At 44.2% G+C, this 288358-nt stretch overlaps 2 protein-coding genes and 1 long non-coding RNA gene across 6 annotated transcripts; 2 read left to right on the top strand and 1 right to left on the bottom strand.

Moving 5' to 3' along the window:
* Nucleotides 1-43912: 43912 nt before the first annotated feature.
* Nucleotides 43913-68798, top strand: SNX33 (sorting nexin 33). 4 transcript variants are annotated; one of them, XM_083183625.1, is made up of 4 exons: nt 43913-44049; nt 61741-62438; nt 64048-64760; nt 66207-68798. In XM_083183625.1, exons 2-4 carry the CDS (start codon nt 61756-61758, stop codon nt 66458-66460), a joined length of 1650 nt encoding a protein of 549 aa, XP_083039751.1. In that variant the 5' UTR covers nt 43913-44049; nt 61741-61755; the 3' UTR covers nt 66461-68798. The 4 variants fall into 4 exon arrangements, with proteins under 4 accessions (XP_083039751.1, XP_083039749.1, XP_083039748.1 ...); XM_083183623.1 differs by having other exon boundaries at nt 43938-44501; XM_083183622.1 differs by having other exon boundaries at nt 43939-44772.
* Nucleotides 68799-78342: 9544 nt separating this feature from the next.
* Nucleotides 78343-192678, bottom strand: CSPG4 (chondroitin sulfate proteoglycan 4). The gene is made up of 10 exons (XM_083183621.1): nt 192603-192678; nt 126768-126907; nt 119848-123396; nt 116889-117353; nt 114862-115038; nt 88855-89050; nt 86010-86141; nt 85756-85922; nt 85488-85671; nt 78343-82055 (listed from the first exon to the last, which is right to left on the bottom strand). Exons 1-10 carry the CDS (start codon nt 192673-192675, stop codon nt 79957-79959), a joined length of 7182 nt encoding a protein of 2393 aa, XP_083039747.1. The 5' UTR covers nt 192676-192678; the 3' UTR covers nt 78343-79956.
* On the top strand, nt 161363-210965 carry LOC146074916 (uncharacterized). Its single transcript, XR_014473477.1, has 3 exons — nt 161363-161417; nt 166144-166370; nt 210802-210965. It is a non-coding gene; the product is annotated as an uncharacterized LOC146074916 (long non-coding RNA).
* The last annotated feature ends 77393 nt before the right edge of the window (nt 210966-288358 follow it).

The raw sequence follows: 288358 nt of genomic DNA, 5'->3' as shown, positions 1-288358 counted from the left end.
CTATAGAGTCAATAAAGCCCACGTGAAAAAGTGCCCCCACAACCGGTGGCTCCTGTGTATCTGCTATTTGATCGCCTTGCCTGCGTTACCAGCCGACTATTCGCCAGGAGTCTCCTCACCGGTTACTGGGCCGGCCCCTGATTGGCACCGTGGAATTCTGATCAAGGTTGAGGCATATGGGTAACCTTACGGCATTGGTTTCAAATGAGAATACCAGGTGGGTTGTGTGCGGGGGCTAAGGTGCAGGTCACTTCTGCTTTCCAGTCCAGCCCTTAGGGTCCCCTGATGCTTTTCAGTATTGCAGGGATAACCTCTCGGACTGGGTGGATGAGAGAGTGATGGAAAGGTGATTGCCAGTAGCAGAGTGTCAGATCACCTTCCAACCGGACTTCTGCTTTCAGAGATCTGTCAAGACATCGAATCCCTGATGAGAGAGTCTTATGTTGTCAGGTGTATAGCTGACGGAAAGGTTTTAAGTTTTTTTGCAGATTTTAGATAGAAAAGTGCCCATTAGTTGACCCGATAGATTGAATTGTTAACAGGTGTGCAAAAAAATGGTTTATCTGGCACCCATTGTGTGTGGAGTTCCCTACTACACAGAGGGTGTTGTGTAAATTGTGAAGCTGTTGTACCCTTTTGTTCAAACTAGAATCAATTGAGCTAAGCACACTATCACTCTAAATTATTTCTAAGTATCACTTATTTCTCAGATCTCCTATCTGCTGAGTTGGATAGTGTGTACGGGGTAACTCTGAAGCTCAGAACATTCGACTATAATTACGCAGATCAAACCTGATCTGTACTACTAATAAACATAGACAACAGTTTCTTGGTAAATAAATATTATTGGTTTGTCATACAATAGGCGCAAGGTTGTCCTGACGTTTATTGCTAAACATTGTTGTCTGCTGTTTAAGCTGAATAAATTCTCTCTAGTGTAGACAATCTGCTGTTATAGCTGGGTCACACTGTTAACTCATTCTTACTGGCATATTTAAACTCCAACTCTGGAGCTTTTATCAGTTGAAATGGTGGACTAAGCCAGCCATTAAAGGTATATGAAGAATGGTTCTGTTGAATAACTGTAGACAGTATCAATAAGTGCCTAGTCTATACAATAATACCAAGTCTACTTGTACAACTTTTTATTCAGATGTTGTTAATAGAGGTATAATAGGATTTGACTGTATAATATATTAGCCATAACTGCCTCTAAATTTTTTAGGTGCCGAGTCTAAATAAAAGTCATGTTTTAAGTAATCAATCTTATCATACAATGATCATATAAAAGAGTGCGCCCAAAAAGGCACATTTGTCTTTCTGTTTGCCCTCCGCAAACAAAATCCCTCCCTATCCAGCTGGGTGTGGGTGTAGAGCAGAGGACCGGTGAAGGTAGCTGTGACGGCACATCCAGTGTCTGTGAACACTCCTCTTCCACATATAGAGAAGGCTGTAAAACATTATGTAACAACCAAATGAGTGATTTTTTTTTTTTTTTTAAACCTCTTTACCTCTATATTTCAGTTCCCTACGACTACTGAGGAGTGAGAAGCTATTGCCCAAGATTTTAAGGATCTTTGGAATTTCCCCAATTGTGGTGGTGCCATCGATGGAAAACATATCCGCATTATGCCCCCAGCTAATAGTGGCTCTTTTTCCTATAATTATAAGGGCTTCTTTAGCATTGTTTTAATGGCTATTGCCAATGCCAAATATGAATTCATCTTTGTGGACATTGGAAAAAATGGCAGGGTGTCTGATGGTGGGGCTTTGGAAAAGACCATGTTCCATGACAAACTTAAAAACAATGAACTTCAATTACCAGAGCGGACACAGAATGTGCATGGTTTAAACTTTGTTTTTGTGGCTGACGAGGAGTTTGCCTTGCACGCCAATGTTGTAAAACCCTACCCACAAAGGTTGCTTAATAGAGAACGCAGAATTTTCAATTACCGCCTGTCACGAGCTAGGCGAGTGGTTGAAAATACATTTGGCATACTAAGCAATAAGTTTAGGATTTTACATGGTGCCATAAATCTGCGACTAGATAAAATAGACAAGGTAGTTATGGCCTGTTGTGTACAATACAACAGCAGAAATTGAGCGCTAGGGACTGACTATGATGTGTCCTGAGCAAATGGCTGCCCTGTGGTGGAGGGATGCCGCCCTCAAATAGAAAAAACAGGGAAAAGAACCACTAGGCACCGTTTGCACACACAAAATAACAATTTAATAACACATTAATAACAATTCACAATAAAACAATAGATTGCATGCATGCAAATAATTTTAAAAATTACATTAATGTAAGTACACTTGATTATCACAACACTAAGCGCTTGTGTATAAAGGCCTTAGTTACCACTGTGGTCACGAGGGTTGCAAGATAATGTGCACCGATGTTGTGGTGGCTTGCTGTCACTCCCAGGTGTAACCAAACATGTCCCAGCAGTTGGCAAAAAAAGGGTTTAATAATAGCTCACAGTGAGTCTGGTTGAAAGTGTAATGCTTACACTTGTGAGCCCATATGTTGCAAGCAACTTGTGGCACTCTGTGTGGTGAATAGAGTCCAGGGCAAACGGGGTGGGGGGGTGGGGGGTTTGAGAGCAGGCACAGATGCAGTACTCACTGACTTGAGATGGTATCAGTCCATTGCTGGCGATGTTTAACCAACGGGTCAGCCGCTTGTTGCGCTTGGAGTCTGCTGCCGCTGTGCAGCGTCTGTCTGCCTCCACGCTCTATCACCTTTCAGCGGACCAGGTGTATGCTGGATGAGATGAATCCCAGCACGTCCGTTCTGGCGGTGAGAGCTCTTGGAATGCTCTCAGGGCAGGGTGACCGTGCGGCTGGATCTGTGCAAATGACCCACCAGTTTCTGTGCTGGCAGTACCGTGGCGTGAGACAGATGTAAAGGGTTGCAGTTGTTAGCGGCAACTCACAGACCTCAGCTTGGGTGAACAAGGATCCTCAAAAATGCGTTTCGCCGCACTCAGGGCGGCTTTTTCAATTCTGAATGAGGAGTTCCATGCTGGTGCCGGTCTTATACCCTTCTTTTGATTACATCCATGTGTGTAAATTTCGGGAGACCAATCATGGCTATTGCTTTCTGTTGTTGGAGGATTTGTACCTCCCATACTTCTAGCTACAGATGGAGCAATCAATTGCTAAATAAATGTATTGATACATCCAACATTAAGCGCTATTGTATTGAATTGCATGAATAAGCGTATCTCATAGTAATGCAGTAAAAAATATATAAAAAGCTGCTAAGCTAAATAAATTGCATAAATTGCAAAAAGACATTGTTATACTGACAGGCTACAGTTGTGGGTGAATCACCCGTGCTGCGATCTTTAGAACAAACGGCACTATTGGTGCCTTAAAAATATATTTATAACTTTTTCTTAAAGTAACATACATTTATCATATTCATATGAAAAACTAGAGGTCATTATTTTCAACTCTAATAGCTTTTATTTTTAACATTGCTTTTAACATTATTTAAGACATTATTAATATGAGCATATATTCTATGTTTAATGAGAGAATAAGTATTAATTAAGGAGGGACATAGATTCTTAGTTTGATACAATGAAACATTTTCTTTTTCTTCTTTTTTCTTTTTTTCCTTTTTTTAATTTTTTTATTTTTTAAATATACAGCTGCTAACCGATTACAACAAGGGGTGACTAATCCACAGGTAATCACTTATTTCTACACAGGCATATCCTGTGGATGAGATCTTGACAAAACATATTGGGATCTCAGAGGGGACCCGTGAATTTATTTTGGCATCTATTAATTACATTTTATCACACAATCACTTCTTGTTTGATCACTGTCACTATCAACAGGTCCTCGGTACGGCAATGGGGACCAGATTCGCACCCAGTTTCGCGAATATATACATGGGCAAATTTGAAGATGAGTTGCGAATCTGGTCCTGTATGGTCGCTATATCGACGACCTGTTCTTTATTTGGCACGGTAACACTGAGTCTATTGATGAGTTTATTGCACACCTTAACACTAATCTATATGGTTTATCCTTCACATGCACTCATCACCCCTCACAGTTAAGTTTTCTTGATGTGACAGTGGAGGTGGTGGAGGGAGCCATAACAGTTGCAGGATTTAGAAATCCAGTTGACGTATGTAGCTTCATACCCTATTCAAGCAATCATAAAAAAAGCTGGCTTAATAATGTTCCTAAAAGCCAGCTACACAGAATTAGACGGAACTGCACCTCAGATGCAAAATTTGCAGAACAGACCACTCATCTTTTGGATGAATTCAAACGATGTGAATATCCCCAATCCATCCTCAATCCATCCTCAATCCATCCTCAATGAGGCCCTAGAATATGCAGGCACACTAAATACAAGTGACATAATCAACAACACCAACAAACACAAGCAAGTTAGAAATAAGGACAAAAATACATTTGGGAATAAAAATAAGGTCTGCTTTATCTCTAAACATAATGTTGCTGCCAATAAAATTTCTAATATAATCAAAAAGAACTATAAACTCCTGAGCACCGATCCGGTCCTTATGACCAATTTAGAAAAGGAACCATCGATTATATTTAAACGAGCACGCAACTTAAAAAACATACTGGCTCCCAGTTTCTTTAACCCCTTCCCGACATTTGACGTACATTTACGTCATGGTCGGGAAGCACTTCCCGACACATGGCGTAAATGTACGTCATGGATTTAAACTGTCACCGCGTCTATAGACGCGGTGACAGTTTCAACATGTCTGCTGTCCCTGACAGCAGACATGTCCGTGCATGCCCCGGGGGGGCTGCGATGCCGCCCCCCCGTCGGCGATCGCTGTGATTGGCTGTTCAGTGTGAACAGCCATTCACAGCGTTTTCCTGTGTCACCGGCGAATAACGTTCGCCGGTGACACGGGATCAGAGGTGATTGGTGCTGTAAAGTACAGCACCAATCACCGCGGGGTGTAAGGGTGACACTGGTGTCACCCCACCTCACCCCGCCCGCCCCCAAAGGCCGTGATTGGTCCGTCGGACCGACGGACCAATCACAGCCAAGGAGGGAGATTTAAACTAACGGTGACTGCACTGCAGACGCCATTCCGGTCTGGAAAGCGTGCAGTGCGGTCACCGTACCCCCCTGCCGCCATACTGACCAGAAATACTTGCTGCAATACTTACCTGATCGCTGCTGATTGCTTCCTGGATCCTGTGCAATAATTGTGCCATACTGTGATATTGTGCTGCTGCACTGTATTAGTATTAGCTAGATAGATAGAGAGATAGATAGAGATAGATAGAGAGAGATAGAGAGAGAGAGATAGAGAGAGATAGAGAGAGATAGAGAGAGATAGAGAGAGATAGAGAGAGATAGAGAGAGAGATAGTGTCAGAGAGTGCTATATTTTGTGCTGCTGCAGTGTGATATAGTTATAGATAGAGAGAGAGAGATAGAGAGAGAGAGATAGAGAGAGAGGCCTACTGACAGAGTGCTATATTTTGTGCTGCTGCAGTGTGATAGTTATAGAGAGATAGAGAGAGATAGAGAGAGAGAGATAGAGAGAGATAGAGAGAGATAGTGACAGATTGTGCTATATATTTTTTATATAACTGACTGCTGCCCCCTCCTTTTGTGCTGATCAGTATAAATTAACTGATCAGTAACTTTTTGGGGGCGCAGGTTTTTTTTTATATATAGATATACCTGTGAGTGCTGCTGCTGCAGTGTCATAGAGTGTTAGATAGTGTTAGATAGTGAGAGATAGAGAGATAGAGAGAGATAGTGATAGAGAGTGCTAAATTTTGTGTCTGCTGTCCCCGCCTTTTGTGCTGATCACTATATCTGAGGTGATCAGCAACTTTTTTGGGGGTACAGAGGTTTTTTTTTTTTTATATATACCTGTCAGTTGCACCAAAGGTTGTGCACCTGCTGCACCTCACTGGTAATCAGTGTCGCATCACTGATCACCTTTTTTTTTTGTGTGTGTGCTGTGGGGTATTTTTTTAATTTTTTTTTTTACACACACTGTGATTTTGTGGGTGTCCTGTGGCCGCTGTGCGCTGATCAGTGACGTACATCACTGATCATCTCTTTCGGCACAGGGTTGATCTATTTTTTTTTTTTTTTTTGATCAAATTCCTGTTGCCTTTGAGCGCTGTTCAGTGACAGACGTTACTGACCAACATCTGTGCTCAATTTTTGGCGCAGGACCTTTTTTTTTTTAACCCCTTCCTTTTTTTTTTTTTTAACCCCTTCATTTTTTTTTTTTTTTATTGGTATAAAGTATTTTTTTTTTTTTCTGCACCACATACACACTACACACTACATACCCCCCGGATTGAAATAAAGTTTGTGCCCCCCCCTACACTATACACGTGTTGAAACATTTCACTACCGGTAACACAAAAATAAAAATGGCATCCCAAATGTCCTCCCAAATGTCCTCCCAAATGTCCTCCCAATCATCCAGGAGAATGTATTCAGTGGAGGAGGCATATGCCATGCTTGCTTCTGACTCTGACACAGCCAGTGATGCAAGCGGGGAATTTGAAGGATTTGCCTTAAGCTCCTCTTCCTCCTCTGCTGATGAGGGACCCCCTCAAAGACGCCCCCGTAGATCAGCTGAGATTCCCCCCCCAATAATTGATCTAGTATGGACCCCACCACCAGACAATTTTGAGCCCCAGGTTCCTGAGTTTTTGGCCATGCCAGGAATCCAATTTGATTCCACAGGTCTCAGAGAAATTGACTTTTTCAAATTATTTTTCTCTGATGATTTTATAAATTTAATGGTGGACCAAACTAATTTATATGCCCAGCAGTTTATTGCTCAAAACCCCACGTCATCATTTGCTAGGTGGACCCCTGTAGATGCAGTAGAGATGATGATGTTTTGGGGTCTGGTGTTTCATATGGGCATAGTAAAAAAGCCAGAAATTAGGCAATATTGGAGTACAGATGTTCTGTACAGTACTCCATTTTACCGTATGGCCATGCCCCGGACTCGATTTGAGACAATTCTTAAATTCATACATTACACCGATAATGCACAGTGCCCACCCAGAGATGATCCCACCTTTGACCGGCTATTCAAAGTCAGGCCGGTCATTGATCATTTCAGTGCCAAATTTGAAGAGGTGTACATCCCTGAAAAATTTATTTGTATCGACGAGTCCCTTATACATTTTAAAGGAAGGGTTAAATTCCGCCAGTACCTTCCCAGTAAGAGGGCAAGGTATGGCATAAAAATGTATAAACTGTGTGAAAGCACCTCAGGGTACACCCACAGGTTTAGGGTTTATGAAGGGAAGGATTCAAGAATTCAACCGCCAGAATGCCCCCCCTCCCTCGTAGGTGTTAGTGGGAAAATTGTCTGGGATTTAGTGCACCCCTTCCTGGATAAAGGTTATCACCTCTATGTGGATAACTTTTACACTAGCATCCCCCTGTTTAAGGCCCTTGGTTCAAGAGGTACAGCAGCTTGCGGTACTGTGCGCAAGAACCAAAGAGGCCTCCCAAAAACGCACATTGCCCAAGTAATGAGAAGGGGTGAAAGCAGGGGAATATGCACCGAAAATATGTTGTTGGTCAAATATAAGGACAAGAGGGATGTCCTTATACTGACAACAATTCACGGAGACAGTACCACCTCCGTCCCTGTACGAGGTACCAGTACCCACACCTCAAAACCTAATTGTATCCTGGATTACAATAGGTACATGGGCGGAGTGGATCTTTCAGATCAGGTACTGAAGCCGTACAGTGCCCTGCGGAAAACAAAAATCTGGTACAAGAAGGTGGCCGTGTATATCATCCAGATGGCACTGTATAACGCTTACGTGCTATTCCGTTCTACCGGCCAGAGGGGGACATTTATGCACTTTCAAGAGGAAGTCATAAAGGGCCTAATATTTGGGAACCAGCAGGCAGAGGGCCCCAGTACTTCTAGTACTGGCCCCCGTATTGTACCAGGGCAGCATTTTCCTGATGAAATCCCCTCCACTGGAAAAAAGGGCAGGACACAAAAAAGGTGCAAAGTTTGCTATAAAAAGGGAATAAGAAAGCAAACTATTTTCCAGTGTGACACTTGCCCCGACAAACCCGGCCTATGTATAAAGGAGTGTTTTAAATTATACCACACATCTATGGAATATTAGGTTCATAATTTCACCGTGCTTCGGGGGTCTTGCTAATGCCACATAGCACCCACCATTCATTCCACCAGAATCTGAGCCGCAAAATCCAAAAATCACTCCTTCCCTTCTGAGTCCTGCCATGCACCCAACTGGTATTTTTTGGTCACATGTGAGGCATTGCCGTACTCGGGAGATATTGGGGCACAGATTTTGGGGTGCTTTTTCTCCTTCATACCTTCTGAAAATGAAAAATTTTGAGCCAGAACTGCATTTTTGTGTAAAAAATGTAATTTTTCTTTTTCACTGCCCACTTGTATCAAAATTGGTGAAACCCCTGGGGGTTTTAAATGTACACTATACCCCTAGATGAATTCCCTGAGGGGTGTAGTTTTCAAAATGGGGTGACTTGTGGGGGGGTTCCACTGTATTGGTGCTTGGGGGGTCTTGCTAATGCGACATAGCACCCACCAAAATTCCACCAGAATTTGTGCTGCAAACTCCAAATATCACTCCTTCCCTTCTGAGTCCTGCCACTTTTTGGTCACACATGAGGCATTGCCGTACTCGGGAGAAATTGGGGCACAGATTTTGGGGTGCTTTGTCTCCTTCATTCCTTGTGAAAATGAAATATTTTGAGCCAGAACTGCATTTTTGTGTAAAAAAATGTAATTTTTCATTTTCACTGCCCACTTGTATCAAAATTGGTGAAACCCCTGGGGGTTTGAAATGTACACTATACCCCTAGATGAATTCCCTGAGGGGTGTAGTTTGCAAAATGGGGTGACTTGTGGGGGGGTTCCACTGTATTGGTGCAACATAGCACCCACCATTCATTCCACCAGAATCTGTGCTGCAAAATCCAAAAATCACTCCTTCCCTTCTGAGTCCTGCCATGCACCCAACTGGTATTTTTTGGTCACATGTGAGGCATTGCCGTACTCGGGAGAAATTGGGGCACAGATTTTGGGGTGCTTTTTCTCCTTCATACCTTCTGAAAATGAAAAATTTTGAGCCAGAACTGCATTTTTGTGTAAAAAATGTAATTTTTCTTTTTCACTGCCCACTTGTATCAAAATTGGTGAAACCCCTGGGGGTTTTAAATGTACACTATACCCCTAGATGAATTCCCTGAGGGGTGTAGTTTGCAAAATGGGGTCACTTGTGGGGGGGTTCTACTGTATTGGTGCTTGGGGGGTCTTGCTAATGCGACATAGCACCCACCAAAATTCCACCAGAATCCGAGCCACAAAATCCAAAAATCACTCCTTCCGTTCTGAGTCCTGCCATGCACCCAACTGGTATTTTTTGGTCACATGTGAGGCATTGCCGTACTCGGAAGAAATTGGGGCACATATTTTGGGGTGCTTTTTCTCCTTCATACCTTCTGAAAATGAAAAATTGTGAGCCAGAACTGCATTTTTGTGTAAAAAAATGTAATTTTTCATTTTCACTGCCCACTTGTATCAAAATTGGTGAAACCCCTGGGGGTTTGAAATGTACACTATACCCCTAGATGAATTCCCTGAGGGGTGTACTTTGCAAAATGGGGTGACTTGTGGGGGGGTTCCACTGTATTGGTGCTTGGGGGGTCTTGCTAATGCGACATAGCACCCACCAAAATTCCACCAGAATCTGAGCTGCAAAATCCAAAAATCACTCCTTCCCTTCTGAGTCCTGCCATGCACCCAACTGGTATTTTTTGGTCACATGTGAGGCATTGCCGTACTCGGGAGAAATTGGGGCACAGATTTTGGGGTGCTTTTTCTCCTTCATACCTTCTGAAAATGAAAAATTTTGAGCCAGAACTGCATTTTTGTGTAAAAAATTTAATTTTTCTTTTTCACTGCCCACTTGTATCAAAATTGGTGAAACCCCTGGGGGTTTTAAATGTACACTATACCCCTAGATGAATTCCCTGAGGGGTGTAGTTTTCAAAATGGGGTGACTTGTGGGGGGGTTCCACTGTATTGGTGCTTGGGGGGTCTTGCTAATGCGACATAGCACCCACCAAAATTCCACCAGAATCTGAGCCGCAAAATCCAAAAATCACTCCTTCCGTTCTGAGTCCTGCCATGCACCCAACTGGTATTTTTTGGTCACATGTGAGGCATTGCCGTACTCGGAAGAAATTGGGGCACATATTTTGGGGTGCTTTTTCTCCTTCATACCTTCTGAAAATGAAAAATTGTGAGCCAGAACTGCATTTTTGTGTAAAAAAATGTAATTTTTCATTTTCACTGCCCACTTGTATCAAAATTGGTAAAACCCCTGGGGGTTTGAAATGTACACTATACCCCTAGATGAATTCCCTGAGGGGTGTACTTTGCAAAATGGGGTGACTTGTGGGGGGGTTCCACTGTATTGGTGCAACATAGCACCCACCATTCATTCCACCAGAATCTGTGCTGCAAAATCCAAAAATCACTCCTTCCCTTCTGAGTCCTGCCATGCACCCAACTGGTATTTTTTGGTCACATGTGAGGCATTGCCGTACTCGGGAGAAATTGGGGCACAGATTTTGGGGTGCTTTTTCTCCTTCATACCTTCTGAAAATGAAAAATTTGGAGCCAGAACTGCATTTTTGTGTAAAAAAAATAATTTTTCATTTTCACTGCCCAGTTGTACCACAATTGGTGAAACCCCTGCGGGTTTGAAATGTACACTATACCCCTAGCTGAATTCCCTGAGGGGTGTAGTTTGCAAAATGGGGTCACTTGTGGGGGGGTTCCTAACTTTTAGCATGTTATGGTGCCTAGAAACCTACATGGTGCCTAAAAAATAATCTCATAAAAAGGAGGCTCCAAAATCAAGTAGGTGCTCCTTCTATTATGAAGCCTGTGGTTTGGTCACCGTGCACACTAGGGCCACATATAGGATATTTATGAAAACAAAAGAATTGGGGGAATCAATTTTTAGTCACATTTCTCTAGTAAAATGTACTGTGTTCCTTAGAAAAATGTATTAAAATTGCAAATCTGCAAAAAAAAAGAAATTTTGAAATTTCACCTACACTTTGTTTTAATTCCTGTGAAACACCTAAAGGGTTAACAAACTTCCAAAATGCTGTTTTGAATACTGTGAGGGGTGCAGTTTTTGAAATGGCATCATTTATGGGGGTGTCTCACATACAAGTCCCTCAAAGTCACATCAGAACTGAACTGGTCCCTAAAAAAATCAGTGTTTGAAATTTTCTTGAAAATTTGAGAATTTGCTATTCATATTGTAAGCCTCCTAGTGTCCCAAAAAATTAAAAGGAAGTTGAAATAATGATGTCAACATAAAGTAGACATATGGTCTATGTTAGTTATTCACTATTTTGAGTGGTAAGATTATTTGTCTCACAAGCAGAAAATTTAACATTTTGCAAATCGCTAAATTTTCCATTTTTTCACGATATTTTGGTATTTTTCACAAAAAAACACAGACTGTATCGACGAAAATTTACCACTAACTTGAAGTACAATGTGTCACGAAAAAACAATCTCAAAATCACTGGGATAAGTAAAAGCAAAAAAAAGTTATCCCCACTTAAGTGAGACATGTCAGAATTGAAAAAAAGGGCTCTGTCAGGAAGGCAAAAACAGGCTCTGTCAGGAAGGGGTTAAAGGAACAATGGAGACTAAAAGCAAAAGTATACAAAGTACACTTGTAGGTCCTAAAATAGTTGGATTTTTTTAGATGCAATCATGCCCAGTGCATTATATGTAAGCACATAATCAATAAAACACAAAAAGTGACGTCAACAATCTCAAAAAAATATTTTCAACATTAAGACATTTATCAATTGCACTACCAATTATGTGGTGTATCTATTGATATGCCCATGTGATTCTTACTATGTGGGTCGCACTATTCGCTCTCTCAAGGTCAGAGTTTTAGAGCATAGAAGAAACATAGTTAAAAAATGCAACAACCATAGTATTCCTAGGCATTTCTCAGAAGTCCATGGAAGCGACCCCGCAGGCTTGAGAGTGGTGGGTTTAGAACATATAGCCCCCACCAGCCGAGGAGGGGATCGCTTCAGAAACCTCTGCCGGCAAGAGGCAGCATGGATTCTGAAGTTAGAGACACTTAAGCCACAGGGTCTTAATGAAACAATAGACCTTCAGTTCATTTAGCCCAATTATAATACCAGTCAACGGTTAGGATTCTGCACACTCTCTCGCTCCTTAGATCTAGTTTAGTCCTCTTTTAGTCTATTATGTCAACTAGGTATAGACACATCTATCTCTCCCTCCTGTCGCGCCTTTGGTGTGGGTCAGTTTAACATTTGTCCACGGTCTGCATGCCTGGCACACAGTGGCAGCCACGGTAAATAAGACCGTGGAGAAATGACACTGGCCCCAACATGTATATCTGGTTGACTAATTTGAGGATATGCCTGTGTAGAAATAAGTGATTACCTGTGGATTAGTCACCCCTTGTTGTAATCGGTTAGCAGCTGTATATTTAAACAATTTAAAAATTTAAAAAGGAAAAAAAGAAAAAAGAAGAAAAAGAAAATGTTTCATTGTATCAAACTAAGAATCTATGTCCCTCCTTAATTAATACTTATTTTCTCATTAAACATAGAATATATGCTCATATTAATAATGTCTTAAATAAAGTTAAAAGCAATGTTAAAAATAAAAGCTATTAGAGTTGAAAATAATGACCTCTAGTTTTTCATATGAATATGATAAATGTATGGGTACTTATGTAGTATCTGGACGCCCGATTTTTTGATTGTATGCCTTAACTTAAGGCATACAATCAGATGCGATGCGATGGACCTGATTTTCCATAGGATTCATTGTAAAAATGGTCTTGTTCATTTCCCTACTATCCAAGTGGGCATGGAGTTGGATATAAACCTGTGGCGAGCGAAGCGAGCCACCGAGCCCGAAGCGTGGCGAGCGCACGCAGATTATTTAAATTGTATTCCATGTCACCAAAATAATCCGCGTCCGCTCGCGACGCTTCGGGCTCGGTTGTTTTCCATGTCACCAAAATAATCCGCGTCCGCTCGCCACGCTTCGGGCTTGCTTCGCTCGCCACAGGTTTATATCCAACTCCATGCCCACTTGGATAGTAGGGAAATGAACAAGACCATTTTTACAATGAATCCTATGGAAAATCGGGTCGATCGCATCGCATCGCATCTGATTGTATGCCTTAAGTTAAGGCATACAATCAAAAAATTGGGCATCCAGATACTACATAAGTACCAATGTATGTTACTTTAAGAAAAAGTTATAAATATATTTTTAAGGCACCAATAGTGCCGTTTGTTCTAAAGATCGCAGCACGGGTGATTCACCCACAACTGTAGCCTGTCAGTATAACAATGTCTTTTTCCAATTTATGCAATTTATTTAGCTTAGCAGCTTTTTATATATTTTTTACTGCATTACTATGAGATACGCTTATTCATGCAATTCAATACAGTAGCACTTAATGTTGGATGTATCAATACATTTATTTAGCAATTGATTGCTCCATCTGTAGCTAGAAGTATGGGAGGTACAAATCCTCCTACAGAAAGCCATAGCCATGATTGGTCTCCCGAAACTTACAGACATGGATGTAATCAAAAGAAGGGTATAAGACCGGCACAGCATGGAACTCCTCATTCAGAATTGAAAAAGCCGCCCTGAGTGCAGCGAAACGCGTTGTTGAGGATCCTTGTTCACCCAAGCTGAGGTCCGTGAGTTGCCGCTGACATCTGCAACCCTTTACATCAGTCTCACGCCACGGTACTGCCAGCACAGAAACTGGTGGGTCATTTGCACAGACCCAGCTGCACAGTCACCCTGCCCTGCGAGCATTCCAAGAGCTCTCACCGCCAGAAAGGACGTGCTGGGATCCATCTCATCCAGCATACACCTGGTCCACTGAAAGGTGATAGAGCGTGGAGGCAGACAGATGCTGCACAGCGGCAGCAGACTCCAAGCGCAACAAGCGGCTGACCAGCTGGTTAAACATCGCCAGCAACGGACTAATACCATCTCAAGTCAGTGAGTACTGCATCTGTGCCTGCTCTCAAACCCCCCCCCCCCCGCCACCCCGTTTGCCCTGGACTCTATTCACCACACGGAGTGCCACAAGTTGCTTGCAACATAGGGGCTCACAAGTGTAAGCATTACACTTTCAACCAGACTCACTGTGAGCTATAATTAAACCCTTTTTTTGCCAACTGCTGGGACATGTTTGGTTACACCTGTGAGTGACAGCAAGCCACCACAACATCGGTGCACATTATCTTGCAACCCTCCTGACCACAGTGGTAACTAAGGCCTTTATACACAAGCGCTTAGTGTTGTGATAATCAAGTGTACTTACATTTATGTCATTTTAAAAATTATTTGCATGCATGCAATCTATTGTTTTATTGTGAATTGTTATTAATGTGTTATTAAATTGTTATTTTGTGTGTGCAAACGGCGCCTAGTGTTTTTTTTCCCTGTATGGCCTGTTGTGTGCTGCACAACTCTCTACGCAGAAAAACACAGTCCGCACACCCCAATGTTTCAAGCATGGATGACAGTGAAATAGTTGAGGAGGCAGTCGGATTTATTGGCAGAGTATTTGTATGATCGTGCTGTGTGGTTGTTAGACGACACACTTAGAAGATATAACCAGCTTTAGATTTATTCAAGTGATAAGCTTGCAGTGTACAACGGTACTTAAGTGGTTAACTTCACATGCAATATAACTGATGCAGGAATCACAGTCACAGGTGTTACTTATCTGATCCGTTCAGCTTGTGCAGGGTTAATGGCAATGACCGGTTTACGCTGGCGGTATCTCTCCCAGTAACGCTGCTGCTACACAGGATGGATCTCCCTGTGTAAGTGATGCGCTGGTAACGGGGAATACAGCGGGGCTTGCTGTTACACGCTCCAGTGCACGTGGAGCATAAACAGGCATGGAGGACAGGACACACACACGCTATAGCACACAATATCACTTCCTGACCAAGAGAGGAAATGCTGCCAGCAGGGTCAGGGGACTCTGCCCTGCTATTCGCTACGCAAGCTGCCACTCAGGGTGACACTCTAACTACAGTGGCTGCAGAGGGACAAGGCAGTCTGTAGGCTGCTTACTAACCAGGGATATGGAGACAGACGCGGAGCGCTGCTTTCTAACACTCCCCCTCGCTCAAGGCTGTCTTCGGCTACATAAAAGAACATAATGCAATACTTTGTCCTTTGTTACACCTGTAACCGAAAAATATGGTTAGAGAGAAAGACACTCAGAACATCAAAAAAACTTCAAATCAACATTTTGGATTTAAACAAGTCCACAGTCCTTCACGAACTTAATAAGCAAGTTTATCGACAGTCCTTTTGTAAGCATGTCAGCAACATTCTCTTCGCTTGCAACATATTCGACATCGATGGACTTGCTCTCCACTAGTTCTCTGATGAAGTGGTGTCTAATCGCGATGTGTTTTGACTGTCCATGGTGCTTGGTACTACAGGAAAGATCTATTGCTCCCCTGTTATCACATGCAATGCTGATAGTCTCTTCTTCATAGAGTAGGCCTAATTCACACAAAGTCTCTTTGATACAGAGCGCTTCCTTAGATGTCTCTGTAAGAGCCATGTATTCGGCCTCAGTTGTTGAAAGGGCAACAATTGGTTGCTTTATACTTGCCCAGTTAACTGCTGCTCCAGCTAATGTGAATAGATAGCCGGTATGGGAACATCGGTCGTCTTCATCTGCTCCCCAGTCTTTGTGGTAGAGGCAGCGGTCAGTCTCTGATCTAACAAAATTCATTTCAAGTAGTGCTGCATCCAATTTTATGTACCAGCAACGACCACTCTGTTTTAGGCCGTATATAGATTTCTTCAGAAGACACACCTTCTCTGTCTGAAGCTCATCCTCATTGTAATGATCTGGCGATTCCATATAGATTTCTTCAGCCAGTTCTCCATTCAGGAATGCTGAATCGAAGTCTAGTTGGTATAGCAGTAAGTTATGTGAGGTGGCGACTGCAATTACTAATCTAAGAGTGTTATACCTTGCAACTGGTGAGTATATCTCGCCATAGTCAATTCCGGATCTCTGTGTGTATCCCTTAGCAACAAGGCGGGCTTTGTAACGGGCAACTTCTCCGTCCGAATTTAACTTCTTGCAGAAGACCCACTTGTTCTTGACTGTCTTGCGGTTGCTTGGCCTTTCTACTATGGTCCAAGTGTTGTTCTCTTTCAGTGCTGATAGCTCTGTGTCTATTGCAGATTTCCATTTCGCCCAATCACTGCACGCTTTCGCTTCTCGAATACTCTGAGGTTCACTGAAAACAATGTTCGCATACTCTTCATCATACCTTCTGGCTGGTATGCCCTTGTTGCTTCTTACGGAAGCCCTGTTTGTTGGTTCGCTTCCCTCCTCGGTATTTTCCTTTTCAGGCATTCTTTCTATAACTAGTGCTTGCTTTTCTTGCTCTTCTGCTTTTGTGAGTGGTGCTTTTTCTTGAAATATCACATCTCGTGATTTCAGAAGACGTCAGTTCTCTGCATCCCAGAGCCTGTACCCTTTGCTCTCCTCACAATAGCCTAGCAGTATGCACTGTTTTGATTTTGGGTCAAGTTTCTTTCTCTTCTCCTTTGGTATATGCGCATAAGCTCTGCTCCCAAAGACACAGAGATGTCTGATGTCTGGCTTCTTCCCAGACCAGGCCTCTAAGGGGGTCTTTCCCTTCACGGCCACTGTAGGTGTTCTGTTTTTCAGGTATACTGCAGTAGATACAGCTTCTGCCCAAAAACTCTTCTCCAGGCCAGCATCGTTTACCATTGCTCGTGCTCTTTCGACGATTGTTCGGTTCGCCCTTTCACTTACGCCATTCTGTTCAGGCGTATAGGCCATCGTCAGCTGATGCTTTATGCCATGCTTTCTGAGACAGTCAGTTAGTGCTTCATTTTTGTACTCTCCCCCATTGTCGGATCTCAGGGCTTTTAGCTTTAGGCCCATCTGAGTTTCCACTAGGTTCTTGTACTCCACAATTTTCTTGACTACTTCACTTTTCTTCTTTATGAAGTATACATGTGTCATCCTTGTGGCATCATCGATGAGAGTCATGAAGTACTTGTAACCACTGGTTGACTCCTCTTCCATCGGTCCGCACACATCTGTGTGCACCAGAGCTAACTGTGATTCTGCTCTACCTGCTGACTTGGGAAATGGGTTGCGGGTCTGCTTGCCTTTTATGCAACTCTCGCACACAGGTCTTTCGGTGTCCCTGTTGCCATCCCATCAGCTAATTTCTGGATATTGTCATATCCTAAGTGTCCCAAACGTCTGTGCCAGAGTTCCATCGACTCACTTTCACCAGAGGCTGCCAAAGCTACACATTTATCTGTGTCTAGGACGTATAGTTGGTTGCATCGGGTTGCTAATGCAATTACAGTCCCTCTTTCATTATGCACCATACACCTGCCCTTTGCAAACTGGACTCTGTAGCCTTTTGCCTCGAGTACGCTGATAGCGATGAGGTTACTTCCTAATTCTGGTACGTACAGGACGTCTTGGATATCTTTGACTACTGTCTGTCCCTCAATTCTTAGTCTCACTGTGATTGTCCCAACACTCGATGCAGTAAGGACCTTTTCACCAATCCCTGTAACTGTTGTGGGTGTACACTGTGTTAAAGAATTGAACTACTTCTTGTTGCAGCTGAAGTGTCTAGAGGCTCCCGAGTCCATGTACCAGCAATCCCTCCTTGGCTTGCCTGCTACATTCAGTGCTGACTCGTTCTTCTTGTCATGTCGCTTGTGTGTACCACTAGTGTTCTTCATCCTGCATTCTGAAGCCTTGTGCCCTACTTTGTGGCACACATAACATTTGAATGTGCATTTCTTGGGTTTTGCACCCTTTGCTACTAAGGCAGAACCCCCAGCTATGGCGTCCTTGTGAATTCTTTCTTGGAACTGAAGTAGCTTAGCCCTCACAACTTCTGTTGTAAGCTTGGTTTCATTTGACTCTAGTGCGACAACTAGGAAGTCAAATTCTTCTGTCAAGTTCTGCAGCATTACCATCGCCACTTCTTCCTCATCCACTTTTGCTCCTACACATGCCAATTGCTGAGCTATTGATAGTATTTTATCGATGTAATCGTTCATGTCCTTGCATGCATTCAACTTTGTTCCATATAGTGTGCGTCTCAGGCTTATCCTTCTCATCAGGCCTTTATTCTCATAAGCACCTTGTAGAGTTGTCCACATGTCCTTAGCGGACTCTTTCCCACAGATTGTAGAATAAACATGCTGCTCCACAGCCAGGCCTATCGTGCCAATGGCCCTGTCTACCTCTTCTGGGTTTGGACTATCTCCTGGGGCTATTGTGACCTTCCATAGCTTCTCCCTTTTAAGCTGCATTTCCATAGCGAACTTCCATATAGTGTAATTCTCTGAGCCTTTGAGTTTAGGAAAGTTCATGCTATGCCCTGTGCTGTGCATTCTCGTTAACTCTTTCACAAATGTCAGAAATAATTTCTTTGTGTTCTTTTATGTACTGCGCTAGCACTTGGTCTTTAGGGGGTTAATCTTCGCGCACGTGACGTGCTGGGCCCATAACCTATTGGCAGGGTATTTGTATGATCGTGCTGTGTGGTTGTTAGACGACACACTTAGAAGATATAACCAGCTTTAGATTTATTCAAGTGATAAGCTTGCAGTGTACAACGGTACTTCAGTGGTTAACTTCACATGCAATATAACTGATGCAGGAATCACAGTCACAGGTGTTACTTATCTGATCCATTCAGCTTGTGCAGGGTTAATGGCAATGACCGGTTTACGCTGGCGGTATCTCTCCTAGTAACGCTGCTGCTACACAGGATGGATCTCCCTGTGTAAGTGATGCGCTGGTAACTGGGAATGCAGCGGGGCTTGCTATTACATGCTCCGGTGCACGTGGAGCGGTAAACCGGCATGGAGGACAGGACACACACGCTATAGCACACACTATCACTTCCTGACCAAGAGAGGAAACGCTGCCAGCAGGGTCAGGGGACTCTGCCCTGCTATTCGCTATGCAAGCTGTCACTCAGGGTGACACTCTAACTACAGTGGCTGCAGAGGGACAAGGCAGTCTGTAGGCTGCTCACTAACCAGGGATATGGAGACAGACGCGGAGCGCTGCTTTCTAACAGGATTAACATGCTTGGAGACCAATCTAAATACAAGAAATGCTACTATGCGTGCAAAATTGACCAGAGAGGAGTACTTGCAGTCTTTTTATGGTGTAGGCTCTGTGGATTGGCAGGATGAAATGATCTGCTGAATTGCTATGACATGCTACCTGTTTACTGTACTTTTATTTGTACTTTTATCTTAATTTTCAATAAATATTTCAAATGTGTGTAATCTGTATACTTCCTGTGCCAGAGAGGGTTTCCTCAGGAACGTGTGAGGCGTGGAGCATGGGGCAGCCTGGGCCGCAGGCAGATTGCAGACTCCCTCTGCAGCTCTTGGTCCACTATAAATGCCAGCAGATCAAAGTACCAGAGCCTGGGCACATACACTTGGTCTGTACTGGCCCCTGATTTCTTGGATGCTTCCCTCTTGTTCAGCTCCTTTTTGAAAACTGTCCTCATGTTGGCAATCCTTGCCTGCACCCATTCAATTTTTGTCGTCAGGTAGTAAGGGAGGCTGATCTTAACCTGCTCCTCCAGTGCTACAGCTCTCTTCTGCCTATTCAAATAATCTCTGGATTTACTATTCCAGAGACAATCCTGGTCTCTGTAGGCCTCAATGAACTCCTTCATAAACTCAACATTCTTCTCTGCCATTTTCTAAATGTCTGTTAAAAAAAAAAATGGACATTACTTTCATGATACACACCACAAATACATCAATAAAGCCTTTGTCAATACAACAGTAAACTGTGGTTGAGTACTCACCAAGAAAAGATTGTGTATTCTGCTGTTTATGTTCACGTATTTCTCCCAAATGCAGATTATTTTGTGTCGCACGCGTGCAGCAAAAACTGTGTGATTGGTTTATAGCGCTCGAATCTCCGCCCCATGCACGTGTTCAGTTGCACAAACAATGTGACGACAATGTGATGTGCTGCTTTCAGAGCGCAAAACTGGCTTTGACCCTGTATTTTAAAATGTTTATAGCAAACCGCTATAAAGATGGGGTGCGCGTCTACATGGTAGTCAGCCGTCGGGATGACTAGGGGCAGGGTCAGTCAAAATAATAAAAACAGATCATAGCAGATTATATATTTATAACACAATACTCCAAGACGCGCTTAACAATATCAAAAAGAAGAACTTTTTTTTTACAAACGTTGAGGCTGCTATAACACAATGTTACCCGAGGGCCGGGTAACTCACAAACAACATACACTTCCCAAATGTGGTTCAGCGCCTTTTACTCATTTAATAGTCCATATGTCCTTTCTCCAACTCCATAATAAACCGAGAGAGTCTTTTCCAAGGTAAGAATTTATTACAATCTTCAAAGTATGATTGACCTTCTGGCCGTACAACAAAATCCCACATTTAAAAAATATATACTCCTTATTGAAATGCTATAAAGAATAATGGGAATGAAGGCATACATATTTCAACGATTATTTCTTTAAAAATACATGTTATGGCAGGAAAATTATAATGAGGGAGAGGTGAACGCTTCTTGTTTACATGCTGTGCTGTAGGAGAGATCATGCAGCTACTCAACGCCCACATGGGCGTTCCAGCTTTGGGAGTATGAACGCAAGATCGGCCAGCATATCGATCGAACGTGCGTACACACTGCACTTTTGTTCCAATTATGGGCCCCTCCGGTCAGATGAATATTAAACAGCACTGAACCTTCTAAGGACAGAGTATGGACAGACAAGACCATTTTTGACAGTTTATAGATCGCACAGCAGGAATCGGGACAGCGTACACACCTATACAATCGAATGGCCGTTCGTCCCAGAACGGAAGAACGGCCTGACGATTGTATATATGTGTACCCAGCTTTAGCCACACACTGCTCTCCAAGTGACTCACATTGTATCTACACATTCAATATTACACCATCCACTAATATTTACACCATCCATCAACTGTCCTCTCTTTCCCCTTGCTATACTTTCTATTGTCCAATCAGTTAAACACCCTGTCATTAGAAAGACATTTTTGTCAACTCACCTTACAAGAGGCATGATTCAGATGCAATCCCAATGCTGTTGCTGCAATGATCCTTCTTAACGATGGAACTGCGAGGCAACACAGGTGTAGCAGCCACACGCAAGAGAACAAAGACATCAACTGATGCCACAGCAACAATGTCAGCAACTGTGTTCTCTGTTGCAGCTATATCACAAATACATTTGCCTGAGAATGCAGAATGACTGCGGGAGCTACAATGCTGGGACCATCTTTTATGCATACGAGATTACAGACGCACTTCTGCATTTTTACAGACAATGGGCGGGATGCACTAAAGGAAAAATGCGGTAAAAACCTAGTTATTGGGTTTTTACTGCATTTTGGGATGCAGGAAAACCCGCACACCGGGTTTCCGCTGCGAGAGGTATCTCCAGCCTTTGCCTATGGGCTTCTTAACGCATCCCATGCCACCCTGCACAACTCCCTCCACCAAGTGCCTCCCCCCCTCACTTGTGTCCGGGCAGCCTCCTACTGTGCTGCCCGGACCAGTGACCTTCTCCTCCCTGTACCTCTTCTGGGTGGTGCAAAATCAAGGATGTCTATGAGGATCTTTGTTGTACTTAATGCAAGTGGCTGCTGTGGAACTTCTAAGACCTCACCTCCATACTTTCCCTTGAGACATACCGCCCCCTTCTCCTTGTATTCTGTTGTGGGTGGCAAAGGGGGGGCCTCCAGGGAAAGCAGTGGAATTGCACACCTTTCCTGGGTGGGGCTAGAAGGACCACCTGATTTTTGGGTGCCTCTCTGCCATTCTGGAATGTTAGGCAAGTATGCCTTTAAGGGGTTGGAAAGTGGGTATTGGTGGAAGTATGGCGGGGGGCTGCAGTAGGTTGAAGTTTTGCCTAGGGTGCTGAGATGACTTACCCTGGCCCTGGGTGGAGCCTGGCAGCCCTGCCGCCATTTGAGTCGGGGGCTGCCAGGCTGGAGAAGGGGGGAGAGCTGCCAGGGACCCGCTCACCCCCTGCCATCTGCTTCACAGAGGGTTGCCCTTTGCTATACTAATGGCATATGTAAGAGCATATGCGATTAGTATCATTGCGGTAGATGGTGGAGGGGGGCAGTGGATCTCACCCTATCCCTGTTAACTCCTCTCAATGGCTTCCTCCATTCAATCACTCTGCGAATGATTCTATACTGTGAGCAACATCTCAAAGGTAACATGCACACACAGCCATGACGCACACGCAATCTACTGATAAGGGCTCAGTCGCAACAGCATCAGAATCCGCATACAGTATATGGTACTTTGATTCAGTGTTGGTCACAGAATGCCCTACCAGTAACCAGTATACTCACAAGGACTGTCATTGCTTTCCGATTCCCTTACAATTGATTAAAATGAACCATTATATTTCACAATTAAATACTTTTTGAGTGTTAATTTAAGTGATAATTTAAGAAGCTCAGGTTTCACATTACATATATTTACAAAAATCTATTCAACTTAAATTGGGACACAACACAGTTACGTGAAAGAGATTTTGCAATCCAAAAGTCTATGGGCTATGGCCCTTATTCAGATCTGATCGCAGTACAAATTTGTTCTCAAAATGGGCAAAACCATGTGCACTGCAGGTGGGGCAGATGTAACATGTGCAGAGAGAGTTAGATTTGGGTGAGTTATTTTGTTTCTGTGCAGGGTAAATACTGGCTGCATTATTTTTACACTGCAAATTAGATTTCAGTTTTAACACACCCCACCCAAATTTAACTCTCTCTGCACATGTTACATCTGCCCACCTGCAGTGCACATGGTTTTTCCCATTTTGAGAACAAATTTGTACTGCGATCAGATCTGAATAAGGGCCTATATGTATTAAGCTGTGTTAAAAAGGCCTGATCGCTGTTGTGAATATGCAAGCCGATCCATTATTGATTGACTGCGCATGTGGACAGAACGTAGCACACATGCGCAAGACCAAACAGCGACAAAAATCTGTGTTTTTGTTTCTTCACAATCCCCTCACAACTTGACGGACAGGAATCCGGCGTTTGAGGGTGGACACTGGCCTTGCCCAGACATTTTTCAGGGAGGGCTTGTCAAGTGAGCTCCGGCATAGATCAGCCTGTGGAAAGGTCAGCGTTATGCACACGTGCACAGAATTTTAAAATCATTAGATGGTGAGTGAGTTGCGAATGGATTTGCAGATTAGCGATCCATCCGCAAATTCGCACAGAAGTGGATCAGGTCTGAATCAGGCCCTATGTCATTTAGGGATATCGCTGATGACATTGCATCACTTGCATATCCTCTACACAGCCTATGTTCATTTTTTATACTGAGACCCCCTACAAATATTAACCCTCTGAGTGCCAAGTGACTTTGTCAAAATTGGTGTGAAAATTGACAAGCAAACATTTTTATTCATCATAATGACCTGCAATGTTTACCTTATATAGGAAATATCATCTTTTTTTTAAACAACATTTTAAAATGTAATTTATGTAACAAATGTGAGAGACGCTGGAATTTATAGCCGATATTTTCTCTCATAGAGATGTTGGCACTCATGCATGGGGAAGCGGTCATCTATTAGAATGAACTTAGGTCTACAGTCATTAGGTCGACCCCACTAGGTCGACTGGCAGGAAGGTCGACCTGACTTAAGGTCGACATGGGCCAAGGTCGACATGACTTAAGGTCGAATTTGCATAAAGGTCGACATGAGGAAGGTCGACTGGTCATAAGGTCGACATGGGTTTTTCACTGTTTTTTGAGCCGACATGTGCCGACAGGCGGTATTTCATGCCCTACCATCCACTAGGGCGTGGTGGGAGAATAAAATAGTGTGCCGAGCGCAGCGAGGCACCGTGCCCGAAGCATTGCGAGCGAAGCGAGCGATGCGAGGGTCCGATTCTCATTGCCAACTGTGTCCATGTCGACTGTGTCGACATTCGGATCAAAAAACAGTGAAAAACCCATGTCGACCTTATGACCAGTCGACCTTCCTCACGTCGACCTTTATGCAAATTCGACCTTAAGTCATGTCGACCTTGGCCCATGTCGACCTTAAGTCAGGTCGACCTTCCTGCCAGTCGACCTAGTGGGGTCGACCTAATGACTGTAGACCTAAGTTCATTCTGACAGATGTACCGATTCCCATGCATGTTAATTTGTGCAACCACACATCTGCCAACGAGACACCGACAAAATCTGGCTAGACAGAGCATTATTATGTTTCCAGCTGGTAGGCTCTATTATGCACCCCGCTTCGGATGGAGCATCACTGTGTTTACACATCCTGTGGGAAAGCCGGTTCAGACTCCAGAACCGGAAGCGGTATTTACACTCCTGTCCAGTAATGTCACTGGGCATCACCTTTAAGAAGAATTAGGAAGTCAGGTACTCTCTTATCTTGACAAAGATGTTGAAATGTGGTAGCAGAGAGTATCTGGCTGTGATCAAACATCTGTATATTCATCTGAGCATGCTGTCACCTAATATTGTGGGATATGGCAATAGTACCGCTATTCAGGTAATATGCTTATTACCATCTCTTTGTATATTACTATTTGCTTCATTCAAGCCTGTAAAACTTTTTAATAAATACAATTGAAATCTAGTTTCTACTGAACCGGATATTTTTTTTCCTTGCATATAACTATCCCCACGTGGGAAAGGAAAAAAGGTACCTTTCAATTAAGTGGGAGTTTTCTAAGGAAGACAAAGAACTTGCTACGATACATCATCTGCTTGTTGATTTTATTGTTACTTCTATCTCGTGGTGCAGTCTTGCTGATTTAAAGAAACCTTTAAATTTTAATTGTGAGCGTGTGCGCCACTTCTTTTTTATTTCTCATTTGACTGGATTCATGAGTATTTATTTACTAAGATGGGAGTTCTATTGAAGATGGGATGTTGCTATGGGCAACCAACCAATACAATCTTCTTATTTATTTAGCACCTTCAAGAATATACCATAGCAACACCCCATTTTCATTAGAACTCCCAGTGCATAAACTGCATTAATTCTAATTATGTCTCTATTTTCCTGGATGTAACACACTTGTATGGTTGTTTAAATCATGTGGATATACTACACTATGGGCCTGGTTCAGGTTCACTCTTGAAGCACATTTGGTTTGCTAATGGACACAACCATGTGCACTGCAGGTGGGGCAGATGTAACATGTGCAGAGAGAGTTAGATTTGAGTGGGGGTGTACTTCAAACTGATATCTATATTGCAGTGTACAAATAAATCAGCCAGTATTTACCCTGCACAGAAACAAAATAACTCACCCAAATATAACTCTCAGTGCTTTGCGAGTGAACCTGAATCACCCCCTATTCGATATTTTTTTATTTTGCTTTAATTTTACATGATAACACATCAATGAAGGCTACTGATACAGGTTAATCAAGCACTTCTGGATACATGAACATTGTATGATCTCACCTATACTGTATGTATATGTAACGAAACAGAACTGATCTCCATTCCTATATTTTGTATTTTTGCTGGTACTTGATATTTGATAACATGCTTGTGTTGCAATGTTTTAGTAACCATTCCAACATTTTTAGAAACATTTGTAACAAAATTTCATTTTTATTCTTATTTTTTTCCACTCATTTGCCTGGACACTGTAGACATGTAATCAGCCTCCAAAAAGGAAATGGCCTATTTGCCAAGTTAGAAAAATGCGCCTTTGAAGTTTCTGAAGGACCCTGGATCTGGTTAAATCCAAGCAATTAGAGATTGGGATCAGCCTGTGAAACAAAGTTTGGTATAGTGGTTCTCATGCTTTCCCAACTGCTATCTGTAAAGCCCCGTACACACTTGGGGAGATATATTGCTAGCAATATATTACTGAGCAATATATTGCTCAGTGTCCCCTTTTCATCTGCGACCAGAGATGGTCGCTGATGAAAAGGAACCTCAGCCGGCGGTGCCGCAGAGGTAATGGGAGGTAATGGGTCAGAAAATGGGAGCACGCACCCGGCGATTTATCGCCGGGGCACACTCCCATCACTGGCAATATGGTCGCCAGCGACCATATTTCCAGCGATTTCAGCCCCTTTCGCCCCAGTGTGTACACAGCATAGCTAGCAAACTCCTTTATGTTTTATTTTTGTATCTATACAGATGACACCTCTGACTCCGCTTTCAGACCGCAAATGCAGGGTCGCACCGGGACTTTGAAATGGTTCAGTCCCAATGCGACTCTGCATGTGCGGTCTGTTCAGATCGCATCAGCGAACCGGAAATATTGCCGGTTCGCTGATGTCATATGGGGGTGCGGCAGAGTGACGGAGCATCATCGGGGTGGGGGAGGGGAGGAGGCAGTACTTAGAGCTGGCGCTGATCCAAGCTCTGCCTCCTCCATAATGTTAACCCATTCACACTGCACAGCAAATAACCGGTAACCCCTTTCACATTGCACCAATTACCGGGTCGAATCAGCAAGAATCATTATTTTTTAGGAAAATCTTGGAAATTGTTTAATTTTGGAGTCCTCGTTTGAAAGATTCATAGGGCAGTATTCAATGTGAATACTGGCGACGTGCAGCGAATCCTGTTTAGGATTCGCTGCACATTCGCCACTGCTCGCTGCGTTCCGGAGCCTCGCCGGCTCCGGTATTCAACAAGTCAGGGGCTCGCTGCCCCTGACCGGCGAATTTGAGCTCCTGCGGCGGACGCCGCAGGGAGCCTGAGGACGGCAGCAGGCAGGGAGATGGAAGTCTCCCTGCCTGCCCCAGAACGTTTGTGGGGGGGAGGTGGGCTCCCTGGGTGCCAGGCAGCACAGGCTGCCCCCCGGGGGTGCCAGCAGGGGACCGGGTATATTCACTACACCCGATCATGCATATGTAATGATCGGGTGAAGTGAATATATGAATATCTAATGAGCGGCTCGGCTCTGGCCCCCTGCTGGCTGGTCTGTGTAAAAAAAATATATATATATATATTTTAAAATTAAATATATATTCATGTGCTTACAGCACATTAATAAAAATAGCATGCCCCTCCTCAGAATAAAATTCCAGATTCTTTGACACCAATTGTAAAAAACAAAACACTTTATTTTAAAAGTTCACCTTCCACTTCACCATAAAAAGATAGCGATTGCTACTCGGTGAATCATGGCGAAAAAAACCTTGAAATGTATTCGCCATCTGGTCATTGAATAGGGTGATTCACCGTTTTAGTCAGAAATTCGCCTTACAGCACAAAATCGCCATAAAAACCTGGCGAATCAGCCTCATTGAATACCGCCCATAGACTAATCCTGTACATCCTACATATTTTTAGACATATATTTTAAGCGCTGCAGTTAAACCTTTTTGCATATCCTTTAGACTGCAGTGTGACCTGGGAATAACCTGGTTCAAAGGTAGAAAAGGGCTATCAGGTCTTGATTCATATGGGTACATTTACTAAAGCTTCTAAAAATGAAAAAGATTCATAGCAACCAATCAGATTCTGTCTATCCTTTTCTAGGATGCATTAGAGAAATGTTAGACAGAATCTGATTAGTTGCTATGGGCAACATCACCTATTTTTAATTTGTAGAAGCTTTAGTAAATGTACCCCATAGTTGCTAGCCTTTAGAACTAGAACCAAATGTGCCACCTATAATAGCCTGTGTTCATAAAGCTGGGTTACCTGTATTAGATGCTGTCGGCAGTTTGGGTAGTAATGGCTTATAAATGATTAGTGTAATGATAAATAATAAATAGGACACAGATCTGCTCTATCACATAAGCAACACAGAGAACCACAGGGAAGGTTCAGTAATAATGCTACAAATAGAACAACTGAGAGATTATAGAAGTACCTTTGGCAAGAGGTTTTGCAGGAGTACAACACACACAATAATAACAATAACAAACCTATAATAGTGCTCATTCTAATATGTAGTAAGCAAAGGCAATGATCTATTCTATACTAATAAAATAAAAATGCAAGTGCATTTTTTTATTTATATGTATACTGCAGATAATTGCCTTTGCTTACTATATATTAAAATGGCACTATTATAGGTAGGACCTGGATATTTATGATGTGTCGGTATTAAGCTGTGTACACACGGGGGGGGGGGGGGGGGGAGATATATTGCTCAGTTTCTCCTTTTCATCAGCGACCAGAGATGGTCGCTGATAAAAAGGAACCTCTGCCGGGGGAGCCGCAGAGGTAATCAGCTGGTCGCAGGAGCAAGCTATTAGAATGGGGCTGAAAACGGGAGCGCGCACTCGGCGCTTTATCGCTGGCCTGGGGCACACTCATATCACTGGCAATATGGTCGCCAGCGACCATATTTCCAGCGATTATAGCCCATATCGCTGCCCTGTGTACACAGCTTTAGAGATGTTAAGGCCCTTTCGAGCAATATCTTTTAAATATATATATATATATATATGTAAATTTACTAAGATGGGAGTTCTATTGAAGATGGGATGTTGCCCGTAGCACCCTACTAAAGTCTACTTATTTATTTAGCACCTTCTAGAAGATAATAGATATATCTGATTGGCTGCAATGATTTATACTAAATATATTTAGCATTTTCCTGTTTTATTTTATGTGATGTAATGGTTTGATTTCTTGGCAAACATAAGGGGGAAAGATCGAATGGGTATGAATGCACCCTTTCATTCCCATTCTTTCTTAATTATGGACCTTTTATCCAGTTACCTTTATTACATGGTTGATGAATGTGTTTTTCCCTTTAATAATGTGTGTGTACTGTCCAATGTTATCACAGCAGTTTTGTTAATAGATGTAATAATGTGTGTCTAGTAAGGACATGTGTGAGCTTTGTAGGGTAATGAAATAATGGTTTACCAAATTTTAAGAGCAGTAACACATGTGTAAAATTTAAACGAGCAACATTGATGGATGTCGACATTGAGTTGCATAATTAAATAATGTCCTGGACTCCAAAACACATGTAAATTTAATTTAAATGTATTAAAAGTCACATGTTCATAAACACAACACTAGTATCTAAATACATGAGAACATAGATGTGTGTAATGTCAGCACAACTATGAGAGTTGACACATGTCGACTTGTGTGTGTACTTTTTGCCAAAATGACAGGGACACTTGTGTTAAGCTAGCAGATTTTGTAATGGTACATAACAGCAGTTAATTATACTGCTGCAACAGTGGCGTAACTATAGCACCGCAGCCCCCGCGACCGCGGGGGGGGGGGGGGGGCGCTATGCATGTGCGGGCGCCGGGGGCTGCAGTGCTATAGTTACGTTACACCCCGCCGCACCAACCCCCGCAAACCCCCCCATCCCCAGTCTTTACCTGTGTTCAGTATGCGCTGGTCCTGGCTCCCTTCTGCTGCTGAGGACCACTACAAAATGGCCACCCCCATATAGCACACAGTTCTCTGAAACTGTCTGCTGTATGGGGGCGGACATTTTGTGGTGGTCCTCATAGCAGAAGAAGGGAGCCGGGACCAGCGCGTACTGAACCTAGGTAAAACTGCGGGGGTTGGTGCGGCGGTCGGCGGGCGGAGGGGCGGGTGAGTGACTGGGCGCCCTCCCTTTAACGGCGGGGGGGGGGGCGCCCAAAATGTAGTTACGCCGCTGTGCTGCAAGTGTGGTTTAAATCAATGAAAGACATAATAGATATGAAACATGAAAGTTCCAAATGTTTAAAGTGCAATAATATGCTTCCCTTGGGCCTGCATTGACTAGATGTGGTTAGTTAATTGGTTAATGAGAGAAACTTGTTTGTTGCATGTGTGCAGGTGCTTGTATTTTAACTATTGTGTGTGTTGATTGGTGTTGCCAATGTTGGTCTGTTAAGCTGTTGCCTTGCGAGACCTGAAGGTGCCCATACACGTACCAATTAGCCGGTACTTTTTGTGCTAAAATAGCATCGTTGTGCATATGTTGTGCATGGGATGCGATGCTATTTTAGCACAAAAAGTACCGGGTAATTGGTACGTGTATGGGCACCTTATGACTTGTTTTTTACTTGGGAATGATTTTAAGCTTGAGCACTCCAAGTGCTCGCACAGTGCTGCAAAGCCACCACCCAGCACTTGTAGTTACCACCCTTATGTACGCCCCTGTTTCAGCCCATTTTTGCCCACAAATGGCTGGTTGCGAATTCGCATCCGAGCGAGTCAACCAGAATAAGGCCCATAGTGTGTGTTCCTTTAATTGTATTTGTCTTATTTAGTGTGATGTATATTTGATATATTAGCTCCAATATTTTATTGGAGCTAATCAGTGGCTTAACTGCTGTAATGCTGGCCACACATCAGACCAACTTTCCTCCAACCATCCAACTAGTTGCTTGGATGGAATAAAAATATGGTACTGGATGGGAGCAAAGGACAATCAGAAAGTGCTCATACACCCAGGAAAATGGACAAAACATTCACTCAAAATGTTTATATCAAACAAGTTCAACTACAGTACCGTGTCTGAGCAACAGTTTTTGTCCTTTTCTAGATCAGAATTTCTGAAGTAAATATTACATTTGCTCCCATCCAGTGCCATATTTTTATTCCATCCATGAATAAATGGATGGTTGGAGGAAAGTTGGTCTGATGTGTGGCTAGCATAAGGCAGCCCCAGCAGCCGCTTGGGGGAGCAAGCGGCAGCAGGGTCTGTGTGGGTGCCGGCACCCACTCGACCCACTGACATGCTGCTGCCTGCCGCTGCCCACTGTCCAAGCACTGGACGCAAGTCAGCTGCAGCACGGGTGGGGCCATGGCAGAGATGACAAATCCCTCCGCTGATACAGCTATTGGCTACTGTACAGAATGGGCAGGCAGATGGGCGTGCTAGGGCGACCTGGGATGCGTCGGAGCCAAGGGAAGCAGCAGTGTATGCTGGTCTCTCTTCCTCTCTCCTGCTCCAGTTTCTCCGTTATGCGTGTGTCATCACGTCACACGCTGGGGAAAAATGCTGGAGAGCAGCCTGAAAGGGGGGGGGGGGCACACACTTTTTTGGCAAAATTTATAGTTACACCACTTGAGGTAATGGATTTAGAAGATATAATATAAAGTTTGCTATTTTGAGATGGGCATTTCCTGTATTAACGGGTAACCATGGTGATTGACATTACTTCCTCTGCACATGGGAACTGCTTTCATGTCCCCACGATGTGGGTCCTGCACGTGGGTGCTGGCGTCTGACGTTATACTCAGGCATCTGGTCCCCGGACTCCAGCAGTGCGATGGAGGGTTACCTTATGCACCTTATGATATAGGTAGTTCATTTTAAGCATTCTGTGTAAGCATTTCACTTCCCTTTTGAAAAAGGTGCGTACAGCTCCGAAACGGCCGTCAATGAGCAAAGGTATCAATCACACTTTATATAATAAAAAAGCTCACATACAATTGAAATAAGATATAAACAGCTTGCCGGCAGTATACATGGGAATTCACAGGTGATCACCTTCCACACACAGGAATCGGGTGGTTTCCAACAGTGACACTATTCCTGTGTGTGGATCCAGGAGGTCTGATTGGCATCATGCTGGAAGCAGTGTGGCTCCGGCCTGATGTGAAAGACGATCACTTGTGTTTCCCATGTATACTGCTAACAAGCTGTCTATGGGCGGTATTCAATGAGCCAGAATCGTTGGTCACAGTGATCCAGATTTAACATTCGCCTGCCAATCGCCGGTTTTTAGCTGTGAATCGCCATGCATGGGGATTCGTGGGGAGTCGCCAAGTCACCCTATTCAACGTGGCTGAGAATCGCCGGCCCTAACGGCGATTCTCAGCCATACCGGCGTTTCCCTATACAGCCGCATTAATGTAGTCAGTTGTTTAAAAAAATGCAGAGAGGGGGCGTGGCCTGAACGGGAACGCAGGTAGTCAAGTATTCCTTAGCTCCTGCTCCCATCCTGCGTTTTCTTGCTAAAAAGCCCCCTTTCCCAGAAAATTAAAAGGTCCAGCACCATTTCCCCTGCTTACCGACACGACAGAGAGCGGGTGGAGTCGCGCTGCGGAGCCGGGGGACACAGTTCTGTGTCTCTGCGGGTTGCGGCCTTCTCCCCCACTGAAGCCGGGACCTCTGGTGCTGCCTCTGGCCGGGTTACAGGCTCCAGGACGGAGGTGCCGTGCGCCCGCCCGGTTGGAGCGGAGGGGGACCTGTACAGTGCCCATCAGCGTCGGAGCTCATCTCCCTGGGTCTCCCCCAAGACTGGACTGCCTGGCGCTGGGGGCTTGAGGGTGAGGAGACTGTAAGCGCCATAGCAATCTCCCCTGCTTTTCCTCTCCTGCTGCGGCGGCCATCTTGCGTCCATTAAAGACGCTGCTCTGCACACACAGTCTCTCCCGGCTGTGGTCTGGTGCCTGCTCCCCTCCTACCTGCAGCCCCCCACAGACATCCTAGCCCTCGGACAGTGCCCTTAGCCTGCAGCTCCACTCAAGATAATAGAAGTAAAAAAAAAAAAAAAAAAAATCTATATAAAATTAAAAAAAAAAAAAAAAAAAAAGACTGCCAAAGCCAGTGGGCTATATAGTGCTCACCTTCAATGCACCCGATCTTCAGGGGCTTAAGGAGAGTGTGCAGGCCAGGAGTTGAGGCACTGCAGGGGTAAATCGACCCTCTTACCCACAGATCGCTGCTCAGATCAAGGCTACTCCATCTTTGCACCTGGAGCTCCACCTTGTGGCTATTTGTGTTATTACACCTGTGTTTTCTGGGATGATGGGCATATATCCCCACAGTCTATGCTAGAGTATCCCAACATGCTCACTTAGTTTCTCTAATGTCTCCTGCCTCCCAAATCTAATACGATATGTTCTGATACCAAAGCTCTGTTTGGATCCGCCCATTCTTCATACTCTACCACTCTCAGCACTTCTCATGGTCCGTGCAATTTAATATGCCGGCCAAACGAAGTAAAGTGTCCAAGCCTATTCCGCAGATTCCATTCTTCAAAGCCTCCCCCCACAGCTCGCGACCTAAAAATACTGAGAATATCCCTGTCAAGTCTGACTCTCCAGCCTTACACGATATGGCGGTGCCACCCCCAGCTGCGACACCCAGCCCAACATCTGTTCCTGTTAGAGACTCTGACGCTCTTACGGTTGGCACCCTGAAGCTCCTATTTGAAAGTTTCAAGAATGACGTCACAGCAGAAATCCGAGCTGCGGTGCAGGAATGTCAACAGGCGGTGAACGAACTGGGTACGCGCACAGATCTTCTTGAGACCAAGATGGAAGAGGTTGTCGGCTCGCATAATGGGCTGATAGATTCACACGACTCCCTTGAAGCAGAAGTCAAGTTGCTAAGGGACAAAGTTGCGGATTTAGAGGACAGGTCCCGGCGGTGTAATCTAAAGCTGAGGGGTGTTCCGGAAACTGTTTCTAACAGCAGCTTACACGACTATGCCATGGATCTGTTCAGGAAACTCCTCCCTCTAGTTTTATCAGCAGATCTCCTTATTGACAGGATACACAGGCTGCCGAAAGCTCGCGCTGCCCCGAATAGTGCACCTAGAGATGTGCTTATGAAAATGCACTACTTTCACATCAAGGAAGCACTACTGAAAGCGGCAAGACCTTCGGCTGAATCATCGCCTCTGCTTGGGGATCTTCAACTATTTGGCGACCTATCGGCAGCCACTCTTCTCAAAAGACGATCCTTCCAGCCAATCACTTCGGTTCTCAGAAAGGCCAACATCCCTTATCGTTGGGGATTCCCTACAAAGTTGCTGGTATCACGGGAAGGCTCCACTATTGCTATCCTCAACGTTGAAGATGGGATGAAAACTCTAGCCTCCTGGAACATTTCCATTGCTACTGCCGGCCCCTCCCCCCCTCGTCGACTTCAGCAGGACTGGTCGGTGGTGGGGTGAGGTGTGACAACAATTGCTATTGTGTCTTATATCTATATGTCATTTGTTGCGCTCTATCCAGTGCTCCTAATGCTAAATACTTTCCCACAGTCCCAGTTATACAATTTAGTTATATAATACTCTCTCTGTTGTAGTAAAGTTTTGGTATGATTGGGCTGCGGCGGATGCTGGATAGACCTCTCCGTGTTAACCGTTGGTTTGTGTTCTCTGCGGGCTAGCTATATTCAGAATAAAAGAGAGGAGGGGAGGAAAAAAGACAGGTCTCTATGCCTGCGGGATTTTCTCTTTTCCATATACTTCCGTCTGAGACCTAAAGCATAGTTAAATGTGCTTCGTGTTTGAGCACAGAGTCCTCTTCACATATTTGTTTACATAGTTATATATATTCTTTCCCGTATTACATACAATTCAGGATATCCCGCTTAATGTGTGTTGTAATGTGGTTCTGCTTAATCCTAGTATTTCTCTCCCAAAGTTTTGGTACCTAATTTAAGGGGAATCCCTTCCCTTTGTTGAGGGAGGTAGGAGACTGGCCGCTACCCCCCCTGTAGTTTCAATACCCGACCACCTGTTAGAGATGGTTGGCTTGGATCCCTTTCGGGATCAAGTATTATTCTTTCTATATTTTTGTTATCTTTCATTTATTTTAGTTTCTTTCTATGTTATGTATTTGGTATTCTATGCTCTCTACTATGCAGATACATGTTACAGGTCAGGTGACTACTCATCCTTACAAAAAATAACTACCACCATCTATCCCCCTGTATTAGAATATGGTTAAGATAGTATCACTAAATGCAAAGGGGTTAAATTCCCCCCAAAAAAGGAAGCTGGCCCTTAATTATTTTCACAAACTGAAAGCCCAAGTGGTTGCACTTCAAGAGACCCACTTCAATAAACAATCCCCCCCCCTTCTCACCGATTCTAGATACCCCCACTGCTATACTGCCAATGGACCGAGTAAGAAAGCGGGAGTGGCACTCCTCTTTGCTCGTCAATGCCCGTTTGTTTTGACCTCCCAGCACGCTGATCCTGAGGGGAGATTCTTGATCTTGACAGGTAAACTAGACAATGTTGAAGTGACCCTTGCCTCCTGCTATGCCCCAAACTCTAAGCAGGTGTCCTTCTGCAGAAAATTCCTTGACACCCTTCAGAAGCAGAGTAAAGGAGCTTTATTAATCTTAGGTGACTTCAATATGGTCCTAGACCCTATCTTAGACAAGTCTAGATTGCTACAACACAAAAGTCTACCTAGACAACTTGACAGTTCGACACGGTTTCGCTCCTTATTAGCGGAATATGAGCTCTACGATCTGTGGAGGGCTAAACACCCTTCTGAATGTGACTACACGTTCTACTCGCATGTCCATGGTTCATATTCCCGCATAGATTTAGCATTGGTTGACAGATGGACCTTGCCTACGGTAAGGAGAGTTGACATACTACCGATTAGTTGGTCTGATCACTCCCCATTATCGATTTTGTGGCAAGTGGATAAATGTAAAGTATCCCCAGGACCTTGGAGGATGAATACACTCATGTTAAATCAGCCTCTGGCCCAAAAAGCATTACAGGAGTCCTTAGAGGCTTTCACTGCTACGAATCGTGTTGAGGATACATCCATTTTCGTACACTGGTGTGCCCTAAAGGCTGTTCTGAGGGGTTCGTCGATACAAATTGCAGCCAGGCTCAAAAGAGAACATAATCAGAGGTTTGCTAGTGCGGAGCAAGAGGCTGCTACTTTAGAAGCAGCCCATAAGGCTGACCCCTCTAATAAATCTTTATTTAAAAAACTACTAGCAGCTAGAGAAAAGGTCAACTCCTTCTCACTAGCGGAGGTGCACCGTAACATACACCGGCTCCACCAGATGTATTATACTTTAGGAAATAAACCAGGGCGCCTACTGGCGCGTAAACTCCGAGGCCGTAGGGCTAAAGATCGGATCCACGCCATACACACCTCTAAAGGCGTTAAGGTTTCTGACCCTACAGAAATTGCGGATGCCTTTGCTGAGTACTACTCGCATCTCTATAATTTAAAAAATGACCCGGATACCCCCCAACCAACCATTCCTGACATAAACAATTTCCTTCAGAGCCTGTCCCTCCCTGCACTCGACGCGAGTGCCCGAGACTTAATTAACTCGCCGTGGTCGCTGAGTGAAGTTGAGAAAGCCATAGATTCCCTTCCCCTAGATAAAGCGCCAGGCCCTGATGGCTACCCTTCCAACTTTTATAGGAAATTTAAAGCTAAGATTGCCCCAATACTTGTCGCGGTTTTTAACGAAGCCTCTTCCGCGACAACTTTCCCTAAAGAAATGCTTGAGGCCCGTATAATTACTATTCCTAAACCTGGTAAATCTCCCACTAATGTACAAAACTACCGCCCCATAGCCCTCCTTAATGTAGATATAAAACTATTTGCCAAACTGATAGCTACTCGAATATCCCCCTTATTACCTAGTCTAATCAACCCTGATCAAGTAGGATTTGTGTTAGGTAGGCAGGCATCGGATAACACCCGCAGAGTTATCAATGTCATAGAATTCTGCCAAACCCGTAAACGCCCTCTATTAGTGCTTTCACTCGATGCAGAAAAAGCTTTCGACAGGCTTCACTGGGGCTACCTGCGCTCCACTTTACATCATTTTGGTTTCTCGGGTTGGATACTTAGCTCTATCTTGGCCCTGTATTCCCTCCCAAATGCCAGAGTGTTTACGAATGGATGTTCCTCCTCCCAATTCGATATTACAAACGGCACCCGTCAGGGCTGCCCCCTCTCCCCCCTAATTTTTGCGTTAGCAATAGAGCCCCTGGCTGAGTGTATACGTTCCCAAGCCCATATCCAAGGTCCTCTCATAGGTGGGGTCGACCACAAAATCAGCTTATTTGCGGATGACGTGCTGGTTTGCCTTGAAGATCCTGAATCCTCTCTTCCCCACTTACATAACATTCTTGATGCTTACACTAAAATCTCCTACTACAAATTGAACACCACCAAGACCGAAGCTTTTCCTCTTAACGTGCCGGACAGTGTGTTAATACGCCTGAAAGACAAATTTAAATATATCTGGAAAGACAAATCGATTAAATACCTTGGGATTAATTTGGCTAGGGACTGTGACATTATAAACCTAAATTATGACCCTCTGTTACGCGCGTTCAACACCCTTACTAAAGAATGGATGATGCAGGAGGTGTCTTGGGTTGGTCGAATAGCTGCAGCAAAAATGGTACTCCTACCCAAGTTAATGTATTTGTTTCGGACTATTCCTCGACCCTTTCCATCTGCGATATGTAGCAAATTCAATAAGTTGTTGTCCTCTTATATCTGGAGAGGAACTAAACCCAAAATAGCGAAAACCACCCTATCCCTCTCTAAAATAGACGGTGGCCTAGCATACCCAAATCTAGAAAAATATCACTCTGCGTGTATATTAAATCAAGCGAGGGATTGGCACATGAGGAATTGCGTCAAACCCTGGGTGGCGGTTGAAAGAGCCGCTGTGTATCCTCTTGACCTCCCTGAATTGTTTAGACTGCCTCCAACAGCCGCCACATCTAAAAGTAGTACGTGTAAAGCTGTTCATACTACACTTCTCATATGGCATAGGTTGGTTGCCTCTAGTGCCAACATCTCATTGCCATCTCCTCAGTTAGCATTGAAAACCATCGCAAATCTAATCCCAGACCTCAGTGTAGACTCTTGGGGGGCCCTAGGATTATTATCTCTGAAAGACATTCTTGACGATGGAACAGTAGTTCCCTTTGCCCGCCTACAATCACAATACCATGTCCCGAAACAGGACTTCTATAAGTACTTACAGATTAGGCATTGGCTTAGTAGCTGCCTTCCCAAACCCCCCGCCCAGCTTTCGGTACCTAAACTACTACTAGCTCTCATTGAAACCTCAGCCACAAAAGGCGGTATCACTCGCTGGTATAAATATCTGACTTCCAGTTGTCTGAAAAGTAAGTTCCCTTCTCAACACCGATGGGAGAGGGATTTGCCAAACGTCTTTTCAGATGAGGTGTGGAAATCTGTTTTCCACTCATGCTTCAAGATTTCTAAATGCATCAACCACGTTGAGATGTACTATAAATTGGTTCATAGGGCCTATCTTACCCCAGACCGACTGCATCAGTTTTGGCCTTCCGTCTCTGCCCAGTGTTGGAGAGGTTGTGGCTCAGTTGGAGACATTCTACATATTTTTTGGTCGTGCCCAGTTTTACATTCCTTATGGAAGGAAATATTTCTCCTTATCTCCAATGTATTAAAACACTCTGTACATATGGACCCTCTTATTGCTCTCTTCCACTACTGCCCAGGGGTGCTTTCTAGCAGCGATAATTACCTCCTTGGTCATATTCTGATCGCGGCTAAAGCCTCTATCGCCCAGTTCTGGAAATCACCCGACATACCAAACATCCATATGATTGAAAACAAGATACATAAACACTTCCTTTTTGAGACATCAGATGTGGTATATTCCTCCAAGGCATCTTCCATCCACTTCAAATGGAACAGTTGGAGGGAATACAGGGAAAGAAGAGGCCAGCCATGTACCCGTAATGCCCTTTTAGACCTATCTATATTGGATTCGCCTGAGCAAAATCCCAGGTCAGATCATTGACTGCTGTGAGCAACCCGAACCATTCCTTTCCCTATTTTCTGCATAACCTGTGTCCTATAGAGTCCCTTTACTTATTCTTGGCCTTTATTCAGTATACTCTAGTCAACCTGACATGCCCTAGTCTACAGTTGATACCTGTAATGTTGTAACACCGATGTGCATATGTATATGTTTATTTATATTTATACATTATTTTATTATAATTTTTTTTTTTTTTTGTATGCAATTACTTCTTTTTTTTCCCTTTGCTTTTGTTGCTTGATTTGTACTCTTTATTTCAATTTGTAAATCCAATAAAAATTTAATATAAAAAAAAAAAAAAAATGCAGAGAAATGCAAGAAAAAAGCAAATTACCCTGGACAAACGCTTCCCATACAGCATACGGCAAACGCTGGGTAATCTGCTCAAAGGGCAAACGAAGGAGTGAGGTGGGGTGGAGAATCATGGGTAAGTGAGGTGCACCATGGGTAAGAACAGTGCTTTGTGGGAGAAAAAAAAATACCTGAAGAAATTAAATATATATTTGTATAGCACTTCTACGACCATGACATCACACAAGGGCAGCAAATAATAATACATTAGACTTGCATAGTTAAATAGAACACTTAAAACCAATTATTTCACATGTTCCTATAAAAGTTCACCAGAAAAAGATGACGAGGGACACTCGGTGAGGAACGGCGATATGAAAGAAGAAAAAGGAATCGCCAACTTCTCATTGAATACACTTTTGGCGATTCCCCTCAACTACCGTCGATTCCCCATGTAAAATCCTATAGACAAAAAACGGCGATTTGTAGAGAATAACATTTGGCGATTGCTGCTTCATTCACCGGTCGTCATCGGCGATTTCAGCTCATTGAATAGGGTGATTCGCATTTGGGGCTCCAAAAATCACCGTCAGACACGATAAAAACACAGAATCGCCATAAAACTTGGCGATTCCGGCTCATTGAATACCGCCCAATATCTTATTTCAATTGTATGTGAGCTTTTTTTATATATGTGAGCCTGCGCTGCCGCAAGCAATGTTGCACCTGCCACTGATGCTGGACCACGAGATGGGACCCACCAGTGAATTTGATTCTCCTGCATATTGTTGAATCTTGTGAGTCTGACCCTGACCCACCGGCCATTGTCACACAGCATAGCTGAAGGCCTGCCACTTCACTGCGGGATCCGGTCACTGTAGACTGGCTGAGAGCCCTATCAATAACATTCTGTAAGTCATGTGGATTTTTTATATATTGTTGTCCCTTTTTTTTTTTTAAATAAACTTTGTACACCATACTCCAACTTGCACCCCTGTTAGGGGGGCTTTATCTGACCCACAATTTTTAACTTCTGCCCTGTCACTGAGCACATGTACACCAATGGTAACATAGTAAGCATCATTTAAATGTCATTAATGAAGTTTGATTTTATGGTACTTGTTTCCTAGCATGGCGCCCACGATTTTATTTTAATGTTATGCCATCATTTTGATCGCATCGCATGCGACCAGATGCGATCGATGCAAGCAAAATGATTTTTTTATTGTACAGGCACCCTGATGGGTGATTACTATGTTATATGCACCCCCATTGTTAACGCCACCCCCACTATGAACGCCAACCCGAAGCGTGGCGAGTGGCGGCGGTACGTGTCCTCCGACCTTTTCATACACCCACTATCCACGTCGGTGTGGATTTGATTTTATATAGTGTGGCGAGCGCAGCAAGCCACCGAGCCCGAAGCTTGGCGAGTGGACATAGATTACTTCACATGTATTCATCGTCCGCTTGCCACGCTTCGGGCTCGGTGGCTCGCTGCGCTCGCCACACTATATAAAATCAACTCCATGCCGACATGGATAGTAGGGGTATGAAAAGGTCGGAGGACGCGTACCACCGCCCCTCGCGGCCTCGCTGAGCTCGCCACGCTTCAGGTTGGCGTTGATAGTGCGGGTGGCGTTAACAATGGGGGTGCATTTAACATAGTAATCACCCATCAGGATGCCTGTACAATTACAAATCGCATCGCATGCCATTGTAATGGCATGCGATGCGACGCAATATTAAAATTGTACAGTGCGGCTCTTAGGACCCGAAAATCGGGTCCCATCGCATACCTTAATTAGTGGTATGCGATGGCATAAAATGGGCGCCATGCTAGGAAACAAGTACCGATTTTATTTACATATTAAAGAAAGAAAATTAAATGTCTGCTTATTCAAGTTATAACAACCATCATTAATGATCATGAAGTTATAACTTCGAAACAAACCCAATTGCATAAAACCCAATTAATTGTATTATTTCATGGAGTGCACTAGTGCAGTGGTTCCCAACCTTGGTCCTCAAGTACCCCCAAACAGTGCATGTTTTGCAGGTCTCCACACAGAATCACAAGTGCTGTAATTAGCTCCACCTGTGGATCTTTTCAAATGTGCCTGAATAATGAATGCACCTGCTGGGTGACCTGGAAAACGTGCACTGTTGGGGGTACTTGAGGACCAGGGTTGGGAACCACTGCACTAGTGTAACACACAGTGGCGTAACTAGAATTTTTGCGCCCCCCAGCCAAAAAAGTTTCTGGCGCCCCCCCCCCCCCCAAATACATTAATTATATATTTTTTAACCGACATGCTCATTGCCAGAGGTTGCAGATAGAGACCGCAGGGGAGAGGGAGAGAGACTGCAATGTAGGTAGCAAGGACGGCCACATTAGAGACAGTGAGAGGGACTGCAGGGAGAGGGAGATATCCACGGAGACCACAGGGGAGTGACAGACTGCAGGTGAGAAGGAGAGATAGTCTGCAGAGAAGATAGCAAAATAGACTGCATTGGAGACAGTGGGGAGATAGCGAGAGACTGGAGGGGGAGATAGTAAGAGAGAGACTGCAGGGGAGATAGTGAGGGAGAAACTGCAGGAGAGAGACCACAGGAGATAGAGACTGCAGAGGAGAGGGAGAGAGTGAAAGTGACAGCAGGAAAGGGATAGAGACTGCAGGGGAGAGTGTGAGAGTGAGAGAGACCACAGGAGAGAAATAGAGACTGCAGGGGAGAGGGAGAGAGTGAAATAGACCAAAGGAGATAGAGACTGCAGGGAAGAGGGAGAGAGTGAAAGAGACCACAGGAGAGAGTGACTGCAGGGGAGAGGGAGAGAGTGAAAGAGACCACAGGAGTTAGAGACTGCAGGGGAGGGAGAGAGTGAAAGAGACCACAGGAGAGAGTGAAGAATGGCAAGGGAGAGATACTGTAGGGGAAAGTAAGAGAGGGAGAGAGTCCACAGGAGAGAGAGAGAGTGAAAGAGGTTGAGTGAGACTGCAGCAAATACCTTGGTGTTGTGCCCCCTGGTTGATCTCAGTTTTTCCATCCTGTGCGGTGCCCACGGAAGCAGCAGGGAGGGACCATGAGGACTGAGCTACTCCAGGACGTGGGAAGGTTAACTACCGTAGCTGAACTGCTGGTGAAGGGGGGACTTTGTATAAGATCGTCTTATGGCAGGTTCCTGCTTCATAATCAGTGGTGTCCTGGAGACTGGAGAGTCCCCTTGTAGCGGCCCCTTCTCATGCTGCTTGTCCAGCAGCCAGCGTGTGTGTGCGTGTGCAACAGCCTGAAACTGACAGCCAGGAAGAAGCAGAGAAACCTTCCCGGCTGTCAGATCTGCACACAAAGTGTCCCTATTTCTGCAAAATTGTACTGGCCTGGAGGGCAGAAGGCACCCTGCCCAGCCAGCCACTGCCCCCTGCCCAGCCCGCCACTGGTGATCGGCTCTGCAATCATCCTGTCTCCGGCGTCTTTGCTCCCTCCAGCTCCAGCAGCAACAAGCGCCCAGGGTACAGCTTGTTGCCTCCGGCTCCTGCAGCTCCGGGCCAAGCAACCACTGGACTGACACCCTGCGCCCTCATAGCACCAGCTCCCCCCCCGCCATCGCGGGGGCTGCGGTGCGTTAGTTACGCCACTGGTAACACAATAGGGAGGAGGGCCCATCCAGGTGGCGCTATCCCATAGGGCTGCCAAACTGGAAAGGGAACTTTCGATCTCTCCCTGCTGAGCTTTAGCACGCCCCAGGACTTTTTATGCAGCATGCCTGTGAGCACGTGTTTTTATTGGCTTGTTCGTTAAAACTTTTCAGCATTATGAAATGGCCCCTCTTTGCTTATTTATAACAGAGATTTTTGACCTGTGGATCCCGTGATTGGTGCTACACGGAGATCGGCAGTGGCCCCAATACATCTTTGGACTCTAGTGCTATTTTACTTTAGAACATAACCTATAATGTTGTGGTGAGCTGGATATATATTTAAATTGTAGCACTTGATTACTAGCAATGACCATTTTTTGTTATTATTGCGTTAGGCGATAGTTAGAGGTGGAGTATCCCTCGTTATCCAAAATATTCCGATAACCATAGTATCCAGAATGTACTTTTATTTAACCTTTTTCTAAAAACCTACTGAGGGCATCAGCACTAATGGGGATATGATATGTAACTGGCACTAAATATGTGCAAAAAAAATGATTGCTTGGCATTCAGTTTCAGTTTCATGGTACACAAACCTTGTTTCATGTTATAAAACCTTGTTTTATGCACAAATAAAATATATTTGGTGTATTTAATGTTTGATGTGTCTATACAACATAAATGCAAGATACCTCATTCAAATCTAAAAATATTCTGAAATACGGAATAATCTGTTATCCAAAATGCTTCTATTCCCGAGCATTTTGGATAAGGGATACTCAACCTGTGGATAGATACTTATGTGTTGGAGAACCATATGGCACTTTCACTTCCCTCCCTAGCTGCTTGTGCTGTCACCTTCATGCCCAGTGTCTGTGTGCAGGGCCTGACATCATGGAAAAACAATAAAGGGAATTTAATATGACTGACAACAGCATGCAGACTGGGATGTTACAGACCGAAATGTAACTGCAGGCAGCACCAAAGCTGTCATTAACCCCACAGTACATTACAACGACGGTTAAGTTGGATATGTATTAAAATAATTTTAATGACATCAACAAAAACATTTTAAAAAGACGGAAAGTTGACAAAGACAAGCATCGGAGTGATGACAAGTAACTAATATTACCTGTTACAAAGTCACTTATATACAAAGCCCTGCCATCCGGGTCATTATAGGCTGTAACTTTCAGTACAATCCCAGCAAAGGTGTCACTTCTTCCTAAGCCTGTAATGCGTGTGCCCTAAGCAGCAGCAGCGGCGGCAGCAGCAGCACTTGTGTAGGAGGTGGGAGGAGGACTGGTCACTGCTCACTCTGCTCCCGGCCGCCACCAGCACCTCCTCTGGGAAGGAGGAATGCACAAAAGGAGGAGTTTACATAACACAGGGGTAAGAAGAAGGAGCAGAGGGGGGTTGTTGTGGGTTCTCCCCAAGACCCTAAAAGATCCTTTATCCTGAAAAGAGATCACCCTTCCCCCTAGGTGTCGGGGCTGGCCTTGCCTGTCACACCCTCCGCCTACCTCCAGGGTGAAGGTAACACATCCCTGCTGCAGCCTGCTCTGGGACTCGGGAGAATAATGTAAACATTCCTGTTTCTGTGCAACTCGCAGACCACCTCTCTCTCCAAGAGGCCAGAGGCACGGAGTGCCTCCCACGATGACGGCGTGCAGGTCGCTGGCTGCAGACGTGGTGCTGATAGTGTGGTGATCCCGGTGGCACATGGATGTTCCCTGCGTCGTGTTCTTTTCTGCAAACGGAAATAGTTTTTTTTTTTTTTTTCTGTAGCAGTGAATTCCTGAGGTTCCTAGTCCTTCCATCACAGGGGAAGCGCTGTGTGACATGTATGTATCTGCGGTCAGCAAAGTAGCTGTGCCCTGTTTCCTGTGCATCGTGACCCGAGCCTGGCTGCCTCACAACTTCAGTCCCTTTGGAAATGCTTAAGTTTAATGCTTGAACTTTTTGGGGACTGATGGCTGCATCTCGTCTCTTATACAGTGGTTTGGAAATTCCCCACAGCACCAATTTCAGGAATACAAGAGATTGTTCCTGAATACTGCCAATATTTGCAGTGTCCACATAACCTGTGCTGCACCCAGGAGGATATCACTTGTGGTGAGTCCTGTATTGTTAGGGTTGCACCCAGGCAGATACAGTATCACTTGTAGGGAGTCCTGTATTGCTGGGATTGCACCCAGGCAGATATCTAACTTGTGGTGAGCCCTGTATTGTTGGGATTGCACCCAGGAGGATATCACTTGTGGTGAGTCCTGTAGTGGTAGGATTGCATCCAGACATATCACTTGCAGTGAGCCCTGTATTGTTGGGATTGCAACCAGGAGGATATCACTTTTGATGAGTCCTGTATTGCTGGGATTGCACCCAGGCAGATATCACTTGTGGGGAGTCCTGTATTGTTTGGATTGCACCCAGGAGGATATCGCTTGTGGGGAGTCCTGTATTGTTGGGATTGCACCCAGGAGGATATCGCTTGTGGTGAGTCCTGTATTGTTGGGATTGCACCCAGGAGGATATCGCGTGTGGTGAGTCCTGTATTGTTGGGATTGCACCCAGGCGGATATCGCTTGTGGTTAGTCCTGTAGTGTTGGGTTTTGTTTGTGTTGGAATCTTTCCTGTAAATGCTGACATTCACGTCATACCTGTTTTTGTAGCTAGTAGTCCTTGGAAGTCTCACTCTGTGCTAAGTGTGTACAATGCACTGCATTGTGCTGTGCTTTCATAGAAACAATGTATCCACATATAAAATGAAATTCTCAGTAAATTAGATAATTTTACTAAATGACAAACTTTGCATGTTTTTATATTGTGTGCGGACAAACTCTTATACACGGTTAGGCTTAAAAAATGCTTCAATGAAATGTTAAACCTTTAATGCATGCACAAGGATATTTCAATTTGATTTGCGTTACTTGTGGATTATAATGTTAGCAAATTGAGAATAGAAGCAAGTGTAACTGTATAGGATAGGACTCATATCTGATTACCCATGGAGAGCAACAATCTGTAGCCCCAAAACAGGAAATGCCAAAAGCATAGTTGGCATAGTGGTTGGCATTGCTGCATCAGAAGCACCATCTGTGTGTAGATTGTATGTTCTCCTAAGTTTCCATTGGTTCTTTCCAGTATAATCCAGTTTCCTTCCACACCCCAAAACATACAGGTAGATAAATTGACAAAAATGTAACCGTGGTGTAGAAGTCCATGTGGTAGGGAATAGGGATTGAAATCTCCACTAGAGCATACTGATGTGAATGGCCAAACATTCTCTGCGTGATATGTAATATAAAGAACTGCTAATAAAATAAATACATTTTTGACTTGCCCGTTGCTCTAGTCAACAATTTACTTTTGTCCTGCTCTGTGAGTGGTCATCTCCCTAATAGCTCAGACAAGGCCCCAGTACCAAACAGATGGATGGGCTAGTTGGAAATGTAACCCCGATCAGGCAAAGTGCCAGGATCAGCTAGCGTGTGGGTAATTAGAAGTGGTTTTCAGTCAAGCCAGCTTTTCCCCATCTCAATCCTCAAGGTACCATAAAGTACCGGTAGTAAAGGTATCCATACTGCAGCACAGGTGACTTCATTAGTATATGTCTGTCTTATATATCCATCTGTTCTTAAGAATTGATATCGATAAAACATACCTCCCAAGTCCCAACATGACCATCTCCATCCAAAGAATGCTCTGTTCCTGGACTTCCCCCTTAATTTATGATTGAAACACCTTTCTCTGCCATCAACTGTTTTAAACAGATTAATTGATAAGAAAGGTGTTTCAATCATAAACTAAGGGGGAAGTCCAGGAACAGAGCATTGGAATGGGTCATGATGGGAGGTATGGATAAAACCTGGACTCTTGGTGTGTTTTGAGGATTGAGTTTGAGAATCCCTGTAAGCCAGTAGTGCTGTGGCACCCTGGAGTGCTGGGGGGGGGGGCACTTTCTGTTGTGTCACAGGTCAATGGCTTGTGACTCGATTCATTATTTAAAGCATGGGTCCTCAAACTGCGGCCCTCCAGATGTTGTGAAACTACAAATCCCAGCATGCCTTGCCATAGTTTTAACACTCCCTTATAGCAAAAGTTTCAAAACATCTGGAGGGCCGCAGTTTGAGGACCCATGATTTAAAGCATACTTGCCTCCATGAGGGAGAAATTGCTCTGTTCCTGGACTTCCCTGGTAATGTAGGCTTGCTATCACCTGCGGTGAAACACCTTTCTTAAGGTGCGTACACACGGGGGAGATATATTGCTAGCAATATATGACTGAGCAATATATTGCTCAGTTTCTCCTTTTAATCAGCGACCAAAGATGGTCGCTGATGAAAGGGAACCTCTGCCACCAGCGATTAGAAAGGGGCTGAAAACGGGAGCGCGCACCCGGCGATTTGTCACCGGGGCACACTCCCATCACTGGCAATATGGTCGCCAGTGACCATATTTCCAGCGATTTCAGCCCCCATCGCCCCCGTGTGTACACAGCTTTATTAATTATCTAGCTCACTGCAGGTGATGGCAATCATACATTACCAGGGAAGTCCAAGAACAGAGCATTTTCTCCCTCATGGAGAGGGTCAGGTAGGCAAGTAAGATTTAAAGTCCATGTGATGGGCAAAACCAGAGCTGTATACCTTCCAAAATGACCCATTCCATTAGGTAAAAATGCTCTGCACCTAGACTTCCCTCTTACTGCATGATTGCTGTCACCTGTGGTGAAACACCCATCTCCTCAATTAACTAGTTAAACACAGGTAACTGTAATCATACATTCAGTTCAAGTCAAGGAACAGAGCATTTTGTACCTAATGGATGGGGTCATGTTGGAGAGTATGGCTGGTGGCTGCCAATTTTAAAATATGTGGACAAAAAGAAGCACCACCCTGTCCCTCACCACAACATAACTGACCCTAAAGCACAATTTTCTTAATTTAATATTTATTTCAGAGTTCCTCAATAAAAATCTTTTGGCCTTTGGTTGCCATGAAAATAATGTGCTGTTATTCAAAAACGTTTGTATGCCACTTCTGTAAGTGATGTTGAGAGAAATGTATAAATGGACTGAATGTAGGTAGATAGCTATAAATTAATGTACTGCTCGTAAGTGTAAGTACAGCATAGCATATTCAGTACAGGCATGATTGAGTGGTTGCAACAGTGCATGTGATCCAGGAAGTATGATTTCATTTTAGATTTAAAGAATGACTGTGATAGTTTGAGGATTGTTTTGGTGAACATTAAGGCATTATCATGAAAAACTCCTGTCGAAGTTGTCACTGTCGCCCAAGTTCCCGCTGACCTATTGCTTGTGTCGATCATTTGTCTTGCTGCTGACTATATTTAGGCATATATCTACTGTCGATTAAAGAACTTATTAGTGGTTAACCACGTGATTGGCGATCTATTCATGGTCAATCCGCTATTCCATAATTGCTAATATTAGGATTGGGGTGCCTGTCTGACTGTTGGGCACAGAGGGAGGGTTAGTAGTTAGGGATAGGTTACATACTTATCGGATTGCCGGAGGAATGTCTGGAGGTCTAACCCAGGAAGTACATGACCTCCAGGACCCAGAAAGCTGCACTGGAGCTGCTGCAGCTGGCAGTAGCAGGGAAGATACTACTGAACCACCAGCGACCCTTATATTAAGATTTCATCATTGTCTACATAATGAACTTCAACACGGCTGTCATTCTAATGATGGATGCCTACATTATGTTGCTCAACATATGATTCCACTCCCTTATGGAATATGGGTTATACATTGTTGCTAAATAGAGACCTTGATATGGTATACATTGTTACAACAATATATTTACTAGTATTGTTATCGCCGCTGTTTCTAAAGCGAGTTTTGTCAATGCTGGGTGACCTTCATTAGGGCCGTAATTTGGATCTAACACATTTCTGCATAAATATCTGACTCCAGTCCTTTGGAGTCATTATTAAGTAAATTAAAGTGGTTTGTTTATAAATCAGAATGGCAACATTCCCGGTTGTCCCCTGGGAATACTCTATATGTATGTCACCAAAAAATTTATCTAAATATTTAGGATATGAGATTAGACTAAAATAGACTTCCTGTAGGAAAACAAACTGCGATTAGAAGACACAACTCTGTCCCTTTGCACTGCTGCATTCTAATATAGTAATATTAGAATGCAGCAACTAATTGCTTCACATTGATTAGCCGTTGGCTTTGTAAACGGAACTGTACACCTGCTAAGGACACCGTGGTCACAGAGCTGCTCACATCACAAAACAATAGAACTAATACGTTAATCTAAAGTAGCTGTGACAGCATAGCGCCACCTGATAGCTCCTCTCCGGTAATCTTTATATGAAGGGAAAGAAAAGCGGAGGTCATTTATTGTGTTCTCAAACACAAAAGAAAGCGACGGATGAAAATTATTTCTATTGAATCTATCCTATACTAAATTTCACTTCATACAACATAAGCTGAATTAAAGGTACATAAAAAGGGAGGTAACCCTGCATGAACCTTGGAAAAGGGACCGTTCTGTTACCATTTTGGAGTCACATGTGATTGAGCATCACAGTACAGGTGTGAGCGGTTTCATCGTGCAGCAAAGATCTAGGGCAGGGGTGTCCAACCTTTCACCTTCCCTGGGCCACATTAGAAGTTGAAAATTTGGTTTGGGCCACACATAAAATAAAATATCAGTAACGATACCTGATCATCCAAAAAAACATAGAAAACATAGTTAACATATTAAACTTACTTGGAAATGAAGTTAGTGAGATGTTTGACATTGTTTCTCAGCCACCAATGCATCCAGATTTGCTTCGATGGAACTTGTTGCAATTCTCAGCGAGTGCTCAAGGTGCTCATCAGATATTTTGGTTCTAGTTTTATTCTTTGTGTGCTTCATCCTTGAAAATAGCTGCTCACAAATGTAGGTGCTTCCAAATAGCGATGACATGAATAAGGCATTTTCTATATATTCTTTGTGAATTGCTGCACTCATCCCCTGTGTCAACAGCTGTGGTGAGTGATCACTACAGGGGGCATTATGAATAGAAGTGGCATTACCAGGGGGTATTCTATTCATAATGCCCCCTGGTAATGCCACTTATATTCATAATGCCCCCTGGTAATGCCACTTATATTCATAATGCCCCCTGGTAATGCCACTTATATTCATAATGCCCCCTGGTAATGCCACTTATATTCATAGTGCCACCTGGTAATGCCACTTATACTCATAATGCCCCCTTGGTAATGCCACTTATATTCATAGTGCCAACTGGTAATGCCACTTATATTCATAATGCCCCCTGGTAATGCCACTTATATTCATAATGCCCCCTGGTAATGCCACTTATATTCATAGTGCCACCTGGTAATGCCACTTATATTCATAATGCCCCCTGGTAATGCCACTTATATTCATAGTGCCACCTGGTAATGCCACTTATTTTCATAATGCCACCTGGTAATGCCACTTATATTCATAGTGCCAACTGGTAATGCCACTTATATTCATAATGCCCCCTGGTAATGCTACTTATATTCATAATGCCCCCTGGTAATGCCACTTATATTCATAGTGCCAACTGGTAATGCCACTTATATTCATAGTGCCACCTGGTAATGCCACTTATATTCATAGTGCCCCCTGGTACTGCCACTTATATTCATAATGCCCCCTGGTAATGCCACTTATATTCATAATGCCCCCTGGTAATGCCACTTATATTCATAATGCCCCCTGGTAATGCCACTTATATTCATAATGCCCCCTGGTAATGCCACTTATATTCATAGTGCCACCTGGTAATGCCACTTATATTCATAATGCCACCTGGTAATGCCACTTATATTCATAGTGCCAACTGGTAATGCCACTTATATTCATAATGCCCCCTGGTAATGCTACTTATATTCATAATGCCCCCTGGTAATGCCACTTATATTCATAGTGCCCCCTGGTAATGCCACTTATATTCATAGTGCCACCTGGTAATGCCACTTATATTCATAATGCCCCCTGGTAATGCCACTTATATTCATATTGCCCCCTGGTAATGCCACTTATATTCATAATGCCCCCTGGTAATGCCACTTATATTCATAATGCCCCCTGGTAATGCCACTTATGAATATGTGGCATATTCGTAATGCCACTTATATTCATAATGCCACCTGGTAATGCCACTTATATTCATAGTGCCAACTGGTAATGCCACTTATATTCATAATGCCCCCTGGTAATGCTACTTATATTCATAATGCCCCCTGGTAATGCCACTTATATTCATAGTGCCCCCTGGTAATGCCACTTATATTCATAGTGCCCCCCCCCTTATGAATATAAGTGGCATTACCAGGGGGCATTATGAATATAAGTGTCATTACCAGGGGACATTATGAATATAAGTGGCATTACCAGGGGGCATTATGAATATAAGTGGCATTACCAGGGGACATTATGAATATAAGTGGCATTACCAGGGGGCATTATGAATATAAGTGGCATTACGAATATAAGTGGCATTACCACTTATATTCATAATGCCCCCTGTAGTGATCACTCACCACAGCTGTTGACACAGGGGATGAGTGCAGCAATTCACAAAGACACTGATGGTAGTGGGGGTATGAGAAGGCACCGCTGGCCTGGCTGCCTGCTCCTGCCGCCGCCGCCGCCACCCATCAGATCATCATCCAGCCCTGCGCGCTGCTGGGATGGATCACGCGGGGGAAGCGCCAGCTCAGACGTCCTTCGGACCGCGGGAGCAGCTGAGTGCGCCTGCACATTCGCACCAGCGCTCCCGCGGCCGTTTTAGGTTTGGGAGAACTCGATGCTGGCCGCGGCCATCTTTACTTTGGGCACAGTGCCGCGGCCAACACGGAGACGCTGCTGCGGGCGGACCAGGTAGTTGCCCTAAATATATTATACTTAGAATTTCTTAAAATGCACTGGGCCGCATTACTACCCGACCTGGGCCGCATGCGGCCCGCGGGCCGCGGGTTGGACAAGCCTGATCTAGGGTTTGTATCTGAGTGGCATGCTGCTGCCACTGCTATAACATCAGCAAATGTATGCTAACGGTAATATCAGCCCATCCCCTAATATAAACATGTGCTTTTAATTGTGTAAAGACTGGGATGCCAACTTTGTGAATCTTTATAAGCAACAATCTTGCTTGCTACCATCAGAGGCACATGGAAATTTGCCACTGCCCCATTCTAAAGCCCCATACACACTAGACCGGGGGTAGCCAACTCCAGTCCTTGAGAACTACCAACAGTTAACGTTTTTCCAGGTCTCCCCACAGAATCACAAGTGAAGTAATTAGCTCCACCTGTGGGTCTTTTAAAATGTGTTAGTCAGTAATGAGTGCACCTGTGTACCTGCGAGGTGAACTGAAAAATGTGAACTGTTGGTAGCTCTCGAAAGACAGGAGTTGGCTACCCCTGCTCTAGACAATCTATAAAAGATATCGCTCAGAAGGGCCTTTCTGAACGATCTTGTTAAAAAACTTGTCTAGTGTATATGCTCAGTATTGTTAACAATGTGTGATGTGATTGTTAACGACCCCAAACCCCCTTCATCTGTAAATGCAGCTCAATCTAACAGTAACATCAGCGTCTGTATGCACAGCTGGGGACCTGTTGACATCACACATTGTTCAGTTTGTGTTGTCTATAGCGTTTAAGATTAGATTCTCTATAAGAGTATGGCCTCCAATGTAAGCAATTTAGCGCCTGCATTTCCATCTAGTCCAGTGGTTCCCAAACTGTGTGCCGTGGCTCCCTGGGGTGCCTCGGGACACTTGCAGGGGTGTCCCGGGTTGTTGGTCCAGGATCAATTGAAATTATTTATGGTCAATTATTTATGGACAAATCCAGTGCTGGTGGCTGCCAATCATAAATATGTGTACAATCAGAAGGAAATCATGTCCTTTGCCACATAACTGAACCTAAGAAGCATATATAAACCCAATCTACCTAATTTTATATATTATTTGGGGGGCCTAGGGGTGCCGTGGAAAAAATTCTGATACTCTAAGGTGCCGTGATTCGAAAAAGATTGGGAACCCCTGATCTAGTCCATCGACACTGCGTTAACATAAACATAAGACTTGACATATCTGTGCATCTGATAGCCACTATCCATGAACTCTAAATACATTCCTTATATACATTTCCTAGATTGTCTCAATTGTAACAGCAACTCTGGCCATACACACCGTTGGGCGCCTGCTCTGTTGCATCTTTTTAGTTAATTAAAGTTTTGCCCCCTGAAGTTTCAATGTATGGTTTCTGGTGACTCCCGGGATAGACTCCGATAAACCAGTAGTTGGTGGTTTGTTCTACTTAATATATGCAAAAGCTTATATGAAAAAGAAATTCCACATCATGGCTCTCGCTAACTATATCATCCATTGTACTGCATGTACAGATGATGTAGGGCATCGCTAACAATCCGTGGGAGCGCACTTCTTTAATGGTATAGTGTGTAAACACTAGACGATATACGCAATAATGTCGTTAGCAATGGTTTTTATCAATTTTATCAATGGTAGTGTGTACACCACACAGGATATAACTTTACTTTTTTTTTTTTTTTTCTTCATTAAAGTGACATGCTTCTGTCCCAGCCCAGGTGCCTGCAAGACATTTATTTATTTATTTATTGATTTATTAGCAGTTTCTTATATAGCGCACACAGATTCTGCAGCGCTTTACAGAGAATATTTGACCATTCACATCAGTCCCTGCCCCAGTGGAGCTTACAATCTATATTCCCTACCACATGTACACGCACACACAGACATTCTAGGGTTCATTTTTTGGGAGACAATTAACCTACCAGTATATTTTTGGATTGTGGGAGGAAACCGGAGTACCCGGAGGAAACCCACACAAGCATGGGGAGAATATACAAACTCCGCACAGTTAGGGCCATGGTGGGTATTGAACCCATGACCTCAGTGCTGTGAGGCAGTCTAACCATTACACCGTCCATACTGCCCATTTATTTATTAATTACATTCAACCAACAAATCATTTCTTATTGTAATATGCGGTGATACGAACTAACAATGTAGGAAATGTATATATAGGCAATCCAAAATGTCAATAACCACATAAGAGTCTGGATGTAATACAGTCTGAACTTGCTGGAGGTGCAGAATACCAGATGAACTCGGATGTTTTTTTTTTTAAAACGTCAGTCATTTACAAGGCATGATTTTTGCCTTTTTAAATGATTACCGCTTTAACAAACAAATCTGAGTTCGGTTGGCATCTCCCATCTCTGGCGAACTCTGCCTGTGTTACATCCTGCTACATATGTTCAAAATCAAGATCTAAAATGAAGCATCAATAATAAAAAAAAATCTGAAGGTTTTTTCTCCAGTGGGGGCACAGCCCTGACAACGGAGGCATGCCTGGACTGTTTGCAGGGCAGGTTGCAGCAGCTGTGTGACGTCACATGGACATGGCAATAGGAAAAATGTGCCCATCGACTGCCTTTGCAGCGATGCTTTGCAGGCAGGGAACTATCCTAAAGATGCAAGCAAAGCAATTTTCTGCACAGAGAAGTGTTCACATCTCTGTGATGAGATTGCAAGATTTAGCAATCAAAATGTGGGAACGGACACGGCATGTGGGGAGGGATTTGGCATGTGGAACGGGCCTTGTCCTGTGCTGCCCCTCCCCTTCTGCATACTATTGGATGGAGTTGCAGTTTTGAGAATTCTTGCAAAACTACATCTCATACTGAAGTAGACCCAAAATCCTTTTGCCAAATTTCTATCATTATACAGCACTTTTAATAAAGAAGAAACTATTGATACAAACTTCTAGGTCAATTATTTGTGACATCAATAGAATTGTGTAAAGGACTTTCTAATACTCGGGGCCCCACTCCAAGATTGTACAGTGTATATACAGATTCTGTGTTGGTTATTCTGATTCACTCGGAAAGGCACAATTTTAAATTTGGGTGGTGTGTGTTGAAACTGAAATCTAAATTGCAGTGTAAAAATAATGCAGCCAGTATTTACCCTGCACAGATACAAAATAACTCCCCAAAATGTATCTCTCTGCACATATTACATCTGCCCCACCTGTAGTGAACATGGTTTTGCCCATTTTCCAAACAAATTTGTACAGCGATCAGATCTGAATAAAGGCCATGGTTTTGTCCATTAGAGAATGTTTGTGCCTTTCTGAGTGAATCAGAATAACCCCTTGTATCCCTTCCGTTGCCAGCAGGGAAGTTTGTGGAAAAGGCTGCCTTGTATTGTACACAATAACTTGTTTATATTGAGTGTGAACAAGGGGTCTGGGTAGGATATATAGATCCAGAGACAGGGCACTCACCAATTTTTTGCATTGAAAAAAAGCTTTTATTCCTCACAAACGCTGCAAACGATGCAATAGCATTATACTTCCTGAATGCACTCCATTACTGTATCACATATACAGTAGTGGAGCGCATTCCCAGAAGTATAATGCTATTGCGTCCTGGCGTTCACATGACCGGGTGAACACATACCCGGAAGTGCATAGCGCAACAGCAGCGTGAATAAAAGATCTTTCTCAGGTAAATAACCCATTATTTGCAGCATGACTAAGGTCCAAGTTTAGGACCGAAACGTTGGAAATATGCAGTGTTTGTGAGGAATTAAAGCATTTTTTACTGCAAAAAATTGGTGAGTGCCCTGTCTATGGATTTGTACACGTCTTTAAAAGGATGACTGCAGCAGCACACTGGCGTTGGAAACTAACTGTGAGTGCATTGACAAATCAGTCTATATTCTATTATAATAAAATGTATTTAGCCTTGGGTAGAGTTGTCTTATCCACATTCTTTGTATTAGGGAGTGTCTCTCCCAATCAGCATGTATATGAACCTAAAATAAATGGATGGATATAAAGAGTTATTCAGACCTGATCGCACAGCTGTGAATTTGCAGGCCAGGCAATAATCGAACGACTGTGCATGTGTATGGATCGTAGTGCGCAAGGCCATCCTGCGATAAAACCCTGCTACTTTTTTATCACTGGCCATACCCAAATTGATTGACATGAACTTGGCATTTGGGGGTGGTAACCGTGTTTTCTGGGAGTGTCAAAAACACAGGTGTGCCCAGTGGTGTAACATCAGCTCCGGGTCCGAACAGTCTGTTTCTATTGCACCCACCGAGTAATGCTGGCCACACATCAGACCAACTTTCCTCCATCCATACAACTAGTTGCTTGGATGGAATAAAAATATGGCTCTGGATGGCAGCAAATGTAATATTTACTTTAGAAATTTGGGCCCAAAATCTGGAAAAGTACAAAAACTGTCACTCGGACACGGTACTGTAGTTGAAACTGTTTGATTTAAACAATTTGACTGAATTTTGTTGTCCATTTTCCTGGGTTTGTGAGCACATTTCTGATCATCCTTTGCCCCCATCCAGTACCATATTTTTATTCCATCCAAGCAACTAGTTGCGTGGTTGCAGGAAAGTTGGTCTGATGTGTGGCCAGCATTAGTCCTGGGTTACACACAGACTGCACACACTGGATTTCACCGCTGCTGGGAGGTGATTGTCTGATGATCACAGGGCAATATAGCAGCCTTGCGATCAGGTCTGAATAACCCCCATAGTGTAAAATCATGTAATGGCTAAAAAAGTGCAAACTGAAAATATAGAGTGATAATAAACATACAGTAAAAAGCAAAAAAAAGACGTAAATCTACTATACAGTAGGTTAGCAGCTATAGTGACCTGAGCACACCAGCTGCCTCTGAATTTGGCTCTGCCCTCGCCCCCTGGTACGTAACTGCTCCTCCACCGACATGTTTCAGCCAGCGTGTGGTCTTTGTCAAGGTATCGGGTGGTTAGAAATTAGTCTTATTGGGTTAATTATGCAGCCAATAATCTATATTGCCCTGTCATGTTCATATTTGGGGGGGTATTTCTCATAAACTGGTAGCCTCTGATCACCTGATGTGTTAGTCCTGCAAATAAAGGTTACTACACGCCACCCAACTCCTGCTGTATGCTGTCGTTACCATTCCTAGGTGATGAGTCTGCTTTCCTAATTCCCTGGCAGATTCAGTAATACCTTTCTGCAATCACTCAATAATCAACCTGATTCAGAATAAAGTACATTTGGACTTTATTACTCAAAAGAAGAGCGCTTGCAAAAAATGTATATAGTAGCCCCCTGCATGCGTCTTGGAATGCAGATAAATCCACGTTTGGGCCTGGTTTATTATTACTAGTCCTCAGCAGCAACATGAACTTTCTCTTTCCCTAAACTGTGTGAGGAAGATTTGCCGGCACATAGGCTTCTTTTCATTTACGTCCAAGACTGCATAGCCTGCATGCACTTACAAGACCTCATTGAACTTTGCCTTGTTACATACTGGGTCTACACATTCACACAAATAAGTGTAGATATGATTTAACCAATTGATTGAATGATTGACCGATTTTACAGTGTCAAGATGCACCCTGGCCTAATTGGCCTGGCCCTACTAAAACAGCCTGCCCGGTGCCACCAGTGTTCCGCAGGTGGCAAAAGTTGCTGTTTCTGCCTGGGGAATAGATGCAGTGTGCATGCCTGAATATCAGCACCCTGCCCCCATTCTGCAAGGAACATTATTATTATTATATAGCGCACACACCCCATCTATATGAAAACTTTTTCAGTTGAAATGTCTTTCGATCGGCTTTGCGATGTAGTTTACTTTGCGATGTATGTTACATTATTGTATTGCTCACCTGTTTTATTGGTTAGGGAGCGACCTTGGCTTTCCTGCACCCCCTCACTCTAAGCATACATTACTGATTTCCTTTACACTGCGTGGCAATCCTCTGCCCACCTTTTGTATGTGTCCTATTTCACCCTCCCATTATGTTATTTTTACATAATTTTGAAATTTTCTTAAGTTAAGTTAATAAACTTCCAAGGCCAATCAGACAGTAAAACCACTAATAGAACTGGCCATTGGTACATTTTTCTGCATCCTATTAGAAAAAATGTATCAGGTACAACATGTACAAATAATTCCTCAGACATATTTAATAATTATAATTATTATGTGTTCCTATCAATAATCGGTGCTTTCATTTATTAATAGTGAAGGAATAGTAGCTGTCCTACAATACGCTAGAACAGTTGTTCTAATAAAAGTTACATGAAGCTGTTATCAGTTACGTCTTGTGCACAAACAGGATGAGTGCATACATATTAGATTGCTTGAAGACTTGAGCAGAAACCTGGCAAATTCAACTGTTTGCTCAGTCCGTAAATGTCACATTATGCTTCCTTCTAGGTGCCAAATGCAAGGAATGTATGGAAAGAATCATAGGAATTTATTCCTGCTAGTGTTCTTAATCCAGATGTTCAGGAGTCTGAATTGTAGTAAGATTATGAATGACGTTTAAATTCGGAAAATTTGGGCACATTTATGCATTGGTCTTATTTATTTGTGAAGTTTAAGACAACGTGGTACCAAATGAGATTGGTGGCACTAGATCCCCCCGTAACTCTAGAATAACTACTTCAAAATAGTGTGATACATTTCTATGTTAAGAAACGGATTTATATGTAATCAGACGGTTGGATTAAAAATTTATATATATATATATATCAGTGGTTCCCAACCTTTTTTCTCTCCCGTACCCCTTGATTAAGCTTTTCACTTATAAGTACCCCCTCCTCTCAATTTGAACTATCCACAGTACTTACAAGTGGAGTGGAAGTGAGCGGTATGTGTGTCCTTATGCATGTCCTTATATTAAGGAGTAGCCGAGGAGTAGTGTGTGGTCAGGAATTGAGTACCTCTATGTCAGGCCGCTGGCTGTGTACTGTCTCAGGGGTTCCTGATAAAGCCTGTAGGATTAATGCCACTGCTTCCTCCACCTGTGGCAGCGCAGGTAGCTCCCAGTGGATTGCTGATCGGGCAAAAACATAAGTTGCTAATGACGATGCAGACAGAACCGGAAGTGATGTAACGTGATTCATCTCCATGGCAATGGGAGACTTATCCTGGAGACTTCTTCTTCTTCCGCCATTACCAATATTATTTTCAAGTACCCCCAACTGGTCTGCTGAGTACCCCCAGGGGTACTAGTACCCCAGGTTGGGAACCACTGATAGATATATATATATATCATGTAGAAAGATAACCCTTTCACTGCGCTGGAATAAGTATGTCCAGGCGGCACCTCCTATAAGTCCCCCCTGTTAGTGGGGGAGAGAGAATAGTACATACAACAGGGATATAGAGTGCGCCTTCTCTTGTATCACCACCACCACCACCTTAAATTTTAGATGGAGATAAATACTTTCGATCAACTTCTTAAGACAGTTGTACAATTTATAAAAAATCAACAAGACAAATTCAGATGTAGTATTGTTGCATTCAATGTTTCATATGGAGTCAAGATTTTTTCAATCATCACAAAATCCAACGCGTTTCGTCACTTGGACTTCATCAGGGGTGTAACAAAAATGACTCAATAAGAAAGAGCTTCCAATTAAAAACAACAACTAGGCTGGTTCCTCTGTCATTCTTGAACCGACTAGATTTAAGACTATTGCAGCTATTTGGAGTGGCATCTTGGGAGACACTGTTCAGTTTTTGAGAGGATTGATGGACAAACCTCTCCACACATCGCCCCATTTGCCCCATTCCATATTGAAATTGAGTCTTAAATCTAGTCGGTTCAAGAATGACAGAGGAACCAGCCTAGTTGTTGTTTTTAATTGGAAGCTCTTTCTTATTGAGTCATTTTTGTTACACCCCTGATGAAGTCCAAGTGACGAAACGCGTTTGTTTTTGTGATGATTGAAAAAATCTTGACTGAATTTGTCTTGTTGATTTTTAATAAATTGTACAACTGTCTTAAGAAGTTGATCGAAAGTATTTATCTCCATCTAAAATTTAAGGTGGTGATACAAGAGAAGGCGCACTCTATATCCATGTATGTATGTATGTATGTGTGTGTGTATATGTGTATGTGTGTGTGTATATATATATATATATATATATATATATATATATATATATATATATATAATCTCCTACATAGGACTTTTTGTATTAACACAATAAACGCTTGATATGTGTAAGCGCCCGTTTGCTCAGCCAATCATCCAGGTTATTATTGTTGCCTGCAGGGTGATGTACCCCTTATGTAGAACAAGCACTTATTGTGTTAATGACCTTACCACAAGTTCTTATGTGAGTGTGATTGTTTTTTTTTTTAATAAAAAATACATTAGTGTGTGCCTCCATTGTGTTTAACACTTTGAGTGCCAACGTTGCTGTGAGAGATCCTCAAAGAATGTGAGCGACGCTGGCATTTTTAGCAGTTTTTTCGGGGGATCTCTCACCCAAATGGTTAATATCACTTTTTCACATGTGCAGTAAAAATAGTTTTATGCATATGAAGGACAAAAAGTACATTACAGTAATTCTGCCACTATAATTCATGTCTGTGTCCTCCTAAATCCATTTATAGAGTATTATCATTTTTTTCAGCAGCAGAGAATAAAATGTAGTTTAGATAAATCGGTACTTGTTTAGTTTCACGGCGGCAGCGTATCAGTCGCAGCAGCGTCTGTGACCCCTTGCGGCGCTCACTTCGCTCACCCACACTACGGGCTCGGTAGCTCGCCACGCTATCTGAAATCAACTCCATGCCAAAGTGGATAGTGGGGGTATGAACTATTCACATTGGCATGGGCTTTATTTTATAAAGCGCCGAACCCGGAAGTAGCGGCCGGCCATGCTGCCGCCGTGAAACTAAACAAGAACCAATAAATCTTTAGCAGCACAACTGTGCACTAGTTATTTGGACAGTAGATTATGTGCAGCAGAACGCAATAATCCTACAGCCTCACTCAAAGCAATGTCTTCTTTGCTTTATGGAAAGACGTTAGTAGGTGGTTATCTGTTAATACTACCATATACATTAGCCACTGCACTGTTTTGTCCTCGGGCGGATGTGGTTGTTATGGGCTTGCTGTGCAGGCACTCAGAACATCACTGTGTATTCTTAACAGCAGTATAACCTTTTACACTGAATGTTAGTCTGGTAAACAAAAGACTACAGAAGCCGACCTACCAAATACAGATCATTTCATGAATGAACAATGGAAAGTACATTTACACCTCATAATACGCTAAATAATTGTCACTCAACTTAATCTTCTATTCTTCCTATCTGTGTTACAGGATAGCTAGCACTCCAACCCTATCAATAATTAGGGCTGGCTGCAGATCCTGATGTAGCAAAACATAGGAAACAACCTCCTGTGGCTATTTCCTCACATTGACTGATGTATTCAATATACAAAAAGACAGCATCGTGCTAGTAATGACCGCAATGCCAAATACACCGAATGAAATAGATTTTGATGTCAAGCTGGAAAGTTTGACCCATTCTCCAACATAACTGAAACTCTGCCTTGGTGATTCAGGGGCGGATTTATTGAACCTGGAGAAGTGATAAAGTGGCTGAGGATAATGAGGCAACCAATACACCCCCAATTGTCAAATTACGGGCTGGGTTTGAAAAATGAAAACTGGGAGCTGATTGGCCGGTGATAAAGTACCAGTCACTTTATCACTTCACCAGGCTTAATAAATCTGCCACTCATTTCTTTAAGTACTCAAACTTACAAGTTTCTTTCCTCAAGCGGTTCACCTGTTGACACGTGAACTCATGAACACCTCACTGTCTAGTCGCGCCTTAACCCTTTGCACATCATCTAACACAGTGTCCCCTAGGAATAACTTTCTATATGACTGTACATGTTCCCCCACCCGTTTATATTGTTTATACTGTATACTGTTTACTTGTTGCCCACCTGGCTGCTGCACAGCAAACCAAAAACAAATTCCTAGTATATGCAAGTATACCTGGCCAATAAAGCTGATTCTGATTCAACAAACACTGTGGGAAGAGAGAGATACTGTATATATAAAATGAATCAGTTGAGTAAAATTTTATGCAAAAGGTTATACTGTGTTATATGTTGCATGAATGTGCAGTTAATGTTATCCTTTCATATTGCAGTGATTCTCTCCAGTCATGGCATTGAAAGCCCGGGCTCTGTACAGCTTTCAGAGTGAAAACAAAGAAGAGATAGATATCCGAGAGAATGAGGAGCTGCGTCTTTTCAGTGATGTTTCTCTAGATGGATGGCTTCAGGGAACAAACAGCCGTGGTCAGACAGGCCTCTTTCCAGCTTCATATGTGGAAATCCTTCACATACCCCGATCCGGTTCAGTCCAAGTCGACTGCCCGGCACCTCTTACAGTCTACACCGAATCACCTCATCATGGAAGTTACGATGATGAGGAAGAGGATGATGATGATTGGGATGATTGGGATGATGGACAGTCTGTGGCAGAAGAACCCAGTGGTTCAAATGGGGTTCCGCACAATCAACCACAGCACCACTATTACCCCAGAGCTGAACATGCTCATCGGCCAAGACCACAATTAGAGCGTCAGGACAGTGTGGCCAGTGCGAAGCGGGGAAGTGTGGTGGGGAGGAATTTGAATAGATTCTCCAGCTTTGTAAGGTCAGGGGTGGAAGCATTCATTCTTGGTGATGTCCCCCAACTAGGCAGAGTACCAGAAAACCATGCCATTGAGATGGGACCCATGGGCCCACAATGGAGACCAAATCCGAACTCATTTAATTGCTCTGTAGAGGAACCAACTAAACAAACAAAGTTCAAAGGAATTAAGAGTTACATCTCCTACAGGTAAGAGAGCATGGCCGAGGATGTGAAAACCATTTTTGTTGGCATAGTAAATACAATCTGTGTTGTGTTGGTCAATGTCCAATGCATTTAGTGAATAGTGCTTTACATTTTTCTTTTGTGTGCAAATACTGCACTTGTTTATTGTGTATTTGTTAAAACATTTCTGAAAATGGCACTTCGGGCTGTAGAGTGTGGGGTATTTCCAAAGCAGGGACACTTATGTCATTGGCTACATAGTTTGTACTAAGGTGGAGCATGAATTGTAGTGATATATGAGGGTATGTCTACATAAGCCCATTATCTGTGTGACATTAGTCTTCTCATGGCGTTTTCAGGTCACTACTGTATGTCACTGCAGGGAACAAACAAAGTGTGTGGGAGGGTGTCGGAATTGGTTTACCACGCAGGTTGAGTGACCTGATTCATCTGTTTTTATGTATTTAACATTTTATTTTAAAATATTTTATTGAAAAAGATTAGGGTTTGTCTCCCCTAGCCTTTGTCCACAGGCCCCCGTTAGAGTGACATCCCGCCACCATTCTCAATAGACCCCCCCCCCCCCCCCCCTTCATAGTAATCCATATCATCCACACACAATCGGTGACCAGGTGACATTTTTGTATTACTTTTAAGAACTCTTAAAATCCAAGTTGTATTTGTTTATTTGGGCACTGCACCTCCATCCCCAGTGCAGATGGAGCTCCCTCACCCCCCCTACCACCACCATGGGGCAGTAATGCTCTCACACAGGCAGAGTACAGAGCATGGATCAGTGGGTTTGATAATCAGTCCCCACTACTACAGCTGTACTTGTAGAACTCTGCCAATTAGTGGTCTGTGGAGGACCTCTCCTTGTGCTTTTGTCACTGATTCTTGCACTTCAGAGGGGCGTTCGCACAGCATTTTAGGATGTGATTCTAGTAGTGATGTTGATGGACACAGGGTGAGGCTTCACTGCAGGGGAAGGGAGGAGCAGGAGGATATCCATGATGTTCATGTTCAGAGCAGGAGATGTGGTGGGATGGCAAAGTCACATAGGATGCAACAATTTCAGCTGAGGTCCTATACAACCGTGCCAGTTACATTTTTAAGCTATAATATTATTGCCGATAATTGACCAATTTGCTTAATATTGCAAAACATCTGTCCCAGAAATGAATGCCTGATTAACTATCTGACCACTCGATCAGATCATTGTCTGTTTTGGTAGTAAATCTAGTCCGTAGGAAACTGCTATTATACCTGTATGTGTAGTCCACTTCTGAAAGGATTCATTGACCTCCCTAGAGTTGTAAGTGATACTTGTCCCAGAAGCCTGCTTGGTCATCTTATCAATGTGGCATACTGCTCTCTGAGGTTGGCTCTCCCTATGATTCTCTGATTGACCATAATCCATGTACTATTTACAACTTTGTTCCTGTATAGTAAGGTCCGGTTTATCTCCATATTTGAGTAATACTTGCTGCTAACTCCAGTCATAGATATCACCACTCTGTTTCCTTATACATTCCTTATATAAAAGCATCGCTAGTAACTATAATTGCATCGCTAGTAACTGTAATCTTGATTTTTCTTGCTGTCTCTTACTGACTTATACTTTATCCCTTAGGCTAACCCCAGGTCACACCGTTTCTCCAGTTTACCGTCGATACAAGCACTTTGACTGGTTGTACAACCGCCTCCTACACAAATTTACTGTCATTTCTATCCCCCACTTGCCAGAGAAGCAAGCCACAGGACGCTTTGAAGAGGACTTCATCCAAAAACGCAAGCGTAGGTTGGTCCTATGGATGGACCATATGACCAGCCACCCTGTTCTTTCACAGTATGATGGTTTTGAGCATTTCTTGACCTGCCGGGATGAAAAGCAATGGAAAGCAGGCAAAAGGCGTACAGAGAAAGATGAGATGGTGGGTGCAAGCTTCCTGCTGACTTTGCAAATACCTTCTGAACATCAGGACCTCCAGGATGTGGAAGAGCGAGTGGATGCCTTTAAAGCATTTTCAAAAAAGATGGATGAGAGTGTCCTGCAGTTAAGTAGTGTGGTATCTGAATTGGCACGTAAACATTTGGGAGGCTTTCGTAAGGAGTTTCAGAAGCTTGGAGGTGCTCTGCAAGGTCTAAGTCACTCCTTCCAGCTAGACCCACCCTACGGTTCAGAGCCTTTGGTTGGCGCTATTTCTCATACTGGGCGCACCTATGAAATAGTAGGAGAAATGTTTGCTGAGCAGCCTAAGAATGATCAGTTTAGGTTTCTTGACACACTGTCCCTGTACCAGGGATTGTTGTCCAACTTCCCAGACATCATTCACCTACAAAAAGGTATGTCCTGATCCTTTGCTTAACTGCTAGTTTGTGACCCACTATGTATACTTTTATTGTGCCTCCATTGGCTTTGGGTATAGAACAGCACAGCAATTGTTTTTATTTAACATTAGTAATCAGATGTGATGCGACAAGTCAAAATGCCCGCTAGGTGGCTTTTAGAGGATAATCTTTTGGCAGCTGCCAATCTCAGATGGACGTCTTGTGCAGCTGATCATTGCTGAAAGGGCAGCCTAGAAGCACCCCCCCCCCCCCCCCCCCACCGTATACACACACACAGCCCACGCTGCAGAAGGGAGTAGCTGTCATAGAAGTGAAACAGACCCAAGCATTCAAGTGCATACCTGACTGCTGTAGAGAGTAGCGCCTACCAGGGAAGTGTAAAGCCGCACTGTCATAATAATCGAATAATAAGATATAGATAACTGATATTTCAATAATCAATATTGTTATGTGTTTCTAAACAAAACTGTAAATACTTAATTTTATTATTTATATATATATATATATATATATATATATATATTTATATATATATTATGTTGGATAAGTTTTAAAGGTACTTGTGTAGTTTCACGGCGCTGCGGGATCGGTGGCTCGCTACGCTCGCCACGCTATTTAAAATCAACTCCATGCCAACATGGATAGTGGAGGTATGAACTATCCTTGTTGGCATGGAGTTAAGTTACTTTTTTGGACATATTTCGTGGCGAGTGTATACCCGGAAGTAGCACGGTGCCATGCTGGCGCCGTGAAACTACACAAGTACAGTTTTAAATATGTTGGATAAGTTTTAAATAGATGGTCTTCTTATTCAATCAGAGCAAAAAAATACATCAATTCCCGAGCAGTGTGGGCAAGACACTTTCTACAGTTATTATTGTCCCGAACATTAAAACAGACAAATATAGATGAATTTAACTAGAGTCTAGAATTAGGTGGTATTTACAAAGCTGAGATTCAATCAGGGATTACTTGTGATGTTCTGTTTGTTCCTTTAGCAAGGTCCCTGAATCCTCATCCTGTGTGCTTCCTTTATGAAACAGGCATACTGCAGCTATTTTCAGTGTCCCAGTGACGCTTGCACAGGGCAGGGGCATTGTCAACAGCTGGTCCTATTTTAAAACTGGTATAAAAAAAGATGAGATCATGGTAGCTTCAGAAAAGCAATGGATCACAGGCAAAGTCACAAGGTTAAATATTACTTCACAATATTTAGTGTTTGGCTTTTTGGCTGGTCATTATTAAATGTGGTAAGTCAGAGAAAGATGGAGACGTGCTAAAAGCTAATACCAACTTGTTACAGTATCCCTCCAGCCATATTATAACCTGCAGTTTGACATTGCTAATTGGATGAGCCTTGGCAGGATTTGCATTTGACCTTTATATTACTGATAAAGGGGAAAAAATCTCATTCCCTTTTCTTATTTTTGGGATCCTCAGGAGCATTTGCAAAGGTGAAGGACAGTCAGCGTATGAGCGACGAAGGGAAGATGGAGCAAGATGAAGCAGATGGAATCCGGAAGAGATGCCGTGTAGTGGGTTTTGCTTTACAAGCAGAAATTAACCATTTTCACGAGAGGAGGCTGCTGGACTTTAAGCACGCAGTCCAGCATTATTTAAAAGAACAAATTCTCTTTTACCAGAGGGTGAGCAAGGAACTGGAGAAGACTCTACTGATGTATGAAAACATGTGACTTGGATATGCTTTATCACTTTTGGTTGGGAATTTAACTTTGTTTTATGACTTGCCAAATGCTGGTTTGGCATTGCCCGGTGAACTTTTTCTAATTAGTCTCCATGTCTTCCTTTACTTCCATTTATGTAACACGGTGCCTTTTACAATAGAAGGGACAGGATAGAAGGATTGAAAATATTTTTATGAGTTATTGGAAGAGTTTACAGATGGAGATCTTGTTATGGAGAAAAACTGTTTAAGAAAAAGGTGATTTGGTGTTGATATTGGTAAATGTATACAGTTTACAAAGTGCTGCTGCATTACAAGAGCAAAATACATTGGAGCTTTATTATATAGCTTAATGCCAGGGAGTGGAGAATTGCCAGGGAGGCCAACTGCTTGGATGGTAGATTGTGTGTCTGTCACCTACACACATGGAAGCAGCCAATGGGCCAAATGTATTAAGTAGAGATGTGTGGGTTCGGTTTTACCTGGATCTTATTGGCTATCGTCTGTCACATGTTGTGGATAGCCAATAAGATCCTGCTTTGAGAATTGAGTAAACTGGATGAAACCAAATGCGCACATCTCTAGTATTAAGCCTTAATAAGTGATAAAGTGAAGAGTGATTAAGGGACAGATGTATTAAGCTTCAAAAAGTGATAAACTGGAGAGTGATAAACAACCAGTCAATCAGCTCCTTACTTTAATTTTTCAAATCCAGTCTGTGATATGACAGACAGGAGCAGATTGGCTGTTTTTTTTTTATCGCTCTCTATTTTATCACATTTTGAAGTTTGATACAGATAGAGATATCCTCATCTATACCTGTAATAGGATTAACTGAGCCAACTTAATCCCCTGATGTATTGTATTGCAGCTAAGAACAATAGATGATGATAATAAGCCTTGGTGAGCCATGGCTCACCAGAGAAGGCTAGATGAAGAAGGCTTCATCTGTACATCTGGCCCAAAGAGAAATAAAGTACCAGACTGTAACATGGCAGATAGAAGCTGATTGGCTGGTACTTTATCACTCGTTATCACTCTCCATTTTATCACCTGTAAAGGCTTAATATATTTGGCCCAATATACCGTTGCGCTTGGCCTAAACATTCACTAAGATACATTCACATTACTGGCACAGAAAGTGCCTCTGTGATCTCTTGCAGTCCATGAACATTGGTTCAGCCCATTAATTGGCTGCCTACACTGTGTAGGTCACACTTGCACTTTATATTCCATTTTTAAACTAAATTACATTTTGAATGTGATATTTCTTATGTAGTAATCAAGATCTTTGTTTGCATCACTGTCTTTTAGTGTGTTTTCATTTTTATAGAAGATTATGGTTTTATTTCTTTCACTACAGCAGACAACAATTGTGTTTTTTTGTGCAGAATACTCCAATACCAGGAGGTAAATGTAACATCTTCCAGGCATCGGATCTGCCTGTTTTAATGCGGAAATTATATAAAAGGCGAAACCAACCCAGTTTTTGCCTTTTTAATATTTGCCACTGTAAAACAACGGACAGACCTGCCAGGATTTTGCTGGCTTTTAGATTTACCCCCACGTCTCGTTTTTCCTCGACCAAATTGTTTTGGATTGGTAAAGTTACTAAGCAGCAGACGCCTGCTTCTATACCTCAGTCACATTCCAGTAACCAGTCTCGTTTTTGCAGGCTTCGGTAAGCAGTGACCCCAGAAGTAAAGGGTGTGCCTGTGTATGTCGTGAGCAGGGTGGAAACTGACTCTGTGTTTGTATAGATTTGCTCACATACACGCACTCTCTGTGTGCCCTAGAGGGAGTTATGTCACTCATTAGGAATGTAATCCATTCAGAGCAAGGCAGTGGCAAGTTCTTCCACACAACATTACACAGCACCAAACAATTCTGTATACTTAAGTTTGTCACACACACCATTTGTGTAGAGTGAAAGGAAGATGAGATGAGAACATGAGTGCAAGCTTAAGGTACCAGGTTAGTGTACTGTGTACTGTGTGGTGCAGTGTGCCTGCGTCAGAGATGTGGTTATTCCTAAGTTCCTATTTCATGCTATAGCAGGAACTGGATGAGTACAGGATATTGTGCAGAACAAGAGTTTGTTGAATTTGTACTGAATACCCTATTGTGACAAAAAGGAGCAGAATCCTGTCTGCATACAGTCAATGTGCGGTTTCTGCTTTTTATTCCTGTTGCAAGTGTGCTGTATCAAAGTGGTAGCATACTGCTTGTACAGTGTCTATACAGGTGTTCACCTCTTTACAATTTTTGTAATGTCAAATTTAAAGGAAAAAAAAAAACTAAGATATTTTCTTGATCAATAACACACAATAAAACAGACCCTTGTTTTACATACTGTAGTTTGATTGCTTTAGTAATTAGTAGAGACGCGTGAGGCCAGTCAGGAAGTCTGTGCCAGCTTTACCGCAATTTCTTTACCAATTTTCTCTGACTTTTGCTCGTGTTTCATCAGGTTGAATGGGGACTGTTGGCGAAAAGCAATTTCAAAATAATTCCACAGTGCCTCAATGCGATTCGCAGTCTGGTTTTAGATCAGGACACTCAAGGACATTTGGGTAAATGTACAAAGCAGAAATCCCCCCTCCCCTTTTTTTAAGTTAAAAAAAAAGTATATTTCCAATCTTCAATACGTAAGGAAAGGCATTCCATGAAAACATCAGAATGTTCTCAGTTGTGTCTGATTGTATAATGACACCCTAAAAGCTGAGTTCTTTTTTTTTTTCACTCTTACCAAGTAACCCATAACACCATTTGAGGACTGTCGACTGTCGGTGTATCCTTGCATGCACAGCACATTCAAATGGCAACTTATGGTGTTTTATCCACATCATGCACATTATTGCAGCTCAGGAGCAAGCATTACGTTTATGCAACACAAAGGAATAGAGAATAGAGAACGCCGAAGGGTTGAATTATCCGATTACTTTTTCCTCCATCACTTGCAATAAATGGCAATGTAGGATGTATCTTGGAGGCTGATTCTGCATCAAACACAATGCCAATGGTGAAGTAAATTGGCAATTTACGGCTGCACATGCATCTAAATCCATGCACATGCATCCCATGATATGAGCAAACAGTCACAGGCAGGGCAGCTGAGAGGAATTCCGGGCCCCGGTAAAATTTTGGGGGCCTCCCGCACTTAGGCCACACCCCCAAAATGTTTAGAGGAGGTTGAAAGAAAACTCTAAAAACTGTAATCTCAGCAGCAGCGCACACCTACAGCATGTGCTGGGCTGACAGCAGGCTCAGCATGACCTCTCACACTGTCAGTGAGACACTCATGCTGAGCCTGCCATCAGCACATGCAGTAGAAGTGTGTGCAGCTGATGCTACCTGGGAGGGGTTGGACCTCCAGCAAGCCTGGGCCCGGGTAATTAGCACCTGCTCCCCCCCCCCCCACTATCTCGGCTGCCCTGGTCACAGGACTGATTAAGTGGCACTGACTCTGGAATGTATTGGGCGTTCCTAGATATTGCAAGGAAGTTGGCCAAACAGATATACAAAGGTTTGACGGGTGTGTTATGGAAGTGTCACAGGTATGTTGTAGTAGTGGTTTCAAACTCGTGCTTAATTGCGTATGTTGATGGCCATGCTCTGACTTGAAGTAGAGCAAATCCCAATGGTGCTTCTAATGGTTGAGGCTGCAGGAACTGAAAGTGGTTGTCCCAACCCTTGCACATTCAGACACATGATTGTACACCAGGGGCAGGGCTGTTACTAGCAATAGCATATTGCATAGATGACGATGCAACTACTAACATAGTTTTGGGTGTTGTATAGGGTTCAGACAATCGGGATCTCGGCAGTCATTAGCCCAACGTCGGGATCACGACTGGCAGGACTCAGACAGCATGGCGAGCGCAACAAAGCCCCTTGCGGGCATCTGATAAACGACTGTCGGGACCCCATCAGGCACCCCACAGTTTCTACGGGGGGGAATTGGAATTGGCCCTTTAGTGTGGAGCAAACGGACGTCTTAATACATCCTAATCTATTTAATCTTTGCCAAGTGCTTCCTTCAAGATTTATCTATTTATTGTGCAATCCATTAAGCCGGTGGTTCCCAAACTGTGTGCCTCGGCACTTTTGCTGGGGTTCCTTGGGTTGATGGTTCAGAACCAATTCAAATTATCTATGGTCAATGTAATAAGAAAAGCCATTGCTGGTGGCTACCAATCATAAAATATTACACCTAAGGATTACCTATTCACACAATTTACTTAATTCAGTTAATTTTTTTTATTTTTTTATTTCTCAATATGAAACATTAGGCCTAGGGGTGCCGTGAATAAAACTTCTGGTACTCTATGGTGCTATGATTCAAAAAAGTTTGGGAACCACTTCATTAAGACTTCTATTTTTATTATTTAAGCTGACCAGACCATAAATCAGAGATGCATCTCATTGTGCTACTACCACCATCCTTCCATTGCCCTGCACCTCGTGTTTAGGGGAAAAATCTGACCAGAGCACAGACGTTTCCTGCACATGGGTCTGCCAAATCATTTCTAGCAATACTGCTGAGATATCATATCTTTTTTGTAGAGCATGGGGAAATTATTCTACCATGACATGCAAGGCTGGAGTTGTCTTTTGGTGGCCTCCATAACAAGTGCTAGGCAAATTCATAATTGTGAATGTTCTAGCAATTCATGATTATGAGTTTCTTCGGGTTTACTTTGCATGTTTGTGTGGTTTGCCTTCACGATGAAGCTTTTAGTTAAGAAATGCACAAACCAACTGTAGGAGATCTCATGGAAAGTGTTACATTAATTGAAACGGTATACTTTTCCAAAGATGACTTTATTCTATGACCTGATCTCTGGTCACTACTGAATGACTTAAATGATGTGTAGATGAATGACATTGGCATGTGACAATCGTTAAGGCTTTTTTTAATACTCTGTTCATATATGATTTCATTCACAGCAACTAATGATGTGTTCTCTTTCATTTTCTGAACTGTGCAACAAACAATATGTATAATAGAACTGTCTGCTATGGATTGCATCACATGTAAGCACATTACACCACTGTGTGTGTGTGTGTGTGTGGTGGCAGAGTATTGTGCAAGGCCCTGTACAATGATCTGCACTCTTGCTAGGGCATACAGGGGTGTGCCTATCCATTCTGCTACCTGAGGCAATGTCTGAAATGGCACAATTATTATTCCTTGTACCTACATGTTTCTTGTATCAATACTAGCAATAGAGACCTGAACCCCAGCTGTGAATGATTCACAGATGAACACTGCCTTGTTGCAAAAGTACACGCCAACAGGTTACAGGTTAAATGTGCACTAAATCCATAACGTCCTATGCTCCTTACTAACAGTTTAAACTTTTTATTTTTAACCCCTACAGCTATGTATTGTCTCAATCTTCAAGGGTGTGGATCATATTGTCTACAGCAACTAGGTCGACAAGCATTGGGTCGACATGGGTCTAAGTCTACATGGTTCTAGGTCGACATGGGCAAGGTCGACAGTCAAAAGGTCGACATGGGGTTATTCGATGTTTTATGACCCGTGTTGACATGGACACATTCTAAAGTGCACCACATCCCCTTGCATCGCTCGCTGCGCTCGCCATGCTTCGGGCATGGTGCCTCCTTACGCTCGGCACACTATTTTATTCTCCCACCACGCCTTAGTGGATGGTAGAGCATGAAATACCGCCTGTCGGCACATGTCGGCTCAAAAAACAGTGAAAAACCCCATGTCAACCTTTTGACTGTCGACCTAATGATGACCTGTCAACCTAGACCCATGTCAACCTTCCTGCATGTCACCTGCCTCGTCCACAAATTATTTTTGTTTCTCTATAAATTCTGCTAAAGGGAACAGGGTTTCTCAGGAAAAACAACTTCATGATATGTGTAATGATTTTTAATGGAAAAATATATAGTGTCACTAATACCATGTTACAATACAGTTATACAATTATATAAAATGTCTGCAAAGGAACGTTTTGAATTTGATCAAGAAGCACATTAACACGCAGTATTCTATCATGTCTGTCATAATAAATCATCTCCTTTTTGTTTATTTTTTTTTTTTTTTTTTTAAACCAATTTTTTTTCTCTTTTATTTCCTCTCGTTTTGTTGTCGGCAATCCCTGCAATCTTTAGGCTGCTGCTCTGCTATATAGACGTGGAGTCTGTCCATGTACACATTTTGTAAAGGTGAGCCCTGCAGCAGCAGTGTGTGTGCTATAAATGCTGGCATCTATGGAATGTGACCGCCCCCTTCTCTTAGCACACAGCAACATCTGGCAGAGTGCACTCTGTGTTTGTCTCTTGTTTATCCATCCCCTTCCCTTGCAGAATAATTAAAACACATAAGACTACTGTCTTGTTGGGTCATTCCCAGCCTGCTGGAGGAGGAATATATTTCATGTACAGTATGACATGTTGTCTCTCTTTCCTGCATTCTTTTCCAGGAGACATGTTAATTCCAAGTCTGTCTTTTGCTAAAAGAAAAAAAAAACATTGCTCTGTAAGTTTTCGACCATTTGAATGTCCATGTTTTGTATTAGTTATTTTTACTTTGACTAGACGCACAGTATAACTTGGTGCAGTCAGTAACTGTCCTCTGTTTCAGCTGTAATATGATCATAGACCGTGGTCACTACCCAATATATCTCTAGAGTGAGTCATGTGGAACGCCTAAAGGTAAACCTCCCTCTGCAATGTGATGGTGGATGTTTTTCAAGTGCACATGAACTGAAGCTGCTAGAAAGTTGCACAGTGCATGCTTCCACAGTGTGTGCAAAGAGGTGCAGTAACAATTGAGATGTGCAGTCTCTGGATTGTATCGGGCACTGCGCAGTGACTGGAAGATCGATACACAGACACACTGAGATGTAGATGTCTTATAGGCTTGGGACAGGAGTGTCATGAGCGCATTACATAACTGGCTACTAACTCAGGCACTTTACATTGGAGACCAGAAATTCTGCACCTAGCATGGGGTAGGTGCAAGTTTTGATGATGCGTTTGTGGGAAGCTGGATGGTTGTATCTGAAGCTGCACTAAGTAACGTCTCCAGTGCTGGACTAATAGGGTAGATGGGTAATCTCCTCAGGGCCCTCACACACTGAAGGGCCGCCAAAAAGAGTGCATCTGGCCCTGCCATATTTAGTAAAAGTTGGTCAGTGGCACCTGTTCCTGGACGAGTGCTACATGGCTCTGCATTCTGCAAACACAGAGAGCTCAGAGCACAGGTGCTCCCTAGTTCCTACTACACACATCATTTCCATGCTGCTGATGAGGGGACTTATGTGCTCTGAGAACGCTATGTTCTCAGAACACAGAAGCATGTCACGGGGGGAGGACAGTAATCAGGGACATGGGCGGGGGTGTGGAACCTGCATTGTGTAACCTACTTGATATAGGGCGTACAGTGACCATATTGGTGGGGGCAATTTTACTGGAGAGGATGGAGGTAATGTTACTGCTGGGGCTATCTGAAGATTTTCTCCAGCATGTCAGGGCTCATACTAGCATTCGCATTGAGGACCTTATTCTGGTCTTCACGCTCCTCTTCATGTTCGCACAGGGGAGCGATGGTGAGCTACTGAGCATGTGCAGCCGCTTGGTGCGAGTAGGCGCTGTGAAGTGCTTGTTCGCTGTCCCGTTCGTACCTCGCACTGCGGACGTGGGGCGGCGGAGAAGGGACGCACCCATGGCAATGTCCAACGATTCATGGCCATTCCCATGGAAATGCTGGACATTCCTATGCTAATGACAGTTTGTTTTTTTTGTAGCATTTTTGGGGAGTCCTGCAACAATGTGCTTTGCTGGATAATGCCCTTTGGAGTGGTGTCAGCTGATTGATATCCTGTGCTGAAGAATTGTGCTCCTGAAGTTTTAGGGTGAAGATTTAATAGGATGAGAGATTCAGAATGTGAGAGATTTGGGAAGAAATCTCCAGTTTTTTTTAAAGCAGCAATCATTCACACTTCAAAATCAAACTGGTTTTGCAGTGTAAATGATTGCCGCTTTAAAAAAAACTGGAGATTTCTCACCAAATCTCTCACTTTCTGAATTTCTCATCCTATTAAATCTCACCCTTGGTGTCCGCAATTCCTGCTTAAGGTATCCAAATGAAGAATCAATTCTAAAAATTCAGATGGCAATGTGGTTTCTGTATCTGACACATTTCGCTGAGGGGTTCTTAGCTTTTTTTCAAAGATCTTCAGTACCGGGCATCAATCAGCTGACACCAATCCAAAGGGTGTTATCCATCAAAGCACATTGGTGCAGGAATCCTCAAAAATTGTGCGTGGTGCAAAAAACATTTGCATATTTATCTCCATTTATTTACCAGTGTCAATAACAAAGTCCGCTATAGGAAAAGGATCTCATATGGAGAAAAAAAACTTTTTAGAAGTTTCATGTTATCACTTTTGTTTAAAATATGCGTTAATAAATGTATGAATTTTTGCTGTGTGATATTGAATTCTTCCTCGGAGCGCCGTTTTCTTTTTCCTTTTTCTGTTTCGGTCAAGTGATTGACGGTATTTGAATTGTCTATAATCATACTGAAACCTCCAACCCATTAGAATCTATTCAGTGAAAATCCTATTAGATTCTGACAAGAGTGTTAAAAAGAACCTAATTTATAGAAAAGGTTGTATTATGTGAATATACAACAAATGTATCAACCTGTCATGCTACTTGTAGATCTTTAATCTAATAATGCACCAACGTATTATTTTATGTCCCTCGTATACAGTATGTGAATAATCCATGGAAATTGTTAATGAAATGTTTAAAGTCAATTTCCTTAATACCTATATTTTTAATAAATGTTTACATATACACAGCGATGCCCCATATATATCATTACATGTGTTTACCCTAATGGGGTATCACATAATGAACGATATAGCTTATAATATAAGTGATATTGATTATTATATCTCCTAATGTGTATGCCTCCAAGGATACGTGATACATTCTCATCTGTGCATTTACAGACACGGGAGTGCATTATTAATGAGAGCCATCAGGAAGTGTGTACGCACCTTGTCGGGTCTCTGCGGATGACCGTAGCGGCAGTGGGGATCTCCTAGTACATACCGCCCACCATTACCCATTCCAGGAGGGGAAAAATGCTCTGCTATTGGGCTTCAATTTATGATTGCCATCACCTGTGGTCAAACACCTTTCCTACCAATCACCTTCTACAAGATTATGACTTAAACCTGATTGGTTGCTGTAGCCAGCATTTCCAATTCTATAATTCCACACCTTATTACGTAACTTATGATTGATTGCTGCTTTAAAAAAAAACAGGCAGACTTGCACAAAATCCTGGAACCTCTGTCAACTCTGAGGCGGTTACTGAAAATTTAAACCCAAGTGCTAGAGTCCATTATTCTTAATAAGGATTAGTTAGTCAATATTAGATGCAATGTGTTTATTGTGTGAACAACAACTTTTCAAATCAGTGTAAATCTACAAGCTCAACACCTGCACCTGTTCCACCTCTCTCACGCCTGACCTCTCATGCCATCCAGTATCCCTCTTCTCACTCTTCTCCCCTATCCATCTTCACACTTTTCCCCCCAATACCTCCACTCATATCTATCCAGTGATGAGTCTATGCCTTTAAATGGGGACAATTTTAAGGCCCAGCCCTATAGATTGTCGTATAAGGCAAGAGGGGGTTACTGCTTTTGAGAAGGGCTCCCCTACCTTCCTCCCCCCCCACCTACACAGCCCTCAAAAGACTACACCCCCTTTATTGGCTCCACCGCTTTTGTAAGGCTGCTTTCCCAGATTTCCTGGGCTGGTTTTCCATCCCAATCCGCCCCTGGTGAGGCGGGGAGGTGCTGGCATCAGTGTGGCGGGGGTGTTCTGACACCAGCGAGGCGGGGGTGTGCTGTTACCAGTAAGGTGGGGTTGTGCTGCTGTCATTTAGGTGGAGTTGTGTTGCCGTCAGTGATGCAGGGATGTTCCACTGTTTGCAGGGAATGGATGTGCTTCTTTCCTGTGAGTAGTGTCTCTGTGACTGATGTTAGTGGTTGTAATTGTTGAGTGAGATACAGCTGTGGTTCTGTGATCAGGTTTTAGTGACAGTTTATGGGTGCGATTGATGGCAAAAAAATGCACAGTCATATTATTCTATTGGGTCCAATTATGATAGTGGGATTTTTATCAGAACACATCTTTATACATAGACCCTGATCATAGCTGCTTGACAACAGATCGGGATGATACTTAGCCTAAAACCTGCCTGGGAATATTAACTACGCAACAGTGAAATCCACATTGCAATCTTTCAGTGGCTTCGGACTTTCTCAGTCAGACCTACAGACAGATTTTAGTTTATAAGATGTATGTAAGTGTGTGTGTGTGTGTGTGTATGTGTGTGTGTATGTATATGTGTGTGTATATATATATATATATATATATATATATATATATATATATATATATATAATGCAATTCCCATAGACCCAAGAATTGCTACATTTTGTACAAGATATGTCAGGGCTTTAAGATGTCAGATCTTGGCCTGACCCCAAAGTTCCCATAGGAAATAAAAAAACGAGTTAAGTCTGTTTGATATATGTGATGCATAAACAAGGGAGCACTCACCAATATTAGCTTGCAGACTTCTATTCGGTCATCTTCTAAATAAAATGCATAGTGCTAATGCAGGTCCGGACAATGTTTTGTGGAGACCTTTCTCAAGACCCCTGATTGGCTACTCAGGATAGTGTGGCCTTTCTATAGGTGATTTTCCAACAAAATGTAATATACACCAATACATAGCCAATGCCTACATTTACCTTCACTCCGATACATAGCAAACAACAGTGCACAATCTGACACCACAGCATCACCTCACAGACACAAGTAAGCCTGACAGGAGGTATATATTACAGTAGGCTATACTCACAGAGTGCGCATTTCTACCCTCAATACAATATCGATTTATACCGGGCTCTTGGACAAGACCCAGAAATTGCTGCACCACTATACATCTATCAGGGTAGAGCGCAATACTGAAACCCCAATCACAACATAGCAAACACCCTTATTGATAAGGTGATGTTTCTCCTCAATGTGCATCTACAATGTCAGACAAATTACCACATATTATGGTAAGGAACTGTCATGCATTTTCTTGCACCTCTCTATGGGGTATGAGAAAATGCGAAACAATACAGCACTACCTTGCAATTGAACAAGTGCCCTACCTAAGTATCTATGCTTCATTTAGATGGGGACATGCTCTCTCTCTCGATATATTTATATAGCTACATATACACACACACATACTGTGTGTGTGTGTGTGTATGTGTGTGTGTATGTATGTGTGTGTGTGTGTGTGTGTGTATATATATATATATACATACATACATACATACATACATACATACATACATACATACACACACACACATACACACACACACACACACACACACACACACACACACACACACACACTATATCACCAATCCAGTGGTCGTTTGCATTGAATCTGCACAGGTGAGTCCCGAACGAAAACGGCCCGGATTGAATACTGATTGCCGATATTTCCTCCTGTCGGAAATATCGGCTAAGATTCAATAACCCCCTATGTAGGTTACCAGAGAGTTCTTCTGTGGAATCTCTATCTAGAATTAATGGCTGCTGCATGGGAATATGCTTTCATAAAATAAGTGGTTCTTTAGCAAAATGATCTGTAGATAAAAATAGTCTGTATGCACAATAGTTGAAGGCTGCACAGGCAAATATATACACACTGTCCACATTTATAGTCTCTAATTATAAACCATTTCAATGTCCTATGTCTTAACATTTTTCTGTCATTTATTGATAACACAAAGGAACCATTTTTTATTACGTTAAACAAATGACAACACAGACTTTTTATGATGATGAAAAGGGTAAACAGGACTAATGAATTTGCAAAGACAGTATTGGTATATGTGTTTACAATACATATAAATAGCAGATATACAGAAATTGAGATGAGACATAATTATCTTCCTGTACTGTTGGCAGCATACATATAGAAACTACTGCTAATGTTGGGCCCTGAACACACTAAAAAGGGATATAAGTTACAACAGGGAGGTGAACCATATGAACTGGTTGTAGGTGTAATGTGCTTAGGGTGCGACATTTACTTTTCCCTTGATACTCTAAAATAACTTAACTTCCTCCTTGAGCATCAGAAAGGGCTTCTAGAAAGTTTTTTTTTTATATATATTGAGGTAGCTTAGAACTTCTCCCTATTCAGTATATACGTTACTTGTATTTTTGGAGATTATTTCGATCCGTTTTACTTTATTAGGGTTACAGATTTTTTTTTATTTTAATACATGAGAAGTGTTAACACTCCTATATTATACCTGAGACTGACACATGCACCATGATATGCAAAGCTGGTAACTGGGAAAATGGTTATAAGGTAATAATATACCTAGTAGGGTGAGTATTAAGGATAGCCACCTAAGTCGGTGACTCCGAATCAATGAGGGAGAGGTTGTATGAACATTTCATGATCTCTACAACTGTCTTCTAAAGATCTAAGCAAATACTCATTTCCATATCAGCTAGTATATTCATTAGGTTGGACCTCTTGTCCTGCAAAAGGATCAGTGCACTGCACTCATATAAAAGTTGGGGGTTTATATTTGCTCATGCATGCCATTGTCTCAGACAATAAAACATCTTCAGTCACCCCTCTTGCACTTAAGAACTTTTGAGTATAGATTTGACAATTCACAGGAAGTAACAAGTAGGCTTGGCCGCAACCTAGATGCATTTTAAGACATAACTATACCCATGTCAAAGTACTAACAAGAAATAATGCAGATAAATACATCTCTAAACTCTACACATTAAATTTTTGGTCAGTATTTATGGGTTAGTTGAACCTGGGGGAGATTTTCTGTGAAAACATATGATTTAATTTGTCCATCAAAACATATAAAGCCCTGAACAGTTTTATTAATGCGTAGTCAGGTCAAATCAGTGCTGCTCTAAGGAACACACAATGATCCTCGTGATATACAGTATGTTGCCCAGTGTGCCTTCAATATATCACCCATACTCTCAGAAGAATAGAAACATAGTCAGGTCAAATCAGTGCTGCTCTAAGGAACACACAATGATCCTCGTGATATACAGTATGTTGCCCAGTGTGCCTTCAATATATCACCCATACTCTCAGAAGAATAGAAACAATGTAGGCATTACATTTGTTTAGGTTCTGGGTGGCTGTCCAAGTTCTAATTAATTCATTTTCTGGGGCAGACGTGCTGTGATGTGGCCGAGTACAGTCCTGATTGTCCAAGTTGTGAAGACAAAAATGCACTGCTTTTTAAAGAAAAGAGAGATATAGTGAGTACTGAGTATGGGACTTCCACTTTATTCTCAGGCCAGGGTGTTGTTTGGGAGGACATCTCCCGCGTTTGTGCCTACCAAGGAAAGCTGTCATTTTTTTTTTTTTTACAGTCACACCCAATACTGGCTGCCAGGTTGTCCATTTCCTCCAGCACCATTGCCCCTATGTCCTCCAACCTCACAGAGTGGGATTCCCCTTTCAGGCTCAGTTGCACGAAATGTTTGCTTATCTGTGGCTCCATTTTCAGTCTTGGCAGCAGAAGTGGCTGCTTTTTGGACGTGATGCTTTCCCATCTTTTTCCTGCGCACAAAGTATGCTAGAAGAAGAAGACCAACTGCCACCAAAAGCAATACTAGACAGACGGGAAGTATGATGCTATATATGTGCGAATTCATAAAAGCAAGGACTGTACCCTCTTCTGCTGGGCTGGGTGTAGTAGACATGTTCATCCCCGAACTATTCAAGGTTCCATCCAAAGTTCGGTCTTTCAACACCCAAAGATCTGGTGTCCAAGTATTAGGCTGAGTAGCATTGATGGAAATATCTGTATGTGTTGTAGGTTCTGGTGTTGTTGTCAATGCTGAATTTGTGATTGGTACCAAATTGTTGGTATTAACTAAATCAGTAGTAGAAATTAATTGTGTGGTGGTTTCTATTTGTGTGGTTGTCTCACTGTTTGTGGATGCTAAGGTTGACCCAATGTTTGTAGAGTGTATGTCAGTGGTGAACATCATGCTTGTGGATTCTAAAGCTTTTGTGGTTATTCCTACATTTGTTGTGGTCTGCAAGTGCCCAGAAACTTTGAGCAGGGTGGCAGTGTAGGAATGGGATGAATTATAAGGTACAGTACTAAATCTCACCGTAACATTTGCTGGGGGAACCTGACTAGCACTGAGCATCAGAGAAAGTCGGTCACTTCGTGTGTCTGTCCTACTCTGCTCATCTTCCCATAACTCCACACCAATTAGTCCATTGTTTAGCTCCAGCTGTGTGAAGACGTTGGTGCTCGCTCCTTCTTCCTTGCTACCATGATAAGGAAACTGTACCAACCTTCCTCCCCTTGGCTGACGAAGTACTATGAATTGAGGGACACTATTTGTATGTTTCTCAAGTTCACTTGCATCAACAACATCTGGTCCTAACATAATAGTACATCCCCTTGGCCATTGTTGCCTATCTCCTATTTTTACCATTGCTGATACTACTACTGTCACTTTCCCAATAAAAACTTCCTGACCAAGACTGGAGATTGCAAGAATTTCAAACTCATCTTGGGTGGACAAGAAACTGGTGAATTCATAATATACTTCATTATTATTCACCTGTTTCCTTTGAAAATCTGATACTGTGTCCTGGCCAACTACTACCTGCCCATAACTTGGCTTCTTTGTTATTTTATACAAAAATGTATCTGTCATTCTGTCCAATGTTGGTGGTATCTGTCCTATTGTGATCTTTGCCCTGCCCGATTCCTGCTTGACTTCAAGAACAGCCTGATGTACTGGGAGTACCTTTACAGGTAGTTTTCCTAAAAGTGGAGATTGCTGTCCATCTGTAACATTAACTTTGATTTCACCTGAAACTGCAGTTACGTTTGCCAAGACGATGATCCTTGACTTCGCAAGATCATCTTGTGTGAATTGTGTGACTGGCATAGACTGGCTTCCAAATGTTTCAACTGATATGCCTACTGGTAAATCCAGTATAGTGTAAACAATCTTATCAGGTGGTACTAGAGAAGTGTCTAAAGATAAATGCTCTGGAGTAAGTAAAACATACGAGCCCACTGGCAGGAGTAACGTCGACTTTGGTTGAAGTATAATTGGTGGTATTATGGGTGAACTAGTAATTGTTATATTAAAAGATTCATTGACCAAGATACCAACGTAGTGATCACTTTCATGAAAAGCCTGTGTTTTAGGCCATAGTCTGGCTGTGAACTGAAAGCTGTCATCCAGGCTCCCAGATTTTGTATGGATATAAATCAGACTTCCATTCTCCAGGTGTGACTGTAAGAAATAAGGAATCTGTGATTTCAGAGAGTTCAGAGTATCACCATAAATTGATAGATGGCCCTGTGATGGGAAACTGGTGACCAAGAAAACCACATCATGAGGAATGCTGGAGACACTTGGATTTGCTAGAAGATTGGAAGCATCAAGGGAGTTCAGATTGATGGGTGAAGAACCACCTTGCAGGATATGAAGACCTGTATAAACATACAAACTGGCATAAGTAACAATTTAAAACACTAGAAATCATCATAACATGGTAATTGTCAATTTTGGGGCATATCTAATCTTCTGCATGCCTTTTTTCTATATTGATACTTACTGCCACCTGATTGCTTACAAACTGATCCACTTATTTTACTGTTGTAATTACTTTTATTAACTACAGGCGTGTCCTTATACACCAAGAATTAATAGACCATGGTTGTCACGGCCAGAGTATTAAGACAGGTATACTGTATTTACCTTCCAAGTGCTTAGCAAGACTATCACTGCATTCCTAAACAAGCTTCTATCAGCGCTGTATGCGCTCTGCCCGCAGTGCAGGGATCCAGCAGTCTCCCAGCACGGCTGCTGCCGCAGATAAACACTGATCCATGCCTGTCTGTCAGCCCCTGTCCCCTGCGGCTTCCATTCCACTGTCATTATCATAGCCATGCTCCATTTGCTGTACACACAGCTTTTCCTGCCTTTCCTGAATGTGGGATCAGCCATGTTCTTCCTGGTCACATAGGTGCTGGGTAAGTAAAGCCAGTATGGTTCGTTCTCTCTCTCTCTCTCTCTCTCTCTCTCTCTCTCTCTCTCTCTCTCGCTCTTTCTCCAGAGTTTTCCATCATACTCCAGAACCTGGGTACTCCAAGTGTGCAGCTCGCCTGGCTCCATTGATGGATCCAGCTGGAGAACAGACCCCACCCACCAACCCTGTATAGCAACATGTCAGTCACCTGGAGCAACAAGAGGCTTCTCAGGGACAAGTGGTTCGCTGTCTACAAGACCTCTCCACTAGGCTGGATAACTTTCAGGCATCCCTTCGGGATCTAGGGGCTTCCAGAGCACCTCAAGTGTTATCGTCATCTACTCCTAATTCAGTGCCGTCTCATCTTCACTTACCAACTCCTTCCAGGTTTGATGGGTCTCCAAAATAAAACTGCAACCAGACAACTTCCCAACAGAGAGAGATAAAGTTGCTTACATAATTTCATTGTTGTCTGGTCCTGCCTTGCATTGGGCTTTTCTGTTATGGGAAAGATCTGACTCTCTGCTCTCGTCTTACACGAACTTTGTGTCTGGCTTAAGGCGTATATTCGACGAGCCTGGTCGAACAACTTCCACTTCTGACATACTCTGTCTACGTCAGGGATCGCGTTCTGTGGGACAGTATCTAGTCCGATTCCAGATATTGGCGTCTGAACTGACATGGAATAATGAGGCACTGTATGCTGCATTTTGGCACAGACTGTCCGACCGAGTAAAGGACGAACTTGCTACTCGTGATCTTCATTCGAAATAAATGAAGGCACCTCAATTTGTATACCAGTCAGCCCCTAATTCTGTGGTCATTTCCAACTCTGATCTGACTACAGTCCTGACAAGTGGTGAGTTTTTATTAACATTTTCAGAAACCAGGAAACACCACTGAATATTTTATTAACTTTTTAGGAGCCCCCATTTTCTAAGGAATTCCAGACCTGGGCTGACCAGTTTTGGGGTTGTTTAATGCAATGGCAAGGGGACCCAACACTGAGTCATTCCTACCCCCACCCCTTATATGGCATCAGTCCCAAGGCTGGGTTAGCCTGGTGCTGATTGTCATGAAATAGGGGTAACATCACTCTAGTCTTCCCCCCCTAATTTATATGACCAGATCAGGCTGAGGAACCCAATGCTGTTTATTGAGTTTTTTGAGGGGAGGGTTTTTTTTATTTGATTTTTCAATGTGGAGAAACATTCACATTAGTTAATATTCAATATTCTCAAACCCACCACCTATCCATACAATTGTTTATTAATATTTCTTTCCATTCACCACATTATCATTAATAACCCCCCACCCAGACAATTGTTTTTTTTTTTTTAGCAGACAAAGATTGGCGGTATGTACAATGGACTGGATTTAGAATCTGCGTACAGGTGATCTGCTGATGATTGGACATATGTGTACCCAGCTAAGAATAAACCTCAGATTCAACATATAAATATGGTTACATGGGCTCATTCCCAAACAGGTTTTCAGAAGAATCCATGCAGGAATCTATTCTGTAACATCCCCCTCCCAAACCTTTTGTTGCTTGACGAGAGAGGATGAAGATGTATCACATCATGTTAAATTTAGGAGACCCTCTGATCCATGACACATTATGACACACAGCATGACATTTACTCTGTAAAATCAGGTTTACAGATTTGCCAAAAGTCCTCCAGGCAAAACTGATGTGCCACTGAATGTCAATCAATATTCATCTACGCACATACAGTATACTGTATGCCTATATGGTAGGCATCAACATTTTATGTTTTCCTGCACACTTCTATGGGGTTAATTCATTCCTGCCTGATGTCTGGCTATGTACATGTCAGCCAATTACAATAGTACTGACATCACAAGTTTTCCCTTTCCCACCATAGAGGGACATCACAAAGTGTTATTTGGCCGTATAGACCAATACTGAGCCACAAACATGGAGCTTATGTCTGTAATGGTATGTAAGGACAGATTGCAGGTGCTACATTAAAGTGACCAAAACAGGAACTTAGGATTATTCCTTTACTATACATTAAGTACCCCCAAATGTGAAAACTGGGTAAACAGCATCTTACTTATGCTGATTGGTACTTCTGGCCCTGCTTGACTACCCATTTAGTTAAACTACTCGCCCGGCTGAGTTTCAGGACTTAGTGTAGTATATTGTAAACAAGTAGCACTGACTCTTTAGTGCTAAGAATTCTGGTCAACAATTATTTATAGTTCTCCTGTAACCTTTAGATGATATTCCGTCACGTGGTTGACAATGAATGAATTTCAACATGCTCGTGTAGATCTGATGACTATATACTGTTGACAAATCATACTATACCCCCTTTAACCCTTTGAGTGCCATGCACAAGAATATCTGCTAAAAATGCCGACATCTGTGAGAGATGCGCATAATATGAGTGCCAGCAGCTCTGTGGGAGAGATGCAAATTATCCGCTAAAAATGCCAATGTCGCTCACATTTGTTATAGAAATTCAAATAAAAAATGTATAAAAAAAATGTCATATATAAGGTAAACGTTACAGGTCATTATGATGAAGAAAAATGTTTCCTTGGCAATTTTCACACCAATTTTGACAAATTCACTCGGCACTCAAAGGGTTAAAGATGCAGATCCATTATAAAATGAATTTAAGGACAGCCAAAATACTGAATCCCGTCATTTATAATAAATAGCTTATACCGATGTAACATCATGGACATCTATCATAAAATAGTGACAAAACAAAAGATAATACTCTGAAGCTTGAAGTATATAATCAGTAAATCATTGGTTATCTGTGTGTGTAATGATATGTGGTATGCTCAAGGGACTATATAGGGTTCTAACAATAGATAATATTTCCAGACTTCATTTGCCTTCACTGAGCCTTACCTGTGTTCTTCCAGAGCTGTGTATGCAGCTGCGGACATGGACTCTGGAACGTCACTGTCACATTCAATATATACCGGGAAGACACTGCATGGGGGGATTTTACGTGGAATGAGAAGTTATCCATATATGTCCAAAATGCTGCTGGAGTTGCAATGTGTTGGTAAAATATTAAACCTGCATCCACCTGCAAATAAAAAGGCAATGGTCTGCTAGATCTGAAAGGGTATTCTGTAAGGCAGAGTTGTGTGAATGGACATACTCTACTCACCTCTGACTGGGTGAAGTTACTCAATACTGTCCCCTCCATGTCTGTTCCTCGTATGATCTGACCAATCTGTGGAGGATATTCAATGTAATACACAAACACAGGCTGTGTGTCCTTTTCATCATTTGTCACAGCACTCAGGTGATGACTGGTGATTTGTTGTAGGGATCCTGGTACCAATATAAAAACACAGTTTAGAGCATGTGTTTATGCAGAGAATACTCTACTGTACACGTGCAAATTCTTTTGCAACTTACGTGGACATGCTATGAGGTTATGGAGAGATTTCATGCTGACTGTGATAAGTTTGGCTTGGACATGGAAAAAGTGCTTCTCTGATTCATTTTCTCCATCAGAAACTGTGAAGAAGAATCCGCCATCTGTCTCGCCTGAGTGTGAAAAATTGGTATGAAGTCACTCAAATATAGCTTATTCGCCTTTCGATCCCCTTTTGTGCCTCTTTATTTATACCTTCCTTTAGTTGGTAATGATCAAATTGTGCTTATCGAACATGCTTCCTTACATTTTACTAGTCATAACTAGTCACCAGGGTATTTAATCCCAAATTCAACTGTTGGAATGTTCCCGACAGCCAAATTCACAGCCGTTTTTGACTCGTTACGACTGTAACTCAACAGTCGGTATGCAATGTTCCGACAGTCAGAATGGGCACGGTTCTTGGAAACAGCTGCTGGTACTTGTGTATTATAGCGGCGCCCATCGCATCGCATACCATAAGGCATGCGATGGTATGTGATGTGACGCTATATCGTGCGATATTGTACAATGTCATACAATTTTTAAATTGTATGACATTGTGTATGGCATACAATGCCATACAATGCGATGTGATGCGATTAAAAATTGTATAAGCACCCCAATGGGTGCTTACAATGTGAAATGCACCCCCACGCCCCCCCCCCACTATAAACGTGAACCCAAAGCGTGGCGAGCGCAGCGGTACGCGTCCTCCGACCATTTCATACCCCCACTATCCACGTCGGCGTGGAGTTGAGAATAGAAAGTGTGGCGAGCGCAGCGAGCCCGAAGCGTGGTGAGCGGACGCGGATACCTTCACAGGTATCGGCGTCCCCTCGCGGGCTTCACAGGTATCCGCGTCCCCTCGCGGGGCTCACCACGCTTCGGGCTTGGTGGCTCGCTGCGCTCGCCACACTTTCTATTCTCAACTCCACGCCGACGTGGATAGGGGGGGTATGAAAAGGTCGGAGGACGCGTACCGCCGCCCCTCGCGGGCTCGCTGCGCTCGCCACGCTTCGGGTTCACATTTATAGTCTGGGGGGGGGGCGTGGGGGTGCATTTAACATTGCAAGCAGCCATTTGGGTGCTTAAAAGCACCCTTTAGGGTGCTTACACAATGTTTCATCGCATAGGGGGCAAAAATCGCGTCGCATCGCATTGCATGCCATCAGGTGCATGGCATGCGATAAAAACATTGCGCGATGTACATCGGGGGCGCCGCTATAATACACAAGTACCCAGCTGCTAAATTGTTAAAATTGGACACAAATTTGACAAATTTTGTCAAATTTGACAATTTGTTTCTGACCATTCCGATTCGACTTTAAAAAAGCAGAATCTGAAAGCCTTCAATGCTGCCGGAAATGGCAGCATTGAATAGGGGAGTTCCTCTATTTCTGCCAGTGGAATAGCGGCACAGATTGAATACCCCCCTCCTTGACATGCTCCAAACTTTCATTAATTCTTGCCACTTGTCTCTTCCTCACTTGTATTTTTACTCCCATAGGTTTCTGCACTATGGCCCCACTCTCTCACTACTGTGCTAAATAATTTGGCCCAAGTGTTATATCAATAGCCTGATTACCCTTTTTAACCAGGGCAAGATTAAGGGACACCTAGTCCTCTGGCTGAAAATGTTCAAGGGCCTATTGTTAGAAGTAGAAGATCTGTGACTAGTCCTGTGTGTATGTGGCCAGTGCCATGTGGGTGTGCTCACCAACTACACTATCACACAATGGTTTACACGCTCGCCTGCGCATTTGCACGGGGAGTGATGTTTTCCTTATGCTCATGTGCATTTCTGCGCATATGCATACGGGTGTGAGCAGGCACGGCATACTGCTAGTTCGCTGTCCCATGCGCACCTCCCAGTGTGGGGTGGCCTCGAGGGGACGTGCCAACGGGAATGCCCAGCGTTTCATGGGTATTCCCATGAAAACAACGGGCTTTCCCATGGAAATTAGGCAGTGACACGGCTGCCGGGGGAATCCAGTGATGTCAGCTGCCCACCCTCTTCCCGTACAGGGAGCAAGCAAAGCTTAGACTCCAGAGAGTGACTTAGATCAGCGAGCGCTTCAGAAATCATATGATGGTCAGCGATTTGGGCCCCGCAGCCAAGGCTGCGAATGGATGTTTATGCAAAACATCCATTCGCAGCCGTGCAGGGAACTTGTTGAGGGGGGGGGCAGCTGTACGAGCGGTGTTTAATCCACACGCACCGCTGCAAATTCGCAGGATTGTGTATGGACCACAATCATGTCCATTGTATCTATAAACACTGAAAAGTAGAGAAGCTGCATAATTTTGTGATAAAGAATAGACAATATTTATACTTAAGATTTATCAGGAATTGGGTGAGTATCTGGTGGCTGGTCACCATAGTCCTGTTTTATTTGACTGCCTGGAGATGTACTGTAGGTCCAAGTGTCCCATTGTTAATCTGTCCCTGCTATTAACCACTGAACCACCCTCTAACAAACTCATCTAGTTACCTACATGCTCTCCAATCTCATATGTCTCTTCCTTGTTCTTATTTGCCTATCTACCTAATCATGCTTTCAGCTGCTGAGAAGAATACCTGCCCTCATCCAGTCACTTGCCTGATTTTTCAATCAGGTGGGTTATTAACAAGCAGTGGACAGTCTGTTTGTCTGGATTCAGCTGTCCATCTTCTGACTGTGGGGATCCCAAATGCTGGGATTTCGACCAAATTCCCTCATATATGGTTACTCACCTGCCTGCACTATTCCATATTATCTGTTGCTCCCCAATCTCATCTGATCATTCACCACACACACACACACACACACACACATGTAGCTTCTCATGGCTGATGTCCCTCACCTCTGTGCATGAACTGCACAACTCCATCTTCCAAATCTTTCTGTGAAAAACTGGAAACTCTCCCAGGTAATCCCCTCACAATCACTTCTCCATTGGAAGGAGGAAAGAAGGTATATAACAGCTCTTCAGGTGATGAGTCAGCATCAATACTGAGCAGGGCTTGTGGGTTAATAACAGCAGTCTCCCCTTCCCATACCTAATATGACAGACATACATATTATAATGCATAATATTAGAAGTACAAATGTACAGCCAATTTGTAATACAGGATTAATACACAGATTTAAATGTTTAACAATTTTAATGGCAATTCTAGCGGCGAAACTAACCTTTTTAAAACAGGTGGTGGCAATCATTAATCAGGAGTGTAGTCCACCAGCAGATAATATATATATATATATTGTTAATGATGGCGGCACACCTGCATTTCACCTGGTTTTAATCCTGGCTTAAAGGGGTAGTATGCTAAGGATGTCTTGATAAAATTAACTGGCGCCCTGAAATGTTGGCATAAGACCGGGGTTTCTGAATTTAATTGAACTGCTATCTGTTGTTTAAATATCTGGATATAAGAAAAATCCTGCCTGTTTCAGTGATCACCTATAAAACACTACAAGTATGTTTTGCTACTCCTCCCTCCCTACACCTGTATCAAGTCACCTTCTTCTCTCAGGGCTCAGATTCCCAGGTCGGTTTTCAGAGCGGGCTCACATGACCTGTAACAGGTGGATAATTGATGGAAAGGTGGGAGGGAAGAGACCAAAGCCTTCTTCTAAACCAGTAAACAATGTAATAAGCACTGTATACACACCGAGCCAGATCTGTACACATGGTTACAGGAACACTGCTTCAATGTGCAAAGTAAGGGCGTGTACACATGGGCTCTTGGCATAAGGTATAATGTCATTTAATTTATCTGCACTCTACAAACAACTCAAAATAAGGCTTGCTGTAACTGCCCTAAGATATGAGAACTGGATGGCAGCCATTATAATATAAGTAACAGCTATAAAACCTGTAGGCTGGTTACATAAAATGAATATCTCTGTTATTATGCCCAAGGCATGTAATGGCATTCTACATTATCAGGGTCAATATACTGGGGGCTCCTCCATTGTCCACGAGTTGTTTAGCTCAATATGTGGACACTAGTTTCAAAGGCTGTGCAAGTCGAGATTATTGATTCACCCTGCCCCCAACCCTCCCTCTCTCCCTGCAAACAAAAAATGTTATACATGTAAAGGCCACTCAGTGCCCAAGCCTGTGAAGCGCTCTCCTGGGGAGAGCTGAAGAAGGACACCAGGCTCCAAGGGGTTACGGATTTAAGAAGTCCCCTGAGCTTCGGCAAGGTCAGCTGCAAAATCCCTTTTTCCCACATGAGAAGAGGGGCCCTTTTCCTTTTGGCAATGGGCAAATATATAGTTTGCAGAGGGCACTGAAGGGGATGCGGTTAATATCCCGGCGGTCGGGATCCCGGCGGTCGGAATCCCGACACTGGAATCCCGACCGCCGAAATCCCGAAACTTTCTCCCTCCGTGGGTGTCCACGACACCCATAGAGGGAGAATAAAATAGCGTGCCGAGCGTAGCGAGGCACCGGGCCCGCTGCGTGGCGAGCGCAGCGAGCCCGCAAGGGGGGGCGATCCATGTCCCCCCCTTGTCGGGATTTCGGCGGTCGGGATTCCAGTGTCGGGATTCCGACCGCCGGGATCCCGACCGCCGGGAAATCATATCGGATCCCACTGAACACCCTAGCACAAGCCCTAGCCATTGCCTGTGAGGAAGACACAGCAGAGCTTTTCCAGCTATAGCAAGTTCCCACTTGTTTTGTGTTTGCGCATGTGCATGCGCTTGGTCTGTGCAGCCGCGGCGAACAGAATGTTCTCAGGGTGCACCCACCAACCTTGCGAATGCTGGGCATTCTCATGCTAATGTGATGGACATGCGGCGGGCGGGCGGGCAGAGGACATCACCCAGTACAGTAAAGTTGCTCAGAGCAGGGTCATAACTTATGTAGTGCAGGAACACATCTAGTGTATGTCTCCAAACCAGGCAGCGGCCATCTTTGTAGGGGCGCCGGGTCTCTGAATGTAGACAGAGGCGCCACTCCCTGCCGCCCGCTTGTCCCGGGTCTCCCAATAGGTCTTTTTAATAGTTTTTTTAAAAAGGCACTGGACCGCGGGATCCAACGGCCTCACGTTCGGCTGGCCGTCCGGGAAACTTCCCGGTGAGATTAATGGCCAATCCGCCCATGGTGTAGGCAATATGCTAACTTGTAAGAAGAGCAGCGTTTCATTGTCATGCCCACAAAAATGGTGGGTGTGCCAATTAAATCGCTGGGCTTACCCTCTGTAAATGCTAGGGGGTTGATGCCTGTTCGGGGCCGGAGGCTGATGTCACATGACGTCAGCCCCCACCCTGAATTCAGCCATCTCTGGCCAAAATAAAAGTCAGCCTTGACTGACTTTTATAATAAAATGGAAGAGAAATCATTCGATGGTGAGCGACCATGAAATGATTTCCGTTTGGCCGCATGTACGTGGATCCATGCTAGGGGTGTTCTAGCCCACATGCTAGGGGGTGTGCATTCAGCGAGCGGTATTAATCACGAGTATATGCAGCAGCCTAACGATCAGGTCTAAATCACGCCCTTTGTTTCCTTGGGCCTAATTCACACCTGTCAGCCAGGCTGCAATTTTTGCAGATGTACCAAAACAGGCTGCACTGCAGGTGGGGCAGATGTAACATCCAAGGTTTGTTAAAATAGCTGAAAATGATGTCTTGGTAATTATTTTGGTTAAGTATACACCAATGAAAACATGGCTGTGTGAATATCTCCCAATTGGCCCATTTTTTTGTGGGACAGTCCTGTTTTTATGGCACTGTCCCGATGTCCCACCTGTGGGCAGCAGTGTCCCGCTGTGCGGAGGGAGGGCAGTTGGGAGAGCAGAGCTTAGCAGGGCAGCATTGACTAGGTGCTGTGCACATGTATAATTCTAAAAGTTGGGCGGTATGAGTGTACATGGTGTATGTTAAACAGAACATTCTACTACCAAGATATCAATTGCTTCTATAGGAACTGTAGTATGGATAGGAAAAAAAGTATTTAAACAGTGTGCTGAAAATGATTACAATATAAAATGCTCTTTCTACTGAGAGTATTATATCAGCGGACTGTTATACACCGGAAGACCGAGGTAATATTTGGCTGATATATTTCCTAACAATAGATTTTTCAATACTCGGAAGCTATCCTGTATTTATCATAGGTGACAGCAAGGGGTGGCCCTTGGTTTGATTGTGACTTTATTTCTATCTGTATGGAGTTTGTACGTTCCTTCCAGGTTTGCGTGCGTTTTCTTTGTGTGCTCAGGTTCCCTCCCATGGTCCAGTATCATAAAAGTAAATTCATTTATTTCTGACTAAATAATATGACCCCAGGATTTGTGTTTTGTCTATAATTAGTACAAAGTTAGGGGTATAGTTATCACAATACACATTTAACAAAAAATAATTATTGGTTCTAAACAAAATGATGGAGAATTAAATTAGACAGTGAAGACATTGAGTAATGCATGGTAACACTACAGCAAAAGCTAAAATTTCACATGGCGAACAGTAAAAAAAAAAGACAATCATAACCAACTAAGACATCACAGAAAAATACTACAAAACATCATTCCATAATATCCCTCAAAATGTGGAAGGAGAAAGGAGTGTGTGTGTGTGTTTGTGTGTAGTGCGTGCGTGTGTGTTCAGTGGGGGAGGCATTGGGAACAACAAAAAACAAACACAGCTGGGAGCAACCTTACAGAGCACAACATTGAACTGAAGAGTTACAAGGTACCACAATTTGACCCACCATGCTGTAATAATAGGTTGACCAATTCTCAGAAGTGTCTATGGAATTAGGACACATTTCTATATAGATACTAGTAGGAAGTAGTCTCAAAACCTTGAAGGCTTTAGTTTGTGTAGAGGCGTCAGGTGAATCCATATAAACGCCCCATTTTATTTTTTATAAAAGGAAAGGACTCCTGTTTCAAAAACTGGAAAAATGGCTGGTCTGTCATTATTTAAGCAAAAGAGGCCTAACAGTTTCTAAAAAAAAAAAAAAGGGGGGGGGGGGGAGAGAGAGTGGAAATCCAATGGCGTAATATAGCTATTGATAACTATACTGACTGATAAAAGTCAGTAATACCCGGTTATTGCCGGGGTGCTGCTGGGTCAAGGTGAGGTGTAAATGCAATCCGACAATTCGACCCGGGTTAAATCTGGGTTACCCTTTGTATAATGGACGACCCGGGTTTGATGTGCCGGACCCTGGTTGGAGCCGGGTTGAATGATCCCGGGACCGACCCGGCAATTGCAATGTGATAGCAGTATAAAGGTATAATAGTTTTTTTCATCTAGGCCTAAGTCCTATTCATAAAAGCACATAAGAGTACCAAGGGGTCAGTAGGTAGTTAGAAATAAAAAGCAGAGGGTAACAAGATTTTTTACTTTACGTCAAAATTTACAAATGTTAGGTCAGAGTGTCACTTATCTAACACTCTTTAACACTGCATTTGCTATCTTTCACTAGCGTGGTGACTTGGAGTGGTTTGAATTAGCTGGCTTTTGTTGCCCCACGTCCTAGACTCAAACCCCTAGAACAGGGGTTCCAGTGGCAAACGCAGGATTTTCAGAAGGGGGTTTCCAGAGGGGCGGAGCAAAGCACGGAGATGGACACTTAGGTGACCCAGTATATGCCGGTCAGTTAAAGTATTATAGATAGACCAAATGTATATTAATAATAATAATAATAACAAATATACACACATATATATATATATATATATATACACACACACACACATATATATATACATACAGGGGCATCAACAGCAGTGTAGACCCCTGGGCATAGCAATGTATTGGGGCACCTACCGATCCTCCAGCGGTAGGGGTGGGGGAAGCTTTGATGTCCGCCCTGGTGGTAGGGGTATTATATCAACCGCTCAGCATGTAGGGCCTGGATCAGTAATTTCCACTAATTACACCTTTACTGCACAGATGGTGGGAGATGGGGTGGGAGAAGGGGGCATTGGGCTGAATGAAGGGGCCCTGATACATAACTTCCAGGGTGGTAGAGGATGTTTAATATGCAGAGGAGGGGTGTATAGTGGAGTGGGCTTATTATTCATAATTTTCTGGTGGGAGGACAGCTTGCTTGACTGCAGATATCACCAGTTCCCAGAAATAGATTTCTTAGATTTTTTTTTTTTTAAATTCAATAATTTTTATTATTATTTTTGCATATAACAAAGAAACCCCCCCACATATAAAAAGGATTGGATGACAGATGGAATTGCAAGTCCAATTATACAGCAAACAGAGTAGTAGTGGAACAAAAAGCATAGCCGAAATGGACATTCTAAAAAGGTACACTGCTGCGACGTGGTACAGGATATATGTATAAACCCGAGGGCGCCTACTCGGGTAGAGATTAAGGTGATACCTTATATGAAGCAATCATGCTCACTAGAGGGGAGCATTTAGTTTGTAGCAGAAATTAACCTACAGCTATTTTATTAGTTACGAAGCAAAGCCATCCATCACGGTTACCAGAACACTAAAACAAATCGCACCCCCCAAAATGCCCAAATCAAACCACCCCTCATAACCCCCCACCCTGTACTACCCATCCCCAACTAGGGTGCACTTGGATCCCTAAACTATAGCCCCAGCCCAAACTTTAACTATCTATCTGACCCCTACCCCCCTCCCAGCTTACTATACTAACCCTCCCCCCCCTCCCCTGCTGATACAGGATCTTATATTAAATTAACGTGGTGACTTGAGGGCAGTTCCCCCAGGCTCCAAAAACATCAATTCAATATTTGGCGTCCCCACTAGATATATGTCTACTTTTCCCATTCTAAACTGGCATATATAATGGAACATTTTGTGCAAAAGGGTACACGGGAACAGTTAGAGCAGGCCTAACAAAAAACAAATTTACATGAGGGCATATCGGTACGAAACGGTTATAGCCTAGTTATAAGGGTACATATTAATTAAGTCAGAACCAAGAGAATTGCAAAGACATTGTATTTTTCCAAGTAGCATGCGGATCTAGTCGTGCCAACTCAGCAGTCCCAAAAAAGGATCTGTATATATCGATGCGAAGCTAATCGGGCCAGTTCTTCAGTCCCAGGAAGGATCTATATGTGGCATATAGTAGGTGATTTGGCATCCACTTGTAGACTGGAGTGGGATCGAGACTCTTGTAAAGCATAGTCCAGAATTTCAAAACTTCTCTGAGAGGTAGCAGGTATATAAACGGATGTTTAATCGTAGCGTCAGGATCTATAAGGGTGAAGCATGGTATAGAAGCAGATCCAGAGAGGTGCAGCAGGCTGTTGGGAGTCACAGAATCTTCAAATATTGTTACAGGATAGTGAGGAGACGGAAACATATCCACACAAACTGTTCCCAGCACGTGCTCCATCACAGGATGCATAGAGGCTGTATCAGAATGAGTCAGAGACATAGAGTCCATGGACATGGAGTATTCCCCTCGAGTATGTAGAGCCTCATCCTTACCCACAGAAGCAACAGGAGCAAGGTCCTGGGGCGCATTGGCAGTAAATGCAATAGGAGGGTTCTCATAAGCATATGGAGTACCCAGGGCACAGTCATGTAGTACAGACAGCTCCCGACACAGCCTGTCAGCAGTATCATTTATAGCCTGTAGTATACAATGTAAAAGGCTCACCATTTTAGCGTCAGGATTGTACAGATCTTAGTCCAGATGTAATACTCAGTCCACTTGTCAGGTAAGGGAGACCTTTAATCAGATTTGCAGGCTCAGAAGAAGTGATGAGCGCTCTTGGATCCCAGTCTGCGTGTAAGTCGCGTCACAGATGTATCCCAGGTCAGGGGCGAGACGACCAGTGCTGCACCCGCACCTCCAGCCAGCCAAGCAGCGCACCTCAACAGAGGCGTCCCCCGCTCACCGCTGTGAATTCACTGGAGGGTTGCCGGCCACCACCCCCCGCCAGACCGCCGGACCAGGCACCTGCGCCGCTTAGATGAGAGGGCGCGCTCCTGGGTCTCCAGAGCCGCCAGCGGATCCAATATGGCGCCCGCACCAGGAGGATAGAACAGCCAGTCAGGTCTGCACCGTCGTTCAGCTCTTTGTGTGCCGCCCAGACAGGAGAAAAACAACACGGGGGATCATGAGCAGCTCCGGAGCCTGTGGGGGGTGCTTTGAAGGTTGCTGGGACCACGGGGAAGGATATTTAATGAGGATCTGAACGGAGCTCTAGCTCCCCGCGTCCGCTCGTGTTGCCGGCCAAGCCACGCCCCCCAGATTTCTTAGATTTTAATGGAACTAAAAACTAGATAATCCCACCTACCAAATGGTATTGGGGACTAGGGGATCAGAGTTCAGGAGGCAGAGCAATCTGCCAACGAGGATATAAAACTACATACCAGGTGTGTGGAGCTGGAGCAGTAACCAGCTGCTGGAAGGCTGATATCTCTGGTTTTGGTAACAGAAGAGACAAGCTACTAGTGTCCATCAAAGGGGGAGAGTCCCAGCTTTTGGAATATACCCTCAGAAAAACTAAGTCAGAGAGAACCTGAAATATCTGACTGGGAAGAGCAATTAACAGGTTTGGATGGGGACCACTGCTTTGAAGTCAGATATCTCCGGTTCCCAAGGGCCGATTTTTAAAATTCTCATACCCCTGGAAAGAGGGGACCCTCAGCTTTCAGACTAGGGCCCTTAGACTCCTGGGGGGTTTCTGGGTACTCAGAAACCCCCCCTGCGTGCGCTACTGGGTTCCCAAACTTTTTTAGTCATGGCACCCTGAAGCATCAGAATTATTTTGTGGCACCCCTAGGCTAAAGGCTTCTCATCAGTGGCGTAGCTACGTTTTGGGCACCCCCCGCTGTTAGGGGGGGGCGTCCCCCCGTCGCCGCCCCGCCAAGCACCCCTACCCCGCCGCCCATGCAAACCCCCCCCTCAATCCCCCACAGCCTTACCTATCGCGCTGGTCCCGGCGGCTCCGTTCTTCTGCTGAGGACCACCAGAAAATTGCCGCCCCCATACAGCAGACAGTTTCAGAGAACTGTGTGCTATATGGGGGCGGCCATTTTATGGTGGTCCTCAGCAGAAGAACGGAGCCGCCGGGACCAGCGCGATAGGTAAGTCTGCGGGGGATTGAGGGGGGGGGGTTTAACTATAGCACCGCAGCCCCCGGCGACCCCACATGCACAGCGCCCCCCCCGCGCGCGGTGGCGGGGGCTGCGGTGCTATAGTTAGTCTCATTGAGAAAGTTAGAAACAAATATTAAGTTAAATAAATTGTGTTTATATCTCATCCTTAGGATCAGTTATGTGGTAATGGACAGCGGTCATTTCTGCAAGTCCTCCAAGGCACCACTGCCCTAGAATGTTAGGGATTTAACTGGACATACTGGACATACTTTTGGCCAAGTTGATGAAAAATAAAACCCCTTCTATTTAAATGCAACGTTTATTGCAGAATAAATTATAATTAATAATGGTTGAATAGTGCACCTGCCTTCTTTCTCTTTGTGTAGTAAGGTGTGCAGTCCCCTGTATGTCCTTGGATCATAGAAATTATTAAATAAAAGTTGAATTTGAGTGATTACACTCACCATGTTGTATCCTGCGAGTTTGGGAAATGTAAACTCTGTTAACAGTTTTAGGGCCAGATTCTCTAAGCTTCAAAAGTGATAAAATAGAGAGTGATAAACAGCCAGCCAATCAGCTCCGCCTGACATTTTTCAAACACAGTCTGTGACATGGCAGGTAGGAGCTGATTGGCTGGCTGTTTATCACTCTCCATTTTATCACTTTTGAAGCTTAGAGAATCTGGCCCTTAGTAAGAACTTCCTGTAACCAGGAACCCCTAAATATTTCAAAGTAGAATCATAAGGACACTCTCCATTTTATCACTTTTGAAGCTTAGAGAATCTGGCCCTTAGTAAGAACTTCCTGTAACCAGGAACCCCTAAATATTTCAAAGTAGAATCATAAGGACAGAGTAAAAAATTTAAGGTAAAGAGAGAGACGGTATGTCCTGCTCCCAACATCTATTTCCAGAGTGAGTATTCTCAACAGGGTTCAAGCAGAGATTGTTGGTCTTATACAGGTGCAGTACAATAATGGACAACAATAATTGAACGGGATTGGGAAAATCCGAGTCTGGTAACTGTGCGATAACATCTGACATAAAAAGTACATGGGTACTTTTTTCCTAGCACGGCGCCCGTCGTGGGTGATCGCATACCTTAAGTTAAGGTAACTTAAGGTATGCGATGGACACGACCGACGTGATATTTGGCTATTTTTAGCTTTTATTGCCGGCAATGAGAAAATCGCGTTGATCGCGTCCATCGCATGCCATTATAATGGCATGCGATGCGACCGACGCGATCAACACGATTTTACATAGGGAACAATGTTAAATGGGCCAATGGCCCCGATTTTTGATTGTATAGGGCACCCTAATGGGTAATGTGTATGTTAAATGCCCCCACATTGTTAATGGCAACCCACGATAAATGCCCACCTGAGCGTGGCGAGCGTAGCGAGCCCGCAAGGAGCGGCGGTACGCGTCCTACTACCTTTTCATACCCCCACTATCCACGTCGGCGTGGAGTTGATTTTATATAGTGTGACGAGCGCAGCGAGCCACCGAGCCCGAAGCGTGGTGAGCAGACGCGTAATACCTGTGAAGTAATGCGCGGCCGCTCGCCACGCTTTGGGCTCAGTGGCTCGCTGCGCTCGCCACACTATATAAAATCAACTCCACGCCGACGTGGATAGTGGGGGGTATGAAAAGGTCGGAGGACGCGTACAGCCGGCCCTCGCGTGCTCGCTGCGCTCGCCACGCTTCGGGTTGTCGTTGATCGTGGGGAGGCGTTAACAATGGGGGGGCATATCACCCATGAGGGGTCTGGGGGGCATTTTACATTGGGGTCAATGTAAAATCAGGTCTCGTAGACCATTTTACATTGGTTCCAATGTAAAAAATCGCATCGATCACATCGCATGCGATTTGGTTGCATGCAATGCGATCAACGCGATTTTTTGGGTCCCGATGGATGCAATTAAAATCGCTGGTGCTGTGCTAGGAAACAAGTACCGAAAATTGTTTATGTGGAATGTGGGGCATTTCATGAAGAATGCTAAATGGAAAAACATCATCACCAAGGTCAAAAGTATTTGGAACTTTAGAGATGCCTTGAATTGAATAAAAACAAGATTATCTGGACCTGGAGGGAAAAGGGGATTAACCCAGAAGGGGACACATTTTGAGAAGGAATATGGGCTGGAGTGCTCAGCTCTGGTCAGATCGCTTAGAAATAGCACTTAAATCGCCCAGTGTGTACAAGGTTTAGAATATATAATCACTGGTTTATTTGTTCCAGGTAAATAACAGTTCTATTTCTGTCAGTATATTGGAAGAAACCACTTTACCTCAGGAGAAAGTAAATCACCTTTGATGTAGTCACTAAATACACTGAAACTCAGGGCATTACTTTATACCTTAATAAGGAAGGAACACCCTTTCAAGTTTGGGTGTTAACCTTTAACATTTTTCATAAAGTACTTGATTCTCTTTTTTTCTTCTTCTACAAGGTTCACATCAATTGTCTCAGCTAATCCATCTTTGTTATGTCTGTCTACACTGATTGTATGAATGTTATAGTTTATATGCAGATGCTATATGAAATTAAGGTGAAACAAGCTTATAGAAAAAATGGTAGGGCCATGAAATACAATGGATATGTAGGCCGATGTACAAAAGGAAAATACCTATAATACCTGTTTCACACCGCAAATGCCAGATTGCACCTGGGATTTGGACACAGGTTCATCCCAGGTGCGACCCGGCCTTTGCGAGGTGAAGCTCCCTGCAGTGACCCGTCAATAAGCTGAGCCGCTGATATAATTAGGGGGTGGACAGGAGCAGCGGCATGTCATTGGGGAGCAGGGGAGGAGGCAGTGCTTGGATCTGATGTTGTCTCCTCCCTATAGTGTGAACGGGACCCAGTTCACCCAACCCGGGTTACCCGTTAACACTGCCCAGCAACCGAGTCTGACCCCGATAAAACTCTTCTTTTAACCCAGGTCGGATTGTCGGAACCTGGCATTTTTCAAAAGGCCCTTTTGCACCGCACAGTGACCCAAGTTGACCTGGGAACAACCCGGCCGGCCTTGGTTTGTATGTACGGTGTGAAAGGGGTATATATGATGTAGATAGGTTAAGCTCAGAGAAGTATATCTCGCTGAGGGGTTCCTCTAGAACAGCCTTTTTTTCCTCTCCCGTATCCCCTGATTAGGCTTTTACTTTATGAGTTCCCCCTCCTCTCAATTTGAAATATCCACAGTACTTTTGAGTGGAGTGGTAGTGAGCTGTATGGGTATCCTTATGCGTGTCATTATATTAAGGAGTAGCAGTCAGGAATCAGATTCCTATGTGTCTGGCCGCTGGCTGTTTCCTGTCTAGGGGTTCCTGCTAACAACTGAAGGATTAAACTTCTGCTTCCTTCACCTGTGTAAGTGCGGCGTAAATGATCAATTATGTCTTAGTGGATTGATGGTAGGACAAAAGCACGAGGAGACGCTGCTGATGCTGCAGATTATACCAGTAGTGATGCAACTTGGATTACCTCCACGGCAACGGGAGTCTTTTTCCTCTTCTTCCGCCAATAACAATATTATTTTCAGGTACCCCCAAACGGTCTGCTGCATACCCCGGGGGTACAAGTACCCCAGGTTGGAAACCACTGCTCTACCACCTACCTGAATAGTAAAACAATGTTTTCCATCTCAGTGAAACCTGTTTTGAATTAGGTGGAGTAAACAGAAATATTTATTTCCTAATTAAAGAAAAGCTTCTTGTTGAAATGAAATCTAAACTCATAGTCCTGTAAAGTGATGAATATAACCAGGGCCGGCGCCACCACTAGGCAGGTCTAGGCATTTGCCTAGGGCGCCAGCCACTGGAGGGCAGCAGTTCGCCCCTCACCCCCCTGCGCCATCTGTGGAGCGGGCAGGGGGGTCCATGCTGGCTTCTGACAGGAGCCTGCACTGGTGCCCTTGCCGCGCGGGTACCTGCAGCGCTGTGTATAAAGCTGTCGGCGGTGGGGGGTCCCTGCAGTGAATAAGAAATAACTAGCGCTATCCGCCGGGCTATGCGCTGCCGGATTTGAAAACACTGGCCGCACGCTGATTGACTGAGATTCAACCAATCAGCGTGCGGCCAGTGTTTTCAAAACAGAAGCGCTTCCCGCTCCGCCGCCGCATAGCGCTAGTTATTTCTTATTCACTGCAGGGACCCCCCGCCATCTTTATACACAGCGCCGCAGGTACCCGCGTGGCAAGGACACCACTGCAGGCTCCTGTCAGACGCCGGCATGGACCCCCCTGCCCGCTCCCCAGACGGCGCAACTGTTACCCCCCACCCCCGGCACTGGGGCGCCCCCACCTCGACTCGCCTGGGGCGCCCTATATATAACGGCAAAAACGACTCTAGTCATGTGTAGTGTACATACAGTGCAATGTACTTTCTATTCAATCCTGATCGAATCAGGATAGAATAGCACGGTACCGTGTATACATTCGATTTAGAATTTATAGTATAAATCTGTACTATATAGTCTTGCCTGCACAGTCTATTTTTCTGTCTGATTTTGATGCCGCAGGGCCATATATTGGTATCAAATGGAAAGCGTTCCATTTCAGTTCGATTTTGCTTATATAAGCAAAATTGTATAGAAAAATAGACTACACTGTACACCCTAATACTCCCACCACATCAGGCCCAGGGGAGGAATCTGCAGCCAAAGACCTGCCTAGGCCAGTAACTCTGAGTAGGTCACACCGATTAAATAATTCTGCATAAGGCCCACAAATTAATATCTAATGATGAGATATTTATCAAGCATACATAAAACATATTGTAGTGCTCTCTACTCCTCTCCATTGCTAGATCTTTCTGCTTCTAGTCCAGACTTTTTTTTTTATAGCCACTATCACAAAGAATAGCAACAATAAATATGCATTCCTCCCTACATGAGAGCCAGGGAGAGTTTTTTTACAATGTTAATAGAATGCAGAGCCCGCCCACTGGTGTCACAGTGTCAGTGAGTCAAAGAGAGAACACGCGATGAACCATACACCCATCCTAACAAAGTGAGCGGTAACAGCGACCTCTTGTGGCAAACCCAATATTCTCTCCTATTTCCTTCTTTCTAGCACACTGTTGCTGTGGTAAGAAGTGTGACTAGCATTCAGCTTGTAAGCATTATTTGTATCAAATTCTGTTAGTTGAATCATCGCCAAGGGAAAACCTATTGACTGTATAATGGTGTTGTAATATAGAGGGGGAGTTGCTCAAAGCAAGAAATCAGCCTGTAAAATAAATTTATCTATCACAGTTTTGGCAGCTGGAAGCTGATTGGTTGCTTTGTGCATCATCTCTACTTTATCAAGGCTTTATGCATCTTCCCTAAAGAAGGAATTGCTTCCAGAGGATAAATAGGAGATTGTATAACTATGTTTTTCCAAGCACACCTTGCTGAAGGTGGTGAAACAGAGGCGTAACTCTGAGTGGCAATGGAGTCATCTGACGCCGGGCTCCTGCTCACAAGGGGGCACCTCTCCACCCCCATGCAAATGTGAATCAGTTAATTCAATTATGTGAGTTATAGTAATATGAAGTTACTACACTACATAACTCTGCCCAATAATATTGGATTTAAACTAACAATTTGAGAGATATATATATATATATATATATATATATATATATATATATATATATATATGTACTGAATTTCATCATCTGAAATCCTTTTCAACTACAGTGGTCTAGATCATGCATCAGGATTGTCATCCGGTCTGTGGCCCTTATTAACACGTTCAGCCATTTTACTTGCTATTCACCGTGCCGCAGTGTCTTTTAGACAGCTTTTTTTGTCAGAAAGTGTGCTTAGAAAAAGGATATTTTCTACAATCATCCATGACTCGAGGGTCTATGTATTAATAATGGAAGCAGTGCCAATATTAAAATTAGTTCTTATAACAACAGACTTTCATTTCAATAGTTTTGCAGATTATTGATTTAATTGCATTGTTTGTCTTGATACATTTTTGAAAGGTGGCCACCTGAGATTGATACTTCTATTTTAAAATACATTTTATAAATGTATAAACTATTGTGTTTGTTTTGAATTGAGCCACATGTGCACCTGATTTATAAGTGCAGGCAAGACTATATAGTACTTATAGTATTTATTTTATTTTACTTCTTCAAATGGTGGCTTGTCATGCACAAGTATCCCTCTGTTGATTTAGGTGTGTATGCACAGACACACTTGGATCTACTGCTAATTTATTTACTTTATTTTAGAGAACAAATTATTTTTCATAACTCTTTAACACAGGGCCTGATTAGAAATCTAGTTCCAGTTATGGGGAAGTGGCAGTAATGATCCTACTCGATGGTAAACTTGTTCCTGAATTTAAAATTTTCCATACATGTATGCTGAACATTTGCTGGACCTGTTTCTCCAAAGGATGTAATCTGGAGAGTAGAAATATATTATGTGTTCTAGCAACCAAAGACTAATGCTGCTTTCCCACTGCAGGTCTAAAACGGTAAATTGCCGATTTTTCAGCACAATTTACCGTTTAAGGCTGCAGTGGGAAAGCGCCAGAGTTGAAATACCGGTTAAAGTTAACCAGTATTTCAACCCGTTTCAAAAGCAGAGTCCTACACGGTAAAATACAGTTTTTGAGGCAGTGGGAATGCCTCTTAAACGGTATTTAACATCCCACACTACTTCCTCCTCCCCTGGTACCTGTCCTGGAGGAGGGGGAAGTAGTGTGGGAGGAGGAAGCAGAGGAAGGGGGTCCCTGCCGCAAATAGGAAATAGCGGAGGCGCTCATTAAATATGTGCATATCTAATGAGCCGCAAATTAAATATGCGCATATCAAATGAGCGGCTCCGCTATTTCCCATTCATGGCAGGGACCTTACTCCTCCTGAGCATGGACCTGCCTGGATCCCCAGTGCCCCCAGTGCCCCTGCTGTCTGCATCAGTGGGGGACCTGCCTACTGCACTGCCCCGGAGCAAGGTACCAGGGCAGGGGGGAGGGGGGTACGGGGGAGCAAGGTCCCAGGGCAGGGGGCGAGCAGGGTACGGGGGAGTAAGGTACCAGGGCAGGGGGGAGGGGGGTACCAGGGAGGGGGGGAGCGAGGGTACCAGCTGGCAGGTAAGGGGGGAGGGGGGCAGGACAGGTACAAGGGGACACAAGGGGATTAAAAACGTTTTATCTGCAATGGGAATGGTACTTAAACGGTATTTAAAACGGTAATCGATGCAGTGAGAATGCTAATACCGTTTTAAATACCGTTTAAAAATACCAGTACTTAAAACGGGTCTGCAGTGGGAAAGCAGCATAAAGTGGCTCAGGTGTGTCCAAGAGTGTTGGTAAATAATAAATATGCATAATATTGCTGGAAACCCTAATAAACCCATAGACTTTTGGAATCATGCATAACAGTTTCAGCATGCTTTACTATCCCGAATGGTTTTAATGTTTTAGGGTCAGATGTATCAAGCTTCAAAAAGTGATAAATTGAAGAGTAATAAACAACCAGCCAATCAGCTCTGCTTGTCATGTTACAGGCTGGGTTTGAAAAATGACAGGTAGGAGCTGATTGGCTGGTTGTTTATCACTCTCCACTTTATCACTTTTTGAAGCTTGATACACCTGGACCTCAATGTGATGTTCTTATAATAAATTATCTTAAGTAAGAAAACCGTCTTCACTTAATCTTTTGCAGCCTGCGCTGTATAATCCTTGTTTTTTCCCGCATATTGGCCCTTATTCAGATCTGATCGCAGGACAATTTTGTTCTCAAAATGGGCAAAACCATGCGCACTGCAGGTGAGGCAGATGTAACATGTGCAGAGAGAGTTCAATTTGTACAACTTGGAGAACCTGCTGGGATTACCCCTGTGAGAGAAGTGAAGCCCCCTTAACAGGACTGGAGAACAGGTCTGTGCTGAAAAAAATGGCTTGACAGCAGTACTCCGGTTCAGTGGGGACTGTGTTGCATGTTGCATTGCTTAAATTTAATTCAATCCATTTGAATGACGAATAACACTTCAGTATACTCCAAACAGAGCCTCATAATAATATCTAAAACAGCCTCAATCTGCAGTATTATAGACATTTATTTATTATTCATTTATTTATATATATTTTTGGTACTTATGTAGTATCTGGGCTGCCGATTTCTAAATCGGGTACATCGCATCGCATCGCATGCGACCATCGGATGCGATGCGATGCGATGCGATGCGATGACCCGATTTTTCCATAGGAATCAATGTTAAAATGGACTGAGTCCATTTTAACATGGAATTCAATGGGAAAAAGGGGTCCTTTTCATACCCCTACTATCCAAGTGGGCATGGAGTTGGATATAAACCTGTGGCGAGCGTAGCGAGCCACCGAGCCCGAAGCGTGGCGAGCGTAGCGAGCCCCGCGAGGGGACACAGAATACCGTCCCCTCGCGGGGCTCGCTTCGCTCGCCACGCTTCGGGCTCGGTGGCTCGCTGCGCTCGCCACAGGTTTATATCCAACTCCATGCCCACTTGGATAGTAGGGGTATGAAAAGGACCCCTTTTTCCCATTGAATTCCATGTTAAAATGGACTCAGTCCATTTTAACATTGATTCCTATGGAAAAATCGGGTCATCACATCCGATGGTCGCATGCGATGCGATGCGATGCGATGCGATATCGCATCGCATCGCATCTGATTGTATGCCTTAACTTAAGGCATACAATCAAAAAATCGGCAGCCCAGATACTACATAAGTACCATATTTTTTTACAATTAATTGCTTCAAAATTAATCATCTAGACGGTTGAAATTTTTCTTCTGTGTATGTTTATTTTTATGCATATAAGGATTCAATATATGTCACAGGACAGTTTTATAAATAGGGAACATATTAAAAGTTGTGTATTGTACAAAATACAATTCTCCTTTTGATATTTTATGAAAATCGAGCACACTCGTTAATATGTTGTGAATGTGTGTGTTATTAAAATATATTGTTTAAAATAATTTTTGTGGTTTGAATGATATCTGATGCAGCAGCGTCTTTAAAAGGTGGTCATGTATTGATTTCCTATCCAGCAATAAGAACATGGTATACGAAAGATGACCTCTCATTTGCAATGTTCTCTAATTATTCAAATTTCCCGCCAGAGCAGGTAGACCACTGGTTGGTGGCAGCTGCTATCCCAGCGCCTCGGCTCCGCTCACACAACTGATCGGCACTGCTCTGCACAGTCCATGAGAACCTGCAGCAACCATGGAGGGGAGATAGAGAACACTGGGCCAGATTCTCTAAGCTTCAAAAGTGATACAATGGAGAGTGATAAACAGCCAGCCAATCAGCTCCTACCTGACATGTCATAGACTGTGTTTTAAAAATGTCAGACAGAAGCTGATTGACTGGCTGTTTATCACTCTCCATTTTATAACTTTTGAAGCTTAGAGAATCTGGCCCCATATCTGATGTGTTCAGCTGACACTCGACGGAGCTGAATGACTATAAAGGCGGGACCCTTGCGCGGCGGAGCTGCATAGCAAAAGGGGTGTGGCCTCATGGAAAGGAGGCGTGAGATCACAAAAAGGAGGCATTACACTGCCCATTACACAAAATGCTGCACACCGTAATGCCCATTACACAAAATGTCCCCCTTTCCCAGTGTCAGACATATCCCCATTCCCTGTGGGAGGGAAGGGATGTGACAGGCATCAGTGGCAAACGCAGGATTTTCAGAAGGGGGTTTCCAGAGGGGCGGAGCAAAGCACGGAGATGGACACTTAGGTGACTCAGTATATGCCGGGTCAGTTAAAGTATTACAGATAGACCAAATGTATATAAATAATAATAATAACAATAATAATACACACACACATATATACATACATAACAGCAGTGTAGACCCCTGGGCATAGCAATGTATTGGGGCCCCTACCGATCCTCCAGCATTAGGGGTGGGGTGGGGGAAGCTTTGATGTCCCCCGAGTGGTAGGGGGTATTCTATCAACCGCTCAGCATGTAGGGCCTGGATCAGCAATTTCCACTAATTACCCCTTTACTGCACAGAGGGAGATGGGGTGGGAGAAGAGGGCATTGGGCTGAATGAAGGGGTCCTGATACATAACTTCCAGGGTGGTAGAGGATGTTTAATATGCAGAGGAGGGGTGTATAATGGAGTGGGCTTATTATTCATAATTTTCTGGTGGGAGGACAGCTTGCTTGACTGCAGATATCTCCAGTTCCCAGAAATAGATTTCTTAGCTTTTAAAGAACTAGAAGAATCTAGAGAAATCCCACCTACCAAATGGTATTGGGGACTAGGGGATCAGAATTCAGGAGGCAGAGCAATCTGCCAACGAGTATATAAAACTACATACCAGGTGTGTGGAGATGGAGCAGTAACCTGCTGCTGGAAGGCTGATATCCCTGGTTCTGGGAACAGTAGAGACTAGCTACTAGTGTCCCTCAAAGGGGAAGAGTCCCAGCTTTTGGAATATACCTTAGAAAAAATCTAAGTCAGACAGAACCTGAAATATCTGACTGAAAAGAGCAATTAACAGGCTTGGATGGGGACCACTGTTTTGAAGTCAGATATCTCCGGTTCCCAAGGGCCGATTTTTAAAATTCTTGTACCCATGGAAAGAGGGGACCCTCAGCTTTCAGGCTAGGGCCCCTAGACTCCTGGGGGGGTTTCTGGGTACTCAGAAACCCCCCCTGCGTGCGCTACTGGGCATCACTGACAGGAGCGAAGGGGAAATATAGAGGAAATGGGAGATAGGAGGGACAGAGTGAGAGAGGGTGGAGGGGGAAGGAAGGAATCAAGGGGGTTTGAAAGGGCTGAGAGGTGGCACTAAATAACCTTGCTTTACTCCCCTTGCTCTACCCCCTCCCAGCTTCCCATTCAGCACAACTACCTTGAGTAGCAGCGCATCTTCTGCACACAGCGCCAGATTTGCCAAGGACACAGCGTCTCCCTCAGAGTCAGGTCTCCCGCAATAATACAGCGCTGGATCACCGCAGTCTCAGCGCCGGATCACCGCAGTCTCAGCGCCGGGTCTCCGGGGACAAATCGCTGAGTCTCCTGTATTCACAGCACCAGGACTCCAGTGGTCACTGCCCCAGGTCTCCCATGCTCACTGTCATTGCGCCGGGGCCTGGGCTGGCAGCAAGTTAGCTTTGTTTTCCGCGCTGGGGCTGGTCGTCACTAGATCATGACATCAAGCCCCAGGAACAGCACCATCAGAAAGGGGAGGGGACTCAGGGAGAGCCTGGATCAGGGAGGAGAGGCAGCTTCCACCTCAAGGGGAAGGGGGCGGGCCGTGGCTGTGCACAGTCACACACAGGGCAGCAAAAGACCGCGGCCAGGAGCAGCCGCTGGCTGCTACCCTGACCCCATGACCTGGCTGCACAAAATCGGCCCACAATGCCATCGGCCCTTCTGGCATTTGCCAGGCAGTTTGTTCTGGCTCAGTATACTACACACTGTGGCCACAAAGCCTCTAGGGGAGTGGCTGTAACACTGTAAACCTGATCTCACTGAAGTAAGGAAGGTGATAGAGGGGAAGATGTGGCTGCAGTAAGTTTTAGAGCAGTGGAGGACAGAATGTGGCCAGAGTATGAGAGTAGGAGCAGGGTGATAGAGAAAAGGATGGGTCCAAAGCATGAGGGATGGAGCAACGGGAATGAAGAGAGGGTTGGCTGGCGTGTGATTGAAAAGTAGGGTGATGGAGAAGACAATGGTCCAAGGTCTAAGGGAAGGAACTGAGTGACGGCAGAGATGATGGGTGTGACAGAAGGAGGAAATGGGGTGTAAAGGAAGGAGGAAATGGGGTGTAAAGGAAGGAGCAGGATGATCAGGGAGAGAATAGGGTTGGAGTGTGAGGGAAGGAAGAGGGTGATGAGAAGAAGATGGAACCAGAGTGCAAGGGAAGGAAAAGGTTGATGAGGAGAAGATGTGAATAGAGTGTGAGGGAAGAAGCAGGGTGATGGAGGAAAGTATGTGGATGGAGTGTGAGGGAAGTAGCAGGGTTATGGAGGAGAGGATATGTCTGAAGTCTAAGGTTAAGTGGAGGGTGATGGCAAAGATGATGAGACTGTGGTATGGGGGAAGGAGGACAGAATGTGGCTGGGGTGTGAGGAAGGAGCAGGGAGATGGAAAAGATAATGGGCCAGAGAATGGGGAAGGAGCAGGCTGATGGAGGAGAGGATGGGGTTTGAGTGTGATAAATAGAGCAAGAAATGGAGAAGAGGAGGGGGTTAGAGTGTGAGGGAAGGAACATGGTGATGAAGAAGAAAATCTGGAATGTAAATAACGGAGCAGGGTAAGAGAATGAATGGAGTGATGGAGAAGACGAGGGGCCAGAGTGTGAAGAATAGAGCAGCAAGATAGAGAAAGGAAGGGACCGGAGTGTGAAGGAAGGAGCAGGGTGATGGAGAAGAGGAGGGGCAGGAATGTGAGGGAAGTAAAAGAGTGACGGAGGAGATGTTGGGGTCAGGGTGTGAGGGAAGGTGATGGAGGAAAGAATGTGTACAAAGTGTAAGTGAGGAGGATTGTAAATGAATGCTGTGCATCATGGGAGATGATGTCATGCTGAGGGGACTCAATTCCTGTTTGTCTCCTGTTACTTTCACTTGGGGGATTATTCTGGTTGATTCGCTCAGATTTGAATTCTCATCCTTGCGAGTCAACTTAACTCCGCCTTGCGAATGGTGGTATGCCGGCCCACCATTCTCAAGGTGTGCACGTTTGCACGGAATGCGAATGGATGTTTTACATAAACATCCATTTGCATCCTGCGGTGTAACACCCACCTCATTTGGTGGTTGGCGACCATTGAATGATGTGGAATGTGCACGCATATGTAAAGGTATGTGTACATAAATGATGTGGAAAGTGCACACATATGTAAATGTCAGCCGCCCACCCTCTGCACCCGCGTAACGGCCTCATTTGCATGAGAACGCCAAGCTGGGCATTTCCATATGCTAATGGTGCCGCCCGCCACCCCACTCCCCTCTCCACCCCCAACCCAGTCTTCTGGGAAACTGGGAGGATCATGGAGCCTACTCTTCTGTCTCAGAAGTCTGGAAGTCCCACACATTCTGGGAAATTAGACAAGTGTGCAGTGTATATGAAATGGTGCAGATTTATATAACAAGCCAGGCTCATAAACTCTCTTAAATTGCCCTGAATATTCCTCTGCTATCCATAGATAGATCCATTGTGGGCTTGTTCCCATCATTACATTCTAAAATTTGACTCTGTATTAAACTGTTAAAACACAGCACAGCATATTTTTCATGTGCTCACTAATACATACTACCAGTAGAATAGAATGTATGGGTAGATGCATTAAAAGTATATAGAAAACGTGTTCAAAATTTTCAATTGTACGAGCCGATTTTTATAGTACATATGCATGCCCCATTTTTGTGCCGTGAGCTGCTGCCCCTGTCCCCAGCCACAGTGTCTCTGGGAATAGATGTAAGGGACACAGACTATTCACCAGTGCTCCGTTTTGCCCCCCCCCCTAACCCCCCCACTGCGAGACACTGTCGGCCACGGGCGTAATGCAGGACAGTTCCAAAAAACAGGATGGTCCCATGAAAATTGGGACAGTGGGAGGTATGCATATATATGAATTGCCGGCTAATCCTTTGCCTGGCCGAATTTGCGTGGCAGCCACTGAACTTTACTGCTGTGGGAATGTGCACAAAAGTGTGAATTGGGCAGTTGGCCAGCTGGGAGAGGGGTAAGAGATGGAGCATTATTACAGGACCGGCGTCTGAGAGGACTGCCGTCCTGGGCTCCGCCGATCTGAGGGGCCCCAAAACTGGCACCCCCTCCCATAGGTGCCGATTCGGTGGGTGCTCAAGGGCCCGAGCACCCATGGAAATTGATGAGCACCCACGGGCCCAAGTCGCGCTGCTGGGTAGCCATATTAACTTGATAATTTGCAGCTGCAGCATCCGCATCGCTGGCCCTGTCGCCTGGCAAACAGTATGCCAGGAAGAGTGTATTCCGTCCACTCTTTAGTGACCCGGTGGCTGCCGCATAAAAGATGCTGCCCAGCGCCATTAACTGAGCTGACAGAAGCATCTACCCGCCATTCCTTTGCATGGGGGTACGTACGTTTATCATAGAGAAACAGCTGCAGGTCCACAAGTTATGTGTAAAAAGAGGAACTCTGTTGTCGTAATTTGCATATTGGAGACAACTGTGCTGCGTATTGGTATTATTTTGTGGCCACGCCCCTTCCCCTTGAAGCCACTCCCCTATATTTTTGGCTTGAGCACCCACCAGCAAAATCATAAATCAGCACCTATGCCCCCTCCCTTCGTAGATGCCCAGCCACCGGCACAGCTGCTCTGCACACTCTCACTTGGCTAGTGGTCAGAGCTACACAGGACCCGATGGGGGCGAAACTAAGGGGTGGGGCTATATTGATTTCAGTTTCAGGTGACTGCTGCTTCCTGCTAAAGAGGGAGTAGAGACTGCTGGAGTTGTAGGCCCACCTAGCCAGTGATACCGCACTCTGCAGATGCTTCATAGGTAAGAGTGAGCGGTGTGTATGTATATATGTGGGGTAGGTTAGGGTTAGGCTGCTATTGGGGGGGGGGGTATGCAGCAAGGTATGGGGGTTAAGCACTAGCGGGGAGGGTCAGGATTAGACTGCGGGGGGGTTAGGGAGAGCATCAGTGTAATAAAGCGCAGGCCACAGGGTGATGGAGTGCATCAGTGTGATGGAGCACAGGCTAATATGATAGAGTGCAGGCCGCAGGGTGAGGGAACACATCACTGTAATAGCATGCAGGCTGCAGGGTGAGAGAGCATATCAGTGTGATAGATCGCAGGCCGTGGGGTGAGGGAGCGCATCAGTATTATAGAGTGCAGGCAGCAGGGTGGGGTAGTGCGTCTGTGAGATAGAGCGCAGGCCACAGGGTGAGGGAGCACGTCAGTGTGATAGAGTGCAGGCCGTGGGGTGAGGGAGTGCGTCAGTGTGATAGAGCACAGGCAGTGGTGTGAGGGAGCACTTCAGTGTTATAGAGCACAGGCCGCGGGGTGGGAGGGCGCATCTGTGTTATAGCGTGCAGGCCACAGGGTGAGGGAGCACATCAGAGTGGTAGAGTGCTGGCATCAGGGTGAGATAACGTGTCAGTGTGATAGAATGAAGACCACAGGGTGAGGGACTGCATCAGTGTGATATAGCGCAGGGTGAGGGAGCGTGTTGGTTTGATAGAACACAGGCTGCAGATGAGGGATGGTGGTCAGTGTGATATAGCACAGACTGAAGGGTGAGGGAGTGGTCCAGTTTATGTTCCGCATGGGAGGGGGTTGACAGCATTTCAGGGGCTGGGGGCCCCAGATATATCAATGTATGGGGCCCCAAGACTTCTGTTGCTGGCCCTGCATCATGTTCACTTCATGACAATGGCAATTCGCACCCTTTGCCTGGAACTAATTACTCCGTTAATGGTTAGGAGTCATAAATGCACAGCATTAACAACTGTTTATACAGTGTACACAAGGAATTCTCTATAAATATATGCGTTATTTACTCTCATCATATGTGGTTTTGCTTGCGTAAAACTAAATTATCATCTGTCCAATAAAATAAAGCAGAAACATTTATATACTTAGTTTAAAATCAGGAACAATAGAGACATCTAGTGGATAAAAGTAGGTACTACATACATATTTCTTCATTTGTATTTATGTTTTGGTGGAGTTGGCTTTGCACGTGCTTCTCAATTCTCATTAATACATGATTTTTTTTTTATAATTAAACCAGTGTCTCTCTGTTCATCACTTAAATGTTGACAGGTATAATGAGATGAGAAAAGAGGATTTGGTAAAAACTGGAACGGTCTGGTCCCCAAAATGCTAAAACAGACCAGCTCCCTGCAGTATACACTTTTAGTAAAATGTATTATATTAAATATAATAGATTTATTAGCTATATAATGTCTATTTTTCAAACACTAACAGCAGCCATGTAGAGGGATTCTAATAAGTTTCTGAAATGGTAGAAAACTGCAGCCTGCTAATGTTCAGAGGAATGCTCAGTAGACATGGGGCAGACTGTTTCTTCAAGGAGATCATGTATTTCAATTTGCACTGTATATACAGATAAAGCCCCAAGCAGAGCAGACTCTTGCAGTATGTTCTATTCATCCAATTGTTTACTAACATGGAAATTTGCATCCTTTACGTCAGGATAGACATGCTGGGATATGGAGGAGGAGCTGGCTGGTGCCGTGAGCTAACCATCATGTTCAATACCTACTGTATCTAGAGTCAGCACATTGGCTGTGTGACAGCTGTGTGCCACAGGTCCAACTGAAGAGCTGAGGGTTGTGCACACAGGAAGAGCTCATATGTCTGAACCAAGAAGGAGCCTCCTACAGAGGACAGCTGACTGCTGTGATCTAGCCGCACACGCTAGGTGTGTCCCACACCAGGACAACTATATACTCACCGCCTAAAATCAAACTACTGGCCCCATTGGAAACATTAGGGGTTTATCACAACAATCTGATTATATGCATATGCCTATTAAAGTCTTGATGCTCTAAATTAGACTGATACAGTATCACCTGACCGGATTTCCTTTATAAAGGATTTACACTTTAACAGTGCAGAGTAATATGGACAATTAAAGGCACCGTTTGAAGTACTACAAGCGTTCCTGATATTGATGAACTTTGACCGATGAATGTCTACTTATATGCCACAAGATACTAATTGATGTTTGCATGTGAAAACCTTTTTTACAGGTGGCTACTTTTTTATTACTGAGTTTAATATTGACCTACTAATAATAGCACTAAATTAACAAGATTCAATTTTCAACACTTGCATAGTATTTTGTTCAGCCCTATTGCATAGAGCCAATTAAATAGTAATCAGGACGTACACATGTTTCTGTAGCCATATTTTTTCAGTATAGGTTAGGACAACAGCCATTTAGGCAATTGGAGTATCTATATATATATATTATTGATATGATTTCCCTAGTTTATATAGTGTCAGCTTAAAACCAGTAGCAGTGTTATATCAGTATTAATCTAAAGGAAATAGAAGCAAAAAAGCAAAAAAACAACATTACCACAAAAACAATTCTGAGGCCTCTACTTACCTTTGCCATGAGAACACCATGACCAGATCTACTACCCCGTTGGCTGAGAACATCAGGACTGCCCCCCTCATGTGGATTTTCCATGTAGAATATATCATACTACTACACAAGTGTCAGTATTCCTATATATGCATTGGGGCCTTGTATGGGTCACCTCCCACAGTGTAATCTTTGTTGTGCGCCCAACATAGCCGCCTCATCTAGTAAATGGACCTGACGGTTTTGTTGGCACCCTACTCTATGCTTTAGGACAATACATCATAATATTTTGTGATTTCTCTTCTAGGGGTAGCCTTTTATACTCTGGGTAAACCTCTCCAGTGCACCCAAGATGGCTGCCTCACCCGATACCTTGTGATGGTGGAATACACAACCTGTGGAAGTTATTAGCCAAAATGCCTATAACAATCCTGCTTTATGCTTACTGTGCACTCAAGGTGTTATGTGTGCATTGTTTTTGGTGTATATAAAGTGCCTTGGGTTCTGTTGGAAAAAAAGCACTATATACATAAAATAATAATAATAATTATTATTATTATATACATTTTGTCCATTACATAAAGTAGCTATGAGGTGTAAAACTAAAATTGAGGCATATTTGTTTGTATAAATTACTGATGACAAGATTCCTGGAGTGAATAGGTTAGTTCCAAATGATGATCATACTGGGTTTAAACATTCATTCTACAGTTTGCCTGAACTTACCTGCAGCCCATTGTTGATGACAGTGATTGGCTTCTCGTCATTTACTGGCTGTACCATAACGCTGACTGTTACTGGTTGGCTCTGGTGGTTTGCATCTGAAGCATTGGCCATAATGGTAAAACTGTCATTTCTGGTCTCACTGCCATCATGCTCATAAAATATTCGTCCCTGATCCAGCTAGAAAGAAATGTGTATAGTTATGTGCCAGTGTACATCTGTCTGTCTGTTTATCCATCTATGTCTATAAAAATGTTTCTACAGGGAGAATGCAATTGGTTTAGCTGGTATGTCAGTGTGTGTACAATGTAACTTAAGCCCCATACACATGGGGGCCCCATGCTGTGCGAAGTACTTAAGACAGATCACACAGCACACATGACTAGCACACATGCTATGCAGTATGCACCAGTCAAAATCTAGTAACACAATCTAATGGCCCCCATACATCAGCAATAACAATGAATAGCTTCTCAGATCCAGTGATCCCCCCCCCAGATAAATGGTTTCTTCACTCTATTTGACTTGCCCACACATTACAGATTTGTTTCAGTGATCTGCAGATTTTCCTGTTAGAATGCCCACACATACAAAAATGAAACTCCAATAAAACCAGATTTTTAAACATGTTTAGAAATCTGATTCAGCAATCGATTGGCGATCCCTATAAATTTTTGATTGGGATTGCCAAAAGGTGGAGCCCACACATTAAAGATTATTTGTGACAATCATCTCCAAAACGGAGGATTGTCACAATTAATTGCTGATGTATGGGGCCCATTACACAATCTAGTAACACAATGGCGATGTGTGGGACCGTGCATAGCCATCACCTGGGGGGAAATCACAATGGCCCTTATTCAGATCTAATTGCAGTACAAATTAGTTTGGAAAATGGGCAAAACCACGTGCACTGCAGGTGGGGCAGATGTAACATGTGCAGAGAGAGTTAAATTTGGGTGGGGTGGGGTGTGTTGAAACTGAAATCTCAGATACACACAAAACCCACCAGCATATTCCTTCTACAATTATTCAGTTGGCCCCTTCTTAGCGAAGTGTGAACAGTCCATACTTGCTACCTGACCCTCTCCTTCAGGGAGAAAATGCTCTGTTCCTGGGCTTCCCTGGTAATGTATGATTGCCATCACCTGTGGGGAGCTAAGAAATTGATAAGAAAGGTGTTTCACCACAGGTGATGTAATCATACATTACCAGGGAAGACCAAGAACAGAGCATTTTCTCTAACTCTGCACATGTTACATCAGCCCCACCTGCAGTGCATATGGTTTTGTCCATTAGAGAGTAATTGTGCCTTTCCAAGTGAATCAGAATATACTCCTAATGCTGGCCATACATCAGAAAGATCGATATTAAGATCAATTGTGCTCATGATTGTGTCCAATTTCCCTTCAATTCCCCAGCAGTCCTTAGTGGTTTTTGGACACACAATGTGCACACAATCTGCATACAATCCATCTTACAATCAATTGAGATTGTATGATTGGGTACAATATATTTCTGATGTATGGCCACCTTATGGGACTTTGCACAACAGGTCAGAGACTGAGAGGCTTGTGCTGAGCTCTGCTTGGTGGAGCTCATCATGTGCTTCTCAGGCCCACGGAGGACATCAGCAGGAGTGGCCTCATCATGGGAGGGTTTTTAATTAGAGGCAGCAATGAGCCTGTCAGGGCTCCTACAGAGTAAGATACAGAGGGACAAACACAGGCTTTTCTTGTTGTATTTTATATATATATTTACGTTTATATTAATCCCCCCCCCCCCCCTCGCAGTTACCCATTGACCAAGTTTATACTGACATTACTCTGTGTCTTGACAGTGTAATATTCTCCCGTGCAGTTTGCGGCCAGTATTGAGAAGTGGGAGGGGGTCCCCCTGTCTAAAGTGACTCCGGGGCCCCCGAAGGCTTAATGCGGCTCTGGGGGGGGGGGAGGGGGGGCGTATTTTCTGCACTTTAACTGCACATATTCTAATACATATTCAGAACAGGGGTTGATATAAAACCTCACCTCATTCCAGCTGAAGCTCTTCAGATTCCTTTTTTCACCATCAATTATGCGACCACTGTTTGGAGCTTCCAGTACTGAAAGTTCTAAATGCAGACCCAGGTAGTAGTCACTGGGAACATTGAGTATGCTGCTGGATAGGACAGCTGTCCCACCCTCCTCCACGTTCAGTTCATTGGCTTCCAGTGGGATATGAACAGATAGAATTTCCAGGGGGACCACTATCTCCTGAGTTGTCCCTTCTGCAGACACCTCAAGTGTCATTCGGTCAGGGAGCATTTCTGAAGCTGAATGTAGGTACAAGATCTTTCCCTTGTTAATATCCTCCTGGGTGAAAGTATGTACAGAGTCCAAACTTGGTGACCCATCAGAAGATAGTTCTCCACTGATAGAGACCAAGTAACCGAAAGAAGGAGGGTCTGTCAGACTGTATGCAATTTTGTGAGGGAACAAGCCCTCTGCAGATACCTGGAAATAAAAGATCAAGTGGGTTTATAAATTTAGATAGCTACAATACATTAGTGTTTATGTACAATAATGCTGTTCTACATGACACATTCCACTCGTTACAATATACTTTTTCTCTTCAAAAAAAATAGTCTAAAACAGGTAGGAAACTAAAAGTGGCCCTGAAAAAGTGATCTAAAGTGGGTGGCAACAAATCAAATGTAGGCGGAACCAACACCAAAATAGGTGGGATTAATACATCACTACAACTGTGTGGAAGCTGTTGGTTTCAATATGCCTGCCAATCTAGTGGCCCCCAGACGTTTAAGCTGCTGTGACAAACCACAAACCTCCACATTTCACATAATACCCCACTTCCCCCACTGAGACTAAACAGATACCCCAAAACCTCCATCAAGTAGACAACTACTTACCATAACCAGAATACCACAAACACCCCCGCTCCTCCCTCAGTGGAGCCAAGAACCATCCCAGAAATTGTTACACCCCCAGTATTTCCAGCTGTGCAGCATCAACTACTCTGCTCTTTAAACAGGCAAAGGTTGCCATAAATTCACCATTGGTACTCTCATGCTTAAAACAACCTTAACACTTAACTTACTGCAACTTATCTAAAATAACGACACGGACACAAGTGCTGGCGTTTCAAAATAACGAATGTCAAATTTATTTTGACAACAGACTAAAGACTATAATATTGGCGCAGCGAGCCACCGAGCCCGAAGCGTGGCGAGCGCAGCGTGCCCCGCGAGGGGACGCGGATACCTTCACAGGTAAACGCGTCCCTTCGCGGGCTTCACAGGTATCCGCGTCCCCTTGCGGGGCTCGCTGCGCTCGCCACGCTTCGGGCTCGGTGGCTTGCTACGCTCGCCACACTAATCTATTCTCAACTCCACGCCGACGTGGATAGTGGGGGTATGAAAAGGTCGGAGGACGCGTACCGCCGCCCCTCGCGGGCTCGCTGCGCTCGCCACGCTTCAGGTTCACGTTGATCGTGGGGTGGTGTTAACTATTTTTGGGGGGCCATTTCACTGGTCAGGGGGGGTTTTTGGAGTCTCTGGCCCATTTAACATTGCTGATTTGGGTAAATTGAGGCATTTTACATTGTTTCCTATGGGAAATGGCGGGCATCGCGTCGGTACCATCTTATGCTTATTTTGGCCGCATACGATGCGACCGACGCGATTTTGACTTTTTCAATGCATTTCAATGGGAAATCGCGGGCATCGTGTCGGTCGCATCGCAGACCATTAAAAATTACCCGCGATGCCCGCGATTGTGGCCGTGCTAGGAAAAAAGTACCGAATATTTTTCTATAGTGATACTGTTCTGCCGAATCGTCTTTCTGAATCAATCTCCCTATTAGAGGCTGTATAATTATTTCTTGTTTTTTTCTAAATAGATGCCTACTCGGTTTGTGGCTATGATGCTCTTTGCCACATAGTATTAGAATTGTTTCCAGGATCCAGTCAATGTTTTGCTGAGCCAGGACTCCGACTGTTTTTTTAGAGGGGGAGTTTTGACGGACTGTCTGCTGGGAGTGGTTTTTGACCCCCAGTGGGCTGCCCGTCTAAAGGGGCCCATACACGGTCCGTTTAACGGATCCGTTTGGGACTTAATTAGCACACATCGGATCGCATCCCTAGTGCATGCAGTGTGCATGCACTGCGATCCGATCCGATGTGTACCTAGTACAAAAAGTATGTGCAACACATACTTTTTGTACCGTACGATGAGATGCGCGGGAACGCGCATCTCATAGTACAGAACGGACGGTCCGGGAACTTCTGCATGGGCTGCAAGCTTAAATGCATTGATCAATTCATGAACTAAAACCCCATTATTTATTTATTGATTATTTGAATGTTAAGGTGAGTTAGTTTGTTGTAGTGAGTGCTGGGCCCCCTGTGTTTATATTTACTAGAGTGTGTGGTCACAGGCCACCGCACCCCACCCTGGGATGTGGGTGCTGTTTGCACCCCATTCCTAGGAATGGCGAGTGTGTTGGTACTTCTGTATCTATATCTATATCTATATATATATATATATATATATATAAAATATATCTCAATGGTCCACTGCATTCGCCAATCCCAGAGTGCATGTAGTACATTTCTTGGACATTACAACATTCCATTGCACTGCACATAGTCCATATTAATGGATTTACTTATGCTGTTGTGATAAATAAATGTTTCTTTAATGACCACACACATACACACACACACACACACACATATAGTCTCATTATAAAAACACTGTTTTCCATTTTTAAAAAAAATAGGTGTATTTGTATCCAGAAATACACTTATTTTTGACATTTACTATCCCGAAAATACGGCAATTCGTATTCGTATTGATGTGCTATCAATATGAAAACGAATTGCCGTATTTTCGGGATAGTAACTGTTAAAAATAAGTGTATTTCTGGATACAAATACACCTATTTTTTACAAATTTCCTTTAGTAAATTTCCCCCATAATGTCTACTCACCATGAGATAGTCCTTCTTGATCTCTGCTGCCTCTCCTTGAAAGACGTAGACTTTCTCATTATGGATCACGTTCAGAGTCACAGGTGGAAAATCAGAGATTATCTGTACCTTGATGTCACCAACTGCAACTACCTGGTTTGCTTCAACTGAAATCCTGAAATGATCCCTGTTAGTTTCTTCACCATGGTGCTGATAAACTATTAATCCATCTGCTAAATCTTGTTGTGAAAATGAATCTGTGGGGTTTCCATCTTTCAAAATGTCTCCCCACCTTGGTTTAGTACTGATGTAGTACTTAACCTCATCGTCCATGCGTAAATCCAAGTTGGTTTCCAGTTTGAGACTCGTGGCTGTCAGGATTCCTTTCCCTCCTGATAACACGTTCAGTGTGGTAATATTAGCAATGTGGATGAAAGGATCAGATGCTTGTACCTCTAAAATAGTGGTAAGATGATGAAGCCCATCAGACACCCGCAACTGAATATAACCCAGGTCAGGACCACTATGGATAAACAGAATTCTGTGTCTTCTGATATCCTCTTGTGTGAATCTCACAACTACGAGTGAGGGGTCATCCAAAAATACGATTTTTCCAAATGTCACCCCATATCTAACTAGAACTATTTGTGAGTCTGTTGATCCTGAGTCTGGGTCTAAGAATGCAATATCATTGGTAGTTAGCAACTTCTGTCCATCACGAACCACAGTGAACACTTTGTGCACTGTTTGCAATGGGGGATTATCATTAACTGGCTGAATAGAGACACGGAAAACACCTCTAACCACTTCCTGTTCATCATCCTCTCCTTCCCCACTGACATCTGAGGCACTGCCTTCCTGCTGCCTAGAGGCTACAAATGGTATATCATCTTCTGTGGTTTCTGAGCCATCATGCTGGTAATAGAGTAGACCATCAAAAATATCCTCATTAGTGAATTCTGTTATCCCTTCTTCTATAGGATCCCCCAACTGTGTATTTCCTTTACGAATTAACATCCCATGTTGAGGACCATCTATGATTTCATAAATAAAATTAGCACTTCTACCACTTTTTATAAAAAGATGGTCTGGAGTTATTAGCTCTTCCCCACCCTCTAGTACATGCAATAGTTGATTAATAAGTTGTGGGGCATCTGGATCTGCACCAATCAGAATTTTGTATGTGTAGACTGGTGAATTCTTACTGCTGTATAACACTTGGAACTGAAACTGGTCTTCCATGTCTTTTGTGTTTTGAACTGTAGCTGCATAACTGATCCGCTCCTTCCCTAGGTCTTCTTGGCTAAAACGGGAGCCTTCCATTAGCCTCTGTCCATTGAATAACAGATTTCCCTTTCTGGGAGGTTGAGTAATCAAGTATGTGTATTTTGCCAGCTCTTGGCCCTCAATGTCTGTGTCTACCTGTAACTGCTTCTCTGTAAGGTTCACTTTACGTTTCCTTCCCAATTTCAATGGAATGATCCTCATCATCTGTACACTTGACCTCTTCACTTTGACTCGAAATGTGTTATTACTCAGTACCTGAGTTTCAAGTTTTAGAAGGATTTTCAGATCCTCAGTAGCCTCTTCCTCTTTAAGTTCTGCAACTGTACTGAGATACCTTACACCAGCTCTTTCCAAATCACTTTGTCTGAATGCTTCAGTCACTTTCCAATTGTCTTCAGACACCAATCTCTGTATCACACCTAGTCTGGGGAGCTCAACTAATTGATATATGACTTCTATTCCCAGTTTATCTGTATTGGTCACTGCCGGTAGATTCAAAGGACTGATTAATGCAGATGTTCCCTGAGATACAATTAAAGCTTTCTGCGTTATGTTCATTTGAGGCTCCAGGACTATAAAGATGACATGTTCTGCGGAGCTTCTGGATGTTCCATCGCTGGCTTGAAGTGTGATCTGTGCTTGTTGTCCAGATTTATGAATAAATGCCACATCCCCTTTCTCTAAATCCCTGCAGGAGAATTCACTAATTGCTTCTCCGGGCTTGTGTTGAAATTGTACATGTCCTTCTTTGGAATTTCCAGTGACATAAATGGTGAGAAGGTCACAGGGTGTATCTGCATCTGTTATCTTGATAATATCCACTGTGAAAATCAACCATCCATGTGATAAAATTCCTAATGCATTCCCTTTAGGAAACTCTATAACAGGTACAGCTGTTGAAGAGGAAATATTTATTGTAAGATTGTATTGATGAGCCTTTTTCAGACATTCAGGAACATTTATGCTGCTGGCCAGTGACACTTCCAATATCAGTTGGTCTTCATGCGACTCTGAACCATCATGGACATAACGCACTCTGTGATTGCTGACATCTAACAATGTGAATTTCTGTCTGGTTTCAGCGCCTGGGATGTTAAGTTCCAGTTGTCCATGCTGCGTGTCACCAACCACTGTGAAAACAACCTGAGATTTACGTATTCCAGCTTTTGCCAAATCAATTGTGGGATGAACATATTTCAACTCTAACACAGAAAATCCCCCTTTTGTCACTGGTAAGGGCATGGGGTTCAGAAAAGGGGGTTCCATCTTACATGTGTCTGAAAGACTCCTAAAAATGGTGGGCCTTGTAGTAGTGATGGGAGGAACAGAGGTTGTCTCCTCTTCATATTCAACATAGTCATCAAACTCATGACAACCATCTGTAACATCTTGAATAACCAAAGCATCCCATATTCCCATCTTCTTCTTGTTTATCTTCAAGTCTGTTATGCAGCCAGAGAAAGATTTATATTCCATGTCATCTATGAACATATTACCAAGTGGACCTTCCTTCATATTTGCTAATGTGATTTGATCAACCCCTCCAATGTATAGATCACCATGAAAATCAAATTTTTGCCTCAGGTTATCAAGAGAGACTTTGGAGGAAGTTTCATCCACAATAAGCTGCATGTTAGTGTTATCCACAGAAATATGGACAGTGTGTGGCTGACTGTCACTTATGTACACTAGATTTTGAATTTTGACAGCAGATACTCCTGTATCTAGTGTTCCCTGCAGGTGACCTCCAGAAATCTCAACATATAAATAGCTTCTGTGTGGTCCAGATTGGTAAATAAGTGGAGCACGACCTGGTCTGGAGGTCTCCAGGGTTAATTGAATAGATCCATGTGTTCTGGTATCCCAATTTGTAAACTTGAGATATGAACGTGGTCCGAGGAATCCAAAAGATAAAGCAGAGTTAGACAGATTTTCTAAATGACAATTTTCCCAATTTCCATGAAACTCCACTTGAGGGAGATTGCCAGACAGTAGGTCCATATTATCAAATTTGGCCTCCAAGATGCATCCATGAAAATTAGGAATACCCTGCAAATGGTATGGAATACTATTTCCACCATTTCCACCAAGAAATATGGAATTTTGTATGTCCAGCTTCTGTGGGGGCCATGGGAGGTCCATGATACTGGTTAAGTTGTTCAGTGTTAAAGACATCAGGGATTTTGTAACCATCAAATCTAGACTGTGGGTCTCACTGTTTTTCAAAAACATTGATGCTGGGGAGTTTAGAATGGATTCTCCTGAACCTCTTTCCAGCCGGGCCTATAGGAGAAAAAAAGACATGTTGCAATGCATTAAGTACTGTACTGTATTTTATTCATATACAGCATGCTTCACCTATATCTATACTATATGTCTCTTTCTTTAATTACATGTTTATATAAAGCAGAGGTGGCCAACTCCAGTCCTTGAGAGCTACCAACAGACCATGTTTTCCAGATCACCTAGCTCATGGGGAACCTTTGGCCCTCCAGCTGTTGTTGACCTACACATCCCAGCATGCCCTGCAACAGTTTTAGCATGCCTAAATAGCAAAACTTTAGCAGGGCATGCTGGGATGTGTAGTTTGACAACAGCTGGAGGGCCTAAGGTTCCCCATCCCTGACCTAGCTGATGGGCAGGTGTATTCATTATTCACTAACAGATTTAAAAAGATCTACCGGTGGAACTAATTACTTCAAAAACGTTAACTGTTGGTAGCTCTTGAGGACTGGAGTTGACTACCCCTGATATAAAGTATGGTGAATGCATACATCACAGTTACATACCTCTCAACATGACCCTCTCCAGGAGGGACAGAATGCTCTATTCATGGACTTCCCTCATAATTTATGATGTCCCTCACCTGTGTTCAAATACCATTTTATCAGTTAACCTGTTCAAAACAGGTGATGGCAATCATACATTTAGAGGGAAGTCCAGGAGCAGAGCATTTTGTCCCTCCTGGAATGGGTCATGTTGGGAGGTATGCAATTAGATTAAAAATTAAATAAATAGGCAGTGTGCAACTGATGCATGTGTGTATATGAAAATGGGTTGGTGTGCACAACACTATCGCTAAGTGAGGCAGAGAAGTCTGCCTGCAAATGTACCATATGGCCACAAAGAATCGGGATTTGTATCTGGACTCCGAGTTTTGTGAGGTTATATGGAGAGCAATGTGTGCACATGGACAGATGGGGGTAGTTAAGGATAATTTCTAAATCCCGCAGCACCACATCTGGTCTTGATTAGGATTATAAACACAAACTGCTGTACAGCGGAAGTTTGTGTTTGTACGTGTATGAGTGTGTGTGCCACTATACATGCATATCTTTGCTAATAGAACTGTTAAATCTTTTTTTGCACTTGATTCTGGAAATGTGCATTACTGTGACTTTCTATAAGTATTTCTAAAAAGAGTTATTGTTCTATTTATAAGGTTCTGTTGCTACAGTATGTCCCCGTCACAGGTACAGCATGTAAATCCTATATCTGCTGCATTTTCTGTGTCAGTATTGCACACATCTGTACTGCGTGATAAAGAGTCAGGTCTGAGAATCACTGCCGTATGTCATTTTTCTGTGATCCTCATAGGCTTGTGGAAAATGTGCCTATATTTATAAATAATACTCTCGGTTTTACTACCTGTCACTCTGCCTGCCAGTCTGTTCTGTGATCTCTATTAATTCCACTTTTTAGTCCCATACACCTGCCATAAAGTTAATTTCCCAAAGGTCTCCTAATATGCTAAAGTGGGGATACAGCTGACAATGCCTAGGTCGACAGTCACTGTCAAACACTAATGGTTGAAAGTGACTAGGTTGACACCTGGAAATGGTCGACATACCATAGGTCAGCATTGACAGAAGATTGACACAAGCTTGAGGTCGACATGGACACGGAAGACAGTCAAAAGGTCGACATGAGTTTACTATCCAAGTGGGCATAGAGTGAGAATATACAGTAATAGTGTGCCATTCGCAGAGATGTACTGTGCCCGACGTATGGCAAACGCAGTGAGCAATGTGGGGTCATGGTACATTTATACGTTGTCCATGTCGACATATACACCAACATTTTTAAAAACTTGTGTCAGCCTTTTCAGTGCCAACCGTGTCCATGTCGATCTTAAACATATGTCCACCTATGGTATGCTGAACATTTTCAGGTGTTAAACTAGTCACTGTTGACCATTAGTGGTTGACCTAGTGACTGACAAACTAGGTATTGACAACCCATTATACCATTACTGTGATAATAATCATGGTTGGGGAAACCCAACCGAGTTTATGATTTCTGTGAAATACGTGCATATACCTTGGAGATATCTAAACATGATATCAAAGGGTAATCTGTGACTTGTTATACATAAGCGAATATAGGCCCTCATTCAGGTTCAGTAGCAGATACTGCTAAATAGCAGAACTGGCTACAGTTATCGTTTGTAAGTTCTGGAACGCTCAGCACTGGGCAAGCCCACCCAGCATGTAAAGGGCCGCCCAGCATGTAAAGGGCCGCCCAGCATGTAAAGGGCCACCCAGCATGTAAAGGGCCATCCAGGGATGCAATCTAATTGTGATCGCAGTCTAAAGGTGGCCATACACACGCAGATTTATCTGCAGATCTGTCTGGTTGGAATAAAAACATGGTTATGGATGAGAGCAAATGACAGTTGACCATTTGCTTGGAAATGCTGCAAAACTGACAAACTGTCACTCATCCATAACCATGTTTTTGTTCCAACCAGCCAGACCAGAAGATAAATCTTACTAGTGTATGGGCACCTTAAGTGTGATTGCAAAGGTGGAATCGCAGTGATTAGGCTCGATCCCTACCTGAGCAGCCTGGCTGCAAAAGTAGGTGCGCTGCACCCCAGAAAAAGGTCCAGGCATCCCTGCGCTGAATTGCTATCTAAGTGTACACATGTGTGCTCATATATATATCATTTTTGGGGAGCTGGCACTGCACAGTGAAGGCAAATATTCTGTCACCGTGCCAAAGACTTTTCTTTCCTGTACCTATGCACTATCATCCACTTGGAAGATGGCACTGGGAAGTGCAGGTGGGTCCCACTTGCCAGCACAAGGTATGACGCATGGGGGACACTACACAGAAGAGGTGGCCCACTGCACATGACCTCCTCAGAAATGAATACATGTGGACACACATGCAGGGCCGCAGAGCGTGAAGCTGGGCTTGGGTAAAGTAGGGAGCATGGCAAATTCTGGAGGCGTGATGCTACCTAAAAAATATATTTGAAAAAATATGAAGCAGTATCGGAAGCTGCATAGGTAGTGTCATGGGCCCATCAGCCAGGGGCAGATCCCAGGGGCAGATTGATCAATGCAAATGTTCATCCACTCCATAGGCAGAGGAGACCCCTGCTACTCAGCAGGTAACAAAGCAGAACAAACTGCTCGTATCCACATACATGGACCCAGACTTGTATAGTGTAGAGCTGAACTGTGACATTTCCATGTGCAATAACAATAAATAATTCTGATTGATATGTAAAGGTTGCCATGAAAAAGAGGAATCCATCATTTGTTGACCATTTAATAAATAAAATGAGTTAAAATGTATTGAAGGTGGACATATTATGGCCTGTACACATCCAATATGATCCCCTAGTGCAGAATGCTGAGTCTCACCCTTATAGTCCCATTGACCAGTTCCAGAAGCAGATACTGCGTGTTTCCAGTTGCAAAAAATAGGAGGCCAGAGCTCTCAGAGGAGACAAATGTCACGTGTAGGCTGAAGTCCATCGTCCCCTGTAGGTCATGGTGCTGTCCTGTAATAATGAGAGGGAAGCATTTTAATGAAGTCATTTTTGTGTATAAATCAAACATAAATGACAGTATTTTAGTCTTGGGATATCATTAATTTTCCACTCAATTGCAATAAAAAAGTCATGTTTTTAATGGCCCGAATACAGTGGATCCAGAAAATGCCACTGCCAGGGTTGGACTGGCCTTCAGGGGAACCCCTGGTGGGCAACACCGACTGTGAGCCCATCTCCTCCTCTAGGGATCAGGTTTCAAAATGTGTACTTGCATACCTCCCAACATGGCCTATTCAATGCTCTGTCCCTAGGCTTCCCTCTTAATTTATGATTGCTATCACCTGCTTTAAACAGTTTAATTGATAAGAAAGGTGTTTCACCACAGGTGATGGCAGTCATTAATTAATACCCCTTTTACACCACTGCAAAAACCCGGGTAAACGGTTATCCCATGTCATCCAACCCAGGGGCCCGTTTACACCAATGGGGGAGCCCAACCTCTCGACCACAGCGTCCTGCGGTCAGTATAGAGGCTGGGCGGGTTGTGCATACAGCTTCCGCTGGAGCCAGGGAGGAGGTAAATGGATGCCTGTGTGCGGCATCTATTCACCTTGATGGGGGCTAGGGGTGCACGGAGGCTGGGGCAGCCCAACAGCTTTCCTTGGTGCTGGGCTTGCCCCCAGTGTGGCGATCGGTGGTTCTGGCGCATCTGTCTGCGTCCCTAGCACTTGGTGATTATGTCTTCTCCAAACGCCACCCCATGCACCCATGTGCAGTGTAAACTGGGCTGGCCTGGGAATATTCCGGGTCATCACCACCTTGTAAACAAGGTGAGTCCTGGATCCGATCCGGATTAGAACCGTGGCTCTTATTCTAGTTGAACCGGTTGGATGCATATTTTCGGACAGGAACCGAGTGTTCTTAGCCCCGCCTTCCGTACGAATCGCTAACACTGTCCGAATGCGGTAAGATACCGACTGAACGGACCGCGAGTGGATTTTTCATGTGAACACCTCCTCCATCTGTGGGAACCTCCCCCATCATTCAATGGTCGCCGACCATTGAATGCTGGACCGAGAGGTCAGGCAGCACCGAGTGCTCCAGACCACTCGGGCATTTCTCCGTGCAAAAGCTAGGATATGGGCGGGCAGCTGGCATCCAGCGATGTCATATGTCCACCCCCCACACGTGCGTCACATGGGAACGCCCATGAAACGCGGGGCGTACGCATATGGTAATGAGCCCAATCAGCCCTTCACGCCCCTCCACCCCCTGTTCGGATTGTTCCAACCAATCATTTTCTGTACAGAATTCAAGCCATATTTGGACGTGCGCGGCATTCGCACATGCGCAGATACGCCTCTGCACATGCGCAAACACCAACCATCGGCCATCCGTCCGCATTCGGAGCCATCCGACTCAATCAGAATAAGAGCCCGTGTTCCATATACCGGGTCAAATACAGGATTTTGGTGTAAAAGGGGTATAAAATGGAAGTCCAGCAGCACAGCATTTTATCCCTCATGGAGAGGGTTATATTGGGAGGTATGCACTTAAAAAGGTGGGTTCCTACCGCTTCATAATCCTGGTGAGCTCTTTATGCTCCTTCATGACACTGGCCATCACACATAGATGGTGTGTGCTGAGTGATCATGCTGAGCAGGCTTTGCCTATTTTTATCACAGAGGAATCTTTCTTCATTTCCTTTTCTCTTTTGAAATGGTGCTGGTGCACTATTAGGGGGTAATTCTACAGTGATCGGATCGGGTTGAATTCGTAACCGTTCCGATGGTGGGAGGTCTGCGCATTGCACATGTGCAGACCCCCTGTGCGAACGCCTTCATCGAGTATCACACTCACTGAGGCATTCGCACGAGTAGGGGAGGGAGGAGGGTGAACGGGGTCGGAAGCCGTCCCAGAGCAGCGGAATGCCCAGCAAGCCATGCTGAATCAGGCCCTTAGTCCGCAGTCTCACTGCCCCCCCTCTATTGTCTGAAAACAAACCTCAGCTATCAGTGTGCCTTGCTATGGCACAGTGCAAAGTGCCTCTACTCTTGGGAGCCCTAGGTAACATAGCCCTCAGCAAAATAATAATTGATGGACCCTAGGTTTTAACCTAGTAAAACCTTATGGATAATACGGCCCTGCCATGCATGCAGATACTTAATTTGTCTTCGATAGCTGGTACAGTACTTATATTTACTATTCATTCACAGTAATTCAATGTTAGAGGGAAACATATAAGTTATGAACAAAGTTTACTTCAGCTTTAAGGCAACCAAACAGCTGAAAGTTCATCTTGTTCTCAGATTGATGTCAGAAGGCTTAGAAACCTTCAATATTGTACAGTACATCCGGAGTACTGACACACTGTACTTGGTGAGATGTGTTGTGTTCCTGTCCCTTCAAGTACTCAGAATGCTGGATAAACGCAGCCCTAGGAAATGCTTGTCTAACATCAGCTTTATCATGCTTCTTAGAATATCCTATCATCTAATCGTACTGCTTCTAGAATATCCTATCGTCTAATCGTACTGCTTCTTAGAATATCCTATTGTCTAATTGTACTGCTTTTAGAATATCCTATCATCTAATCGTACAGGTTGAGTATCCCTTATCCAAAATGCTCGGGACCAGGAGAATTTTGGATAATGGATTATTCCGTATTTCGGAATATTTTAATATTTCAATGATGTATTTTGAAGTATCTTGCATTTATGCTGTATAAACACATAATATACACACAAATATATTTTATTACCACATAAAATACACACAAATATATTTTATTTGTTCAAAAAACAAGGTTTCAAAACGTGAAACAAAATGTGTGTACCATCTCAGCACTGAATTTGAATGCCAAGCAATCATTGTCTTGCACATATATAGTGCCAGTTACATAGCATGTCCCCAGTGATGCTGTTACAAATGTCCCCAGTGAGTTTTTAGCAAAAAAAAATTCACTTTCTGGAATGTCTGGTTTTCGGAATAATTCGGATAACGGATATTCGGATACGGGATACTCGACCTGTACTACTTCTTAGAATATCCTATTGTCTAATTGTACTGCTTCTAGAATATCCTATCGTCTAATTGTACTGCTTCTTAGAATATCCTATCGTCTAATCGTACTGCTTCTTAGAATATCCTATCATTAATCGTACTGTTTCTTAGAATATCCTATCATTATCGTACTGCTTCTTAGAATACCCTATTGTCTAGTCATACTGCTACTTGGAATATTCTATTGTCTAGTCGTACTGCTTCTTAGAATATCCTATCATCTAATCGTACTGCTTCTTAGAATATTCTATCATCTAATCCAGGGGTGGGCAATAAGCAGCCCTCCAGCTGTTGATGAACTACACATCCGAACATGCCTTGCATCAGTTTCAGCATTGCCAAATAGCAAAACTAAGGCAAGGCATGCTGGGATATATAGTTCAACAACAGCTGGAGGGCCGCTTATTGCCCAGCCCTGGTCTAATTGTACTACTTCTTAGAATATCCTATCATCTAATCGTACCGCTTCTTAGAATATCCTATTAAACCTAAATCCATGTTTTATAAATTCAAATGAATCTATACTTGCAATTTTTGGGAGTATCCCAAATTTTGGCAAAGATGGCAAGCCTTCCTGACCGGCCACTTTCCCGCAGCACAATGTGGCGTCAGATGTCGGGAATACGATTATATATATATATCCCAGGCCAAGCCCTCTGCACCCTACATGGACCTCTACTCTCAGGAATTTTCCAGAAGGGGAAAAATAAAAGGTGGTAAGCAAGCATAAATATATGTAAATAGTTGTTTCACATATTTAAAACTATATGCAAAATGATAAATGCCCAAATACTAATTTTGAAGCACACATCTTTTAAAATCTTTATTTTTAATCACTTGGCATTCAGGGGGTTAAAGAGCAACCAACACTACCATATCACAGGTTGGGAGCCTGTATGACTCAAAAGTAGAGCCACACCCTCACTGCCAGGCCCAGGTCACATGGGTAGAGAAGAACCCAGTCGGCACCACCAGTGTGCCTTTATATAATATATCATAAATGCTGCACACTTCCTACAAATCATAGAATAGTTAATGAAGTGTTAAAAATCTGTCAAACGAAGCACTGAACATTTGTTATGCATTTGCTGTTTATGGTCATTGGTGGTAATTTAGACATATAAACCTTTAATTACTTGTATTTTGGGGGGATTTTTCTTCAGTGGAATGTATATAGTTACTTGTATAGTGCATTTCAGACACCATGGGGTGCACTCATGAAGGCGCCAGTTTTAGATATGTTTAGCACTACAGTTCTGGTGTTAATTTGTAGCAGATCATAGTACCACATATAAAGCACGGATTTCATAGTAACTACATGTACAAATGAGACTGAAAGTATATTAAATCCCTTTTATATAACACCGTTCACTGACTTTCTTTGTACTATGCACAAATTCAAACCACAAGTCCAATTTACAAATCATTTTAACAAATTAAAGGAAATACCTCAAACTATAAAAGGACAGTGCTCATAAACAGTAGTTGCATAACTTGTGCACCCTGGATCTAACAGTCTCCTTGTTGGTAGCTAGATGGCGTGCCCGTCTTACAACCATGTCATGCATTACATCCTAGAGATTGGCATCAGCTTTGCAGACACATTCCCATTTCCTGGCCACAGTACAGAGAAGATGACTGTGTGAGATGTACTGCAGAGCTGTATGACAGCATCCAGTGATGCGGGTTCTCCTGCTGGCTTTCCTGATTTGAATTCTATCTGATTAGCAACACATCTTTTAGGAATTGGTAGAAATACTACATAAAAAGAGAATCATATTATATAGGTGAGCGCTAATATGATCAAAGGGGCTCAGGTAGAGTTTAGTGCACAGTTAGTGCACCAACCGTACATGTAAAATGCAGCCTATAAAATGTTACTATTATTATTTTTATGAGACAATAGTTCCGCAGTGCCATGAAGTGGAAGCAACACACAGCAGTATGACATTGGATGATCATACAGAATAGTACCAGACAAATCCACAACTTTACAAATATAAATAGAAGAGATGCCACCCTCTCTTCAGCGAAGAACTCCTGCTCCCCCCCCCCCCCAACAGGACATTGCCACCCGTGGGAGGGACATTGCCACCCACGGGAGGGACAGCGGGACAGTCTCCAAATAGAGGGACCATCCCATTGTAATCAGTTGGGAGGTATGTGACCTACAGTAGCTACATGACAGTATAATTTGTGTCAAACTTAATTCAGATGTCAAAAGTGTAGATAGCCTAGAAGTGACATAAAACAGTGTTAGTAATATGTAAAAATCTCATTAATCTACTTGTGTAGTATGCATTTGTTAGCAAGAAGATAATGCCAAATAGGCAGAGTGGGTCCCCGGCTATGGGCCCAGCACCTTTTAGGGGCTCCTTGACAATAGATCAAATAATATTGATTTGATCTTCAAAGAATATTAAAATTAAGTTTTCATAATTGTTTCCAAAAGATAGAAAAAAACAATCAACTTATAAAACCCAAATCTTCACATTAAAAGCTCTATAGAGAAAATATTATCAATGTAATGTACCAACTTAAAGTACATAAACCCTAGACATCAAATTCATAATACAGTCTCCAGATCATAGACCTGGTTGGCAAAATTAAAAACCTATAGCATCCGGGATCTGACATTGCAACTGCCTAAGGGCTTAATCCAGCACTGGGTGTTGGTTATACTCTAATGACGTGCCCTGTGACTTTCTTTGTAGCGGGATGCCTGGAGAGGCACCTCACAAGCTGCAATCAGATGCCAACTCCTTGTTACGGCCCTGCTTAAATCCATAAGAGAGAATACTTACTTCACATTTCTTGAGGAATTCCCATTTTCAACATGAAATGTAATTAAATACATACACAAATACAATTAAACACAAACATCTGTTATTTTCAAATTCCAAAATTAAATAAAAACGTACTTTCTTGCTACAGTCCAAATTGAAATGTCAAAAAAAGTATTATGAATAGATGATCATGACTTCATAAAATAAAGCCAGAAAGCTAGTTACACAGCTAGCTGGTGCTGATCATGGAGTGGGGTGTGTGTGTGTACTAATTAACCCGGCCCAGGCTTGTTGAGGGGCCCGATGGAAATTCATATGCAGTAATATTGCGTAATATTCTAATTACTGAGATGCCATCTTGTGTTCAGAGATGCCCCCCTAACATCCATTGTGGTTCCAGGATGCCACCCCTTCTAAGCACCCAAATCATACACTACCAATTTTCCTACCTCACATCCTCCATTTAGGTACAAAAGCTGGAACATTGGCCTCACCACAAACCATTTGAAAACCCTACTTTGCATGAATATGCAGTGGTTCCAAAGAACACACAGAAAATGGTCCTGACACCCCTTTGTTTGATAACCACCCTCTTATCTACATACAATGCTGCCTACTTGTCACTTACTTTGTGAGTAAATATTCTCTGCATGCGCCATCGCCACTCCATCGCTGTGTACGCACATTATTGCTCAGATGCATGTGCAATAACAAAGCATTGCTCCGCTGCTTCTGCAAGTCTAAGCTATTTTCGGACTTCTTGATGGAATGCCAGTAACTCCCCCTGGTGCAATTATAGATTTAGTGTGGATCATCATAGGCTCTGGTTGTCCACCACTGGCAATGAAATATCAACAGCAAGCAGAAACTTGTAATTCTGACCCAAATTGCAGGGGGTTACCTGGGTCCTAACTTGAGGCCTGATTCTGGTTGGCAAGCAAAGCAAAAAAAGCAGGCAACTCAGCAAAACCCAATGCAGAGAGATTACATTTGGGTGGGGTGTTTTCAAACTGAAATCTGAATGTCAATGTAAAAATAAAGCTAATATTTGTAGACTACATGTAAAAGCAGCCAGTATTTACCCTGCACATAAAAATAAATGTATTTGCTTCCCTTGCATTAGCGGCATGGTTTGCTCCAGACACAAAGTTACATTTATTTTCCTTTATAAATCTGAATAAGATCCTTTGTGTTAGCAAAACCCTTTTTTGGGACTGGTTCCTCTGGAATTTACCCAGGTTGCGACCCAGGTCAAACCTGAGACCAATCAGAGAAGTCTGCAGTGTGAAAGCACGAGTCAGGTTATCTGACCAGGGTCACTGCACAAGTATGGTAGCAGAGAGCCGGATCACCGGAGCTTGGCACTTGTGGGAATGCTGGTGGCTGAGCTGGACAACTGGAACACCAATGAGTAGAACGAACAGCTTCTAAAGTGCCGAGTGTGATAGGAATGTGAAACATCTTATGACAGTATAGTGTGACCAGAAACTGCATAGGAGAAGTGAGGTGGAGGAGGGCTGACAGGCCGTTCTGAGAAGAAATAGATAAAGTTGCCTGAGAAAGCAAGTGAAAATAAGAATAAGGCAGAACGAGAAAGAAATGATTACTATAATTAAAAAAAAACAAGTTACAGAGATTATATATTTTCAAAATAACTAAAGGATATATATATATATATATATATATATATATATATATATATATATATATATATATATATTATACAGTACTACTGATGGGGACTCAGTAACTAGGGCACATACTGTATATTCTTTTGGGAATATGTTATTTTAATAAAGAGTAAAAGGAGCAATAGTAAATGTAATAAATAATACAAATACCTCAGTTAATCCCCCTAACCTTTCTAATCATTTCCCTTGAGATTTACCTTGCAAATTAACATAAAGCTTAAATGAGATAATAATGCCAAACTGTAATTATAAAATTACCAGCAATATCCCTAACCTACTGTATTATACAACTATATATACTTTAAAATGTTCTCAACTGGAGGTTCCTCATCTATGTTAACTTCTACCCAATTCACCTTCACTAAAATATTTACCTTCAATAAAATGTTCCAAACTCCACAGCTTCCTATTCCCAATCCCTAAATCACTTGTAAACCTTAAAGCCTGACCCTTAGCCCCCTTTTAATTCTACAAACAATCCTCACGCTTGCACTTTAATGGATAATGCTAACCTTATACTCGAAAATAATATAAAACCCACTTCACTTGAACTTCTCTTTAGTTTCTTGCCATGATTGCATTTGTGCACTTTTATACAGTAACTGTCGGAGCTGGGTCGGTGCACTGTGGATGATGATCCCTAAGACTCGTTGTGGCAGCAATTCACTACTAATCTTTCACTCTTGTTGACCAATTAACACCAAGTATAATATATTTTTTGTACATATTTAGGGGGATATTCAATCCCGGGTCACGACTGTTCTATGCCATCATCTATTGAGACCTTACACGTTTTGTTCTTTCGAGACTGCTTCATATATACACTCGCAGTGGCGTAACTATAGCTCCGCAGCCCCCGCGGTGGCGGGGGGGCGCAGAGAATTTGGGGGCGCCGCCGGGGGGCTGCGGGGCTATAGTTACCCGCGGTCTGCGTCTCGCCCGGCTCTCTTTCGGGACCTTCCTGACGTCACGGTCCCGGCCGGCTCCTGCTGCAATGAAAACTGACAATTAGAAAATGGCTGCCCCCATACTGCAGACAGTTTTCTCTGTTCCCAACAGAGAGCCGGGCGAGACGCAGACCGCGGGTAACTATAGCCCCGCAGCCCCCCCGGCGGCGTCCTCCAAATTCTCTGCGCCCCCCCGCCACCGCGGGGGCTGCGGAGCTATAGTTACGCCACTGCGAGTGTATATATGAAGCAGTCTCGAAAGAACAAATTGTGTAAGGTCTCAATAGATGATGGCATAGAACAGTCGTGACCCGGGATTGAATATCCCCCTAAATATGTACAAAGAATATATTGCTAGTTGCCCGGAGGCAAGATGAATATTGGTGCCCCCCCCCACATACACACAAAACGTTATTCAAAATATATATAGTCTGTTATAAAATATATATTATAACTGTATGTAGGCACAGAAAGAGAGGGAGAACACATATATTTCAGAACTCAGCCACAGAAGCATTTTTGATGGCTTTCAATTAATGGATTTAAACTGGCAGTGGTGGAAAGGTGCCCCCTAAAGAGCAGGAGCCCAGCAGCAGATGACTCCATTGCCTCCCAGAATAAGACAGTCTTCTCAATAATATTATTCTTTATCTCTTTGTGAAAATACATACAATGTGATTTTGTATTGCATTCCCCTCGTAACCACTTTTGTATTGGCTTTAATGAAAAATCCTCAATAAAATTAAAAACAAAAACAAAATATAAATGAAGTTTTTTTTAAATAAACGGTGATTCTGCATATTTAAGTCTGTTAATAATATGCACGTTATTAAGTGACTGTGACTCATTTGCTGCAACATAGAAACCTCATTCAGCTCCATAGGAAAATATTATTTCAGCTTTTCCTGGGTTTAAAACTCTTGGGGCTGCAATGTAGCGGGGTCCCACAGAAACTGAAAAACGCTCTGCTACAAACAAGGCAACTAAATAAAACAGACTGAGCTGCACAAACACTTAACACAGAAATCCAGTAACATATACTGGCCCATGTGTAAACATAGGGAAGCTTAGGCAGGTCCTGTGATTAGTAAAAGGGTGGCGTGTGCTTGGTGCCTTGTGATTAGTCGAGGATGCTGTACAATGAGGTAGTGTGACTAGCAAGGAGGGCTGTTGATAGAGCAGAATCATTTCTATACAGCATGTGTGTAGCTGACGTTTGAAAACTAGAGTGCTATGTAGGGCTGGGCAGCTCACTGTTACTATATTTGGATATATAATAGCCAGTGTGTTGATGCCAATTTTGATGATTCAGTGTCCGGGATACTCAGTCACTGGGGAAACCGACCACATCAAGACTAAAGACCTGCAGAGCATTGCCCAATGATATATTCTTCGAGATCTGCAGAACATTGCTCTATTAATATGTTCCCAGGGAGCTGTTGCTGGGTCATTTCCTCAGTCTCCCCGCAGCAATACTGCAGCCGTATCGTTCAGCTAATTTGCCAGAGAGCTGTAGCACTGACTCTATGAAGGAGATGAGGAAAACAGTAGTGACTGGTCCTGGAGATCCAGGGCTCAGCCACAGCTAAATGTAGCAGGGCCAATTTACAATTGGCATAACAGAGGAGTGAGACACAATGGCTCCCAAATTACCCCACCTCCCCTAATGTCCTCACATCCCCCCGATGCTGCTGCTTGGATCAGGCCAGCAGCGCGGTTGCAATCATAGTAACTGAGAGCAATCTGTCATTGGTTATTGATAATACAGTTCTCCTCTAGTGAGCCCCAGCAGCCAATCAGCAGTGTGTAGGCTCTGTTCATATTCGGTAATACTGAGCCAGCCTATGCCAAGAAACATTGCTCCATTAAGTAATTCGTTTTAGTAAAATGAAGGACATAAATTAACTTCTGTCAGCTAATTAACTCCTGTCTAACTCTTTATTAACCCAACAGTTGCCATAGCGATCTAAACGACTGCTCCATTAACATCTGCCTCTCCATTGCTCCAGGATTCTTGTCCTGCTGCTGATACTAAGCAGGTCCCTCCTCAGGAATGAAAGACGTTTAACTGTAAGATGGAAAATAGTGCTCCATATAAATAGTGAAGCTGTGAGGTCACCATTTTCTTATAAGAAGAAGCAGTTATAGAAATTCCTGTGTGTGTATAAGTGGTATTACAACAAAAGGCTCTAACAAGTGTATGTGGAGGTCTAGACTGCATTCAGTACATGCAATGTTACTACTGCATATGTTATGTCATAGCAAGATTTTTCTTTTGCAGCCTTTCAAAGATTAGCATATTTAAAATACAAATGAATCCGGCGTGCGAAGGAGGGCTGGCGTACCACCATTCGCAGGGTGCATGGTTGACTCGCAAGGGTGCGAATTTGTGAACCAGAATAGTGTAGGCCCACTACATCACAGTAAACTATGGGGGTGATTCGGGCCTGATCGAAAATTCATCAATAATTGAACCCCCCCCGAGGATTCCATTGTAACGTTTGTGAAATATTAAAGTGTGCATGAGTGTATAGTGAACATTTACTTTCATGAGGTGTGTCTTTGTTTTAATATTTGTTTTACAGGTAGAACTACAAGTACCAGCGGGCCATTTGATGCCCCACATGCTTCTAATTGTGGTCCTGCAAGTACGAGCATGTGGTGGTATGCTTGCTGGAACTTTATGCTTATTATTACACAACAATGATCAACTCAGCCCTGGCCCTTTGGTGCCGTGAAGGGCAGCCTCTTTATTCGGGAGGTTTCCACTCCCCCAGGGACCCTGGCCAGGGCAGCTGGTTGGGGGTCTAGTTGGCCTGGGCAGCTGCTGCAGGGACCAATATAAACGTGTCCTCCAGCTGTGGCATTACCTTAATGACTAGTGGAGCCAGTACTCTTTTGTTAAAACTAATACCCCTTTTACACCACCGCAAAACCCCGGGTCTTCGGCAGGTCAGACCCCGGTCAGCGGTGGTGTAAATGGGACACGCCGTGTCCTTTTACACGGGACTTCTACCCAGGTCCTGACCTGGGTAGAACACTGCTAGGACCTGGGTAGAGTAAATGGGTACACTGGGTCATCCGCTGTCTTCTATACTCTGCAGACAGCAGCGGCGGCAGCGGAGGAGGTGAATGGATGCCTGTGTGCTGCATCCATTCACCTCCCAGACGACGGCTGGGCACGGGGACTGGGGGCAGCCAAGCAGATTACCTTAGTGCTGGGCTTGCCCCCAGCTCAGCGGTCCAGATCCCGGCGGCGGCGATCGGCGCTTGGAGATGATGTAATCTCCAAGCGGCGCCTCAGGAACCGCCTGTGCCGGGAGGGGGGACCGCGGGTGTAAAAGGGACCAAACACAGAGTTGCACCCGGCTTGAAGCTGGGTCCAAAAACCCGGGTGCGACCCGGCGTTTTGGTATAAAAGGGGTATCAGAGAGATCGCTACATGTTCTGTCCCCATATTTTTGGAACCAGGACCGGTCCATAAGCCCGGTGCTGATTCTTTAAATTCAGGGAACCCCTGCGCATTTCCTTCCCTGTATTTTTAGACCCCAGGGCTGATTATGCTTAGGAGGTAGTACTGCACAAAATTTATTTTATTAAATTTAACCCTTTCTTTTACTTTTACATTTAGAAGCACTGCACAAATCTGATCTGATCTGCAAACACAGCTGCCAAAGGGCGGTCTATTTGTGATTTGTATTTTGAGCTGAATTATCGTCGGAGTTTGCGGATACGAATGAAAATACATTTCCGTGTTGTCCCTGTGCCTATGGAAAGTCCTGCCAATGGTCTATTGATTCGTGTATGTGGGTTATACCATGATTTTCAATCCTTTTTGAGCAATTTTTATTCCTAATAAATTTCTGAATTTAGCTTACTGGCAAAGATTGCCTAATTCTTACCCATCCAATATTTGTAAATTTTGGCCTAGGTGACAGTGACCACTAGCTGGTTCATTTTATGTGTGACACAAAAACAACCAAAAAGAAACTCGGGCGGGGTGCACGCTTAACCCCTAGAATTTATATGCCTACTTGCAGTTAAAACATTTTATTTAAATTCATTTTATATATGTATTCCCACACAATAAAGAAAAAGAGAGAAAATGTATTAAATATTAATACGCCTGCCTTGCGTTCGCAAAATATTTAATTGTTTTATTTTGGCCGGTCAGATTATAAATATGCACATTTCCACACCCAATTATTGTGCAAGGTTGTGCAGAATGATGTGAAAAGTGTGAAAAATGACCATCATATTTCCTTATACCCGATTGACCATCGGAGCTTTTTACATTCACTCATTAGATGGTGGTAAGGATTTAATCATGGGTCATACAGGGTAAGAGATATCACACAATATTATTGCATACAGTTGGGACTTCTATGATACATCAGACTTCTGCTCCTTTGCGCTCCTAGTATTGCTGTTCAAAATCAAGCACTATGCCCCTGACATGCAAACAGTAAAATGCCATATAGTACAGTTTTAACAAGAAAAACCTGAACAGACAGATAAATACCCCTCCTCTGCTATGTTGCAAAGATAAGATTGTGTCTGCGTTCCTGCAGCAATCTTAATGACAGGATCACTTTGCATATGCCCCTACTGCATGTACCCTGTATGACCCATGATTAAATCCTTACAAGCATCTAATGAGTGAATATAAATAGCTCCGATGGTCAATCGGGTATAAGGAAATATGATGGTCATTTTTCACACTTTTCACATCATTCTGCACAACCTTGCCCAATAATTGGGTGTGGAAATGTGCATATTTATAATCTGACCGGCCAAAATAAAACACTTAAATATTTCGCGAACGCAAGGCAGGCGTATTAATATTTAATACATTTTCTCTCTTTTTCTTTATTGTGTGGGAATACATATATAAAATTAATTTAAATAAAATGTTTGGTACTTATGTATTATCTGGGCTCCCATGTTAAATGCACCCCATTTTTTCATACCCCTACTATCCAACTACACATGGAGTTGATTTTATATAGTGTGGCGAGCGCAGCGAGCCACCGTGCCCGAAGCGTGGCGAGCGCAGCGAGCCCTGCGAGGGGACGCGGTCTCATAAGAAAAACGGGAGCCCAGATATTACATAAGTACCAAATGTTTTAACTGCAAGTAGGCATATAAATTCTAGGGGTTAAGCGTGCACCCCGCCCGAGTTTCTTTTTGGTTGTTTTTGTGTCACACATAAAATGAACCAGCTAGTGGTCACTGTCACCTAGGCCAAAATTTACAAATATTGGATGGGTAAGAATTAGGCAATCTTTGCCAGTAAGCTAAATTCAGAAATTTATTAGGAATAAAAATTGCTCAAAAAGGATTGAAAATCATGGTATAACCCACATACACGAATCAATAGACCATTGGCAGGACTTTCCATAGGCACAGGGACAACACGGAAATGTATTTTCATTCGTATCAGCAAACTCCGACGATAATTCAGCTCAAAATACAAATCACAAATAGACCGCCCTTTGGCAGCTGTGTTTGCAGATCAGATCAGATTTGTGCAGTGCTTCTAAATGTAAAAGTAAAAGAAAGGGTTAAATTTAATAAAATAAATTTTGTGCAGTACTACCTCCTAAGCATAATCAGCCCTGGGGTCTAAAAATACAGGGAAGGAAATGCGCAGGGGTTCCCTGAATTTAAAGAATCAGCACCGGGCTTATGGACCGGTCCTGGTTCCAAAAATATGGGGACAGAACATGTAGCGATCTCTCTGATACCCCTTTTATACCAAAACGCCGGGTCGCACCCGGGTTTTTGGACCCAGCTTGTTTTTGTGTCCATTAACTATTTATAACTCAGGGGTGCACCACTGGTCGTCACATAAGCACACACAATAGGGAAACTGACCCTGAAGTGAATAGTGACCAACACGGAGGGTACCTCCGATCAATCAGTTTCAACCCCTATTGAACATCGATATTATTAAGATTGTAAATCCCCACTAGTGCGAATTCCCCAAAACCCCCCCTTTCTCATTTTGTGTGGGGTAGATTGCAGTTTAGGAATATAAAGCAATTAGAAAAAAAGTTGGCTTCAAAGCTGGTTAAGGACAAATATTGAAACCCACCAATATGCATTTCTAAATGTCACCAATGGGTATCTATCCAAATGGGGAAATAATACAGTCTATTCATAAATTTAGTCTGTGTTATATTAAGTTAGGATTAGGAAATATGGGACTAGTTTTGGTGCGGAAATGTTTTATAATATGCTAGTTTTTACACAGATCATTTATTAATAGTTTCAATATTGAAAGAAAAAAAGAAAATGTTTTGCTTATTAAGAACATGAAATAGATATTGTTCTTTTGATACAAACATTGCCTGGTAACATTTGGCTTCTAGTTTGTACACATCACACAGACAGTATAACTATGCTCAATTGTATGGCCAGTATTCAATGCCTCAGATTCGCCGGTTTTTTTCAGTGAATCTGGCAATTCGCTGGGTTTACGGCGAATTTTCTGTTAGAAAAAACAATTCTCCCTATTCAATGGAGGCAATTCGCCACAAATGAACAGCGAATGTCTGCCGATTCGCCGTAAATTATTCTCCACAATTCGCCTGTGATTTTCAATGGGGTTTTTAGTGGAATTCGCCGACAGTGTATTCAATGCTCAGAAGGAAAACTGCTTTCTCCATTGATTTTCGCCATGATTCTCCGTTTAGCATTCGTCATCTTTTTTAGGTGAACTGTAATGTGATCTTTTAAATTAAAGCGTGTTTAATTTTTTTTTGGGTGTTAAAAAATCAGAATATTTTTCCTATGAAGGGGCATGCTATTTTTATTCATATACTTGCAGCACATGAATATATTTTTAATATATATATATATATTTTTTTAAACAATATTTTTTTTTTTTTTTACACATTCGCCAGCAGGGGGCTGGGAGCCGGAGCCGCTCATTAATATTCATATATTCACTGCACACTGATCCCGATGATCGGGACCAGTGAGTGCAGCGGCTCCGACCCCAGCAGCACCCTGCAAGCCCTTCTGCTGGAGGGGAGGTGAGGGCAGGGCCGTTTCTAGAGGCGGACAAGCCGTGCAGCTGCCCCGGGCGCCGCACGGCTTGTCCGCCTCTGTTAAATAGCAGGGCGCCTGGCAGGCTGGCAGCTCCCCCCTTCCTCCTCTTCTAACCCGTGCCGTGCCCCGCCCCCGCCACAGCATCGTTCGGAGGGGAGCGCATCACGCGTCTCACTCTCTCCGTCACTCATCACTGACAGAACTCGCGGGCCGGCAGCCAATCAGGAGCCAGCCCGCGAGATATGATTGTCTGTCGGCGGAGAGACGCGCTGCGTGATGCGCTGCCCTCCCCTTTCCTCCCCTGGGAAGCAGCAGCGGCGATGGAGGCGGTGGAGGACCCGGATACCTGAACTCTGCTCTCCCCGGCAGCAGCAGCAGCAACAACAACAACGGTGAGTTGTGCTGCTGCTGGGATAATATTTCTGGCACTGGGGGCACATATATGTCTGGCACTAGGGGCGCATATATGTCTGGTACTGTGGGGGCATGTCTGTCACTGGGCATATAAGTGGCACTGTGGGGGCATATATGTGGCACTGTGGGGGCATATCTGGCACTGGGGGGCATATATATCTGACACTGTTGGGGTATATATGTCTGGCACTGTGGGGGCATGTTTGTCACTTGGCATATATGTGGCACTGTGGGGGCATATGTAGCACTGTTGGGGTATATATGTGTGGCACTGGGGGGGCATATATCTCTGGCACTGTTGGGGCATATATGTCTGGCACTGTGGCGGCATGTTTTTCACTGCGCATATATGTGGCACTGTGGGGGCATATCTGGCACTGGGGGGCATATATATCTGACACTGTTGGGGTATATATGTCTGGCACTGTGGGGGCATGTTTGTCACTTGGCATATATGTGGCACTGTGGGGGCATATGTAGCACTGTTGGGGTATATATGTGTGGCACTGGGGGGGCATATATCTCTGGCACTGTGGGGGCATATGTGTGGCACTGTGGGGGCATATATGTGGCACTGTGGGGGCATATATGTGGCACTGTGGGGGCATATATGTGTGGCACTGTGGCGGCATGTTTGTCACTGCGCATATATGTGGCACTGTGGGGGCATATGTGTGGCACTGTGGGGGCATATGTGTGGCACTGTGGGGGCATATATGTGGCACTGTGGGGGCATATATGTGGCACTGTTGGGGCATATATATGTCTGGCACTGTGGCGGCATGTTTGTCACTGCGCATATGTGTGGCACTGTGGGGGCATATGTGTGGCACTGTGGGGGCATATATGTGGCACTGTGGGGGCATATATGTGGCACTGTGGGGGTATATATGTGTTGCATTGTGGGGGCATATATGTGGCACTGTGGGAGTATATATGTGTGGCACTGTGGGGGCATATATGTGGCACTGTGGGGGTATATATGTGTGGCACTGTGGGAGCATATCTGGCGCTGGGGGGCATACCTCGCACTATGGAGGCATATATGTGTGGCATATCTGACACTGTGGGGGCATATCTGGCACTAGTAATCGGCATCAGTTGTGTGGCAGCGGCGTGTGGGGCATAATGTGTAATGGGCATTACGGTGTGTGGGGAGTATTGTGTAATTGCCATCACGGTGTGGGGTCTAATGGGCATCATGGTGCGTAATTGCCATCACGGTGTGCAGCGTAATATGTAATTGTCATCACGGTGTGCAGCGTAATATGTAATTGTCATCACGGTGTGCAGCGTAATATGTAATTGTCATCATGGTGTGCAGCGTAATATGTAATTGTCATCACGGTGTGCAGCGTAATATGTATTTGTCATCACGCTGTGCGGCGTAATGTGTAATTGGCATCATGGTGTGCGGCGTAATATGTAATTGTCATCATGGTGTGTGGTGTAATGTGTAATTGGCATCATGGATAAACAGTGTATAATGATTTAAGTAGTCTGTCAATGTTTGGCCTTGATCTGTGAGGTGTACTAGGTCACTGTGTGGGCCTTTATATTTTCAGCCCGCCAACTTAAGTGCGGAAGGACAATGACAATTCCTGCAGTAACCAATGTCTGGTCATGCAGGTTGCAAAAGTGAGATGTAAGGTGATTGTTTTCCTGCTAGACCACACCCCTTTTTAACATTAAGCCACGCCCATTTTGTTAAGCCCCACCCCCATTTCACTGTGCGCGCCTTCAGCGCGCGCAATTTATTCACTATCATTTTCTGTGGGGGGGGGGGGGGGGGGCCCATTTTTTCTTCTTCGCCCTGGAAGCAAAATTGTCTAGAAATGGCCCTGGGTGAGGGGAGGGAGGTGAGGGGACGGGAGGGGGGAGAGATATGCGGGGGACAAGCTGACAGGGACGGCTCCAGCAGTAGCAGACCTCTGACTCCGGCAGCCACAGCACGGTGATGTCAGCGCTGGGACTGCTTGAGCCGGAGGCTCTGCTGCTGCTGGACCTGTCCCCAGGCTGTGCGGAGGCTCCCGCCTGCATCAGCGCGCCCCCCCCCCCCGCCGCGACACCAGTCCCTCCCATCCCCCTGCAGACTCCAGACAGGCATGGAGCATCTGCGCAGGGGGATTCGTCACTCTTCACACTATTCGCCGTCAGGGGCAGCGAGCCCCTGACGCATTGAATAGTGTGGGCTGGCGTCTGGCAACGAAGTGAAGGGGAGTGAAAAATCATGGCGAGTGCACTGCGAATCAAAAACAGGATTCGCTGCCATGCGCTCGCCATGGCATTGAATACTCCCCTATATGTAATGAATGCTGGATAGGTTAACAATAAATCACATACTACTACATCACAATCTTTAGAAGAGTTAAAAGTGGTTACTCGTTCTTGTAAATCCCCTTGGTAGCTGAAGCTGACACCATGTCTGGCAGGAAGAAACAGGTAGGAGAATATTCACAGGCACATGGTCAAAATGCACATGTAGGGACACTACTGATGGAACTTGTACAATGAAAAGGTCAACATCAAGTTTTTATTGTTTGGGTTATGTCAATTTGTACATTAGATGATACTGACCTAAAACTGTTTAATCTTGTGACTGATTTTCTTTTTGGGCCATGGGATTAGATAAACATCCCAGGAGACCGTAAATGCAAATTCTGAAAAACCCTAGAGGTTTGATTTCAAGTCAACGGATGTGCCCTGAATCCTCCTTCCTGGGAACAGCTTCTTAATAAAATCTGGTATCTCATTTGGTAACCAAGCGGAAAATATCTGTATGCACAGAATATCAGAAGATTTAGCTGGGTGCTAGATACAGTCTAAATCAATAAAGGTCACATTTTTTATGAAAGCAAGGTTACCTGTGTCATTACACAACATATACTGTCAGTGGCGTAACTAGATACATGTGGGCCCCATAGCAAAAGTTTTTAAGGGCCCTATTTATCACCTAATGCTGAAAAATGTATACAGCACATGATACTTTGACAGGCAAAGTGAGCCCCACTCAGTTCTGGGCCCCATAGCAGTTGCACCCCCTGCACCTATGGTAGTTACGCCCCTGTATACTGTACATACAGTAACACATCTACGTAAATTGGCATACTCGTACATGCTAGATGATTTCTTTCTCAAATGGACAAAACCATGTGCACTGCAGGTGGGGCAGATGTAAATTGTGCAGAGAGAATTAGATTTGGGTTATTTTTTTTCTGTGCAGTGAAAACACTGACTTTATTTTTACACATTGCTTTGTTTTCACCCTATCTAGTGTGTACCCAGCTCAACATGAGAAACATTATCCCATTCAGGGGAGTAGGATCTTGTATACACAAATAGCTGTGGTACTAAGAGTTGTGCTAAAGCCATCACCAAATCTATTTGTTTGTACAGGACGAAAAAAAAAAATGTTTTCCCACATATCAAAGCATTGTTTTCTGTGTTTTTTTTCAGCAATAAAGCTTCCAACCAATCTATTCTGGAAATATAGACGCCTTTTCCATAGCTTTGTAAATGAGGCTGCAGAGTTCAGGATTCATATTGGAGAATGCTTTTACTGGCAGCTGCCGAAATGGCTAATAGCAGTTATTTGCTGCCCTTGGAGGCTCTTATGCCAGGTGGGAAGATGCCTAATATATCCCACACCAGGGTAAGGTACTGTATAATATTAACTAAATGAGCATTAGCAAATATTCCAATCTGGTGCCAATCTACTATTGGGGCTTTACATTTCAGGCAAGTATTAGTATTAGAGAGTTCTATAATGTATGATAAACCTTGTCAAAAATGATTTGAATTTGTTATAATGTATAGGTATATGGTGCCAATCATATTACACAGCACTGTACACATAGAAAATGTGATGAGTCACGTCAGTCCTATTAGTATTGCATGTTCAGTATGCTTATATGAGGTCTTTTCCCTTTCCAATTAAATTGTGGTATGCGCTATATATAACTCTTATGTATAAAGTAATGGAAATGATTGGAGACGTTACATAGCTTTAGGAAATTAAATCATGTTTGTAACATTAGCTCTATATCTAGAGAAACATCCAACCAGTGAGTTATTTAGCTATTCTATGGCCCAAGATGTTGTAGTCAGAGTTCTGCTAGAGTTTTGGCCATCTGAATACCCAAGTAGGAGACCCAATTAGCAGCCCATCATGGGAATGGATTTGTCAATATTGTCTAAAAAATCTCCAATTTTTCAAATAGATCAAGCCGAGCCTTTTGAGCAGGGATTCCCAGCCATGGTCCTCAATGCACACTAACAGTCCACGTTTTAATGATAGCAATACTTGAGCGCAGGTGACTTAATTAGTACAGTGACATAGGAGTATTTTACAAGGTTGCTTAAATTGTATATATACAGTATATTCATATGGACTACATTCAGGAGTCTCTCAGTTAGGGAGACCGACGGGAGGGATGCCAGCAGGCAGAAGACCGACAGCAGCGTCCAGATGAGCAGAATACCCAAAAGGGGCAAGGTAAGTATACCTCTTATTGCCTAACCCTAATCACCCATTTTTAGTGCCTAACTTTAACCCTCTTCCAGCTCCCTCAGCCAAACACTAACCCCTTCCCTACTAGAACCACGACATAACGCTAAGAAACCCTGGCCTATCCCCAGCCAACCTCTCCCCCGCAGCCTAATAGTAACCCTCCTCCTTAGTGCCTAACAGTAAGTTTTCCATTTCAGTGAGTAACCCTCCTTTCCCACAGCCTTACCATAAAACTCCCCTAACCCTAACAGCCTAACAGTAACAGCCTTAATTTTTAAACCTACACCACCACCCCTCCCCTGTGGCATAATGGTAAGAATCACCAGCTGTTGGGCACCGGTTGTTGGTATTCCAGCTTCTGCATTTTCTGCAATTCCAGCTTCCGCATTTCTGGCCCTGGGACTTTGACTACTGGCATCTTGATAGCCGGCATGCTGAGTGCATTGTCTTATTCACCTATGTTCAACACTATATTGAGAGTTATAGTGCCATATCGATTGCGCTTCAATACAATGCCATGCCCTTATTCCCATTTAATTAGGCTTATATCATATACATTTTATTGCAAAATAAAGGTAGAACTTTCTCACATGTAGACTGAAGATAAAAGTCGGTTAATATATCAGCAAATGAATTTGGCACCAAGTCATATATATATATATGTAATAAATGGTATTATCTACTGCCATATTAGTTCTAGTGTTACAGAATATCATATAATTAAGTAATAAGTCTAGCTACTTTCTGCTGCTAATCAACTGTGGAGGCTGTAAGATTATTGAGTAAACGTGTCAGTAAAGTCAGTGCACTGCCATAGAATGACTATTAGATGTACATTGTGCTCTAACCCTTACTGTAACCACAGCCTTATTGTGGTCTGTGGACAATTTAATCAGCTTTATATGAATTACTTTACCGTCAGCAAAATCTTTTGTTATATAAAACCATTGACTGTTTTTAATTATAGATCTAGAACCAAGTTGAGATCTACAGAATAACGATCAATGAATCCTATCCAAATGCAAAAAGGACAGGTTACTTTTTCCTGGTGTTTTTACACTGTATATAGAGGTGCCCTTCTGCTCACACATCGCCATAGTGCAAAATCTGGTTTACTGGTCTAATTATATTTTACATTCTTATGGCAGCCGCAGAATGAAGCCAGCGTGTTTCGGTAGATTACTGACTTCATCAGGGATTTGGATATATAAACCAAGCTTTCCAACTTGCTAGGACTCTTCTCTGGGAGGTCCTTGTTAGGAGGTCCATTGGGCAACTGCGTGGCGTAATGCCACAATCTACAGCATTATTTATAAGCATTGGCCTTGAACATCTTTGCTGTGAATAACATTATCACCCTCGAAACCTGCCCACTGCACTGCGTACATGAACTGGACCAACACTGTCACACACTGGCATTATGAAAAAGTTAACAATGAACAAAATAATGAAAAAGATGGATAGGGTAATCATACATTACAGTAGTTTAGTTTTTGTTTGGAGTGACCCAGACTTACAGATGTCAGAAAGCACAGGGTGTAAAGGGAATACATATTTGCAGCTTAGTCCACCCATTTACAGGGGATAACTGCAAAAAAATACCAGGAGAAATGGTCGGTAGGCCATGCAGGGAGCCTCATCATAATAATGCCAGCTTCAGCTGGCATACTTATTGGGCTCACTGTGATATGCCTGACCCCAGAGCTTGCATACTTGCCTACCTAGACAGGCAGATGATCAGTGCTCCCGTGAGGGCTTGCAGTCTTCGGCACGTCCTGCTGCTCCTGTGACCAATGGAACAGTAAAGTGATGATGCAAAGCAGCTCACTTTACAACATTGGAGGTCACAGCCTGATGCCTGGCAGCCTCCAGGAGCTTCAATCACCAACCCCTGGTAAGCACAGTGGGGCAGATGTATTAAGCCTGGAGAAGACATAAATTGGAGATAAACTGGAGATAAAGTGAAAGGAGATAAAGCACCAGCCAATCAACCCAACTGTCATATTTCAAACACAGTTCATTGGCTGGTGCTTTAACTCCTTTCACTTTATCTCCACTTTATCTCTTCTTCAGGCTTAATACATCTGCCCCAGTATGAGCAGTGGTGGCTGGGTCATGGGGGATTAATCGAAGATGTGGGGGCTATGTAGGTTCTAGTGAAGGCAATGTCGGGCAGTGGCATATGCAGAGTACATGCTCTGATAAGGTTTCAAAGTAGCACATATTATATATATATATATCTGTGCAATGTAATCAATTATTGCAGTGCGGATTGGTCCGATATTATCACAGCAATAAATTGAAACGGGCAGCAATCTCTACTCTACCTATTCTCTCTCTCTACTGTAATTGCTTCTTGTATAGATGATTTCAAATCCATCAGACATCATTTTCAAAGGGCTCCCATAAATTGTAGATTCAAATACAGATACAGATAGAGATACAGTACTTCAGAAGGTAAAAGATCAGTCACAACATTTCCAGCAACTTGGGTAAAGCGTATTGGATATTTTTTGGGAAGGTGCCCTAAAGTGCATACAGTAGTATGCCCATCTAAAGCCATGTGCAAATCATCTGTCATTTCTATTTTAACCATCTAGTCCTAACCAAGTCCTATAAATATGATAAATCCGATCTTGTGTGACATAAACGAGATGGTATTTTATTTATTCAGCAGAAAATAAGGCAGCGTTTATAAATTATGTGTGAAAAACAACCCAGGATTCAGAGGCTTGCTGAACCATCATTAGCAGCAGTAAGAAATCGAGTTCAGTATGAGTCTCTCTGTCTCTTACTGTACATCGTATGTTAGGGATATTTGCTCCACTCCTTATTTCCTCGGTTCATTTACATTTTAAAATGTTTGTTTATATGCAGCTATCTTATTGCATCTCAATAAACTTGAGGTCTGTACTTTGACTAAGCCCTTTTTGCATTGCCCGAGAGCATCATACTGTGTCTCAGCTTTGAATGTCCTGTGACAGCCACTCCTGCGAAGATGGACATCTCTCCATTTGTAAATAATAGTTCTCACTTTGGGGCACAGGCATTAGCATGTGGATAAAGTGGAGAGCGATAAAGGGGGGGGGGATTCTGCTTCATTCGTCCCACAACTAATTTCCTGCGGAGATTAATGGTGCGGCATCTGCGCATGCGTATCGGAAAATATACGCAGTCTAAACTGACTTTTATTTTTGAACGCCTAAAAAAACATTTGATGGTCTGCGACCATCGAATGATTTTTCAGCCTTATGCTTGCATGCAAAGCGTTGTGTGAGCGTATATTCACGGGGTGGGGGTCCTGCAGGGGGCGGCATTAACCCTCTTGCTAAGCAGTGAACGACCTCCAATTTGAATTAAAGTGCCCATACACCAGGCATGTCCAAACTATGGCCCTCCAGATGTTGTGAAACCACACATCCCAGCATTCCTTGCAATACTTCTAACATTCTCTATTAGAGAAACTGTGGCAAGGCATGATGGGACTTGTAGCCATACATGGTACAATTACTGGGTACGATGAGATGCGAGCTCCAGCCACACACTCATCGCACAGCTCAAAAAGTATGTACTGCACATACTTTTTGTACTAGATCGCATCTCATCGCATTGCAAAACCTATGTGATACGTTCTAGTCCAAATTGTATACAATAATTGTACCGTGTATGGGCACCTTTAGGCCCAAAGTACCAAACACTCAAATTTTTCAAACAAAGCCTGCAACATGACAGATACAGTAGGAGCTGATTGGATAGTACTTTATCTTTCCTTACTTTATCACTCTCCCAACGATGATGCATATGCCCCAGCATTAGTAAATATTAACATTTTTGGAAATGTCCTTATAACCCATTGCAGATTATTAGCAGAAACAGACCTGAATGCCCAAGGCTGACCTGCCATCATTTACAGTAAGTGGGACATTACAGGTAGGTAATTACCCCTGATTTCTCCCATAAACTGCAGCGTATGACTGACTATAACTATGAATGTACTAATGTTGCCTAGTAACAAAAGAAAACCATGTCATATGGGCAACACTCAGTGTAGGGTGTATAACTGTATATATAAAGGCTGTCTGTGTTTAAACTAATTAGTTGCTACTTGGGCTGCCAACAGATAGGAAAAATGGTCTTGCTGGAAATCTGTATTTGTTAAATATATTATAACTGGATAGGAAAACTTGAGACTGCGGCACCATCCATTCTGAGCTATTCTGGAACGATGACCAGTTATGGTCTTAATGCGGAGCTATTATGGGTTTATTTTTTCTGAAACAGGTCAGTCACAAAAAATGTTATTTTTCCTTTCTTTGCCAGGTTATTTTGTTGCCCAAAAAAGTGAGACAGCTGGCACACAGTTGACACATAAAGGCACTAACAGCCCAGCCCATAATTATAAGGAAAGTACAACCTTGTAGAAATGTACAGAAAGTTATGGAACATACTATCTGCTTGAAATTCAAAAGTATGAACGCAGAGCAGATTATTTGTGATGTTATTGTAATGATTTATTACATGTTCTCAAATTTCACTCTTTGAGGTAGCAAATACAAAATGACAGACATTGTAAAGTCTTTTATAGAGGACAGTTAGCATGCTAACAACAAAACAGAGTCTTCTTGCCAAATGAGAGGCAATCGTACCTAAATAGGGAAGGATATAGCTCATATGAACAAATATATGTTTTATCATATGTCCAGAGAACAGAGTGGAGGAGTGTGCCAGAGCAGAAGTTGCCCATAGCAGCCAATTAGCTGCTATGTATAATTTCATAGTATGCACTTGATAAATGTTACCTCAAAGCTTTGGTTGCCATGAGCAATTTCTCCACTGGCTCACTCCACTCTTTTTACTGCTTCATGAATAGAACCCAAATTAAGAAAGAAAATTTTATATGTGTGAGCAGATGAGTAAATGAGTAAGGAGGTATAGGGCGGCATGCTCTATACCTCCTTACTCACATCGCCGGGTATTGCCGGGTATCGCTGACATAATTATCGCATATGTTCTAACATATGCAATAATTATGGCAAAGGACTGCTCTTACGTTAAGAGCTGTCCTTTGCGGTGAGCCAGCGGGTCCTGGCGGCTCCCTCCCTTAACCGGCTTACACTGTGCTGCTGCGGGAGGGCGGGCTCTCCTCCTCCTCCCTGCACCCGGAAGATGATTTCCAGTGCAAGGAGGAGGAGGAGGTCGCGGGTCCGGACAGCACAGCGATGTGCTGCCCCGACACTGGTGAGGGCGGAGTGGTCGGTGTGAGGCTGTGGGGCGGGGGTCCATTTGGGGTGGTGTGGATTTGTAGGGTTTGCTGCATATCAAAATGCGGTACAAACCCCGATAACTGGGTTTTTTTCCACATATTTAGATTAGAGAATCCCGCCCACAATGAGGTATGGTATACTGTGGTCCATATGCATATATATATATATATATATATATATATATATATATATATATATATACATACACACACACACACACACACACATATACCATACCTCCCAACTGTCACGATTTTAGAGGGACAGTTTCGGGTCCTGTCCCGCTGTCCCACCCGCGGCAGGCATTGTCCCGCTGCGGGGGGTGGCAGTTGGGAGACCCCCCAATCTAGTAGAATAGACGCTGTGCGCATGCGCACAGCGTCTATTCTCGTATGAAAATGAGGTTGCGGCTAATTAGCATAAGCTGCGCCCTCATTTGCATACGTCCCGCCCCCTTTTCGGGCGCTCGCGCGGCTTCGCAGCGCGAGTGTCCCTATTTCTTCAGGTCAAAAGTTGGGAGGTATGATATACACCCCCTGACTGTCCTTTTTTGGGCAGGACAGTGCCAATTTGAGGTATTCTTCCTACAGCATTATATTGATATAAATGAGGAGGCATTTCCCATTCATTACTGCTAGGCGAATTGGTTCCAGACACTGCGGGCATGTGTGAACAGCACTAAGGGTCCTTTCAGGGGAATGGCATGGGTGCAGCCCAATATGTTGGAAGTTCTAGGCACCCCCTGACACATGACCATGCCCCTAACATGTAACCACACTTATGTCATGTGGCCACATCCCCTGACATGTGACAACACTTTTGGCAGTGGGGTCCACCCAGGGTTTCACACATGCCCCAGAGATGCGCTTTGAGTTAAAATTTTCCAAATACAATGAATAAATAAATACAATGTAAATACAGATGGAGTGCCTCTCATTCAGCGCCGGGGATCACCAGAATGCCCCCGCTGTCGATCTCCGGCGGAGAGGCGCTCCATCTGACTAGCACTTTCTGTACATATCTAGTTGCTATTGATATGCCTAAATAGAGAAGCAAAATAAAGTGCCTCTGCCTTGTTTCCTCACATCTAGGCGTAACCGGAAGTCAGTGCCTCTGCCTTGTTAAATACAATTTCCCATGCATGGGGAAGTCATAGCCAACAAAATGCGGTTTGCCAGTGAGAGCTACTGACATCTATAGCATGGCTTTATCTCTTGACAGATTGGGTTTTTTATTAAATAGATCCATTTTGCTTAGATGAATGGGATTTCTGTATCTGTTTACCATGCTGAGATCATACGATTATGGTGTTTCTGATTTCGTTCTACAGTTGCTGGTAGCAATGTTTCCTGGGTCAGCCATTAATGAGAGCCATAACGTGCTGCTGATTATGTCTTCCCAGTACTGCAGTAAGATGTAATATTACTGTGCCTGCTGCTATATTTTGGAGCTTGGCAATAGCAATATAGGTGATGTATTAATCCGAGATCATTCTCATTCCACACGAACATGTCTGATCCTAGAATTGACCAAGTTTCTCACAGCATAAATGGCCCTTTGTTTATGATTATATTTTTAATGTTTGTCTTTTAGTTATAAACATATTAATTTCTATTTATGTATGGCCAGAACACTGAGTTACAGGCACGTCTCATGATCATCATACTGTAGTTCCCAGGATTCCCCAGCGGAAGCATAGTGGGTGGCCTAGGCCTTTTACTTCACTACCCTAGCTTCACTGATACAAGCTCAGAACACTTTTTGGGGGCGCTATTGTGATGTGGTCTCTGTTCATGAGTGCAAATGGTGAGTTTTTGTATACGGCCAGTGGCGTATTTAGAATGGATGGATGTGTGCAGTGCAGTCCCAGGGGAGCCCACACAGCACACGCTATATATTGCTCAGTTTCTCCTTTTCATCAGCGACCAGAGATGGTCGCTGATGAAAAGGAACCTCAGCCGGCGGTGCCGCAGAGGTAATCAGCTGGTCGCAGGAGCAAGCTCCTGCGACCAGAGATTACAATGGGGCAGAAAACGGGAACGCGCACCCAGCGATTTATCGCCGGGGCACACTCCCATCACTGGCAATATGGTCGCCAGCGACCATATTCCCAGCGATTTCAGCCCCTATCGCCCCGGTGTGTACACAGCATAATAAATATTTTGTCAGAAAGAGTGAACTAGAATAAGGGCCTCAGTTCCTGCTGGAGCCTGCTGAAAAATAGCCCTGCGTATATCTGAGCATACGCCACATGCAAACATGTTCTACTATTGTTCACAATAAGACTTTAGAGTGTGATAGGCAGATGTTGGGATCCTTTGTTAGAGATATGTGATTGCAATAATGTGCTTGGTGGCACCTTACATACAGAGTGTGCTACATAAAATTCATAGCAGATATGAAAGTGCATAATGTATGTTCTTGGGGAAAAAAATACAGATTGTGTGCAAAATAGTAGCCGTGGCCTTAGGACATTGCTCCACCATTGCAAGTAGAATTTGAGTCCAAAAACATTATTGTTGCTCTTAGACGTGGTTTATGTGTCTTTTTCATAATAAAAAACTGGTATGTTTGTGTTACAGTGAAAAAGTTGACACATGTCGACTCCTGTGAATTGAGTGTCCTGCTTTTTAAAGTATAAAAAAACACTTTCTGAATGGGTGTAGATGGTTATAAAATAACTACCTGGACATATATAAGCAGGTCTTAGAATGAATCTTACCTAAAATTAAACCAACCTTTACATGTAGAGAAGTGTAGAAAGATATGCTTCCAATGTGTTTGAGGGCTGTGTGTGACTTGCAGGTAGTGAAATCATGGTTTTCACTTAATAGGCTGCAGCATTGCTTATTACATTCAGGTGTATGTGTTTGACTAGTAATCAGCATTAATTAGCAGACCCAGGCGTCCGCTCTCATGCGGTATCTCTAGGGGTGGTCAGGAGCACTCTTTGGCCTGTTTTTGGGACAAAATGCACGGTGCGTTCGCCGATCGAGGCGGTTGTGGCACCGTGCATTTTGTGTGCACATCCCCCGTGTACGCCCATGTTTATGCCCAGTTTTCCTCATTAATCCGGACGCTCCCATAAAAACGCCCACATGCCGCCCACAGCGACCGTGCTCTTGCGGACAGTTTTTTTCGCACAGAGAGACCCGTCCGTGAGCGGTGTGAGGTCGCCGCACATGTGCATTGCGAAAGATACGCATGCGCAAATGGGAAAAAAAAGCCTGATCCGCCCATATACGGTCCCACCGTACCAAACAGAATAAACCCCACAGTGTCTTGTGGGATGGCCATAGGAGTGTTGTGTGCATGTACTGTAGCTAAAGCTTTGTGTGATTGTAAGTCATGCTTATGATGCCTGTTTCTGACAGATCTCTTTTGTCTAGCATGGGGATGGTTCAAGTACTAGAGAAGTGAACATACTGTATGTTATTGCTGCAGAAGGTGCCAGATGATAAAAGAAAACTTCTGCAGGCATCACAGATCCGAGTGATGTGTCTGAAGATGCAGCATTGGAATGATGGTGGAACGCATTGCCCATATGAGTAAGTCTAAGCATACTCAAAATGTCTGACAGCATTTCTTCATCATGCCCTGGAAGATGGCACTCCTAAAAAAGGTAAGAAATATGCCTATGTTTTCAGGAAAGCTGCCCAGTGTGTTTCTTTCTTGCCCCCAAACAGCTACACCTGAAATCAGGCTTAAGAGACCCTGCATGTAATCAGTGGCGGAGCTTGTGTGTTGTGGCCCAAGGTGCAAAAATATAATTTGGACCCCCTCCCCCCAACCCAAGTTCCCAATGTTCACAACAGCAGTGGGTGATAGGGAGAGGCAGAGGGTTAGAGGGAGAGAAAGGCAGAGTGTGACAGTAAAAAACAGTGGGTGACAGGAAGAGGGTGACGATGCAGGACATGTTCTGCACATGTCCTGAACAAGTACTGTGCATAAGCAGTCCACCAACCATTAGGGGTGCATACAACTAAATCAGGCTCAGTGTTCCTCAACTGCATATTTTCATACATTATCTGCATGCGTTTCTGTTTCATAGTTGTTACAGTACCTGTTCATTTGCATTTGACATTTGTCAATGGAAGTTTGGATACAATGGCCTGCACTTAATATTCCTGATTTAGTTTGCCTTGCTCACCTTCCCTGTATAATGTGCTTGTTAATGGGATGATTTACCTGGTTTGTATTGCACTGATCATTTTATTCTGGGAGTGCAGAGAAAATATACAGTACAGAGGGCCGGTCTGACCATTACGCTGGATAAGTGGCCGAGAAGGGCACCACCGATAGAATCAGGGTATTTACGATCTGGCACCACATGGCCAGTGCTCCCCGCATGCTGTAACCAGGCTCAGGGAGCTGCCATCAGAATACCTCAAGGTGATGTTCTGCAGCAGCTCCACAGGTACTGGTGTATCCCTGCTCTGCACAGTTGAGGGGGGGTAGTTTTACAGTATTGGGAGAGAGCACACGCGCATATGTGTGTGTGTGTGTGTGGGGGGATTTTAACGTGCTGGCACAGATCAAACTGCGCACTGTCCGGGCACCCACTTGAGAGATCTGACTGTCCCGGACCTCTATCTTCTTTTAGTCCTCCCTGTGGGCAGCGGATCCCCATGTTTAATGGTGCCAGAGCTGTGTGCATCTTCTGGGGGGGGGGGGTGCTATTTGCCCCTAGTTGTGTGCCCCTTCTGTGGGGAGCTGGGTGCTGTGTTCCCCTGCTGTGGGAAGGGGAGGGGTTGCTGTGTGCCCCTGCTGTAGGGGTGCCGTGTGACCCTGCTGTAGAGAGGGGGGGGGGGGGGGTGGAGGGGGGGGGGTTGTGCCCCTGCTGTAGGGTGGAGGGGGGTGCTATTTGCCCCTAGTTGTGTGCCCCTTCTGTGGGGAGCTGGGTGCTGTGTTCCCCTGCTGTGGGAAGGGGAGGGGTTGCTGTGTGCCCCTGCTGTAGAGAGGGGGGGAGGGTGCTGTGTGCCCCCTCTATAGAGAGGGGGGTGTTGTGAGCCCCTGCTGTAAGAACGGGGTGATGTGGGGGAGGATTGCCCCTGCGGTTGGGGACAGTGTGCTGCACCATCCCCCGCTGGTGGCTGACAAGTGGAAGTGGTGAAAGGATGGTCGAGAAAACAGTACAAAGAACACAGGGTATGGTAGGGGTAAATGGGTAAGTGCCATGATCATGGGATGAAAGGGGTAACAATGTAAAGTGTACAGGGAGAAAGAGGTTTAACAATGGCAGGGGGGGTAACACTGTATGGAGCTCATTGTGTCGGATGGGACCAGTTCTGGGAGCATGGTTGGCGATATAGGTAGCACTGCAGGTACTCAGGGTAACAAGAGTGATTGGGGTAAGTGTCAGGAGCATGGGATGATAGGGATAACACTGCCAGGATACAGGGGGCTAAATCAGGTTGGATCGCTTTACAGAAAAAAAAGGAGAGAATAAATGCCCCTTGCAAAATTTCAAATGAATTGTGAATGCTTCGCTTATCACCATGCATTTGCCATTGCCAGGACATCGAAGACTTTACTATCTATAGAAATCTCAGTTGGCCATATTTTGTATGTGGCTATTATTTATTTATATCTTGATTGTTCTAACTAATTCCCGTAGGAATTATCCCAGTGTTAGCCCTTCCCAATACCACGTCCTGCTTTCCATAATAAAATTAATTCTCAACATGTGTAATACTTTTTGTGGTCTTGTCCTGGTTGGGGGTCCCGCCTCTTGGTTTGTGGCACTTCCTCTCTGAGCATAGACTGGAACTTTAACGCCATTGTTAATGTAGCCTAATGTAACCCCAGAGTTCAAATGATGTAAAGGTAAGGTGTAACACAAGTTATAACGGGACAATATTACCAACAAAATTACATTAAAATACATTACAGTTGGATAATAAGCAATTGTTAATAAAAGATGAAATTTGTAAGGTTGAATAATGAGTAACTCACAATTCTGATACAGAGCAATGGAGAACAGCCTAATTCGGGTCCAGATGCAAAAAAATAAAAATCACGTAGATTACCAATGTTATGTAATTTGTGCATGCATTGGACCCGTACCACACACGGTCAGTGTCCAATGCATGAGAAAATTACCTAACATCTAGATTCTTGAGCACTTGGGCAAAGTATGGCTGCAGATTTCAAGTGATTGGCAGTCTGCAGACATTTGGGGAGGGGGCATGTTTCCTCCATTTTATGGGAGTGATAAAGGTCATGGTCTCGGGCTACTGACGGAGCATTCCTGGCCTCTTGGAATTAGCTCAAGCAGCCGACCTGCATGACCTCATGGGTCACTCAGCCCTCAAATGATAAAGTGGAGAATGATAAACTAACAGCCAATCAGCTCCTTTCATTTTTTAACACAACCTGTATCATGCCAGTTAGGAGCTGGTTGGCCCCTAACTGCCATGATACAGAAGCTTAATACAATAGGGCAGTTGTATTAAGCCTTGACAAGAGATAAATGCAAGGGTGATAAGGAGAGATAAACGTCCAGCCAATCACCTCCTAACTGACTTTTTTCAAACACAGCCTGTAACATGGCAGTTAGCAGGTGATTGGCTGGATGTTTATCTCTACTTATCACCCTTGGATTTATCTCTTGTTAAGGCTTAATACATCTGCCCACATGTCCTCTTTTGCAGCACTGGACCACACATACAATGCAGGAGGCTTCTACTTATACAGCACACAATAGATGGGATGTACTAACCTTGCGGTGTACATCCTGCCACACATTGCACCCATACTAATCAGTTTGTGAGCTGGGAGTCTGATCGGATCCCTCACACATTGCGATGCAGTAAGAAGAAACCCATAGGCTACTGTGGTGTAATGCCAGCTACAACTAGCATTACCCTCAGCGTTGGCGCTTTGGTATTGGCGCTTTAATACCAGGCTCCCGACTTTTACATGAGCCACCCGCAACCCCGCAAACCTTCCCAGCCCTCCTATTTTTTAAGGTGCTTCTTTGAAAGTTGGTGGGGCATGCAGGGAAGATGTCAGACCCAGCCAGGTTGTGGTTATCGGTGTCTGAGCTTCCGTGCATGCTGTCAGAGAAGCAGCGTCAGGGGAATATCTGGAGGAGCAGAGAGCGGGCAGCCAGAACTTTCCTTCCCTGAGTCTCACACTGAGTGGGCTCCACACATCGGCCCTGCACTCCCTGGTCCTCTGTGTCTTTACTCACTAATGTACACAGTACATTAAAATATACTTAGAAGTTGACACTGCGCTAAAACAAGGGGGAAGCAGCTCAATAAAAAATTTTTTTAGCAATAAGGTGGGTGATGAGCGCTAAAAGAATAGACAAGAGGATAGTATAGATAAAAGGTAAGAAAAAACACCTGAAAAAAATAAAATTGGTTAAATGAAATGTAAACAGCTCTTTTGAAAAGTTGCTAAAAGGCCGGCCGTCTCTCAGCCGGGGACCAGCATAGAAGGCAGCTGGTGTGGAAACTGACAGACCTGCCAGCTGGGAGCTCAGAGGAGAGGCTGGGGGAGGAGCTAACCGTTCCCAGGTGACGTCACCCGACAGACGGAGACGGAGACGGAGAATACGGCGTTCAAACATCCAGCCGCAGAGACTCCAATCTCCCACCCGCTCCCCGGGCTTAGAGGTAGGGTTAGCATAGCAGCCCCCACGGACCTTTCAGCAACTTTTCAAAAGAGCTGTTTACATTTCATTTAACCAATTTTATTTTTTCAGGTGTTTTTTCTTACCTTTTATCTATACTATCCTCTTGTCTATTCTTTTAGCGCTCATCACCCACCTTATTATTAAAATATACTTGTTTTTTGTTGTTGTGGCTTTTAGTACATTCCGGCCACTGGAGGGCAGTAATGAGCTGCCTGGAGGAGCAGCAGCAGGAAGGGTCCCGACTTCCGCCGGCACCAAGGAGAGCAGGAGGAAAGCACCGTCCTGGGAGCAGGTAAGTGAGGCTACCCCAGCCCCTGGAGCCCGCACTGACTCCCCTGGAGCTGCGGCCATCACCACATCTCTAACCGCCCCCCCCCCCCCCCCCCCCGCCCGGAGGCAGATGCGGTCGCATCTCCCACCACCAAACCTGGGGCGCTCCGGTGCCTTGCAACGGCACTGATTACAGGACTCAACCCTGAGTGGCAATAAATAGGTGGAGCTAGACACGCCCTTTGGGCAGAGCATGAAACCCCCGATCAACTAGAAGGCCGCATTCTACTAGCATCAGGTATCTCCCGAAACTTGTTTTCAAAAGTGGACAAGTACATTTAACACATTTGTAAAACTAGGTTTTTGCCGCATTTCTGCTTTAGTATGTCTAATATCTAAGGTTTATTGAAAATATGAAAGAGAAAATATATAACACATAATTTCCCTAGAGAGCAGAAAAATCTGGTATATACAAATGGGCCTCATTCAGCTGCAAACTAGCTCTGAAAGGGTATATGGTAGTTTAGCTCATACAAACCAATGGATGTTACATATATATACAGACCTATAATAGAACAAATAGTATTTTGATGAAAGCAATAGTCTTTTGATGAAATCATACCTTATATAGATCTACAAAGTGATGTGATAAACTGATTATGAGACCTGCCGCTGATAAAAACTCCTTTTTTTTGCATGTAATTCATAGCAAATATTCTATACTCCCAAATGGCAGCCTCATTGCATGCAGGGACCAATAATAGAGAGTGTAGGAGGATAAAGGTATAAGATGTGATGGCTGTGTAATAGGCCCAGCAGACGATGCGATCAGGAAAGAAGTAGCAGTATCAGAGGAGAGAGAGAGAGAGAGAAGTGAGGATAATTCTGTCATCTTTCCAGAAGCTGTATGAAAATAATGCAGAATTCATTGAGGCTCATGTTTTAGTGTTCCCTCCCTCCCTCCCTCCCCACTCCCGCTCACATCCACTCTCTGATTCCCACTCTCCTTCCATTTCTAGCAGCCCCCCTCTATCACTGCTTCCATTAATCTACCTCTTTCTCACACATCATTTCTCCCCAGTAAAATGCATACAATAACACATTATTCCCTAGCGAGCCTCTGATTAATGTTCTGGGGTATTTTTAGCTGGGAAATACAATATGGGAAAAGGTTAGAGATGCAGCGATGAAGGGAGTAAGGAGACTAGGGGGAGTGCAAGGGGTGAGGTAGAAAAAATGAGTGGATACAGAAGGAAGATGCTTAGTCAGTCATTGGCAGTGTGCTGCAGCTCCCTCATCCTGTTCTCCCCCCCTTCCTCACACACACACACTTTCTCATTCCCAAAGTATTCCCTCACTGCCTTCTTAGTGATTCTGTGCCTAATTAAATAGAAGGATAATTCATTCTCGCCACAAGGCTTCCCAAGGGAAAGGGGGAGATGCTGTTGGGGATGTAATGGCAGAGAATGGGGTGGAGAGAACAGAGATATTGGAATGAGAAATTCTGAGGACATGTCACTTGGTGGGGTGTTGTCTAAAAGCCTCTGCTGTCAGTACATACATATAGCCCACATACCACAAACTGCACATTATGCACATAACTGCTTCTAATTAACAACACACAAAGACATTCTTGTTACTATCCTATCCCAAAATGTATTTGTAGTGCTGTTTTTTAGGGGAAATGAGCTTAAGCACTGTTGCTGAAACATAGAATTTGACGGCAGATAAGAACCACTTGGCCCATCTAGTCTGCCCCTTTTTTAAACATGTTACCTCAAACCATATTTGATCCTTATTTTTCTGTAAGGATATCAATATGCCTATCTCAAGCATGTTTAAATTGTTCTACTGTAGTTGCCTCTACCACCTCTGATGGGAGGCTATTCCACTTATCTACTACTCTTTCTGTGAAGTAATTCTTCCTCAAATATTCCCGGAATCTTCCTCCCTCTAGTTTCAGTGCATGTCCTCGTGTTCTGCTGCTCCTCTTCCTGTGAAGAATGTCTCCCACCTGTACCTTGTTAAAACCCTTGATATATCTGAAAGTTTCTATCCTGTCCCCCTTTCCCTTCTCTGCTCTAATGTATACATATTAAGCTCTTTTAGTCTTTCCTGGTATGTTTTGTGAGGTACAGTAGGCCATGCACCATTTTAGTTGCCCTTCTTTGTACAGTCTCTAATATATTTATATCCTTCTGGAGATATGGCCTCCAGAACTGAACACAGTACTCTAAATGAGGTTGTACCAATGACCTATACAGTGGCATTATTACTTTCTTTCTACTGCTGATACATCTCCCTATGCAACCAAGCATCTGACATCTCTTCCTCAGTAGTTTCCATTATAGTGCCATTTATACTATATTTAGTCTTTGGATTTTTGAGACCCAAGTGCATAATTTTGCATTTCTTGGCATTAAACTGTAGTTGCCATGCTCTTGACCATTCCTCTAATCTACCTAGATCATCAATCATTTGTTTTACCCCACCTGGTGTGTCTACCCTGTTGCATACCTTTGTTTCATTTGCAAAAAAGCTAATTTTTCCCTCAATCCATTTGCAATATCACCATTAAAGATATTAAAAAGCACTGGTCCAAGTACAGATCCCTGGTGTACTCCACTTGTAACCTTTCCCTCCTTTGACTGTACTCTGTTTACTACAACTCTCTGTTTTCTGTCCTGCAACCAAGATCTTATCCATTCAACCATCTGAGAATCCAATACCAAGCTTTCAAGTTTATTTAACAGTCTGCGATGTGGGACAGTGTCAAAAGCCTTACTAAAGTCTAGATAAGCTACATCTACAGCCCCACCTTGATCTATTACTTTAGTCACCCAGTGAAAAAAGTCAATAAGATTTGTTTGACATGATCTTACCCCAGTAAACCCATGCTGTAAGTTGCTGGTTTTGAGATACTCTACAACTTTTAAGAGTGTTTCCATCAATTTACCTACTACTGATGTAAGGCTCACTGGTCGATAGTTGCTTACCTCTTCCTTGCTTCCACTTTTGTGCACTGGGACTACATTTGCTGTTTTCCAGTCCTCTGGTATTACTCCAGTACCTAGTCACTGATGGAATAATTCTGTTAATGGTTTTTACCAGCTACCCTTTTAGTATCCTTGGATGTATCCCATCTGACACTATTGATTTATCCACTTTCAATTTTGAGAGTTCTGCTAGGACTTTCTCCTCTGTAAATGTACTTGTTTCTCCCTCTGGAAGTCTTTTAAAAAAAATGATCTAGCCTAGCACATATGGGAGATGCAGCCAAATTCTCAAAAAACGTCAGGTTTCGTGTTGGTGGCCTCATTTACCCTTTCGTACATCCTGTCCTAGATGTTACAAGTTTGCCTATGGATTCGGAGCTCTTCTTGGTGATGGCTATCAAAAACTATACTATCTAGATGGTCATTCGTTTTTTTTGTGATTTACTCATCGATGGCTGAGTGCTGCACAGACCTTGACCTTCAGACCAGCACCGCTAATTTCTTACATCTCAAAATGGGGTTCTGCAAACAATGGTGTAACTTCAGTGCCAACCCTTCAATGGAAAAACCATTTGCCATCAGCTATAGACCATCAATGGTACAAACTATTAATGGTCAATGGCCATCCCTAACTCCTTGAAGGAGTGCATACTAAAGTAGCCAGCAAATTGTCCAGACAAGGCCATTAACAATGTTTCTAGACTGTAATCTGATTACTATGCCTTATGCTTTCATAGAATAGTAGATACAGACATGACAATCCACACAACTACTTCTGCATGTTGGAGACCACTTGCAGTATCTTTCTTTGGATCCTCTTTTTGTATTGCATGTGTGGATATCTGACATAGGATTCATATCATGATACTAATGCCCCTTAGTAACCGTGGCTTCCACCTGGCTCGGAAACAACACACGAGCACAGATTTAAAAAGCTGTCCATTATCGTGATCTTCACCAAGAACTGCTCAAGGTGGTACAATTATTTAACTTTTTTATATTAAAAATAATATGCTGGTTGCAATTATACCAAATAAGTGATGTATTTTATAAAAGCAGTGAAAACACAAGAAAAAAAGTGAGAAACAAAATGGGGAGTACTTTCATGCAGTTGTTCAAAGCATTAGATTAGTGAGCTAGGATTGTGCATATATGTATAGTTTTAATGGAGTAAGGTATTTCAACCATCTGCACAGTTATTAGGTAAATTATCGCATCTTATTCACACTTCTGTCCATTCATTATATCTGGCAATAAAAGTGCACAATGGGGCTAATTCAGATGTGGTCAGGACAGAGTAGCTATGGAGATGTAGATGGATGAGTTTATTATGCCTCCTGCTGCACAGGGATCTAAGTTGAATCCTAGGATGAAGCATTGGATCAATACAACACCATCAGACGGCTTGCAACACCCATGGGGAAACGCATGCCTTCTGTTGCAAATCCGCGTAAGGAAACAATGGTCCAACAATGGAGATCCTCACCTCTTCCCTCCCTCTAAGCAGCAGTAACATGCCTCTGTGTTCATAAAAGTTGGCCATCGCTGCAACCTCCCGCCCACAAACAGCATCAGATGCGTGCTGTACTGCATCCGGTGTCGCAGGACCCATTTGCACACATGCAAAACGAGTCATGCACATGCGTAAAGTACCAAACATCGGTACTTTGTACATCAGGTCGGAGATACCATAATGTTACAGTTTTTGCACACATTGTCGAAGCAGTGCAAGAGTGTATATCTTTGTGTCCTCTTGTGTTGTGTTGATTAACCCTAAATATACCAGAATTATGAGATACTGGATGGAAACGTCTATAATAGGGGAATTTAAGCACCATTTGGATTTTTATAACTTGAATACATCTTATACTGTAGTTTTGTAACAACCTTGTCAAAATCCTTTCATCTGCTGTGAAAGGAGTGTAACAGCTGTGCACACTATTAGGATACATTAAGGTTAAATGTACATATACAGTATGAAGTAGAATTTCACGAAATAATGCCTTACCCTATACTTATGTATCCATTATCCACTCATTTGCATTTAAACATATGCAGATATTTTAGAGAATCAATTGGTATAACCTTGTGTGGTAGAATTGCTTTACCATATTAAATGAATATATATTGTACACAGTGTAACAGAAATGCTTGCTAATGAGGATTTGCTGTACCACTGCCAGTTTATAAAACAGATATATACAGATTATTAAGGAGCTACAGTATAAGGCACTATGGGGCTAATTCAGAGTTGTCTGCAATCATCTCTGATGTTTCGTGGAGCGCTCTGGACCTGTTCTGCACGTGTGCAAATCAGGTCCCGGCATCATCAGACACAGTGCCCCCTAACCCACAGCTTGTCCCTTTGTTGATTGGCTAAAAGGTAGACCAGTCAAAGTCAGTGGCCTATTACCATGGTAGTTGGCACCAATTAGCAGACAGGCATGGATGTAACAAAACTCACATATGTAGAGAAGAACTATATGTATACAACACATAACTGTTCTATGTTCTTATGGGTTGGGTTTGCATTTTTTCCAACCGCTGGGATGCTACAGGTAAGGGACAGAGAATACCTTCACATTTTTTTTCTTTATTTTTAGGTTGGCTCGAAAAGCATGGTGCTGGTTATGCTGGTGAAGGGGGACCGCATATATTTTTTTCATACTTTTTCACACAAAGAAGCTCAACATAGATTCCACTAATGTGTGAATGCTTCCCGAAATGCTCTCAGGAAGGACTTTCCAATCCAGGCAAAAACATGACTATAACATGCACACTATAAAACATGACTGAACAAAACTGCATACACCATTGTACCCCCATGGAGGTGAGTGGCACCGGCGGCGGCCGCAACTCCCCCCCCCTCCGGTTTGACTAGGCAGTGGCCGCCGCATCATCCGATCCCCCTCCCTACCCCTGGAGTTACTTAGCTTCGATCGCCGCATCACCCGACACCCCCCGCCCCCCCCCCCCCCCCCCCGGAAATGACGCGGTGGCCTGGGTCCAAGGTGAAGTGTAAATGGGATCTGACCTGTGTTGGAACATTGAGGATAATTCAGACCTGATCGGGCACCAGCAATATTGCTGCAGCCAGCCTTCAGGTTGAAGCTGCCTCGCCAGAGTGAAATTCCACCTTGTGAATGAATGTGTTTGCTGTGCGGATAGATGTGTACGGCTGCTGATCTATTCAAATATGTTCCAAACCATTCGTAAACCACTCACATTGAATGATTTTTCCACCGGGCACCAGTCATCACAGGCTTGGAGTAGCCAGAGACTTTTACTCTGCGGTGTGATGAAAACGGGCATATACAGCCCGCTGCTAATGTCACACACCTTTCTTCTGAAATGCTTCGGCACGTCTGCATTTTCCCTGTTTTTCTGAAACACCTAGCGTTTTTCTTGGTACTCCCATGAAATGGCCGGTTACCACCCACATGCCTACTTTCTGTCAATCACCTTGTGTATGGGCAGTGATTAAAAAAGTAGCAGGCTTTCATCCCAGGGCTGTCTCGCACATGCGTACTATAGGCCATACACATGCACAGTCTATCGATAATCGGCCACCATATGAATTTGTGGCCATGCGATAATTTCTGAATTAACCAAAATGTCCAGACTGGGATTTTGGGTAAGAGTGGTTGCAAGTAAATCTACTCAAAGGGCCTTATTCAGATCTGAGCTCAGTACAAGTTTGTTTGAAAAATGGGCAAAACCATGTGCACTGCAGGTGGGGCAGATGTAACATGTATAGAGAGAGTTAGATTTGTGTGAGTTATTTTGTTTCTGTGCAGGGTAAATACTGGCTGCATTATTTTTACACTGCAATTTAGATTTCAGTTTCAGCACACCCCAACCAAATTTAACTCTCTCTATACATGTTACATCTGCCCCACCTGCAGTGCACATGGTTTTGCCCATTTTCCAAACAAATTTGTACTGAGCTCAGATCTGAATAAGGCCCAAAATGCAGCAGGAAAACCCAACTAAGTAATAGAAGAGCCTGCACAACTGTTTGTTCCTCTGGCAGTGCAAATGGGTTTTCTCAGCAAAATATTGTGCGCCTTGGCGAAATTTGTTCTTTATTTTAAATATTCCCATTGTGTATAGTAATTTTGGGGACTACATTAAAAAAATGCACATTTTGCATGCCGCCATAATTTGCTCAGATTGAGTTCAGTGGAGTGATAAGATACTGTAAATGCATGTTTTAAAAATTCTTAGACAATATTTATTAAATATAGGGGTTCATTTATCATTAAGCACATATGTAATGTAATCTGGGCATGATATTAGTGCAGCATGGACGGTGTAATAATTAGTAATGGACTGATGTGAATGTTCTGTAAAGCGCTGGAATATGTGTGCGCTATACAAATAACTGATAATAAATAAATAATATAGCACTGCAATAATCAATTATATTGGGCTGGGTTTGAACTGACCCACAGGGGTACAGAGGTAACCCCAGTGGGCCCCACTGTTTTGGGGCCCACCTCTTTCTGTTGGGATCAGGTTCCAGACTGTGCTTTCAATTCTACATTATGAATATGTTACGTTATACTGTACTTCAGAGTAGAGATGAGCGGGTGCAGATCTTTGAGATCCGAACATCCGATTGTGCCCAGAGTACAGGGGCTGTGTACAGGGGCTGTGTCCAGTGTCCAGGGGCAGTGTCCAGGGGCTGTGTCCAGGGTGACGGGCTGTGTCCAGGGGCAGTGTCCAGTGTGACGGCTGTGTCCAGTGTACAGGAGTGGTGTCCAGAGGCTGTGTCCATTGTCCAGGGGCTGTGTCCAGTGTCCAGGGGCAGTGTCCAGTGTGACGGCTGTGTCCAGTGTCCAGGAGCTGTGTCCAGGGGCTGTGTCCATTGTCCAGGGGCTGTGTCCAGTGTCCAGGGGCAGTGTCCAGTGTAACTACTGTGTCCAGCGTACAGGAGCTGTGTCCAGGGGCGGTGTCCAGAGGCTGTGTCCATTGTCCAGGGGCTGTGCCCAGGGTGACGGGCTGTGTCCAGTGTACAGGGGCAGTGTTCAGTGTGATGGCTGTGTCCAGTGTACAGGAGCTGTGTCCAGGGGTGGTGTCCAGAGGCGGTGTCCATTGTCCAGGGGCTGTGTCCAGGGGCAGTGTCCAGTGTAAAGTAAGAGAAATAAATAAAAACACATTTTTGGAGAATGATGGAGGAGGAAATAGTGGAAGATCAGCAACCTGATAGAAGTAATGAAGCTGCTACCACCAGTCATGACAATGATTGGTTTGTTAAACTGTGCATGTCCTGTATACAACATAAGGGTGTGTGGGAGGGCCCAAGAACAATTTCATCTTGCACCTCTTTGTATTTTTTGCTCTTTGGAGCATTTCTCTTTTTTTGGGGTAGTTTATTAAACTGCCACCCTGTCTGCTCCTACAGTGCTGCTCTGCTTCCAAGATGTGCCAGGTTGGAAGTGTAAGGTCCACATGTATGTGATGCCCACTGCTGTCGCTTAGCTTAGTCATCCAGCTACCTCGGTATAACCTTTTGGCCCAACTACAGTCAATGAAAACAATTTTGTAAGCTGTGAAGTGATCAAAATTGACTAGAAATGAGTGGAAACTAATGTTGTGGTCAATAATACTTTAGGGGCAAAACAGGCCCAAATTCTGGTATTTTTAGCATTTTTTCATAAAAATCCAGATCCAAAACCAAAACCCGCAAGGGTGGTTTTGCCAAAACCAATCCAGATCCAAAACACGAAGGGAGATCCAGATCCACAACCAAAACCCGAAAAAGTGGCCGCCGCACATCTCTAATTCAGAGGACTGTGGTGTATTCCCTACAGTGCATTGCTGTTATAAATCTGGTACATTCTCAAGCATGCATACCAGTATTTACTAAATAGATTTATTAAGGGGCCCAGACCATGCGCTCTCTAAAGGTTTGCCACACCCCCTCTGGAGACTGGCTAAACCCCTGAATGTGGACCCTACAGCTGCATTCCTCCGGTGGACCCTTCATGCCCCAGTCTGACACTGTATTGGGCTAATGTAACAATGAGGACCCACAAGAGCTTGTCTTATGAACCTCTGAGCATGCACGATGAATGTGAGTGTGTGTGTATATGTGGTAGGGAATATAGATTGTAAGCTCCACTGGGGCAGGGACTGATGGGAATATTCAGATATTTCTCTGTATAGCGCTGTGGAATATGTGAGCTCTATATATTAATAACTGGTAACAAAAAATAAATAATGCACAGCGGCCATATCAGTGTAAGGTACTCTCTGCTTTCTATCTTTGTCATAGCCCATAGGCTACAACTGCCTTTTGCAATCTTCAGACTGCGATAGACTCCAGAAATTGATAAATCTCACAGCATCGTATCCCCCATAGAAACTTAGATAGATATCTGCTGTGGTCCCTCGGTAATACATCATGGTGATAAATCTCACAGCATCGTATCCCCCATAGAAACTTAGATAGATATCTGCTGTGGTCCCTCGGTAATACATCATGGTGATACTACATATTTGTTGCTAAATAGGTGACATGCAGAGATAAAATGAGTGACTGATCATAGTTTTTGCATGCTGTACTAAATATAGATTGCATACCGATGACATAATAGACTATATAAAATGTTACTGTTGTTTTTTTGGGGGTTATGGCATAAGTGATAGATTGACTCTAGATCGACAGTCATTAGGTCAAGCACTAATGGCCGACAGTGGTTAGGTGGACACCTTTAAATGGTCGACATATTTAAGGTCAACATTGACAGAATGTCGACACAGGCAGAATACTGACATGGTCGACACTGGAAAGGTTGACACAATTTGTTCATGTTTTTTGTTGTCTATGTTGACACATGTTGACATTGACATCGTATAAGTGTACCACGTCCCTAGACATATAATTGGAAAGAGTGGACTATTGTCTGCACCTGAGTTTAAGTCTCCCTCTTCCCAGGACTTCATAAGATCACATATGATCAGGGCCGGCGCCACCACTAGGCAGCTCTAGGCATTTGCCTAGGGCGCCGGCACCTGGAGGGCGGCAGTTCGCCCCTCACCCCCAACGAACTGTGTAAAAAAATTGCTGCCCCGGCATCCCTGCAGTGCTGGGGCGGTCAGGGGTGTCCGTGCCGTAGGGGTACCTGCGGCGCCGTCATGTGCATAAAGCTGGCTGCGGCCGGCGGGGTCCCTGTAGTGAATAGCAAATAACTAGCGCTATGTGCGCGGCGGTGCGGGAAGCGCTAGTTATTTGCTATTCACTACAGGGACCCCGCCGGCCGCAGCCAGCTTTATACACATGACGGCGCCGCAGGCAGGGCCGGATTATAATGGAGGCACAAGGGGTCAGTGCCCCTGGGCCCCCCTCTAGCTAGGGGCCCCCTGTGGTTGGCATGTATTTTAAAAAAAAAAATTATTATAATTTTTTTTTTAGCTAAAGGTTTTGTGCATGGGAGTGGGGTAGTGCTGCAGCTTCACCTATCTGCCAATGTGACCATGATTAATGGTGCTGAGCATTGGGAGCCAAGTGTGCAAGTGTGCAGTGCATTACTGGGAGTTGACTAAGTCCCATGACACTTTGCACCAGAGGGCAGAGGCTGAGATGTTTGTGCTGAGCTCTGATTGGTGGAGCTCATTACATGCTTCTCAGGCCCATGGATAACAGCAGCAGCAGCCTAGTCATGGGAGGGTTTTTAATCAGAGGCAGCACTGGGACTGTGAGGTCTCCTACAGAGTAAGGTGCAGAGGGACAGACACAGGCTTTTCATGTGGTATGTATGTATGTATGTATGTATGTATATATATATATATATATATATATATATATATATATATATATATATATATATATCCCCTGAAGTTACCCATTGACCAAGTTTATACTGCCTTTACTCTGTGTTTTGACAGTGTAATATTCCCCCATGCAGTTTGCGGCCAGTAGTGACAAGTGCAAGGGGGCCCCCCTGTCTAAAGTTCCCCGGGCCCCCCGAAGGCTTAATCTGGCACTGGCCGCAGGTACCCCTACGGCACGGACACCCCTGACCGCCCCAGCACTGCAGGGACGCCGGGGCAGCAATTTTTTTACACAGGTACCACCCCCCCTCCCTCCCCCCGGCACCGGGGCGCCCCCACCCCGACTCGCCTGGGGCGCTCCGGTGCCTGCATATGATCACATTATTTAAAAGTACTCTCATCTTTTAAACAACTTTTGCCACACCTCCCAACTGTCCCGCTTTCCGCACAGTTTTGGGGACGGTCCCGCATCCCATCTGGCGGCGGCATTGTCCCGTAGTGGGGGGCAGTTTGGAGTCCCCCCCTGTCATCTGGTGAATAGACGCTGTGCGCATTCGTCTATTCCCGCAGCAGGGAGTTTGGGGGCTGACCAGCAGCTTACATTGGTGAAAATGGGCCTGTGGCCTCATGGGAATCATGCAATTTGCCACTAAGCCACGCCCCCTCATTTCGAGGCTCGCAGCTGTCCCATGTTGGCTATCTAAAAGTTGGGAGGTATGGTATTGCTGAGTCTATGGGTGGCAAAATAGAAGAGATACAACACTTTTAATGTTATTTTCCCCATATTCTGTTGAACATTTCTGTAGTATAGAGCCACAGGGGATTGGTAGGTAATTACATAATCAATTCCCTCTTTCCACTGACTCTGAGTGACATGGGTAAGTCCCCATCCCATTTACCTTCCATTCAGTGCTGATAATGTGTAATGCTTGCAGTGTAGATGGTTAAAGACTGCAAATGAGGAATTTAATTGCAAACTTTAGTAAATGAAGAGACTTTGTACCCCAGTCACCCAGATTTATAGACTTGAAAGTTACATATGTTGCTACTGAAAGAGCTGTTAATTCTATTGGTGTCCCAGTCCCTACTGTGATGCCAACCTTACTAATTAAAGTCATGTAAGTCATTTGCCTATACATCTTCAGTTTGTCATTCTGTCTTAGCAATACATTTGGATGATTGTAATCTTGGCAGCCTGATACATCAGTAATATTTTTTGTTATTACATATATCAATTTTGTTGTGTGCAAAGCTTTATATTACTTTGTAGTACAACTAAAAGTGTAAGGAACAGACAAATACAATAGGGAGTATCCAGTCACTGTATATTAAACTGAATATAAACTTTAGTGTTTTTGTTATTTTTCCCAATGATTCACTGATGTTTTTATCAGATTAGATAAAAAACAACACATTTCATTGCAAATACACACAGATTCAGTGAAACCTAGGTGTTATTGCCTGCTTTCTGAGATATTGATTTGCCTTAGGCAGGCAAAACAAAATCCCTGATAAACTGCAGCACACACCGCCTTATCAGGGCTAATCCGATGACCATATGACCATAATACCCGCTGTCAGCAATCGCAGGTAATAGGATACCCCTGTATAGCTTTTGAATAGTAAAAATGGCTATGGGCTCTGTGCCTGTAAAGGTATCCAATCCCATCTTTATCTCTTTTAAATACTTATGCTTCATCAAATCAAATCTCATTTTTAAACTACTCCAGAAGTTATGGTACCACAGTGTATTCTCCATAATTAGCAAGAAATTCCACCACCCAACAATGCCCCTCAGCATCTAATACCACTTGCGCCCCGGCAGTTGTTCCCTTTTACACCAGTGTCCCCCGGCATTATGCTGAGCAGGCAATGCCGGCTAAGGCAGGCCCTGAGCCGGCACTAGGAGATTACATCATCTCCAAGCACCAGGAAACCAATCAGCCAGGAATCCCACAATGCCGACTGACATGCTGGGGGCAAGCCCAACACCCGGGAAAGCTGCTGGGCTGCCCCCAGCATATGTGCACCCTAGATTCATTCTGTGAGGTGAATGCGGCATACCTCCTCCCAGCCTCCACTGCTGTCTGCATAGTACTGCAGACAGCCGTAGAGGCTGTACACTGCCCCTGCCCAAACTCCGGACTGACCACAGGATGCTGCAGTCCGGAGGTATGGGCTCCCCTATTGGTGGAAATTGGTCCCCGGGTTACCTATTTTCATGTCCCCTGACTCTGGGGATGCCCCATGTCCGACCCTAAGCATTTGCCAGGTCAGACACCTGGAGAACAGGACATGGGTTTTTGTTTTTTTTACCCCATTTACACCAAGCCCCGGCCCGAAGTGGAGCGGCAATAACCCGGGTTCAGGCTCTGATGTAAAAGGGGTATAAGAGTCAGTGACATGCGGTGAAGTTAGTGGTTGGTGAGGCACTGATTTGGTGGAGCCAGCGCCAACGGGCTTTCTGGGGAACGGTGGGTCCGGGTTGCTTCTGACACATTGGGGGAAATATACTAAAGGAAATTTGTAAAAAAAAATAGGTTTATTTGTATCCAGAAATACACTTATTTTTGACATTTACTATCCCGAAAATACAGCAATTTGTATTCGTATTGATAGCACATCAATACGAATACGAATTGCCGTATTTTCGGTATAGTAAATGTCAAAAAGGAGTGTATTTCTAGATACAAATACACCTATTTTTTTACAAATTTCCTTTAGTAAATTTCCCTATTATGCCACACACCATAATTACAATGGAAGTGGGTGAAAGGTAGAGGTGACAGAGAGAAGCAATGGGTGACTGTCAGTGCCTTATATTGAGAGGGTGACGGACAGAAGCAGTATGTGAATGGCAGTTTATGACAGGGAGGAAGTAGAGGGATGGAGCAGTAGGGAGAGGAGAGTGGAGGAGCAGAGATCACAGACCCTCCTCTCCCTCCAGCTGGACTGAAACTAAGCTTAGATCAGGCAGCAGATGAGCCTAAATTACTCATTGTAGATATTGAAGGTCTGGCCTCTAGCGGATTGGAGCAGGCTGGGAGGCAGCAGCATATATGATAGCAATGAGTCACAACATGCCACCTGCATACCGCCAGTCTCCATTGCATTCCCCACCCGCTGTTTCCCCACCCCGATGTTTCCCCACATGCCCACTGTGCATCCCCAGTCTCCCTGACATTCCCCATTGCCTTGCTTCCCCACATGCCCCAGTCTCCCTGACATTCCAAATCATCCTGCTTCCTTACATGCCCCTGTATACGATCAGCGTTTCCCAGGGGCGGATTGCCCCCCTCCCCGGGAAACCGAGCCATATCCTGGCGGGCCGGTGCAGATTTCCCCCTGGCTGGGCCGCCGACAGTTGTACCAGGGCCGGTGCTAGTGGCGTCATAGTTGTACCAGGGCCGGTGCTAGTGGCGTCATCCTGCGGGGAATATATGCGGCGGTCATATTTGTTTTGGGCTGTGCTTTCCTTCTTTGAGACGAGGATGCGGCCGCTGGTTCAGTGACATTGGTCGGAAGACGCCCCTGGCGTTTCCTGGCATTCCCCAAGAAAGTGTGCAGAAAACATACTGTATGTAGAGGTGGCAGTGCAGAGATAACAGCTGATACAGCCCTGTTGCTGGTGGTTTGCCGGGGTGTCAGCACCACTTGGGCTGCACCGCGGGATCACTGTAGACTGCATGGCATGGGATCACTTCTGCATTGCTGTCTCCTGGCGACCCCTGTGCTGTGTTGCTCCTGGTTGCTGTGCACACAGCAGGAATCCTGCTCTGCACACTTTATATGTTTATACAGCGCTGAGCTCCCCCCCCCCCCCCCCCCATGCTGCTACTGGGGGAAAAGAGCTGACAGCTCTCCCTGCCTCTGACCCAAGGCAGCCGGAGCAGGGGAGTAGTTCGGTGGCGGGCTGCGGGCGGCCGAGTCCTGTGGCATGGTGCACACATTACCTGCCGCTACCACCCCCATGATTATTACAGCTGCAGCCCCGGCGGCGGCCGGTAGTGGCAACGGCAGTAGCGGTACTCGCTGCTGTTGCCCGCTGCTCCTGCCAGTGCCACTGCAGCGGCTGCCCCAACTCCAACCAGCGCCGCTGCCTGCCCCCTGGTTAAATGTAATCAGTGTGTGTGTGGGGATACGGGAGCCGACACTGACACTACGCAGCTCAGGGACAACAGGGACAGGCTGTCAGTGAGTGACAGCCTGCTCCACTGTCCTATCACATTTGTCTCAGTGACAGGGGAGTGCATCCCTGTCACTGAGGCAGAGGAGTAGATGCCGCTTCCCCATACAATTTCAATGGGCTTCTCAGCCTATGTTCTCCCTGCGGATTATCCTCGCCCCCCCTGCCCGACAGTCTTCAATTGTCAGCGGGAGGCACAGTTCCCGCTGCCGCCCAGCCTCCCACAGCCTCCCACAGTGTACCACCTCATAACTATTTAAAAAAAAAAATCAAATAAGATATTTATAACACAGCCACTCAGCCCCAACCCCACCCCTTTGTCATATCAGCGACCTGGCTTATTGCTCTGGATGCTAATCATCAGAAATTCCGGGTTGTTTACGTGACGGACCCGGGTCCAAATCCTGGGTGTGACCCCCGAATTTTGCACTGTAAAAGGGGTATTAGATGCATAGCGGTACGAAAGCAGATTTTGTTCTGCACATTGGCATTTGCACTTTGTAATCTACAGCGCCTAATGTTGAAGGACAAAAAAATTGTAAACGTTTGTGCATTGTATATTTGCCAAATGTTCAGTACTGTTCCTTTTATTCTGAATGTAATTATTATTCTTAGTAAATGTAATTTCCACTCAATCTATTCTTATTCTCTGGGCTTTATAATTAAATGTTTAGGGAACTGGATTCATTTTAATGCAAAAAGTACACTGCAACCATGTTCATTAACCTATCATTACTGGCACAGCAATAAACAAAGGTCGCTCTGATCTGTACCGCAACTTGCTTTAGTGCATCTGCCAGCAGTGAAGTGTCCCTGGGAATTATTTTCAAATGTAGGTAATAATAGCTGCAGTATGGGGGCAATTTGAAATTGAACCAAAAAGTTGTCTATTTGCATATACACCAATATATAGCATATACTACTTTCAGGGAGCTTATAGCTGGTAATAGAATTTTGCAAAGCGCCCTATATATAGGGGTGTGTCATGCTCCACCCAAAGGGCGTGTCTAGTTTAATTTATGGAGAGATTGTGAACATGGCACCTAGAAGCGTGGGTGTGTACTGCTACATCTGAGAGGAATCTTTTAAAATGACTTATATACAAATGTAGATGAGCCTCAAAGCAGTTAGTAAGAGCTAATGTACTTGCTAAAGTGCTGGGAAATGGTGCTGATGATTCAATGTAAATGTATCTATCTATCTATCTATCTATCTATCTATCTATCTATCTATCTATCTATCTCTCATTCCTTTTTTCTCCAAAAGTAACAGTGTAATGTGGGCTAGGTGAAATGAGGGAGATTGCTAGACTAATGAGGGAGAGAGGAAGATTGATGCTATTTCAGGGAGTCTCCTGCAGAATGCAGGAGAGTAGGCAGCTTCTATATAGAATATAGCTACACACTTATATTGCTATATCTGTATGTGCAACCTTACAGAGTAATGTAATTTAATGATGCAACCGGAACGTATATGTGTCACTCATTAACAAGTGAAAAGCAACAAATCAGCCCCATCTTGTTTAGGTGCAGAATTTATGTTTGTCAATGAGCATATTTCAAAGATAACTGCAACCCATAATAAGACACATCTCATAGGGGGGAGTGCTTAACACATCCTTCTTGTACTAGACATGTAATGATCCACCCCTACAAGTATACACATAGGGGGTTATTCAAGTTCACTCTTTCTGCCAAAATCCTTCTTAGATGGACAAAACCATGTGCACTGCAGGGGGGCAGATGTAAAATGTGCAGAGAGAATTAGATTTGGGTGAGTTATTTTGTTTCTGTGCAGGGTAAATACTGGCTGCTTTATTTTTACACTGCAATATACTGTAGATCTCACTTTGAAGTAAAACCCCTCCCAAATCTAATTCTCTCTGCACAAGTAACATCTGCCCCACCTGCAGTGCACATGGTTTTGTCCATCTAAGAAGGATTTAGTCAGAAAGAGTGAACTAGAATAAGGCCCATTGTGTATGGCTCATAAATTATATTGCTTTAAGAGGTGAAAATTGGGCCTGATTCAGATTCTGCTCCTCCTTCAGTACTTTCTGCATGTGCAGAACTGGTACTGCATCGTCTGGCGTAGAAGCTACTGACATTCTGCCGCTGTTTGAGGGTAGAGAGGGGGTGGTGATGGCCTCCATTTTTGCTATAACCTTGGACGGAGCACTGGATCACTCATGCATGCAAAAGGCATGTACTTGTACCAGACGCCTCCTGCTGCACTACCATATATGTGCATCACAGCTGTTTCCAAAGGCGTAACTACCATAGGTGCAAGGGGTGCAGCTGCTATGGGGCCCAGAGCTGAAGGGGGCCCATCTTTCCTGTCTAAGTAATATGTTTTACATACATTTATCACCATCAGTTGCTAAATAGGGGGCCCTTCCAAACTTTTGCTATGGGGCCCACGAATATGTAGTTACGCCCCTGGCTGTTTCCATGTAAGCAGCAGAACTGCACACTCCAACCATGTTGGCATCAGGCCCATTTACCTAGCACAAATCCAACTATAACTAATACTCTAGGACAGTGGTTCCCAAACTGTGCGCCGTGGCTCCCTGGGGTGCCTCGGGACACATGCAGGGGTGCCATGGGTTGGTAGTCCAGGACCAACTCAAATTATTAATGGTTAATTATTTATAAGCAAAACCAGTGCTGGTGGCTGCCAATCATAAAATGTGTACAAATAGAAGCAATTCCTGCCCTTTTTCAAACATACCTGACCCTAAGAATCGCATATAAATCCAATCTAATTAAAATAAATTTGGCCTAGGGGTGCAGCGAAAAAAATTCTTATACTCTAGGGTGCCGTGATTAAAAAAAGATTGGGAACCCCTGCTCTAGGACTACATGTCTTCTAGAAGCCCAGAAGTGCTGGTATATTAATTAGTGACTGACTCATTCTGAACCAACCACACATGCTGCTTATAGACTAGTTTAATGTGGAAATAATTTAGGATAATAGAAATGATGATGACTTTTTATAAATTAGTCAGAATTCTGAAAGGATTGAAGGAGCTATTAATTAGAATCAGTTATTTGCCCATGATAGGAACTGAGGAACAGTGTAGCTCTGGGGTGTAGTCACAGGGTGTGTAATTGATGTTCAAAAAACAAATTTCCTCCCCCCCTCCCCAGACAAACCTTTCAAAGGAGTGTTTCTTGCTGAAAGGAACATTTAATGTCAGACGTGTGGCGCAGCGTCACACAAACACAGACCCCTCTGTCTGCCGTACTCACTCCCAGACACACCCAGATGGAAAAAGTGATCCTGCAGCAGGGCTAGGGATTCAGTGTGGCCTGTCCCCCTCCCCTCTATACACCTCGTACAACTGCCTGTCAGTGAGAGGTTATGAATGAGCAGACCTAGAACCTGTTGAAGTCACCAGGTCATTACTCCCCATGCACTGACCTCTTAAACAATAAAACATGTTACTGTCATGGGGTTAAATTGCTGCTACTTGGCACATAGGATTCTAGCCGCTAAAAATGTCACTGACATTGGGTTAAGTTTAGTAACTGAAATACTGAGAGCTATGATATATGACAGGGCTTTTCAACACCCGTCTTTGGTGGCCACGTAGAAGTCTACTACATTGAGACAGTTGTAGTTTTAAAATTGGAGCACAACCAATTTAGTACTTATTGCATAGTTTGCAGTTAGTAACTGCTTCTGGGGCATATTCACTATACATGGGGTAATGATTTTTCGAACTTTTATTGCCACTTTCCCAATAGAAGCCTGTCCCTGCGATGTGGAGACCCCTACTGAGTACATGGGTCTCCTGACTTTTTGCCAATCCCCCATTTTTGATCACAACATTATCCCCCAAAATGGTTAATATACTTTGCATTCCACAGCTTGGCCCCTGGAACAATAGTAGCTAAAACCACTATCAGATGCCATTAGCCATTGTAGCCTAAAGTATTGGCAACACATCACAACATTTACAAGTAGAGGATACATTATTCACACACGCATAGTCATCAGATTACACATGTGCAATAGCACGGCCGTGTCCTGAGCCTGAAAATGTACCAGTCCCAGCGATGGGCCCCTATTAGAGCGAGAGGACTGTTACTATAGATTGCTCTCTCTGAAAAGTGTAGTCTGTAACGTAAAAAAACACCTTTCCCTATCTAGGTAAATTTGCCATTTTTGCAGCTTCTAAAATGAGAACCAATTTTAGGATTGAAAACGGACCACAGTAGATATCTCCATTATCTTCTGAGGTTCCCTGTATACACATTACATACAATACATTCCAGTGCTCTCACTTGTTGTCTTGTTGGCTTGAGAAAGGGGCTGAGCCCCGAAACATTGCCTGATGTCATATTGAATCCAGTTTTGGTTTCACCTATTTACCGTCTCTGAGTGCTACCTATCCTGGGTTTCTACATACACGCACTTTGGTGCGGTGAGGAAGGCACCAGGGCACTATTCTGATTACACAGCAGCAAGGAGTGCAGGTCCCCACGGATACTAGGATACTAAATATATATATATATATATATATATATATATATATATATATATATATATATATATATATATATATATATATATATATATATAGGACAAAGATGTACCGGCACTCTTCCTTAAGGATGCAGATACTTGAGGTGCCTTTCCGTTTCTCAAGGAAAAATGTAACCACAGATAGGTAGATGGCACTCTCAAGATTTGTACAATTTCTGCGCGGCGGCAGCAATGAAGAAATAAATGAATCAACACAAGCCTGTGTTGATTCATTTATTTCTTCATTGCTGCCGCCGCGCAGAAATTGTACAAATCTTGAGAGTGCCATCTACCTATCTGTGGTTATATATATATATATATATATTGTGACAAGGAATCACATACATACACATGGATAAGATGAAGTCTTGATCTTTATTTTGTAGCAGGTACACAGCATACCAGTTAATTAGCATAAGCAAGAATGGTTACAACATTGCAGCATACAGATGTCACAGCATAGTACAAACTCTTCAGAAAGATCTAGTGGTCCATACCGTAGCCTACACCCCAGCCTATCACTTGGCCAACTATTCCACCTTCAAGAGTAATGACTCTCTGCCTTGGAAACACTTGTATTAGGAAGCCACAGGTACTGCTAATCAGCCCAACTTTGATTACATTACTTTCATGTGAAAAGATGCTGTACCTGCCACTCTCTCTCACTCTACATATATAGAAAAAATTAAGTCTTAAATACCAATGAAGGATATACGGTTAAGAATCCCTTATCCAAATATCCACTATCCAAATTATTCCAATAAACCATAGTTTCCAATATGTACTTTTTTTGTGCTAAAAACCTACTGGGTACATCTGTACCTGGCACAACTGGGGACTTGATATGTAACTGGCACTAAATATGTGCAAGAAAATGATTGCATGATATTCAAATTCAGTACCTGAGATTGTAAACAAGCTTTGTTTCAGGTTCTAAAACCTTGTTTCATGCACAAATAAAATATTTGTGTGTACTGTATTTCATGTGTTTGTGCTTAGACAACATAAATGCCAGATACCTCAAGATACATCATTCAAATATAAACTATTCCAAAATATTAAATAATTCATTATCCAAAATGCTTCTGGTCCCGAGCATTTTGGATAAGGGATACTCAACCTGTATATGTTTTATTTCTTCATATGATTTACATTTGCACAATTCAACAGAAATGGAGTTTTAGTTAGTAAACAGAACTCATATGCATATGCCTACATCCTAACTTTGGCCTTCAGGAAGTTGGGACCTGCTCTTCCTGAGCTATGTTCATGTCTGGACAGGGGATGGGCCTTGGGAGGGGTGGGCATAGCCTTGGCTGTTTCTGTCATTTTGGCAGCCTGCACAGCGCTATTCAGGGATCACCACTGCTTTGCAGAGCAGAGAAGTGACTAATCAGCAGGACTCTCCACTGTAATCGAAACAGTTGGGAGGTATGCATACAGTTGGGAGGTATGCATACAGTATCCTCTAAGTCACGGTTGTCAAACACAAGGCCCGCGGGCCAAATCCGGCCCGACAGACCTCGTCATGTGGCCCGCGCAGCCGCCGCCAGCCTTCACCTTTTATCCTCTTTTTTTTAGATCTTTTTTTAGAGGCTTTTTTTGCACTGCCAGTGGCCATGTTCCTGTGGTCTTTTAAGATGTCTGCGGCCACAGGAACATGGCCGCCGGCCTCCACGGCTACGTGGAGGAGGGACCGGCAGCCTGTTCCCTCTTATCGAGGCAGTGGCAGACGCTGGGTGGGGACGTCATGACGATGACGCCTCCCACCCACGCGTCTGCAGAGAGGAAGGAAGGCAGGCCGAGTCGGGGGGCCGCACAGGGCCGGCTCTAAAATTAGGCAGCTTTAGGCAGCTGCCTAGGGCGCCTGGATCTGGGGGGGCGCCACAAAGTCTGCCTATCAAAAAAATCAAGGATGTCTATGAGGATTCTTGTTGTAAGTAATGCAGATGGTGGCTGTGGAACCTCTAAGACTTCACTTCTATACTTTCCCTTGGGGCAGATTTCACTACTTTTCTGCCCCCTCCTCCTTGTACTCAGTTGTGGGTGGCAAAGGGGGACCTACAGGGAAAGCAGGGGACATGCCCACCTTCCCGGGGGGGATTTTTAGGAACCTCACCCCCATTCCAGAATGTCAGGCAAGTATGCCTTAAGGCAGGGCTGTTCAACACCAGCCCTCCAGATGTTAATGAACTACACATCCCAGGATGCTTTGCATTAGTTTTGCTATGTGGCCATGCTGAAACTGATGCAAGGCATGCTGGGATGTGTAGTTCATCAACATCTGGAGGGCCGGTGTTGCCCAGCCCTGCCTTAAGGGGTTGGAAAGTGGGTCTTGGTGTCAGTATAGTGGGGCGGTAGTTTGAATTTTTGCCTAGGGTGCTGAGAAGCCTTGCACCGGCCCTGGGGCCGCAGCAGGACAGGCCGCGGTGCAGAGAGTGGAATTGAAATTACTGGAGCCGCAGCAGCAGTAAAGGAGCCTGAGGGATAAAATACAGTAAGTTACATAAAAAAACAATATATCTGGTGGTGGTGTCATGGCATTACTTTTATATTATACAGGGGGAGCAGCCTGTGGTGTCATTATTATTGTACAGGGAGAGCAGCCTGTGGTGTCATGGCATTATGCCATGACACCACAGGCTGCTCCCCCTGTATAATAATAATGCCATGACACCACAGGCTGCTCCCCCTGTATAATATAAAAGTAATGCCATGACACCACAGGCTGCTCCCTCTGTATAATAATAATGCAATGACACCACAGGCTGCTCCCCCTGTATAATAATTTGTGTCATGGCATTACTATTGTTATATTATACAGCGGGAGCAGCCTGTGCTGTCATTGCATTATTATTATACAGCGGGAGCAGCCTGTGGTGTCATTGCATTATTATTATACAGCGGGAGCAGCCTGTGGTGTCATTGCATTATTATTATACAGCGGCCCTTTGAGGGTGACCAAACTGCTGATGCGGCCCCCGATGAATTTGAGTTTGACACCCCTGCTATAAGTAATATAAACTAATCAGATACTCACTTTCATAACTTCTGGCTTCCCAAATACAGTTCCCACAAACCTTAATGCATTTTTTCTGGTCTCACAGAATTACAAGTGAAATAAGTAGTAACACCTGTGAATCTTAAAATTGTGTCAGCCAATGAGGAGTATTCACCATGCCCCAGCAAGAAGATTGGGAAACTTGCACTATTCGAGTTTCCTGTGGACTGATATCTGATTGGTTGCCAAGCAAAAAAAAAAAAAAACGTAACTTTTTTTATTATATTTCGAAACAAACTTTGTTGTGTATGATTTATTTTTGTATCTAATGTAGTTCTGATAATGCCAAGAACGGAGTTAAAAATACAAGGATTTAACTACAAAATGAATTCAGCAACAGTCACAAACATCAGCACTCAACTTGAGATGAATACAGAATTGTTACATTTTAACACGACAGTAATATTTCAGATTACAGTAATATCTCAGCTGTATCTCCTATGTTGGTAGACTAAATGCACTTCTGTTAAATCTCTTAATCTATAAATGTAACAAATTGTAATGCTTTTCTTCTGAACCTAGAAAATTACTTGAGGTTGAAAAACAGATTTGACAAGAGGTACTGTACTGTAGGTGAACTGAGGAACAGTATTTCGTCACAAGATTGCTGACACAGTTGCAATGTTAGTTAAAGCATTTTCCCTGTGCCGGCATTCTAGGCCTCATTCAGATGTGGTTGCTAATGTGATTGCTGTTACTATTTTTTACTGTCCACAATTGGGAATATATGCTAATATGGGCAGAAGCTAACATGAGCATAGAGAGGCACCAGAGCTGTATTAACAGTATTGTATGGCTTGGGACAAGCAATGAACTGGGGCCCCTAACCACCCATTGACAGGACTTTTTATTTTTTAACAAATCATAACATGCCGCTCCTACAGTCCTGCACCATCTCTCCACTTCCTTCCATACAATGAATGGCCAATGTCATTGCCACCTACTTCCATACAATTGGTGGGATTTTCTAAAGCAGAAATGCGGTAAAACCCTGTTATCAGGATTTTTACTGCATTTCTGTATGCTCTATTGCCCCTCTGCAGTGTCAGCACTGCAGAGAGAATTGACAGCAAAAGCTGGCAATTACCTGCAGAAGCCTATGAGCTTCTCACCACAGTGCTGTGTGAGGGATCCATCATGGATCCCTCCCAGCGTGCCCTGCAGCCGGCACCGGCTCTGCACATGTGCAGACGGACTCCCGGGTCTCAGGCCCGGAAGTCCAGTGCTGGAGCTGCATCGCAAGGGAGAGCTCTTATCGCAAGAGCTGTCCCTTGTGTTAATGATCACATATGTTAGAGCATATGCGAATATTAAAAGGAAGAGAATGTTGCACTCTGATTGGTGGCTAGCACCAGACATCCACCAATAAGCATGCTGACCGCCATTCACTGGCTGCTGGCTGGGAAGCAGGAAGAGAATGCTGCCTGGCCGCTCTTATATTCTCTACTGCCTCCCAAGACTCTCAGGAGGCAGATCAGGGCCGAAACTAGGGTTTCCGGCGCCTGGGCCAAGGTAGTCATTAGGTGCCCCCCCTTCCCCTGACCGGGGGGGGACCAAATGACTGCCTGGGGACTGGTGTAGCGGCAGCTTGACTCCGTCCGTCTCTCCTACTAGTGCGGCGGCGGGAAGCGCTGGTGATAACTTTGCTTCCCGCTGCCGCGTCCGGCAAGTCAATCAGCGTCCGGCAAGTCTTTTCAAAGTCATCACCAGCACTTCCCGCCGCCGCGCTTGTAGGAGAGAGTAGAGACGGACGGAGTCAAGCTGCCGCTACAGCGGCTACCCGGAACCCCGCTGCCTGTCACCGGACCTCCGCTGGCTGTCCCCGGACCTGACAGCGCCCCCTTCCCCTCCAGTGCCCAGTGCGCGTGACCCCCCAGCCCCCCCTAGTTACGGCCCTGGGCAGATGCTCACAATCCAATCTGCCCCTGCTCAAAGGACCCTAGAATAGGCGGGGCCTTGGGCAGCTGCCCATTAAGCCCATACGTTAAGATGGCCTCGCTGCATCACTCCTTCCAACGGTGTACAAGTACTGATACATCGGTACCATACTGGAAGATTACAGTAAGTCAGATTCTGAGTGCCTCTGAAGATGGGACGCAGAGGGCTCTCCAGTAGCAAGTAAGACTGCACAACCAGGATATAGCCATGACATGTCTGTTTTTATCCAGCTACTCCCCGTTACCTCCCCCAAAATGCTGTCTAAAGCTGGGCATTCAATACTGCAATTTCTCACAGCAGCATACGCCCAGACGATCACACGCAAGCTGCCCAGGACCTTCCCGGTGGGGCCGGGAGGGAGGTCGAACCTGCATGCCGGTCCAACCTCTGACTCAGGTCCGATGCGCACAGGAACATGCATCAGACCTGTGGGGACATCACACTGACCCAATTTGTGCCAATTTCTTGGCCCATTCCGCCAGGAACGGGTGAAATCGGCCCAAATAAAGTTAGTGTATGGGGTCCTTTACTGTCACTCACTTTGTGGCTAATCCCATTGCACATAGAACTATCGCAATTGAACCGCTGTGTTTGCATATTGCGGTTTAGACACATTGCAAGAATTTGCGATGTTGCAGGAAATTGTTAGCAGCATTAGTGACTCTGGATCAAATCCCAGTGAAAATTGGCTGTTGACATAACCACTGCCGACATATTGACTACTTCTTCACATGCAGAAGTATTTTGTTCAGATAAAAGCCTATTCATTGTATGGGTGATTTGAGTTTATTAAAAAAAGAATAGGGCAAATACCTGTACCAAACTGTATATGAACTACAACTCTATTATATCCCAAAAGTCTGTGGCACTGGCTAAAGGACCAAAGTAAACCATCAGCAGTCCTGCTGGACTCCATGTCTCCTCCACATGAATGTAGTGTATGGTACTGTAGCACAGAGTAGTGACAATCAATAAAGAACATCGCAGGATTTGATAGTAATTGCATAGGACATCACAGGACAACAGCACATAATGATATCAGGAAAGAGCTACCTGCTGTCTGTAGTTGGTGCATCTCGTGTAGCGTTGGCTTGTGGAATGCACAACATGAACACTTCCCCTGCATATCTGTCCCTCTGGAGTCATTCTTGGCAGAAATGGCATCAGGCCTTACTAGCAGCACATTTTATAGATCTCCCCCTCAGGAGTACAGACGGAAATATCCAATTGTTGGGAAACTACTGAAGCAACATGTGCTCATGTGTGAAGCTATCCACAAGGCAGGCAGAGTGGGGATATATGAGGAGAGGTTAGAAAGTAATGTTCTACAGTGGTGCAACGTACTATGAAGATGTGTATATCATCCACAGATGAAAGGATGAGAGATTGTGGTGTAAATGAATGGGTTTGGGTGCATGGATATATGGGTAACAAGGTAGAAATATTAAATAAGGAATGTCACGTTAAAGACACATGGCTTCAATAGAGGAAATATAAATGAGCAGCTAAGTGACTATAGAGACGGAAATAGTAGACAAGAGCTGTAAATTCCATGTACAGTCTAACATGACTCATTTCACTCACTGCATGGGATGCGCTCGCTAGGTCTACAAGCATTAGGTCCACAGTCACTAGACCAACACATGAAATAGGTCGACATGGTCATTAGGTCGACTCAAGCATTAGGACGACATTAAAAAGGTCACAGAGTGAGAATGTAATAGTGTGCTAAGCATAGCGAGGTATCGCGCCCGAAACATGGCGAGCGAAGCACGGGGACACAGAACACTTATACAGTGTCCAGGTTGACATAAGTCGCCATAGACACATAAAATATATATGAAAAACTTATGTTGACCTTTTCCATGATTGTGTCGATCAAATGACCATGCCAACCTAATGTATGTTGACCTACTGAGTTTTGAACTATACTGGTCGACGTAATGACTGCTGTATTAAGTCCTGTGACCCTATGACCCATACTACCACTGCATAATGGTCTGTTCCTGTCCCGACCATTTATACTATGGCTGGTGTAAACTACACAGAATGAATGAACATCTGAAAAGATCAACATGAGTGAATTCATCAGCCCAGAGAACGGTATAGCTCCCAACATGACCCTCCCCAGGAGGGGCACATTGCTCTGCTTCTGGACTTCCCTGGTAATGTATGATTGCCATCACCTGTGTTGAACAAGTAAATTGATAAGAAAGGTGTGTCACCACAGGTGATGGCAATCATACATTATCAGGGAAGTCCAGGAACAGAGCATAATGTCCCTCCTGGAGAGAGTCCTGTTGGGAGGTATGGAACTGCAATCAGAATACATACACAATAGGACAGAGGTTCCCACATGGTCCTCAATGCACCCTAACGGTCCAGGTTTTAGGGATAACCAAGCATGGACATAGCTGACTTAATAGGTACCTCAATTTGATTTAACCATTGGTGCTTAGCCAGTGGCGTAACTATGAATTGTGCTCCACCCTGCCAACAAGTTTGTGCCCCCTCCACCCTGGGCTCCTCTCCAGCGTGTTACGTGATGACGTCACACGCATAATGGAGAAGCTGAAGCAGGAGAGAGGAAGAGAGACCAGCAGGCACTGCTGCTTCCCTTGGCTCTGACGTATCCCAGGCCGCCCCAGCACGCCCATCTGCCCACCCATCCTGTACACAGTAGTTAATAGCCGGCTGTCTGTACAGTCAATTGAATCAGTGGGAGAATTTGTCATCTCTGCAATGGCCACACCCGCGCTGCGGCTGACTCACCTCCAGTGTTCAGTCAGTGGGCAGCGGCAGGCAGCAGCATGTCAGTGCATCGAGCGGGTGCCGGCGCCCACACAGACCCCGCTGCTGCTTGCTCCCCCAAGCAGCAGCTGGGGCTGCCATACAGTAGTTATGCCACTGTGCTTAGCCATGGATATCCCTAAAACCTGACTGTTATGCTGGATACACACTATAAGATTATCTGTGCAAATTTTCTGGTTGGAACGAAAATCTGGTAATGGGCGTAAATGACAATTGACTATTTGCTCTCGAACACTGGGAAACAGACAAAAATGAATGTTCAGACAAATTGGTTAAATCCATTCAATTCACCAATTTATCCAAATGACCTTTTGCCTATTTTATAGCTTTTGGGAACAAATGGTTGATTGTCATTTGCTTCCATACATTCTAGATTGGACAGATAATCTTTTAGGGGGTTATTCTGGTTGACACGCAGCACTGCGAAGTTCACAGCGATGCGTGTCATTTTTCTCTCACCCACCACTCCTCTGCCCCCCCCCCCCATTCACAGGCCGAATACGGCCACACGGCTGCGAATGGATGTTTAACATAAACATACATTCACAGCGTATGGGGGAAAACCTACATAATTTGATCATTGCCGACCATCAAATGATGTGGTAGGTGCACGCAAAACTAAGATACTCTGATGTATTTTAGTTTTGCGTGTGTTCCTGCGAAGAACATGGCGGGCAGCTGACATCCGGTGATGTCAGCTGCCCACCTCTGGCTCCCGCGTCACTGGGTCATCTCCATGGGAACGCCCTGCATTTTCATGGGAACACCCATGAAACACTGGGCATTCCCATGGGCCTGACTACCAGCCTTCTTTCCAATTCCCCACATCTGCAGTGTTAGGTGAGTGTGCCCGGCGAACACTGTGTTCGCTGTGGCCGCACGCACCCGGTGCATGCACAGAAATGCACATGTGCAAAACAGAAACATCGGTCCTCCGTGCGTGCATGAGGACTAAATCCATCAGAATATCCCCCACAGTGTGTATCCAGCATAAGCGTGCCTTGAGCACACCTCCCACATGTCCCGATTACAGAGGAGCATTCCCGTTAACTGGACACTGACCGGTGGGGCAGGTCCCAATTCTAACAACATGAAAGTTCAGAACTGTGTTGAGGACCATGTTTAGGAACCTCTGCAATAGGATAGAAATATGTGCAAAGGGTCATATTGCAAGATAACATCTTACAGATTGGAATGAAACACGGAGAACAGTAGGTAAGAGCTGTCTGCATATTTGCCACCAAGAAGGCCACTTAAGCTTTGATTTATAACGTACTTGTGTTTACTTTTTTGTCGAATTGGCACAGCTTAGTATACAAATTATCCTAAAGTACAGTTCACTGTATATAATTACAAATGCCACAAATAACTAAGGAAAAAATACACAGGGAGGTAGTTGTTAACGATTTAGTAGCCATCTATACCTCAGAACAAAGCGTGGACAGTGATGTGAAAGGAAAAATACATTGCAAACATAGCAGTAGCTGGGAATTATTTGTGCGTTACATAGGCAGGAGGACAAGTTAGAAATACATGAAAAGGAGTGCAGTATGTAATAGGTGTACATTATACAGAACAGCGGTACATGGTTAGGCATTTATAGAAAGGGGAGCAAAAAGATACATGTACTATGTGATGTGTGGAGAAATACATTAAAGTTGCTAAATATGATGAGAAGGAAAACCAATGTTCTATTATCCAGATGGTACTTGTTTACAAGGTGTATAAGTTATCTCAGCAGAAAGCCCATATAGGAGATGCATTATGTGGAAGAAGCACCTGCTGAATATGAGAATCAATGGCAAGATGCATATTCATTTGCTGAGTTCATGTGTGATTACATTAATTAATGGGGCTGGGCAATAAGCAGCCCTCCGGCTGCAGTGGCACTAGGGATGCCAATCCCGGGGCTATTTTTCAATCCCGGGATTCGGGATTGAAAAATGCCTAATCCCGAGATTCCCGGGATACCCGGGATTGAGTTTGTCAATATAATGACAAACTTAAGTCCCCCCCAAACCCAGTCTAACTCACCCGGCCATTGCTGCGGGAGCCGGGCAGTGATGTTCAGAGGCCGGCGGCTTTCATTGGGGGGCCGTGTGCGGGTGGTCTGGAGGCGGCATATGTGCGGTAGCCGGGCAGCGGTGGTCTGGAGGCCTGCAGATGTGCGGGAGACTGACGTCGCAGTACCCGGGCAGCAGTGAATGCACAGGTACCTAGCGGTGAGCGTGCACGGAGCATCAGACGCGCTGCGCAGCATGACCTCTGACATCAGGTCACGCTGCACGCAGCCACAGAGCAGCGCGCCGGGGTTTGGGAGAAGCCGGGCAGCGTCTGAGCTGGTCTCAGCACTGCCCGACATTAGATTCACGCATGCGCAGGCCAATCCCGCAACTTCCAATCCCGGGATTCAAATCCCGGCGTTTTTAGGGCCAAATCCCGGGATCCCGCCGATCCCGATCCCGGGATTGGCCACCCTAAGTGGCACTATACATTCCTGCATGCCCCATGCATTTATTTTGCTTTTCAAGGATGATGGCTGTCAGTAATGAAACACTGCCATATATGAAGAGAGTGACAGAAGAATGGCTATGAATGCCATAGATCAGCATACCTCCCAACATGACCCTCTCCAGGAGGGACATGATGCTCTGTTTCTGGACTTTCCTCTTCATTTAGGATTACCATCACCTGTGTTCAGACACCATTCTTATTACTTAAGTATTGTGTCCCTCCTGGAGAGGGTCATGTTGGGAGGTATGGATCAGGCATTCCCAACTTTGGTCCTCACGATACACTATTAGTGCAGGTTTTAGTGATATCCAGGCTTCAGCACAGATGGACAAATCAGAATAGCTGACGTACTAATTAAGGGGCAGATTTATTAAGCTATAATGTGATAATGTGGCTGGTACTTTATTTACCGGCCAATCAGCTCCAAACTGTGAAGTTACAGGCTTGGTTTGAAAAATGACAGGTAGGAGCTGATTGGCCGGTGATAAAGACCAGACACTTTATCACTTCACCAAGCTTAATAAATCTACCGCTAAGACTCCTGTGCTCAAGCCTGAATATTACTAAAACCTGGACTGTTAGTACCTTGAGGACTGCGGTTGGGAAAGCCTGCCATAGATCCATGACTCTAATGGGCCCTACACACATAGCGATGTGTGCAGGGCTACCTAGCTATGCTAGGTCGGGCTGTGCTGCGCCGCTATCGCATAGCACACAGAGCTGACAGCCCACACACAGAGCGAGCTGTCAGCTCTGTGTGCTAAGCGAAGAGATAGCGCCAGTGTTCTCCGGTGGGAGAACCCTGACGATGCCAATATTGATGGACACTGTTCATCAATCTCGGCCAGCGATAAAGACGCGCGGGGACCCGCACGGCTGCCGATATAGTCCCCGCATACACCGATGTGAGGGCATTTGCTAAGCGACTTTGCCAAACTAAGCAAAATCGCTTAGAAAATGCCTTAATATCGGCATGTGTGTAGGCCGTATTACACTTTCTTGAATGAGAGCACCATAGAGTATTAGATTTTGTTCCTCATGACACCCTTAGGCAAAGATTTTATTTCTGAGCAAAGATTATTAAATCAAGAATGACAAATGCTGAATTGTGCTTACTTATTATCTTTGGGTTCAGTTACATAATGATGGACAGTGTTGGGCTTCTGTTTGTCCATATATTTTGTGATTGGCAGCCACAAGCTCTGGTTTTGCCTGTCCTATTGCACATAAACAATGTGATTTATTCCTGGACCACAAACCTGTAGGACTCCTGCATACATCCCAACATGACCCTCTCCAGGAGGGACACAATGCTCTTCTCCTGGACTTCCCTAATTATTCATCACCTGTGGGGAAACACCTTTATCATCAACTAACCTGTTCAACACAGGTGATGACAATCATACAATTAAGAGGTAAACCCAGGAGCAGAGCATTGTGTCCCTCCTGTAATGGGTCATGTTGGAAGGCATGCACTTGTAAGTGCCCCATGACAACCTAGGATGCCACTGCACCCAGTATGTGAACCTCTGCCATAGATCATTGCTAAATATAGGGATGGATGTATGTTGTAGGAATATAGCCACAGTGAATGATAGCTGTCAATATTGTAAAATGGTTCATTCAGAAATAACTGTTCATACGAATCACGAGTCCTCTCTCTCTCTCTACTGTGGGAAAACAGGCAGCAAGCAATAAGTATAACACAGCCGGAAGGAAGATACTGTAGCTACTGTATTCGTAGAGTGACTGATGGATGGATGCAATCACAATGAGGCTGTTTATGTGCATAATGTATAGAAATCAGGGAAGCATCAGAAAGCTGTCTATTACAGATAAGCTTAAGAAGAGATACGAACTGTGAATGCTATACTGTATAGAGAAATGGGATGATAAGTAGCTGTGTACACTAATGAGAAGAAGCATGCACGTTTCACAATGACAGAGTAGCGAGCTTATGAAACTCACAGAAAAATGGGACCAGACTGCGGAAATGTGTATAGCTACTAGCTAGTGAGAGGTGGGAGTGTGGCATAGATAGCAGGATATAGAGGCAGCTGTGCATCATACGGTATATACAGTATGAGGGAAGCATGAGAGCAGGAGCAATTCAACTTGTAAGGAGACCTGAGACTGTGGTGTGCGTGGTGCAGAATGAAAGGGAACTTTCAATCAAGTTTTGACTTCCCAGAGAATCCTCCATCCAGTCCACCCCAGCACTCATCATATCGCAAATCATTTACCTTCAGATCCCATGTCTTGCAGAAATCCCCCCATAAGAAGAAGAAGGAGCAAGCAATATCCTCCAGCCATCATACATCTACTCCTGACTGCAGACACAGAGAGAGTGTGTGAGGGACTCATGTTACACTGGGGTTCCACCCTGTCTGCTTAACCCATCCAATGCACACCGTATGAACAAGTTAGTGTAACTCCTGACGCACACTGTAGCCCTTATACACTGTAAGCTGTGTGTGAGCCATATAGAGGACCAACTGTAACTGATGCACATTGCTGTGCTCAATCTGAGAGACAAGGGCATAACTACCATAGGTGCAAGGGGTGCAGCTGCTATGGGGCCCAGAGCTAAAGGGGGCCCATCTTTACTGTCTAAGTAATATGTTTTACATACATTTGTCACCATCAGTTGCTACATAGGGGGCCCTTACAAACCTTTGCTATGGGGCCTACGAATATCTAGTTACGCCACTGCTGAGAGATATGTGTGTAGCAAATGCAGGACACATATATATGTGTGTGTTTGTAACAATGCCAGGCACTCACATTTGTGTGTGTAGTAATGTAGAACACAGGCGCTAATTCATAGAAATATTCAAACCAATGCTTTTCGAACATATCTGATATTAGCTTAACTGCATATCCGCAGGACCTGTACTGATCATATGAAGATTGCATTGAGTCTTCAATGCAGTGCCCACTAATCCGCCACTTACAGTAATTGACAGACTGCAGCCATTTGGAGGTGGGACAGGGCCAGAGGGCCAGATATACTCTGCTTGAAAAGTAAAAAAATAGAGAGTAATAAACCACTAGCCAATCCATTTCTACCTGCCATGTTATAGGTTGTGTTTGGAAAATAACAGGTGCTGGTTGGTTGGTGGTTTATCACTCTCCATTTTATCACTTTTCAAGGCTTAGTACATCTCTCCCAAAGAGTACTCTTGAAAACAGGGGCATGTCAGCTAGCTTCACTTAAGGCATGCCGAGGCTAGCTTCACTGGTCCCGAAAGCGTGAAACCACCAGTGGTGTGTGGAGAGGTCAGTGGTTGGTGAGGCATTGGCTAGGGGGAGCTTCTCCCTGTGCCCCCTCACCTGCTCCAGACAGAATCAAAGGTAGAACTTCCTTCCCCTACCATAGCACAGAAGGGGCGGCCAGCACCCTGCCACCTCCCTCATACACCTTTTCCCCAGCCTTGCGCCCAGCCACCTCCCTCACACACCTGTAACCCAGTCACCTACGTAACACACCTGTACCTCAGCCACCACAGTAACACACCTGTACCCCAGCCATCTCAGTAACACACATGCACCCCAGCCACCTCCCTCACACACCTGTACCCCAGCTACTTCAGTAACTCACCTTTACCCAAGTCACCTCTGTAACACACCTGTACCCAAGCCACCTCAGAAACACACCTGTACCTCAGTCACTTCAGAAACATACCTGTACCCCAGCCACATCAGTAAAACACATGCACTGCAACCACCTCAGTAACTCAACTGTACCCAAGTCAGCTCCTTAAAACACCTGTACCCCAGCCACCTCAGTAAATCACCTGTACACAGGTCAGCTAAGTATTTTCTTTGTACAGGTTGAGTATCCCGTATCCAAAATGCTCGGGACCAGGAGAATTTTGGATAACGGATTATTCCGTATTTCGGAATATTTTAATATTTCAATGATGTATTTTGAAGTATCTTGCATTTATGCTGTATAAACACATAATATACACACAAATATATTTTATTACCACATAAAATACACACAAACATATTTTAATTGTTCAAAAAACAAGGTTTCAAAACGTGAAACAAAATGTGTGTACTATCTCAGCACTGAATTTGAATGCCAAGCAATCATTGTCTTGCACATATATAGTGCCAGTTACATATCATGTCCCCAGTGATGCTGTTGCATATGTCCCCAGTGAGTTTTTAGCAAAAAAAAATTTTTTTTTCACTTTCTGGAATGTCCGTATTTCGGAATAATTCGGATAACGGATATTCGGATACGGGATACTCGACCTGTATTATTTTATTTAGTCAGTCACTCATTTACGACTGCACATCCCTGGTGTACATCACCATAGTATTCTGTAGAGTGCAAAGTGAGTCTTTTCTCATTGCAAACAAGCTGAATGGTATTCGATTGACTCTAGGTCAACAGTCATAGTGTCGACCATTATTGGTCGTCAGTCAAAAGGTCGACAGAGTCCAAAGGTCGACAGTGTCTAAAGGTCGACAGCCAATAGGTCGACAAGGTCAATAGGGCGACAGCCAAAAAGGTCGACATGGTGAAAATATCAACATGGAAAAAGTTGGCATGAAAAGGGTCGACAACATTTTGAGCCGACATGTGCCGACAGGCGGTAATTCATGCCCTACAATCCACTACGGCGTGGAGGGAGAATATAATAGTGTGCTGCAGTATACTTAGACAGTGTCCATATCCTATGTCGACATAGATACCACAAAAAACATGAAAAATGTATGTCAACCTTTTCCATGTCGACCTTTAAAATGTCGACCTTTTGACCATGTTGACCTTTTCGCTGTGGTCCTTTGGACCCTGTCAACCTTTTGACTGTCGACCTTTGGACCCTGTCCACTTTTTCAATGTCCACCATTGGACCCTGTCGACCTTTAATACCCGTCGACCTTGTGACTGTCAACCATTAGTGGTTGACTATATGACTGTAGACCTAGACATTGTAGATCTAATATACCAAAACCAGCTGAATAATGGCTGCAGACACACTTCCTATATAACAAAGGAGTACATATGGATGACCGGCGGTCGGGAGGCCAGTGGCATCCAAATTTTCACAATCCTAGCAGAATCCTTATCCAAATTTACTGCAGCTCCTAGATTTGTACGCGGCCATCCAATTAGCCTTGATAATTGGGAGTTATGCGTCAGGTGCCTCAGGTACCTGTAAGGGTAATCTGCAATGAACAGCCACCGGGGCCACGATAACACATGGAACGACTATAGTATATTGCATCTCTCTTTAGCATAAACTAAATTGTTGGGAGGTATTTGTGACGGGTGAGAGTGTGCAATATCACAGGTTGTAATAAACTGCTTTCATCTACAAATATATATTTGCATTGCAATTTACTAAACTGCAATAATGCTAATAGCGGAAGGTTTAATAGTAAAGTTTATACTTTTTATTTATTTCCACTAATATATAATTTTTTTACGTTTTTTTTTTTTTACTCTAATATGCATTTTACTGTTTGTTATAAAGCATTGCTTACAAATCTGGTGAGTGAACATCTAAACTTATGTCATATTTAAAATGCCTTTTGTCATATTTTAGGATGCCTAACCTTATGGTAGCCCTACTTACCTATTTTCTCTGTCGCCTCTCCAGGAGAAGCCCCTTCAGGGCCGCCAATGGGGGGGGGGGGGGGGTGTGCTGTATCCTCTGCTGTGTGCTGCCTGCGCTGTGCTCAGTCCTCAGCAAGTCCTGGAGCGCAGGCTTCTTCAATGCAGGAAGCCAGCGGCCAATTAAAATCCTGCACCGACTTTTAAACTTTTCAGAGTTTGTGTACTGTTAGCCAGTCAGATCGGCTGCCGATACACGAGTTCTGATTGGCTCACCGGCCAGTGCTGCAATTTAATTGGCAGCCGGTGTCCTGCACTGAAGAAGCCAGGCTGTGCTTCAGGACCTTCTGAGTTGGGCGGTAAGTGAAGGGAGGGGGGGGGGGAGATGAGGCGGGAGCACACTGACAGCTCATCCGCCGCGGGCAACTCCACGGTGCCCGGCATGGCTACTTCTGTGCACGGCATGGTTGCTTCTGCTCTGGGGGGGACCCGGACTGGAATGCAGTCCAGGGCCCCAAAATTCCTAGTGGCTGGAGATGCGGAGGGTCCGAGGACATGCAGGAGGCTTGTCCAACTTTCCTGGGGGCTGGGAGGGGGGCCCTAGTTTCGGGAGGAGAGAGAAATGTGAGAGTGAGCGGGGGGGGGGGGGGGGGAGGAGGGCAGGGGGAGACAGAGAAAACAGATGAGAGAGAAGATCTGGGGTAGATAGAGAGGGGGAGGGAGAAGGAGGGAGAAGACCACTAAATCAGGATCATAGTGCTTTCTTTAGTGAATATATTTCCTGTAATAAAATCAACCAGTTAGCAATTAAAACCTTTCATTAGTCTTGATCTCTTTGCAAAGAAAACACATCATGGGCTTCAGAGTCAGTTGTAGTTTTGTAAATTCTTGCAAAACTACAACCACTGGCAGCTTCATTAAATGAGACCCGCAAAATGCCAGTGTCAACGTCTACTGTGAAGAGACGACTCCAGGATGCTGGCCGCCTAGGCAGAGTTGCAAAGAAAAGCAATATCTGAGATCGAGTAAGCTTGCGAGCAGGGCCCTCCTACCTCCATGTCCGTTTGTATCTACCCAGTTTGTTTAATCACTGTTGTTTCCAATTGGAAATCACAATGGAGTATGCTGAGCTATATAAGACTGTAACTGTAAATAAATACATTTAGCCAATAAAAGGAAAAGATTAATATTGACAAAAGAACACAGACATTGGACAGAGGAAGATTGGAAAAAAGTGTTATGGACAGACAAATCGAAGCTTGAGGTGTTTGGATCACACAGAAGAACATTTGTGAGATGCAGAACAAGTGAAAAGATGCTGCAAGAGTGCTTAGTGCAGGGGTCTTCAACCCATGGCCCGCTGAGTTGTTTTGACTGGCCCGCCTGTAAATGCCATTAAAAAAAAAAAAACCCCTGTAAACGCTGTTTAAAAAAGCCAAAACCTTCCACGCTCATCCCTTTACATGGGAGACGCGGCGGAGGAGGACGTGCAGTGGCTGGGGTGGACGGGACATGCACACTGTGGATTTCCTGAAGCTGCGCACACGTCCCGCCCGCGCCCTTTCAGAGAAGACAGCCGCCGCGTGACAACCGGCTCCAGACCTCTGATGCTGCGCACCTGTCCCTGCCTGCCTCCTTCTCATTGAAGACAGCCGCCGCCGCCAGCAGGAGCAGCCGTCTGAAAGGGAAATACGGAGATTAAGGCAGGTTTCTTAAGGGGAGGGGGGAGGTGAGCTGCCTGCCTGCAATGCGGTGCTGATTGGGGGGGGTGAGATGGCTGCAATGCGGTGCTGACTGGGGGGGGGGGGGGGGGGGGTGAGCTGGCTGCAATGCGGTGCTGACTTTCGGGGGGGGGGGGGGGGGGGTAAGTTGGCTGCAATGTTGTGCTGAATATTGGGGGAGGGGAGCATCTGGCTGTGCATTGCTGACTATGGGGGAGGGGGGCTGGCAGTGCTGTGCTGATTATCAATGGGGGGGGCTGTGCGGAGATGCCTATGTTTGGGAAGGAGGGAGCTGTGCTGTCTATCTATGAAGTGCTGTGCTTTATGGGGGCTGTGCTGGCTATCTAGAATTACCCCTTTCTGACCAGTGACACTACTGGTGGCATTTTATGAGGGACTCTACTGGTGGCATTTTATGAGGGACACTACTGGTGGCATTTTATAAGGGACACTACTGGTGGCATTTTATGAGAGGCACTGCTGCGGGCATCATATGTATAAGCAGGAGTATTGGGGGCATTATAGTGCAATGGGCATCATGGTGTGTGGCATAATGTGTAATGGGCATTACGGTGTGTGGCACAATGCGTAATGGGCATTACAGATAAACAGTGTATATTGATTTAAGTAGCCTGTCATTGCTTGGACTTAATTTGTGAGGAGTTCTAGGTCACTGTGTGGGCCTTCATGTTTATATGTCACTGTGCGGCCTTTAGCCAGCCAACTTAAGCGTGGAAGGACAACAACCATTCCTGCGGTAACCAATATCTGGTCATGCAGGTTGCAAAAGTGAAATGTCAGGTAATGGTTTTCCTGCTAGTTCACGCGCTTATAATTAGACCACGCCCCTTAGAATTAGGCCACACCCCTTTTGGGGAGCGCGCGCCTACGGCGCGCACAATTTCTTCAATATAATATTATGTATGGGGGAGCTGCATTTTTTTTTTTTTTTTGCACTGGGACCCTAATTGTCTAGAAATAGCCCTGCTGCTGATTATATATTGGGGGCAGGGTTTATGTGTATGGGCAGCTGTGCCAACTATGTATGCCGGGGCTGTGATGTCTATCTATGAAAGGCTGTGCTAAATACCACAGTAGAGATTAGTGGCCCTCGGGCTTCGTTGAATTTTTTAATGTGGCCCACACTGTCGGAAAGGTTGAAGACCCCTGGCTTAGTGCCATCTGCCAAGCATGGTGGAGGTAATGTGATGGTTGGGGCTGCTTTGGTGCTGGTAAAGTGGGAGATTTGTACAAGGTAAAAGGGATTTTGAATAAGGAATGCTATCACTCCATTTTGCAACGCCATGCCATACCCTGTGGACAGAATTGATTGGAGCCAATTTCCTCCTCCAACAGGACAATGACCCAAAACACACCTCCAAATTAAGAACAATATACGGAAGAAGCAGGCAGCTGGTATTCTGTCTGTAATGGACTGGCCAGTTCAGCCACCATATTTCAACCCCATTGAGCTGTTGTTGGGAGCAGCTTGACCGTATGGTACGCAAGAAGTGCCAATCAAGCCAATCCAACTTGTGGGAGGTGCTTCATGAAGTGTGGGGTGAAACTTCTTCAGATTACCTCAACAAATTAACAGCTAGAATGCCAAAGGTCTACAATGCTATAATTGCTGCAAAAGGAGAATTTACTGACGAATGCAACGTTTGACGAGCAAAATTATTATTTCAAATATAAATCATTATTTCTAACCATGCCAATGTCTTGACTATATGTTCTATTCATTTTGCAACTCATTTGATAAATAAAAGTCGGTTTTCATGTAAAACATGAAATTGTCTGGGTGACTCCCACACTTTTGAACGGTAGTGTATTTACAGTACAATCATTGGCACATGGACAAAGTCAGGCAAAACTAGGCAAGGTAGATCTAAAAAGTTTTGATGTTATTTAATCATTCATCATCAGGCGCACAAATAAAACAAACAAAAAAGATCATCTTCTATCCCACAGTACCCAGGAAAATGCTGTTGTTATCCGTAACCGGAAGTATGGTGTTCTCAGATGACGTCAACTCCCTGCGTCCATTACTGTGCCAACCAGCCTAACAGATAAAAAACATATGGATCCACATTTAAATAACTTGAATGTTTTATGCCCACCTGCAACTGGGTACTGCAAGAACAAAGTGCTGCTTCACAAGTTGATCGTTCTCCCCGGTTTCTATGACAGTTCTGTTGGCAGAGCGATGGGCTGCCATCCGTTTTCATAATGTCTTCTCAATCTTGAAGACATAGCTGAGACTACATAGTCAAGTGATCAAATATGTAGACACATTTTAGTGGTGCAAGAGACCCTGTGGCGGATGTAAAATATTTTGCCACTGTAAGAAAGATAAAAACGGTCACCAGATTTTAAATAGCGACAGTTTAAACAGTTTAAACATCTGTGTATCCTAAAAAATGTTGTTCAGAAGATACAAGTCTCATTTCAGTTACATCTGTTTTCCTCGCCCAATCGTGAACATTGCAATAACAAGGTATAATATCAACATATTTTCTGTTTAGATCCTCATCAGACTTAACTATGATGATGATGATTATCCGTTTAGTCGACATCGACCTTTGACACCCGATGGATCAATGTCCGCCATGTCATTTGTCCGCCATGTCATTCTGTCTCTTGTTGTTTCTAGACTTAACTATAGGCTACAGTTTATTGCTGGCACATTCAATCCGGGATTCTGACTTTCGGAACATCTCGACAAAACAGATCAGACTTGTTTTAAAGTCGGATCTGTTTTGTCAAAATCCACCTTCAATGCTGTCGGAAATGGCAGCATTAAATAGGTGGCGGATGCTATTTCCCCTGTCGGAAATAGTGGCCGACATTGAATACCTCCCTTTATGTTACCACTAGCCACAAAGAAATGGTTAACCCAGGACACATGTTTGTTAGCACTACTTTTCTTACTACTGCATAACAGCTTTTCTCTAGACAAAGCTGGAGCACGTTCCTTGGCAGCAATTAAAGGTTCCAATTTGTATCCTGTTTCCAAAGTGTAGATAAGATGGCATCAGTACTGTATGCATAACTGTATTTGTACAGAGCCGGCCCTAGCCTAAATGACGCCCTAGGCAAGATTTTGTCTGGTGCCCCCTAGCACCGCCACTAGTTTCGCCTCTGACCCTGCTCCCCTTTCCCAGCACCATCAACCCTCTTCATAGCAGTCATCATTTTGGTGCTCCTACCCGCAATATTTTAAATAGAAGCAGTGCACACATTTGGTGCACAACTCAAACAGGGGTGTGTTCTTGCTGGTAAGGGGCATGGCCACACAATAGTATCCCCTATTCAAATTATGCTGCACACTAGTGAAACTTTATTCACATTATATCATGCGATGGTGTCCCTTATTCACGTTGCATCACACAGTAGTACCACTTTAACTTATATACATTACTCACATTATTCATATTATACCCTTAGAAAAAAATCCTGAGAAAATATTGTATTTTAAGCACCTCCATGGCCACAATGCAACCCAGCACAAAGCAGTGTGTGCTGGGCAGAGGAGAAGAGCTGCTGCTGTCATTTAAGGGGAGGGGGCCCGGGGCCCCCACTTTGCCCTTCCATCAGACTTTGGCCTGGGTAATTTGTACCCTCTACCCCTTTCTCTCGGCACCCCTTATAATACTACACCGTAATGCTCCTTACACATGACACACATTATGAATGTCCTTATAACCATAATGCCCCTTACACATTATGCCAACCTTTATTAATGCCCTTCATACACATAATGACACACATAATGCCCCTTACACATGTTGCACATTATTAATGCCCTTATACACATGACACACATAATGCCCATTACACATGTGTATAAGGGCATTAATATGCAACATATGTGTAATGGGCATTATGTGTGTCATGTGTATAAGGGCATTAATAATATGCAACATATGACACACATAATGCCCATTACACATATGTTGCATATTATTAATGCCCTTATACACGGCACACATAATGCCTTTTACACATGTCGCACATTATTAATGCATTTATACATGACACACATAATGCCCCTTATACATATGCAGAACACTATTGCACAACCAACCCACCCGCAGACAGCACTCACACAGCTGCTAACACTGTGACCTCTGCCTCTGCTTGGATACAGATGTTTCCTCATACATCTTGCCTCAATAGGCCATGCAGCTCCTGGCCAGTTCTGCTAACGTTGGGTGCCTTTTTTGCTGAAAATCCGTCTTATTTGCATTGTTATGTGACCAGGACACACAAGGAGCTTCCGATGATTAAAATGATATGCGGCATGCCTATATTCTGTGTGCGACTGTGGCTGTACCTGCATATGGAATGCTATGTTACAGTAATTTCCATGAATACACTATTTCATATGCAGATACAGCCTCACTCACACACAGAATATAGGCATGCTGCATATCATTTTAATCAGCAGAAGCTGCTGGTGCCCCTAGGCATCCCAAATGCCCTAGGCAATTGCCTAGTTTGCCTATGCCTAGGGCCGGCTCTGTATTTGTATTATCATACATATATGATGAGCTCTGAAGAACTGAGAAAATGGGAGACCATAATTCAGGGGCTTTGGATGAAAGCTTCTAGAATGCAGAAGTGTATTCCTGTCTGCTGCTTTCTCATACATACTAGTGTTAATCACCCCAACATCCAAAAAAAGTACATAAACTACTGTAGGACAATTACTCTCAAAAACATTGTGCTTCTCAAAGTGACAAACACATTTTCTTTTGTATATAGCATAGAATTTAGTAATGCCACATACCGTAATTTTTGCACCATAAGATGCACTTTTTCTCCCCCAAAAAGTGTGGAGGGAAAGTATGAGTGTCTATGCTGCTGCTGCTGCACCGGCATTTCAGGAGCTCCAGCAGAGCCCGCTCCCCCTCCCCTGGTACTTGTATGCCCGCTGCCCGCTGCCCGCTCCCCTGATACTTGTATGGCAGCTGCCCGCTCCCCCCCCTCCCCTGGTACTTGTCTGCTCACAGAGGTCTGGGCAGCGGGGATCATGCAGTGTGCTGTGGGTCCGTTCGGCGAATGGGAAATCATTGGCGGGGTCCCTGCGCCAGATGGAAACTAGTAGCGCTACTAGTTCCCATCTGCCACAGGGATCCCGCCAATGATTTCCCATTAGCCGAACGGACCCACAGCACAATGCATGATCCCCGCTGCCTGGACCTCTGTGAGCTGACAAGTACCAGGGGAGGGGGGAGCGGGCATACAAGCACTATTGTAGGGGGGAGCGGGCATACAATATTAAATATTTCATTACAGTATTTGGTTCAGAATATTGTTTTCCTGCTTTCCTCCTCTAAAACTAGGTGCGTCTTATGGTCTTATGGTTATAGAGCGAAAAATACGGTACATTTTGGCTAGTAAAGAAAATGTGTTTTGCTTGAAACATGTACAAGTTTGCATACAATGGGGCCACATTATACCCCGTCATACAGCCGGAGAGCTGCACAGAAAATTCACCTGGAAATTGTCAAGTGTGTATGGGCCTTTGGAGAGTTATGGAGAGAGATAAGTCAATGAGTGGCAGGGACGTGCAGTCAGGGGAGGCAGGGGAGGCAGTGCCTCCCCTGTCATTAATGATTAAAATAATACAAAGAAGATACGTATGACACAAAATCTGTGCCATAAGTATTTTCTTTATATTAATTTGATCCTTCTCATTGTTGCATATTGCGTAAACTCATTTTGGAGGCACCAATAGCGGTGCCTCAAGCTGCCCATTATAGAAAGCTGGAAGCCGGGGGAGGGCAGGGGGTGGGGACAAGCAGAGGGCTGTAAAAGCCCATTTGAAAAAGTAGTAGAAGCGGCACCTTTCCAAGTGCCTCAGTGAAAGGGTTCGCTTTCAGCCAATATGAAGGCATGCCCCTGTCATTGAAGCCTTCGTAAAGCAAGGCCCCCCCGTCCCCTCTGCCGTAGGTGCCCGCCCTTCCCTGCACCCTCACCCATCTCTAGCAGCTAAGGGCAGCAGTGTCCCATGCCAGAAGAGCGGGCCAGGAGAGTCGGGGCGTAGGAGCGGTTGTGCCCGGCGGAGCCTGCTTATTAAAGTGGGCGCTACCTTAGAACCAGAGACCTGGCATGTTGTAGCGATCGCCGGGCTTCTGGGCACCGGGAAGGTGCTGCTGCTGGGAGAGATGTGTCTTCTCCTGCCCGACAAGCTCCGTTACTGGGGCTTTGAGGAGTCCCGGCTGGATCACTGCTGCTGTGGGGAGGAGGAGAGTAGTCCTTGGCCGGGAGCAGCATTGTCCCGAAGCCCTCCACCCACCTGGCTTGCTTGCATGGCTGCCCTGCAGGACATGGTGGGAAGGCCGCAGTCCGGGCTGCCAAAGAGGAATCAAACTGTGTGTCAGCAACATGCTGGAGCTGCGTGTTGCGGAGGACAGGGTGAGTACACACTCATGTCCCTTGCCATCAATCATACTCAGTGCCAGCCAGCCATAACCCCCATGACAGTGAGCATGTAAACCCCATGGCAATGAGCTTGTAAACCCCATAGCAGTGAGCATGTAACCCCCCCCCCCCATGGTATTGAGCATGTAAACCCCATAGCAATGAGCATGTAACCCCCCCCCATGGTATTGAGCATGTAAACCACACTGCAGGGGGCCTTGTATGTCTATGCCACACTGCAGGGGGTCTTATATGTCTACGTCACACTGCAGGGGGCCTTGTATGTCTATGCCACACTGCAGGGGGTCTTATATGTCTACGTCACACTGCAGGGGGTCTTATATGTCTACGTCACACTGCAGGGGGTCTTATATGTCTACGTCACACTGCAGGGGGTCTTATATGTCTATGTCACACTGCAGGGGGTCTTATATGTCTACGTCACACTGCAGGGGGTCTTATATGTATACGTCACACTGCAGGGGGTCTTATATGTCTACGCCACACTGCAGGGGGTCTTATATGTCTACGTCACACTGCAGGGGGTCTTATATGTCTACGTCACACTGCAGGGGGTCTTATATGTCTACGTCACACTGCAGGGGGTCTTATATGTCCATGCCACACTGCAGGGGGTCTTATATGTCTATGTCACACTGCAGGGGGTCTTATATGTCTACGTCACACTGCAGGGGGTCTTATATGTCCACGTCACACTGCAGGGGGTCTTATATGTCTATTCCACACTGCAGGGGGTCTTATATGTCTACGTCACACTGCAGGGGGTCTTATATGTCTACGTCACACTGCAGGGGGTCTTATATGTCTATGTCACACTGCAGGGGGTCTTATATGTCTATGCCACACTGCAGGGGGTCTTATATGTCTATGTCACACTGCAGGGGGCATTATGCATTTAAGCGACACTAATATTCCATGGGTGTGGCACATAAAAGGTGTCAGCCGCATAATTGTGTGTTTGGCATAATGTGCAAATGGGTATCACGGTGTGTCGCATAATGTGCAAATGGGTATCACGGTGTGTGGCATATTGTTTAATAAGCATTACGGTTCATGGCATAATGTGACATTGGAATTACTGTTTGCGGAATAATATGTAATGGGCATTATGTTGCATTGTATAATATGCAATGGGCATTACAGTGTGTGGTGTAATATGTAATGGGCATTACATAGTATGGTATTATATGTAATGGGTATTACCATTTGTGGCACAATGTGTCATGGGTATTATGTTATGGGCTATACAGTGTGTGGCATAATGTGTCATGGGCATTACGGTGTGTGTCATAATGGTTAAGGGGCATTACGGTGTGTGGAATAATGTGACCATGTCTCTGTTGTTATATTGCCACTCCCTCAGTTGCGTGTGACCACACCCCCCCATCACAATTGACCACGACCATTTTTGGTACCATGTAAGAAAAAATTACTACTTGCACCACTGCTTACAAACCAGTGCCTCACTAGCCACGGATCTCACCGCACGTCACTGATGAGTGGCAGATTTATGGCCGGTGATAAAGTACCAGACACTTTATCACTTCACCAGGCGTAATACATTTGCCCCTCAGTTCCCAACTGCCATGTTACAGGCTGTGTTTGAAAAATAGCAGGTAAGAACTGGTTTGTTGGTAGTTTATCTCTCTATGTTTGATCACTTCTCAAGGCTTTGTACATCTGCCCCTAAAATACAGTGGTGTAAACAGAGGCTTGGAGGCCCCTGGCAAACTCTCAAGGGGGGACTCTTGTTTGATTGCTATAAACACTTAGGGGTTTATTCTGCTTGGTACGGTGGGACCGTATACGGGCGGATCGGGTTTTTTTTCATCTGCACATGCGTAGCTTTCGCAATGCGCATGTGCGGGGACCGCGCACCGCTCACGGAAGGGTCTCTCCGTACGAAAAAACCTGTCCGCAAGAGTACGGTCATTGTGGGTGGCATGTGGGCGTTTTTATGGGAATAATGAGGAAAACTGGGCGTAAACATGGGCGTACACGGGGGTGTGCACACAAAATGTATGGTGCCACAACCGCCTTGATCGGCTAACGCACCGTGCATTTTGGACCAAAAACAGGCGGACGCTAAAGATAGCTCCAGACCACCCCTAGAGATACCGTATGAGAGCGGACACCTGGGTCTGCCAATTAATGCTGATTACTGCACCTGAATGTAATAAGCAATGCTGCAGGTTATTAAGTGAAAACCATTATTTCACAACCTGCAAGCCACACACAGCCCTCAAACACATTGGAAGCATATCTTTCTACACTTCTCTACATGTAAAGGTTGGTTTAATTTTAGGTAAGAATCATTCTAAGACCTGGTTATATATGTCAAGGTAGTTATTTTATAACCATCTACACCCATTCAGAAAGTGTTTTGGTATACTTTAAAAAGCAGGACACTCAATTCACAGAAGTCGACATGTGTCAACTTTTTCACTGTAACACAAACATACCAGTTTTTATATGGATAAAGACACATAAACCACATCTAAGAGCAACAAGGATGTTTTTGGCCTCAATTTCTACTTGCACTGTGGCCTACGCTCAGATATACGGAAGGTGTCGGTGTGAAAACGGACAAAATCCGTCCATACATGGTGGCGTACGCTCTGTTGTACGCCAGTTAACGGTGGCTGAGGGTAGATCCGCCTGTACACGGTGGGGTACGCTCAAGTGTACGCCACTCCCCATTGTCGGTGTTGGTGAGCGTCCGTGTGCGGCTGTTCTGTGGGCCGACTTTCGCTCACCGCGAGCATACGGGAAACATATGGTGAAACGGACCAGACGTACGTTGCACCGACCTAACCAGAATAAGGCCCTTAGTCCTACATGTTTCATTATATCTGAATAACTTTTGGATCAGCAAGATAATGTTAAAGCTTCAACAGTGTATCAGCTCTGCTTACTTAGCTACTAGTCAATAACAGTGCTGACTGCTGCTCCTATGCTGTAGCGCAGATCATAAATCTGAATCAGAATCAGGTTAATGGCCAGGTATACTTGCGTATACTAGGAATTTGTTTTTGGTTTGCTGTGCAGCAGCCAGGTGGGTAACAAGTAAACAGCTTACAGTATAAACAATATCAACAGGTGGGGGAACATGTACAGTCATACAGAAAGTTATTCAGAGGGGACACCGTGTTAAATTATGTGCAAATGGTTATGGCGCGACTAGACAGTGAGGTGTTCATGAGTTCACGTGTCAACAGGTGAACCGCTTGAGGGAAGAAACTTTTTAGGCTTCTGGTGGACCTGGTGGAAATAGCCCTGCAGTGTCTGCCTGATGGCAGCAGGTTAAACAAGCCATGGTCAGGATGTAGTTGGTCCTTGACTATCTTCGTTGCCCGCTTTTTTGCTCTGGACAGGTACAGGTCCTGGACAGAGGGAAGGTCCGTCCCCATTATCTTCTCCACGTTCTGACTACCTTTTGGAGTCTGCATTTTTCTCTCTCGCTGGCGGAGCCGTACCAGACCAGTATTGAGGAGCACAGTACGGATTCCACAATTGCTGAGTAGAAGAGGAGCAGAAGCTTCTGTGGGATGATGAACTTCCTCAGTTGCCTGAGGAAGACTAGCCTCTGCTGCACTTTTCCAACAATAGTATCAGTGTTGGACCCCCATTTAAGGTCCCGGGAGATTGTGGTTCCTAGAAACTTGAAGGAGTCCACTAGTGACACCACACTGTCAGCTATTGTTAGCAGAGGAACACCAACAGCTTTCTTCCTAAAGTCCACTACCATCTAAACAGTTTTGAGTGGGTTGAGCTCTAGATGGTTGCTGCTGCACCACCGGGCCAATCGGTCCACTTCTTGTCTGTAGGCCGATTCCTCCCCATCCTTGATAAGGCCAATGATGGTAGTGTCATCGGCAAATTTTACTGATTGTGCCTCTGAGGTGCAGTCGTTGGTGTACAGGGAGAAGAGCAGGAGTGAGAGTAAACAGCCCTGGGGGGCTCCTGTGCTGATGGACCGCACTTGGGAGGTGAATTTCCCCGCTTTCACAACTTGTTTTCTATCAGTCAGAAAGTCCACAATCCAAGAACATGTAGCTTCAGGGACTCCAAGGCGGAGTAGTTTGGGGTGGAGGATTTTGGGGATGATTGTGTTGAAAGCCGACAAACAGCACCCTTGCATTCATACCAGGCATATCCAGGTGCTGCAGAATGTAGTGCAGGCCCAGGTTGACTGCATCCTCAATGCATCGATTAGATCGGTAGGCAAGCTGGAGGGGGTCTAGCTGGTGGCCAGTCACAGCTTTCAGGTGGTTCAGTACCAGACACTCTAATGTTTTCATGATCACAGACGTCAGAGCTATCTGCCGGTAGACGTTCAGATTTGTAATAGTGGATTTCTTGGGGACCAGAACTATGATGGAGCTTATTAGGCAGGAGAGAACCTTGCATAGCTCCAGTGATTTGTTGAAGATCCTGGTGAATATGGGGGCAAGTTGACCCGCGCATACTCTCAGGGTAGATGGTGACACCACGTCAGAACCTGGTGCTTTCCTTGGTTTGGCCCTCTTGAACATCTCCTCCACCTCTACTTGGGCCTGGAGTGACTGGAGTTGGCTGTCGACATTTGTGGCAGCACAGAGGGTATGGTTTGGTTCACAGTGGACTACTTTTTCAAACCAGCAATAGAAGTTGTTCAGCTCATCAGCTATGTCTTGGTACATGGCGGTGGGTTTGGTGTTTTCTTGTAGCTAGTTATAGATTGCATTCCTATCCACACAGATACAGGGTCATTAGTGGACCGGTCATTTGTCAGCTTGTCAGAGAACCGTGTTTTTGCTAGCCTGATTTCTTTTGTTAGGGAGTTCCTGGCTCGGTTGTATTGTGCTCTGTCACCGCTGCTGTAGGCCTCCTCTTTGGCTCGGCGGAGTTGTCTGAGCTGGGCTTTGAACAAAGACTTGTTGTTGTTGAAGAAGTGGTAGGTCTTGGTGGGTATACACATGTCCTCACAGTAGCTTATGTAGGATGTGACGATGTTAGTCAGGTCAGTTGCCGAGGCTTCAAAGACCCTCCAGTCCGTGCAGTCAAGGCATGACCGGAGTTTCAGCTTAGCCTCGTTAGTCCATTTCTTAACTGTCTTGATGACAGGCTTAGCCGCTCTCAACTTCTGTGTATAGGTAGTATAGGCAGTAGGTGGACAAGGCAGTGGTCAGATAGTCCGAGTGCAGCATGGTGGATTGACCGGAAGGCAGACTTAAGGTCAAGGGTGGGGCATGTGACTTGCTGTTTGAACTTGGATAGACCATGGGAGACCAGTTAAAACATATAAACAACATACCTTTAATGTTACATGTAATATGTGTGATGGCTGCCTGACCCCTGGGTCTGGCAGTGCTTTATTTATATTTGCAGCAGCACTCAGGAAGCAGCACTGTTTCACTTCTCTTTCCTGTATAAGCCACCCCCCAGACTCCTATTGGCTAGTTACACAGGAGCCTGGGAGAGGACTTATACCAGGGTTGCCGACTTTAAGATTCTCCTCTCCGGGAGAAGCCCGGAGAGGAGAGTTTCAGCAGCCGCTCAGGGGGCGGGGCTTACGAGTGACATCACTAAGCCCCGCCCCCATGGTGTTAAAGCAGCGAATTCAGTGATCTCCGTGGAGGGGGCGGGGCTAAAATGACGCGATTGTGCCGTTTTAGCTCCGCCCCCTCCTCTGAGACCCGAGGATTGCGGCATTTTAATGCCGCAATCCGGGGGTCAGCGGGGGTCCCCCCTGAATCTGGGAGGGTTGCCCACCCTTCCGGGGGCCGGGAGGGGGTCCCCGATTTTCGGGAGACTCCCGGAAATTCCGGGAGGGTCGGCAACCCTGACTTATACAGGAGAAGCTGAGTGACGCTTCATCCCAAATGCAGTGGTGACTCTGAAACACAGCGCTGCCAATCATTGGGACCCTTGTTTGTTTTATTAGAAGTCACAACGCTAATTGAACTGAATAGTAACTCATTTCATGGTGGGCCCCATTTACCTTGTGGGCACCTGGACATTTTCCAGTCTAGCCACCCTGTTGTGTAGTTATGGCACTGTGTAAATCAAAAATAACAATTATATAAAAATATTAAAACAGACTCCAAAATATTCAAAAGTGTACTTAAATTAGTCATATAAGAGACAAAAGATTACTGGAATGCTTATTCCTCAATTCACTACTGAAGGATGTATCTAACATGCTCTTAGCTGTGTTTGGCACTACCACTCATAAACACTTTAAGTCTCCTTAATTGAAATGAGAACAGATGGAAAATACTTGGCAACTTGCTATTTAATTGTATATATTCAATTAGTTGAAAAGTGTCATGATTCATATATAAATTGATATTAGTACTCAATGCTCCATATACATTCAAAATCTCTCCACTCTATGGGGTTTATTCTAGTTCATTCTTTCTGACAAAATCCTTCTTAGATGGACAAAACCATGTGCACTGCAGGGGGGCAGATGTAACATGTGCAGAGAGAATTAGATTTGGGTGAGTTATTTTGTTTCTGTGCAGGGAAAATACTGACTGCATGATTTTACACTGCAATATAGATCTCACTTTGAAGAAAAACCCCACCCAAATCTAATTCTCTCTGCACAAGTTACATCTGCCCCACCCGCAGTGCACATGGTTTTGTCCATCTAAGAAGGATTTTGTCAGAAAGAATGAACTAGAATAACCCCCTATATGCTCTTTACAGGTCATCGGCAGAAGCAGTCTTCAGCAGCCATACTCATCCTGTACTTTAGTAGGACTTCCTTGGCATAAATGTGCAGACATTATTGTAACAAATAGCTGCAGTCCTCACTTCTTGCTGCCAATTCACAAGTCTTGAAGGAGAATGCTGTGTCACCGCCGCCCTATGTTCACAGTGCTGGAAAAAAAAATCCCTGCAGTCTCCACTTCTAAAAGTCAGACTATGATGGAGCTTCCCCTGACACATTTCCTCGCCATGGATTGCTGATTTCATCAAAGACATGACAAGAATTATAGAAGTGTGTGTTTTAAATATCACAGCAGATGCTGCTTAATTATTCAGTTAAAAAAATCTATTCTATATCAAATTAAAAACCAACAGCTCTCTTTATCAATATTTATAAAATTTCTATGTAATGCAAATCAGTCTATTAGGTGACAGTTATTCAAATAGTATATGGGTAGACAGAAGATAAACAGAGCATGTATGTATGGAAATGTCATCATCTGAGACTACCTTTATCACAGTGATGCCATCGGGGGATGAGACCGGAAGCAAGTTTTCTCTTCCAAGCCCATAGAACCACAGGTAACTAAGGAAGAGATATTATGAATTCCATGACTGTGGCAACAGTAGGGGAAGGCAGGGCTAGTTATAAAAAATAGATATTTAAATATCTCAAAAATCTTTCATCACAAGCAAACAGAAATGTGTATAAAAAAACAAGTATTCTTCCTTCTATTTATATTGGTGCAAGTTACATCCAGTAATTATTATTATTATTATTATTAACAACAATAAAAACACATGATTTCAGAACAAACATAATCGTAACATTCGGCCCTCTATGGGGGTAAGTTGTCATGGGGTTGGGGCAAGTTTTTACTGATAAAATAATCAATACAAAATCTTAATATAATGTGTTCATTAGAAAACTGTACATTTCTCACAAAATTACATTTGGCATGGACGTTGTAATAGTTAGCATTACTGCCTCACAGCACTGAGGTCATGATGCCCACCAGGGCTCTAACTGTGCGGAGTTTTTATATTCTCCCTGTACTTGCGTGGGTTTCCTCCGGGTACACCGGTTTCCCCCACATTCCAAAAATATACTGGTCAGTTAATTGGCTCCCAACAAATAGAACCCTATAATGAATGTGTGTGTGTGTGTGTGTATATGTGGTAGGGAATATAGATTGTAAGCTCCACTGGGGCAGGGACTGAATCTTCAAATGTTCTCTGTAAAGCGCTGCGGAAAATATGTGTACATTGTATAAAAATAACTGGTAATAGAGGAGTATTGAGACCTGATCACACAGCTGTAAATGTGCAACTCGAGCGATTATTAATTTGCTGCACATGGATTGTAGCGCGCATGCGCAAGGCCATCCTGCGATAAAAAAAATCCAGTGTCTTTTTGTAATTGCTGGCCATTCAAAAGTTGATTGACAGGAAGCTGGCATTTGTGGGTGTCACCTTAGCATTTTCTGGGAGTGTCAGGGAAAAAGTGTGCTCAAGCTTTTTATTGGAGGGTCTGTGATATCAGCTCCTACCAATTTCTATTTTCACTTCATACAGTATACTGTCCTAGTGTCAGAAAACAAGCCTGATGAAAATCAGCCGCTTTTCTTAAAAAAATTCCATAAATGACATCATTGGTTGCCATCTGATAGGCCGTTTTTCAGGTATTGTACAGTGGGTTGGGATCATTTGGTCTACAGCATTATGGTCGACAGTCATTAGGTCAACACCATAAGGTCGACATGGGTCTAGGTCGACATGTGAAAATGTCGACATGGTTGTAAGTCGAAAGGTCATTAGTTCGACAGGTCCTTAGTTCGACACGTCATTAGTTCGACATTGTCTAGGTCGACAGTCAAAAGGTCGACCTGGGGTTTTTCACAGGTTTTTTTTACTTGAATGTCCACACACTCAACATGGACACAGTTTAAAGTGCACCACATCCCCTCGCATCGCTCGCAATGCTTCGGGCACGGTGCTTTGCTATGCTCGGCACACTGTTTTTTTCTCCCACCTAGCCCTAGTGGATGGTAGGGCATGAAATACCTCCTGCCGGCTCAAAAAACAGGGAAAAATCACGTCGACCTTTTCACTGTCGACCTAGACAATGTCGAACTAATGACCTGTCAAACTAATAACTGTTCGACCTAGAACCATGTCGACATTTTCCCATGTCAACCTAGACTCATGTCGACCTTTTCCCATGTTGACCTAATTGTGTCGACCTAATGACTGTCAACCATTATGCTGTAGACCAAATGACCGCATCCCTGTACAGTACTTCTGTTTTCTTTTTATAATGTCTAACCATACCGAACCTATACAAAAAAGAAAGAAAACCTAGAAAAGAAAAATAGTAAAAATGCTGGCACAATACCTCCCAACTGTTTCTGGAACTGCTCCACTTTCCCACCTGTGGGTGGCAGTTTTATGCGGTGGGGGGGCAGTTGGAAGACCCCCTGTCACTTGCGCACAGCATCTATTCAAAGCAGACAGGGGGACTGGGAACATGCCAGCAGCTTACAGTTTGTGACAACAAATATGGTTGTGGCTTGCATTTGTGGCATTGCTATGAAGCCACATCTCCTCTGCCATGGTCACACCCCCTTTTTGGAAGCACAGGCAAGCCACGTGCAGGAGTGACTATTCCATCATTCTAAAAGTTTAGAGCTATGTAGCACTGTGGGGCACATTGTTACAAGTAACAACTTGCCTTTAATATTCTGTAACAACTTGCCCCAAGTGCCGTCAGATACATAAGATGGCCATAGTTATATATACATGTGTCAATTCACAATTATAACGATAATAAAGAAAATACACTAATGGTCTCTGATTCTAATCGGCCCTACACAATGGGCAATATTCAGCTAATTTCTGAGCAATTTTACATAAATTCGATAAATCGCTCAGAAAATGGCAGAATATTGCTGTGTGTGTAACCCACACAGCGATGCAAAAGCGCGGCCCCGCAGCCCCGAATCTGACAGCGATTCAGAACAGCTGTGCTGGTAAATTCAGAGCACTCGCTCAGAAGGCCCTGCACATTGTCTACATGTTCTTGTAGCCTTCTAAGCGTGTGCAGTCCTCCTGAAACCCTTCACTCGTGGCACCCCAACCCCACCCTCACCCGTGGCACCCCCTGTGGCACCCACGACCCCCTCCACCTATTTACAACATGTGGATCCGCAGAGCTGCACTCACCCTAGGTCCTGCTCTCAGCGGTGATGGTAGCAGTGGTCCTGGTCCCCAGGGGCGGCGGTCCGGGTCCCCCTCATCCATCGGTGGCAGCCTAGGGAAAAAAATCTAAATGGCCACGGCCATGCAAATCACGGCTTGCCGCATCATTGCCCCACCCTCTAGAGCTGGCTATATTAGCCAGATTGAGACAGGGGGCAGGCAGTCCGACGGCGGAGGAGGAGCAGAGAAGAGCTCCTGAAGACCAAGCCCCCAAGTGAAGATGCTGTGCTGGGAGGAAGCGGACATGCAAAACAGCTTAAAAGCCGTACAGACAATGTAATGGTTAGCATTACTGCCTCACAGCACTGAGGTCGTGGGTTTGATTCCCACCATGGCTCTAACTGTGCGGAGTTGGTATATTCTCCCCGTACTTGTGTGGGTTTCCTCCGGGTACTCCGGTTTCCTCCCACAATCCAAAAATATACTGGCAGGCTAATTGGCTTCCAACAAATTAACCCTAGAATGTCTGTGTGTGCGTGTATATGTGGTAAAAAACATAGATTGTAAGCTCCACTGGGGCAGGGACTGATGTGAATGTTCAAATATACTCTGTAAAGCGCTGCAGAATATTTATGCACTATATAAGAAACTGATAATAAATAAATAAATAAATAAAAGGCTGCCCTGGGTGAACAAAGAAGTTTTAATAAAAACAGTTTAATAAAATAATGAAAAACCCGTGCTTGTGTTTTTATTTCATTTCCTTTAAAAAGGGGCTATAGGTACCGACGGGCCTTTAATGGCCCACATGCTGGTACCTGTGGTTTTTCCAAGTACCAGCATGTGCTGGGACCTGTAGTCCTACTGTAAAGGACATTATTACTGTTTAAACAAGCTATCAAGTCTGCATCCACCGCCCAGGCTTCAGCCAAGGCCTGAGGTGCCCTGAAGAGGGGGGCCCCACCACCAGAAAAACTCCCTGTTTAGGATGATTAGTTAGGGTGGGAAATGCTTTGGCCACAGGAGCGTTTCCCCTGGCTATGGCATTACACCCCTTGTTAGTGGAGCCTGGTGCTGGTCCCCTACTCATTTTGTCCTACGTATTTTGGGAACCAGAGCTGGCTCAAGAGCCTGGTGCTGGACATGCTTGTGGGGCGGGGGGGACCACAAGCCATTTTTTTTACAGTTTGTTTTTTCTATTATAGACAAAGAAGATGACACTCCCCAGGCTTTATTCCCCTGAAGTCGCCTAAACACTTTCTGTGAGAGATTTTAAATCTCTCATGCTGAGTCTCCCATTGTGAATCTCTGGTTCAAATCTCTGCATGTGTAGGGCCCATAACAATGTGAAAGATAAACCCATATATTTTACAGTCCAACCATGATCTGACCTCAAGTATAGGTGAAAAACAGTACGTTGGAACCAAAAAAAAAAAAACAGTTTGTTTAGGTACCTACTACATAAATACCTCTGCATTAGCACTGTTTTGCTGAGCACTGACGGTTACAGTACATTATACACAAAGTAGACGGCGCAAATGGACACACGTGAAAATCAATTTGAATAAAAATATATATGTATATTTACAATACATCTTCAAACTTGTTCCCAGTTGGACTTGGAAGGAGTGAAGGATAAGTGGGAACAATTAAAAAGTGTAATTCCAAAAGCAACAGAACTTTGTGTCAAAAGAGTTAGGAAAAACACAAGAAAAATAAATCCATTGTGGTTTGCAAAAGAAGTAGCAAGTATTGTGAAAGCAAAAAAGTTGGCCTTTAAGAAATTTAAGCAGACGCAGAAGAATAAGGACAAAGAGGTGTATCTTGTTAGACAGAATTAGGCTAAGAAGGTAATCAGATGTGCAATAGCACAGGCTGAAGAGAAAATGGCCCAGTCAGTGGGTAAAGGGGGGAAAACTTTTTTTAGGTATATAAGTGAAAGGAGAAAAACAAAAAGTGGAATAATTAGACTGAAGACAGAGAGTGGAAGTTTTCTTTAGGGGGACAATGTAATAGCAGATAATATTAATAATTATTTCTGGTCAGTATTCACTGCTGAAAGAGAGGGGAAGGGGCCACAGTTAAGTTGCAAATATAGTCAGAAAACTGAGTGAGAGACAAGTACATTTACAGAGGAGAAAGTCCTCACAGAACTCTCAAAACTGAAAGTGGATAAATCAATGGGGCCAGATGGGATACATCCAAGGATAACTAACAGAGCTTAAAGGGGAGCTGGTAAAACCAATAACAGAATTATTCAACCAGTCACTAGCTACTGGAGTAATCCCAGAGGACTGGAAAACAGTGATGTAGTCCCACTGCACAAAAGTGGAAGCAAGGAAGAGGTAAGCAACTATCGACCAGTGAGCCTTACATCAGTAGTAGGGAAATTGATGGAAACAAAGAGTTGTAGAATATCTCAAAACCAGCAATTTACAGGATCCAAAACAGCATGGGTTTACTGGGGGAAGATCATGTCAAACAAATCTTATTGACTTTTTTGACTGGGTGACTAAAGTAATAGATCAAGGTGGGGCTGTAGATGTAGCTTATCTAGACTTTAGTAAAGCTTTTGACACTGTCCCACATCGCAGACTGTTAAATAAACTTGAAAGCTTGTTTGCAGGACAGAAAACAGAGAGTTGTAGTAAATGGAGTACAGTCAAAGGAGGGAAAGGTTACAAGTGGAGTACCCCAGGGATCTGTACTTGGACCGGTGCTTTTTAATATCTTTATTGGTGATATTGCAAATGGAATTGAGGGTAAAATGTGCCTTTTTGCAGATGGCACAAAGGTATGCTACAGGGTAGACACACCAGGAGGGGTAAAACAAATGATTGAGGATCTAGGTAGATTAGAGGAATGGTCAAGAGCATGGCAACTACAGTTTAATGCCAAAAAATGCAAAATCATGCACTTGGGTCATGCACTTGGGTCTCAGAAATCCAAAGACTAAATATAGTATAAATGGCACTATAATGGAAACTACTGAGGAAGAGAGGGATCTAGGTGTCACTATTTCAGGATACAGTACTTAAAAGCAGGTAGGCAATGTAACAAAGCATTGAAGAAGGAAAGTCAGATGCTTGGTTACATAGGGAGAGGTATCAGCAGTAGAAAGAAAGAAGTAATAATGCCACTGTATAGGTCATTGGTACAACCTCACCTAGAGTATTGTGTTCAGTTCTGGAGGCCATATCTCCAGAAGGATATAAATACATTAGAGACTGTACAAAGAAGGGCAACTAAAATGGTGCATGGCCTACATCATAAAACATACCAGGAAAGACTAAAAGATCTTAATATGTATACTTTAGAGCAGAGAAGGGAAAGGTGGGACATGATAGAAACTTTCAAATATATCAAGGGTTTTAACAAGGTACAGGTGGGAGACATTCTTCACAGGAAGAGGAGAAGCAGAACACGAGGACATGCACTGAAACTAGAGGGAGGAAGATTCAGGGGAAATGTGAGGAAGAATTACTTCACAGAAAGAGTAGTAGATAAGTGGAATAGCCTCCCATCAGAGGTGGTAGACGCAAATACAGTAGTACAATTTAAACATGCTTGGGATAAGCATATTGATATCCTTACAAAAAAAATAAGGATCAAATATGGTTTGAGGTAACATGTTTAAAAAAGGGGCAGACTAGATGGGCCAAGTGGTTCTTATCTGCTGTCAAATTCTATGTTTCTATGTTGTAAGAGCCACTGTATGACAGAAGTGTGGTTTTAGATTCATTGTAACAACTTTCCTTTGTAACAATTAGCCCCACCTTCCTCTCCAGCATGAGTATATCACGTTCCAGGGATAGGAGTTGAGTGAAAGGTGTCTGTGAGGTTACTTCAGTTCTTCTTTTCCAGTCTGGTCAGGAGTCTTTTTGCTCACAAGGAATGGACAAGTTGGTACAATTATAATGGTTTATTTTGTGATTCGTGGGTGAGAGTATAAATCACCTTCAGTAATAACGGCAGTTATGGTATGAAACAAACAAAGCACTGCACACTTCTGTACACATCATTAGCGGAATAGTACAATATATCCAATCTGATGAACAATTAAATGTTTTGTCACAAAATCTGTTTACCTGCAATACTGTATATGCAAACTTATCTTCACAATACACTTACGATTAGGTGCAATAGCTGTATAAATTAACTAGACTCTAGCATCCTACTACTGGGTACCCAGATACAACTCAATAGTCTGACACTATTCCTTGTAATGATTCTGCACATCAAGGGATGTGTAACAGTATCTTCAGGTTGGCTCAGTTAGTATTAAAGCACAATCTTGATTTGGGGGTCAGTGGTACAGGCTATTACAGTGTCCTCCACTCTCCATGCTGTCATGATCTGCAAGGGTGGGGCTTTGTATCTTTTTAGTCCTTGCTGCTGCTGCTGTTAGCAGGGACGGCTGACAGATTAGCTGGATTCTGGAAAGATTAACCCCTTCCTGACAGAGCTAGTTTTTGCGTTCCTGACAGAGCCATTTTTTTCAAATCTGACATGTCTCACTTAAGTGGGGATAACTTTTTTTTGCTTTTACTTATCCCAGTGATTTTGAGATTGTTTTTTCGTGACACATTGTACTTCAAATTAGTGGTAAATTTGGGTCGATACAGTCTGTGTTTTTTTGTGAAAAATACCAAAATGTCGTGAAAAAATGGAAAATTTAGCGATTTGCAAAATGTTAAATTTTCTGCTTGTGAGACAAATAATCTTACCACTCAAAATAGTTAATAACTAACATAGACCATATGTCTACTTTATGTTTCCATCATTATTTCAACTTCCTTTTAATTTTTTTGGACACTAGGAGGCTTACAATATGAATAGCAAATTCTCAAATTTTCAAGAAAATTTCAAACACTGATTTTTTTAGGGACCAGTTCAGTTCTGATGTGACTTTGAGGGACTTGTATGTGAGACACCCCCATAAATGATGCCATTTCAAAAACTGCACCCCTCACAGTATTCAAAACAGCATTTTGGAAGTTTGTTAACCCTTTAGGTGTTTCACAGGAATTAAAACAAAGTGTAGGTGAAATTTCAAAATTTCATTTTTTTTGCAGATTTGCAATTTTAATACATTTTTCTAAGGAACACAGTACATTTTACTAGAGAAATGTGACTAAAAATTGATTCCCCCAAATCTTTTGTTTTCATAAATATCCTATATGTGGCCCTAGTGTGCACGTTGACCAAACCACAGGCTTCATAATAGAAGGAGCACCTACTTGATTTTGGAGCCTCCTTTTTATGAGATTATTTTTTAGGCACCATGTAGGTTTCTAGGCACCATAAGATGCTAAAATTTAGGAACCCCCCCACAAGTGACCCCATTTTGCAAACTACACCCCTCAGGGAATTCATCTAGGGGTATAGTGTACATTTCAAACCCCCAGGGGTTTCACCAATTGTGGTCCAACTGGGCAGTGAAAATGAAAAATTAAATTTTTTACACAAAAATGCAGTTCTGGCTCAAAATTTTTCATTTTCACAAGGAATGAAGGAGACAAAGCCCCCCAAAATCTGTGCCCCAATTTCTACCGAGTACGGCAATGCCTCACATGTGACCAAAAAATACCAGTTGGGTGCATGGCAGGACTCAGAAGGGAAGGAGTGATTTTTGGATTTTGCAGCACAGATTCTGGTGGAATTTTGGTGGGTGCTATGTCGCATTAGCAAGACCCCCCAAGCACCAATACAGTGGAACCCCCCCACAAGTGACCCCATTTTGCAAACTACACCCCTCAGGGAATTCATCTAGGGGTATAGTGTACATTTTAAACCCCCAGGGGTTTCACCAATTTTGATACAAGTGGGCAGTGAAAATGAAAAATTACATTTTTTTACACAAAAATGCAGTTCTGGCTCAAAATTTTTCATTTTCAGAAGGTATGAAGGAGAAAAAGCACCCCAAAATCTGTGCCCCAATTTCTCCCGAGTACGGCAATGCCTCACATGTGACCAAAAAGTACCAGTTGGGTGCATGGCAGGACTCAGAAGGGAAGGAGTGATTTTTGGATTTTGCAGCACAGATTTTGGTGGAATGAATGGTGGGTGCTATGTTGCACCAATACAGTGGAACCCCCCCACAAGTCACCCCATTTTGCAAACTACACCCCTCAGGGAATTCATCTAGGGGTATAGTGTACATTTCAAACCCCCAGGGGTTTCACCAATTTTGATACAAGTGGGCAGTGAACATGAAAAATTACATTTTTTTACACAAAAATGCAGTTCTGGCTCAATATTTTTCATTTTCACAAGGAATGAAGGAGAAAAAGCACCCCAAAATCTGTGCCCCAATTTCTTCCGAGTACGGCAATGCCTCACATGTGACCAAAAAATACCAGTTGGGTGCATGACAGGACTCAGAAGGGAAGGAGTGATTTTTGGATTTTGCAGCTCAGATTCTGGTGGAATTTTGGTGGGTGCTATGTCGCATTAGCAAGACCCCCCAAGCACCAATACAGTGGAACCCCCCCACAAGTGACCCCATTTTGCAAACTACACCCCTCAGGGAATTCATCTAGGGGTATAGTGTACATTTCAAACCCCCAGGGGTTTCACCAATTTTGATACAAGTGGGCAGTGAACATGAAAAATTACATTTTTTTACACAAAAATGCAGTTCTGGCTCAAAATTTTTCATTTTCACAAGGAATGAAGGAGAAAAAGCACCCCAAAATCTGTGCCCCAATTTCTCCCGAGTACGGCAATGCCTCACATGTGACCAAAAAATACCAGTTGGGTGCATGGCAGGACTCAGAAGGGAAGGAGTGATTTTTGGATTTTGCAGCTCAGATTCTGGTGGAATTTTGGTGGGTGCTATGTCGCATTAGCAAGACCCCCCAAGCACCAAGACAGTGGAACCCCCCCACAAGTGACCCCATTTTGCAAACTACACCCCTCAGGGAATTCATCTAGGGGTATAGTGTACATTTCAAACCCCCAGGGGTTTCACCAATTTTGATACAAGTGGGCAGTGAAAATGAAAAATTACATTTTTTTACACAAAAATGCAGTTCTGGCTCAAAATTTTTCATTTTCAGAAGGTATGAAGGAGAAAAAGCACCCCAAAATCTGTGCCCCAATTTCTCCCGAGTACGGCAATGCCTCACATGTGACCAAAAAGTACCAGTTGGGTGCATGGCAGGACTCAGAAGGGAAGGAGTGATTTTTGGATTTTGCAGCACAGATTTTGGTGGAATGAATGGTGGGTGCTATGTTGCACCAATACAGTGGAACCCCCCCACAAGTGACCCCATTTTGCAAACTACACCCCTCAGGGAATTCATCTAGGGGTATAGTGTACATTTCAAACCCCCAGGGGTTTCACCAATTTTGATACAAGTGGGCAGTGAACATGAAAAAATTACATTTTTTTACACAAAAATGCAGTTCTGGCTCAATATTTTTCATTTTCACAAGGAATGAAGGAGAAAAAGCACCCCAAAATCTGTGCCCCAATTTCTCCCGAGTACGGCAATGCCTCACATGTGACAAAAAAATACCAGTTGGGTGCATGGCAGGACTCAGAAGGGAAGGAGTGATTTTTGGATTTTGCAGCTCAGATTCTGGTGGTATTTTGGTGGGTGCTATGTCGCATTAGCAAGACCCCCCAAGCACCAATACAGTGGAACCCCCCCACAAGTGACCCCATTTTGCAAACGACACCCCTCAGGGAATTCATCTAGGGGTATAGTGTACATTTCAAACCCCCAGGGGTTTCACCAATTTTGATACAAGTGGGCAGTGAACATGAAAAATTACATTTTTTTACACAAAAATGCAGTTCTGGCTCAAAATTTTTCATTTTCACAAGGAATGAAGGAGAAAAAGCACCCCAAAATCTGTGCCCCAATTTCTCCCGAGTACGGCAATGCCTCACATGTGACCAAAAAATACCAGTTGGGTGCATGGCAGGACTCAGAAGGGAAGGAGTGATTTTTGGATTTTACAGCTCAGATTCTGGTGGAATTTTGGTGGGTGCTATGTCGCATTAGCAAGACCCCCCAAGCACCAAGACAGTGGAACCCCCCCACAAGTGACCCCATTTTGCAAACTACACCCCTCAGGGAATTCATCTAGGGGTATAGTGTACATTTCAAACCCCCAGGGGTTTCACCAATTTTGATACAAGTGGGCAGTGAACATGAAAAATTACATTTTTTTACACAAAAATGCAGTTCTGGCTCAAAATTTTTAATTTTCACAAGGTATGAAGGAGACAAAGCACCCCAAAATATGTGCCCCAATTTCTCCCAAGTACGGCAATGCCTCACATGTGACCAAAAAGTACCAGTTGGGTGCATGGCAGGACTCAGAAGGGAAGGAGTGATTTTTGGATTTTGCAGCACAGATTTTGGTGGAATGAATGGTGGGTGCTATGTTGCACCAATACAGTGGAACCCCCCCACAAGTGACCCCATTTTGCAAAGTACACCCCTCAGGGAATTCATCTAGGGGTATAGTGTACATTTCAAACCCCCAGGGGTTTCACCAATTTTGATACAAGTGGGCAGTGAAAATGAAAAATTACATTTTTTTACACAAAAATGCAGTTCTGGCTCAAAATTTTTCATTTTCAGAAGGTATGAAGGAGACAAAGCACCCCAAAATCTGTGCCCCAATTTCTCCCGAGTACGGCAATGCCTCATGTGTGACCAAAAAGTGGCAGGACTCAGAAGGGAAGGAGTGATATTTGGATTTTGCAGCACAAATTCTGGTGGAATGATGGTGGGTGCTATGTCGCATTAGCAAGACCCCCAAAGCACCAATACAGTGGAACCCCCCCACAAGTGACCCCATTTTGCAAACTACACCCCTCAGGGAATTCATCAAGGGGTATAGTGTACATTTCAAACCCCCAGGGGTTTCACCAATTTGGATACAAGTGGGCAGTGAACATGAAAAATTACATTTTTTTACACAAAAATGCAGTTCTGGCTCAAAATTTTTAATTTTCACAAGGTATGAAGGAGACAAAGCACCCCAAAATCTGTGCCCCAATTTCTCCCGAGTACGGCAATGCCTCACATGTGACCAAAAAGTACCAGTTGGGTGCATGGCAGGACTCAGAAGGGAAGGAGTGATTTTTGGATTTTGCAGCACAGATTTTGGGGGAATGAATGGTGGGTGCTATGTTGCACCAATACAGTGGAACCCCCCCACAAGTCACCCCATTTTGCAAACTACACCCCTCAGGGAATTCATCTAGGGGTATAGTGTACATTTCAAACCCCCAGGGGTTTCACCAATTTTGATACAAGTGGGCAGTGAACATGAAAAATTACATTTTTTTACACAAAAATGCAGTTCTGGCTCAAAATTTTTCATTTTCACAAGGAATGAAGGAGAAAAAGCACCCCAAAATCTGTGCCCCAATTTCTCCCAAGTACGGCAATGCCTCACATGTGACCAAAAAATACCAGTTGGGTGCATGGCAGGACTCAGAAGGGAAGGAGTGATTTTTGGATTTTGCGGCTCAGATTCTGGTGGAATGAATGGTGGGTGCTATGTGGCATTAGCAAGACCCCCGAAGCACGGTGAAATTATGAACCTAATATTCCATAGATGTGTGGTATATTTTAAAACACTCCTTTATACATAGGCCGGGTTTGTCGGGGCAAGTGTCACACTGGAAAATAGTTTGCTTTCTTATTCCCTTTTTATAGCAAACTTTGCACCTTTTTTGTGTCCTGCCCTTTTTTCCAGTGGAGGGGATTTCATCAGGAAAATGCTGCCCTGGTACAATACGGGGACCAGTACTAGAAGTACTGGGGCCCTCTGCCTGCTGGTTCCCAAATATTAGGCCCTTTATGACTTCCTCTTGAAAGTGCATAAATGTCCCCCTCTGGCCGGTAGAACGGAATAGCACGTAAGCGTTATACAGTGCCATCTGGATGATATACACGGCCACCTTCTTGTACCAGATTTTTGTTTTCCGCAGGGCACTGTACGGCTTCAGTACCTGATCTGAAAGATCAACTCCGCCCATGTACCTATTGTAATCCAGGATACAATTAGGTTTGGAGGTGTGGGTACTGGTACCTCGTACAGGGATGGAGGTGGTACTGTCTCCGTGAATTGTTGTCAGTATAAGGACATCCCTCTTGTCCTTATATTTGACCAACAACATATTTTCGTTGCATATTCCCCTGCTTTCACCCCTTCTCATTACTTGGGCAATGTGCGTTTTTGGGAGGCCTCTTTGGTTCTTGCGCACAGTACCGCAAGCTGCTGTACCTCTTGAACCAAGGGCCTTAAACAGGGGGATGCTGGTGTAAAAGTTATCCACATAGAGGTGATAACCTTTATCCAGGAAGGGGTGCACTAAATCCCAGACAATTTTCCCACTAACACCTACGAGGGAGGGGGGGCATTCTGGCGGTTCAATTCTTGAATCCTTCCCTTCATAAACCCTAAACCTGTGGGTGTACCCTGAGGTGCTTTCACACAGTTTATACATTTTTATGCCATACCTTGCCCTCTTACTGGGAAGGTACTGGCGGAATTTAACCCTTCCTTTAAAATGTATAAGGGACTCGTCGATACAAATAAATTTTTCAGGGATGTACACCTCTTCAAATTTGGCACTGAAATGATCAATGACCGGCCTGACTTTGAATAGCCGGTCAAAGGTGGGATCATCTCTGGGTGGGCACTGTGCATTATCGGTGTAATGTATAAATTTAAGAATTGTCTCAAATCAAGTCCGGGTCATGGCCATACGGTAAAATGGAGTACTGTACAGAACATCTGTACTCCAATATTGCCTAATTTCTGGCTTTTTTACTATGCCCATATGAAACACCAGACCCCAAAACGTCATCATCTCTACTGCATCTACAGGGGTCCACCTAGCAAATGATGACGTGGGGTTTTGAGCAATAAACTGCTGGGCATATAAATTAGTTTGGTCCACCATTAAATTTATAAAATCATCAGAGAAAAACCTGTGGAATCAAATTGGATTCCTGGCATGGCCAAAAACTCAGGAACCTGGGGCTCAAAATTGTCTGGTGGTGGGGTCCATACGAGATCAATTATTGGGGGGGGGGGTCTCAGCTGCTCTACGGGGGCATCTTTGAGGGGGTCCCTCATCACCAGAGGAGGAAGAGGAGCTTAAGGCGAATCCTTCAAATTCCCCGCTTGCATCACTGGCTGTGTCAGAGTCAGAAGCAAGCATGGCATATGCCTCCTCCACTGAATACATTCTCCTGGATGACTGGGAGGACATTTGGGAGGACATTTGGGATGCCATTTTTATTTTTGTGTTACTGGTAGTGAAATGTTTCAACACGTGTATAGTGTAGGGGGGGGTACAAACTTTATTTCAATCCGGGGGGTATGTAGTGTGTAGTGTGTATGTGGTGCAGAAAAAAAAAAATACTTTATACCAATAAAAAAAAAAAAAATGAAGGGGTTAAAAATAAAAAATTTAAGGGGTTAAAAAAAAAAAAAAAGGTCCTGCGCCAAAAATTGAGCACAGATGTTGGTCAGTAACGTCTGTCACTAAACAGCGCTCAAAGGCAACAGGAATTTGATCAAAAAAAAAAAAAAATAGATCAACCCTGTGCCGAAAAAGATGATCAGTGATGTACGTCACTGATCAGCGCACAGCGGCCACAGGACACCCACAAAATCACAGTGTGTGTAAAAAAAAAATTAAAAAAAGACCCCACAGCACACACACAAAAAAAAAAGGTGATCAGTGATGCGACACTGATTACCAGTGAGGTGCAGCAGGTGCACAACCTTTGGTGCAACTGACAGGTATATATAAAAAAAAAAAAACCTCTGTACCCCCAAAAAAGTTGCTGATCACCTCAGATATAGTGATCAGCACAAAAGGCGGGGGCAGCAGACACAAAATTTAGCACTCTCTATCACTCTCTGTCACTATCTCTCTCTATCTCTCTATCTCTCACTATCTATCACTCTATGACACTGCAGCAGCAGCACTGACAGGTATATCTATATATAAAAAAAAACCGGCGCCCCCAAAAAGTTGCTGATCAGTTAATTTATACTGATCAGCACAAAAGGAGGGGGCAGCAGTCAGTTATATAAAAAATATATAGCACAATCTGTCACTATCTCTCTCTATCTCTCTCTCTCTATCTCTCTCTATCTCTCTATAACTATCACACTGCAGCAGCACAAAATATAGCACTCTGTCACTAGGCCTCTCTATCTATCTCTCTCTCTCTATCTCTCTCTCTCTATCTATAACTATATCACACTGCAGCAGCACAAAATATAGCACTCTCTGACACTATCTCTCTCTCTATCTCTCTCTATCTCTCTCTATCTCTCTCTATCTCTCTCTATCTCTCTCTATCTCTCTATCTCTCTCTATCTCTCTCTATCTCTCTATCTATCTCTCTATCTAGCTAGTACACTGCAGCAGCACAATTTCACAGGAAGGCACAAGTAGCAACAGGATCCAGGAAGCAGTGATGAAGCAGCGATCAGGTAAGTATGGAGCAAGTATGGAGCAAGGTTCTGGTCAGTATGGCGGCAGGGGGGTACGGTGACCGCACTGCACGCTATTCCAGACCGGAATGGCGTCTGCAGTGCAGTCACCGTTAGTTTAAATCCCCCTCCTTGGCTGTGATTGGTCCGTCGGTCCGACGGACCAATCACGGCCTTTGGGGGCGGGCGGGGTGAGGTGGGGTGACACCAGTGTCACCCTTACACCCCGCGGTGATTGGTGCTGTACTTTACAGCACCAATCACCTCTGATCCCGTGTCACCGGCGAACGTTATTCGCCGGTGACACAGGAAAACGCTGTGAATGGCTGTTCACACTGAACAGCCAATCACAGCGATCGCCGACGGGGGGGCGGCATCGCAGCCCCCCCTGGGCATGCACGGACATGTCTGCTGTCAGGGACAGCAGACATGTTGAAACTGTCACCGCGTCTATAGACGCGGTGACAGTTTAAATCCATGACGTACATTTACGCCATGTGTCGGGAAGTGCTTCCCGACCATGACGTAAATGTACGTCAAATGTCGGGAAGGGGTTAAACAACTGAACTCTCTCTCTGTCACTCTCCTCACACTTCAGTTCCATTCAGCTCACACACCATGCTTCTGCTGCTGCTTCTCTCTGTCTCTCCTACACATGCTTCTTCCTACTTCACCTCTTGACCCCACACCCTGTTAGCCAATCCAGCTCCCTTTTCTTCAAAGCTGTCAGTCATCTTGCTGGGTTGATCCCGCCCCAGCTGGAAGCCTTGAAGGAGCTTGCTCTCAGTTAACCCTCAGTAGTCCATACCTTAGACCAGGTGGCCAGATTTTTGTGTCCCGGGATCTACTTTTAGTTCACATATTTAGCGGAGATTGTCAATGGGCCTAATTCGGAGGTGGCCCATATACTGATATTTTGTTTTTCTATTCCGCATGCATGAAAGTGCCGTAAAACCCTTACTGCAGAAATCTAACTGTACGATGGCGGGCACAGTTGCACATGGCATTGCTGGCAGTAGAGATGGTAACTGTATATTTTTGCAGATATGAATACATAAGAATCGACAACTGTACATACATACATACATACATACATACGTACGTACATATATATGTACCATCCACCTCAGAACCAGGCTCACAGGCCCTATGCTTCTTATGCTTCCTACAACAGGTTTTGATTTGCTGACCGCTCTTTCACACATAGGGGGAGATTCTCTAAGGTGAAACTGCGGTAAAAACCCCATTATCGGGGTTTTTACCGCATTTCGGGATGCTGTAAGCATCCCGAAATCTGGCGATGCCCCATAGAAGCCAATGGGCTTCTACCGCATCCCACCGCCGCCCGCAACGACCCCCCGCCTCCCCGCATGGACCACCGCATCGCCCCCTCACCTGTGTCCGAGCAGCGCAGAGCTGTGCTGCCCTGACCTGTGACCTCCTCCCTGCACTGATAGTCTTCCGGGTGCAGGGAGGAGGAGAGCCCGGCGCAGCAGCAGCGCCGGGTGTGGGAGGGAGCCACCGGGACCTGCTGGGACCCGGCGACTCTCACCGCAAAGGACAGCTCTTAACGCAAGAGCTGTCCTTTGCTATAATTATCACATATGTTAGAACATATGCGATAATTATAATAGCGATGGGAAGTGAAGGGGGGCGGAGATTTTTAGAGAATCTCCCCCTTATTCTAATCGCCACGCTCCCCTACATGTTTGCACTGGGAAGTGATGGTGAGCAACTGCGCATGCGCATATACCATTATGCATATGTGCAGCCGCTTGGTGAGAGTGGGCAAGGCGAACTGCTTGTTTGCCGTTCCATTCGCACCTAGCAGTGCGGGCAGGGGACAGCGGCGCAGGGACCCTGATGATAGACCTCCAGACACTGTCTGCGGCCATGTCTAAGATCCATTTGGCTGCAGCCCCGGCTGCGATGGCAGAGATTTCCAGGTGAGGACCTCTGGAGCCCGCCCCCACTCCCCTATCGATGTTGCTGCCCCAGGGGAACTTAACAGTGCCCCCCAAGAGGACCCACAAGAAAACTAGCACATGGTATTAGGACTCCATGTAAGAAACAGCCAGAACCCCTTTAGGACTCATCTCTGGTGCTATAAGTGGTTAGGGCTGCAATGATATATATACTGTAGGACAGCTCTAACTCTGTTTCCTATGTCCCCAGGTAACGGCTCTTATAATGGGGGGGCAGCAGATATGGACCTCAACAGGTTTTGTTTTGCTGGCCCCTCTTACACACACACACCAGGGCCGTAACTAGGGGGGGGGGGGGGGGGCTAGGGTGTCACGCGCACCGGGCGCTGGAGGGTGGGGGCGCTAGTGTGGTGTCCCAGCAGCGTGGTCCCTGGGATGAGCAGCGGGGGTCCGGGGACTGGTGGTGATTGGCTGAATTCAGCCAATCAGCATCCGGCAAGTCTTTTCAAAGTCATCAGTGCTTCCCGCCTCCAGGCAGATAGCGCTAGGAGATGGAGTGAGTGAAGGCTGCCGCTACACCAGTCCCTGGACCCCTGGACGCTACACACAGGTATGTTGGCAGCGGGGGTCCAGGGACTGGTGTAGCGACAGCTTTCACATACACAGCCGCTCACTATTTGCCTGGCGGCTTTCACATACACAGCCGCTCGCTATTTGCCTGGCGGCGGGAAGCGCTGATGATTTTGAAAAGACTAGCCAATCAGCGTCCGGCAAGTCTTTTCAAAATCTGCCTCCCGCCCACCGCCCGGCAGCACTAGGAGCCGGAGTTAACCTTCTCCAGTCCCTGGACCTCCGCTGCCTGACCCCAAGGCAGTGATTTTTTTTAAAAAAAAATTTGGGGGGGCGTCCAAATGACTGCCGACCCGGGCGCCGAAACAACTCGCCTTCTGTGAAAGATAAATTGTCATTGTTGTAGGACCTATTAGTCAGTCACCAGCTGATAACCAGGACACAAGCACGGGATCGCGTACTCGGGTGGTATATTTACGCTGCAGGAGGTGGCTGTGCTGTAGCAGCATCACCCAAAGAAAGCGTTTGATGGTGTGCGATCATCGAATGATTTCTCTCCTGTTAGGGCACATGTGAGAGGATGTGTTTGGGAACAAACTCCCTCGCTTGCTAGCAATGGGATTTAAGGGGGGAGGGGGGGCAGCTGTTTGCTAGGCTGCTAACATACGCAACCTACCAAACAGTCTGTATCACTGGAACCATTACCATAGCCCACAGTTATTACATCACTCCTGAGCTGTCAGCAATACACGTGGGATCATGCCTTTATTGTATGCAATTCAGAGTTTAACATCTTCCAAATGTGACACAGAATTAATATCGTTTTTTCTTATTATTTTTTTTTACTTTCGGTCAGATATGTATTTATTGTCCGTGACTGGAACATCGTTTGATACTTTTCCTTCAGCTATCTTTAAAGGAGCAATGTGGATACAGAAAGTAAGGCCATATTCCTTATTCTGTAAGCGGCAGAACTGTTTTGGCAGTGTGAATCCTGTTCAAATGCAGGGTCGCACTGGGACTTTGAAACTTTGTACACAATATATGCCATCAGACCTGATTCACATTCTACTTTTGCCCATTTTATGCAGATTGTTCCACATGGTCCTTTACTCAATCATCTCCCTCCCCTATATGCTCCACATGCTACTTTTATGCCAGTGCACAGTTCTATATATCCTATTTGTGGCATCTGACTGCTCCACATGCCACTTTTATGCCAGAGCACAGTTCTACATATCCTATTTGCAGTGGCGTAACTACCACTCCGCAGCCCAAGCGGTCGCGGGGGGGAGCAGACGCCACTGGGGCGCAGGACCATGGTGCTTACTGTAAGCAGCTTACACAGGCTTCCAGACAGCGTGACAGTCCTGAGTGAGAGAAGTCTGCCGCAGCTGGCAATAAAATACGCAGACTTCTCTCAGTCTCTGGCTATCTGTGTGAGGACGCTCAGTGACCCGCCCCATGAACCGCCCATGGGGCGGGTCACTAAGCGTCCTCACACAGTCACAGTCAGCCAGAGAGCTCCCCTGCCACCTTGCCTGCCGCTCCCACTTTACCTTGGCCGGCCCCCGCTCCCCCTTCCTCGCTGCTCGTTGTAGAGAGCAGGATGCTCTCCTTCCGGATGCATAAAAGCAGCGCAGGTATTGTTTATTGTGTACCTGCGCTGTCCATGTGGGGGGTTTTGTCCGATGCTGCTGCTGTGCGCGTCTGAGTGTTCCTTCTCAGCGCGCTACTGCTGTGGGTGCCGTGCTGCCCCCTGTACCGGGGGTTCCCTCTCGGCGTGCTGCTTCTGCGGGGGTGTTTCCTCTCTGTGCACTGCTGCTGCGGGTGCCACGCTGGCCCGTGTACCATGTGCTTGTTCCCTCCTGGTGGGTGCGCTGCTGCTGTGGGTGCCGCGTTGCCCCCAGTACTTGCTGATTAATGGAATATTTGTTTTTTCTTAATTGGGGGGGGGGGGGGGGGGGCGCACCTGAATTTATTTTGCAGGGGGGAGAACAATTTCTAGTTACGCCACTGCCTATTTGTGCCATCTTACGGCTCCACATGCCCCATTTTGTCTTTCCCTGTTAAAACAGCTAACGTATACTTGTCCAGACCTTGCAACAGTAGCTGCAAATCAATGACTGATGATATCCAAAATGATATTTAAATAATGTAAGTGAAGGCTCAATTTGATATTTGTTTATTCAATCAGTGATGATTTTTATGATAGTCAAAAAATTGGCACTTTTCAATTATTTCTGGATGAATTTGCATTCGCTTAATTCAATTAAAGTGACGATTTTTCAACTGTCAGAAAAATCACCAAGGTCGAAAAACATGTGGATCAGCAAATTGCATGTGTTTTACAAAAGGGAAACTTATAAGGACTCTAAGGGGAATCCAGACTAAACTGCAAGGCCGTGTCCGTGAGTGGTGAGGATCACACCTATACTCATTAACTCTGTTGTTTCTCCCAGTGGTCGATTGACGCATGCAGTGCTAGACTTCACCTATAGCAGCTGCATCCGAAGGAGTGAGTTAGGCCCGCTCCAACCCCGATGTCACCAGGTCTTATGAAGCCCAACGCATCAACCGAAACTGAGAGAAGGACAAAAGGGTAACTGACTGAAACCGGTAAAAAGGGAAACAAAACAATAATGTGGCACACCTGTCCTCCACGGGGGTGGGGGATCCTCCAGCAGCCGTACGTACACTTATTTAAACAAATGATTCATAGCTGGATCAATTAGGAAGATGGAAGGAAGATTAGTGAAGTAGGTAGCAATGATACAGTTTCCCACCACACTACCCTAAATGCAAAAATGCATGAAGATGTTAGCAATTACACAGTACTCCAACAGCTAGACCTATACATGCAGTACTGCAGAAAGATGTTATAACACAGAGCTGGTTCCCTCCATAACACTGATGGTAGCTTGTGGGAATACCAGAGAGACACCATATAACCTCACACATAGATAATACTGCACTGCAATAGCAGAGAATACAAATGCCTAGATGGTACAAGGACACATATCTCTGTACAGGTCTGGGCCAGGACATCAGTAGCTGGTACCAGGGGACAGGAAGAAACTTGGACTCATCTGCAACACAATCCCAGATGCACAGCAAGCAGTGTCGGACTGGGGCATGAAGGGCCCACCAGGGAAATCACTCACAGGGGCCCACCAAGGGGTGTGTTGCGCGCCGCAGGCGCGCCTGTTTTTGGGGGGGGCGTGGCCTAGCAATATGGGGTGTGGCCTATTTCAATGAGACCACGCCCCCATTTTTGACGCTGTGGGGCATGGCTAGTGGCTCTGAGCTGCTGGCTATGTCCCCGGCAAGGACAGAGAGAGTGACAGCAGACAGAGAGTGACAGCGAGGACACAGAGAGAGCCACATATGTATATTGAGCATCATTGTGTGTGGCAAATGTATAATGGGCATCACGGTGTGTGGCCTATGTATAATGAGTCCATTATACAGTGCAAATGCACTGTGGGCAAGGCACAACTGGCACACAGATAGTTACGTCCCTGTGTGGGATACAGATCAGGCTGCTTCTGCCTCCACCCATACACATTATTATGTTTTTCACTAGTGTTTAATGACAGGGGGCATGTGTTGGTGTTGGTGCACTGCCCTACCCTAAAACAACCACTGTCTGCCAAGATAATGATCTTTCTTTTACTTACCATGTTCTTGGTCTTCTTTCTTCTCCTTCTGTCTTTCTCTTTTCTTCTCCTTCTGTCTTTCTTCTCTTTTCTTCTCCTTCTGTCTTCTAGGGCTCCTCGCTGTATGCTCCTCACTGAATGATGCAAAATGTTATGAGGTGGGAGGGGGTCTCTTTTCAAGTGTAAAGGCCCCCCTCCACTAGTGCACTTTGGAATGTTTAATCCGATGCAGAGCAATCAAATCAAATTAAATCAAATTAAAATGTAAAATGGAGGTAGAATCTACCTTCATTTTACATTCCCTCTCCCCTAGGACCCAATAGCAGCATCTTCTACCAGGTACCAGCATCTTCTACATTCATACATACTACACCCACTGCCGCTCTCATTCATACATACTCCACACACTGCCGCCCTCATTCATCCATTCTACACACACTGCCATCATCATTTATACATACTCCACACAATGCCGCCCTCATTCATACATACTACACACACTGCCGCCGTCATTTATACAAACTACACACACTGACGCCGTCATACATACATACATACTACACACACTGCCGCCCTCATTCATACATCCTACACACACTGTCGCCCTCATTCATACATACATACATACTACACCCACTGCCTCTCTCATTCATACATACTACACTCACTGCCGCTCTCATTCATACATACTACACTCACTGCCGCTCTCATTCATACATACTACACTCACTGCCGCTCTCATTCATACATACTACACACACTGTCGCCCTCATTCATACTATACACACTGCCGCCGTCTCATAATACCACACTCATAATACCACACATATGTACCCCCACATATAATACTTTACATAGGTCCCCCCACTCAGATAATAGTACAGCACATAGGTCCCCCCACTCATAACACCGCATATATGTACCCCCACATGTAATACATCACATAGGTCCTCCCTACCCAGATAATATGCCCCCCCCCCCACACACACACACACACAAAATACAGCACATACCCCTAAAAAAAAAGAATATAAAAAAGTTAATGCAGCACATGGTCAGTTACCTACCAGTTTGCAGAGGGGTCCAAAAGCAGCTCCTTCTCCACTAGCCGGGAGGAGACCTCCCGGACATCTACCCCCGCAGCCCCAGAGTGTCATCCTGCAGCCTGTGTCCGGTTTTCCATATCATTTGGTTACCCGGCCGGCGGCTCCTCTCACCTGGCTGAGCAGCTGCCTGTGTGCTGCTGAGGCCGGACCGGTATCCCGCCTCCTTCCCTGCAGCCTGCGCGCTCAGCCTCAGCCAATCCCTGAGCTGCAGGCCCGGCAGGCTGCATCTTGTAAAACCACTGGACAGCTGAGCTGTCGCTCAGCTGTCCTGTACTTGTTCTAGGGCAGGGGTAGGCAAGTAATTTTTGATGGAGTCCGGAATTTTGAAATGATTTTGGTCGAGGTCCAAAAAATGCTGCCAATACGGGGACAATGCTGCCAATACGGGCACAATGCTGCCAATACGGGCACAATGCTGCCAATACGGGGACACTGCTGCCAATACGGGGACACTGCTGCCAATACGGGCACAATGCTGCCAATACGGGCACAATGCTGGCAATACGGGCACAATGCTGCCAATACAGGGACAATGCTGCCAATACAGGGACAATGCTGGCAATACAGGGACAATGCTGCCAATACGGGGACAATGCTGCCAATACGGGGACAATGCTGCCAATACGGGGACAATGCTGGCAATACGGGGACACTGCTGGCAATACGGGGACAATGCTGCCAATACGGGGACAATGCTGCCAATACGGGGACAATGCTGCCAATACGGGGACAATTCTGGCAATACGGGCACAATGCTGGCAATACGGGCACAATGCTGGCAATACGGGGACACTGCTGGCAATACGGGGACAATGCTGGCAATACGGGCACAATGCTGGCAATACGGGCACAATGCTGGCAATACGGGGACACTGCTGGCAATACGGGGACACTGCTGGCAATACGGGGACAATGCTGGCAATACGGGCACAATGCTGGCAATACGGGGACAATGCTGGCAATACGGGCACAATGCTGGCAATACGGGCACAATGCTGGCAATACGGGCACAATGCTGGCAATACAGTCACAATGCTGGCAATACAGGCACAATGCTGGCAATACGGGCACAATGCTGGCAATACGGGCACAATGCTGGCAATACAATGACAATGCTGGCAATACAATGACAATGCTGGCAATACAATGACAATGCTGGCAATACAATAACAATGCTGGCAATACAGGGCCAATGAAGGCACATGCTTCTCACCTCTTTAAAAATGCTGAATCTGTTGACTCGGAACTCCTTCACTCAGCGTGGGATGAGGCAGGGCGGCCGGCCAGCTCCTTTACTCTGCCGGTGGGTGGAAGGGCGGCCGGGCAGCACCTTAATTCTGCAGGCGGGAGGGCGGCCGGGCAGCATCTTAATTCTGCGGGCGGGAGGGCGGCCGGGCAGCACCTTAATTCTGCGGGCGGGAGGGCGGCCGGGTAGCGCAGGGCGGACGGGCTCGGCGCGCGCGGCGTCTCTAAATGACACTAGCCGCATCGTCAGCCCCCGCCCACGTGAGGCGCCACGATAGGGCGCTTGCTAGTCAGGGGAAGGAGACGTCACGTCTCCTTCCCCTGGCTTCGCATATGAAAGGCCCCGCCCCCTAAACAAGTGGGCGGGGTCAGAAATCACCGGGGCCCACCGGGGGATTCCCCGGTTCCCCGCCAGGCCAGTCCGAGCCTGACAGCAAGGACACATACTTCAGGCTTGCACAAGATGCTGACAGGCAAAACAGACAAGAACTGGGTGCACAAGGAAAATCACCAGCATCTGAGTGAAAGACAGCATAGGAGATAAAAGGCAAACTCCCAATCACAATAGCCAAGGCTGAAAAGCTCCCTTATTGAGGAGATTTACTACAGGTAAGCAGCCTGACACACCAGGCCCAGAGCAAGTAGCAGTCCAGATCAAGTAGCAGCTGTGCTCCACCTTGAGGACACAGGAGTCAGGCTGCAATTACACACACCCACCAGAGGTGGCTCATAACAGTACCCTCCTCTTGCCGAGGGATCAAGGGACCCCAATACCAGGTTTTCCACAACAAATATCAGAACCTGGATGTTGAATAAAGGGAAGCAGAAGCAACACCAGACAAAACAGACACAAGCTGTCACAACAGCTTGTGACAAAACTGCATCAGCAGAAAAACCATCCGAAAACGTACACAATTGTATAGGGAAAGTTAGTTTTTGTTTTCAGATAGCCGAAAAAATGGACTAATTGAATACCCCCTCATCCTGTATAATTTTACCCTAAGTTCAGAATAAATCCACAAACACATAAGCAGAATGCTTAACCAAAGTACTGAATAATTAAAACCCATTTAACACAAACAGTGTTGAACATCTAAAGGGTAGGGATGCTTGTCTTTAGAAGTCACAGCAAGGGCTGACAGCCACAAATTGGGAAAGAGAAGGCAGCATGTGGCCCCAAAAAAACCATTTTGACATTCCTCATGTACGCTGTCTTTAAGTAGAGGGCCTCCACCCCTGGACTCTTTCAAGTCTGTGGGAGGAAAGAAAAATACATATTCCCTGCCTGCTGATCCTGTTAATATTTTTAGAATATTTGTTTGTAACCTCTTCTGCTGCATGCAGCAGAACAGACAAGAGGTCAGAGAAGAAAAGCTTAAGGGTTTTACAGAAGGAGGATTTCTCAGAAAGCAATTTGATTTAATATTACACCACACCAAGAGCAAATATGTTGAAGAATATAGTTACATTTATGCAGCAGTCTATGAGAAGTGATCCTTGACAGTACAGTGGTGTAAGCATTGAGGGTTTAGAAGACACAGGAGGTTCCAGCATAGAGAGAGCTAGGAGGATAAAAACATTCATACCCCTTTTCCACTAGCAGAAATAACCCGGTAATCTCCGTGGGGACGCGCATCTACCCGGGTTTTTCTGCTAGTGGAAATGCTCCCTGTCAAATAACCTGGTTTGGATTCCCCGGCAATCCTACCCAGGTAATCACAAGGGTAGCATTAGGGTTCAGGGTTAGTGGAAATGCTCCCAACCCGGTATATTTGAAAAACAGAGCTGATTGGAGCTTCTGGGGCAGTTTTATGTGCATTTTCTACATGTTTATGTACACTTTTTACATGTCTAGGTAGACCAGTGGCTCATGTATACTGCAAACAACAGTTTTCACAATAGTTTTACGTGTCGTGTGTCGTACCTTTTGAAAAGGTTTCATATTGAATATTTGGGACTAAAATAAAAGCAAAACTTTTTCAAATACATATTTCTGGTCTATTCTTTAATCAGAAAATGATTTGTTTAATGGTGGCCCTGTTACCGGGTAGCACTGTAGTGGAAATGTGTTTTAAACCCAGGTCCAACCCGGTATCGATCCGGGTATAAATTACCGGGTCTGACCCAGGTTGCTAGTGGAAAAGGGTTATTAATTGCTGTTGTGTTGTTGTACAGTAGGTGGGGCTATGAATAGCAGCCTCTGGCCAAAGTACATAGAGGTTAAATGTCCACAACATTCTGAAGTAGGAATTGAGACTCAATGGTCTATCAGCACAATGACTGTGGCCTCAGAGCCAACTGTTAGATTCACAATGGTGGATTTATATGTGTTCTATCTATAAAACATACCATCCAACAGCTCCCAGGCAAAAACTGGTAGGGGGTGTGTGACCATACAGTACATACAGCGCTGACTCGTCTATGCTACTGGGGGCTGTTGGTGCTGTCAAGGAAGTCAGTGTGCCCGCAGCGCTGCTTTAGAAAATCACACGCAGCAGCCATAGGCAAACAAAGTGAGGGTGTCTGGTTGCTCACTGTTCCCTATATTGCTCAGTGTTCCCTATATTGCTCAGTGTTCCCTTTTTCATCAATGACCAGAGATGGTTGCTGATGAAAAGCAGACACTGCCAGGGGAATAGCAGATTGCCAGGGGAAGCCGCTGGTCGCAGGAGCATGCTCCTGCGACCAGCGACCACACCAAGGCTGGTCGTGTGAGCATGCTCCCAGTGACATTCGCCCTGTACACAGGTATATGGTTGCTCAGTGATGGCTAAAATCGCAACGTGAGTACAGCCAGCAGTGTAAAATCACACGAGGATATCCACTTTATTAGAATGTCAAAGTAGTGGGTAAAGTTACCTCCAAGTGTGCAGGAAAATATCATAAATTTGTAGCAGCAGGAGCGTCCTCAGCTGGTATTCTGCAAACTGTAGCTTCCTGAGTGAGGTAGGAGGGCTCACACCGGCCCGGCGGGGTAGAGCTGCTGCGTGGTGTGGAGATGCTCCGTGCTTTGCCATGGTCCGCGCAGACTGCCCAGGCTGCCTTTCCTCCGTACCTGGTGTGGTGGTTCCAAGGGTGGCTTTTTCAAATCGGACATTGCTTCCCCTGCTGGAGGCAGGTGAAAAAAAAGAAAGCCCCGATAACGGGTGTCCAAACTTTTTGCAACGAGGGCCAGATTTGGTGAAGTGTAAATGTGTGGGGGCCGACCATTCAGCCTAACATTCTTTGAATCATTAATCCCATCAGAATGGTCCCCTACTCTGCCCCTATTCCCTCTATGTCCCCCAGCCTGCCCCTCCTTCACTGTATGTCCCCCATTCACTGTATGTTCCCCACTCTGCACCCATTCACTCTGTCCCCCAGCCTGCCCCATTTCTCTTAATGTCAATCAGTGCCTCCTTTCATTGTATGTCCCCCAGCCTGCCCCTCCTTCACTGTATGTCCCGCATTCACTGTATGTTCCCCACTCTGCACCCATTCACTCTGTCCCCCAGCCTGCCCCACTTCTCTTAATGTCCATCAGTGCCTCCTTTCATTGTATGTCCCCAAGTCTGACCCTCCTTCACTGTGTGACTCCCATTCAATGTATGACCCCCGTTCACTATGTACCCCACTCTGCCCCCATTCACTGTATGTTCACCAGCCTGCCCCTGCTCCCCCTTCTCTGAATGGCCATCACTGCCTCCATTCACTGTATGTCCCCCAGCCTGACCCTCCTTCACTGTATGTCCCCCATTCTGTCCCCTCCCTCTTCTGTATGTTTCCCAGCCCCTTGTGTGAGCCAGAGGAAGGAGAGGCAAAGCAGGCACGGCAAGGACAGGAGATGCTTGGGCTCTTGCTGCCACCCTCCTCCGCACTGCATGTTACGGGAGCAAGCTTCCCCCTTGCTGCACCCCCTTCCCGCACACTACTGTCACTGTGATTGTGGAGTAGGGTGATATACGATGTCAGCAGCAGGGTAGGATGCCAAACACATCTGACTGTGGTGGCCGGCACCTCATCACTGCAGTAGACAGCAAGGTAAAGGCGCGCTCCCCGGGGCCCCACCTTTAGTGTCCTGTGCTCTGCTTCCCACATCTGATGCTCTGCCCGCTTCTAGCTGGAGGCTGCGGGCCACTTGAAATGACAGCACGGGCCGCAATTGGCCCCCGGGCCTGACTTTGGACATGCCTGCCCTATAAGCTTGTGTCTGCTAATAGAATAGGTAATTGAATCTCATCCTACAGTATTAATGATATATCCACTGGCTACAATTTGGTGGTATTATTTACATTAACAGGACTCCAGCTGTAGAAAGTGGACCTGATTCAGGTTGGATTGCAATTGTGTGGAAATCGCTATGTGGCATGTGCTGGGCGGCCTCCAGCATGATAGAGAAAGTACTGCAAACTGCAACTGGTATTGAATCAGACTGGATACAAAGAATGGTTACCAGGGAGGACTAGCGCTCATAAAAGTTCTTACACAAACTTAGTCCTTCTTACAAGAAATACAGATGGAGCCATTCTCTTAGTTTCCGCCAGCGCGCCATATCTGTATATTTGTCCTGCGATGGCGGATGGGGATGCACGAGCATCTTACACGTTTGAGCGTCCCATTGCCGAGAATGGGGCGTGTGAGTGTCTCTCGCACGCACAACATTCTGGCGGACAGTGCAGGACGGCTGGGTTCTTCTTGTCTTTATCTTCAAAGCTTCCTCCTTTTCTAGATGTTTCCATACCCTTCTTGAGCAGTTCATGGATGTATACAGTATATGTAATGAAACAAAAAATGGATATAGTGTACACTGTTTGACAAAAAGTCTTTAGAGGATAAATCGGTAGGTGACATTGGTTATCAGAGAAAGGTTCTTTCTATGCTTCATACCGTACTCACACAAACAGTGTACGAGTGTAAATAAATTCATAAAGGTATCTTCTAGTGGTGCTCAGCTATATCTGGGCTTCAGATCTTTATCAGCGCATTCCACACCACCCACCATTTATCCGTGAACCACTCAAGAAGAGTATGGAAACATCTAGAAAAGGAGGAAGCTTTGAAGATAAAGACAAAAAGAACCTATTTCTTGTAAGAAGGACTACATTTATGTATGAACCTATATGAGCACTAGTCCTGCCTGGTAATCATTCTTTGTATCCAGTGTGCTTTTTGGATTGTTGGGTGACACCTTTTACCCAGTGGGAACTGCAGCTCATATTGTGTGCCCAGTTTGAGCTCTTGCCCCTTTTAATTTCTGTGATACTGAATTAGGCCCGGTGTCACAGACACTACTACTAAAATAATAGTGCTCACATAGCTCCAGTTGCATTTTTCAGACTGTGGGGTTAAGTTACTAAAGCTTCTAAAAATGAAGTGTATGATGCAGACGTAAACACAGCGCACATCAGTCATGTGTGACAGCACTAACCAATAAGAATCATTGCTCTCACACATGACGGCCAACAGGAACAGCCATGGCTTCAGTCAAACTGATTCTTACCTTATTGTCTGCTGCGGGACATTAATCTGATGTAACGGCCAAATGTCCATGGTCACCTTATTGATTACAATCGATGCTTTTGCCACTGATGTATTTGTCCTAATTTTTCTTGTTCTGTAAGTTGTATTTTTCTTATTTTTGCTCATTTATGTATTCTGTTAGGCCCTACAGAATCCTGGTGGCATCATATAAATAAACAATCATCACAATAATAATAGTGCTCTAGGTCAGTTGAACTAGATGTGAGACCGCTTGGTTGGCGAGTAAGTGTTGCTACATGCTGCACTTACAGTAACTCTATACCGACAGCTGTCTGATCGCATCCCCATAGGGCAGTGTAGAAGAAAATGTGCCATTGCTTCTATACTCGTGGCTTATTTAATTGACGGTACTCAGTGCTATTTTTCAGCAGGAACCAGCAGGAACTCAGTTCCTGAACCTCTAATTAAATATGACATCAGGAACTGAAAATTTACTTTTCATAAGATAAGTTTTATTTTAAAGTCACCTGTGAGTGCCTTTGTTTCTAAATACAATATATACATCTATCTCTCCCTCCCTCCCTCTATTATATATGTTTTTTATTTATTTATTTACTTAATTGATCCACCCCCAGACCTGGAGTTCCTGAACCTATTTTTCCAGAAAAATAGTACTGACGGTACTTGCGTACTTTCATGGCTCCCATCGCATGCCATTGCATGCCATATGTAGTGGCATGCGATGGCATGCGATGGGATGCGATTTTTGCAGTTTTTAAGCATTTTTAAAAATCGCATGAGATCGCATCGCATTCGATCACATGTCATGCAATTTGATCGCATGCGATCTTTAACAGAAATGCATCCAAATGCATTGAAATTAGTATCAAACATGTTCAATGGCCCCCAAATGTCATTTTTCAGGCTGTACCACCCCCACTATCAACGTGAACCCGAAGCGTGGCGAGCGCAGCGAGCCCGCGAGGGGCGGTGGTACGCGTCCTACGACCTTTGCATACCCCCACTATCCACGTCGGCGGGGAGTTGAGAATAGAAAGTGTGGCGAGCACAGCGAGCCACCGAGCCCGAAGCGTGGCGAGCGCAGCGCGCCCCGCGAGGGGACGCGGACACCTGTGAAGCCCGCGAGGGGACGCGTATACCTGTGAAGGTATCCGTGTCCCCTCGCGGGGCTCGCTGCGCTCGCCACACTTTCTATTCTCAACTCCACGCCGACGTGGATAGTGGGGGTATGAAAAGGTCGTAGGATGCGTACCGCCGCCCCTCACGGGCTCGCTGCGCTCGCCACACTTCGGGTTCGCGTTGATAGTGGGGGTGGTACAGCCTGAAAAATGACATTTGGGGGCCATTGAACACGTTTGATGCTAATTTCAATGCATTTGGATGCATTTCTGGTAAAAATCACATGCGATGCGATTTTTTACTATGCGATGGACATCGTGGGAGCCGTGATTGTACACAAGTACCAAATTGACACCTTCAGTATTTCTAATTAATTTATTACCTTTGCTATATAACTCTGGGCTAGATTCTCTAAGCTTCAAAAGTGATAAACTGAAGAGTGATAAACAGCCAGCCAATCAGCTCCTACCTGCCATGTCACAGACTGTGTTTGAAAAATGTCAGACAGGAGCTGATTGGCTGGCTTTTTATCACTCTCTAGTTTATCACTTTTGAACCTTAGAGAATCTGGCCCTCTGTGAGATTAATAAATAATCTGACCTCATTCCACACAACTCCTTGTACAGCCCTTGAAATGAACTAACAACATAATAAAATCACATTGACTATAGTAAATGCACACATGGAAATGTCACATAATCATGCCTGTTAAGTACAGTATAGCCCAGTCATGACTCATGACACCACTGCCTACTTGTCTATTACTCCTGTACAGCACTCCAGGTATCATATTGCAAGACTCTAGCAGCTTTGACTCTCTCCTTTCCTGCCATGGCATTAGTCCAATAGCACACACAGAGTTCTTTATATTCAAGATATACATGTACTCACAAACCTTATTGGTAAGGATTGTGCCCATTTCCAATGTGGGGGATGGGAGAGCTGCAAAACCTAGCAACAGAACTGGAAACTTCTTAGGTGATGAGAATATTTTTGCCTTTCCGTTTGCTGTAATACAACCAGAATTATTTTTGTCATTTCTGGTCATTAAAGTTTTTTTCCCACTCCTCATTAAGCCTTGATTACTCTGCCTTGATTAGATGCAGAGATCCACAACTTGTAGTATATTCCTTTATAATTATTATAATTACATGCAGAATGTCTGCCTGTAACAAGGACAGATTAAAGCTGGGTACACATTAGACGACAGCGCCAAATACACAATATCGCTAATGATTTCCATCAAGCTGCCTGAAACTCCTCGACAAACAATAGTGTATGCACTATATCCTTTCAGTGCCCACATCCAGGAGCATGCTGTCGTTGACAATATAGTCAGAATTTTACTGCATGTATAGATGACAGAGCGGGTCATTAATGGGCAGTGGGAGCACGCATCATTATCTATATAGAGGTATATTCAATGCGGGCGGCGAGCGGTGGTGAGGGGGGTTTGTGTGGTGAGGATGGCTTTTTTTGGTGAGGAAAAGCCACCCTCACCTTCCAACCCCACTCACCGTATTCAATGTTTAGACTCTAGCATGTGCAATTCTCCAGAAAAATGGCTGCTGCTCCATTTTCCCAGTAATTCCCACAGCACCATTCCATTGCAACATATTTAACATACATTTGATACTTATAAAATGTACACTACACTCATATATAGACCCCATTTCTATAACTATAATACATCCTCTACAGTAATGCCCTTCATTCATCCTGTGCAAACAATTTGGCAAATGCCCAAATAGGAACTCTTAAGATTTATTAGTAAAACAAATGTTCTAGTTGTTACTGAAGGGAGTAAGCATTAATGGACCAATTGTTAATGGAAGCCAAACTTCTTAAATTGACTGAATCCCAGAGGGATTTTCCTGATGGTGAAATCTCTCCCCAGAAAATGAACAATGCAATCTCTTAGGTGCATACACACTGTACAATGTATGCACTGAAAGACATTGATGACCAATTTCCCTTGAACTACCCCAGTATCCTGGACGAAAGATGTTGATGAAATCCAAATGATCTACACTAGCTACAGTCTATAGGCTTTTTTTTAAAGATATACAAATTGAGTTTCCTGCACAGTTGACGAACGACCGGCGGGTATGCGTATCGTCATTCATCGTTCATAGCATACACACTGAAAGATATTTTGACCAATATCGTTCAGAAGGGCAAAAATGAATGATATTGGTAAAAAAAATTGCACAGTGTGTATGCACCTTAAGCTGCACCTACATAAATCTCCAGGCCAGATACCTTTACAGCAGACTTAAGATGCTCACAGACTAGAACACATTTTTTGCTGATTGGCCGATATCGATCGGATGAGCGCTCCAGCAGATCTTTTGCTTAATCTTCTGATCTTACATGCTGCATGAAAGATTTAGCATAAGATCTATAGGATGGACATGGGATCTTAAGAGAAATATTTGGTAAAGATGCGCTTGCCTGAAATCTTTTGCCCAGGATGGAAAAAAGGTTCAAGGTTAATTTATGCGCACATCTTAAGATCGAAGATCTTTCTAGTGTTTGAGCACCTTTAGATATTGTCCCTTTTTTTTTTTAAAGACCCCACTCATTTGCTGCCCCAAAACTTTCCATAACCCTTTATCAGTCACATTGCCTTCGTACTTCGTAAAATATTTTTCCTTGTGGCTGCAGTACTCCAGTTTCACCACCAGATGGTAATGGTCTGATGTTGCCAAATAGCCACATCTGATTTTCGACAGATTACAGCGAGATGACATTCAAACATTCCTGATGTAGTTGTAGCCATTTGGCAACAATATTGATAAAGGGTTCATTTAGGTTTCAAATTGTTAGTCAATACAGGTCGAGTATCCCGTATCCGAATATCCGTTATCCGAATTATTCCGAAATACGGACATTCCAGAAAGTGAAAAAAAAAATATTTTTTGCTAAAAACTCACTGGGGACATTTGTAACAGCATCACTGGGGACATGATATGTAACTGGCACTATATATGTGCAAGACAATGATTGCTTGGCATTCAAATTCAGTGCTGAGATAGTACATACATTTTGTTGCACGTTTTTGAAACCTTGTTTTTTGAACAATTAAAATATATTTGTGTGTATTTTATGTGGTAATAAAATATATTTGTGTGTATATTATGTGTTTATACAGCATAAATGCAAGATACTTCAAAATACATCATTGAAATATTAAAATATTCCTAAATACGGAATAATCCGTTATCCAAAATTCTCCTGGTCCCGAGCATTTTGGATAAGGGATACTCAACCTGTATTATATTCTGTATCTCTCTTCTGCACGGATCACTAACTCCCATACACTATTACAGGACTTTCATTGGGCTGCTCTCATCCTATGGAATGCCCTTCCACGCACAATAAGACTCTTCGCTAGCCTCCAAACATTCAATTGTTCCCTGAAAACTCACCTCTTCAGGCAAGCCTATCATATTTAAGTTCTACACGCATAACTCTCTGAGGCACTTACAGTATGTATTATATAGCTTCCCTTCTGGACGTGTAACTTGGTGGGACTGCTATGCTATTACTGGTGCCTGTCCTTGTGTTTCCCTCCTATATCCCTATAGATTGTAAACTTGCAGCAGGGCCCTCCTACCTCCAAGTCTGTCTGTTGTTACCCAGTTTGTTTTATCACTGTCTACTATTGTAAAGTGCAACGGAATCTGCTGCGCTATATAAGAAACTGTAAATAAACAAATATTCAATAGCCTACTGTCCCTTCTGCTGCCATTTCTGACAGTCCACCAACTTAGCTATGACTCTGTCAGAGCAATGGTTGCTGCTACAGCTCAATCCCCCTCACATGCTAAAAGTTTGCTCAGAAAATGAGTGTGCTGACAGTACCTTTATGATGTCTTCAAACTAGAGTATTTGTCAGGGTCTTTACCAGTGGCAGGCTGGGCTGGGGGGAAGGGTACCATGTCCCCCCTGGGCCAGTACATTTATGCACCACTAGGGCTGCGGATCAGACTGCCATTAGTCATTGACCAATGACTGACTGCTGGGTGCAGACAGCAGCCTTTGTGCAGCTGCAGCAGCTCACCGCCCCCTCCTTCCCTCCCATTGACCAGTCACATGACTCATGCCATAAGCCCCACCCCCACCAGGCATTGAGGAGCTGATGGGTCTACTGCAGCTTTGCACAGCTGCTGCTAGTGGTGTAGAAATGGTCAAACAGACCCCACAGCATTGGGAAGCTGATGCTGCACCAATTGGCCGGTGCTGCCAGCCTGCTTGCGCAGCAGAGACATAACACGGGTCACTGGTGTAGCAGGGCTGACAGACATTTGAAATGCGGGGTGGGGCACCAGACAATCAAAGCTCACATACCAGCAGCTGCAGTTAGCAAATGGCTGCAAACCGTGAGCTCTGATTGCCTCATGAACCGATGCCATATTTGAAATGTTCCCCTCACCTAAAGGGGAGCAGAAGCATGCTCAGCAACAGCGGTGGCTTCAGATACCGGGCTGGACTGGATGGTAAGCAGTACTTGAGGCATAGACTAAGTGTTAGGATTATCTGGGGTGTACTCAGGGTTAACCCTTGCTGTGACTGGCAGGTCTGCAAAATATTGATTACAGCCTGATTTGTACTTCTGTGGCCGAGGTGGTGAAGCCACAGCAGTACCAGAGCCTGACCCTGCCTCTCTCACTATACACTGAGTCAGTTGCGCTGGTCTTAGACTTTGACACTAAGTCAGGGTACTAGTAAGAGGATAAACTGACTAAATAACAAAAGATAACTAGGCTCTGCACATGTACATACATAAGAGTATGCAACCTTGCAAACAGGAGCTGAACACAGGATTAACGACCCTAACCGCTATAATGTGAATCCGTTGCAATAGACAAAACAAAACTATAACCAAGGTATTGTGAATAAGTTGGCAACCTTCCCGCCTAAGCACCACCGTCGCCAGGCTAGACCAATGCCTCTTGTCTCAGGACAAGAGCTATAGCTCCAGTTGGCGCTGTGAGAATACCCAATGCAAATAGTAATGAAAGGTGCCACTTCCACCACAATGTGTGGGGAAGCCGCTGGTACTCGCAGAAGCTGGACGTAGACAAGATCTTACACACTGGAAGCAGTGGTTCTCTGACAAAGGCAGGACTTCTCAGTACACCCAGAAGGAGTGCTTGCTGGAATACTTAGACACAGACTGGAACAAACTGAACACTGGAGTAATCTTAGACAGTAGTTAGCTAGGAACTATACTAAGGGCCTTATTCTGGTTAGGTTGGTGAAACGTAAGTACGGACCGTTTCACTGTACGTTTCCCATACGCGGACGGTGAGCGAAAGTCCGCCCACAGAACAGCCGCATACGAACGGTCACAAACACCGACAATGGGGAGTGGCGTACACTTGGGCGTACGCCACCGTGCACGGACGGATCTCCTCTTAGACACCGTAAACTGGCGTACAACAGAGCGGGCGCCACCATATATGGACGGGTCTCGTCCATTTTCACACTGACATCTTCTGTATATCTGAGCGTACGCCACAGTGCAAGGACAGGTCTCGCCTTTTTTCAATGGAAAACTCAGCGTGTGTCACCGATCGTGAGAGTGAGCGTACGTCCGTGCACGGTGGCATACCCTTCACGTATATGGCACTGCAAATCTTGCCTTTCAACTATAATTAAGACAATTAATTATATATTCTAACTGTTATTCAATAATTGTTTTCTATTAACTCAATTGTCTACCTTAATAAACACCCTAATAAAACAACATCTTAACCCTCATTACATGTATATTTATTATGTTCTAATGTGGCATTTTAATCACTATCTATGTGTCCCCACATTGGTTTTACTTTTAAATAAAGTTATGTTGGTGTTACAGTGAAAAAGTTGACACATGTCGACTTCTGTGAATTGAGTGTCCTGCTTTTTAAAGTATACAAAAACACTTACTGAATGGGTGTAGATGGTTATAAAATAACTACCTTGACATATATAAGCAGGTCTTAGAATGAATCTTACCTAAAATTAAACCAACCTATACATGTAGAGAAGTGTAGAAAGATATGCTTCCAATGTGTTTGAGGGCTGTGTGTGGCTTGCAGGTAGTGAAATCATGGATTTCACTTAATAGGCTGCAGCATTGCTTATTACATTCAGGTGTAGTAATCAGCGTTAATTAGCAGACCCAGGCATCCGCTCTCATATGGTATCTCTAGGGGTGGTCTGGAGCTATCTTTGGCGTCCGCCTGTTTTTGGGCCAAAATGCACGGCGCGTTCGCCGATCGAGGCGGTTGTAGCACCGTACATTTTTGGTGCACACCCCCGTGTACGCCCATGTTTACGCCCAGTTTTCCTCATTATTCCGGCCGCTCCCCTAAAAACGCCCCCATGCCGCCCACAATGCCGGTACATTTGCAGACAGGTTTTTTCGCACGGAGAGACCCGTCCGTGAGCGGTGTGAGGTCGCCGCACATGCGCATAGTGAAAGCTACGCATGCACAGATGAAAAAAAAAAACGATCCGCCCGTATACGGTCCCACCGTACCAAGCAGAATAAACCCCTAAGTGTATAACAGGACTAAAAAGTTCTATACAGGACTATAACCGTCCGGTTCTCAGTGCAGTGAGCATACCTAAATACCCAGTGGTTTAGGAGGGAACAACAGTCAAAGACTAAGGTATGCATGGAAACAAAGCAAGGATGATCATCCAAAATCTGGAGTGCTAATCCAGTGAGTACATAGAAACTCCACAAAGATCATAGTAACTGCTGCATGAACACTGACCCGCCGGAGGTGGCTCCTAGCTCTAAGTGTCACTTGGCAAGTCTCATTGACACTACTGGGGGCATTCTGTGTATAAACAGGAGTAATGGGGTATTATGGTATGATGGTATAATATGTAATGTCATTACGGTGTGTGGTATAATGTGTAATGGGCATTACAGTGTGTGACATAATCTGTAATGTGCATTATGATGTGTGGCATATTGTGTATTTGGCACCGCAGTGTGTGGAATATTTGTGTAATTTGCATTATGATGTGCTTAGTGGTGCAGTGTGTCCAAGGGGTTTGACCTGGCGGAAGCCACACACTAAAATTTTGGGCGTGCCTTAGGCGCAAACTGTGCCTATTTTTTGTGTGGTGGTGCAGCAATTCTGCCACAGAGCACCAAACTTTCTAGTTACGGCACTGTTCTACTGGGCACATTGTGTATAGGAGGCACTACTAGTACTATGGGCATTATACTGTACACTCTTTTCTTACTTTTTTTTTCAGTATGCACCTTCGGTACGTGCTATCTCTTTGTAAAGTATGGGAGGTGCAAATTTGTAGTTTTCAAGGGGGCCCAGAACACTTTTTGGCAATTAACAATGCAGTTCACAGGCATTTAACTGATACACTTTGGTCCATGGCCTAGCGATATATATCGGCCATTCAATAGAACAAACTAAATATTGACCAGTGTGTGTACAGCTTAATAGTACAGGTTTTAAGGCTAGCCATACTTGAGCTCAGGTGACCTAATTAGGAGCTGTTATTTTAATGTAACAATCTGTGCCAAAGCATGGATAGTACTAAAACCTGGACTGTTAGTGTGCCTTGAGAACCAAGGTTGTGAATCACTCGTCTAGAGGCACATGTCCTATGTTACCTTTGTTATTTCATTTAGTTATTGACCCAGCGCCTGATTCAGAGATGTATCTAAATTCGGTGTAAGAAATCTAATTTGAGGTCTAATGTTAGCTTTAATAAATAACTCCTAGGGCTAAATTTGCTAAAGTGTCAGGTTTGGTATCATTTAGAACCTGACGGAAACTGGTGTCAATTGACTACCGTTTTGTGTGTCAAATTGGCAGTATTTACTAAAGGTCAGTTTTCTGTCTAAACTAAAGCCGCTGTCGATCTCTGGCTTTTTCTAAATGATAACCTTTCATAGTATGTTTTATTTGGCAGTAGTTTCTGTTGAAAACAATGAAGATTAGGAGATAATTGGAAGCTAATATTAATTTAATGGAGCTTTTATAAAAGCAACAATAGTAGCTAGCAGGAAGAAGAGACAGGAGCCTTTCCATGAGTTGGGAGCACTGGTGCAGTGTGTCCAAGGGGCTTGACCTGGCGGAAGCCACACACTAAAATTTTGGGTGTGCCTTAGGCGCAAACTATTCTGGTTCTATTATATTTGTGTATTTATTTATTATGGTATGATTAACTTTTTCCTGACCACTTATTTATATTAATTAAATGTTTGATACAGCCTATACTATAGAGCAGTGGTAGCCAACCCTAGCCTACGAGAGCTACCAACAGTTCACATTTTCCAGACAACCTAGCTGCTGCACAGCTGCACTCATTAATCACTGACACATTTTAAAAGATACACAGATGGAGCTAATTAGCTCACTTGTGATTCTATGAGGAGATCTGCAAAACATGCACTGTTGGTAGCTCTCGAGGACTAGGGTTGGCTACCCCAGCTATAGAGCATATATAGTGTTAGATATTAATAATGTATTACATAGGGTATCCAGTGTATAAAATACCAATGTTTATCAGTTATATTAATGTCCAGGGTTGTTACTAGGGTCTTCTACTGCTCCCAAAGACTCCCGCGCTTGCTCCAGTTCATCAGAGTGGGAGATTGTGGACTGCATTTGGAACCAACCCCCACCCCGCTCTAGAAATTGTGCGTTTGCCACTGGTTTCTTGGTGTATGTCTATAGCTCATGACCTACTGTATACAATTGAAAATATAGAAGGAGCCAAAACAGTATAAACCAAGATGTAGACTGCAACCAGTGTGCTCAGATTTCACAAGAAACAACAAAACAGGGTTGTAAAGTGGAATAGCAGAGTGGAGTGGAAGCCATCAAGTCAATTACAATTACCGATGGCGGTAATAGAGGGGGGATTATAAATGCCTACAGGTAGGTGTAGAATTGCTGCTCATTAAATGGCTACTATTGTTCTTGTGTTCCAATACAAGAGAACTGTGCAGTTATTTGGTACAAAAAGCAGGGATATTTTTCTGTGGACAAATGCCTAAGATCTGACACTATCTTTAGAAATGAAGGACAGTTTTGGACTGTGGGTCTATAATGACCACAACACTCAGCACTCTAGTCATGTAATGAATAGCTTATCTCATGTTACTGTTCTTTTTACATTTCCACAGCTGACTTTTGTACACAGCTGTCAACACACACATACAGCATCTCCCACACTGTTCATCATGCTGTAATATTCTGCCACTGTTCCTTTCCCTACATTTATACATGATTATCCGATAGTAACATTGTACACAGCTGTATACTGTATCACTCTGCTTTCTGATTGTAATATATGCAGCCTCATCTCTCACTATTCATCTGGATCTACTGTATACATTGTGGCACGCTACTGTACATACTGTAGCATTCCTCACTCTACATCTATGTGCTATAATTACACAGTTATGTACTACTCTTCATTGTCGCATAGTTTGTGTCTGTATAATATACACAGCTATCCCTCACACAGCTTCTGTCTGCATAATAAATACAGTATATAAATGCTGCAGTGTTTTGTGTAATATACAGTACACTGTCATCTGTCTCTGGGTCTTTATATGTAGTCTGTACTGTATAAAATGCCACACTTGTTTTTAACTAGAAAGACATACAACTCATTTGTGAAGTTATTAGCGCTGAGCGATTACCACCACACAATTTACTGTATATTTTGGGCATCATTAATGGAATGAGAATATTTTCCAAATCTGTTTACATGATCATATTAATCCTCATCAACTACGTAAATGCATTCTGGGATGGTAGTGCTTGTAAGATGTGTTAGGGCTGTAGGCTGGGGCAGGGTTATAGTCAGTACTCAGATATCTTTCATTCCTTTGCTTCTTGTATTATAAACAACAGTTCTGTTACAAACAAAGCCATTTAAAGTCAGGGAACATCGTGATGACATCATTGTAAAACAACCAAGCACTCAGAGAAAGGGTTACCCAATAAGAAAAACAATGACACTGTATATACTATCTTATATTATTAAGAATGTGTTCACTTCTGCATTAGTGGGGTTATCAGCTTTTTTACCACTTGTCTGTACCCAGTCATTCTCTGTAATTTGCATACGCATTGTCATTATAACAATTCACACAATGATACAGTAAGTATACACCATTGTGTGAAGTGGTATAATGACCATGCGCATGAAAATTAAAAGTGACAGAACAGGCATATGAGACAGTAGGGTAAATGTATAAAGCAGTGATAGGAGTGGAGAAGTTGCTCATGGCATCCGATCCTGCCCATGGCATCCAATCAGCTTTGAAGTTTTAATTAAACAAATGTGTATGGTTTTACACTTTGGTTTCTCCCCTATTAAGGTATTATGAATGCTGGGGGGATTACTGAGCTGATAACCATTGTAAGAATATACTATCCCTTGGTGTTAGAGTAGTCGATATGTGATATTTTATATATTGCTTATTGGCCCAATAAAATTGGGTATGCCCGGTAGGCGGGTGCCTGCAGTTGCTAGTGATGATGCCAGGTTTGATGTTTTGTACATCAAACCTAGCAATAAAGATGGCAACCATGGCATGTGTAATGAAGGATGGAGCAATATGTCAGTTCCATGGATCATTCAATGGGTCTGAATCAGACATGATCACTGATCTGCAAAGTTAAGGCCTATACACATTGGGCGATTTTGAGCTGAAAGCCCACCCCCTTAACCCATCCCAGCAGTTTGTCCAGTGGCATAGCTAGGGCTCCGCAGCCATAGCGGTGGCGGGGGGAGCCGGCGCCATGGGGGCGCAGTGACCTGTGGGAGCCGGAGGCCCTGATGCAGTTTGTGGAGAGACCCGACGCTGTGTCCCCAGAGACCCGGCACTATTGCAGAAGACCCAGCTCTGCTCTCATGTTGGAGATGAATGCCTGGAGTCTGAGACTGGTCAGGTACTGTACATATGCAACTACTCGGAAGGGCAGAATGCAGAGGAAGCTGCTGCATTTGGGGTCAGCTGGAGGAGATGCTACTATGCAGATCAGGGAGCAGAGCAATTTGGCCCACCTGGAACTTAAGACAGTTCCGGGGAGCCCTCAGTCGATTACCACAACCCCTACCCCTGTCGGACTTTACTGCAATCGGAGCTCAGCTCTTGGCTGGCTTGAAGCTTTCTCCTCAGTCTGTATTCAGCAGGGGTGGGCAGCTACATTTTGCTGCAGGGAGGGGAAAGATGAGATAACAGGATCACAGGCAGTAACAGGGTTTCTGTTATACTATATATATATATATATATATATATACACTATATATTATACAATGCAATTTTTCTTCTTAATGTTCCAGTACTTCTTAACTTTGTATAATTGTATAATTCGTCAATTGCAAAATAAAAATATTTAAACACAAAAAACAACAAAAAACAGGGTTTCTGATTTCATCGCTGCTGCTGCCCAGTATACACAGACACTTTTACCCAGTGATGCTTTGCTTTACAGTGTGACTGGCCTCTCTCCTGTGACCAGCCACAAATGACTGAACTCCTTACAGGCTGGCCACGCCTCCTATCTTTCCCTCTATCTTCACAGCATCCTCTATGGCAGCATATTCATGATCTCCTCCTTCTTCTAATCCTGGCTGTAGCTGCCTCCAGTAACACAAGGCAGGTCCAGGTACTGACTGAGGGTCTTTGTGTACATATATGGGGTGGCAGTGCATGGTACTTACCACTATATCCCATACAGTAACTTCACTGCTGCACACATTTCTGGGGAGGGGAGGGGAGGGCTTCTATTGTTTATTATTATATGTGTGCGTGGGGGCGGGGGGCAGTGGTGGGGTCAGGGGAGGGGGCACCTGGGCACGTGCTCTTGCTCCGGGCGCCGATTGGTTGAATGGCGCCGCCGGCCCGCCCCCCCTCCGCAAATGATCCCTGCACAAGTTTAAAGTATCGGGCAGCGTGCGCCAGCGGCTGCCCTGCCCGGCGCCTACATCCTGCCCTTCTCACCCGGTCCCTGCCGCCAAGCGTCACGGACGATGTGGCCCGGCGGCAGGCCGACACTCCTATGCCCTCTCTAAATTGCTGCTGCTGCTCGGTCCGACTTCCGGGCAGCACAGCGTAGCAGGACTACAGACTCCTTCCAGAGTCACCTGCCACTGCTAGATGGTGTTCTGCTGCCGCCCGTGACGCCCTGTGTTAACCCATTATTCAAGGTGGATTTTTTTTTCTTTTACAGCTAATCAATGTTGTGAATAATGAACATAGTAATAACCTTGGGGTTTGGGGGAGGGGAGTCTTATATAGCGCAGCAGGTCCCGTTACAGTGTCTAATATAGCGCAGCAGGTCCCGTTACAGTGTCTAATATAGCGCAGCAGATTCCGTTGCAGGGTCTTATATAGCGCAGCGGATTCCGTTACAGTGTCTTATATAGCAGCAGATTCCTTTACAGCGTCTTATATAGCGCAGCAGATTCCGTTACAGTGTCTTACATAGCGCAGCAGATTCCGTTACAGTGTCTTACATAGCGCAGCAGATTCCGTTACAGTGTCTTGTATAGTGCAGCAGATTCCGTTACAGTGTCTTGTATAGCGCAGCAGATTCCGTTACAGTGTCTTATATAGCGCAGCAGATTCCGTTACAGTGTCTTATATAGCGCAGCGGATTCCGTTACAGTGTCTTATATAGCGCAGCAGATTCCGTTACAGTGTCTTATATAGCGCAGCGGATTCCGTTACAGTGTCTTATATAGTACAGCAGATTCCGTTACAGCGTCTTATATAGCGCAGCAGATTCCGTTACAGTGTCTTATATAGCGCAGCAGATTCCGTTACAGTGTCTTATATAGTGCAGCAGATTCCGTTACAGTGTCTTATTTAGAGCAGTAGATTCCGTTACAGCGTTTTATATAGTGCAGCAGATTCCATTACAGTGTCTTATATAGTGCACCAGATTCCGTTACAGTGTGTTATATAGAGCAGCAGATTCCGTTAGTGTCTTATATAGCGCAGCATATTCCGTTAGTGTCTTATATAGCGCAGCAAATTCCGTTACAGTGTCTTATATAGTGCAGCAGATTCCGTTACAGTGTCTTATATAGCGCAGCAGGTCCTGTTACAGTGTCTAATATATCGCAGCAGATTCCGTTACAGGGTCTTATATAGTGCAGCGGATTCCGTTACAGTGTTTTATATAGAGCAGCGGATTCCGTTACAGTGTCTTATATAGCGCAACAGATTCCGTTACAGCGTCTTATATAGCGCAGCAGATTCCGTTACAGCGTCTTATATAGCGCAGCAGATTCAGTTATAGGTTCTTATATAGCGCAGCAGATTCCGTTACAGCGTCTTATATAGCGCAGCAGATTCCGTTACAGCGTCTTATATAGCGCAGCAGATTCAGTTATAGGTTCTTAAATAGCGCAGCAGATTCTGTTACATTGTCTTATATAGCGCAGCAGATTTCGTTACAGTGTCTTATATAGCGCAGCAGATTCAGTTATAGGTTCTTATATAGCGCAGCAGATTCTGTTAGTTTCTTATATAGCGCAGCAGATTCCGTTACAGTGTCTTATATAGCGCACAAAACCATGTGCACTGCAGGTGAGGCAGGTGTTACTTGAGCAGAGATAATTAGATTTGGGTGGGGTTTTACACCTGCCTCACCTGCAGTGCACATGGTTTTGTCCATCTAAGAAATATTTTGTCAGAAAGAGTGAACTAGAATAAGGGCCTCAGTTCCTGCTGGAGCCTGCACAAAAATAGCCCTGGTTACAGCGTCTTATATAGCGCAGCAGATTCAGTTATAGGTTCTTATATAGCGCAGCAGATTCTGTTACATTGTCTTATATAGCGCAGCAGATTCCGTTACAGCGTCTTATATAGCGCAGCAGATTCGTCTACAGTGTCTTATATATTTCAAATGTAACATGCCAACACATGTTAGCCACGCCCCCAATTCATTTCGGGGGGGGGGGGCGCGAAATATGCCCTTGCTCCAGGCACCATTGCACCTAGCTACACTGCTGTGTAAACCTAACAAAACTAGACACAGAGCATAAATGCACAGATTTAAAATCTATTTATCCCCTCAGAAAGAGACACTCCCACTACTTAAAATGCCAACCCTGTATTCAAATTAGTTTTTTCTAGCATAGTCAAAATCGACCATAACCAAAATCACACAATACATAATCAAAGGCCACAGTGAATATAATCTGAATCAATGGATCTTGGCTCTGGGGAGTTCAAGAGAAATCGCACATGTATGATGCACCTCAGGGGCTGGCTGGCAACTTTCAGCCTGGGGGGCAACACAAGCAAGTGGCCCACCACCATCGCCATCATTTCACCACCCTACCCTCTCCCCTCTAGTATGCAGCAATTATTAAACAATCATTCCCACACACACACCCGAAATGGGAACAGCGCACGCCGAAGGCGCACTGCAAAATTTTACACTGTAATGCCCATTACACATACAGCCAACACCGTAATGCCCATTAAACATAATGCCACACACCGTAATGCCAATTAAACATATATTTGCCTGCTTTAACCCATGGAGTGCCACTGTTTGTTCATTACATACATATATATATATATATATATATATATATATATACATAAGTCTAGGTAGAAAATTTACATTTTCTAGCAGGGTCAGCCCATATTTTAGAAATATATATATATATATGGTGAGCTGGGAGCCATGAAAGGCTGGGTCGCCCCACATCTCCCTGCTTACCACCTTCCAAGTGGAGCAGGGAGCTTGTCACCCTGGATGCAGCACATGACGGGATGAAAGAGCACTGATGTGCTGCTGCCCGGGCGCTAGTGGATGCGTGGCCACTTACATCCGTGGCTTCTAGAGCAGGCATCCGCTCCACATTCTGCACTCCCTTGAACCAGGGCCAGTGCAGTGGGGCCCCGGCCTAATATATATATATATATATATATATATATATATATATATATTTTTTTTTTTTTTTTAATAAAAAATAGGAGGCATTATACAGCACAGCAGCTGGATCACGGACATCAGTGGGGAAAAAGTCCTTTAGTCCTTAAGTGGGTGACAAGGAGAGAGTAAGGGTGACACAGTGAAGGTAAGTGTGACACCGAGATAATGGGTGACACAGAAAGGGTAAAAGTGATACAGAGAGGGTAAAAGTGACACAGAGAGGGCAAGGGCGATTGAGAGGGCAAGGGCGACACAGAGAGGGCAAGGGTGACACAGAGAGTGCAAGGGTGACACATAGAGTGCAAGGGTGAAACGAAGAGGGCAAGGTTGACACGGCGATAGTGGCTGCCACGGAATGGGAAAAGGAGGACAGACTTGACACAGAGAGGACAAGGGTGACACAGAGAGGACAAGGGTGACACAGAGAGCACAGGGTTGACACAGAAGAGGACAGGGGTGACATAGAGGACAGGGTTGACACAGAGAGGACAGGGGTGACATAGAGGACAGGGTTGACACAGAGAGGACAGGGTTGACACAGAGAGGACAGGGTTGACACAGAGAGGACAGGGTTGACACAGAAGAGGAGAGGGGTGACATAGAGGACAAGGGTGACACAGAGAAGACAGGGTTGACACAGAGAGGACAGGGTTGACACAGAGAGGACAAGGGTGACACAGAGAGGACAAGGGTGACACAGAGAGGACAGGGTTGACACAGAAGAGGACAGGGTTGACACAGAGAGGACAGGGTTGACACAGAAGAGGACAGGGGTGACACAGAGAGCACAGGGTTGACACAGAGAGCACAGGGTTGACACAGAGAGCACAGGGTTGACACAGAAGAGGACGGGGTGACATAGAGGACAAGGGTGACACAGAGAGGACAGGGTTGACACAGAAGAGGGCAGGGGTGACACAGAGAGGACAGGGTTGACACAGAAGAGGACAGGGGTGACACAGAGAGGACAGGGTTGACACAGAGAGGACAGGGTTGACACAGAGAGGACAGGGTTGACACAGAGAGGACAAGGGTGACACAGAGAGGACAGGGGTGACACAGAGAGGACAGGGGTGACATAGAGGACAAGGGTGACACAGAGAGGACAGGGTTGATACAGAAGAGGGCAGGGGTGACACAGAGAGGACAGGGTTGACACAGAGAGGACAGGGTTGACACAGAGAGGACAAGGGTGACACAGAGAGGACAGGGTTGACACAGAGAGGACAGGGTTGACACAGAAGAGGACAGGGGTGACATAGAGGACAAGGGTGACACAGAGAGGACAGGGTTGACACAGAAGAGGGCAGGGGTGACACAGAGAGGACAGGGTTGACACAGAGAGGACATGATTGACACAGAGAGGACAGGGTTGACACAGAAGAGGACAGGGGTGACATAGAGGACAAGGGTGACACAGAGAGGACAGGGTTGACACAGAGAGGACAGGGTTGACACATAAGAGGGCAGGGGTGACACAGAGAGGACAGGGTTGACACAGAGAGGACAGGGTTGACACAGAGAGGACAGGGTTGACACAGAAGGGGGCAGGGGTGACACAGAGAGCACAGGGTTGACACAGAAGAGGACAGGGTTGACACAGAAGAGGACAGGGTTGACACAGAGAGGACAGGGTTGACATAGAGGACAAGGGTGACACAGAGAGGACAGAGGTGACGCAGAGAAAAGGATGAAAGGAACAGTAAAAGGGTGACAGGGAGTGAGAAAGGGTATAATAAAAGCATTGGAGTTATTTACACAAGAGCTTCCAGCACTTCTGATAATACAACTTACAGGGACTTGGGAGGCTATCCGATGTCCGGGGAGGAGAGGGAGGGAGTAGCTGCAGCCCCCAGCCTGTCACTGTCTCCGTGTTCAGTCAGATGCAGATCATCACTGTGCCTGCTGTGACCCTGCGCCCCCTTGGAGATTGCTCCCCCCCCCGCGCTGCCACTAGGACTGCGAGTGCGGACCCATACTGCTCTGCTGGCCGCGCTGTCATCCAGGCTCTAACAGACACTAGAGGTACAGCAGTACCTCTAGTGTCTGTCTCCTCCAAGGCGGCGGCCATTTTTGGAGGGGCCGTCGCCATATATGGAGGCATGTGTGCGGCAGGAACCGGAGAGTGGAGAGTGACGGCTGCGGCAACAGGGCTGTGCAAGATGCATACAGCCGGCCCCGGCCCAGCCACTTCATACCGGCCCGGGGGGCATGTGGCACCCTGCCCCCCTGCCCAGCCCGCCCCTGATGCACCTTATGCCTGGAAAAGTGACAAGTTGGTGATAAATAAAGGTCCAAACAACCAGCTCCTATTGCCATTTTTCAAACATCCTGTAACATGGGAGTTAGAAGCTGATTGGCTGGTATTTTCTCTCTCTTGACTTTAGCACTATCCAATGATTAGTAAGTGGAAGAAAAAAAGAGAGATAGAGGAGGTTGACAGAGACTTAGGGCCTGATTTTGTGGTGCACACATTTGCATGTGTGGCTGCAATTCTGTATTCTGTGCATAGAGGCGCCCAATGGAGATGTCTCACACCTGCCATTTACATACAAAAGTGGTTTCATTGGTCACACCATCAAACCTTTGAGTTATATTACAAATAAATATAAATTGGAAGGCATGCACTTAAGTTGTTCGACTTAAGATTCGAGTGCTATGCACTCTTTGCTAACTCTGTACTCTGTACTATTTACATACAATTCTTACAATCTGCATTAGATTGTATACATTAGATTTGCATTATACAGTCATTGCTGCACTGTCTTTCCGGGTTTTGATTTGTTCTGTCACGGGAGCGCATGGTAAAAAACTTGTGCGAGCTGTATACGATCTTCATACGATTTTGACTATATAGTCAAAATCGAATGTGAAATCTCACTATGTGTACACAGCATAAGAACCACTTCTGAAAAAAAAATGGAAAAAAAACATGCATTGAAAACATACAATACCAAAAGAAAACGGAAGCTGGTGAAAGTGTGCATTCTTGTAGATTTCCTCATAAGAAATACAATAGTATGATATTGTCAAAATCTTCACAAGGTAGAAATATAGGGGCTCCAAATGATAGTAGGACCCTTACCGTTTGAAATGGTCTACCAGTATGTAGACAATTTTCATTTAGGGAGAGACAATCACATCACCATAGGAAATAAAACATGATCGTTGATCATACGTTTACACATAGGACAAAGAGTGAATAATAGTGTAACACAGTTTAATAAAACAGACATAAAAAATTAGACGCAAAACAGCGGACTCTTACCGAGTAGAGTTGTCTACAAAAAGATGCAGATGAAAAACGCAGAAATAGACCAAGCAGGCGTCCATGGTGGTCTCTTTCTCCTTCCAGGTGGGTCCAGGTGGTATGCACTCCTTCCTCCTTACCAAAGCATTTTGATATAACAATATATATCTCAAGGCATATGTAGGCATAATGACCTACTCAGTATTTTTATCCCTTATGATAGGAAAAAAACAAACCTACTACCAGTCATAGGGTGGGATGCTCTAAAACAGAAAGGCGGTAAAATCCCCGTTATCAGTATTTTTACCACATATATGTATGCTCTAACCCCCCTCCCTAGGGTCAGAAGCCGGCCCATGTGCTCTGCGCATGTGCAGATGGACTCCCAGGGCTCTTTTATCAAAAGAGCTGTCCTTTGCGTTAATAATCGCATATTTTAGAGCATATGCAATTATTAAGAATGCAGTACCCAACAGAGGGGATCGAGTCCTGGGCCCCGCTGCTATCCCCAGCAGCACTCCTGTCCCTTCACTTTCGTTGTACACCGCTGCACCGCTGAGCCGCCCCACGCCCCCTCATTCTTCCGCAGCCAGCGGGCAGTTATTATTTATTTTGCCAGGCCCAGCAGTGAGCCTGCCCGGCTCCGAGTTCATTGCGGGCCGCAGCGGCACATTGTAGCACAGGAAGCCCCCACAGCGCGGTGTGACGTAATGACCTCTCACCGCGCGTGACAAATGAGGAGCAGCGCAGCACAGTCACGAGCCTTGCTGTATGCTACATGGGGAGAGAGGAGCTGCCAGCCACCCCGGCCTTAACTTACTAAAACTTTAATTCATTAAAAGTCTCCACCAGGGGGGAGTAGAATGCGTGCCCACTGCCCACCAATGTTTATATATTTATACACCCACTGCCCACCAATGTATATATTTTTATATGCCCACTGCCCACCAATGTATATATTTTTATATGCCCACTGCCCACCAATATGTATATTTTTATATATCCACTGTCCACCAATGTATATATTTTTATATGCCCACTGATGTATATATATTTTTATGCCCACTGCCCACCAATATTTATATGTTTATATGCCCACTGCTACCAATGTATATTTAAACACCACTGCACACCAATGTTTATTAATAATAGGTGGTAACGTATAGATTGATGCCAGCTTCATTCAAATGTTCAAAAATCAATTTACCCATTTCTACCGTATACATGTTGGTATAAATTATATTTTGGGGAATATATTATATTTGCCACTAGGGGCAATAGCAAGCTTCCAATTACTGCACTGTTAGATAAATGGTTTAAAGATTGCAGTTGTTTTCATTCAGTCTGGAGTGAAGATAAACACTTGCAAGTGAGACCAATTACAAAAAGATGACTGTATATTCTAATAATCTGTGTGAATTGAAGTGTGCATATTGTTGTATCTCTGGAGGCTTCTTCCTCTATGGCAATGTAAAGCAGCCGTGCACAACTGTAGTGTACCAACAACAAGGGGCTAATTAGTAGCTTCAGTAACCTGTTGCTCCTGAGACAACAATGAGTCCCCATACTTCTCTTACACAAAGCTCTTACAGACTACGATTATTAACTAATTATTACAAACACCATATAGTTTCAGAATTGCAGTAAATTACTGTTACTGTTACAGTAAATTAAAGAGAACACATTCAATAGATTTTGAAACATGGAATCCAAAGTTTGCCATGGCCTTATTATTAAATATACACTTAGGAATCAACTGTGAGACACTGGTGAGATAGGGGATGAGATTTGACTTTTCTGCACAATTAAGATGTTTTTTTAAATTCTAACAATATGTTATATATCCTTAATACTTTTCAAAAATCAAATTAATAATTTGGGTTTATTTCAGATAGATACAATAACCATTTATGAATGGGTGACTAGCTCTACTGCCTCTTGGCATGTTATTGCATAGATCAGTGGTTCCCACATTTTCTTCACCAGGGCACCCTAGAATATCAGCATTTGTTCAAAAAGTTTGACTAGGGGTTTGGATAAATAATAAAATAAAATAAATTGTGCTTAACTGTTATCCTCAGGTTCATGTGGTCGGGAACATAGCTGTGGTTCTAATTGTCCATACATTTTATGATTGGCAGCCACCAGCACTGGTTTTGCCTATAACTTTGAGCAAAAATTATTTGTTTTGGTCATGAACCACCAACCTGACGCACCCTTGCAAACATCCCGAGGCACCCCAGGGTACCTAGGCACACAGATTGGGAACCACTGGTATAGCCAGTGCCGGTGCGATGCATTGGAGCACCCCAGGCAGGGGCAGCACCCCGGCACTCACCCGCTGGGGGTGGAGGGTGAGGATGCGGCAGTCGCGCAGCTCCACACCGCACCACGGGGGGGGGAGATGCGGCAGCGGCGGGCGAGTGGCTCCACAGGGAGGGGGGGGGGGTGCTCACCTCCATTCCTCTTCTTCCCGCCGCGTCACTCCAGGAAGGGGGGAGATGCGGCGGCAGCAGTGGCGAGAGGCTCCATGGGGTCGTGGAGAGTTGCAGGGGTGAGTTGCTCACATCCATCCTGCTCCCTCCCGCCGTGTCACTCCAGTGGGGGGGGGGTTAGATGCGGCAGTGGCCGAGTGGCTCCACAGGGGGGAGGGGGGTGACCAGTCACCTCCATCCATCCTGCTCCCTCCTGTGTCCGGCGCCCCGGGCAGATGCCTAAAGCTGCCTAGTGGTGGCGCTGGCCCTGGGTATAGCCCTATACAACAGAGGAGTAATAACACCGCCAACTGTATGGAATACTACTTTTGCTGCCAAGGCTTCCCCACATCATTGTATGTGGATGCCTACTCAACTAATATACCAAGATGTAAAGTACCTGTTTGCTTAATCTCAGGATGGCCTTAGGAACAAAAGCATAAACAATTATTTATTCTTATTATTCTATTATTATTATTATTTCTCAGGAGAACACCGTTTTTCAGAGCAGTAATGGTTGGATAGCATTAATTTTATTATCAGATGAATTAAGTATTGAATGTTTTTGACTATAACATAATAACAGCTATAATTATATATATAAATGTACTTTATTTGTGTGAAGTTTAAAAAAAATATATATATTTTCAACAAATGGATCTGACAGACCAGGTTGCCTATTTATCAGTGGGGTAACTAAGTTTTGGGCGCCCCCCCGCCGTTAGGGGGGGCGCCCCCCCCCCCCCCGCCGCCGCCCCGCCAAGCACCCCCAATCTCCCGCCGCCCATGCAACACCCCCCCCCAATCCCCTGCAGCCTTACCTATCGCGCTGGTCCCGGCGGCTCCGCTCTTCTTCTGCTGAGGACCACCACAAAATGGCCGCCCCCATACAGCAGACAGTTTCAGAGAACTGTGTGCTATATGGGGGCGGCCATTTTGTGGTGGTCCTCAGCAGAAGAACGGAGCCGCCGGGACCAGCGAGATAGGTAAGTCTGCGGGGGATTGGGGGTGGGGGTGTAACTATAGCACCGCAGCCCCCGGCACCCCCACATGCACAGCGCCCCCCCGCGGTGGCGGGGGATGCGGTGCTATAGTTACGCCGCTGCTATTTATCAAACCTGGTTTGCATAAAATTATGCAGAAACTATAATTTTCTGCATCATTGTATACAGTGTCGGACTGGGACGTTAAGGGCCCACTGGAGGATAGTGCCGATAGGTCCAGAGCATCTTTTCACAACACAGCGTGAGGGCATGATGCAACGTGATGTCCATCTGCCCTCACAGCTTCACTGGGAACAGAGATGAAATCCTGCAGCCGGGTTAGTCAATAGTTGATGACTGCACAGTGTCGTTAACTTTTATTGAAGGTTTGGAACAGGTTGCCCCCTAAAAAGTGAGCGGGTCATAAATCACAGGGGCCTACCGTTGAATCTCCCACTTCCCCGTCAGGTGAGTCCGAGCCTGATTAAATGTATCCCCACTCCCCTTTAATGAAGAACTGCCCCTTTTTATGATGCCTCACCTCTTATTTTTGCAAAAGGTGCCGTCGGCATATAAATCACTCAGGCCCACACCAGGTATCACAGCAGTAAGTGATGCACCTTCCCTGACCCTATCACTCATGCACTCCTTCACTGCCTAACCCTAACTGTCCCACTACCACAGCTGCTGTAAGTATGGGCTGGTCATATACTTCTGCTACAGAATTACTAAAATTTAAATATAAAAATCTCTTAGGGGGCCTACACACAGGGCAATTTCAGCACATATTCCAAGCAACCTGACTAGATCGCTTAGAAAATGCTCCCACATCGCCCCTTGTGTTGGGGCCATAGAGTCAGGAATACGCATGCCGAGCGATTAACCCTTTCAAGTCCAACGTCTAGTCAGGCTCAAAAGCCCTAGCACTGGTAGCAGATCCAATGGTGAGCCACTTTAAAATAAGAACATTAACATCATTCAACATTGAATGTAGGCCATTTTTGAATGACAATTTAAACATTTAAACAAGACTGAATTGCAAAAAATAAAAAATTGGACTGCAAAAGGTTAAGATAAATCTAGTCAGATCTCATGTCAGGGCCAGTGTTCTCATCGGAGAACACTGGCCCTGACAGATCGCTCAGCCCACATCCCTAACACATCTCTGTGCAGCGCTGTGTGCTGAGCAATATTACTGAGCGATCTAGCATCGCTCAGATCGCTCAGCACAGTCGCCCCGTGTGTAAGTATTTTTATCCTTACAATAGACCTGAATTTAAATTGCTGGGTGAAAATAATACATGTGTAGCATTTGTGAGTATTGGGGGTTTGTAAACAGCTGGTGTTCTAGCAAGAAGCAGATCCCCAGACTTTAGTAATAATTACCAGAAAATAGCTGCTGCTTAATTTATGCTAACACACTATAAGATGCTGCTGCCAGAATGCAGATGTGGCACCAGCCATACACCGCTATATTACAACAGGATAAAGCTAAAATGGGTGTCATTTAGGAGATGGTGACATATAAATAATTCAATGCATGTTAATATCCATTAATGCAGAAAAACTGCCAGGTAACAAGGGATGGTTGCATTATAAAAGAATAGTCCCTGCAAGTGCAAATCACAGATATGGATTAAAATATAGTCACACAATTCTTTTTCCACATTTAAATATATGGGGCAGCAAGGATGGTGTAATGGTTAGCATTACTGCCTCACAGCACTGAGGTCATGGGTTCCATTGCCACCATGGCCCTAACTCTGCGGAGTTTGTATATTCTCCCTGTGCTTGCGTGGGTTTATCCCACAATCCAAAAATATACTGGTATGCTAAGTGTCTCCCAACAAATTAACCCTGTGATGTGAATGTTCAAATATACTCTGTAAAGCGCAGCAGAATATGTGTGCACTATATAACAAACTGTTAATGAATAATAAATACATATGAAATTCATGCACTCCTTCGATTCCTTGTCCCTCACCAGGTGGCAGCATTACACACTCTCGCTGTAATTTCTAGAACATCACACAATGAGATCTTATTTGAACACTAGAGGGAGCTAAAACTAGAGTTTAGAGCAGCTACTAAAAATGTGTTCAATAATGCATATGGAATTACAGTTGCAAGAAAATAGTAATAGCAAGGCAACAAAAAAATGTTTTCACTAAACTTCAACTTGAATGGAGATGGTGATCTGTAGCATATAGGATAATCCCTGGAAACATATTGAATAATTGTATTCAGTGCAAAACAGAGTTAAACAGTATAAAGGCAATGTAATTGCTGATTACAGTTGTTACAACTAAAAAATAACTTTTGGCCAATGCAAGTCAGGAATAATGCTCCCAGTGTGGGGAAGTGAAATAAAACTAAATCCAATGTGTAAATCTGTTTATATTAATCAACATGTGCTATCAATTGTGAGCTGAGGTATTTAAGTGGATGACATATTCCACAGCATTTGATATCGATAGGTAGTGCAGCGCTCCTCTATGGGCAGTATTCAATGCTCCCGATTCACCGTCTTTTTCGGCTGTTTTCACTCCTTGCAGTGAATCTTTTTCACTGAAAATCTGATTCACCCTATTCAACCTTCACCGAAAGCGAACAGTGAATGCCGGCCAGTTCTCCGTTTCATGCTCGCTGCAAGTCGCTGTTGTTTTTAATGGGATTTTCACTTACATTCGCCGTAATTCGCTGTGAGTGTATTCAATGCTAGGATGGCGAATTGCTTTCAGCGTGACTTTTACAGTGCTTCACCGTGTAGCATTTGCCATCTTTTTAAGGTGAACTGGAATGCTATCTTTTAAAATAAAGGTTTTTTTTTTTATTTGGTGTAAAAAATCAGTATTTTTTTCTGTGAAGGGGCATGCTATTTTTATTCATGTGCGTGCTGCACATGAATATATATATATATATATATATATATATATATATATATATATATACAGCAGATAGTGCCCCGGCTCGACTGGTTCCCCCGTGGGGATACAGTGCTCTGGTGCCCTCCCGATCGGACAGATCCATGCATACAAATGAAATAACTGGGCGTCACTCAGAGTCTTGTAGTCAAAAGAAACGTGTATTGGGTACACAGTGAAACATCTACGTTTCGGGGACGTGCTACTTATAGTTTCTTTTGACTACAAGACTCTGAGTGACGCCCAGTTATTTCATTTGTATATATATATATATATATATATATATATAATTTTTTTTTAACACATAACAGCCAGCAAGGGGCCGGAAGCCGGGAGCCGCTCATTACATATTCATATATTCACTGCTCCCGCTCATTACATATGCACAAGCTCCCTACCTGCGTCCCCTGCCAGCTCTCCCGGGGGGGCAGCTTGTGTCCCGGGGAGTCCTCCTTTCCTCCTACACATTCTGGCACAGGCAAGGAGACTTCCATCTCCCTGCCTGCTGCCGTCCCCCAGCTCCATGCGCCATTTGCCGCAGGGGTTAAAATTTGCCTGCGGCGTTGAATAGGGCGACAGGGAGGGCTGCCAGCCCTCCAGAACACGCCGAATGTGCAGCTGCACATGCTGAAAATCGTGTGAGTATGGACTTGCATAATGTGTAATCATTTTTTTACTTAGTGAGACATGCACATAAATACAATTACAATTACAGACATATATCAATCCACACTTGTTCCAAAACAAATGCAAAGTTATAATATGACACAGTGACAATCATGGCAGTGGTTGTTTGGGGTAACAATTGGGCTGATGGGATGGATTAATGTTTTGCAGGAATGCAGAGTTTGTTCATTGCTGGGGGAAGATGGGGGCTGGTGTCGGTGAAGTCCAGGGCTACTGTGGGTGTGTGTTGGTGACCAATAGTGGTCAGACGCGCCCACCGGTGGGTAAGACTGCTCCAGCACATCTTGATAAAGGTCCACATACTGAAATGCATTGATTATGCTTGAGGAGCGTGACCAGCCAACTATCCTAGGACCTATACTGGACTTCTTTTATTGTATGTATTTTTAACACAATTTTTGACAATTTTTACCATTTGTTGGGGGATTACATAAGAACTGTATACCATCTATTTCTATGAACTCCCCCCTGTTGGAAGGTGATTTTGTTACAATTTTTTTTTTTTGCATACTTACTTTTAAATTATTTTTGCTAGTAGTTTTTAAATTTTGATGAAATAAAGATCCTTTTTTACTTCATAATATGCATGTGATATAAAGTGGGACCATTAAAGAAACTGCTGCATGTGTGGAAACCCTCCATTTCTCAGTGAGTGGGGTACGCTTACTAAAACTAGTCCATCTATTAAGTTGGGATTTTCACAGTGGTTTTACCCTATAAAAAAAACTGGAACATTTTATACTTTAGCTGATGTGAGGTAAGCCATCTCCTCCTTGTCTTCTTTGGTGTTTGGTCCTAAAAGAAACCTTTATACACCTAGTCCCCTTAATCCTTACATAAGTAAGGTACGCACATTGGGTGCTTTTCTTGTATAGGTTCAACACAGTTCAATTTTAAAGACATTACTACACATTGGACATTTTATTTTATTTTCTATGCACACAATAGAAATAGCATCACATCACCAATGTCCCACCAAGAAGTCTTGACTGAATTTTAAAAGGAGTTAAACTGGTATACAGTATGAATACACCATTTCCATTTCCTGTGATGGGGTATGCCCATTATTGTCTAACCTTCACATATAAAGATACCTTGATGTGTTTTTCATTATATCTATTTTGGTGAGTGAGGTACACTGTGGAATATGTCATCCACTTACCTACCTCAGATCACAAATGATAGAACAACCATGTTCTCCTCTTTTACTTGTTTTTTCTGTGTGAAGGTGTAGGTGACACTTTTGGAGATATACATTTTGGGCTGCATTTTGCGCCATCTGCAATTACTGTACATTTCTACTCTATTCTTCTTAAAAAATAACTTTGTCCAGACTTGCAACTGACTTTATTTTTACAGATCATCTACTGTATGTGCATTGGGGTCTGAATCCTGGGAATATGCACAAGTTTGCCGTGATTTACACAGGTTCTGTGGCTGATTAAAAGAAGCTGAAATGCAAGCTAGAATATAACCAGCCACAGAGCCTGTGTAATTCATAGGTGTTCGTGAATAAAGAGATGTTGGGCCTAATTTGGACCTGTTCAGTAGGCAGCGAATCCGCAGCCCGAATGATTATCTGATGACCATGTATGCTACTGTATGTAGTGCGCATGCGCAAGCCATCCAAACCGAAGGTGATTGATACCCTGCAGGCTTTGCTGAGCAGACGTTCCCTGGCCATTGGGAGAGAGGACCACTGACATCATCAGTGCCCTCCTTCTCCCCATGACCTTTACAGCGCCGAGTGAGTCCTGGTTTACTCAGGACTGTGAGCGGGGGGTGGGGGGGGGGGGTTGAATCATTTGATGGTGAATTATTCCCCCCCCCCCTGTGTGCACAGCTGTGTATACATTTGCACAGGGGTGGTGAAGTGCTGGGGGGGGGGGGGGGATTGCATTCGACGGGGCATCTTTTACCTGCTCACTGAGCTCCAAACACTTGCAGTCCAGAGATCAGGTCTGAATCAGGCCCGTTATGGCAAACCTACAGTAGATCTGGATTAACATGGCAGAATGCCACACTGATCATGTAACAACTGCAGTATTTATACAGTGCAGTACCTGGTTATGCAGATGGGTCATTGTGATAGTATTGTATATTATTCGCATGTTTGTACTAGGTGATCCCTAACATTGCTCATTTATCAACTAAACAACTGTGTTCCACTGCAGGGTGGCAAAATAGAACTGCAAATATTCTATATTAAATACAGTAGTAGCTGTTTGTGTCATACTCAGCTCTATATAAAGGCAGAGCCCATTAATCTGCAGGTACTATTGTGTGAAGAAATGCACAAAGCACACTTCTTAAGGTTTGCAAGATCAGCTGTTTTAAAGTGGACATATATTTATTACATATGCGGACTGGCTTCATTGCATTTCATTTGGATACATGCTGCATCATTCCTTCTGCTCTCGTTTTGCAGCAGTGTAACTGCACAAACCACTTACTATGTTACAATGTGTCCCCACCTCCAATATTTGCTTATTGGATGGTGTAGGAGTTTCTAGCTCTGAAACACTCTTGGATCAGCTAGCAAGGTTGTAGCAAAGCTCATCTCATCCCAGGTCACTGTGGCTGAACCGGAAACGGGCGTTTCTGTACATATAGGCTTAGCTTATACCGCGGGATCGTCAAATTTTTGGGGTCGTTCCCGCATCCATCCCTCTTTACTGATGCAGAAAGTTGAGAGGTATGCAGTACTGTACTTATTTACACCACTTTGGAAGATCTTGTTACCTTTAGCTTGGCCTGCTGCTGCTGCACAACAATCCAAATCATTAGCCAGTAGGAGCGGGGCTAGTATGATTATAGACAAAAAGGATGTTATAGAGAAACATGCGCCATAAATCTTCTCACAAATAAACCTGGGTAATAGTCCATAAAATGTCTTTATATGTAGGATTGCAGATAATGATTTCCATACATCTCTTTTCTCTGCCTCTTGTTAGTTTCTCTCTCCATACATAAAAAGAAAATAGCAGGGAGAAAACAAGGGAATTGGAGATCAGATACAGAACGTATAAAGGACACTTGGGGTATCAGGTAGCTCCCAAAAATCCAAATGAAAAATAGCTTACACGTGCTAACATGAATACATGTGAGTGAACTCCTATCAAGGTATCTTTTTAGAGGGACACCACAGTGCTCCTGATAGTGATGAATAATTGACGCTTACATGTGCTTACATAAACAAATTATAGAGAAAACGTATAACTTTTGTAATGCTCACACCGGCTTACTTAAACTGGTGTTGAAATAAACCCATAAAGGTATCTTTTGAGGCGTCAGAGTGATGTACTGTACCATATATACCATAGAAAATGATAAGAAATCTCCTCATGATGCAGGTAAAAAATAACAAGATAAATTATTTAAGCAGCTGAGCAACTTCTAGATTGGGGATGAAGAGTGCACCCCACCCGAGTTTCTTTTTTCTCCTTTGGTTTCTAACTAAACCTGTTATTACTCGGGGGTGCACCATTGACCCTCACATCTCTTAAGCCATAACCAAGGGTGTAGGCTGATAGGTGATGTTAGTTTAGGATTTACCTTCACTTATAGTCAGTTTCTTTCCCCAACCTTTCTATCTTAAACATTGATAATTTTCAATTCTGCAGGCTCCTCCCACCTCTCTCCTTCTTGTTCAAAAAATAACATGAGGCTTTATTAAAACACATAGACAATAAAAAATAAAGGCAGCCTCGTACCATAGATAAGGGATCACAGTAGGAAAGATGGAACACGGGTACTCCTACTAGTTGATTACACCGAATTGCTGGTGCAGGGACAGCCTCCTTTAAAATACACAGTCCTCCAACATGTTTCGACGCACTGGGCGTCTTTTTTAAGGCGGTGCCTAACAAGAGGTGGAGCAAAGAGATGTATGGAAATCATCATCTGCAATACTACATATAAAGACAGCTTATGGACTATTACACAGGTTTATTTGTGATAAGATTTATGGCACATGTTTCTATATAACATCCTTTTTGTCTAATATTGTCTCTTTAAAGTGTGGTAGTCACTTCATATAGAGATCTGCAGCTGTTTTGAGTGAAGCGCTGGTTGATTTATTACTCTATTGTTATTTTACTAGTATGATTATAATTATGTAGCCACGGGGACATGGACCTTTATGACATGATGTTGGCAAGGCCCCGCAATTCACATTTCTCAAAAAGGGAATTGAGCTACAATAGTCTACACTCCCAGGAGACCAGGTGAACTTAACTTACCCCCTTACTCCCCTTCCTAACCCTGCCACCACCCCCCCCCCTTTTTCTTTTTTCAGTCATCAATACTGTAGTCTATTTTATTGAACAGATGTTCCCCTACAATCTACTTTGAATAGGGCTGCAAGTCTGACCTTTCTTGATAAATGTTCATCTGTTGCTTCCTCTGTCAGTCCTTCCACTGGTTACCTGAATTAGTACAAATTCAAACTAAAATCTCTATGCTTATCTCAATATGGGGTAGATGTATGAAGCAGTGATAAGGGACGAGAAGTAAGCAAGAGGAGAAGTGGCCTGTGGCAACCAATCAGCTGCTCTGTATAATTTTATATTATGCAAATTATAGATGTTACTTCAGTGCTGATTGATTGCCATGGGCCACTTCTTCACTGGCTCACTTCTCCTCCCTTATTACTGTTTCATACATCTACCCCTATTGTTAGGGAGAACTGAGTGCGAGGACCCTATTGCAGGGATTCAACAGTTCTGCTGGCCTCCTGCGGGCTAAGGGGGTTATTCTAGTCCATTCTTTCAGACAAAATCATTCTTAGATGGACAAAACCATGTGCACTGCGGGTGGGGCAGATGTAACTTGTGCAGAGAGAATTAGATTTGGGTGGGGTTTTTCTTCAAAGTGAGATCTATATTGAAGTGTAAAATCATGCAGTCAGTATTTTCCCTGCACAGAAACAAAATAACTCACCCAAATCTAATTCTCTCTGCAAATGTTACATCTGCCCCCTGCAGTGCACATGGTTTTGTCCATCTAAGAAGGATTTTGTCAGAAAGAGTGAAGTAGAATAAAGCCCTAAGTCTTTGCCTATAACAGCCACGTTTGTGGGGCCAAATTAGGTCCGGCCCCAGCCGGTGATGCCAGGTCTTAAGAGGGACAAGGCTGCCTGTGGAAGTTGGAAACACTGCAAGTTAAGGTGATAGTATGGGCACACTCAGTCACCCTATACATGGGGACAGAACCCATGGGTGCAGCCATGCACAGATGTTACCTGGGAATTAAAACTAAACCCAATACAGAAATGCAACAATGCATAAATTATGAAAGTAAAGATACTGTACAATAAAACCTGTAACCAACACAGAGATTGGCATCTGCCACCTCTGGGATGGGCAGAACTCACTGTGTTGGTAACTTCCCACAATGCAGAGGATGACAATAATAACAATAATAAATAGGAAGAAGCTTCAGGGAGAAGTCCCATGACTCTTCTGGAAAGATGGAATACAGCAGACAGTTACAGGAGGGCTGCTGCAGCTGACAGTCAATCAGGCAGGCAGGGACGCTGACTGGAACCAGGTACATGCAGGCTGAACACAGGCAAGGCTGGGACAAAAGGCGCTATAACCAGCACCTGTGAATCAGGCAAGCCGGATTTTGTACAAAATCCCAGCCTAATGCAGCAGAAATGATGAGGGGTGCACCCAGCAACTGTGTCCCCAGCAGCAGCATCTGTGGCGGAAGTTTGGGGCGCTGCCTAGCAACATACCCGATGCTTCTGCCCAGCCTGTCTGGCAGTCGCTGGAAGAAGATGGCCGCCAACTTTGCCCATCCCTCAGCCTCCAGCGTGAGTCACAGGACCGGGGCTCAGGGACGGCAGCGGTGATGAGAGCTGTTAAGAACGCCCCCTAACACCTATATTTCAGTGAATATAGGTCAGTAGTCTCTGGCATGAACCAGCTAAAAAAAGGGTGGGGCACAAGGAGGCAGCAAACAGATTCTCTTCTTTGTTAATTTGCTCCTGGGCACTACTGTATATAGGTAAATTTTAGTAAATAAATACTTTGTGACTTAATAGTTCTGTCTATGTGGACAAGAGGCCTTGGCTACCAAGAGCTTTCATCGGTTCCCAAGAAAAGGAGAACTAGTTGCTCTTTGGGGATTCCACCAAGATAAACAAACACCCAATCCTCTCATTGACAAACATCAAGGTTTAGTCAAACAGAATATGTTTGCCATGTAGTCTTAAGGGCCTCTCATCAAAAACCTGAAGCACTGGGAACCATGGGCTCGAATCTTACCAGGCCAATTCTGTAACAAATTAGTAGGTTCCATCCTTGGTTTTCCTACAGATGCTCCCTTTTCCGCTCACAGTTCAAAAATAAGCTGAAGGGTTGATTGTCTGCTAAAACAGGACGATCATAGTCTGTGAGTATGTGTGTGGTAGGGAATTTAGAATGTAATCTACAGTGGGACAGGGACTAATGGGAATAATATATACTGATCTGTGTGCATTAATGCACAATATAATGGTCCTACTGTATACAAATAAACAAAGATATTCAGACATTGTACCCAAGAGGTTGATTTCAAAATACATGCTCTGCTGAGTGTCCGTATGGAGTCGTGGTATTTATTTTAAATGGAGAAGTGTTTTGAAAATGTAGAGGGCACTTCTAAGGAGTGACAGGGAGTTGGCACATGCCAGTATATGTTCTGGTGTGTTGAGGGAGTGTCGCGATCATGTCGGTGAAAGTGATTGCATACACTGATGCTTATATATGAGGTCATACTCAGACAGTAATACTGCACTGCCCATTTGGCTGGTGCAAGTTCCGGTGGTGCAACTATTGAAAGACGCACCGATTGATATTACAGCATGTATGAGCACTGTAAGGGGTTACACATTGAGACACACTGATATACACTAGGGAAGGACTTTGTCAGCCTTTGCATAAACTCATAGATGGATGTACAGTATACTAGACTTGCCTACTTTTAAAGCCTCCTCTCAGCAGAGAGCAGCACTTCTGGGGGTGGGCCTGATGTAGACATCATCAAGCCCCAACCCCAGTAATGCAAATCCCGCAATTCACGAGTCTTTGAGGGGGCAGGGCTAAAAGGGGCTAAAAGAGTGTGATTTGCATACTTATGTCTAGACCCCCTCCCCCCCTTCAGGGCAGAAACACGAACACGCGGGGGACTGATCGTATTACAATCAGGGCCATACAGGCCTACAAGTATGTATTTATGGTCACATTGCTCTACCTTTCAGACAGGTTTATTACATCCCCATAATTGTACACTTTGCCATCGGCAAGTTTATTCTTCAGTCACTACTGTCTTAATCCTATTTACAATATTAAACCTTCAGTTTGATTATATATCCACTTTATATAGATTGGAGTTACAGTCAACAGTCAATACAGGAAAAAACAGTAGTCACAATGGATCGGGCAGTTTGTATGGAGAACATGTTTTGGCCCTTATTCTGGTTGCTTCGCAACCAGAATGCATTCACACGAGCACCAATGGTGCCGCTGTGCGCATGCGCATTTCTGTGCATGTGCATACACAGGGTGCGTGCACACACTCAGGACAGTGGACGGAGGGCGGAGAGGGGGATGGGGCAGCGGGTGACCCCATTAGCATATGGCATCGCCCAACATTTCATGGGCGTTCCCATGCTAATGAGGCCATGACGCGGGTGCGGAGGGTGGGCAGCTGACATCACTGTATGTCAGCTGCCCACCCATTTTCTTCCCAGCATGCACACATATGTAAGAGACTTAAAAGTCACTTTTATATGCGTGCGCGCACCACATCTTTCAATAGTCGGTGACCATCGTAAGATGTGGGCCTTCCCCTTGCCCTGCAAATGGTTTTTACTGTGTAACATCCATTCACATGCCCTGCGTGGGAATTCGCTTGTGAATGGGAGGTTTGGTGGAGTCGCAAGGCTGCGAATTTGATGCCTTGAGAATCAACCAGAATAACCCTTTGCACGATCTGTCCTTGATATATCTGATGCAAGAAAAAAGAATATTTTTCGATTCTGCGCACAAATTAATACTACATTTTGAATTTGGTAGAGTTGGACTGCAATTAATGTCATACACTCGCATGAATATTTATGTACATGTGATTTCTTAGTTTTTTATTTTTAGTACATTTTCAAACATCTCCAAAAAAGCCTTATCAAGAGATAAATGCAAGGGTGATAAAGAGAGATAAACGTCCAGCCAATCAGCTCCTTACTGACTTTTTTCACACACAGTAAGGAAGTGATTGGCTGGACATTTATCTCTCTTTATCACCTTTGCATTTATCTCTTGTTAAGGATTAATACATCTGCCCCAGTGTGTGTAAAATGTTGAGGGAACAAATTCATTTATTCCATTTTGAAATAAGAATTTAACATACAGATGTAGCGGGATTCATCTTTGCAGGGGATGGCGATGGCGACGCCAGCCGCCATCCCCTGCCCCGCGCCATCTGTATGCCGGAAGGTGACGCGCGCGCACCTTCCGACGGTGCTGCTCTCGGTCGCCCGGTGCCCACACCGGGTGACCGCACCCCCCCCCCCGCAGTGCCCTCGGGTCCCCCCCAGCCCCCTTGAGTGGGAGGCGGACAGTATTGCATCCGCCTCGCTGCCCCGCCGCCCGGATACTGAGACGCGCGTGCGTGGGGGACGCACGCGCGTCTCAGTCAGTTGGAGCGCCGTGCTGCTGGCTTCTTTCATGTACGACACGGCACTCCAGGTCAATATAAACGTAGAAAACTTTATATATATATATTCAAAGAAAAAAGGAGAGAGCGCACCATGAGCATAAAAGCAGTTCACACTTTACTATAGACAGAACACTATAGACAGAACACATGGAGCGCTGCTCAACAGCATGAGCCTCTCAGTGGGTGATAAAGGACCACAACCTATAGATGCAAAAAGTGAGTGATGTCGCACCCTTCATTCATTCCTAAGAGGGTCAAAGTACCTAACGTAAAAATCCAGAAAGTCTCGTGCATGCTCAACTTTCTGAGAATGTCTCCTCCTCTTTCAATTAAGGCAGAGATTTTCAACCTTTTTACCTTTGCGGCACACTAAATAAGATTCCAAATTTGCCAAGGCACACCAAGAGATCCCCACAGGGCAAAACACATTAGCCCCCACAGAAAAAAAAACCTATTGGCACCCATATAAAAACCATCACACTGGTCCCCACAGGTAACACAAATAAAATATACTGGCCCTTTACATGAAAAGAAGAGACCAGTAAATAACAGTTGAACTGGTGGTGGCTCTAAACTGGTTTGAGCATCTCTAGATCTGGGGGCACACTTGAGAACAGCTATATATATATATATATATATATATATATATATATATATATATATATATATATATATATATATATATATATATATACAGTATATGTGTATCTTATATATATTTTATATAAATATATTATCTATACAGTAGTTAATTGTTTTGATGTGTCTTGAATTTGTGCTGCCACATTATTATGCTCCAATTTATCTAGTGGTTATTTCTATGCTTAATATAGTTGTGAAGAAGGAAGCATCAAATGATTATTTTAGTACCATCTGTTACATGTTGAATAAAAGTTTGGCTCTCACCCCTTGGAAGGTGGACAGCACCGGACTAGACCACCACTTTGTTGCATTTTCCCAGCATTCATTTTTATATACTCTAACAGAACGGGTGAGCAGCGGTAATGCACACTATTCAGAGTCAGGTTTGATAGCTAATAATATGTAATATATGAAATACAGTATCTTGGTGTATATTAAACTGGAAAGTCAGTCTGTACAGTAAGTATTATGAAATATGACACAATGACAAGTAATTTATGTTTCCTTGAGTAAATGTTCTGTAATGACATTGTTATACTGAGCATCAACCTCAGAAATGTATTTAGGAGACAGATGAAGCCCACATCAGGGACCATTGCATTGGCAGTGGGAGGTGGCCATTGCCCAGAGGTCGTTACTATCACGTTGTGGTCTGCTTGGTCCTAAGTGCCAACTGGGATTGCCTTCATAATCTAGCAGATGACTCTAAGCACTTCCAGGATAAAGTCGGCTTATGCAGTTTCCTTATTGACAGGATGAATAAATCAGAATACTGGGACGCTTCTTGCTAGATGTTTTTAATGGTTGATAAAAACACATGGAAAGGATTTTACACAGCTTGCGAAATATATGAACAATATTACACTTATCTGAGTAGAGATACTGTGGTTTACACGTGCGATACAATGTGGAGGTTATGGCACACTAGAATGCAAAACTTCAACCTTACTCCCCCCAACCCCATACTGCCAACCAGGCCTCTAGAGGAGGCGGCGTGTGTGCAGACTCTAGGCACCCTCCACTCTAGTGAGAAATTACATGGGCTCTGGGCACTAGGGCCACTAGTGGACCCTAGCGCTGTCCCAGTGTTTACTGTGCATGTGCAAAATGCCAGGAAAATGGTCATCGTGCCATTATCTTCTTGAATGCTGCAGTGCTGCTGATGCAAGTACTCTGTAGGGTAAGTATTGGAAAAAAATGGGTACAGGTATGGGGCCTCCCTGGACCCCAGGGGCCTGTATGCACCAATTATAAATATGCCAGTGCAGTCAAAAAATTTCCAGCCCTCAAGTGAATGTGTGGAGGTGGCATCTAAGAAGTTCCACAGTCACCACCTGCAATAAGTACCGTACATCAAAGATGTTTTCCTCATAGACATCTTTAATCTTGTGATAGGCAGACACAGTAGCACCCCCCAGATCCTGGCACAGTAGGGAGGTGCCTAAAGCTGCCTAATGGAAGAGTTGGCCCTGTGTGCATGTTAGACAATGGGATAAAGATGATCTGGAATCTGCATTGTATGTTCTCCTTGGGCTGACCCCTCTTTATTACATGTCCAGAATTAATTATGTTGTGCCACTCATGGTTTCTGAGTAAGGCAGATGAGGTCTTTTACTTAGGGGCACAGCAGGGGTGATGAAGGCTGGCAATGATTGGACCCCATTCGCATCTGATATGAATTGTGAGAGGTAAAACAAATGCATGGATCAACAGCATTATGTTGGTCAACACAGTGAAGTCCCCCTAGTCTGTGCACAAAGCACAAACTTTGCCAAAGCTACATGTACATCATGGAGTGGTCTATCTGGTCACCACCCACAGATTGCATGTGCAGCACTGGCTTTTGTATATAGGAAAAATATATTGGAGCCTGAGAACGCATACTGGAGTATGCACCATGTGACTAGGGTGGTTATCTGCTGATGTCACAGTGACAATTTTACAACAGAAAGCTGGACAAAAAAACAGCTCGGTACTTGTGAGTTAACTGGGCGCCCGATTTCTAAATCGGGTCGGATCGGGCACATCGCATCGCATCGCATGCGACCATCGGATGCGATGCGATGCGATGCGATGACCCGATTTTTCCATAGGAATCAATGTTAAAATGGACTGAGTCCATTTTAACATGGAATTCAATGGGAAAAGGGGTCCTTTTCATACCCCTACTATCCAAGTGGGCATGGAGTTGGATATAAACCTGTGGCGAGCGTAGCGAGCCACCGAGCCCGAAGCGTGGCGAGCGTAGCGAGCCCCGCGAGGGGACACAGAATACCGTCCCCTCGCGGGGCTCGCTTCGCTCGCCACGCTTCGGGCTCGGTGGCTCGCTACGCTTGCCACAGGTTTATATCCAACTCCATGCCCACTTGGATAGTAGGGGTATGAAAAGGACCCCTTTTCCCATTGAATTCCATGTTAAAATGGACTCAGTCCATTTTAACATTGATTCCTATGGAAAAATCGGGTCATCGCATCCGATGGTCGCATGCGATGCGATGCGATATCGCATCGCATCTGATTGTATGCCTTAACTTAAGGCATACAATCAAAAAATCGGGCGCCCAGATAACTCATAAGTACCAACAGCTCTCTAAAGTTGGACATAATTTGATTTTTGGGGGGTGAATTTTATTCGACAATGTTGTAAATCAATTCCAAACACACAGTTAAAGTACATTTGCAATATATACACATTTTTTAAATAAAACACATCTGCATACAAAATGTTATGATACGTTGTTTTCTTGCCAAACACTGTAACATACTTTGGTTTTCCTATATTCTGTGTGTAATTGCAGAAATTGGAAATACAAGTTGGTCATTTAGCAAGGGTATCCAGCAAAATGTAACAGTTCGGCTGTTGCAACAATGATAAAAAAATTATATAAAGCATGATGCGCTCTGTTAATAAGTAGAAAAGTGTATAATATGCAAAAGTGAAATGCACAATTGCATACAAAGCAGCGCTAAATGAGATTTCATATATTATAACAAATTTATTTATAAAAAATATATAAGTAAAAAACATATATAAAACAAATATCTATATAACATCATCCAGGCAGTACATTCAATTTCTTTATCAATCTGCCATTAGTTTTTATATGTTTTTACTTATATGTTTTATTAATAAATTTGTTATAATTTATGACATTTGATTTAGCGCTGCTTTGATTGCAATTGTGCACTTTATTTTTGCATATTATACACTTTTCTATTTATTTTTTTATGAGGATTGACTACGCTCATATTTATAAGTAGCTGCTTTCCTTGGGTAAACTTCTCAGATCAAGCGCTCAATTGTAATTGGTTACTCCCCTTATTTACAGCTCTCTAAATAAGGCAAGCAATAGATAACAAACTGCTGTACACAGCCTTGCTGAGTAATGAATCAGCGGATGCTTTCCTGAAAATAATATTTTGAATTACAAAATACTGGGAAAGTTGTTAGACTTAAATGGTGAATGGGAAGTAATGTAGCTCTTACAGAAAAACAAAGTGGGATGGTCCAGCCATGATTGTCGTGAATGTATGAATTAAACCCATTTTTTACAACAATCAATGGATTTGATTGTATGCCATCCACTGTAATGTATATGGGCAGTCAGTTTATTTTAAATGTGACACAAGTATTAAGCCTACTTACAAAACATCTAAAGCCTAATTCAGATTTGTAGGCAATGAGCATTTATCGGTAGACTGTGCCCACACCGAGGTTCTCTATCGATGCTGGCTGCAATCAGAAGTTAAATTATAGTGCTATCGATTGTTTGAGGAGAGCCCCAAACAGGTATCTTACCTTAAGCCCCATGCGGTCTATATCCGCATCTGCCACCTCCCTTTAGATTGCAAGTTCCTTGGAGCAGGACCCTCTTCCATCTTGTTCTCAAAGCCCTTTTCGATTGCAGCTCTCCCCTACTCAGTGACTGTTTATACCCGTATCTCTTCTCACTTGCAATCGGTCCTTTGCAATTATGTAAGGAGGGGGATTCAACCACAGAAGCGATATCAACAGCTTTCAGTTAACTAATTCAAACTCGTAGAAGGAGACGTTTCTACATTGGGAGCAGGAGCCTGGCAGCAGATGACTCCATTGCCTCCAAGAGAGTTACATCTCTGCATCCGTACTGTCCCATAGAATCCATTGGGTTTTATTGAGACCTACTCAAGCACCTACTGACGCATTTAAGAAAACATTTGAATTTAACACTGGCCATCTTTCTTGCTATTAAATTAGGACTCAGCCTCATAATTTAACTATTTTATACTTCTATCATTTTAATTTTATTGTGGTAGCAGCGTTAACCTTTTATTATATAGGCTGCTCAGAAAAAAAAAATATATAAAAACTTACACAATCAGTCAATAAACATACAGACAACATATAGACAATTAAGGAAGTAAAGAACATGTTGTACGGAAGAACTAGTTTAAAAAATGTACTTTTCAATTTGGTCAGCAAAGTCTAAATTAGTTTAAAGTATTTATTCATTATTTTGAGATTTTACATCCATCATCTGCTTGGGAAAATGGTCAAAAGTACCAATTTTTCTTCCGTAAGTGCAGTTATGAAACTATTTGAAATAAAATGCAGCCATTATATGTAAGCATAGAATATATTGTAGTGGAATTGTTATTTGTAATATTTGTTAATGGTACTTTCATGCTGTAATTATTTTTTAACCCTTTGAGTGCCAACATTTCTGTGATAGATGCACTAAAATTGTCAGTGTCGCTCACATTTGGTATAGAAATTCAAATAAAAAATGTTGTGCACAAAAAGATTATATTTCCTATATAAGATAAACATTGCAGGTCCTTATGATGAATAAAATGTTTGCTGGGAAATTTCCATACTCATTTTGACAAATTGCCTTGGCACTCAAATGGTTAAATAAGGCCTACCAGTCTGAAGCTTCACTACTGTGATTCATTGGAGTTTCTGTACAGTATGAAGACAGCAAAACAGTGTAGATGTTAATATACATGAAATGACAGTATACCCCAGCGTTCTATAGAAAAACAACAGATGTTATGTATAGATAAAAAGCACATTATAATGGGAGGTTGCAGAGAGCACTTACATAGATTAATATGAATAGTTATATGGAACACGAGGAGGGGTTACAAATTGCAGAGCAATAGGAGGAGTTATAAGGAGCATTTGCAGACACAATCTGACAGGATTCTTCCTCCAGGTCCTGTGGTTCTTCAAAGCGTGTGATATGAGGGGCTTGGACAAAATTGGGCTAATGAGATTAGTAGCCGGGAGCAACGGGATGGCATTAATACGGAGGGGGTGTTAGACCAGCGTCTATAATCAGCAGGATGGGGGCTGGAGCCCTCAGGGGAAATCAAATTACTGCTTATCCCAACTCGTGTCAACATAGATAGCGAGAGCTTAATATGCTATTATAGAAACAAGGAGAAGATGCTCTTATGAGACAGTCTTTCCTCGAATCGGAATTACAATTCGGAATTATTTTTTTAGGGCAGTAGGCAGCAATTTCCAGGTTAGGATGTCTGTATCTACGAGTAAATACCTGGCAATGTTTCCTGCACACTGGGCTGGATTAGCGTTTGTGATGCACAGAACCTGCTGGTTTGCTAATCACTATAAGGGCATGGCCTGAATTGTTTGCCCGACCTGTGTCCTTGCCCCAAAAAAGCCAGTGCACGTGGATGTTGTGTAAGCACTACATTGGAGGTTGCTTACAGGTTTTGCTGTCCAGACTTCTTGTCAGAGAGGCTATACCATGAAGAGTACATTGATGCAGTATGACAAAAAGAGCCAATTATTTTATGTGGGGTGCTGTTGAATGTGGGCCCCCCGGGGGAAGCACCCATAGCCTTGTCTCTGATATGACACTGCCTGTAATTATTGTACTCTCTGCAGACTAAACAGTTAAAAATTGGATGTATTTCATTTTGTCGTGCTGGAAAATAAGCTGAGCTTGTATAAAATCCTACATTCGCTGCTTTCATTTCACGTCATCGTGAGGAATAAACAGTCAACCCAAGTGTCAAACTCTATATCTATCCTGATGTGTGAGGTCCCTAATTCCCCTGGTGTAACTTGTCTTGTTTTTTATGATTGCTGGACTGACTGTCCGGCAATGCAGAATTTTGTTTTGCCTTATAAATAAACAATAATGACGATGACGACGATATGCAACACTGTCTGTATTGAAGAATGTCATGTCCTCTGGCTTATATCATCAGGTAGGCTTGTCATCTGTATTGAACAGACATTGACTACTCCAACTGTCCTATAATAAGCTACAATGAACTGATTGCTTCAGGCAATAAATTCAGTCAAATTTTTGTACAAGCCATCTTGGAAATATTGTGAGTAAGACAATAAAAGGAATTAATTATGTGCTGAGTACACTGTGCCACTATATACTGACAGTATATAGTCAGTATAATACTGTATATCAAGGGGAGGGGAGACAGTGTTGCCCATTCAATTTAACCTCACACCAAATATTCCTTATCTGTAGAAATGATTTAAGTTTCAGATAATCCTAACCATTAAAAGTTAATAGTCTCAGCCCATGCAAATGTATTTAACTATTCATTTAATCCATCGACTCCTGCTCACAGAGAGGATCCTTTATGAATTGTCACTTAGAGCATTAGACCCACTAGTCTTTCTGATGTTGCATGTCTTTGTGTGTATGGAAATGCTCGGTAATGTATAGCATAAATGAATAGTGAGTTCCTTATTGATGGTATGATGGGTAAAAGTGGGCATACTGGGGTAGATGTACAGTTTTAAGCAGTGATAAGGCAGGAGCAGTGAGCCAGATGAGAATTGGCCCATGGCAACCAATCAGTACTAATGTAACATCTATAATTTGCATAATATAAAATTATACAGAGCAGCTGATTGGTTGCCATGGTCCACTTCTCCTCTGGCTCACTTCTCCCTTATCACTGCTTCATAACATAGTAGGATCATGACTTGGATCTGTAATAAATTAGATTTATTTTTAGTATTCTAGGTAGTTATGTGATAAAGAAGGGGTGGGGAATATACATTTGTTAAATAACCACTGTTTTTTTTCTGTCAATACGCAATATATGTTTAAAATGAATTAGCCATAGAGGTAGCAGGAATCTGAACGGCTTAAGTCATTTACATTGATTCACTGAAACAATACTAATTTTTAGCATGTCAAAATCAGTACAAATTTCATATTATTTTGTAAATCTTAAAAGTGCCACATAATGGCACTAGCTCATGAATGCATTCAGATATGGCTAGCTTCCAGTAATTTCACATATTTGACCTTTCTCATCTCATTTTTACAGACACATTTTACAGAGCACCTAGTGATGTGCTTCTATGAGCACACCCAAGTTAACCCATAATTCTTTGAGTGTAAATGTCATATCAAGGTCTGACTCATTTGTGGACTACAGGGGACAAACGATCATGCTTGGTGGTCATGCCCTCTACTCACTCCTTACTGGGAGGTGGCACATTCTCTCATCTCTCACCTCATTGTTCTCCTTAAGCCCCCACACCTGCTAATCTCCTTCACTGCTCCCCCATAGATCACATTTTTTAAAGAATCTAACAAATTATTCTGTATATGTCTTGTGCAGCCAAATAGCTTGCAACTGGAAAACATCACTGCCCCTAGTCACCAAGAATTTCTTAGGGTTTGGTTTTGTTTAAAAATCAAGCCCTCAAAACAGTACAGTAAGAAATGTCCATTCTGTCCATCTCTCTCCCTGGTCTCAAATTACCTCCAACTCCCCATAGATCCAGCATAGATAAATAACATCCCTGTTGCCCCCTACTAGTTGCTACTAGGCCTTATACCCCTCCTGTTCCCCTTTTCTTTCGTCCTGCTCTCTCTCCTTACAATCCACAATTTATTTTCCAATTAATGTCTCTTGAGTCGTCAATGAATCTTTATTGTGATAGCAAAATCATATTTTTTATTTTGATAAGGTGCAACGCCCTCTGTACAGTCCTTATTATTGTTATCACATTTATACCAAGACCTTTATCTCTTATTTTATACATTTTTACCACTCTTATATGGTCCATGTTTTTGTTGACACCCAAGTTTATGTATATTTAATTTTAAAAAATCTATGATTTAATAAAAAAGGCTGATTTAAACTACTTTTTATGTAATCTCATGTATGGCTTAAATAAATCATGATATATTGGAACCTTATATTACATTGATTGGAATGCAGTTTGCAATGTCCTCAGTATTGCATCAAACACCCTTGAAAAGCGAACCAGTCTGTCTCTTCTTCTCAATTCAGTAATCATGCTTTGCTAAATAAAATGAAAAGTAGGCTTAACATTTCTTTGCCTTGCTAAACATCTTCTCCTTTTTGCTCTACAAACCCGTGGTGTAAATCTAAAACACATGGTGGGCAAAAGCTGATTTTGCACTGCCATAAATGACCACCAGTGTCTATACAGGTCGAGTACCCCTTATTTAGATATCCATTATATGAAATATTTTTACTTTGAATGTCTGCGGCCCGTATGTTGCCCGCCCTTGCAGGATGCTCGCTCGCCCACTTGCCCCCTTGCCCCCAAGCTTACCCCCTTACCCCCCTCACCTGGTTCAGAGGCATCCCCTGGCATCCCACATCCATCTCCTGAGCATTAGGGTCCCAAAGATGTATTGCATGGGTGCGTGCAGGGCCAGATTAACAATGGGCCTGATGGAGCTACAGCTCCAGGCCCACTCTCCAAATAGTCCCATTTTGTAGCTGAGGGCCGGGGATTTCCAACGAGCCCAGTCCCACGTCGCTAGCCACCCCCGGGAACCGGAGATACCGCCGGGCAAAGCTGGAATGTTTTCCCCATAGGATAACATGGGACCCGCTAATTCCAACCCCCACCCGGTTCCAATGGCTGCTAGTTCCCCCTCCAGCATAACAGAAGCTCGAGGTTGATCTCAGTCGAACCCAAATCTCTGGGACTTCAATCTGATATCAGGCTGGTCAATATGGGTTAACTGGTTCCAGAGATATTGCGGGGAAACCGATTTTTTAATTTCTGATATGTAATTTCATGGCTGTTCTTGTTGTTTGAGGGCAGATTTCTCTGGAACCAAACAGCCAAGTTTCATGGGACCAAAATTATTCTAAACCCACTCAAAAGTTCTTCAATATGATACTGGTCTCATGTAAATGGGTCGGTGGGTTCCGAAGATATAGCCGGCTGGTTAAAAGGGGGGGAGATGGGGTTGGTTTTCTCTCCCCCTCACACCAGAAAATGCAGGAACTAGACTGGTGTAAAAGGGGCTAGCCCGGGAATGTCCCTGCATGATCCTGGACCATATTCCCGGGTAAGTCCCTGCATTTTCTGGTGTGAAAGGGGTATTATTTCAAATAGCCAGGACCAGCAGTGCTCTGAATACAGCCGGGCAGCCCCCTGCTCTCTGCCCGGCTGTCAATGGCTGCCACTTCTGCCCGGCGGAGGCTGTCCCCCAGTTACTGCGAACATGTATTCCTCCTTGGCAATCAGCATGTAATCCCACATGGCAACAAGCATGGAACCCTTGGCAATGAACATGTAACCCCTGGTAAATAGCATGTAGGTAAGCAACACTTATGTAGCATAATTTTGAATAGACATTATGGTGTTTGGCAATCTGTTTGGTATAGTGTGTATTTTGGCTCAATCCATGTGGCAAAATGTGAATTTTGCCTTAATCTGTGTGGCATAATGTGAATTTTGACTCAATCCATGTGCCATAGTGTGAATTTTGGCTCAGTCGGTGTTAAAAAGAGTAAACACAGTTGTTTGACAATAAATGGCTTCACCCAACCACTAACTATGAGTGAAAGAAAATTTTATGAGTTATCATTCATATTCTCTGACAAATGGCCAGAAAATCACAATTTTTGCTAGGGTATGTAAACTTACAGTATGAGCACAACTGTATATATAAGTGACTTGAAAATAGTTAATAAACTGAAACGTCCTCAGATAGAGTTGTCATCTCCTTTATTCGACCTGTTTTGTTATATACAGTATATGCCATTGCACTCTTTGGCTGGAGGGAGTGTGCATATATATCGTCCGATGCTCTCAGTGCTGGTCATCAATGGTCGGCACTGCAGCCCAAAGTCTGCAGCTGCCGCTGGAAGGTAAGTATATCTGCAGCTTCTATTTTCCCTCTTTTCATTGCCAGGCCCTTGCATATGCCAACCTCTTTGCCATTTTACACCCCATACTAAACCCTTTGCATTTTTCCTATGCCAGCCCCCTGCCTTTTCCAGGCATATATAATTAGTTTAAACTTTTTACACAAATAGAGACACACCCAAGAGCAGACCACCCGAACAGAACACCGGTCACGCCCCCCCCCCCCCCCACACACACACACACACACATTATTAGGTGCTGGCCACAACCCCTATTATTGGGCATAATAGGCCCTTGATAATTTTCCTCTCCAGGCCCATTTAGACCTTAATCTGGCACTGGATGCGTGTATGATGTCATGATGCCACCTGCGCAATGCATCATTGGGACATCATTGGGATGCTAGGGGACACTGTGAACGCCAGAGGATGCCTCTGAAATAGGTGAGCATAAAAATATTCTGAAATCTGGAATAATCCCTGGTACTTGTGTATTAGCAGGGTGCCCATTACGTAGTTTGCATAGTGGTGTATTTAGAATACCAATACAGCACTACGCTGTCTACGTAAACTACATAATTTACGTAAACTACGTAACTTACGTAAACTACATAACTATCCACATCATACCCCCAGTATCCACGTGGACGTGGAGTTAATTTTATAAAGTGTGGTGAGCACAGCAAGCCACCGAGCCCGAAGCGTGGCGAGCACAGCGAACCGGCGCCATCGTTCATTCCCCTTCCTCCGGCAGTCACTCCCCAGTATCCCCCTCCTCCGGCAGTCAGTCCCCTGCACCAGCAATGTATGCAATTAGTGTAGTGCCGCTGGGGGGAGCAGGGAAACCATGTGATGCTCCCCCAGCGGCAGTATGCTGAATTATGTACATTGCTTGCGCCGGGGGATGACTGCCAGAGGAGAGGGACACCGGGGAGTGACTGCCGGAGGAGGGGGAATGAACGATGGCGCCAGGGAGTGACCATCAGCGGGGATCGTGGACGATGGATGGAGAAGGGTAAGTATAAAGCCCATTACACACACACACAATCAACTGTATTAGCACTGCGCCGGCTATGCTGACAATGTACCTTATGCTACATTGTCAGCGTAGCGTAGCTGGTCACCCTGCTAATACATAAGTACCTAATCCCTTATTCAAAATGCTCCTGGTCCTGAGTGTTTCAGATAAGAGATACTCAACCTGTATTAGTTTGTCAGAAAGATTTTTTGTACAACATTTATTTATTGATTATGCATTATTCACATTTAGGGCCTAATTCTAGTTCACTCTTTCTGACAAAATGATTCTTATATGGACAAAACCATGTGCACTGCAGGGGGGCAGATGTAGAATTAGATTTGGGTGAGTTATTTTGTTTCTGTGCAGGGTAAATACTGACTGCTTTATTTTTACACTGCAATATAGATCTCACTTTCATTCATTTACAGGAGTCAGGGTCACAAATATACAAATGGTCGAAAGTGGAGCTTTATAAAAATGGGAAAACTCTCCCAAAATCTCTTGATTTCTGATTCTGATTAGACCAGAGTTCCGTAGAAATTAAGATCTTCCTTGGAGGATCAGAATGTATTGGAGAGTAAATAACCACTACCAGACCACCTGCAGATGGACAAAACCATGCTGCACTGCAGTTGGGTCAAATGTAACATTTGCAGAGAGTTAGATTAGGGTGGGGTGTGTTCAAACCAGTGGTTGAAGTGGTATTTTAGAAGTGGGAGTATAGAAGGAAACCAGAGTACTCTTCATGGACAAATATTTGGGTCTTTCTTGCGCCCTTTGAGTGCATTCCAAAAATGGGGGCCGGGAGCTGTGGGGAGGCCTGGTGGCTGCAGGTGTGCAGCACAGTTTTTTCCCTGGTTGCTGCTGTGGCAGCAGAGGCCGAGTACCTCGGAGATAGGGGTCGAAGCTGCAGGGAGTTGGCTGGCTGTGGTACGGGGAGTATGGCTTGCACCTGGGTGGAGAAAGCATTGCTGACACATCTGGGAAAAC

Source organism: Crinia signifera, chromosome 4 (assembly GCF_055691185.1).
Source record: "Crinia signifera chromosome 4, ASM5569118v1, whole genome shotgun sequence".
In the NCBI taxonomy this organism is placed as follows: Eukaryota; Metazoa; Chordata; class Amphibia; order Anura; family Myobatrachidae; genus Crinia; species Crinia signifera.
The sequence above is the reverse complement of the archived record's forward strand: the minus strand, read 5'-3'. Positions and strand labels throughout refer to the sequence as shown.

Bases quoted from the DNA above. Each gene is read 5' to 3' on its own strand.
- CSPG4 (XM_083183621.1), bottom strand. From the start codon at position 192,675: ATGATGGCTGGAGGATATTGCTTGCTCCTTCTTCTTCTTATGGGGGGA. The intron at 115,039-116,888 runs GTGAGGTTTTAT...ATTTCTTTCTAG, and splicing joins AGAGCTTCAGCTGGAATGAG to CTGGATCAGGGACGAATATT. The intron at 89,051-114,861 runs GTAAGTTCAGGC...CTGTCATATTAG, and splicing joins TCATCAACAATGGGCTGCAG to GTATGGGAAGGGGAGACTGC.
- SNX33 (XM_083183625.1), top strand. From the start codon at position 61,756: ATGGCATTGAAAGCCCGGGCTCTGTACAGCTTTCAGAGTGAAAACAAA. The intron at 62,439-64,047 runs GTAAGAGAGCAT...TTTATCCCTTAG, and splicing joins AAGAGTTACATCTCCTACAG to GCTAACCCCAGGTCACACCG. The intron at 64,761-66,206 runs GTATGTCCTGAT...TGGGATCCTCAG, and splicing joins CATCATTCACCTACAAAAAG to GAGCATTTGCAAAGGTGAAG.